This window comes from Ranitomeya variabilis, chromosome 6 (assembly GCF_051348905.1).
Source record: "Ranitomeya variabilis isolate aRanVar5 chromosome 6, aRanVar5.hap1, whole genome shotgun sequence".
NCBI classification, from domain to species: Eukaryota; Metazoa; Chordata; class Amphibia; order Anura; family Dendrobatidae; genus Ranitomeya; species Ranitomeya variabilis.
The window spans coordinates 502,320,744-502,609,101 of NC_135237.1; positions in this window are offsets into that span (position 1 = coordinate 502,320,744).

A 288,358-nucleotide genomic window follows, 5' to 3' on the forward strand; every position below is an offset into this window, starting at 1 on the left:
TTTTTCCAGCAAGATGGTGCACCACCACATTATGGGTGCGAGCATTCCTACATGAACAGTTTCCTGGAAAGTGGATTGGTCATCATGGGCCAGTTGAATGCCCACCAAGGTCTCCCTATCTGACCCCCTTAGACTTTTATATTTGGGGTCATCTGAAAGCAATTGTCTATGCTGTCAAGATACAAGATGTGCAGCACCTGAAACAACGGATATTGGAAGCCTGTGCTAGCATTTCTTCTGCGGTGTTGCTATCAGTGTGTAAAGAGTAGGAGAAGAGGGTTGCATTGACAATCCAAAACAATGGGCAGCACTTTGAACACATTTTATAAGTGGTCATAAACTTGTAAATAACTCATTAAAGAATAAAGCTACGTTAAAACCAAGCACACCATTGTTTTTCTTGTGAAATTCTCAATAAGTTTGATGTGCACATGACCCTCTTCCCACTGGAAAAAATAAAGTGTATCCAAAATGGCCGACTTCAAAATGGCCACCATAGTCACCACCCATCTTGAAAAGTTTTCTCCCTCCCATATACTAATGTGCCACAAACAGGAAGTTTATATCACCAACCATTCCCATTTTATTTAGGTGTATCCGGCTTTTGCCAAAAATGTGCTGTTGCCAAAAGTCAGCAACGATGCCAAATGGGAAGCATAAACAGTGATGAATTAATCGAAACAAACCCGGTTCCTTCTTTGATAGTACCCTAAGGTGATAATCTGAAATCATTACATGGTGGGGACATAAAAGGACTGGCAAACCTGCCTAATTCCAACTCTAAATTTTTTTCCTGAACAATATACTTACATGAAATAGGTACAACCTTTCCCTTTGAATGATAAAGCAACAAAACTGTCCCTAAAACTATAAGTGACTAACACTGCTTTCTCCCCAGTTGGGAACTGGTCTAGCCAAGGTAACATTTTTTGCAGTATCACTGAAGTACAAGCCCTTTATAGTAACATAGTAACCTAGTTAGCAAGGCTGAAAAAAGACATTTGTCTGTCCAGTTCAGCCTATATTCCTTCAGAATAAATTCCCAGCTCTACGTCCTACTAAAGAACCTAATAACTGTAAGATACAATATTGTTACACTCCAGGAAGACATCCAGGCCTCTCTTGAACCCCTCGACTGAGTTCGCCATCACCACCTCTTCAGGTAAGGAATTCCAGATTCTCACTGCCCTAACAGTAAAGAATCCTCTTCTATGTTGGTGGAAAAATCTCTCCTCCATATGCAGAGAATGCCTCCTTGTGACCGGAGAGATATTTGTATTGTCCCCTTATATACTAATACATGGTTATTAGATCGCCCGTCAGTCGTCTTTTTTCTAGACTAAATAATCATAATTTTGATAATCTCTCTGGGTATTATAGTTCCCTCATCTCCTTTATTAATTTTGTTGCCCTCCTTTGTACTCGCTCAAGTTCCATTACATCCTTCCTTAGCACCGGTGCCCAAAACTGCACACTGTACTCCATGTGCTGTCTAACCAGGGATTTGTACAGAGGCAGTATAATGCTCTCATCATGCTCTCATCTCAATCCGACCATGAAATCCAGGCTGATTTTGAGCACTTATGCCTGTACCTACAGTACAGTTCTAGTAAGCTGGAATACTCATTACAGGCAAAATAAACCTTTTTGATATTACTCTGTGATACGCTAGCTTGTTTCAGAGGCATAGATCGTTGACAGCATGACATTCAGCCACAGGCCCACGACTTTTATACCCCACTTAAGTGATGGGTACACAGCCAATTTCATCATAGCTGTACCATGCCATGCCGCCAAAATTGGGATAAGCCTCTAGAACAATATCAACATGTTGGAAAAAGCCACCGTATTGATCTGGGCATTTTTTACCTAAAACAGAAGCATATATACAAAACACTTGAAGCTAGTTGTTAAATGACCTTGGAAAAACACGTTTCCTCTCTTCTGAACCATTCTTTTCATCTCACAATGTGCTCCTTTGCTGAAGGAAGCAGCGACAATAAATCTACATACTCATCCCTCCAAATACGCTCTTTTATACTAGCACTAAGATGAAATACAAAAGTGAACAATTCACAGGGAAGCGCTTTCTTAACACAGGTTTCCACTACACCAGAACCCCTTTTAAACAATAAAGGGTTAACCACTGAACTATTATTAACCCTAACTGCATTAGAGCTAACAGTAACTGTGTAATGTGGCATGGGCAGAATCAATAAGCGAGGTACTTGTCTATTGTGCCCCTGCATGTTAAGGCACTACACCCGTACAGGCCCCATGTAACCGATGACGCTGGTTTTCTAGGACAAGATGTTTTACAGTTCAATGAAGTAGACTACCAATTAAAAATAAACTTTTTACTGAACAGGGACTCGGAGCATTTTCCTAACTGTTTCAATTCCTTTCTCTTTATGCTATTTACTTGTCCTCTGCATTAAGTGTTCCTCGCTACTTCACCACAACCCAGTTCGACATTACATTTCTGTCTAGTAAGAGTCCTCTACTCAACCCTTCTTTCCTTTGGGGAGCTATGGAGCCAGTATGGCCATTACTTCTCTTCTCTAATGCTGACATTCTGGAGCTCCCACCAGGGACATTTTTTATCTTGTGTACTCATTCCTGTCTAGGCCTGTTACCTCTTGGAGCTATAAATTCTGGGCCTTAGGGTACCGTCTCACAGTGGCACTTTGGTCGCTTCGACGGCACGATCCGTGACGCTCCAGCGTCGTAGACGGCGGTCACACTTCGCAATGCATGGCGCTGGAGCGATAATTTCATGACGTATTTGCGATATAGAAGCCGTTGGTTACTGTGCGCACATCGTATACAATATTGTGCACACCTTTGTTACACAATGTGATCATGCCACCACAGCGGGACACTTGACGACGAAAGAAAGTTTCAAACGATCTGCTACGACGTACGATTCTCAGCGGGGTCCCTGATCGCAGTAGCGTGTCAGACACAGCGAGATCGTAAGTATATCTCTGGAACATCACGGATCGTGCCGTCGTAGCGACCAAAGTGCCACTGTGAGACGGTACCCTTACTGCAAGGCATCCTCTCCCAGGTTCCGTCTCTGGTAACTCACTCTGTCTCTCAGTCACTTCTGCTGTGGATCTCGCTATCCCTTTTTCTTCTCGGTCTCCACTCACTTTGGACACCTGATAATACGGCATTGCTCAAATTGGACCTTAGGTCTATGCACTCCAGGCCCTGTCTGACTCACTACCAGGAAACTGTCACTTTCCCTTCAGCGTAGCCCTTCCTACTCTGGACTATATCCAAACATAAACTGTTACTATCCCTACTGTCAAACTACACACATTATCACCATCATAAACACAAGTCACAATTTACATTATTTAAACACAAGTCACAATTTACATTATTTAAACACAAGTCACAATTTACATTATATAATGGCATGTGTAAATGTTTGAGCATCCCTTGTAAAAATTACTGTTATTGTGAACAGTTAAGCAAGTTGAAGATGAAATGATCTTTAAAAGGCCTAAAGTTAAAGATGACAAATTTCCTTTGTATTTTAGGCAAAAAATATATATTTTCATCTTTTACATTTAAAATACTACAAAAAGGAAAATGGTCCGATGCCAAATTTATGGCTTCCTTGGAGATTTGTGTGCTCAGATAACTTTGACCAAGGTTTTAGAACTTAATTAGCCTGTTAAGGTTATGGCTTGTTCACTATCATCGAAATGACAGAAAAAAGACTGGCACATCCAAACTAGTGTGAATAGGTGCATACCAGGAGCAGCTACCTCCATATATAATATACAAAAAAAGGTTGCACTCTATCGTGCCAAAGCATGTCTAATAGGAAATACATGAAATTTGAATAGCAAAATGGCTTTTGAACATTAGAAAAATATTTAAGAGACGCTTTGCACAGAATTTGATTTAATCAAATAGTGTGAGCCATCAACCATCGTCAAGGTGGTCTCATTAAACTGATGGGTACCTGACCTCCCTGTCCAAATGTGAGACCACCTTGACGATGGTTGATGGGCTCACACTGTTTGATTAAATCAAATTCTGTGCAAAGCGTCTCTTAAATATTTTTCTAATGTTCAAAAGCCATTTTGCTATTCAAATTTCATGTATTTCCTATTAGACATGCTTTGGCACGATAGAGTGCAACCTTTTTTTGTATATTATATATGGAGGTAGCTGCTCCTGGTATGCACCTATTCACACTAGTTTGGATGTGCCAGTCTTTTTTCTGTCATTTCTATGTTAGCTTACTGACTGAGCACTCCTCCCCTCACCATCTGGTTTTTAATTACATCTAGTCACACTTGGTTCCGGCCAACCCATATGTAGGCTTTGCTGAGAGAGGTGTCCATATTCACCCAAGCATACAGACATTAGCCTTCGGTAAGTGTTCACATTTGGACAGGGAGGTCAGATACCCATCAGTTTAATGAGACCACCTTGACGATGGTTGATGGGCTCACACTATTTGATTAAATCAAATTCTGTGCAAAGCGTCTCTTAAATATTTTTCTAATGTTCAAAAGCCATTTTGCTATTCAAATTTCATGTATTTCCTATTAGACATGCTTTGGCACGATAGAGTGCAACCTTTTTTGTATATTGTTCACTATCATCGTTAGGAAAAGCCAAGAGATGTAAGTTTCTCAACTTTATTAACCCGTTAATCCCATATGACGTACTATCCCGTCAAGATGACCTGGGACTTAATTCTCAGTGACGGGATAGTACGTCATATGCGATCGGCCGCGCTCACGGGGGGAGCGCGGCCGATCGTGGCCGGGTGTCAGCTGACTATCGCAGCTGACATCCGGCACTATGTGCCAGGAGCGGTAACGGACCGCCCCCGGCACATTAACCCCCGGCACACTGCGATCAAACATGCTCCCTGCGTGCTTCCCTGAGACGATTGGTACAAGGCGATGTACTCACCTTGTACCGAGCGTCTCCTCCCTGCAGTCCCCAGATCCAAAATGGCCGCGGGGCTGCATCCGGGTACTGCAGGGAGTACTTCCGGGTCCACAGCAGGCGCTGGTAAGCCTGCAGCCCTGTCAGTCAGATCGCTGATCTGACAGAGTGCTGTGCAAACTGTCAGATCAGTGATCTGTGATGTCCCCCCCCCCCCCGGGACAAAGTAAAAAAGTAAAAAAAAAAAAATCCACATGTGTAAAAAAAAAAAAATAAAATAATTCCTAAATAAAGAAAAAAAAATATTATTCCCATAAATACATTTCTTTATCTAAATAAAAAAAACAAACAATAAAAGTACACATATTTAGTATCGCCGCGTCCGTAACGACCCAACCTATAAAACTGTGTCACTAGTTAACCCCTTCAGTGAACACCGTAAGAATAAAAAAAAAACGAGCCAAAAAACAATGCTTTATTATCATACCGCTGAACAAAAAGTGGAATAACACGCGATCAAAAAGATGGATATAAATAACCATGGTACCGCTGAAAACGTCATCTTGTCCCGCAAAAAACAAGCTGCCATACAGCAAATAAAAAAAACCAAACCAATAAAAGTACACATATTTAGTATCGCCGTGTCCGTAACGACCCAACCTATAACACTGTCCCACTAGTTAACCTCTTCAGTGAACACCGTAAGAATGAAAAAAAAAAACGAGCCAAAAAACAACGCTTTATTATCATACCGCTGAACAAAAAGTGGAATAACACGTGATCAAAAAGATGGATATAAATTATTATTTATTATTATTATTTATTTATATAGCACCATTGATTCCATGGTGCTGTACATGAGAAGGGGTTACATACAAGTTACAGATATCACTTACAGTAGACAAACTTACAATGACAGACTGATACAGAGGGGAGAGGACCCTGCCCTTGCGGGCTTACATTCTGCAGGATTATGGGGAAGGAGACAGTAGGTTGGGGTTGCAGGAGCTCCGGTGTTGGTGAGGCGGTAGCGCTGAAAACATCATCTTGTCACGCAAAAAACAAGCTGCCATACAGCATCATAAGCAAAAAAATAAAAAAGTTATAGTCCTCAGAATAAAGTGATGCCAAAATAATTATTTTTTCTATAAAATTGCTTTTATCGTATAAAAGCGCCAAAACATAAAAAAATGATATCAATGAGATATCGCTGTAATCGTACTGACCCGAAGAATAAAACTGCTTTATCAATTTTACCAAACGTGGAACGGTATAAATGCCTCCCCCAAAATAATTTCATGAATAGCTGGTTTTTGGTCATTCTGCCTCACAAAAATCGGAATAAAAAGCGATCAAAAAATGTCATGTGCCCGAAAATGTTACAAATAAAAACGTCAACTCATCCCGCAAAAAACAAGACCTCACATGACTCTGTGGACCAAAATATGGAAAAACTATAGGTCTCAAAATGTGGAGACGCAAAAACTTTTTTGCTATAAAAAGCGTCTTTTAGTGTGTGACAGCTGCCAATCATAAAAATCTGATATAAAAAAATGCTATAAAAGTAAATCAACCCCCCCTTCATCACCCCCTTAGTTAGGGAAAAATAATAAAATAAAAAAAATGTATTTATTTCGATTTTCCCATTAGGGTTAGGGCTAGGGTTAGGGTTGGGGCTAGGGTTAGGGTTGGGGGTAGGGTTAGGGCTATGGTTAGGGCTATGGTTAGGGCTAGGGTTAGGGCTAGGGTTAGGGTTAGGGCTAGGGTTGGAGCTAAAGTTAGGGTTAGGGTTGAGGCTAAAGTTAGGGTTAGGGTTGGGGCTAAAGTTAGGGTTAATGTTGGGGCTAAAGTTAGGGTTAGGGTTTGGATTACATTTACGGTTCGGATTAGGGTTAGGGGTGTGTTAGGGTTACCGTTGGGAATAGGGTTAGGGGTGTGTTTGGATTAGGGTTTCAGGTAGAATTGGGGAGTTTCCACTGTTCAGGCACATCAGGGGCTCTCCAAATGCGACATGGCGTCCGATCTCAATTCTAGTCAATTCTGCGTTGAAAAAGTAAAACAGTGCTCCTTCCCTTCCGAGCTCTCCCGTGCACCCAAACAGGGGTTTACCCCAACATATGGGGTATCAGCGTACTCGGGACAAATTGGACAACAACTTTTGTGGTCCAATTTCTCCTGTTACCCTTGGGAAAATACAAAACTGGGGGCCAATAAATAATTTTTGTGGAAAAAAAAAAAATTTTTTATTTTCACGGCTTTGCGTTATAAACTGTAGTGAAACACTTGGGGGTTTAAAGTTCTCACAACACATCTAGATAAGTTCCTTGGGAGGTCTAGTTTCCAATATGGGGTCACTTCTTGGGGGTTTCTACTGTTTGGGTACATCAGGGGCTCTGCAAATGCAACGTGACACCTGCAGACCAATCCATCTAAGTCTGCATTCCAAATGGCGCTCCTTCCCTTCCGAGCTCTGCCATGTGCCCAAACAGTGGTTCCCCCCCACATATGGGGTATCATCGTACTCAGGACAAATTGGACAACAACTTTTGGAGTCCAATTTCTCCTGTTACCCTTGGGAAAATACAAAAATGGGGGCTAATAAATCATTTTTGTGAAAAAAAAAAGAATTTTTATTTTCACGGCTCTGCGTTATAAACTGTAGTGAAACACTTGGGGGTTCAAAGCTCTCAAAACACATCTAGTTAAGTTCCTTAGGGAGTCTACTTTCCAAAATAGTGTCACTTGTGGGGGGTTTTAATGTTTAGGCACATCAGGGGCTCTCCAAACGCGACATGGTGTCCCATCTCAATTTCAGTCAATTTTGCATTGAAAAGTCAAACGGCGCTCCTTCCCTTCCGAGCTCTGCCATGCACACAAACGGTGGTTCCCCCCCACATGTTGGGTATCATCGTACTCAGGACAAATTGGACAACAACATTTGGGGTCCAATTTCTCCTGTTACCCTTGGGAAAATACAAAACTGGGGCTAAGAAATCATTTTTGTAGGGAAAAAAAATATTTTTTATTTTCACGGCTCTGCGTTATAAACTGCAGCGAAACACTTGGGGGTTCAAAGCTCTCACAACACATCTAGATGAGTTCCTAAAGGGGTCTACTTTCCAAAATGGTGTCACTTGTGGGGGGTTTCAATGTTTAGGCACATCAGGGGCTCTCCAAATGCAACATGGCGTCCCATCCCAATTCCAGTCAATTTTGCATTGAAAAGTCAAATTTCGCTCCTTCCCTTCCGAGCTCTGCCATGCGCCCAAACAATGGTTTACACCCAAATATGGGGTATCAGCGCACTCAGGACAAATTGCACAACAACTTTTGTGGTCCAATTTCTTCTCTTACCCTTGGGAAAATAAAAAATTGGGGGCAAAAAATCATTTTTGCAAAAAAATATGATTTTTTATTTTTATGGCTCTGCATTATAAACTTCTGTGAAGCACTTGGTGGGTCAAAGTGCTCACCACACATCTAGATAAGTTCCTTAGGGGGTCTACTTTCCAAAATGGTGTCACTTGTGGGGGGTTTCAATGTTTACGCACATCAGGGGCTCTCCAAACGCAACATGGCGTCCCATCTCAATTCCAGTCAATTTTGCATTGAAAAGAAAAATGGTGCTCCTTTCCTTCCGAGCTCTGCCATGCGCCCAAACAGTAGTTTACCCCCACATATGGGGTATCAGCGTACTCAGGACAAATTGTACAACAACTTTTGGGGTTAATTTTCTCCTGTTATCCTTGGTAAAATAAGACAAATTGGAGCTGAAATAAATTTTGTTTGAAAAAAGTTAAATGTTCATTCTTATTTAAACATTCCAAAAATTCCTGTGAAACACCTGAAGAGTTAATAAACTTCTTGAATGTAGTTTTGAGCACCTTGAGGGGTGCAGTTTTTACAATGGTGTCACACTTGGGTATTTTCTATCATATAGACCCCTCAAAATGACTTCAAATGAGATGTGGTCCCTAAAAAAAATGGTGTTGTAAAAATGAGAAATTTCTGGTCAACTTTTAACCCTTATAACTCCTTAACAAAAAAAAATGTTGGTTCCAAAATTGTGCTGAATTAAAGTAGACATGTGGGAAATGTTACTTATTAAGTATTTTGCGTGACATATCTCTGTGATTTAAGGGCATAAAAATTCAAAGTTGGAAAATTGCGAAATTTTCAAAATTTTTGCCAAATTTCCATTTTTTTCACAAATAAACACAAGTTATATCAAAGAAATTTTACCACTATCATGAAGTACAATATGTCACGAGAAAACCCTGTCAGAATCGCCAAGATCCGCTGAAGCGTTCTAGAGTTATAACCTCATAAAGGGACAGTGGTCAGAATTGTAAAAATTGGCCCGGTCATTAACGTGCAAACCACCCTCGGGGCTTAAGGGGTTAAAACCGAGTGTCCTCTAACCTCGTGCCAAAAAACAGGAGCCATGAGTTTTTGTAAGCAGCTGCCTAGCTGAAAGTGAAAATAGTGTAGACCCACAAAACAGGAGAAAGCTATGAGAAGATAGCAAAGTGTTTTCAAGTTGCCCTTTCCTCAGATCGAAATATAATTAAGAAATGGCAGTTAACAGGAACAGTGGAGGTCAAGCTAAGGTCTGGAAGACCAAGCAAAATTTCTGTGATAGCTGCTCATAGGATTGTTAGAGAGTGCCCAAACTTTTTCATGCCGCTGTACCCAGTTCACGTTACACATTACAACAATTTACATATTCTTCAAGGGGGAATGTGGGCAATATGTCCATCTCTTTACAGCTGGTAACCACACTATTCATTCTCCCATTTGGGGACATCACTTGATGTAAGTAGGTGGCTTTCTATTTTTACACTATCTTTCAAGGTATATCTGTGGATTCATTTGGATCTGTTGCCCATGTGCACCACTTGTATTTCTTGCATAAGTGTAGTTGTGGTCTAATTCTGGAGATTCTCTGTACATATTTGTGATCATTATTATTGTTTTTAGCATTTTTTCAATAAAATTGATATTTTGAGACTTTCTAGCACTATCTATTTAGTTGGTATTGAATAACCTAGCCAAGCCAGTCAATGCATCAGCATTGCTAGAAGGGTTAACACAGGGGGAAGACTGGGGGACATACTGTAGATGTTCTAACTCAGTTCTGGCTTCTGTACAGCTAGACCACGATCCTCCTCTTCAGCTTTACAAGTGTCAGCCAAAGGCGAGCGCCATTGCTGCCTAGCCACACCATGGCTGGCTAGCACCTCCGTGCTTCCTGACCCAACACCATCTGCTGATCAGCGTAGGGTTAATCTTATCTTCAGTGCCACAGTGCAGTGCTTCTGATGCCTCAGGATCCTCTATGAAGATGACTCTTCTGTGAATGGTGAATTCTGTCTTCATCTTCACAGTCCAGCACTCCTGATACTGCCGGGTCATCTGCGAAACGATGCCTCTTCAGCTGCAGGTTACTCTTGTCTTCAGCGCTAGGTTCCAGCACTGCTGCAGCTTCCAGGTCCACTGTGCAGTTATTTCTCCTCAAAGACACGGCCTGCCTACCTCTTGGTCTGTCACGTTTCCGGCTGTGACCTTACAACCCCATCAGCCTTCTTCTTCCTGTACCATTCCTTCTTCTGTAGCTGTGCAGCGGCAGTGAATAAACCTTGCTGCTCCTTCCCTTTCTCTTGGGTGGCTGCTCCTCCTCTTCTCCACCCCTTTAATTGCTGGAACTTTTATCTCAACGTGGCGCCTGTTCCGGCGGTGCTTAAGATGGAATAGCTCTTCCAAGCTGGACTGCACAGAAGAAGGGCCTTATAAACCTTTGATCTTCCCAAACTTTTCCCTGGCAGTTTTTGTTGACCTGTAAATGACCTCAAGTGTAGGGAAGACCCATTCAAATTTCAGCATCAATAAAAAAGGAGAAGAGGCGAAGACCAATAGAGAGGAGAAAATAGGGGGTAGAAAACCCCCACAACAGTCATTAATACTATAATGAATAGGCCTGTTCCCTCATGTGTCCCCTTAACTAAGTGTTTCAAGGGACCTTGAGATTTTTGAGTGCATTTTTTACATGTGTTTTCTCACAATCTTGATGTTGCAATTTGTGTGCATTGTTGGTAGGTTATGCTTTAACCCTTTAATGACCGAGCCAATTTTTACCTTCCTGACCAACCAAAATTGTATAATTCTGACCACTGTCACTTTATGAGGTCATAACTCTGAAACGCTTCAATGGATCCCACTGATCTTGAGATTATTTTTGTGACTTATTATACTTCATGATAGTGGTAAAATTTCTTTGATATGACTTTCATTCCATGAAAAAAATGAAAATTTGGCAACAGTTTTTAAAATTTCACAATTTTCAAATTTTTAATTTTTATACCCTTAAATCAGAGAGATATTTTCACACAAAATAATTAATAAATAACATTTCCCACATGTCTACTTTAAATCAGCACAATTTTTGAAATATAATATTTTTTGTTAGGAAATTATAAGAATTAAAATTTGACAAGTGGTTTCTCATTTTTCCAGCAAAATTTACAAAACCATTTATTTAAGTACCACATCACCTTTAAAGTGACTTTGAGGGGTCTATAGAAAAAACTACTAGAGGTCAGAAAAAAACAGAAGTATTCAGCTCACCTATGAAAGTCCAAAGCTGTGGTTATAGCATCCGAGCAGGGAAAAGACGTCTCCGCTGTGATGTGGATGAAGCACCAAACAAAGCAAGATTTCCAGCTCCAGGATGTAAATATAAAAATATTATATCTTTATTCCATACTGTAAAATAGCAAAGGCTGACAAAAAAACGGAGAAAAGATCACACGGCAGTCATAACTGAACGCGTTTCGAACACTAGGTTCTTAGTCCTCAGTACCTCAGTTTCCATCCAAAACACATAAAAAACTCCATTGTCTACAGCCAAGTCATCAGATACAATCGTATATCTTCCAACCCAATGGACAGGGATGAACACCTTGGTCGCCTCAGAAAGACCTTTTTAAATCAGAGCTACCATCCAAGAACAATTGAAAACCAGATTACAAGAGCCATCAGAATATCAAGGAATCACCTGCTACATTACAAAGCTAAAGAAGAAAATAACCGGGTACCTCAAGTAGTTACCTACAATCCAAATCTTGAGGTGCTAAGTGGAGCTGCACGGAAATTACAACCTTTACTATAAAAAGATGCCCGATTACAATCCATTTTTCCAGACCCCCCACTACTGTGTTTTAGGCAGCCCCCAAATCTAAGAAGCATCATTGTCAAGAGCTCCCTGTCCTCTCCAACAGCTGCAGGTACCTTTCCTTGCAATCAGAAAAAATGTAAAACCTGTCCATTTATAATGACCACGAACAAGATAAAGATCCCCAATTCACATCAGGACTACAAGATACCAGGTACTTTCAGCTGCAACACTTCTAATGTGGTGTACCTAATTATTTGTACTAAATGTCCAACTGGGGGTCTGTATGTGGGGGAGACAGGGCAAAAGTTTAGAACAAGAATGAATTCTCACCGCCACACAATAAGAGAAAAAAGAATGGATCTACCTGTGGCAATACATTTTTGTCTCCCAAATCATAACAGTATAGACATGAAATTACTTGTGTTAAAAGGTAGCTTCAAATCTAAGAGAGACATAAGAGTATGGGAATATAAACTGATGACGACCTTTGACAGTCTCACTGCAGGAATGAATGTGTCGCATGGATTTATGTCTTTTTACATCAACTAAGGAACTTGCCTCTCAGACCATGTGGAGTCATCACAACAGAACGAGACCCCAATCAGAGGACAATAAAACATTCCTTATCTTAAGAACTGGCCCAATATTTATGGACATAACCGCTTATCACTCATGGTAATTCTGCTTCATGTCACCTGTCTTATCCATGGCTTTTTTTTCTGTGCTATGTTGTGCATAAATATGTGATTCTTCAAAATTTCTTTTAGTCTTTGCCTGATGAAGAGACCTGTGTAGTCTCGAAAGCTTGCAATTTGTTACCATCTTTTCAGTTAGCCATTAAAAGGTATCAACCACTGAGGACTCTCAATTCTATATATTTTTCTATCCACTGGCTAACACGGTACCAAGATATATATCTTTCCTGTATGAGAAGAGAGAGAAATCATTGAAACAACATGCTCACTTTTTTTTGTGGCCAGGCACCCCAAAATTCGGCCCTGTTCATGTTCTCTGGGTCTCAGCTACCCCCAGTAGCCGAGACCCAGGAAATGTTCTGACTTTGGGGGGCACTACAGCCTTATTAAAATGACGATAAGGGAATAAGTACTCTTAACAGACGCCGTTTTAAAGTAGGTACACTAATTGCTTTAGTCCTAAGAAATGTATTTAATAATGTATAAAATTTGCATGGTAAAGTTTAGAGACAGATAAGATACACTTTAACCCCTTCCTGACCTTGGACATACTCAGTACATCTTGGTCAGTTGGTGCTTCCCGACTGCACAGTGTGTCCAGGCAATTTTGCTTGTAGAGAGGCTGTGCTTGCGTGATCGCAGCCGAGTGTCATATGATTCTGAAAGCATACATCTGGTACTCAGTGCAGGAGTTTTGCCCGCACTGCTCCCGGCACTTTAACCCAATAAATATTTCAATTGCAGCATTTAGCAGGCATGCAGAGGGAGGGAGCCCCGTCTGCACTTCGATCGGCACCACCAACATCATCGAGAGGGGCCCAATGGTTGCCATGGTGACCCAATATTGTCATGATGACATCCAGGTCAGTAGGCTATGGCAAGCCCCTGAGACCATGCACAGAGCTCGTGCATTGCAATGGAATATAACAATGATCAGGCTGATGAAAGTTCCATAGTGGGACAAAGTAAAAAAGTAAAAAAAAGTAAATGAAAAAATTGACAAAATATTTTAAAAATCAGAAAATAATAATAATAAATAAATGTAAATATAATATTTTACTGATAAATTTCTAGTTTTATGCAAAAAATAAAAAATAAAAATAGCACACATTTGGTATCGCTGCTTTCTGGAATGACCTACCCAATAAAACTGTCCCACTAGTTAACCACTTCAGTGACCAAAAAAACATTATTTTTCATCATATTGCCAAACAAAAGGTGGAATGAACTGCCATCAAAAAGACAATTGTAAATAAAAATGGTATATCTGAAAACAACATCATGTCCTGCAAAAAAACAACACTCCATTCAGCTCCATTAGTAGAAATCTAAAAAAGTTATAGCTTTCCGAATACAGCGATGCAAAAATATTTTTTTCTGTAAAATAGTTTTTATTATATAAAACTGCCAGAAAATAAAGAAAACTATACAAATGTGGTATCCCTATAATTGTACTGACCCGAAGAATAAAGCTGTCTTATCAACTGTACCACACAGAATGGCATAAATCCCTCTAAAAAAAACATTTCCTGAATTGCTAGTTTTTGTTCATTCTGTTTTCCGAAAATCAGAATAGACGGCTTCAAAAAATGTTATGTGACTGAAAATGGTACCAATAGAAACATCAATTTGTCCCGCAAAAAAACAAGACCTCTCATGAGTCTGTTGGCCAAAATATGGAAAAATTATAAATGTCTAATTATGGCGAAGCAAAAACTAGTTATTGCAATAAAAAGCGTCTTTTAGAATGTGACAGCAATCAAACATAAAAAACTATATAAATCAGGCATCACTGTAATCACACCTACCCATGTTAGGGCTAGCGGAACGCACCAAATGAATATATAGATTTTATTATGATAGATGCATTCGCAGCCAGGGGTCCACCGTGCAGGAGAACCTGTTGCTAGCAAATTGCGGAACTAAATGACGGTGTTAGCTAACTCTGTTACTTCACAGAGCAGCCGTGAACTCAAAGCACTGTGCCCTGTTAGACTCCACAGAGGCACAGGCTAACTGCCTAAACAAGAGCAGTCAGTGGTCATGCATGCACACGAAACTCCTCGCCGGAGGTGCCAGCATTCTAAGGGCTTATTTCGGCCAGGTCCCTGAATACCCAAGCATACAAACTCCTCGCCGGAGGTGCCAGCATTCTAGGGGCTTATTTCAGCCGGGTCCCTGAACACACTCATACAAGACCACACCGGCACAAAGTACATAAATAAAGAGCGATACTAGCGCATGGCCGTGCGGCCATGCGAGCCTTAAGTAGTTGCAGCACGTACAGGACCTTCCTGGAAGGACCAATGAGAGGCTGCCACAGAGCGTGAGCACCTACAGGACCTTAGCTGCAGTGTCTGATCATGTGACCCTCGATCTCCACTGAGAGATCTTACTCTGGGCATGCTCAGAACGAGAAAAGCAGGACTTCGTCCCAGAAGCATCTGCTCGCCGCTGCCCACCACTGACTTCAATGGCAGAAGCAGGAAAAGCAGCAGTAACTCTCTGTACAGAGTCAGACTGAGGGAGACGCTGGGATCGACGTCTCCACTGAGCAGACACCACTGCGGCAGGAGAAGAATGGGAGACCGCAGCGGAGATAGCCCCAGATTCCCCCTGTGCAGAGATGGGAACTTGACCCCTAACATTGGCCCCCCTCCTTAGACCTCGCTACGCTCGAAGGCAGCAATGAGCTGCGGAGCTTGAATGTGCTCAGCAGGCTCCCAGGACCTATCCTCAGGACCGTAACCCTTCCAATCCACCAAATAAATTTTTTTGCCACGAACCACCTTGCACCCCAAAATAGCGTTCACCTCTTAATCGTCCGTAGACGAACCCGATGTCCCGGCAGATGACTCGGAAAACCAGGACATGTATACAGGTTTCAAGAGGGACACATGAAAGGTGTCGGTGATACCCAGGCGTCTAAATGATAACCTGTTCGAGGACCTTGAAAAGACCCAAGTAGCGAGGTGCAAACTTAGTGGACTCAACATGCAGCCTGATGTTACGGGCGGAGAGCCACACTAAGTTGCCAGGAGCAAAGGTCGGAGCGGGGCGCCGATGTGCATCGGCGGAGGACCTCATTCTCTCCTTGGAGGCCTGAATGGCATCCTTAGTGCAGTCCCAAATATCCCGTGCTTCCACAGCCCAGTCTGCCACCCTGGAGTCGGCAGAAGACACGGGCATAGGCACAGGTACCCGCGGATGCTGACCATAGTTGAGGAGGAATGGGGTTTGTCCAGTGGAGTCGGCTACCGCATTGTTCAGCGCAAACTCTGCCTACGGTAGCAAGGATGCCCAGTCATCCTGCCTGGCTGAGACAAAATGTCGCAGATATGTGACCAAGGTCTGATTGGCCCTCTTTACCAATCCATTTGTCTCGGGATGATATGCGGAAGAGAGATTTAACTCAATGCTGAGAAGACGACAAAGCTCTCTCCAGAACCGAGACGCAAACTGGGGACCCCGGTCACTGACAATTTTGTCTGGCATACCATGTGCTTTATGAACAACGCTGCCAAGGCCCGTGCCGAAGGTAACCGTGGAAGCGGCACCAAATTCACCATTTTGGAAAAATGATCAGTGATAACTAGTGTTGAGCGATACCTTCCGATATCGGAAAGTATCGGTATCGGAAAGTATCGGCCGATACCGTCAAAGTATCGGATCTAATCCGATACCGATACCCGATCCCAATGCAAGTCAATGGGACGAAAATATCGGAATTAAAATAAACCCTTTCTTTCCTTGTAGGTTCATTCTACATGAAGGAAAACAACTAAGAATAATGTAGGATGTATTGGGGGAGGTGGCGGAGACATTAAAGGCACAGAGGTTTACCCCAAACAAATAGAATAGCAGGTTTTTTTGTTTTTTTTTATGACGGTCGGCGTTAGAAAGATTTTGACTATTTTTTTTTTTTATTTTGTCAGATATTGATGTTTCACTACTTCCACGTCCTTCACCTTCTTTTTTACTTCTCCCACACTTTCTTCTTCATTATCCTCATCATCAGCTTCTTTGACATCAACTATCTTCACCTTATTCATCTTCTTCTACCTCTAATTTTTTTTTTTTTACATTGTTCATATTCTTTTTATTTAACTATTATCTTTTTCATATTCAACTTCTTCATCATATTCTTATTTGTGACAGGCATTCCCGTAGTTGTTATCTATAAAAGTTTGAAGACTACACCTTCCGTTCTGCCTGTCACAAAAGAGGTACATTTGTCCGCGTTCAGTTTGGCCTGCAGCATCAGGCTTTATCCAGGGGCACCACGAGGAGGAACGGACTCACCCCCATACACTGCTTAGTCTTCTTCTGCTTATAATTTAGATAATATCTTTTGCTCTGATATTTAGTCTTATGCTTAATGTTCTTCTGCTCTTTGTTCTGCAGCCTCTTGTTCTTCTGCTTCTCGGTCTCCCATGTCGTCGTCATCTCCAGGGTCGTCATCTCCGGGGTCGTCGTCATCGGGGTCGTCGTCATCGGGGTCGTCTTCAGGGTCATTGTCTCCAGGGTCGTCGTCATCTCGGTGGTTGTCGTCTCTGGTGTCATCATCATCTTAGGGGTGGTCTTCCGGGTCATCGTCTTTAGGGTCTTGAACTTGGAAATGTAGCAGAAGGTACAAGAAGGCTGAGAAAATACCGAGAAACAGCTGATGGAACTGGAACTCGGATGGCTACCCGAAGGTCCAAGAGCCAATGGAACTACCGTGGACCAGCTGACATTACTGGAACCCGGTTACTAAGCAGGAGGTACTCGTGCCTGAAAGCACTACCAAGGACCACCTGACGTTGGTGGAACTCGGATACCCAGAGGGAGGCGCCTAAGCCAAAGGCTCTGCCCGGAACCAGCTGACGGTACTGGAACCAGGATGGGGAGCAGAAGGTACAAGAGCAAAAGACACTGCCGAGAACCAGCTGACGGTACTGGAACCCGGATGGGTAGCCGAAGGTCCAAGAGCCAATGGAACTACCGAGGACCAGCTGACGTTACTGGAACCCGGTTACTAAGCAGGAGGTACCCGTGCCTGAAAGCACTACCAAGGACCACCTGACGTTGGTGGAACTCGGATACCCAGAGGGAGGCACCTAAGCCAAAGGCTCTGCCCGGAACCAGCTGACGGTACTGGAACCAGGATGGGGACCTATTCAAGCTTGTCTTCCTAGAGCCCCAACTGGCGGTGTTAGAGCCCAGGGTCAGCAGAAGGAGGAGCAGGGGGAGCGGAGTGTAGGCCGAAGCCTGCACTGGTGGCAGCTTTGGGTCTGTTGTGCCTGCGTGGCGGTCGCAGGACACGTTGCCGGCTACACAGCAGGGGAACAGCTGGCGGTGCTGAACCCCACTGACACATTGGCGAGGTGTTTGGCTCTGTGCAGCCAGCACTTCCGGACAGCAACTAGCGTTGTTGGAGGCCGGGCTCTGCCGGTGGAGCAGAGTGTAGGCCGAAGCCTAATTGAACCGATTTCAAAGGTAACCTTTAACCCCCCCTCAGGGGTTACAAACTAGAAGAGCCACAGCTTATGCAGCAGTAGTGCTGCACAAGTCAAAGGTTGCTCTTTTCATTTTTCTCCTTGCACACGCTGAATGAAACACGTATAACATTTAGCCCTTTATACAGTCAAACCGTGTTGGAGGCGTGAGTTCCCTTCAAAATGAGATGCAGCACAGCTGACAAAAATGCCACCTTGGTGCTTTGCGCGGCCTCCTGAGCTTCGTTATTTGTTGCACAGGAGTCTGCGCTGTCGTGTTATCCCTTGGCCTTGCGCTGTTAGCGCTGCCCGTTCTCTGACAACATTTGATGTCGGCCGGTGCGGTTCGCGATGACCATGAATCCCAGCCCCGCAGTGTCTTAACATTGTTAAAACACTGCGGGGCTGGGATTCATGGCCTGGCGCAGTACATATGTTCGCCTCTCGCTTGGGTTCTTACACCTGCTTCAGACTATGCGGCGTCAGCTGATCCCTTATCGCATGCCACGGCCATGAAGCCGCACAGTCCGAAGAAGGCGGAAGGAGATGAGGGATAGGCGAAGAAATGCACCGTTCATGCCCGTCAATCACACCCTCGCAGTCCAAATAAATAAGACACCGAGGGGCGTTGTGTGGGGCAAGGCGGCGGCAGAGGCGCAGCCAGCCAAACAATGAGGCCAGAAGACGGGCAGCGCTACCAAGGTGCTTGTTGCGTGTCAATACAAAGGAAAATCACACCTGAGGGACGTTTTAATGGTCTCAGAGGACTCATTTTAGACGTGTTCAGTTACCCATGGGCAAGGAGAATAAGTTTCCGAGCCACCTTGCACACATGCAGCATTACTGCTGTACAAGGTGGCTGTAAAACATAGAAACACCTGGGGGAGGGGGACAGGTTCCCTTCAATTTCAGTTCTTGTGTCTGCGTGGCTGTCGCAGGACACGTTGCCGGCTACACAGCAGGGGAACAGCTGGCGGTGCTGGACCCCACTGACACATTGGCTGGTGTTTTTCTCTGTGCAGCTAGCACATCTGGGCCCCAACTGGCGGTGTTAGAGCCCAGGGTCAGCAGGAGGAGGAGCAGGAGGAGGAGCAGGGGGAGGGGAGTGTAGGCCGAAGCCTGCACTGGCGGCAGCTTTGGGTCTGTTGTGTCTGCGTGGCGGTCGCAGGACACGTTGCCGGCTACACAGCAGGGGAACAACTGGCAGTGCTGAACCCCACTGACACATTGGCGAGGTGTTTGGCTCTGTGCAGCCAGCTCTTCCGGACAGCAACTAGCGGTGTTGGAGCCCGGGCTCTGCAGGTGGAGCAGAGTGTAGGCCGAAGCCTAATTGAACCGATTTTAAAAGTAACCTTTAACCCCCCCTCAGGGGTTACAAACTAGAAGAGCCACAGCTTATGCAGCAGTAGTGCTACACAAGTCAAAGGTTGCTCTTTTCATTTTTCTCCTTGCACACGCTGAAAGGGACACGTATAACATTTAGGCCCTTACACAGTCAAACTGTGTTGGAGGCGAGAGTTCCCTTCGTAATGAGACGCAGCACAGATGTGAAGAATCCCACCTTGGTGCTGGGCGCAGCCTCCTGAGCGTTGTTATTTACTGTACAGGAGTCTGCACTGTCGTGTTATCCCTTGGCCTTGCGCTGTTAGCGCTGCCCATCTTCTGACATCATTTCATGTCGGCTGTTGCGGTTTGCGATGACCATGAATCCGAGCCACGCAGTGTCTTTACATAGTTATTACACTGCGGGGCTGGGACTCATGGCCTGGCGCAGTACATAGGTTCGCCTCTCACACTCGGGTCCTTACACCCGCTTCAGACTGTGCGGCGTCAGCTGATCCCTTATCGCATGCCGCGGCCATGAAGCCGCACAGTCTGAAGAAGGCGGAAGGAGATGAGGGACAGGCGAACATAAGCACTGCTCATGCCCGTCAATCACACCCTCGCAGTCCAAATAAATAAGACACCGAGGGGCGTTGTGTGGGTCAGGGCGGCCGCAGAGGCGCAGGCAGCCATACAATGATGCCAGAAGACGGGCAGCGCTACCAAGGGGGTTGCAGCGTGTCATTACAAAGGAAAGTCACACCACCGGGACGGTTAAATGGTCACACAGAGGACACATTTTAGACGTGTTTTCAGTTCCACATGTGCGAGGAGAATACGTTTATGAGCCACCTTGCACACATGCCTACTGCCAAAGTATGCACACCAATAATACTACATGGGGTTATAAAAATACAAAGCTGATTTTATTGAACAATCCAAAACATCACAAACAATTAAAACATAATTAAAAGATACACACCATCCATAATACACAGAAATAGAGATCAAATACAATATGCAATACAGCCCCCCCACACACAATTAGCCCCAACCCCAGACTAATGGCTCATGGGGAAATAAGGTACATATAGAAACGGGCAACATCTAATGTAATTGGTAAACACACGCCAACAGGCTGTGTAAAGCATGTATGAAACTGTTACCCAAAATACATGTATAAAGTAAGCCAAAAGAGGGGGGAAGGGGAGGGGGAAAAAAGAAGGGGTTAATAATAACCCATGAGTGAAAATGCCAAGCTGGATCTCAAAGCTATATAAGGAGGAAACCCTCCATAAAATACAACCTGGTATAATGGAGCGATGCCCACGCGTATCGCCTGACAAGCAGGCTTCGTCAGGGAAGATGTTCCTTGGACGTCCAAGCAGCTATAAATAACAAGAGCCTAATAGCTCATAGAACACCGGTGTGCGAGAGCCGCCGCACCGGAAATGGGAGGGGGAAGCCTCCTAGTGCTGAACAATGGAACCAGCCTAACGTTCCTAGTGAAACCAGGAACTTAGTAGAGCGCATGCGCAGAGACCGTGCATCCAGAAATAAATCAAACCGCAACAGCGGCTGCGCCAGATGGAGCGCAAGGATGCATGGCGCGCAGGCGCATAGGGCATAAGTAAATGTGTTGAAAGACGAGCAAATTACTAAGAGTGCCTGTATTAAACACATGCGACCGCAACTAAGGTGGAAAGAACCAGTACAACTGGTCGTTCCCATTGACTATTGTATCGGTGCAGACCGCATGTACAGGACCGTGTATCAAAAAAACTGTAGAGCTGCAACAGCGGCTGCGCCAGTACGGCGCATAGATGCCCGGTGCACACAGGCATACAGTAAGGCAGTGTACAAAAATGTAAAGTACAACTGTATTGGCAAATACGGGAGTTTAAGAGCAAACAAAGGGCGCTACCAAAGGTACCTATATGCACCTAATAAGATACGCCCATTACAATCTCTTATATACAAGAGGAAGTAAATATAGAATAGCAAAATATAGAAATGTCGCTCCCAACACACATAACCCAATACAACATCCGCCACATACCCCCGGGGGCACTCGTCCATGCAGTCAACCAACCCATCTAACCATAGAAGTGCACACAGAGTCCACATATTGACAATGAAGAATATGCACGTTTGCACAAACATTTTCAAAATTATTTTATTATCAATGTTAGTATAATTATGATAGCTGTAAAAGTCACACCTAAAATCCGTGAGCAGTCACAATAAATTCTGTGCTAATTTCCCTAAGCAATAAATAGTAGATAACAGTACAAGGGACAGAATGGGCGGTTGGGACCTCAAGGAGTAGAAAAATGGTAGCAAAAGAGGCAAAGAATTATAGAGCCAACAATTAAAACCATGCAGTACTCCCCATGAGCCAAGCATAGATACCCCCAATGAACCAATATACAACATAGCATGACATGTGAAAAAAACCCACCCGGAGGCCATAGAAAAAGAACGGCATGTACAAGGAGCAAGCTTCCAGATATACCATATATCCAATAGTGACAGGACCTACATAAAAAGAGTCCTAGGATGTCCTGTAGAATGCCCATCAGGGTTTACAATAGGGGTACCCATCCCTACAGAGCCAAAATTAGAAGACCATAGATCCATTTTTAATAGATTATTTTCCAAAAGCAAGGGAATATCAGAGAGAGGGAAATTCCGACGGTCCAGAAGATGTTCTTCGTATCAATGGGATCTTCCAACGGTCCAGATGATAATCTTCATATTCATGAGAGAAGTAAGATGATTATCCCAAAAATCCAGTGAATAATAATTCCTCATTAAGACCTATAGGGGAAATTGAGCCAAGATTAAAAATCCATTTCGCTTCCATGCGTAACAGCAGCTGCTTGTATTCCCCTCCCCTATTAGACATCTGAACCCTATCCAGGCCCACAATCCTGGTTCCAGAAGCCCGACCACCATGTTGTGTCAAGAAATGGGAAGCCACTGGGGTAAGTACCCTGCCCTTAAGAACATCAGAGTGCGCGAGATTAATGGTAGAGAGGTGTTTTTGTATTCTACGTCGCAGCTCCTGAGAAGTCTGGCCAACATAAACACGTTGGCAAGGGCAAATAAGGGCATATATGACACAAGCTGTTTTGCAGTTGATATAAGACCGTAATCTGTGTTTACTGCCGTCCCCTGGATTCACAAAAAAATCCCCAATTGGGGACATATACGGGCATATGCTGCAGTTGCCACAGGCAAAGGACCCACGATGTGCAATACCCCGATGTAGTTTAGCAGTTGGACGCTTATAATGGCTCCTGGTTAGAAGATCCCTAAAATTAGGGGCTCTTCTAGCTGTAAGCAATGGCCGATCCCCCACTACTAAGGAAGTACATAGATCAGTGGTTAGGATACCCCAATGCCTACAAAGGATGTCCCTAATTTGTGACCAATTATTATTATAATTGGTAATGAGCCTTGCCTTACCATCCCGTACCTTGTTTTGGGGAAGCAAAAGCGACTCCTGTGTATGTGTCCTAGCCCGTTGGAAAGCTGTGCTTATACTCCTTTGTGGGTAATGTCTCTGTTTAAACCGGTCCGTCAGCTTAAGAGCCTCCTGATGGAAATCCTCGTCCGAGGTGCAGTTCCGTCTTATCCTAAGGAATTGTCCCATAGGTACTCCATTTTTAGTGTGTTGGGGATGGAAACTTCTATAGTCCAAAAGACTATTTGTTGCAGTTGGCTTGCGATATAGACTGGTAGATAACGCACCATCCCCAACCACCACTTGAAGATCCAGGAAGGCGGCTGTAGTAGGAGAAACTACTACTTTTCCCCCTCCCCTTCCCCCCTCTTTTGGCTTACTTTATACATGTATTTTGGGTAACAGTTTCATACATGCTTTACACAGCCTGTTGGCGTGTGTTTACCAATTACATTAGATGTTGCCCGTTTCTATATGTACCTTATTTCCCCATGAGCCATTAGTCTGGGGTTGGGGCTAATTGTGTGTGGGGGGGCTGTATTGCATATTGTATTTGATCTCTATTTCTGTGTATTATGGATGGTGTGTATCTTTTAATTATGTTTTAATTGTTTGTGATGTTTTGGATTGTTCAATAAAATCAGCTTTGTATTTTTATAACCCCATGTAGTATTATTGGTGTGCATACTTTGGCAGTAGGCTTTTTCTTGTTGGTCCTTTGTATATTATTACTACTGACCTTGCACCCATTATTTACCCTATTACAATATGGCGGTGCACCCAATGTTTTGCTTATTCTGATACATGTGCTTGCCTGCCTTATGGTGGGTGTTTCTTTTGGGTAGCACGCATTCTATTTTGAATTTTGGTATATATATGGGCTATACATATTTATTATAATTGTGTGCCCTCTCTATTTTTGCTCTTGTAGATACTGGTGTTGGTTGGCTGAGTTGCCTAGCCATGGACTGGGAGGCTCGGGAAGCCGCTTGGAGGGCTCAATCCAGTAACATCTTTTCAACAGGGGAACAGGCTTCACCAGACTCTGATTTCAACAAGCTCTCTTTAGAGCTATCAGCGGCACACCGAGCAGGCATAAGGCTTTGGTGGAATGTTCGCAGCCTGGAGGAATATATTAAATTAAATATTGCTCCCCGGGGCCTTAGGGTCCCAATCTATCCTGCATGGGAGCCCTCCCTAGAGTTTCGGGCCACATGGGAACAGGGTTTATTAAAATGCTCCAGTATTATTATGAACATGCTTCTGGAGCACGACAGGCAGCTATTGGCTGATATTAAGGTAAAGATCAAGGATTTGGAAATTAAGTTGGTCGGCTTTGATGATGTAAAACAGGTTCAGCCATTCAGAGCCAAGTTAAAGGAGGGTCTGGATAAGTATGACCGTGACATCATGGCAAAAAAGAAAAATAAATTTCTCCGGGACCGTAACGATTTTGATACAAATGGAGCATTCAAATGGAGACACCAGGGAAATGGAAGACGGGGGCTACAAGTTCAGAGAGTGGTGGACACGAAACGTGATACCTCTAGGAGGACTGAGTGTACTTCAGAGAGTGATTTTTTATCATCAGTGGAAAGCGAACCCGACATCGGAACAGAAGGGGGCGGAAGCGCCGCATTTCTACCACCACGGACCACCAGATATGGAGGACACAGACCCCCTGCACAGAAGTCCCACAGGAACAATCGCAAGTAGGGACATCTGGGTCCCCTGGGGTCTCTGCTGCTGTTGGCCAGGTATCTGTTGGGACATTACAGGTTATTAACCTGTCGGATTACACTCTGTCCCCTATTGAACTTTCTGTATTACAACGTGGCCTTACCTTCTCCCCCGTCCACATTTTGGATAAGTTTACCCTGGTAAAAGACTTATACTTATTTTGTCGACGTCTCTTATTGCAGGTGTTGCATAACAGACCCCGGGTGATAGAGGGTGTGGAGCCAACGGACCAACAAGTTTTCCGTGATCTCCTGCAGCTTTTACAGGAAAATAGCCCGGATGATGGTAAGAGTCCCTGTCCGTTCAAAAATAAATCTCGTGTGGCCCCGCCTTTTTCGCTGGTCCCTGCTATTAGGGTGTTCTTCGAACTTACTAAAAGAGACATTATGGCTTTGCGTCCACGTAGCTCTGTCCCTGGTAATCTCAATGGGGAGGAGAGACGTGCCCTCAATGGTCTCAGGGACAATAACGCTTTTTTGATCAAAGAAGCGGATAAGGGTGGCAATGTGGTCTTGTGGCCACATTCACTCTATTTGGAGGAGGCACACCGTCAGCTAGGGAATATCCGGTTTTATAGGAGGCTCCCATCAGATCCTACGGCGGTTTTTGCTATTAAATTCAGACGACTCCTGGAAAGGGCGAGGGACCTGGGCATTATTAGTTCTCAGGAGTTCGACTTCATGTGGGTGGAATCGCCTATTACGGCTACATTCTACATGTTGCCGAAGGTCCACAAGGATTTACAGAGGCCGCCAGGCCGGCCTATTGTAGCCGGCATTGGTAGCCTCTGTGAGAAAGCTTGTATATATGTGGACCACTTCCTCCAGCCCTTGGTCAGAAACCTGCCCTCGTTTGTCCAGGACTCGTCACATTTTATTCGGATCTGCCGGGAGATTTCTTTGCCCCCCGATTCCTTATTGGTGACCTGCGACGTGGAGTCACTTTATTCGAATATCAGCCATGAGGATGGAATTACAGCGATCTTGTATTTCCTTGACCAACTGGGACACTCGGACAGGATGCACGACTCCTTAGTGGTTGACCTTCTGGAGTTTATTATGAAGCACAACTTTTTCCTATTTGACAGGACCTATTATCTCCAGATCTCGGGTGTGGCCATGGGGGCTAGGTGCGCCCCGGCCGTTGCCAACCTCTTTTTGGGTTGGTGGGAGGCTACCATGGTCTACACCCGGGAGGAATTTAAGAGGCATGTACGCCATTGGAGTCGCTACATCGACGATTTGTTCTTTGTGTGGACAGGGGGTAGAGAGGAGTGTCTTAGCTTCATTGATTCCCTGAATGTGAATCGCCATAATATACTGCTTACACACTCTGTTTCTCCTACTACAGCCGCCTTCCTGGATCTTCAAGTGGTGGTTGGGGATGGTGCGTTATCTACCAGTCTATATCGCAAGCCAACTGCAACAAATAGTCTTTTGGACTATAGAAGTTTCCATCCCCAACACACTAAAAATGGAGTACCTATGGGACAATTCCTTAGGATAAGACGGAACTGCACCTCGGACGAGGATTTCCATCAGGAGGCTCTTAAGCTGACAGACCGGTTTAAACAGAGACATTACCCACAAAGGAGTATAAGCACAGCTTTCCAACGGGCTAGGACACATACACAGGAGTCGCTTTTGCTTCCCCAAAACAAGGTACGGGATGGTAAGGCAAGGCTCATTACCAATTATAATAATAATTGGTCACAAATTAGGGACATCCTTTGTAGGCATTGGGGTATCCTAACCACTGATCTATGTACTTCCTTAGTAGTGGGGGATCGGCCATTGCTTACAGCTAGAAGAGCCCCTAATTTTAGGGATCTTCTAACCAGGAGCCATTATAAGCGTCCAACTGCTAAACTACATCGGGGTATTGCACATCGTGGGTCCTTTGCCTGTGGCAACTGCAGCATATGCCCGTATATGTCCCCAATTGGGGATTTTTTTGTGAATCCAGGGGACGGCAGTAAACACAGATTACGGTCTTATATCAACTGCAAAACAGCTTGTGTCATATATGCCCTTATTTGCCCTTGCCAACGTGTTTATGTTGGCCAGACTTCTCAGGAGCTGCGACGTAGAATACAAAAACACCTCTCTACCATTAATCTCGCGCACTCTGATGTTCTTAAGGGCAGGGTACTTACCCCAGTGGCTTCCCATTTCTTGACACAACATGGTGGTCGGGCTTCTGGAACCAGGATTGTGGGCCTGGATAGGGTTCAGATGTCTAATAGGGGAGGGGAATACAAGCAGCTGCTGTTACGCATGGAAGCGAAATGGATTTTTAATCTTGGCTCAATTTCCCCTATAGGTCTTAATGAGGAATTATTATTCACTGGATTTTTGGGATAATCATCTTACTTCTCTCATGAATATGAAGATTATCATCTGGACCGTTGGAAGATCCCATTGATACGAAGAACATCTTCTGGACCGTCGGAATTTCCCTCTCTCTGATATTCCCTTGCTTTTGGAAAATAATCTATTAAAAATGGATCTATGGTCTTCTAATTTTGGCTCTGTAGGGATGGGTACCCCTATTGTAAACCCTGATGGGCATTCTACAGGACATCCTAGGACTCTTTTTATGTAGGTCCTGTCACTATTGGATATATGGTATATCTGGAAGCTTGCTCCTTGTACATGCCGTTCTTTTTCTATGGCCTCCGGGTGGGTTTTTTTCACATGTCATGCTATGTTGTATATTGGTTCATTGGGGGTATCTATGCTTGGCTCATGGGGAGTACTGCATGGTTTTAATTGTTGGCTCTATAATTCTTTGCCTCTTTTGCTACCATTTTTCTACTCCTTGAGGTCCCAACCGCCCATTCTGTCCCTTGTACTGTTATCTACTATTTATTGCTTAGGGAAATTAGCACAGAATTTATTGTGACTGCTCACGGATTTTAGGTGTGACTTTTACAGCTATCATAATTATACTAACATTGATAATAAAATAATTTTGAAAATGTTTGTGCAAACGTGCATATTCTTCATTGTCAATATGTGGACTCTGTGTGCACTTCTATGGTTAGATGGGTTGGTTGACTGCATGGACGAGTGCCCCCGGGGGTATGTGGCGGATGTTGTATTGGGTTATGTGTGTTGGGAGCGACATTTCTATATTTTGCTATTCTATATTTACTTCCTCTTGTATATAAGAGATTGTAATGGGCGTATCTTATTAGGTGCATATAGGTACCTTTGGTAGCGCCCTTTGTTTGCTCTTAAACTCCCGTATTTGCCAATACAGTTGTACTTTACATTTTTGTACACTGCCTTACTGTATGCCTGTGTGCACCGGGCATCTATGCGCCGTACTGGCGCAGCCGCTGTTGCAGCTCTACAGTTTTTTTGATACACGGTCCTGTACATGCGGTCTGCACCGATACAATAGTCAATGGGAACGACCAGTTGTACTGGTTCTTTCCACCTTAGTTGCGGTCGCATGTGTTTAATACAGGCACTCTTAGTAATTTGCTCGTCTTTCAACACATTTACTTATGCCCTATGCGCCTGCGCGCCATGCATCCTTGCGCTCCATCTGGCGCAGCCGCTGTTGCGGTTTGATTTATTTCTGGATGCACGGTCTCTGCGCATGCGCTCTACTAAGTTCCTGGTTTCACTAGGAACGTTAGGCTGGTTCCATTGTTCAGCACTAGGAGGCTTCCCCCTCCCATTTCCGGTGCGGCGGCTCTCGCACACCGGTGTTCTATGAGCTATTAGGCTCTTGTTATTTATAGCTGCTTGGACGTCCAAGGAACATCTTCCCTGACGAAGCCTGCTTGTCAGGCGATACGCGTGGGCATCGCTCCATTATACCAGGTTGTATTTTATGGAGGGTTTCCTCCTTATATAGCTTTGAGATCCAGCTTGGCATTTTCACTCATGGGTTATTATTAACCCCTTCTTTTTTCCCCCTCCCCTTCCCCCCTCTTTTGGCTTACTTTATACATGTATTTTGGGTAACAGTTTCATACATGCTTTACACAGCCTGTTGGCGTGTGTTTACCAATTACATTAGATGTTGCCCGTTTCTATATGTACCTTATTTCCCCATGAGCCATTAGTCTGGGGTTGGGGCTAATTGTGTGTGGGGGGGCTGTATTGCATATTGTATTTGATCTCTATTTCTGTGTATTATGGATGGTGTGTATCTTTTAATTATGTTTTAATTGTTTGTGATGTTTTGGATTGTTCAATAAAATCAGCTTTGTATTTTTATAACCCCATGTAGTATTATTGGTGTGCATACTTTGGCAGTAGGCTTTTTCTTGTTGGTCCTTTGTATATTATTACTACTGACCTTGCACCCATTATTTACCCTATTACAATATGGCGGTGCACCCAATGTTTTGCTTATTCTCTTACCTTGCACACATGCAGCATTACCGCTGTACGAGGTGGCTGTAAAACGTACAAACGCCTGGGGGAGGGGGGACAGGTTCCCTTCAATTTCAGTTCTTGTGTCTGCGTGGCTGTCGCAGGACACGTTGCCGGCTACACAGCAGGGGAACAGCTGGCGGTGCTGGACCCCACTGACACATTGGCTGGTGTTTTTCTCTGTGCAGCTAGCACATCTGGGCCCCAACTGGCGGTGTGAGAGCCCAGGGTCAGCAGGAGGAGGAGCAGGAGGAGGAGCAGGGGGAGGGGAGTGTAGGCCGAAGCCTGCACTGGCGGCAGCTTTGGGTCTGTTGTGCCTGCGTGGCTGTTGCAGGACACGTTGCCGGCTGCACAGCAGGGGAACAGCTGGCGGTGCTGAACCCCACTGACACTTTGGCTGGTGTTTTTCTCTGTGCAGCTAGCAGTACCGGGCACCAACTGGCGGTGTTAGAGCCCAGGCTCTGCGGGGGGAGCAGAGTGTAGGCCGAAGCCTAATTGAACCAATTTCAAAGGTAACCTTAAACCCCCCCTCAGGTGTTCCAAACTAGAAGAGCCACAGCTTATGCAGCAGTAGTGCTGCACAAGTCAAAGGTTGCTCTTTTCATTTTTCTCCTTGCACACGCTGAATGAAACACATATAACATTTAGCCCTTTATACAGTCAAACCGTGTTGGAGGCGTGAGTTCCCTTCAAAATGAGATGCAGCACAGCTGACAAAAATGCCACCTTGGTGCTTTGCGTGGCCTCCTGAGCTTCGTTATTTGTTGCACAGGAGTCTGCGCTGTCGTGTTATCCCTTGGCCTTGCGCTGTTAGCGCTGCCCGTTCTCTGACAACATTTGATGTCGGCCGGTGCGGTTCGCGATGACCATGAATCCCAGCCCCGCAGTGTCTTAACATTGTTAAAACACTGCGGGGCTGGGATTCATGGCCTGGCGCAGTACATATGTTCGCCTCTCGCTTGGGTTCTTACACCTGCTTCAGACTATGCGGCGTCAGCTGATCCCTTATCGCATGCCACGGCCATGAAGCCGCACAGTCTGAAGAAGGCGGAAGGAGATGAGGGACAGGCGAACTGATGCACCGCTCATGCCCATCAGTCACACCCTCGCAGTCCCAATAAATAAGACACCGAGGGGCGTTGTGTGGGGCAAGGCGGCCGCAGAGGCGCAGGCAGCCAAACAATGATGCCAGAAGAGGGGCAGCGCTACCAAGGAGCTTGTTGCATGTCAATACAAAGGAAAATCACACCTGAGGGACGTTTTAATGGTCGCAGAGGACTCATTTTTAGACGTGTTCACTTCAACATGGGCAAGGAGAATAAGTTTCTGAGCCACCTTGCACACATGCAGCATTACTGTCGTACAAGGTGGCTGTAAAACATAGAAACGCCTGGGGGAGGGGGGACAGGTTCCCTTCAATTTCAGTTCTTGTGTCTGTGTGGCTGTCGCAGGACACGTTGCCGGCTACACAGCAGGGGAACAGCTGGCGGTGCTGAACCCCACTGACACATTGGCTGGTGTTTGGCTCTGTGCAGCTAGCACATCTGGGCCCCAACTGGCGGTGTTAGAGCCCAGGGTCAGCAGGAGGAGCAGAGGGAGCAGAGTGTAGGTCGAAGCCTGCACTGGAGCAAGTTGAAAGGGAAACTTTAACCCCCCCCAGGCGTTTGTAGCTGAAAGAGCCATCGTGTACAGCACTAATGCTGGAAAAGGTAAACTTAGCTCTTTTAATTATGGTCCTTGCACATGCTGAACCTAACACTTATAAAAAGTGTCCCCTCCTACCGTGATACCGTCCGGTATGTGGAACTTTCCTTTGTGATGTGACGCAGCACAGCCGTCATTCTTACCCCCTTGGCGCCGTGCGCCGCCTCCTCAGCGTTGTTTGAATCAGTCCCGGAGCCTGCGCTGTTAGGTTAGCCCTTGGCCATGCACACATTTTGCGCTGCCCGTCTTCTGACATCATTTGGTGTCAGGCTGGCTGCGCCTGTGCGGCCGCGCTGGCCGAGATCCCGCCTCGTACTGTCTTCTGATTTAATCCCACTGGGGGCCTGAGATCCGTGGCCATGCGCAGTTGGAGCCCAGGGACAGGTGGAGGAGGAGGAGGTGGAGGAGGTAGGAGGAGGTAGGAGGGATTGCCACACAGACAGCAGGGGAACAGCTGACGTTACTGAACCCCAATAACAGAGGAGGGACTGTTGACTGTGCATACAGCACTACCAGGCAACAACTAGCGGTGTTGGAGCCCAGGGACAGGTGGAGGAGGAGGAGGTGGAGGAGGTAGGAGGAGGTAGGAGGGATTGCCACACACACAGCAGGGGAACAGCTGACGTTACTGAACCCCAATAACAGAGGAGGGACTGTCGGGACTGTGCGTACAGCACTACCGGGCAACAACTAGCGGTGTTGGAGCCCAGGGACAGGAGGGGGTGGTAGGAGGAGGTAGGAGGGATTGCGACACACACAGCAGGGGAACAGCTGACGTTACTGAACCCCAATAACAGAGGAGGGACTGTTGACTGTGCGTACAGCACTACCAGGCAACAACTAGCGGTGTTGGAGCCCAGGGACAGGTGGAGGAGGAGGAGGTGGAGGAGGTAGGAGGGATTGCCACACACACAGCAGGGGAACAGCTGACGTTACTGAACCCCAATAACAGAGGAGGGACTGTTGACTGTGCGTACAGCACTACCAGGCAACAACTAGCGGTGTTGGAGCCCAGGGACAGGTGGAGGAGGAGGAGGTGGAGGAGGTAGGAGGAGGTAGGAGGGATTGCCACACACACAGCAGGGGAACAGCTGACGTTACTGAACCCCAATAACAGAGGAGGGACTGTCGGGACTGTGCGTACAGCACTACCGGGCAACAACTAGCGGTGTTGGAGCCCAGGGACAGGAGGGGGAGGTAGGAGGAGGTAGGAGGGATTGCCACACACACAGCAGGGGAACAGCTGACATTACTGAACCCCAATAACAGAGGAGGGACTGTTGACTATGCGTACAGCACTACCAGGCAACAACTAGCGGTGTTGGAGCCCAGGGACAGGTGGAGGAGGAGGAGGTGGAGGAGGTAGGAGGAGGTAGGAGGGATTGCCACACACACAGCAGGGGAACAGCTGACGTTACTGAACCCCAATAACAGAGGAGGGACTGTCGGGACTGTGTGTACAGCACTACCGGGCAACAACTAGCGGTGTTGGAGCCCAGGGACAGGAGGGGGAGGTAGGAGGAGGTAGGAGGGATTGCCACACACACAGCAGGGGAACAGCTGACGTTACTGAACCCCAATAACAGAGGAGGGACTGTCGGGACTGTGCGTACAGCACTACCGGGCAACAACTAGCAGTGTTGGAGCCCAGGGACAGGAGGGGGAGGTAGGAGGAGGTAGGAGGGATTGCCACACACACAGCAGGGGAACAGCTGACGTTACTGAACCCCACTAACACATTGGCGAGGTGTTTGGCTCTGTGCGGACAGCACTTCTGGATGGCAACTAGCGGTGTTGGAGCCCAGGGACAGGTGGAGGAGGAGGAGGTGGAGGAGGTAGGAGGAGGTAGGAGGGATTGCCACACACACAGCAGGGGAACAGCTGATGTTACTGAACCCCAATAACAGAGGAGGGACTGTTGACTGTGCGTACAGCACTACCAGGCAACAACTAGCGGTGTTGGAGCCCAGGGACAGGTGGAGGAGGAGGAGGCGGAGGAGGTAGGAGGAGGTAGGAGGGATTGCCACACACACAGCAGGGGAACAGCTGACGTTACTGAACCCCAATAACAGAGGAGGGACTGTCGGGACTGTGCGTACAGCACTACCGGGCAACAACTAGCGGTGTTGGAGCCCAAGGAGGAGGTGGAGGAGGTAGGAGGAGGTAGGAGGGATTGCCACACACACAGCAGGGGAACAGCTGACGTTACTGAACCCCAATAACAGAGGAGGGACTGTCGGGACTGTGCGTACAGCACTACCGGGCAACAACTAGCGGTGTTGGAGCCCAGGGACAGGAGGGGGAGGTAGGAGGAGGTAGGAGGGATTGCCACACACACAGCAGGGGAACAGCTGACGTTACTGAACCCCAATAACAGAGGAGGGACTGTCGGGACTGTGCGTACAGCACTACCGGGCAACAACTAGCGGTGTTGGAGCCCAGGGACAGGAGGGGGAGGTAGGAGGAGGTAGGAGGGATTGCCACACACACAGCGGGGGAACAGCTGACGTTACTGAACCCCAATAACAGAGGAGGGACTGTTGACTGTGCGTACAGCACTACCAGGCAACAACTAGCGGTGTTGGAGCCCAGGGACAGGTGGAGGAGGAGGAGGTGGAGGAGGTAGGAGGAGGTAGGAGGGATTGCCACACACACAGCAGGGGAACAGCTGACGTTACTGAACCCCAATAACAGAGGAGGGACTGTCGGGACTGTGTGTACAGCACTACCGGGCAACAACTAGCGGTGTTGGAGCCCAGGGACAGGAGGGGGAGGTAGGAGGAGGTAGGAGGGATTGCCACACACACAGCAGGGGAACAGCTGACGTTACTGAACCCCAATAACAGAGGAGGGACTGTTGACTGTGCGTACAGCACTACCAGGCAACAACTAGCGGTGTTGGAGCCCAGGGACAGGAGGAGAAGCAGAGGAACACAATGTAGGCCGAAGCCTGATTGGAGAAAGTCGAAAGGGAACCTTTAACCCCCCCCCAAGGCGTTTGTAGCTGAAAGAGCCAGCTTGTGCAGCAAAAAAGATGCAAAAGGAAAAGGTGGCTCTTTTCATGATGCTCCTTGCAAACACAGAACTAAACACTTATAAAATGTGTCCCCTGATACCGTGTGACCGTCCCGGAGGTGGGACTTTCCTTCGTAATATGACGCAGCACAGCCGTCATTCCTACCTCCTTGGCGCCGTGCCCCGGCTCCTCAGCGTTGTTTGATTCCGTCCCGGAGCCTGCGCTGTTATGTTATCCCTTGGCCAGGCACACTTAGCGCTGCCCGTCTTCTGACATCATTTGGTGTCAGGCTGGCTGCGCCTGTGCGGCCGCGCTGGCCGAGAGCCCGCCTCGCAGTGTCGTCTAATGTAATCCCACTGCGGGCCTGGGATCCGTGGCCATGCGCAGTGCATATCCTCGCCTCTCACTCCCCTCCCTACGGCTTCTTCAGACTGTGCGGTGTCACGGCCGTGGCATGCTATTAGGGACCAGCTGACACCGCACAGTCTGAAGAAGCCGTAGGGAGATGAGTGAGAGGTGGAGGTTCAGATATGCACTGCGCATGTCCATGGATCTCAGGCCCCCAGTGGGATGAAATCAGAAGACACTGCGAGGCGGGCTCTCGGCCAGCGCGGCCGCACAGGCGCAGCCATCCTGACACCAAATGATGTCAGAAGACGGGCAGCGCTAAGTGTGCCTGGCCAAGGGATAACATAACAGCGCAGGCTCCGGGACGGAATCAAACAACGCTGAGGAGCCGGGGCACGGCGCCAAGGGGGTAGGAATGACGGCTGTGCTGCGTCATATTACGAAGGAAAGTCCCACCTCCGGGACGGTTTTACGGTATCAGTGGACACATTTTATAAGTGTTAAATTCTGCGTGTGCAAGGAGCTAAACAAAAAAAGCTACCTTTTCCTTGTGCAGCATTACTGCTGTACAAGGTGGCTCTTTCAGTAACAAACGCCTTGGGGGGGGGGGACAGGTTCCCTTACATTTCAGTTGTTGTGTCAGCGTGGCGGTCGCAGGACACATTGCCGGCTACACAACTGGGGATCAGCTGACGTTACTGAAACCCAATAACACTGGGTCGTATGTTTTGACTGTGCAGACGGCACTTCTGAGCCTCAACTGGCGGTGTTGGAGCACAGGAATTTAAGTTCAGGTGGTAGAAAGATGAACACAACAGGAGACCTGGATACTGTAGACAGTCACCTAATTATTTAATCAGGAAGAGGAGTGGCAAATTCCTGCGAGATCCAGGCCTTGTTCATTTTCAGGAAAGTAAGCCGGTCAACGTTATCGGAGGATAGTCGCATGCGACGGTCAGTTAGTACACCACCTGCAGCACTAAAGACACGTTCCGATAATACACTGGCCGCAGGGCAAGACAGCACCTCCAATGCATACTGGCTTAGCTCTGGCCATGTATCCAGCTTTGAGACCCAAAACTTGAAAGGGGAAGAGCCGTCTGGGAGTACAGCAAGAGGGCAAGACATGTAGTCTGTCACCATCTGACGGAACCGTTGCCTCCTGCTGACTGGAGCCGTCTGTGATGGTGTAGACTTTTGTGGCGGGCACAGAAAACTGTGCCACAGTTCGGCCATACTGGTCTTGCCTTGGGCAGAGGCACTGCTTCTGCTCCCTCTTTGTGCAGAGCCTCCACCACTGCCTGGACGCACTGAGCTGCTTTGGAATGCACTAGCAGCACTTCTCTCACTTGGAATGGAGAAGATGATGGAATTCACCAGTGTGTCTTGGTACTCCCGCATTTTTCGCTCCCGGTTCAACGGTGTGATGAGGCTTTCTACGTTGTCCCGGTAGTGAGGATCGAGGAGGGTGAACACCCAATAATCAGACATGTTGAGAATGTGGGTGATGCGGCGGTCGTTTCTCAGGCACTGCAGCATGTAATCCACCATGTGCTGCAGACTGCCAACTGCCCAAGAAACGCTGTCCCCTGCTGGAGGCGTGATCTCTGCCCGCTCGTCATCACCCCACCCTCGCTGTACACACTGACTACTGGACAATCGTGTAACTCCCTCCTCTGGACGGATGTCTTCCTCCTCCATTGACTCCTCCTCATCCTCCTCACAAACTGTCCCCTGCCTACGCGTTTGTGAGGAACCACGTGGCGCTGACTGTCCAGAAGATGATGGAAATGCTGAATCCTCATCCTCCACCTCTTCCACAACATCATCCCTTAGCGCTTGCAGTGATTTTTCAAGCAGGCAGATAAGGGGGACAGTCATGCTGACTAGTGCATCATCTGCACTCGCCATCCGCATGGAATAATCGAAGGGACGCAAAACCTGGCAGACGTCATTCATAGTGGCCCACTCTGTGGTTGTGAAGTCTGTACGGCGCTGACTGCGACTTCTTTGCGCCTGAAGCAGCTGGTACTCCATTACAGCTTGCTGCTGCTCACACAACCGCTCCAACATATGTAACGTGGAATTCCACCTGGTAGGTAGGTCACATATGATGCGATGTTCCGGCATGCGGTGTCGGCGCTGCAGAGCCGCAATGCGCGCTTTTGCCGTGCTGGAACGCCGCAAGTGAGCACACTCTAGGCGAACCTTGTGCAGCAGTGCATCAAGATCCGGATAGTCCCTCAGAAAACTCTGCACGACCAAATTGAGCACATGTGCCAGACATGGGATGTGAGTGAGGTTGCCGAGGCCCAGAGCTGCCACCAGATTTCGGCCATTATCACACACTACCATGCCTGGCTGGAGATTCGCTGGCACAAACCACACATCGCTCTCCTGCTTGATGGCATTCCAGAGCTCCTGCGCTGTGTGGCTTCGATTCCCCAAATAAATTAATTTCAAGACGGCCTGTTGACGTTTGGCCACGGCTGTGCTCATGTCGGTCGTAACAGGTACACGTTCATCTCGGGTCCATGTGGAGGTGGACTGTGACGGCTCCTGCAGCGATGATTCTGAGGAACTGGTGTAGGAGGAGGAGTCAATGCGTACAGAATGGATTCCTGCAATCCTTGGAGTGGGCAGGACACGTCCTGCGCCACTCGCACGGTCTGTACCCGGCTCAACGACATTAACCCAATGGACAGTGAGGGAAAGGTATCGCCCCTGTCCATGTTGACTGGTCCACGCATCGGTGGTGAGGTGGACCTTGCTACTGACGGCGTTCAGTAGCGCGTGTTTTATGTGTCCCTCCACATGCTTGTGCAGGGCAGGGATGGCTTGCCTGCTGAAGTAAAAGGGGCTGGGCACATTGTACTGTGGGACTGCCAATGACATCAAGTCACGGAAGCTGTCAGTCTCCACCAGCCTGAATGACAGCATTTCCAGTGACAGAAGTTTGGCAATGCCTGCAGTCAGAGCCAGTGCTCGTGGGTGGTTTGACGAGAAAGGCCGCCTTTTCTCCCATGCCTGTACTACCGATGGCTGTAGACTGGGCTGGGAGTGTGTGGATGACTGGGAAAGTGGTGCTGCGGGTGGAATTACAGCGGGTCTCTGGACAACAGGGCCAGAGGTTCTTCCACGGCGATCCTGGGAGGAAGCCGAACCAGCTGCGTGTGAGCTGGAGGAAGAGGCAACACGAGCTGAAGAGGTGGTAGCTGCCGCTGTTGGTTGGCCTAGCTCTTCAGTGTGTTTTTCTAACTCCGCCGGGTGCCTGGTGCGCACATGTTTCCACATGTTGGAGGTATTGAGGTTGCTGACATTTCGACCTCTTTTGACTTTGTGATGACACACCTTGCATTTGACATAGCAAATGTCAGCTGCAACTGTGTCAAAAAAGGACCAGGCACTGCAAGTCTTGGGAGCGCCCTTTTTGGCTTTTGGAAGAGACATGCTCCTAATGGCTGCCAAAGCGGAGGCTGCAGGATCCGCAGTCTTCCCCCTCCCTCTCCCTCTTTGGGCCGTACGGGCAATCTCTTCCTCAGAGCTGCTCCCACCACTTTCCTGTCCCTCACGCCAAGATGGGTCAAGGACCTCATCATCTACACTACCCTCTGCCCCCAACTGCTTCACCTGGGTAGTCTCAGCAGCAGAGCACGCACCAGTAAGTGGCACCTGAGTGTCATCATCAGCTGATGCGGCCTGCGATGTGGTGACCGGAGCCACTGGCCCACCCGCCTCTTCAGAGGAAGAGAGAAAAAGCTGTTGGGCATCACTGCACCCTGCCTCTTCTTCCATTTCTCCAATGCTGCTTGGCTGGCCCCCTGTTTCCAAGCCAAGAGATTCAGAGAACAGAAGTAGAGACGGCTCCTGTCCTGGGCTCTCTGTCTGCCTGGGCAATTTGGCAGGTGGTGAAGAGACAGATGGCTGCTCTCCAGTGCTCTGTGTCTGAGAGGATGTGGCACTAATTGAAGTTGATGCATTAGCTGCCATCCATCCGACAACGGCTTCAATTTGGTCTTCACGCAGCAGCGGTGTACGGCGCTCTGCGACAAAGCTGCGCATGAATGACTGTTCCCTTGTGAAAGTGGGTGCTGATGAGTCACCGGTGCCCGCAGCGGGCACAGAATCCCCACGTCCCCTCCCTGCTCCGCGCCCACGCCCACGCCCACGTGCCTTACTCACTGCCTTCTTCATCTTGGGTGACTGATAAAGATAAGCAGAAAAGTACTAACGGCTTTGTGTGCTTATTCCTGAACAACTCCTCCTAACAGGTATAAGAAACACTAATTTTCTAAAGTGTGGACTAGACTTTAATATGAGCTAATGTGGCCTACAGAAATGTAAAGTGGTGTCACTGGTGTGTTTGGTGAACTTTATTATTTATTTATTTTTTGGGGGCTGAACTGACAACAGATAGAGCTGCAGTCACACGGAGACCGTGCAGACAGCCGTAAACGGCGCTGCAAGGCCCAAAAACCCTCCTCTACGTTATCCTATGTAGTGTTTTTCCACAAATTAGCTGGAGACGGGTGGAAAGACACTAATAGGAATTTTTTGAAAAAATGTGCAGCAGCCTGCACTACTTAAAACAAAATGAAAATTGATTTGGCGGTATGACGCAGTGAACAACCCTGAGCTGGAGACAACCAGGCTATGGCTGCTCACAGACTACAGGGCGAGCTGCAGTCACACGGAGACCGTGCAGACAGCCGTAAACGGCGCTGCAAGGCCCAAAAACCCTCCTCTACGTTATCCTATGTAGTGTTTTTCCACAAATTAGCTGGAGACGGGTGGAAAGACACTAATAGGAATTTTTTGAAAAAATGTGCAGCAGCCTGCACTACTTAAAACAAAATGAAAATTGATTTGGCGGTATGACGCAGTGAACAACCCTGAGCTGGAGACAACCAGGCTATGGCTGCTCACAGACTACAGGGCGAGCTGCAGTCACACGGAGACCGTGCAGACAGCCGTAAACGGCGCTGCAAGGCCCAAAAACCCTCCTCTACGTTATCCTATGTAGTGTTTTTCCACAAATTAGCTGGAGACGGGTGGAAAGACACTAATAGGATTTTTTGTTAAAAATTAGCAGCAGACTACACTACTTGGAAAAAAAAAAAAAAAGAACAGTATGAGGCAATGAACCACCCTCCCTGAACTGAATACAACCAGCTATGGATGGCCTATGCGGCTGCACTCAGACTAGAGAGTGGGCTGCACTCACACACACACACACACACACAGACCTTGCAGATCGCTGTGAAAACAGCGCTACAAGGCAAAAGCAAGGTGAATAGTAGGTGAACACAGCGGTTGCTAAATTAGCCTTTGGAAAGCACAAAGAAGCAAATCGCTATCTCTAAACTGGCCCTCAGTCAGCAAACAGCGTCCTGTCACTAACTGAATTCACAGCAGAGTGATCGCAAAATGGCGCCAGCGACTTTTAAACTGCATCATGACATCATTTCAGCAGCCAATCACAGCCATGCCAGTAGTTTCATGCCCTCCATGCTGAACAGGATGTGCCCACACTTGAAATCATTCTCATTGGCTGAATTTGTGCATTTTGAATCTGGGAACTTCCGATTCCGGTATCCGATACGCGGCAAGTATCGGAATCCCGGTATCGGAATTCCGATACCGCAAGTATCGGCCGATACCCGATACTTGCGGTATCGGAATGCTCAACACTAGTGATAACCCAAATGATGGTACAGCCCCGAGACTTGGGCAAACCCACCACAAAGTCCATCCCGACCATCTCCCAGGGCCTGTCTGCCACCGGCAATGGATAGAGTAACCCAGCTGGCCGTTGTCGAGGAGACTTATTTTTGGCACAGGAGACAAAAGCCTGACTATAATCCCTGACATCACGGACCATATGTGGCCACCAGTACGTCCTCGCCAACCGCTCAGATGTCCTTTTTGTCCCAAAATGTCCACCCACCCTGGACGAATGAGCCCACGAGAGAACCTCCGGTCGCAAACTAATGGGTACAAAAGTCGTGCCCGGAGGCATAGACTCTAGCGAAACCGGAGCTACAGTTCTCAGACTCTCAGTGGGGACAATAAGCCGAGGCTCCTCTTCCTCCTCCACAGATGACACAATGGAGTGAGAGAGAGCGTCGGCACGAATGTTCCCCTCCCCCGAAAGAAAATGGAGGGTGAAATGGAACCGGGAGAAGAACAAAGACCATCTAGCCTGGCGAGAATTTAACCGCTAGGCTGTCTGCTGGTACACCAAATTTTTATGGTCTGTGAAGACTTGGAACGGAAAACGAGCTCCCTCCAAGAGATGTCTCCACTCCGAGAAAGCCAACTTCATGGCCAGCAACTCCCTGTCCCCGATGGAATAATTCCTCTCTGCTGGTGAGAAGGTCTTAGAAAAGAAGAATCAAGGATGCTTCCGACCTTGAGCATCTTTTCGGAAGAGGACTGCTCCAGCACCAACAGATGAGGCATCCACCTCCATGATAAATGGTTTGTCTACATCGGGGCGATGTAGGATGGGAGCGCTAGCGAAGTGTGATTTTATGGAATTAGAGGCCTTGGAGACCTCCTCAGACCACAATTTGGGATTTGCTCCCTTCTTGGTAAGGGCAACCAAGGGAGCTACCAAAGTTGAGAAGTGTGGAATGAACTGTCGATAGTAGTTAATGAACCCCATAAAGCGCTGCACCGCTTTAAGAGAATGGGGTTCCTGCCAGTCCATCACAGCCTGTAGCTTGGCAGGATCCATAGCCAAACCCTGGGCAGAGATGATATAACCAAGAAATGGCAAGGACTCCTGCTCAAACACACACTTCTCCAACTTGGCGTAGAGGGAGTTTGCCCGTAAGAGGTCAAAGACTTTGCGAACATCTCTCCGATGGGAGTCAATATCTGGAGAGTAGATGAGAATATCATCCAGATAGACTACGACCGAAGTGGTGAGCATATCCTGGAAGATGTCGTTCACAAAGTCGTGGAAAATGGCTGGGGCATTACAGAGCCTGAAGGGCATCACCAGATACTCATAGTGCCCATCCCTGGTGTTAAAAGCCATGTTCCATTCGTCCCCCTCACGGATGCGAATCAGGTTGTAAGCACCCCGCAGATCTAATTTTGTAAATACCCTTGCTCCCCGTAGCCTATCAAAAAGCTCAGATATTAGGAGTAATGGGTATTTGTTATTAACGGTGATGGCATTAAGACCCCTGTAATCAATACATGGACGCAGTTCTCCATTCTTCTTCTGAACAAAGAAGAACCCAGCCCCAGCAGGCGACACTGACTTCCTGATGGACCCTCTTGCCAGATTCTCTTGGATGTACTGAGACATAGCCTCCGTCTCAGGGAGAGATAACGGATAAACTCGACCCCGGGGAGGCTCAGCACCAGGAAAGAGGTCAATAGGACAGTCATAGGGGCGGTGAGCTGGAAGGGTCTCCGCCACCTTTTTGGAGAACACGTCTGCATGAGACCAGTATTGCTTGGGGAGAGAGGATAGATCTGCGGGTATCTCTGTAGTAGCAACCTGAACGCACTCCCTTTGACACCTACCCTCACAAGACTCACCCCATCCCAAAATTTTGCCTGAGGACCACTCGATATGTGGAGAGTGGTACTGTAACCAAGGTATTCCCAACAGGACCTCATCAATTCCCTAAGGAATGACGAGCAGAGATATTGTCTCCTGATGGGATGGCGCCATGGACAGAGTAAAAGGAATGGTCTGGTGAGTTATCTGTGAGGGCAGTGTCGACCCATTCACCACTCGTACTGTAACTGGTTGCGCTAGCATAACCAGGGGTATTGCGTGACGTTGGGCGAAGGCGGAAGACATAAAATTGCCCTCCGCCCCAGAATCCACACAGAGCTCTACTAAGTGGGAAGATGAGCCAATAATAATTGTCCCCTTAAAGGACAATTTTGAGGCAAACGTCACCGTATCTAGTGTACCTCCACTGACTACCACTAGAGGCTGACGTCTCCCCGACCGCTGGGAACATCTGGTGGCAAGATGTCCAGACTGCTGGCAAACATGACAGACCTTGGGTGCCCAAGCGGTCCGGGACTTAGAACCCACTCGAGACACCTCCCTGGACTCATGTGACTCAGGAACCTGGACCGAAGATTCCAAAGGTTTGGCGAAGGTGGGAGCCAGCCGAAACCTCTGCCTACACTGGGCTTGCTCTAACCTCCGCTCATTAAAACGGAGGTCAATACGGGTAGAGACAGTTATTATCTCCTCCAGTGTGGCTGGAACCTCCCTAGTGGCCAGAGCGTCCTTAACGTGATCAGCCAGCCCCCTCCAAAATATGGGGATAAGGGCTTTATCTGACCACTCCAGCTCTGAAGCTAAAGTTCGGAAATGGATGGCAATTTGGCTGACCAAGGACTCACCCTGAATTAATGCCAGCAGTTGGAGAGCCGTATCATGGGTGACTTGAGGTCCTAGGAAGACCTGTTTCAGAGTGCTCAGAAACAACGGAGCACTCTGCACCACACGATCGTCACGCTCCCACAGCGGCATAGCCCATTCCAACGCCCTGTCCGACAAGAGGGACACAATAAATCCCACCTTAGCCCGCTCTGTGGGAAAACGTGCAGCCAGTAGCTCGAGGTGAATAGAGCACTGACTCACGAATCCCCTACAAGATCTGCTTTCTCCAAAAAATTTTTCTGGCAGCGGGAGGTGCGAAAATGTCAGAACAGGGGTGGCAGTGGACAAGGTTGCTGCAGCCACGCTAGCAGCCTGTACAGCAACTGCGGAAATATCCACAGCTGAGGTTGAGCTCTCAAGAGCCGCCAACCTACCCTCCAGCTGCTGGATATACCGCAAAGACTGCTGTATGTCCGCCATTTACTAGCCAGACCCTAGCGCTAGTATAATGTTAGGGCTAGCGGAATGCACCAAATGAATATATAGATTTTATTATGATAGATGCGTTCGCAGCCCGGGGTCCACCGTGCAGGAGAACCTGCTGCTAGCAAATAGCGGAACTAAATGACGGTGTTAGCTAACTCTGTTACTTCACAGAGCAGCCGTGAACTCAAAGCACTGCACCCTGTTAGACTCCACAGAGGCACAGGCTAACTGTCTAAACAAGAGCAGTCAGTGGTCATGCGAGCCTTAAATAGTTGCAGCACGTACAGGACCTTCCTGGAAGGACCAATGAGAGGCTGCCACAGAGCGTGAGCACCTACAGGACCTTAGCTGCAGTGTCTGATCATGTGACCCTCGATCTCCACTGAGAGATCTTACTCTGGGCATGCTCAGAACGAGAAAAGCAGGACTTAGTCCAAGAAGCGTCTGCTCGCCGCTGCCCAGCACTGACTTCAATGGCAGAAGCAGGAAAAGCAGCAGTAACTCTCTGTACAGAGTCAGACTGAGCGAGACGCTGGGACCGACGTCTCCGCTGAGCAGACTCCACTGCGGCAGGAGAAAAATGGGAGACCGCAGTGGAGATGGCCCAAGATTCCCCCTGTGCAGAGACAGGAACTCGACCCCTAACAACCCAGAGAACAAAGTCGCCTCATCACTTATACCACAGGAGGAACGGTGTAAAAAATAAATAAAACCAATTCTTCACCTTCTGTTGATTTGTTCATTCTGCCTCCCAAAGATTGCAGTACGGCTTGGCTCACATTTATCCTGCGGTCTACGTTGAGTCTTACACCGGGGTTTCCATGTAAATCTCTGAAATACATTATTCAGGTGGAACCCCCAGCGGAAGATTCCCTATTCCCTGTGATCCAGTTGTGTCTGTCTGTTTAGACTTGCATAAAAGCACAGTCTGATGCGGTATGCACTTCTGAAAAGAAGGACACAGCTGAACAGAGGCCAGATGGAGTCCAGAGTAACTCTGCTACCTCGTTATAGTACTACCTTCATCTGAATTACGTCATTCAGTTGTTTAGATGGAAACCCCAAAATAAGTGCTTAGCATAGAGTGCTGGATAAATGTTATCCAAAACGTTATGCAAAATGTTCCCAATAAAAGTTTCAACTCAATCCACAAAAAATGCATGACCCCCTTCAGGTCCATCATCTGTCAATGAAAATATAGGGAGCTTCCATGTTACTGGTAGTACAAAGGCTTTGGAAAAGCGCTAGGGCTCCTTGAACCCCAAATGAAATCCAGTGCACCCAACTCCAAATGCCGCCTCTTCTTTCTGAGCCCCAGTGTGCCTAAACCACGTTTATGGCCCACATGTTTGGCAAATGAGGTCATATATAGGGGGTTTCTGCTATACTGGCACCTCAGCGGATGTGACATGGCAACCTTAAAACATTCCAGCAAAATCTGAATTCCAATATGGTCCTTTTTCCCTTCTGACCTTTGCATTGTGCCTTAAAAGTAGTTTTCGAACACATATGGGGTATTGTTGTGTTTAAGAAAAATTGTACAACAAATTTTGGGATCTATTTTCTCCTGTTAGCCTTGGAAAAAAAATGAAAACATTTAGGGCTAAAACAAGAGTTTTGCTGGAAATGTTTTTTTTTTTAATTCATTTCAACCATTTTTCCACCTTGTAAAATTCTGTGAAACACCTGGGGGTTGAAGGTGTTCACCCCATGTTTAGATAAATTAATTGAGGGGACTAGTTTTGAAAATGGAGTGTCACATGTGGGGGTTTTCTACTGTTTAGGTTCATCAGGGGCTCTCCAAACATGAAATGACACCCGCACACAATTCCTTCCTTTCTGCGCCCTGCCATGTGCACAAACAGTAGTTTTCCCCCATATATGGGGGGTGTCACTTGTGGGGAATCTGTATACTCAGGAGAAATTGCACAACGGTTTGTATGGTGAAATTTCTCCTGTTACCCTTGTAAAAATAAAAAGTATTGGTCATAAAATAACTTTTTGTAGGAAAAATGTGCTTTTTTTCTTTTTTTTGTATTTTCACCGCTCAACTTTATACATTTCTGTGAAGCGCCTGGGAGTTAAAGGTGCTCACCACACATCTAGATGCATTCCTTGAGGGGTTTAGTTTCCAAAATGGCATAACTTTGTGGGGGTTTCTACTGTTTAGGAACATCAGGGGTTCTCCAAACTGGACATGACATTCACTAATTATTCCTGCAAATTTTGAATTTAAATGGTGCATTTTCTCTTCTGAACTTTGCCATGCACCCAAACAGTAGCTTTCTCACACTTATGGGATATTGGTGTACTCAGGAGAAATTGCACAACAATTTGCATAGTGCAATTTTTCCTGTTATCCTTGTGAAAATAAAAAAATTGGGGATAAAATAACTTTTAGTAGTAATTTTTTTTGTATTTTCACAGCTCTGTGTTATAAACTTTTGTGAAGCACCTGGGGGTTTAAGGTGTTCATCACACATCTACATAAGTTCCCAAAATGTTGTCATTCGTGGGGGTTTTCACTGTTCACATCAGGTGCTCTCCAAACGCGACATGGCATACGCTAATTATTCCAGCAAATTTTGCTTTCAAAAAGTAAAATAGCACTCCTTCCCCTCCGAGCCATGCCATGCACCAAAACAGTGATTTCCCCCCACATATGGGGTATCAGCATGCTCAGGAGAAATTGCACAACACATCTTTTGGGGTCCATTTTTTCCTGTTACCTCTGTGAAAATAAAAAGAGCTGGGGTATAAAGTAATTTTTTGTGAAAAACAGTAAAATGTTCATTTTTTCCTTCCACATTACAAAAAAATTACAAAATTACACGTTAAAAAAATTCCTATGAAGCACTTGAAGGGTTAATAAACTTCTTAATTATGATTTTGAGCACCTTGATGGGTGCAGTTTTTAGAATGGTGTTACCATTGGGTTTTTTCTGTTTTATACACCCCTCAAAGTCACTTTAAATATAATGTGGTCCCTAAAAAAATGATTTTGTAAATTTTTTATATCGCTGGTTAACTTTTATCCCTGTGTGACATAATTCTCTGATTTAAGGGCATACAAATTTAAAGTTTGAAAAATGCAAAATTGTCCAAATTTTTGTCAAATTTCCATTTTTTTCACAAGTTATATCAAATAAATTTTACCTCTAACATGAAGCACAATATGTCATGAAAAAACAGTCGAGAATCAGTGGAGTCCATTGAAGTGTACCAAAGTTATTATTGCATAAAGTCACACTGGTCAGAATTGTAAAATTTGGCCTGATCATGAAGGTGCAAACAGGTAAAGGGGTTAAGGGAATAATTTTAAGTTCTCTGCATATATTTTAGCACACAGTTGTGCTTTTCTATCCCCAAAAAACGGGAAAGTAGCCAAATATGATTCTCATTCAAAGGAAACATCTCTTCCTGTTGGCCTTTGATCCCTAGCACATGTATTAGTGTGGGCTTCACGCAGACCATTACCATATCATCGGGGATTTCAGCATTCAGTGATATGAAACTTTTTCAGTCCCTGTCAGAAGTCTCCAATTTTTATTTTCTTTCTAACATGCAGTGAGCCAAAGAGACCGGCTAAAATCAACAGTCACTGCATGTCATATTAGAAGTATCAAATTAAGCAGTGCTGAACCCATAACCTCCAGAGTCTATTGGTTCTTTTTCTGCTCTGATTATATTATGTGCTTAGAAAATTGAAATCCTCCAGAATCATGAAGAAGTCAATGTTTAGACAAAGCTACTAAGAGATGGACATTTGACCATTCTTCATCACACTTGAGATATACCTTGTCGTGTCCTGAATATATCTCAGATGCCACATGGAATACAAACGAAGTCATTTGAAAGCAGATCATGTTCTGTCTTAGTTCTTTTAGCCTTCTTCTGGGAATACTTGATAATTAATGAAGGCTTTCACTATCAAATTAATTACATTTTTGTAATGCTACTTGTCTTCATGGCAAACTTGCTTTGAATAATAAGTATAATGATACCTAGTTTATAGCGGTCTTGGAAAGAGATGCTAGTATAGATGCATATAAAAAAGCATACTTAGATGCTGTAGAAACTGAGTTTTTTCTTCTGATTAAAAAGTGTAGATATCATATATGATATATTATGCTATAGGGCCTAGAAGTAGGTCAGATCATACAGTACACTTCTCCACTATGACAGAATGGTTCTGCCACATTTTTCATAGATTGGAAATTATGTCTTTAAATTTTTAAAAATAGCAAGTTATTGCCCATCTGCAATTAAGGGGTAACTTACTGATCGCTAGAAAAAACAACGATCCCAAGAATAGTATTCTTTGGAGCCCAATCTTGAATGGAGTGGAGGTGACAATACTTAGACTTCAATGTGTTCATTATCATTAGGACTGCCGTGAATAACCAAATGCTGTGCTCTGTTTTGTCTGGCCATTTCTTAGAAGTTCGTCTCCGAGAATGTGCCTCTGTACTTCATTCAAGATTTTGGAATTCTGTTCCCAGGATCGCTGGTGGTCCCAGTGGTTGAACTTCATGCCATCAGCAACTTATCTCCTATCCATAGTATAGAAGATAACTGCGGTTCTAAGTTGACCTGTTGAGGAACCCATTTCCATAAATTGGGTTTAAAAGCAAAAATACAGGTGAAATGCTTGGAATTTGGTCCTACATAGTTTTAAACAAGTATTTTGGACTTGTAGGAGGTCATGTTAAATATTTAATATTTTATAATAACAATAATTTACCACTAAGCATTATAGCTACTTGTATTCTTAAAATTTGAGTAATGCCTGTGAATTTTTCTAATTCTCAAGATACACCTGTTTAAAACCAGCCAAGTATTTAAAGCTTTCCTGATTTATCTGTTGTAGTAAATACATTGTAGCCCTGGGGATGATTCTGTTATTCTAATTCTTTCTAGTACTGATCCGTGGTTATTGCTTCTTCATATGTATGAATAAAGTGACAAATGGATGTTACCACTCCACCAGTTATAAGGGTGTGTGTCTGCAGAGTCTGACAGTATCTGCGCTGCTTTACCACACCTTATTGACAAGAGAATGGTAGCACCCATATGTCAATGTATTCATACATTTTCAGAATAACAGTGAAACAATTTTATTATTTACTGTAATAATAATAATAATAATAATAATAATTATTATTATTATTATTTAATGTGCTCACTTCCTTGCAATTCAGCCTCCTCGCAACTTCTCTTCCCTGTATGCTGATTCCCAGATTTCATCATGCATTTTCTTATTATTATTTATTCTAAGAGCACCTTTGATTCCATAGTGATGTACATGAGAAGTGGTTACATACAAGGTACAAATGTAAAATATGGTAAGCAAACTAATAAAGACCGACTGATAGAGAAAGGAGAGGGTTCTGCGCTTGCAGGATTACACTCTGTATTCTACATTTTTGTATACTCTGCTTTAAAACCTGTGATGTATCAGTGCAGCATCACATAGGCAGCTATCGCCAATACTATCTCTGCCTGTTGTTGGGTCCGTGTGATTATACTCCCCTCTATATTCTCTTAAATAAACTAATAGATTAAATGTATACAGTCAGGAGCCTGAAATGTTATCTCTTCCATTATATTGTGTAACAGAAGCTGTGTAATCATTATCAGCAACTCAAACATGAGTTTCTGTTTCTCTTCGGCAAAGATGTATGGTTCAATCTACCCAGTTTCATAATACAAGACGTTATGGTAACCGAGATGGTGACTCTCTTGTAATTCTCTGAAGTTCACTTTCACGCTGTGACAGTCTTAGGTAAGGAAGGGTGGCCTCAAACTATCACTGTCCTGGGGGTACTCTTGAAGGTAGAAAAGCCTGCGTCTCCAACCTTACTATGCTGCTGTTAAATCCTGATCTCTCCCCTCTCCCATCTCATGAGGCATGGGACAGGAATATAAAGTAAATCCAACACAAAGACAACAGTCACCAAAGAAGATAGGTATATAGGGGATAGGAAAGTACCAACAAATGGGAATAGGACAATGAGGAAAGCATACACCCAAAAGCAGCATGCAACAATGATCTCCAATGCAGCACAGTGTCTCCAAGGAGCTAGGAAGCAAAGCTTTCACTAGCAAGGCAGAGAGAGGATCTGGCTAGGTTTATACAGAAAGGTAATGACCAGGTCAGAGACAGCTGAAATGGAGCTGAAAGTTTCTGGCGAGCATAGAAAAGGTCGCTAACATCTTCAACACCGAAGGAAACAAAATCCATCTAATATGGGACACAAACACAGGCTAAATGGAAGTTCTGCCATTCACAATATGTTATGCTCTTCTAACCCTAGATTTCCCAGGAGGACATAACACACTCGTGACAATCACCCTGTAATCACATGACACAGCTTAACAAATTGAATCTGTGAATTTTTAGGTAGAAAGGAATAAAACTAAGGTAATTATTAGTTAACAGTCTATAGGGTTGCTTGTCTTCCTCTTTGTCTTATTTCTATTCCTCTGATCATGATGTCCTTTTCCAGTGATTGTTCTCTTTGTAAGATGTGTCCAAAGTAGGTAAGTTGTAGCTTGGTGATCCTTGCTTCGAGTGACATGTCTGGCTTGATTTGTTCCAAAATTGATTTGTTTCTTCTTCTTGCCATCCACGGTATTTATAACATCCTCCTCCAGCACGACATTTAGAAGGCATCAACTCTTCATCTGTCTTGTTTCTTTATCGTCCAGGTTTCACATTCCTATGTGACCACAGAAAAAAACATACTATGTACAAGCCATATCTTTGTCGCCAGAGAAATGTTCCTCAATTTGGAGACCTTGTCCAGTGACTTCATTGTTGATTTGCTTATAACTATTCTATTGACTTCAGATGTCATCATTGCATCTTGAGTGATCATTTATCTGAGTAGGTTGAAGTCCTGTACAATCTACAGTTCATCCCCATCCATTTCACATGTGTCCCAGTCATACTTGTCAGTAGTCAATATCTTTATCTTCTTAGTCTGTCTTTAATTAAGTCTTTCTTTAGTTTTCTTTGTTTAGCTAAGATAACACTAACTGAAATGTAACTTTTTGAGGCTTAAGGTACCGTCACACTCAGCGACGCTGCGGCGATATAGACAACGAGCCGACCTAAACTAGATCACTGGAGCATCGCTGTTTAGGTCGCTGTAGAGATGTCAAACACAGCAACTCCAGAACGATGCAGGAGCGATCCAGTGACGTAATGGCGACTCACTTCTCGTTCTTGCTGGTTGTTAGCTCCATGTCAAACATTGCTGGCGTCGTTGCTTTTGATGTCAAACATGACGATACACGCCGACCTGGCGACGAAATAAAGTTCTGGACTTCTAGCTCCCACCAGCGATGGCACAGCGGGATCCAGATCGCTGCTGCGTGTCAAACACAACGAGATCGCTATCCAGGACCCTGTAACATCACGGATTGTTGTCGTTCTCGTTGCAAAGTTGCTGAATGTGACGGTACCTTTAGATACAGAATTAATGAAAAGAAAATAACTGGAGTGCTGCTTCAAACCCTTGCCTTTTCTTCTTCGTAGATTTAGACATAATAGTTGATTGGTAAATCATGTTACATCACACTGTACTCTGTTGAATCTGATTCACTGTACACCTCACTATAGGACCTGATAAATCCATGCGTAGCAGGGACAACCCCTTCATTTCATCGGAAAGCATAATGCTTTATTTCACCTGTGGTGGCGCTGTTCTGTACTTGAATCCTGAGGCTCTTAATAGTAGAATAACCAGCTCAGTGTAAGAACAATCTCACAAAAAATTGTTCTTCAAGGCAAACTTCAGGTTTTTATTGTGTTCAGCATTCTCACAGATAGTACGATAGATGCTACATAAAGGAACTTAATTGAGCTATAGAGAACACACAGATCAGAGGAAAGTCTGCCCCTAAATAGATTCACGTTGGATTATTTCCCTACTTTCTCACCTGCTTCCGAAAGACAAGAAACACTGAACTAAGGCTTCACAGCTTATCAAATAAAGGATATTGAACTGCAGAAAACAGATTCATCTTTCTAGGGATCCCCCAAAGGTTATATCATTCGTCACACATGATGAAGTCTACTTCCCATAGAAGGAAAGATTGTGTGATCTATTTAAAAAGCCAAGGTGATTCCTGAAGAAGTGCAGAACCTGGAAAGCTTGGTAGACAAACCAGTTCAAGATCACACAGGTTCATGAAAGCAGCCCTTTTTTCCCAAGTAGCAATAAATGACACTTTCTCATATTTAAAGCTGGAATTATATATTTCAATGAAAGACTTGTTGGGATGAGCTGAATTGCTTCACTTCTGCTTCCTGCAAGTCGCAAAAAGTGTCTATAGATGAACAGAGGTCTGACCCCATGTATTTTGTTCAATGTTTCAAGGTCTAACAACTTGCAAGGTAGGTCAAAATAAACAGTTTGGGCAGTTTTAAATGGTTTGTGCAAGACTTTCCTTATAAGATTCATGGGGTTTGATACCTGTCACCCCCCACTGATTACAGGTTATGCGGCATCTCAAAGTAAATAGTCTATGTAACCCAGACATAAAAGATCCGTACACTGTGTAGGGGCCGTTCTTAGATACTGCAGCTCAGTTCCTATCTCCTTTAATAGAAGTACTTTAATAGCAGTACCTGAGAAAGCCCGATACACAGTGATCTGAGCTGTGATATTCCGCATTTGTACAATGTCTACTTCCAGATGCCATCGGGCATGCAAACAGCTGATCAGTTGTCAGACACATGTTATTTCAATGTCAGACCATTTTACTTGCCATAATCTGGTCACAGCAAAAAGTCATTTCTTGACCCCAAGCTCCCCACTAGCATATGTTTTTCACAAAATTATTATTTCAATGAAAAGGAAAAATTATTTTCTGTAAGAAAACTCTACAAAATAGGATTACATAGGTAGAAATATAATCTTAATAATCTTCTTTATATCTTATCTATATATTATTTATATCTATAGATTTATATCTTTATCTTTATATATCTTCTTTTAGATTCTCCTATGCACCCCGCAAGTAGAAACCAAAAGCTCTCTATGGAGTTTCACCAGTGAAATAAAGTGACACCTGGGCCTCAAGAACAATTGACATACTATACATGAGATTTCAAGTTTCTAACCATGCTGACAAAGATTTACTTGTATGGCCTTAGCCCTGTATAGCAGATCTTACCCCATTCTTGCCACTACATGTGTCTCTGGACATCAGGACTCTACATCACAATAATGAAAAATGTTGAATGACTGCTACTTTACATGGTGCTTCTGTGTCACTGAAAACTCTCAAATTTTCCCTGTAACCTCCTGGGGGTCGCTGGAAAATTGGCAAGTATATAAAAGAGGATGCATGGAGAGTGTTACTGTGGCACCCCAGGAGTTCGGGTTCCACAGTGGTACAGCCTTCCTCTCGGGGAGGGTGATGCCATGCCTGGAAACGAGGAGGATCCCTTTGACAGGTAACCTGTACATGCAACATATTCTGACTCCTGGCCAGAAGGGGGAGCTCTAGACCCGGTTTCAGGGGAGTTTCCCTAGATATATAGATTCTGGCTTGGAGGAGGAGTGAGTTAGTTCAGTTTTGGAGTTTGAGGAAGTGAGGAGCTGGAGGAGAGCTGCGACTGGGCTCCCTCCACCCTGAAGCACAGGAACCAGACACCAGGAGTCAGGTTGTGTGGGACTGTATGCCCCACAGCTGAAACTGGAGGGCAAGAGATTAAAAGTAACGTGCCTACACCTATACCCTGAGGTACAGCAACATACAGAGCCCAGAGTCACTGTGAATAGAGACCCCGATAAAACGGCTCACGTTGCCTACCATGCAGGTATTGTCTCAGGAGAGAGAGTGAGAGAGGACATTGAAAGAAGCCATAGACAGCAAGGGACTATTATAAAGCGCGTAGTGGAAGGCTCCCAATCTGACCTGACAAAGGGAATTCAACTCATTTTCAGGCTGCCTGGACTCCACCCTCACCTGTTGCTGGTACCCTGGACTGTGGCCATAAACCACCAGTAAAACAGGTAAAGAGACTGAAACCTTGTATCCTCTGATAATTTCTGGCACCACACTATCTTTGTCAAATACACCGGGAGCCCCCGGTGACCCAGCTTCACCTGTGGGAAGCCGTACCATCCTTGCTGCAGTGCCATCACTCCCCAGAGGACCCCATCAAGCAGCGTCGGTCACCACAGGTGGGGTCACATACATTCTTATTTCTAATAACCCCTTTAAAGACCTTTCTTATAATTTGGACTCCCAGGGCTAAGGACCGGGTCACTGCCACCGTGACCACCCCTTTAATGATGACCAAACAAAGTACCAAGTAACCCCTAGGCCCTGGTGGGCGCTCCATTACCAGTACTGCAGAAAGTAGCGGCCACCGAGTCTAGGGTTCCAGAATCTGTGGCCTTAGTCAGAACCATTGATGCATCATCCATCACAAGAAGTAAGCTGGGAGTGATCAGTAATAGATCTATTTTACTGACATAAAGCTTTTTGTCCGAAGACAATAGGCTTATTCTGCTAATCTTGGGGTTCTTGTGAAGTGTTACAAATTTAATTGAGAACTATTGACACCTCATTCATTTGAAAGACACTGTATTAGATTGTAGGTCGCCTGGAGGTTTCCTCTGAATCCCCCATAAAACAGGTATTAACAAATCCCCCAATGGAGCCACAGACTGCAATTACACAAATGGAATTCAAATAGACTCCGTTTGAGCCTTTTTATGATCGTGGCCATCTTTTCAGATGGGAACACAAATGTAAAATACTGTGTTTCTGTGCCCATCTAAAAAGATAGACAACAAGGCACAAAAAGATAAAAAGTGTAGATTTGAAATCTGTTTGTGTCATAGCGGCCAATGGCTCCATTGAGTGTTCTGTTTGCCAGTTTGCAAGGGTCTATAAAATGTACCATGGCTAAGTCATGAAAGTGGTCCATTTATGAAGGAAAAGGGATCTGTGATGGTAATTATTTATTAGGGTATTGCTTTCTATAAAATTCTCTAATATGCTTGTTATACTTCAGCTAATCCATACAAAGCATTGAGGTGCAAATGTAAATCAGTGCTTAGCAATGTGACATTTGTTCTGTAAACACCATGGCGACTTTTTTTGCGCTATAAGAACCTGACTCGTATTGTGTTTGTACAATTTTTTTTCCCCCATAGCCTGTTTGTATTTGTATTTAGAATATTATGATAATTAAATTAAATCCCCGACTCAATGAACAAAATCAAATGTCCTTCTCCTAGTTAAAGTCTAATCCTAGTGCAAATGCTGAAGAAAGCTCATGTATATGCAATCAGACACATCAAGGGAACTATCCTGCACATTAATCCCTCCGGCATTAATGAATTTTTCAGAAAATCAAGTTCTGTATGAGTGTATGCAGAATTATTACAATTTTAAAAATAAGGTTAACCTATAAATGTAGATCTCACCAACATTTTTCAGTTTTCTTGTTCGACTGGTGCATATTTTATAGTTTCATAATTTTAATTGTGAAAGTTTACACAAGTCCATTGAAATCAACCTATAACCTAAAATGTAAATCTAGATTGTAAAGGAAGGAAAGAAAATCCATGAGGCAGATGCTAATTGCCCCATATTAGGGGAAAAACTTCTTCGCAACTCCACATATGACATCAGACTAGTTCCCTGGATCACTGTACCATCACAGAATCTAGGACCATAACCTATAATATTATATTTTTCAAAAAAGGAAACTAGGTTCTACTTGTATTTGTTTTAGGAATCAATCATTATTACAAAATCATGTGGCAATGAGTTTCTTAAACTCACTCCTTGTACTGTAAAGAATTGCTATCTATGGTGGTGATTAAACCTTCCTTCTTGTAGATGGAGACAATGCCCCCTTTTCATTGTTGCATGCCTAGGTGTAAATAGATCAACATATATTGTATTTGTACATTGTAATAAGATCGACTCTAAGCATTCATTTTTCCAAATTGAATAACCTCAACTTTGATAACCTGTCTTTGTATTGCAGTTCACCCATTCCCTTAATGACCTTGTTTTTTCTTCTCTACACCCGCTCTAGTTCACTTATGTCCTTCATATACACGAGAGACCAAAATTGCACTAATAGTGTGGCTGTAATAGTGACTTATATAGCGGTAAAACTTTTCTTGTCATGAACATCTATGCCTCTATAACTTTATATCCTCAGTGTTGATTACCTTACATAGTTTAGAATCATCCTTAAATATTGCAATTCTACTTTGTATGCACTCTACAAGGTCAATAATAAATAAGAAGAGGGCCCAATACTGACCCTTGTGGTACCCCACTGTTAATTGTGACTCAGAATGTCCATTAATAACCACCCTCTGTTTCCTATCACTGAACCAGTTGTTGACCCAATTACACATATTTTCCCCTAGTCCCATTGGTTTCATTTTATGTATAACCCTTTTATATGGGACTGAAAAGTTCAGATATATAACATTTACAGCTTTACCGTAGTCCAGTCTGGAACTTACCTCCTCATAGAAGCTGATCAGATTACTTTGACAGGACCGATCCCTCATAAACCCATGTTGACGCTAGGTCATGAGGTAATTTATACTGAGCTATTCCAGGTTAGCATTTCTTAGAGAACCCTCAAAGTTTTTGCCCACAGTTGATTTTAACATTTTTGGCCTATAGTTTTCATTCTCAATTTTTGATCCTTTTTTTGAATTCTGAAGCTGCATTTCCTATGTGCCAGTCCTCTGGAAAAGACCCTGTTTGAATGACTAAATATTAGAAATAATGGTCTGTCTATCATGGTACTTAATTCCTGCAGTACTTGGGGGTGTATGCTATACGGGCCTGGTAATTTCCCTGCTTTAGTGTTTGTATTGGGATGCTGTACTTTCTGCTGGGTTAAGCAGGTGACATTAAATAGAGAATTTATGGTATCCCTGATTATGTCATCTGTCATAGGATTTTCTTGTTTAACCCCTTCATGACCCAGCCTATTTTGGCCTTAATGACCTTGCCGTTTTTTGCAATTCTGACCAGTGTCCCTTTATGAGGTAATAACTCAGGAACGCTTCAACGGATCCTAGCGGTTCTGAGATTGTTTTTTCGTGACATATTGGGCTTCATGTTAGTGGTAAATTTAGGTCGATAATTTTTGCGTTTATTTGTGAAAAAAATGGAAATTTGGCAAAAATTTAGAAAATTTTGCAATTTTCACATTTTGAATTTTTATTCTGTTAAACCAGAGAGTTATGTGACACAAAATAGTTAATAAATAACATTTCCCACATGTCTACTTTACATGAGCACAACTTTGGAAACAAAATTTTTTTTTGCTAAGAAGTTATAAGGGTTAAAATTTGACCAACGATTTCTCATTTTTACAACAAAATTTACAAAACCATTTTTTTTTAGGGACCACCTCACATTTGAAGTCACTTTGAGGGTTCTATATGGCTGAAAATACCCAAAAGTGACACCATTCTAAAAACTGCACCCCTCAAGGTGCTCAAAACCACATTCAAGTAGTTTATTAACCCTTCAGGTGTTTCACAGCAGCAGAAGCAACATGGAAGGAAAAAATGAACATTTGACTTTTTAGTCACAAAAATGATCTTTTAGCAACATTTTTTTTATTTTGCCAAGGGTAAAAGGAGAAACTGGAACCCAAAAGTTGTTGGCCAATTTGTCCTGAGTACGCTGAATCCTCATATGTGGGGGGGAACCACTGTTTGGGGGCACGGCAGGGCTCGGAAGGGAAGGAGCGCCATTTCACTTTTTGAATGAAAAATTAGCTCCAATCTTTAGCGGACACCATGTCGCGTTTGGAGAGCCCCTGTGTGCCTAAACATTGGAGCTCCCCCACATGTGACCCCATTTTGGAAACTAGACCACCCAAGGAACTTATCTAGATGCATATTGAGCACTTTGAACCCCAAGGTGCTTCACAAATTGATCCATAAGAATGAAAAAGTACTTTTTTTTTCACACAAATTTTATTTTAGCCTCAATTTTTTTCATTTTTACATGGGCATCAGGATAAAATGGATGCTAAAATTTGTTGGGCAACTTCTCCTGAGTACACCGATACCTCACATGTGGGGGTAAACCACTGTTTGGGCGCACGGCAAGGCTTGGAAGGGAAGGAGCACCATTTCACTTTTTGAATGGAAAATTAGCTCCAATCTTTAGTGGACACCATGTCGCGTTTGGAGAGCCCCTGTGTGCCTAAACATTGGAGCTCCCCCACATGTGACCCCATTTTGGAAACTAGACCACCCAAGGAACTTATCTAGATGCATATTGAGCACTTTGAACCCCAAGGTGCTTCACAAATTGATCCATAAGTATGAAAAAGTACTTTTTTTTCACACAAATTTTATTTTAGCCTCAATTTTTTTCATTTTTACATGGGCATCAGGATAAAATGGATGCTAAAATTTGTTGGGCAACTTCTCCTGAGTACACCGATACCTCACATGTGGGGGTAAACCACTGTTTGGGCGCACGGCAGGGCTCGGAAGGGAAGGAGCGCCATTTCACTTTTTGAATGAAAAATTAGCTCCAATCTTTAGCGGACACCATGTCGCGTTTGGAGAGCCCCTGTGTGCCTAAACATTGGAGCTCCCCCACATGTGACCCCATTTTGGAAACTAGACCACCCAAGGAACTTATCTAGATGCATATTGAGCACTTTGAACCCCAAGGTGCTTCACAAATTGATCCATAAGAATGAAAAAGTACTTTTTTTTTCACACAAATTTTATTTTAGCCTCAATTTTTTTCATTTTTACATGGGCATCAGGATAAAATGGATGCTAAAATTTGTTGGGCAACTTCTCCTGAGTACACCGATACCTCACATGTGGGGGTAAACCACTGTTTGGGCGCACGGCAAGGCTTGGAAGGGAAGGAGCACCATTTCACTTTTTGAATGGAAAATTAGCTCCAATCTTTAGTGGACACCATGTCGCGTTTGGAGAGCCCCTGTGTGCCTAAACATTGGAGCTCCCCCACATGTGACCCCATTTTGGAAACTAGACCACCCAAGGAACTTATCTAGATGCATATTGAGCACTTTGAACCCCAAGGTGCTTCACAAATTGATCCATAAGTATGAAAAAGTACTTTTTTTTCACACAAATTTTATTTTAGCCTCAATTTTTTTCATTTTTACATGGGCATCAGGATAAAATGGATGCTAAAATTTGTTGGGCAACTTCTCCTGAGTACACCGATACCTCACATGTGGGGGTAAACCACTGTTTGGGCGCACGGCAGGGCTCGGAAGGGAAGGAGCGCCATTTCACTTTTTGAATGAAAAATTAGCTCCAATCTTTAGCGGACACCATGTCGCGTTTGGAGAGCCCCTGTGTGCCTAAACATTGGAGCTCCCCCACATGTGACCCCATTCTGGAAACTAGACCACCCAAGGAACTTATCTAGATGCATATTGAGCACTTTGAACCCCAAAGTGCTTCACAAATTGATCCATAAGTATGAAAAAGTACTTTTTTTTCACATAAATTTTATTTTAGCCTCAATTTTTTTCATTTTTACATGGGCATCAGGATAAAATGGATGCTAAAATTTGTTGGGAAACTTCTCCTGAGTACACCGATACCTCACATGTGGGGGTAAACCACTGTTTGGGCGCACGGCAAGGCTTGGAAGGGAAGGAGCGCCATTTCACTTTTTGAATGGAAAATTAGCTCCAATCTTTAGCGGACACCATGTCGCGTTTGGAGAGCCTCTGTGTGCCTAAACATTGGAGCTCCCCCATATGTGACCCCATTTTGGAAACTAGACCACCCAAGGAACTTATCTAGATGCATATTGAGCACTTTGAACCCCAAGGTGCTTCACAAATTGATCCATAAGTATGAAAAAGTACTTTTTTTTCACACAAATTTTATTTTAGCCTCAATTTTTTTCATTTTTACATGGGCATCAGGATAAAATGGATGCTAAAATTTGTTGGGCAATTTCTCCTGAGTACACCGATACCTTTCATGTGGGGGTAAACCACTGTTTGGGCGCACGGCAAGGCTCGGAAGGGAAGGAGCGCCATTTCACTTTTTGAATGGAAAATTAGCTCCAATCATTAGCGGACACCATGTTGCGTGTGGAAGGTATGTAGTGTATGTGAAGTTGGTGTGTGTGGTGTAGTATTCACCACACACACCAACCTGACATACACTATACCAATCTACACACCAACCTGACGTACACGCCATACACACCCACCTGACACACTTTGTCAGGTTGGTGTGTGGTGTAGTGTACGTCAGGTTGGTGTGTGTGTGGTGTAGTGTACACCATACACACACACACCAACCTGACGTACACTATACCACACCACACACCAACCTGATGTACACTACGCCATACACACCAACCTGACGTACACTACGTCAGGTTGGGGTGTGTGGTGTAGTGTACGTCAGGTTGGTGTGTGGTGTAGTGTACGTCAGGTTGGTGTGTGTGGTGTAGTGTACACCATACACACACACACCAACCTGATGTACACTATACCACACCACACACCAACCTGACGTACACTACGCCATACACACCAACCTGACGTACACTACGTCAGGTTGGGGTGTGTGGTGTAGTGTACGTCAGGTTGGTGTGTGGTGTAGTGTACGTTAGGTTGGTGTGTGTGGTGTAGTGTACACCATACACACACACACCAACCTGATGTACACTATACCACACCACACACCAACCTGACGTACACTACGCCATACACACCAACCTGACGTACACTACATCAGGTTGGGGTGTGTGGTGTAGTGTACGTCAGGTTGGTGTGTGGTGTAGTGTACGTCAGGTTGGTGTGTGTGATGTAGTGTACGTCAGGTTGGTGTGTGGTGTAGTGTACGTCAGGTTGGTGTGTGTGGTGTAGTGTACACCATACACACACACACCAACCTGATGTACACTATACCACACCACACACCAACCTGACGTACACTATGCCATACACACCAACCTGACACACTAAGTCAGGTTGGGATGTGTGGTGTAGTGTACGTCAGGTCGGTGTGTGGTGTAGTGTACGTCAGGTTGGTGTGTGGTGTGGTATAGTGTACGTCAGGTTGGTGTGTGTGTATGGTGTACACTACACCACACACACCAACCTGACGTACACTACACCACACACCAACCTGACGTACACTACACCACACATCCCAACCTGACCTAGTGTGTCAGGTTGGTTTGTATGGCGTAGTGTACGTCAGGTTGGTGTGTGGTGTGGTATAGAGTACATCAGGTTGGTGTGTGGTGTAGTGTACGTCAGGTTGTTGTGTGGTGTAGTGTACGTCATGTGTGGTGTAGTATACACCCCACACACCAACCTCACGTACACGCCACACACACCAACCTCACACGCTACGTCAGGCTGGTGTGTGTGGTGTGGTGTACGTCAGGTTGGTGTCGCATAGTGTACGTCAGGTTGGTGTGTGTGTGGTGTATACTACACCACACACACCAACCTGACGTACACTACACCAAACATCAACCTGACATACACTATACCACACTCACCAACCTGACGTAGTGTGTCAGGTTGGTGTGTGTGGCGTAGTGTACGTCACGTTGGTGTGTGGTGTGGTATAGTGTACGTCAGGTTGGTGTGTGTGGTGTTGTGTATGTCAGCCTGGTGTGGGTGAGTACATGTCAGGATGTGTTTAGTCAATGGACGTGTGATGAATTCTGAAGCATTCATTCAAACACAGTCCAGGTTTGTCAGGACACGTTTCACATTGGAAACGAGTTGTTTTTCTTGTCCCCCTTTTATAGCACACTCGGCACCTTTTTCTTATCCCCTCTCTGGGAAAATGTTGCCCTGGTACAATACAGGAAGCTTGAGTTCCAGAGGTGCTGGGGCCCGCTCCTTCCTCGCTTCGAAACATCAGGGCCTTTATCATCGCCTCCTGGAACTGAAGGAAGGTGTTGTTGGTCTGGCCTGCACATCGTGATAGCACGTATGCGTTATACAGTGCCATTTGTACGATGTGCACAGCCAGTTTTTTATACCACACCTTCGTTTTCCGCATGGCACTATAGGGCTGGAGGACTTGATCAGAAAGATCAACTCCCCCCATGTGTTTGTTGTACCCCAGGGCACAGTCCGGTTTTTGGACCTGTACTGGGGTACCTCGAACGGTGGTGGCCGTGGTGCCGGGACCATGGATTGTGGTCAAGAAAAAGACGTCCCTTTTGTCTTTGAACTTGACCACAAGCATGTTGCCGCTACATTGGGCCCGGCTCTCACCCTTTGGGAGAACCTGCTCAATTAGTGACAAAGGGAGACCCCCCTGGTTTCTCCGCACGGTACCGCAAGCGACGGTAGCTCTGGCAGAGAGGGATTGAAAGAGTGGGATGCTTGTATAAAAGTTATCAACGTACAGATGGTAACCTTTATCAAGCAGTGGGTGGACCAAATCCCACACTATTTTCCCACTCACCCCCAGAGCGGGTGGACATTCTGGGGGCTGGATCCTGCTGTCCTTTCCTTGATAAACTCTAAAGCTGAGAGCGTACCCTGAGGTACTCTCACAGATCTTGTAGAGCTTTATCCCGTACCTTGCCCGTTTGCTGGGCAGGTACTGACGGAACTGAAGCCGCCCTTTGAAGTGGATGAGGGATTCATCCACACAAATTTCCCTTTGGGGAATGTACACTTCAGCAAACTTGTTGCTGAAGTGTTCGATGATAGGCCGAATTTTGAACAGTCTGTCAAAATTCGGGTCATCGCGGGGAAGGATGTCAGTGTTGTCCCTAAAATGGAGAAATTTATGAATTGCCTCAAAACGTTTGCGATTCATAACCATGCCATATATTGGAGTTTGATATAAAATATCAGTACTCCAGTATTGGCGAATTTCTGGTTTCTTCACAATCCCCATGTGAAGGACCAGTCCCCAATATTTCAACATTTCTGCAGAGTCAAGGGGACTCCAAGCAGAAAATGATGAAACCGGGTTTTGGGAAAAAAATTGCATGGCGTACAAATTTGTTTGCTCCACCATGAGACTGACGATTGACTCCGAGAAAAAGACTTTGAAAAAGTCTATTTCCCTGAGGTTGGCAGTCTCAAATTGGATTCCTGATTGGGGAATGAAATCAGGAATCCGTGGAGCAAAATTTTCAGGGACGGGGGTCCAGGTGGGGGCACTAGTGCTAGGTTGGGCGTGACTAGCACTAGGTTGGGGGTTACTTACCCTTGGCTGTGTGTCTTCTCCCCTGGGCTCCGGCTCTCCTCCGCTGGGCTCCGGCTCTCCTCTCCTGGGCTCTGGCTCTTCTCTCCTGGGCTCCGGGCGATTTCTCGTCCTGCGACATCTTGGGGGTGGCGAGTCCGTGTCACTGGAGGAGGAAGAGGGGGAGGAATACAAAAAAGTGGGGTCCTCTCCCTCACTATCAGCTTCGGAGGCAAGAAAGGAATATGCCTCCTCAGCTGAGTACAGCCTTTGTGACTGGGATGACTGGGATGAGCGGGACATTGTGTGTGTGCTGTGTGTAAAAAAAATCTAAACTTTATTATAGTGTTGCGTGTGCGTGTGTATGTGCGAGTGTTTGGTGAAACTCTTCTGCAGGGGGGGCTGTCAGGCGCGGGGGGGGGGCTGTCAGGCGCAGGGGGGGCTGTCAGGCGCGGGGGGGCTGTCAGGCGCGGGGGGGAGGAAGGGGCTGAGGAGATGCAGCGTCAGATGGAGATGGAGCTGGCAGCAGCGATAAAGGGGGGTGATCAGGTGGACAGGGGGGGCAGGGGGTGATCAGGGGGGCAGGGGGTGATCAGCGGGGCAGGGGGTGATTAGAGGTGATCACTGAAGAGGGTGATCACCAGGTGAGGAGGGGCTGACAGGCGCAGGGGGCGGTAGAAGAGAAATTAGCGCGACAGCCGCAGGTGATAAAGGAGTGCAAGGGGTGATCAGTGGGGGGCAGGGGGTGATCAGGGGGGTGGGGGGGCAGGGGGTGATCACTGAAGAGGGTGATCACTAGGGGAAGAGGGGCTGACAGGCGTGGGGGGTAGGAGAGGAGAAAATGGAGCACGCAGCAGCAGGTGACAAAGGGGGACAGGGGGTGATCAGGTGGACAGGGGGGGGCAGGGGGTGATCAGGTGGGGCAGGGGGTGATCAGGGGGGCAGGGGGTGATCGGGGGGGGCAGGGGGTGATTAGCGGTGATCACTGACTAGGGTGATCACCAGGGGAGGAGGGGCTGACAGGTGCAGGGAGCGGTAAAAAGATCAATAAGAACGGCAGCTGGGGGGGGCGATCACCGGAGCAGGGGGTGATCAGGGGGGAAGGGGGGAGGAAGCGGAGGTTCGGGGGAGTGGAGGACAGGAGAGGGGAGGTACCTGTCCTCCGCAGCAGCGGCGGTGACTGCAGTGGCAGTGGGGGAGGCGGTGGCAGCGGCGGCGCTGACACTAAAGAAGTGTGCAGCAGCGGCGGCGGCGATCGCGGCGTCTGAGGGGGCAGGTGACTTGTCAGGCACGTCGCTCCTCAGCTTCCACGGATGGGATGAAGCTGAGGAGCGAGGCAGACATTGTTTTTCTCCGCCCCTCCACATCTAATTGGAGGGCTAGCGTCACATGGACGCTAGCTCCAATCAGATCAGAGGGGGGTGAAAAAAAGGTTGCCAGGAGTGATCGTAGCCCCGGGGGGGCAAAGCCACCCCCCCTGGGGTGAAGTATAGGTCCCCCTGCACCTGCGGGTCGGGTGACCTTTCATTAACCCCGGTCACCCGACCCGCAGGAACGCAATCCTTCTGTGACACAGCATATGCGTCACAGGTCGGATTGGCACCGACTTTCATGACGCATATGCTGTGTCACAGGTCGGGAAGGGGTTAAATACGGTACAGAAGAAGGCATTTAAAAGACTGACTCATTCCCTCATCCTCTTCTATGATTTCTTCAATATTATTTTTGAGGGGGCCAACACTATTAATTTAAGTCCCTTACTGCTTATTAAATACAATATTTTTAGAATATTTTTCCTTTTCTTGGCAATGAGCCTTTGACTCAATCTTTGCTTCCATACTCTGATTCGTACATGATTTAAGTCTAAAGCCTAGTCAGTTCCCGATTGATTTAGTTCTCTGAACACTTTCTTTTTGTTATTTATTGCGCCCCTTACAGCTTTTTGTAGCCATAGTAGTTTTCTCCTATTTATCAATTTCTAACATGATTATTCCCCTCAGGTGTATATTGTGCACAAGGCCTATTCAGTATGCTTATAAAAGTGTCTGATTTGTATAATTTAGTGTTACTTTTGATGACATTTCCCAGTTGTTCTGCAAGATAAAGTACATTTTAATAAATAGATCTTGAAATAAAATAAGCTTCACACTTACATCAGTTAAAAAATGTTCCTGTACTGAAATAATCTTATAAATGTGCCCTTGCTGTGTACTGTGTAATGGCTGTGTCTGACCTTGCAGGAACATAGTCTGATCATACCACAGCTCCTGGGCAGGGGAGGAAGCAAAAGAGAGTATACAGACAGGACAGGATGGGATCAAAGGTGATTCTTTGGGTAGGTTAAACACTAAAACAGTCACAAAAAGCAGCAGCAGTGAGCCCATGCTGTCCTGTCTGTATATTCTTTTGCTTCCTTCCTTGCCCAGGAGATGTGATATGTGCATTTATGATAGTCCAGTCAACTTCTGAGTTGATGTGGATGTGTTGAGTTTCTCATTATTTGTCTTTATTCACTTAAAGGGATTTCTTCCCCAGATTTTCTACTTTATCACCCATAGACTAGCAGAAGGATAAAGCAAAAATCTCAGGTTCTCACCTTTCTCTGCTCCAGATGGCTCTCTGTCCCTGTTTGCAGGCTGCAGAAGTGACATCTACATTGGTGAAACCACTGATTTCAATGATTAACTGCAGTGGTTTCATAGTCTTTAAGGTAGACATAATTCCATTGAGTTTAACATAGCAGAGCATGTTGATCCAGTGAAAGGCAAGAATCCTATGAGGCAGATGCTAATTACTCCATAGAAGGGGAATAATTACTTCCAGACTCCAGTCAACAATCAGTCTATTTGTCTCAATCAATGTCCCATCACATCATCTAGTCTCTGCAGTGCATCATTGCTGAGCTGGCTGACAGTCAGAGTCGGGGCGTGCTTAAAGTAAACATTCACTGTGTATTGAACGGTGACTGAAGCCACACCTCCATGACTGAAAGCCGAAGGCCATTGAGTCAAATCAAGTTTATTTTCTCCTGGTAGCCATACGTTCAGTGGGCACCTTTTGAATGCTATTGGAATGCTATTATCCTGTAGATTAACCCCATATTTACATGTTATAAACATTTTGGGACATGACAGATTCCCTTTAAATTTGGCTACTTTTGTACTCTCAAGATCTGTAGATATGACACCAGGTTGTGCAAAACTTGCAAACTCTCCCACAATGTTCATGAGGCTTCCAGAAAGACAGGAGACCTCCCAGATTCCCTCAAGTGTTGGGAGTCTACCGGGCAAGGTAGAATCCAACTGGAACCATTGGGAATACAATGTGCACCCCATTTATTTAATTGGCTTAGGCATCATTAAGATGTCAGCTTTTCATATAGGTGTTATATCCTAGTCTTTGAAAGATTGAACACTTACCCTTTATAACCTATGCAGCTGTTTACATGTCTAGTTTATTTTTTCTTGACTGATTGTCACTGTTCACGGGTCAAAATTACCAATTCATGTCTTTGGGTCTGTGAAAAATCCCTCACGGCACACATTGCCTTCCGGTTTTTACATTGCAATAAATAGGGGAAGTTATGCAATTTTTCTTTTTATTTTGACATGTGAGAAAATCACTGACAAACTGCGGATGGTAAAACCTGACACATTAACCAAATACTCATGAAAATCTGATCGAATACACTATTGAAAATCACTCAGTATTAGGGTAGAGCGACTTTTGCTTTTTTAGGATCGAGTCGGGTTTCGTGAAACCCGACTTTCTCGAAAGTCGGATCGTGTGAAATCGGCCGATTATTGTGAAAAGTCGGGGGGCCGATCGAAACACGAAACCCAATGCAAGTCAATGGGGAATTTTTTTTTTTGTTTCTCTCGCTCTCTCTCTCTCTCTCTCTCCTCGGACAGAGTGTAAATCAGTACATTCCTCGGACTGTGTAAATCGGTACATCCAAAACGGTAAGATGGCGTTTATACCCCTGTGACGCTGCAGAAAGCAAGACAAGACATTATGTCATCACGCTGCCCACACTCCTTCATTGGCTGAAAAAATGGCGGTTAAAGCGTCACACGAAACGTGACTTTGGCGCGAAGATCGCCGACCGCATGGCCGATCTCACGCTGGGATAGGTTCGGGTTTCACCAAACCCGACTTTGCCGAAAGTCGTCGACTTATGAAATTGACCGATCCGTTTCGCTCAACCCTACTCAGTATCTTTACATATGAGCAAAATCACTGAATGAAGACTTACGCCGACCCCGGTGTGCTGGGTCACATTCAGGCATTGGCAATGCGCTGCAGATGAGGCAATCCCGAGTCTTTCAGTAATGAGTTTGAAAAACTGGTAATTGTAAAACATTTCAGTATATATGCAATAACCTACCAAGCATTAATTCCAGCTGTTGTATTATATAGACATTTATAGCAGAAATTTCCTTGTTTTCAGTCATTGCCTTACTAAATTACAGTATAAAACAAACTTATGGCTGTTATCTGTGAATTCTCTAATGGTACACGTGGGAAGACGTTCTTTATGCCCCTTTAAATATTTATCAACATAAAACTGTAACAAGCTGTTCTAGTGATTATCGCACATAAAAGCACTGATTAGTGTATTTTGTATTTAATAGAGCTACCTCTGGCACCGCACCCTGTGCACTAACCTAATTTGTCCGATTGCCAGCTAGATGGCCCGTTCCAGTAGACTCTCCCTGACGTTCAATTCTCTGCGGGGAGAACCTGACAGGACTCCATACCTCATTTTACGCAGTCCAACAAACATGATTGCAGCGATGATGAGCTTTGGACATTATTATTTACATAGGCTGGACCGCGGAGCCATATATTTTACTCTCTTAATTAGGAATAGTAAAACATTGTAATTTTATACATTAGTGACATGGTGCTCAACCCACTTATGATTAACACCTGCTTGATTTGGCACAGAATGTCCAGCGTTTCCTGAATTCCAGAATGACATTAAGCAATAAAATACAGAAATATGCTGTGCAAACATATGTTTTCTTTCCAGGCCATCTGGTAACCACAGCTGAAATGCAGCCTGGCTACAGATGTGCTAAAGAGTTTGGCTCAAATTCAGATTCATCCTATTCCCTACCCTTTTCTGTAATTGAAGTTTTTCACATTTTGTAAATCGGCGTGTCATTTATGATGTGTCATGTCTGCCAATATCATTAATGTCTGCGATGTAAACACGGTACAAATAAATCAGGCACATTGTGGACAGACATAAATGTAAATTTATACGAGAAAAGACAAAAATGTCTTCACAGACAGAAGTCTCGCAGTTTGCATACTCTGATAGAGATATAAACTTTGCCTGGGACCAAACTGTCCATTTGGCCATTAGTCCAAGGGTCCATGTCCAAAGGTAGCCGATACTCCTGTGGTCAATTAGAGCAGGACCTGCAAAGTGAAAGAAAAGCAAAAAATATCATGGCTATAATGATAATGATCATATGTTACTCCCCCAATATGAAGTACAGCCATAAAGTCATTATATTAAATTACAATGCTTAAAGGGTTTGTCCAGTGAAAACAAGTTACTGGTTGGTTGCTATCCGATCGATGGGACCCGATGAGCAGATCAGATAATTTTTAAGAAGGCAGTGCATTTTTAGCCTCATTACAAAATGGAGGGGTGGATGCTTGACAGACACTCCATTAATTTTCTTCTGGCTGCCAGAAATAACCGAGCACAGTATTCACCTGTACTATAAGACATTACTAGAAAAGTGGTCAGACATTTGCATTGCTCAATTTTATTGGGGACAAAAGAACCCCATTCTGTCAGTCATTACAGGTCTGTTATGGTAGTATAGCAACTCATTCGGGAAAATGCGTAACATGCTAAAAACTGCAATTGACCCTGCCGGTTCCTGTACAGTCTAGAGATCCTAACCCCACAGTCCCTAGTGGTTCCTGCATGAGCTGAGATAGCCCTAACCATAGACTAGACTTATGCTGCCTGAAAGGCCTTTGAGCGCTTCCTAAAGAACCGGAGGGCAGAGCAGAGTGCAAATTAATTACAGAAGGGATAATGTGCTAAAATTGAAAGTGATCCTAGAGTGAGTAAAACAAACTGTGAAATACAAAATAAAGGATTTAGTATGAGCTGTTAGAGAATATGCCTCCTACTTCCTAGAAAAAAACAGAAAATAAATGCAGGGTAAAGAACATAAACTGCAGAGAGATAAACCCTAGCTGGTCTTTCACTGACTGACTTAATCTACAGCTGTATGGCTGGACATTCAAATTAGACTATCACCAGCAGGAAATACCAGCAGGGGGAAAGTATATAAAGCTGCACCCGAAAGGTGATGGGGAAGGCAAATGAGTAAATGAAAACACCTCTTACTCTAAAAAGACTGAATCAAGGAAAGCAGAAACTAAATACCCAGAAAAAAGATGTATCTGCTGTGGCTCAGCAGACAGAGAAGCCGAACAACAAATCTCAGGCTCAAGGGGCTGAACTCAGATGCATGACAAGGCCCAGAGGCCGGATCCCCACCAATTAATAAGTTATGACCTATCCTGTGGATTGGTGATAATGATTTCACCAATTGTTCAGAATAAATGTGTGTACACGAGAATTAATACTATTTCTGGCCATTAAATTACTTCTATCCTTAATTTGTCACTAGTTTTCTCCTCTGAAGGCTTTTTAGCTAATTTTCAGGTTTTGCTGAGCTAGTGGGTGGAGACTAGTTGCTATCCCGTGTCACACACAGTCATGGCCAAAAAGTTTGAGAATGAAACAAATTTTGTTTTCACAACGTTTGCTGCAAAAATGTTTTTAGATTTTTTTGTCAATACATTTCTATGGTTACTGAAGAACAGTCATCAGCATTTCATAAGTTTTTGACAAACACACCAGGTTTATGCAACGACTCCATAGTAATAGTTTTAACCCTTATTTTCCAAGACTTATTCAATTTGACCTACCAGGTTGAATATCAGCTTCTGGGCTGAAACTTGACTTATCACAACCCACTCTTACCTAATCAGTGCTTGGAGTTTATCTCAATTTCTGTGTTTTTATTTGTCCACCTTTTTGAGGATTGATCACAGGATCTCAATAGGATTGAGCTTTGGAGAGTTTGTTGGCCATGGGATCATTTTTTTTTAATCAAGTTACTTAATTATCACTTTTGCCTTGTGACATGGTCTCCATCATGCAGGAAAAAGCATTGTTCATCAGCAAATTGCTCCTGGATCATTTGGAGAAGTTAATCACTCATGGTAGTGCTCACCTTTTCTTCTCTGGACAATCATTCTTTCAAATGTCCTAAACAGTCTGAGTAGGGCTTCATAAAAGAAAATAACTCTATCCTCTGCAGTCTATTCCCTGCACCATTATTTTCTCTGAACAAGTTCCCTTCAGACTGTTTGGAACATCTGGAAGAATGATTTCCAGTTAATTTGGGAAAATATTGACAGTTGAGTAGTGATGAGCGAATATACTTCTTGCTCGGGTTTTCCCGAGCACGCTCGGGTGGTCTCCGAGTATTTGTGACTGCTCGGAGATTTAGTTTTCGTAGCCTCAGCTGCATGATTTACAGCTACGAGCCAGTTTGATTACATGTGGGGATTTCCTAGCAATCAGGCAACCCCCACATGTACTCAGGCTGGCTAATAGCCGTAAATCATGCAGCTGCGTCAACAAAAGCTAAATCTCCGAGCACTAAAAAATACTCGGAGGACACCCGAGAGTGCTTGGGAAAACCCGAGCAATGAGTATATTCGCTCATCACTAGAGCTGAGTATTAGGGCGCAGTCAGACGGTCGTATAAATTGGACCAAGATCACACTGCAATGCTGGGACTGGCTGCGGCTCTCCTGACCCAAGTGTGACAGCTGCATAGAAATATATGAAGCTGTTGAGAACGCACCTGGCTGGTCCAGACATTATTTCCGATCTTGGTCTCATTTATACGGACGCCTGACTGTGCCCTCATCATTTGAAGGTGTAGGACCACCCCTGTGACAAAGGGAAAGCTAAATACAGTTGTCATGTTATTAATACATTTCTATGATGAATAACCTGGGAATAATACAAGGCAGAGTTAGAAGAAGAGATGCTTCAAAATTGTGATATTGCAAGGATTAAAACAGTTAGAAGAGGTGAAAGTTGTTCTTTTCTTTCAAGATCAGAATAATTCTTAAAAAATGGTGACGTGAAATTGATTAAATTACAATGCTTTATAGTGCAGTGACTATTAACCCCTAATGGATATGTAAGTTGGATATATATTGCACCTGTATGAAGCGGGCCTAGGGTACTAACATTTGCCTTGAAGCTAGCTCTGCTTCTGCTTTTTAACCACTTAGAGTTTGACAGCAGCATCTATCAGCTGTATTTACTGTAAGTTGCATGAACCTAGTGGAGTATTAATATGGAAGATCATAGGGTGACGGGGGGTTGCCTTGTCAGCCTCTGTTTCCACCATCTTTGTAATCCTGTGTCTGTGCTTCATCTGAGCTTGTCAATTTCCTTATAAACTGCAGTCGAAGTGTTTCAGAAAATATATGCTTCAGAGATAGCGCAGGGCAGAGACAAGACTACTCTGGCTCCATCCCTGGTTGGCTGTTCCTGTTAGAGATAATTGATAGATCTCGCCCATAGCGAGAGACCGGTCAATCATATGCAGCGGCACTAGGAGAAGCAGGACTAATCTTGTCTCTGTCTATGTTCCCCAGAACATATTTAAGTATATTTTTGTAGAAATACTGAAGTGTTTCAGAGAAGGACATGCCTGGCTGCAATTGTGTAGCTGAGCTCTGATTCATGTTGTCTGTGGTTTGGGCAGTGTGAATCAGGTGACAGGCTCCCTTTAGTATAATTAGTTAAAGTCTTCCGGGCAATTCTGGTCATTTATAGGACTGTTAAAGATCGTTCTGTTTTTTTCTTCAATGAGCAGAATTTCCCTTTGCAACTCTTTATTTATTCCATGCTTAGACTTTGCATCCTTTAAACGGATCCGGACATATGCAATACCCTCTGTTTGCTGCTGGCTGGTCGAGCGAGTTAACAGAAGAGTCACCATTACCTGGAGATGACAGTAAAAGACAGAATCATGAGGTAGAAACAGAAAGACTAGTCAAAGTCAAGAACTAAACATTGCTGTCACTCACCCTGCTTCTATCACTACCCCCTGATGATGTATGTTTTTACAGTAAGAAGTTGCGGCCGGCAGGGAACATAGCAGGGTTCTGGTGTCTCGGTCACTGCTCCCTCAGCTTCTATCGGTGACATGGATTCAGGACATTTTCACAGAGCGGTAATAAAATATACTATGTTAAATGACCACAGTTCCACTCCTTCATGATGTCCTGCTCCAGGTGGGGTGATAGATGCTGAGGGGAAGTGATTGTAGCCTCCATCTCCAAATGATACCTTGCTTGAGGCTCAAACAAAACATTACAGGAAGTGAAATAAAAAACACATTTATGGATTAGCTGTTTAGGGAGAAAAGTAAGGTATTTTAAAATAAAGAAATTACAATAGTGCTTTGGGTGTAAATATAGATCTTTAGAAAGGACATTTAAAATGTGAGAACACCCCTTTAAATAGGGAGTAGTTTACCCACAGCTCACACCACAGAGCTGATTGCAACAGATAATCACCATCCTGCAGAAAAAATACTCATCACAAGTATAAAGCAGACTAATGTAAATTAGGACCATGCCTGCATCCCCAATGCCAGCAAGAACAGAGCCACCTTGTGGCAGAGGTCGTGGCTGGGAGAGTGTCCAGACATACACGAAACTGCAACACAAATGATGCTCTCATAAATCACAAAACCATCAAGCTCTACTGCTATTAATTGTAGGAGACATCTCATCTATTCCTCTTCCTCTTTCTTATACTCCGACTGCTTACCTAGGATACAAAGAATCCCTACAAATTAGGTTATTCTTAGAGCAAGCAAAGAAAAAAATGGGGGCACCACAGTCAATGGGACTCAAACCAAGACCTGAAAAAACGCCAATAATATGTGAAGAGAAACAGATAGGTCTTATAGATGGGAGTCACCACCAATTCTTATACAAAACATAGCTTTATTAAACATGTAAAAAAGAGACAGAACACTTTAAAAGCATTTAAAACCAAAGAGGGATACAAGATACCCCCATAATTGCAGACAAGCCCAGAATGAGGCAAAAAAGCCGCACCTCCCCAATTAGAGTATAATACACATGCCCAAAAATTGTGACTACAATAAAAAATGAATATATGAATGCCCTGAATGCAGCAATAATACACAAGTGGCAATAAATACACACAGTACAAAACCAGTCAAACAGTTGGTGAGGATAATGCACATCCGGCTGATAAGAAAATGCACAATCGGCTGATAAAGAGGTAAGTATACTAACCAATTTTAATATCCACCATGTATACAACCGACCACCTAGACGCATATGAGCCCCAAATGAGGTCTCAAGACTGGCAAATCCTATGGGTGCCACTGTGAGGCAGAATCAGGCAGAATCAGCTAGCATAAATAGGGCATGAGTACCCCAAAGGGAATGGAGGTGCGGACAGCAGGCACCCAGCAGGTATCCCTCTTTGGTTTTAAATGCTTTTAAAGTGTTCTGTCTCTTTTTTCCATGTTTAATAAAGCTATGTTTTGTATCAGAATTGGTGGTGACTCCCATCTATAAGACCTATCTGTTTCTCTTCACATATTATTGAGGTTATTCTTAGAGATGAACAAACCTTTCAAGGTTCAGTTCGGTTCAGATTCAGCGAACTGTTATTTACAGAACAGTTTGCCAAACTTTTCGTCGAACATATCTGAACCCCATTGAATTTAATGAGCACATTACATCTTTCTCAATCCACCATAATGTCCCCGCCTGCACTTCACTCACTGTACACCAGTTTGTCGTGTCCACCCTAGTCCACCCTCTGTCAGCATAGCAGCCAGCCCTCGTTTGCAGTTGTGGTCAAATAAAAGATTGTTTCTTTCTACACATTGCGTAGCTAAGAGCTTGAACTTCACCATCTCAAATCTCCTAAGGCCGGCGTCACACTCAGCGTATGAAAATGCGGTCCGTTTTTTACTGCCGTAATACGCAGTAATTGCCCCAAAACACTGATCCATATGGCTTCCGTATGGTGATTTTTTTGCACAGGCTTGCAAAATGGACATATAATGGATCCATCGGCTCAAATATTCTTAAAAACATATATACAGTCTATATATATATATATATATATATATATATATATATATATATATATGTCAGTGAGACACATATATATATATATATATTTATATTTCATATAGCGCTAGATAGCATAAAAGCCGGTAATTCAATTGCTGGCTTTTGCTATCTCCTTCACAAACCCGACAGGATATGAGACATGGTTTACATACAGTAAACCATGTCATATCCCTTTTTTTATTACATATTCCTCTTTACTAATGTAACAAGTGTCTCTGTGTAAAATTTGGGGTCTCTAGCTATTAAATTAAAGGGTTAAATCCCGGAAAAAATTGGCGTGCGCTCCCGCACAATTTTCTCCACCAGAGTGGGAAAGCCAGTGAGTGAGGGCAGATATTAATAGCCTAGAGAGGGACCATGGTTATTGGCCCCCCCTGGCTAAAAACATCTGCCCCCAGCCACCCCAGAAAAGGCACATCTGGAAGATGCGCCTATTCTGGCACTTAGCCTCTCTCTTCCCACTCCCGAGTAGCCGTGGGATATGGGGTAATGAAGGGTTAATGTCACCTTGCTATCGTAAGATGACATTAAGCCAGGTTAATAATGGAGAGGCGTCAATTATGACACCTATCCATTATTAATCCAATAGAATGAAATGGTTAATAAAACACACACACTTTGTTAAAAAGTATTTTAATGAAATAAAGACACATGGTGTTTTAATATGTTATTATACTCTTAATCCACCTGAAGACCCTTGTCACCTGAAATAAAGTTAAAAAAAAAGAAACAACAATATTCCATACCTTCCGTCGTTCAGTCTTGTCCCATGCTGTAAATCCATCTGAAGGGGTTAAATCACTTTACACCCAGGAGCTCTGCTAATGCAGCTGTGCTCCTGTCTGTAAAATTTTGTGAATGAATGGAGTGCAGGGGAATGTCCTGTAGTTACCTCGAGTCGCGGTGATGCGCCCTCTGCTGGATGAACTCATATGAACTTGAGCCTGGGAACATATTCTGAAAAGTCCCCCAGTGCCAGTTACCCAGTAGCCATTACTTGAAAGAAAGATGTACCTGCGCTACACTAGCATGTCACAGACAACATCACTCATTTCCTGAAAAATCTTTGCCAGGGTGCATTTCACCACTGACACCTGGACCAGCAAACATAGGCAGCAGCATTACATCTCGCTCACTGGGCATTGGGTGACTCTGGTGGCTGTGGGGGCAAGCGGGGATGGTGCTGCTGCACAAGTCTTAGAATTCTCAAGGCTTTCAGGGCGCTTGGGGATGGAGAACTAAACCACTACACACCCTAAGATGGAGAACTAAACTACTGGACAACAGAGGTTGTAGAACTAAACTACTAAACACCGAGGTTTGGATAACTAAACAGCTACACACCTGAAGATGGGGAACTAAATACTAGACAACAGGGCTTGGAGAACTAAACTGCTAAAAATCTACTTTTGGAGACCTAAACCACTGCACACTACGGGATGGGAACGAAATCATTACACACCAGGGGATGGAGAACTAAATCAATAAACACCAGGGGATGGAGAACTAAATCACTACACACCAAGGGATGGTGAAATAAAACACTAGACACCAAGGTGTCACTAAACAGCAAATCTTGGAATCTCCGAGGCTTGCAGGACAAACCTCTGTATCTAACATTTTCTCCACTGCTTCTGCCTCCCCCACCTCCTCTAGGGCATCCACCTGCGCCCTCAACCTCCACGTTAATAAGACACGCTTTCCAATGGATGTGGTGCAAATCACGCTTGTGGACTGGGCACAGATGAAGAACCTCTGCACCCTTCTGCACTGTTTCAAAATGGCTACTAAGATGGTTAGTGCTGACGATGCCATCATCAGCATCACTATTCTGGTTCTACATGCTGGAGCACACTTTCAATAGTCTATGGGAGGAGGTGGTGGTCCCAGAGGAAGAGGAAGCAGAGGAAGGTGCAAAACAAGGGGGCACCATTGGAGGGTGGATTACAGTGACTGAGGAGGGCTCATGGTACCAGACAAGCTGTTAGTGGAGGTGGAAAAGCCGAGGAACAAATGGTGGAGGAAGAGGTGATGGACACGCAACAGTCAAGAGATAAAGAGGATAATGATCCCCTCTCTGTGGTTGGTGGGAGGGAACAGAAGAAGCAACCTTGAGTGTTACCCTGCCACCAGTGCACCATGGACTTGGACCTCAAGGAAGTGCCCGACACATGAGCGCCTTCTTGCTCCACTATCTTCAACATGATGCCTGTATTCTTAGGGTTAGAAATAGTGCCGACTACTGGGTTGCCACTCTGTTAGATCCACTGTACAGGAGTCAATTTTGCCAGATGCTTCACCCTCTGGAAAGGAACATGCGCATGCTGGAGTATCGAAACACGCTTGTAGACAATCTTAAGAGTGGTTTTCCCTAAGACAGCAGTGAAGCACACAGTGTGCATCGGAGTTATAGACTTCCAACCCTGGGAACGTTGAGTTCTCAATGCAAAAACATTAGCAGCAGTGAAAGTGTCAGAGAAAGCACGGTGGCTTAGTGGTTAGCATTGCAGCACTGTGGTCTTGGGTTCATACCCCATTAAGGACAACATCTGCAAGGAGTTTGTATGTTCTCCCCATGTTTATGTGGGGTTCCTCCGGGTTCTTTGGTTCTCTCCCACACTTCAAAGACATACTGATAGCAAATTTAGATTGTGAGCCCTAATGGGGACAGTGCTGAAAATATGTGTGAAGCACTGTGTAATTTATGGGGCTATATAAGTGAGTAAAATAAATAATAATAAACAAAAATTATGTGAGGCATTTCTCACATTTTTTAGACCAGTCTGTGCAACAGCAGAACAGAGTATAAGTCTGAGACCTAGCGAATGACTGTAGAAGATGGTGCAGGAGTATCTCAAACTCAATATCAATTGCCATCAGGGGTCTGGACCCTTTTGCATTTTGGTGTTCAAAAATGGAAGAGTGGCCTGATCTCGCCTGTCACACCTTGGAGATTTTGTCATGCCCGGCAGCCAGCGTTCTCTCAGAACGTGTCTTCAGCGCTGCTGGTGAAGTCCTGATGGCTGTCCCCTACAAGTGTAGACCACCTAAGGCTACTTTCACACTAGCGTCGGTACGGGCGCGTTGCAGTGCGTCGGGCCGACATACCGACGCATGCTGTGAAATAAAAGCATAACGGAGGCAGGGGATGCAGTTTTTCAACGGATCCGCTGCCCCTTTGTAATGTCCAGGGAGGAGGGGGCGGAGTTCCGGCCGCGCATGCACGGTCGGAAATAGCGGACACGACGCACAAAAAAACGTTACATGTAACATTTTTTGTGCCGACGGTCTACCAAAACACGACGTGTGGCCATACGTCGCAATGCGTCGCTAATGTAAGTCTATGGGGAAAAAACGCATCCTGCAGACAACTTTGCAGGATACGTTTTTTCTCCTAAACGCCGCATTGCAACGTATTCCAAACAACGCTAGTGTGAAAGTAGCCTAACTTTCACCAAGATAAACAAGTCATGGATCTCCAATATCTTTTGTACCCAAGTCGCTCCGTCTCCGCAAGATAAATATCCCAGTCTATGAATACGATGCGGTGATTCTGGATGTGTTCAATGAACACATCCGGAATCACCGCACGTACAACAGGGGGCGGCGCTTTGGGCAAAGCGGGTGTTCTGCTGCGTCCAAAGCGTGGAAACATAGCCTTACACTTCTCAGCTGGTATTTTCTTACACTTTTCCTTTGCAGTTTGTTCATTCTCTTGAATATTTGCTGGGTTCTTTTTCCCAATGGCAGATTTAAGCTAAACCTAAAGATTTCCAATGGAATTGAGGTCATTGCTGACCATTTTAAAACAATAATTTTTTTTCTTTTTCAACCATTCCTGTGTACTTTTGAATGTGTGCTTTAGGTCACTGTATTGCTGGAGGACCCATGATCTTCAACTCAAACCAAGTTTTCTTACACTGGGTAGGACATTTCGCTCTAAAAGCTCTTGATAATTCTCTAATTTTATGATTCCTGTGATTCGGTCAAAGCCTCCAGTACCAGACACAGCAAAGCATCCTCAACCATGCTTAAATGTTGGTAGGGTGTTCTTTTCCTTATAAGCTTCATGTAAACAAACTGTTGCTTTGCTTTGCCAAAAGCTCTATTTTTGTTTCATCTGTTCACAGAGCATTTTCCCAGAAGGATTGTGGTTTGTCAAGGTACTCTTTGGCAATGATCAGTTGTTCATTTTTATGTCTTTTCTGCAGCAATGGTTTGCTCCTTGGCCTTCACCCATAAAACCTTGCTTAGTTTTGTGTGTTGCGTATGGTACTTGCTGAAACCGTGATGCCAGATTTTTCCAGGTTGGCCTTCAGATCTTTGGATGTTTGACATGGTGTTTTTTCTACCATTCGCACCAACCTTCAAAGACATCTCTTGTCAATTTTCCTCTTTTGCGCACATCCAGGGAGGTTCTTGATTGTTCCATGCTTGGCAAACTTCTTGATAACATTGTTCCAAGCTTGGCAAACTTCTTAATAACATTGTTCACTGTTGAAACTGGGATACCAAGGTCTTTGGAGATGACATTATACCATTTGCAAGTCTTGTGTTTGGTAATAATAGCAGTTCTGATGTCCTCAGACAGCTCCTTTGTCTTCACCATTGTGACAAAGGAACAGGGCCTACCATGTGGCTATCATTCATTGGATAATTCATGTTACATGGGCACCGACAATAACAGGTGATTATCATTTGTGATTTACCACAGGCAAGTCAAAATGTGTTTCCATACTAATTTACTATAAAGGGTGCCAATACCAGTGTCACAGCAAGCTTTAGATTTTTCTATTTTTCCCTCCCATTGTTTTTTTGTTTTAAATTATTGTTTATCATTTGCGCCTTTGTATTTAAAGGAAATCTGTCACCCCTGGGAAACTTTTCAGCTACAGTAATTACAATGGGTGTATAGGTAATAAAAATATGAATCTAGTCTTATCTGTATGTCTCATAGTTGATGCCTTAATGTGGAGAAATAGACTTGCATTTCATGATGCTAATGATTTTTTCAAGGCTCCAGGGCGTGTGGTGCCAGGAAGAAATCTCTGCCTCCACTCTTCATTATACTATCACCCCCCCATCCCATGCATGTCACACTGACTTGTGACGTGCAGTTGTGGCTCCAGAATCCTCCGCATGTGCCCTGCACTCCCTCAACAATCTGTACCTTTTCCTTCTCTCTGTGGTCAGTGCATTCAGTGTTCATGTGCGCCGGCGCTTGTGCACAAGAACATTGAATACACGGACCATAGAAAGAAGAGGTACAGATTGTTGAGCGAGTGCAAGGCCAATGCGCAGGATTCTGACGTGGGATTCAGGCACCACAACTGCACGCCACAGGTCAGTGTGATGTGCACGGGAAAGGGGGTGATAGTATAATGAAGAGCGGAGGCAGAGATTTCTTCCTGGCACTGCACACCCTGGAGCCTGGAAGAAATCATTAGCATAATGAAATAAAAGTCTATTTCTCCACATCTAGGCAGCAACTATGAGGCATACAGGTAAGACTAGATTAACATTTCTATTACCTGTATGCCCAAAGTAATAGATGAAAAGTGTCCCAGGGGTGACATATTCCCTTTAACACAAGTGCTCTATACAAAAAATCTATTTCACTTGATTCATTTTTTTCAGAAATATTCCACATTATGTACTTAAACTTCATGGGTGCCAATAACGATGAGCAGGACTGTACCACCAAAATATATACTCAGATGCCTTGGACCTCACATATGATGAATTTACAGTGTTGCTGATAGCTTTCTGCAATCCACTGTGATTTATGTTGGACTATTGCGGCATATAAAGATATATATGCATTCTCTGTACTAAAATTTAGTGCTAACTGCCTGTCTATACTGTCACATATTTTGTGTCTTCACCATTCTCCTGATACTGTTTACTGTCTTTTTTAAGTTATCTTTACATGATTATTACCATTTTTAAATATGTTCAATAAAATGTATACTTTTTTATAAGAAGTAATTTTTATACGGTACATAGGCTTCAGTCTGTTCTCTGACAATGTTGACATTGTGTTGGTAGTTTCACCCATGGGCTATGGTCCTTACTCATGGTTCTGGCATGTTTGGTACAAATGTAGACTCCTGCCTAGTTCAAAATATTACCAGCTCAAAATATTTTTCTGCAGAAATGTGGACTTGCTGCAGGACCATTTTATTAGCAAAAAATATTTATATTTTCAAATGTAGACTCCTACCTAGCCCAAAATATTACCATCCCCAAATATTTTTCTGCAGAAATGTGGACTTGTTGTAGGACCACGTTATTAGCACAAAGAATATATATTTTAAAATGTGGACTCCTGCCTACCCCTAAATATTACCAGCACAAAATATTTTTCGGCACCAATGTGACCTTGTTTCAGGACCACGGTATTAGTACAAACAATTTAGATTCTCAAATGTGGACTCATGGATATAGCAAAAACATGAGCACAAAATTATTAAATACTGAAATGTCCCCTGCTTTTTGGAGCACAGTATTAGAACTAACAATTTACATTTTCAAATGTGGACTCATAAACAGGGCAAAAATATGAGCATGACATTTTTAGATACTGAAATGTCCATTGCTTTCTGGAGCACGCTATTAGGACAAACAATTTAGATTCTCACATATGGATTCCTAGCTCAAGAACAATATTAGCAGCACAAAAGCATTATATGCTGAAATGGGCCTTGGTGTCACACACAAAGAGCAAAAACTATTGATCTGCTGGAATGTCAATTTAGCAGCCACACAGGATCCTATGTATCTGAACTAGCTGACTGGCAATCAACTGCCAAAATAACTTTCTGACTACCCAGTAGCAGAATGGTGCAAAATGGCTCTTTATATGGAGAAGGACATGGGACTTCGGCAGCCAATCACACAAGCCCTTGTGTCTGGATGTTGTGGATGGTTCCTGCGCCCTTATTGGCTGCCGGAATCTCCACACACAAAGTTAAGGGGAAAAGAAAAAGAGGCTGCTGCTCCTTTAACCTCTCCATAGCCCCTCCCCTAATCAAACATGCCCCCCCATCCTCTCCACTCATAATACAGCACCACTAACCTAGCAAAAGTCATAATAAAAGCATTATTGGAAATGAGTTGTGACAGAATTTTGCCAACTTTGAGTAAAAATGCTCGTAAAGCATCCAAATGTGCTACGTTTGTGCTGAATTTTAAATTGGCAAATGTTTTCGAACAAGTTCACTCATCTCTAGTTATTATTTGTTCTTTGTCTTCTACATTCTCTTGCAACTGTTCACTCTGTATCTCTCAACCGGTGTGCAACAAACTACATCCATGAGTTATTTTTTTCAAACCCTCTTAACCTGCTAGCTTTCACAAAAGCATGGATTCAACAGTGTAACATTTCTTCTTGTAATTCATCACGCTTTACACCTTTCTTTTACCCCATTCCTACAAACAAGCATGGTGGAAGAGTAGGCAATGAACTTTTCAGGTTACTACCTATTCAGACTCGATAACCAGCCTGCGAGTGTGGGGCTGTAGAGACAGCATTTCTATAGATACATATACCACTGATACATATCAGAGAACTCTATCACAGGGAAACACCCTTTTACTGGACATAAATCACAGGGTACAACTCCACATGAATATAGATCCTACAAAAAACCTGGAGTAAATATACACCCAAAAGCATAATTCACTTAAAACTCAATTTGTATTATAAATATCACATACACAGAAACATTGTACATAGACAAAGTGCTCATAGCATACATGTACAAGGGACCAAGACTACTGCAAGTAACACCATAGGGACACTAACAGGCAAAGCACCGTTCAGTATAAAACTGAATCCGGTTCAGATGACCACATCTGATGGTATGTGTATCTCCCATATATTGGCGCGCATGCGCCAATCATTATGCCGCTTACTGGCTTCAGCTGTTTTTGTCCTTCAAATAATGCCCGGCACACACATCTAACCACGCCCCCCGAGGAAGCCCAACGCGAAACGCGCGTCGGGGCAGCGGGACTGACACTGGCACCAACATAGATGGGTAAGACAAACAGCTTGTATCTGTCCTTTCAATTGGCCTATGTAGGCGTAAAGGGTTATATGGGAGATACACATACCGTCAGATGTGGTCATCTGAACCGGATTCAGTTTTATACTGAACGGTGCTTTGCCTGTTAGTGTCCCTATGGTGTTACTTGCAGTAGTCTTGGTCCCTTGTACGTGTATGCTATGAGCACCTTGTCTATGTACAATGTTTCTGTGTATGTGATATTTATAATAAAAATTGAGTTTTAAGTGAATTATGCTTTTGGGAGCATTTCTATAGATGTCTATATGAAGCAGTACTCACAAAGTGATTTAATCAGATAGCTTCAACTTGACAGCAGAAGCATGTATGAAGATTAGAGAAGAAGATTTACTTTCAATCTGAACTCTTGCAGCTACCGCTGTTATGTATAATGCAACAGCTGCAGTAGCAGCTGGTAAAAAGACAATTCTGAACCAGAGATGTATGGAGATGATCCTCAGACAAATATGGCTGACAACCACTGGCACAGAAGGAAGAAGGGAGGGTTTACTTACATCAGAGCTAGGCAAACAGACAGGGAGAAAGGGCAAACTTCAAAATGACAAACTGATTCCATAATAGTGTACCAGCAACAATAAAATGACTAAAACAGTACAATACTGTATGATTCCCAAGTCATGGGACATTACCACCAGTACCTTCATTTATATTGGTTTATTTTGAGATCCAGGCCCTCAGACCCTTTTGGCCTTTGATCTCTCGCGTGGCATTTGTGCACAGCTTTTATCACTGTCTGTGGAAAAAGAAGATATGTTTTTTAGGCCTAGCATAGAAAAACATGGCTTCTTTTTTCAATAGACAGTACAATGTCTGTCTGCAGGTTGAGTGTGGTTTTGCAGTTCCGCTCTATAAGACTGGACTATAACATCAGACACAACCCAATATATATGAATGGGCTGTTCCTGGTAAAAAGCATACACATATTTTCTAATCCTGTGCAACCTCATTAAACAGTTAGAAATTGAACAGTTTAAGTGAATGTGTCTGAGTCGACCACCAAAACACAACATTCTGACCCTAATGGTCTAACCTAAATGGACATTTGCTGATTTCATTTTTAGCACAGAAAATTAAATTATAGTGCATTACAGCTTTGCAAATTCATATATGTAAAAATGTCAACATATTCCATTAAAACGATTTCTTTAAAGATATTTATCTGTTCAATAATAAACTCGTAACTGTCGAAATCTTCATTCTCACTCAGATGACCCTTAAGAGATACTAAGTGTAGTCTTCAGTCAGTTTTAATAGAAGACTCGAGGAGTACAAATTTTAGCACTGGGCTTAGAAAGGCTTTGTGAATAGTTGATGTAAAAAATAGAATATTTCAGTCTACAATTATTAGACATTTTGCATACTAAGTGCATGGACAGATAAATTGCTAAGGCATTTTGAAGCTTCAGGAAATGTGTGCATCACTATATTAGGACAAGAAGTCATTACTTTTTATTTATATCAAACCCTCCAGTACGATGTGAAGCCCTGCTATTAGCTGTTATTCTCTCATATTATGTGATTCCCTTGGGCTCAAGGGCAATAGTTTTCTAAAGAACAAAATAACATAAAAGGAGTCAAGAAAGGAATAATAGGAGATTTAGGCACTTGTCTGTGTTAAAGAATTTTAGGCGGCCATGCTTAATTTTAGCAGCTGAGCAAGTCGCCATTATTGGCCAGATGAATTAGAGATTGATAACAGAAGACTCAAGACTAAACCAAACTACGTGAGTCAAAACAAAAGAAAGTCAAAACCGCACCCTTTTATATATAGATTGAAGGTCTCAGCGGACACAAGGGCGCACATCCAAAACCAGGGAGCCCATCCCAGACAGTACCAAAACCACAAAAAACAAAAAGACAGCTCCACAATGGATGGTGAAAAAATAGGAGCTTACACTTATTCTGCCTCCTGTAGCGACGTTTCGGTCAACAGACCTTGATAAAGGTCTGTTGACCGAAACGTCGCTACAGGAGGCAGAATAAATGTAAGCTCCTATTTTTTCACCATCCATTGTGGCGCTGTCTGTTTGTTTTTTAAACCAAACTACGTAACTCAGATTAGTGTCATGAAAAGGTTAAATAAGAAGTTATATCGCACTGCATTATAAAGGAGAGGAGTTCTGAATTGTACATGGCCTTTAAACTTTAACTATAAATCCATAGTGGTGGGAACTGGCTTGTTTGACCCTAGATATAGGGATGGAATAAGAAAAAATTGCCTTACAAAAGTTTTCTAATTTGATCTCTGGCACAATATGAGATTAAAAGGGCGGACTCTTTTCAGAAAAGTTTTTCCTTTAAGCTTCGTTAATAGGGAGAAAAATGAAAACAAAATGAGTAGGGTTGAGCGACTTTCATTTTTTAAAGATCGAGTCGGGTTTTGTGAAACCCGACTTTGTCCAGAGTCGAGTCGAGTGCAGTCGGCCGATTATCGCTAAAAGTCGGGGATCGACCGAAACACGAAACCCAATGCAAGTCAATGGGGAAGCATAGTCGGCAGTGAGTGGAGGCCAGGAAAACACCTACAGTGCCCATTTTAATGCCAAAAACATCCATTCTTGTTTCTGAAGCTTGTCAATCTTAATTAACTTTATAATAATAGTTGTTCAATGGAACTTGGGGGTCATTTGGCAAAAGTTGTGGGGGGTAGGGCTGGTTCAAGGTTTTAGTGGGCCCAGGAATCGTGGACTACGTCACGGCGGTGGAGCAGGGAGAGGTAAGTATTTCAACGTTGCAAGTGCTGTGATCCTGAGCAAGCAGGGGGGCACACTTGTTCGCATTGGCACTGGCACAGGGCCCCTCAAAGTACAGCGGTGTGTTTGCACGGCGGGGGCGCCTCCCACCAGCAGCGACACTTTTGCGTACTCTGAGGGGCCCTGTGCCAGTGACGTCGCCAACGAGTATGCCCCCCCCACCTGATGAAGGAACCTGCACTTTCATCTGCACCTTCCTCTTTGTCCCTGTGTAAGGTGGTATAACATGCGGGAAGGGGAACCTTACTTTCAGCAGGGTCAAATTCTGGCTGTGTAGAGTGCAAGGAGAATGTGGTGGTCTAGGTCAATGTACCAGCAGACTCATCTAGCAGTGGCTGGGCAATGGGCAGGATGAGGAGGAAACAGATATAGGGCCAAAGAATAAAGTAGGCTAAATGCAGTTCAAAATTGGTAACAGGACTAAACAGGCGGCATTGCTTTGTTCAGTGGAGTAGCAAACCCAGGAGCAGCAGACACTGTTTTAAGGGCCCAAACACACTGATAGGCCAAATGCAGTTTAATATCTGATACTTTAGGCCAAAAGCCTAAAGACTGAAGCTCAGCTTTATTCAGTTGAGGGCAAACACCAGGGAGGGGCAGACACCGTTAGTAGGCCCTAACCACCAATTTTTTAAAACACAGCACTTAATGAGAGCCAGAAGGTTGAAGCTCAGCTTTATTCAGTTGAGGAAAAACACCAGGCAGGGGCAGACACCGTTAGTAGGCCGTAACCAAAGTTGAAGGCCAAATGCAGTTTAATATCTGATACTATAGGCCGAAAGCCAGAAGGTGGAAGCTCAGCTTTATTCAGTTGAGGGCAAACACCAGGCAGGGGCAGACACCGTTAGTAGGCCGTAACCAAAGTTGAAGGCCAAATGCAGTTTAATTTCTGATACTATAGGCCGAAAGCCAGAAGGTGGAAGCTCCGATTTAGACAGTGGAGGACAATTTGAATTAGGGACTGCAGACAGACTTAGTAGGCTGTCCCCTGTGGACCATGCATCCACCACATTAACCCATTGCGCCGTAATGGACACGTAATCTTCCGTGGCCATGCCTACAGGTCCATGCGTCTGTTGTCAGGTGCACCTTTGTACTCACAGATTGCCAGAGTGCATGGACAATGCGGTCTTTTACATGCTGGTGGAGGGTTGGGATGGCTTTTCTCGCAAAAGAAGTGTCGACTGGTTAGATTGTAGCGTGGTACAGTGTAGTCCATCATGGCCTTATTAATAGTAAATAAAATATATAACTAGGCTCTATGAACTTTTAAATAGGTTCCAGGGGTACATGGGCAGCATTGGTGTGGATACACAGGCAGGCAGCATTGTGGTCAGTGGAGGAGTATTGCAAGTAGGGGCTGCAGACAGGCTATCAAAGGCCTAAAATAACAAACAATAGGCAGGCATGGCATTTTTAAATCGGTTACATGGATACACAGGCAGGCAGCATTGTGGTCAGTGGAGGAGTATTGCAAGTAGGGGCCGCAGACAGGCTATCAAAGGCCTTAAATAACAAACAATAGGCAGGCATGGCAGTTTTAAATCGGTTACATGGATACACAGGCAGGCAGCATTGTGGTCAGTGGAGGAGTATTGCAAGTAGGGGCCGCAGACAGGCTATCAAAGGCCTTAAATAACAAACAATAGGCAGGCATGGCAGTTTTAAATCGGTTACATGGATACACAGGCAGGCACTCCAGGCAGCATTGTGGTCAGTGTAGGAGTATTGCAAGTAGGGGCTGCAGACAGGCTATCAAAGGCCTAAAATAACAAACAATAGGCAGGCATGGCAGTTTTAAATCGGTTACATGGATACACAGGCAGGCAGCATTGTGGTCAGTGGAGGAGTATTGCAAGTAGGGGCCGCAGACAGGCTAACAAAGGCCTAAAATAACAAACAATAGGCAGGCATGGCAGTTTTAAATCGGTTACATGGATACACAGGCAGGCAGCATTGTGGTCAGTGGAGGAGTATTGCAAGTAGGGGCCGCAGACAGGCTATCAAAGGCCTAAAATAACAAACAATAGGCAGGCATGGCAGTTTTAAATCGGTTACATGGATACACAGGCAGGCAGCATTGTGGTCAGTGGAGGAGTATTGCAAGTAGGGGCCGCAGACAGGCTATCAAAGGCCTTAAATAACAAGCAATAGGCAGGCATGGCAGTTTTAAATCGGTTACATGGATACACAGGCAGGCACTCCAGGCAGCATTGTGGTCAGTGGAGGAGTATTGCAAGTAGGGGCCGCAGACAGGCTATCAAAGGCCTAAAATAACAAACAATAGGCAGGCATGGCAGTTTTAAATCGGTTACATGGATACACAGGCAGGCAGCATTGTGGTCAGTGGAGGAGTATTGCAAGTAGGGGCCGCAGACAGGCTATCAAAGGCCTAAAATAACAAACAATAGGCAGGCATGGCAGTTTTAAATCGGTTACATGGATACACAGGCAGGCAGCATTGTGGTCAGTGGAGGAGTATTGCAAGAAGTGTCTGACACAGTTAGTACTCCCAAAAAATAAATAGATGTTAATGTCTCGCAAAACAACTACAAATAAAAAAAAGGGTGGCATGCTTAGGTACAGGGGTGGGCTCATCTGCAGAGTTTATGACAAAGTAATTTGGCAGTAAATTAGTATTTACTCCTGTCAATATAGGACACTGACCCAGACTACTTTAACTAGCATCATAGATGTCAACAAATTGGTATTGTTTGTCAGTGCCAGGCATTGAATGATGTCAGCGCATAGACTAAACATTGGTGGAGCTGTGCGAGATAATTTTGCACGTGGTAGAGCACAGTTTGAGCTGGGGGGGAACTCTCTTGTGGCCGGCGGTACCACCCCAGGGCCCCTCATGTTACAACGGTGTGTCTGACGTTGGGTGCGCACCACCACCGCCAGAGACACTACATTGTACTATGAGGGACCCAGTGGCAGTGCCGTCGACCAAAAACGAGCACACCCACCTCTTCTGACAAACAGCACTGTAACTAACGGGTGCTTGCGCCAAGTGTCGAGAGTGAGACAACGGCCCCGTGGGGGGAGTTTTCCCATTGGGGGATGTGTAAACATGTCGTATGCTGGTCAAACAGCTGCTGCAAATTAAGAGATTTGAACACTCAGTAAGACCAGTCCTCAAGCAAGACCTTTTTATAGGAAAGCTAGGTGTCAGCCGGGAAAGGTGGGGCAAAATAATTTGAAATCCAGGAGTGGTTCATTTTAATGAAGGTGAGATCATCCACATTTTGGGTAGCCAGACGAGTCCTTTTTTCGGTTAATATTGAACCAGCAGCACTGAATACTCTTTCTGATAGCACACTAGTTGCTGGGCAAGCAAGCTCCTGCAACGCATATTCTGCCAATTCAGGCCAGGTGTCTAATTTGGATGCCCAGTAATCAAATGGGAATGACGGTTGAGGGAGAACATCAATAAGGGCTGAAAAATAGTTAGTAACCATACTGGACAAATGTTGTCTCCTGTCACTTTGAATAGATGCTGCAGTACCTGTCCTGTCTGCGGTCATTGCGAAATCACTCCACAACCTGGTCAGAAAACCCCTCTGTCCAACGCCACTTCTGATCTGTGCACCTCTAACACCTCTGCCCTGTAGCACCCTGCAGCTCGTGTGAGAACCATCACCGGCGCTGTGTGCTGGGAATGCCTGAATCAAACGGTCTACAAGAGTAGCTTGTTTGGTTGCTAATATTTGTTCGAGGTTCTCATGTGGCATAATATTTTGCAATTTGCCTTTATAGCGAGGGTCAAGGATGCAGGCCAACCAGTAATCGTCATCACTCATCATTTTAATAATGCGTGGGTCCTTTTTGAGGATACGTAAGGCTTAATCCGCCATGTGGGCCAAATTTCCAGTTGGCAAATCTGCGGTTGTGCTGGTTTGAGGGGCAGTTACAGGCAAATCTACGTCACTTGTCTCCCTTACAAAAACAGAACCCGGCCTTGCAACGCCACTAATTTCTGTTGGCCCAGGAGAAGCTTCCTCATTAAAAAAGTACTCATCCCCATCATCCTCCTCGTCCTCCTCCTCCTCTTCGCCCGCTACCGCGTCCTCTACACGGCCATGACCAGACAATGGCTGACTGTCATCAAGGCTTTCCTCTTCCTCGGCTGCAGACGCCTGCTCCTTTATGTGCGTCAAACTTTACATCAGCAGACGCATTAGGGGGATGCTCATGCTTATTATTGCGTTGTCTGCACTAACCAGCCGTGTGCATTCCTCAAAACACTAAAGGACTTGACACAGGTCTTGTAGCTTCGACCACTGCACACCTGACAACTCCATGTCTGCCATCCAACTGCCTGCCCGTGTATCCTCCGACAAATACATAACAGCACGCCTCTGTTCGCACACTCTCTGAAGCATGTGCAGTGTGGAGTTCCACCTTGTTGCAACGTCGATGATTAGGCGATGCTGAGGAAGGTTCAAAGAACGCTGATAGTTCTGCATACGGCTGGAGTGTACAGGCGAACGGCGGATATGCGAGCAAAGTCTGCGCACTTTGAGGAGCAGGTCGGGTAACCCCGGATAACTTTTCAGGAAGCACTGCACCACCAGGTTTAAGGTGTGAGCCAGGCAAGGAATGTGTTTCAGTTGGGAAAGGGCTATGGCAGCCATGAAATTCCTTCCGTTATCACTCACTACCTTGCCTGCCTCAAGATGTACAGTGCCCAGCCATGACTGAGCTTCTTTCTGCAAGAACTCGGACAGAACTTCCGCGGTGTGTCTGTTGTGACCCAAACACTTCATTGCCAATACAGCCTGCTGACGCTTGCCACTAGCTGTCCCATAATGGCACACCTGGTGTGCAACAGTGGCAGCTGCGGATGGAGTGGATGTGTGACTGCGGTCTGTGGACGAGCTCTCGCTTCTGCAGGAGAAGGAGGAGGAAGAGGAGGAGGGGGGGCAAACGCCTACAGCCAACTCTTTCCTTGACAGTGGGCTAGGCAGAACTGTCCCAATATTGCTGTCCCCTGTGGACCCTGCATCTACCACATTCACCCAGTGTGCCGTGATGGACACGTAACATCCCTGGCCATGCCTACTGGTCCATGCATCTGTTGTCAGGTGCACCTTTGTAGTCACAGACTGCCTGAGTGCATGGACGATGCGGTCTTTAACATGCTGTTGGAGGGCTGGGATGGCTTTTCTAGAAAAGAAGTGCCGACTGGGTAGCTCGTAGCGTGGTACAGCGTAGTCCATCAGCGCTTTGAAAGCTTCGCTTTCAACTAACCGGTAGGGCATCATCTCTAATGAGATTAGTCTAGCAATGTGGGCGTTCAAACCCTGTGTACGCGGATGCGAGGATGAGTACTTCCTTTTCCTAACAAGAGTCTCATGTAGGGTGAGCTGGACTGGAGAGCTGGAACTAGCGGTGGTGCCGGTGGACATGGGTGAGTGAGAGAGGGTTGGAGATGGTATTCTTGCCGGTGCCCTACATGCAGTGTTTCCTACTACTAACCTGGTGATTCCCTGACTGCTTTGGCCTGGCGACGAAAGCTGCACAGATACTGCAGGTGGCGCGGGAAATGGTGGGCTTACAGGGAGGGAAGGGATGTAGCGTTGCTGACTAGCTTCATTGGCCGAGGGTGCTGCAACCTTTAGGGACGTTTGGTAGTTAGTCCAGGCTTGCAAATGCATGGTGGATAAATGTCTATGCATGCAACTTGTATTTAGACTTTTAAGATTCTGACCTCTGCTTAAGGTAGTTGAACATTTTTGACAGATGACTTTGCGCTGATCATTTGGATGTTGTTTAAAAAAATGCCAGATTGCACTCTTTCTACTATCGGATACCTTTTCAGGCATTGCAGACTGAGCTTCTTTAATCGGATGGCCACGCTGTCCTCCAACTGGTTTTGTTTTTGCCACGCGTTTTTGGCCAGATACGGGCCCGGTAGATGGAACCTGTTGTGATGTTGATGCCTGCTGCGGCTCCTCCTCCTCCGCTTCAGAACTACTGCCGCCTGCACCCTGTTCCCCCAATGGCTACCAATCGGGGTCCACAACTGGGTCATCTATGACCTCCTCTTCTATGTCGTGTGCAATTTCATCTGTGTCACCGTGTAAGCCGGTGGTATAGCGTTCGTGACGGGGCACCATAGTCTCCGCTGGGTTTGATTCTGCCTCAGTACACTGCGAGGGCAATGTTCTGGTCTGAGTTAAAGGAACAGCATAGTAATCTGGCTGTGGCTGTGCATCTGTGCACTCCATGTCCAATTCAACTTCTAATGGGCATGGCCTGTTAACTGTTTCACTGTCTAACCCAGGAACGGTATGTGTAAAGAGCTCCATGGAGTAACCTGTTGTGTCGACTGACGCATCCTTAACTGTTGTTTTTAGTGAAGGACACAAGGAAGCGACTTGTTCCTGACCGGGAGCATCCACTGACGATGCACTGCTCTGACATTTGGCACTTTCCGAGGAGGAGGCGAAAGAGTTAGAGGCAGAGTCAGCAATGAAAGCCAATACTTGTTCCTCCTGCTCCGGCTTCAAAAGTGGTTTTCCTACTCCCAGAAAAGAGAGCGTTCGAGGCCTTGTGTAGCCAGACAACGAACCTGGCTCAACAACTCGAGACTTAGGTGCTGTACTGCTTTTACCATGACCACCTGATGCTCCATCACCACTACCATCATTACCAGCTGACAATGACTGCCCACGGCCACGACCTCTTCCACTAGACTTCCTCATTGTTTGCAAAACGTAACCAAAGTAACGCTATTTGTTACTGTAAAACAACTTATCAGGTGAACTCAAACTTCTGTAGGATTTATATATACCTTTATAGGTGCCTGACACTGAAAGGAAAATCAGGCCCAATGTTACACACTAGGTTTTCTGTGCCCCAATAATTTGAGACGGATGGCACACACAGGACCAGCACTCAAGCAGAAATGCCAATCTTAATCTCCCACTATTTTTTTTTTTTTTGCTGGGAGAATTTACCCTAAAAAAAAAAAAAAGGCCCAGTATTACACAGTGGTTTTCGGTGGCACACAATGAGAGACAGATGCCACACACAGCAATGGCACAGAGGCAGACTTGCCAATATTTATCTCCCACTAATTTTTTTTTTTGGAAAAGGGAGAATTTAGCAAAAAAAAAAAATGGCCAAGTATTACACAGTGTTTTCGGTGCCACACAATGAGAGACAGATGCCACACACAGCAATGGCACGGAGGCAGACTTGCCAATATTTATCTCCCACTAATTTTTTTTTTGGAAAAGGGAGAATTTAGCAAAAAAAAAAATGGCCAAGTATTACACAGTGTTTTCGGTGGCACACAATGAGAGACAGATACCACACACAGCAATGGCACGGAGGCAGACTTGCCAATATTTATCTCCCACTAATTTTTTTTTTGGAAAAGGGAGAATGTACCCCCCCCAAAAAAAGGCCAAGTATTACACAGTGTTTTCGGTGGCACACAATGAGAGACAGATACCACACACAGCAATGGCACAGAGGCAGACTCGCCAATATTTATCTCCCACTAATTTTTTTTTTGGAAAAGGGAGAATGTACCCCAAAAAAAATAAAAAATGGCCAAGTATTACACAGTGTTTTTGGTGCCACACAATGAGAGACAGATGCCACACACAGCAATGGCACGGGGGCAGACTTGCCAATATTTATCTCCCACTAAGTTTTTTTTTTGGAAAAGGGAGAATTTAGCAAAAAAAAAAAAAAAATGGCCAAGTATTACACAGTGTTTTCGGTGGCACACAATGAGAGACAGATACCACACACAGCAATGGCACGGAGGCAGACTTGCCAATATTTATCTCCCACTAATTTTTTTTTTGGAAAAGGGAGAATGTACCCCAAAAAAAAAAAATGGCCAAGTATTACACAGTGTTTTCGGTGCCACACAATGAGAGACAGATGCCACACACAGCAATGGCACGGAGGCAGACTTGCCAATATTTATCTCCCACTAATTTTTTTTTTGGAAAAGGGAGAATGTACCCCAAAAAAAAAAAATGGCCAAGTATTACACAGTGTTTTCGGTGCCACACAATGAGAGACAGATGCCACACGCAGCAATGGCACGGAGGCAGACTTGCCAATATTTATCTCCCACTAATTTTTTTTTGGGAAAAGGGAGAATGTACCCCCCCCCCAAAAAAAATGGCCAAGTATTACACAGTGTTTTCGGTGCCACACAATGAGAGACAGATGCCACACACAGCAATGGCACAGAGGCAGACTTGCCAATATTTATCTCCCACTAATTATTTTTTTTGGAAAAGGGAGAATTTAGCAAAAAAAAAAAAAAGGCCAAGTATTACACAGTGTTTTCGGTGGCACACAATGAGAGACAGATACCACACACAGCAATGGCACAGAGGCAGACTCGCCAATATTTATCTCCCACTAATTTTTTTTTTGGAAAAGAAAGAATGTACCCAAAAAAAAAATAAAAAATGGCCAAGTATTACACAGTGTTTTCGGTGCCACACAATGAGAGACAGATGCCACACACAGCAATGGCACGGAGGCAGACTTGCCAATATTTATCTCCCACTAAGTTTTTTTTTTGGAAAAGGGAGAATTTAGCAAAAAAAAATAAAAATGGCCAAGTATTACACATTGTTTTCGGTGGCACACAATGAGAGACAGATACCACACACAGCAATGGCACGGAGGCAGACTTGCCAATATTTATCTCCCACTAATTTTTTTTTTGGAAAAGGGAGAATGTACCCCCCCCAAAAAAAAGGCCAAGTATTACACAGTGTTTTCGGTGGCACACAATGAGAGACAGATACCACACACAGCAATGGCACGGAGGCAGACTTGCCAATATTTATCTCCCACTAATTTTTTTTTTGGAAAAGGAAGAATGTACCCCCCCAAAAAAAAAATGGGCAAGTATTACACAGTGTTTTCGGTGCCACACAATGAGAGACAGATGCCACACACAGCAATGGCACGGAGGCAGACTTGCCAATATTTATCTCCCACTAATTTTTTTTTGGAAAAGGGAGAATGTACCCCCCCCCCCCAAAAAAAAATGGCCAAGTATTACACAGTGTTTTCGGTGCCACACAATGAGAGACAGATGCCACACACAGCAATGGCACGGAGGCAGACTTGCCAATATTTATCTCCCACTAATTTTTTTTTGGAAAAGGGAGAATGTACCCCCCCCCAAAAAAAAATGGCCAAGTATTACACAGTGTTTTTGGTGCCACACAATGAGAGACAGATGCCACACACAGCAATGGCACAGAGGCAGACTTGCCAATATTTATCTCCCACTAATTATTTTTCGGTGGCACACAATGAGAGACAGATACCACACACAGCAATGGCACGGAGGCAGACTTGACAATATTTATCTCCCACTAATTTTTTTTTTGGAAAAGGGAGAATGTACCCCAAAAAAAAAAAATGGCCAAGTATTACACAGTGTTTTCGGTGCCACACAATGAGAGACAGATGCCACACACAGCAATGGCACGGAGGCAGACTTGCCAATATTTATCTCCCACTAAGTTTTTTTTTTGGAAAAGGGAGAATTTAGCAAAAAAAATAAAAATGGCCAAGTATTACACATTGTTTTCGGTGGCACACAATGAGAGACAGATACCACACACAGCAATGGCACGGAGGCAGACTTGCCAATATTTATCTCCCACTAATTTTTTTTTTGGAAAAGGGAGAATGTACCCCCCCCCAAAAAAAGGCCAAGTATTACACAGTGTTTTCGGTGGCACACAATGAGAGACAGATACCACACACAGCAATGGCACGGAGGCAGACTTGCCAATATTTATCTCCCACTAATTTTTTTTTTGGAAAAGGAAGAATGTACCCCCCCCCAAAAAAAATGGGCAAGTATTACACAGTGTTTTCGGTGCCACACAATGAGAGACAGATGCCACACACAGCAATGGCACAGAGGCAGACTTGCCAATATTTATCTCCCACTAATTATTTTTCGGTGGCACACAATTTGAGACAGATACCACACACAGCAATGGCACGGAGGCAGACTTGACAATATTTATCTCCCACTAATTTTTTTTTTGGAAAAGGGAGAATGTACCCCCCCCCCAAAAAAAAAGGCCAAGTATTACACAGTGTTTTCGGTGGCACACAATGAGAGACAGATACCACACACAGCAATGGCACGGAGGCAGACTTGCCAATATTTATCTCCCACTAATTTTTTTTTGGGAAAAGGGAGAATGTACCCCCCCAAAAAAAAATGGCCAAGTATTACACAGTGTTTTCGGTGCCACACAATGAGAGACAGATGCCACACACAGCAATGGCACGGAGGCAGACTTGCCAATATTTATCTCCCACTAATTTTTTTTTGGAAAAGGGAGAATGTACCCCCCCCCCAAAAAAAAAATGGCCAAGTATTACACAGTGTTTTCGGTGCCACACAATGAGAGACAGATGCCACACACAGCAATGGCACAGAGGCAGACTGTTGTGAACTATACCTTTTGGCTCCCTCTTGTGGTCACTAGTGATTTGGCACATGGATTGTCTTTTACCAGGTTGGTACTCACCTGCTTCGTTAGACCATGGGTGTTGCTATTTAAACTTCCTAGAATCTCAGTTCAGTGCCTGGCATCGTTGTTATCAGTTCACTTCTGTTTGCTCCTGTCTTCAGGTCCTGGTTCTTTGCAAGATAAGCTAAGTCCTGCTTTCTTACTTTTGATCATTTGCATTGTTCTTATTTTTTGTCCAGCTTGTACAAAATGTGATTCCTGATATCGCTGGAAGCTCTAGCGGGCTGATATTCTCCCCCCACACCGTCAGTCGGTTTGGGGGTTCTTGGATATTCAGCGTGGATATTTTGCAGGGTTTTTTGCTGACCATATAAGTCTTCTTACTATATTCTGCTATTAGTCAGTGGGCCTCTCTTTGCTAAATCTAGTTCATTCTTACGTTTGTCTTTTCTTCTTACCTCACCGTTATTATTTGTTGGGGGCTTGTATTACTTTGGGGTCTTTTCTCTGGAGGCAAGAGAGGTCTTATTTTCCCTGATAGGGTTAGTTAGTTCTCCGGCTGGCGCGAGACGTCTAGGATCAACGTAGGCACGTTCCCCGGCTGCTGTTAGTGTTTGCGCTAGGATCAGGTATATGGTCAGCCTAGTTACCACTTCCCTAAGAGCGAGTATTTATGTTTTGCAGACTTGCGGTAATCTCTGAGGTCCCCTGCCATTGGGACCATAACAGTATGCCAGGCCTATAAATATTTAATGCATTGCTGAAGTGGGATTAAAAGAAAAGAAGTTCTGAGTTGTTTTTTTTTTAAATTTAGGAATTTTAGGAATAATTGTAAATTGTTTCTATCTTTGAAACCTCATTCGTCTGGAGATTCAGCTCAGCAAGTAAAAATTGTTATCTCCTTCTTGCGTGGCGACCCTCAGGATTGGGCTTTCTCGTTAGCGCCAGGAGATCCGGCATTGGCGGATGTTGATGCGTTTTTTCTGGCACTCGGATTGCTTTATGAGGAGCCTAATCTTGAAATTCAGGCAGAAAAAGCTCTACTGGCCATCTCTCAGGGCCAGGATGAAGCTGAGGTGTACTGCCAAAAGTTTCGGAAGTGGTCCGTGCTTACTCGATGGAATGAATGTGCTCTGGCCGCAAATTTCAGAAATGGCCTTTCTGAAGCCATTAAGAATGTGATGGTGGGTTTTACAATTCCTACAAGTTTGAATGATTCTATGGCGCTGGCTATTCAGATTGATCGGCGTTTGCGGGAGCGCAAATCCGCTAAACCTCTGGCGGTGTTGTCTGAACAGACACCTGTCTCAATGCAATGTGATAGAATCCTGACTAGAACCGAACGACAAAATCATAGACGTCAGAATGGGCTGTGTTTTTACTGTGGTGATTCTACACATGTTATATCAGCATGCTCTAGACGCCTAACCAAGGTTGTCAGTCCTGTCACCATTGGTAATTTGCAGCCTAAATTTATTTTGTCTGTGACTTTAATTTGTTCATTGTCTTCCTACCCTGTTATGGCATTTGTGGATTCAGGTGCTGCCCTGAGTCTTATGGACTTGTCGTTTGCCAAACGCTGCGGTTTTGTCCTGGAGCCTTTAAAAGTTCCGATTCCTCTCAGAGGAATTGATGCTACGCCACTGGCGGAAAATAAACCGCAGTATTGGACACAAGTGACCATGTGCATGACTCCTGAACATCGGGAGGTGATTCGTTTTCTTGTTCTGCATAAAATGAATGATTTGGTCGTTTTAGGTCTGCCATGGTTACAGACCCATAATCCTGTTTTGGATTGGAAGGCTATGTCTGTGTCAAGTTGGGGTTGTCAGGGAATTCATTGCGATTCTCCGCCGGTGTCTATTGCTACTTCTATTCCTTCAGAAGTTCCTGAGTATTTGTGTGACTATCAGGATGTATTCAGTGAGTCCAGGTCCAGTGCTCTTCCTCCTCATAGGGACTGTGACTGCGCTATAGATTTGATTCCTGGCAGTAAATTTCCTAAGGGACGATTATTTAATTTGTCTGTACCCGAGCATGCCGCGATGCGTTCTTATGTCAAGGAATCTTTGGAGAAGGGGCATATTCGTCCATCCTCTTCCCCTCTCGGTGCGGGATTCTTTTTTGTGGCCAAGAAAGACGGGTCTTTGAGACCTTGTATAGACTATCGGCTTCTGAATAAAATCACTGTTAAGTTTCAGCATCCTTTGCCACTATTGTTAGACTTGTTTGCTCGGATTAAGGGTGCCAAGTGGTTCACCAAGATAGATCTTCGTGGGGCGTACAACCTTGTGCGCATTAGGCAGGGAGATGAATGGAAAACTGCATTCAATACGCCCGAGGGTCATTTTGAATACTTGGTGATGCCCTTTGGGCTCTCTAATGCCCCTTCAGTGTTTCAGTCCTTTATGCATGATATCTTCCGGAAGTATCTGGATACATTTTTGATTGTGTATCTGGATGATATTCTAGTTTTCTCGGATGATTGGGATTCTCATGTAAAGCAGGTCAGGATGGTGTTTCAGGTTTTGCGTGATAACGCTTTGTTTGTGAAGGGCTCAAAGTGTCTCTTTGGAGTGCAGAAGGTTTCCTTTTTGGGTTTTATTTTCTCCCCTTCTGCTGTGGAGATGGACCCAGTCAAGGTCCGAGCTATTCATGATTGGACTCAGCCCACTTCTGTTAAGAGTCTTCAGAAGTTCTTGGGGTTTGCTAATTTCTACCGTCAATTTATCGCTAATTTTTCTAGCGTTGTTAAACCTTTGACGGATATGACCAAGAAAGGTTCTGATGTGGCTAATTGGGCTCCTGCAGCCGTGGAGGCCTTCCAGGAGCTGAAGCGCCGGTTTACTTCGGCGCCTGTTTTGTGCCAGCCTGATGTCTCACTTCCCTTTCAGGTTGAAGTGGATGCTTCTGAGATTGGTGCTGGGGCTGTTTTGTCGCAGAGAGGCTCTGGTTGCTCTGTGATGAGACCATGTGCTTTTTTCTCTAGGAAGTTTTCGCCTGCTGAGCGGAACTATGATGTTGGTAATCGGGAGTTGTTGGCCATGAAGTGGGCATTTGAGGAGTGGCGTCATTGGCTCGAGGGTGCTAAGCATCGTGTGGTGGTCTTGACTGATCACAAAAATCTGATGTATCTCGAGTCTGCTAAGCGCCTGAATCCTAGACAGGCTCGTTGGTCATTGTTTTTCTCTCGTTTTGACTTTGTGTGGTTTCGTATCTGCCTGGTTCGAAGAATGTTAAGGCTGATGCTCTTTCTAGGAGCTTTGTGCCTGACTCTCCTGGAGTCTCAGAGCCGGCTGGTATTCTTAAAGAGGGAGTAATCGTGTCGGCCATATCTCCTGATTTGCGACGTGTGTTGCAGAGATTTCAGGCTGGTAGACCTGACTCTTGTCCACCCGACAGACTGTTTGTTCCTGATAAATGGACCAGCAAAGTAATTTCCGAGGTTCATTCCTCGGTGTTGGCAGGGCATCCGGGAATTTTTGGTACCCGAGATTTGGTGGCTAGGTCCTTTTGGTGGCCTTCCTTGTCACGGGATGTGCGGTCATTTGTGCAGTCCTGTGGGACTTGTGCTCGGGCTAAGCCTTGTTGTTCTCGTGCTAGCGGGTTGCTTCTGCCCTTGCCCGTCCCGAAGAGGCCTTGGACACACATTTCCATGGATTTCATTTCTGATCTTCCGGTGTTTCAAGGAATGTCTGTCATTTGGGTGGTGTGTGATCGTTTTTCCAAGATGGTCCATTTAGTACCCTTGCCTAAGTTGCCTTCCTCTTCCGATCTGGTTCCTTTGTTTTTTCAGAATGTGGTTCGGTTACACGGCATTCCGGAGAATATCGTGTCCGACAGAGGATCCCAGTTTGTGTCCAGATTCTGGCGATCTTTTTGTGCTAAAATGGGCATTGATTTGTCGTTTTCATCTGCCTTCCATCCTCAGACTAATGGTCAAACGGAGCAAACTAATCAGACACTGGAGGCTTATTTGAGATGTTTTGTTTCTGTGGACCAGGATGATTGGGTGACCTTCTTGCCATTGGCGGAGTTTGCCCTTAATAATCGGGCTAGTTCCGCTACTTTGGTTTCGCCATTCTTCTGCAACTCTGGTTTTCATCCTCGTTTCTCCTCGGGTCATGTTGAGTCTTCTGACTGTCCTGGGGTGGATTCCGTGGTGGATAGGTTGCAGCGGATTTGGAATCATGTGGTGGACAACTTGAAGTTGTCACAGGAGAAGGCTCAGCGTTTTGCCAAATGCCGCCGCGGTGTGGGCCCCCGACTTCGTGTTGGGGATTTGGTTTGGTTGTCTTCTCGGTATGTCCCTCTGAAGGTTTCCTCTCCTAAGTTTAAGCCTCGCTTTATTGGTCCTTATAAAATTTTGGAAATTCTTAAACCGGTTTCTTTTCGTTTGGATCTTCCGGTGTCGTTTGCCATTCACAACGTGTTCCATAGGTATTTGTTGCGGCGGTACGTTGTGCCTGTGGTTCCTGCTGTTGAGCCTCCTGCTCCGGTGTTGGTTGAGGGCGAGTTGGAGTACGTAGTGGAGAAGATCTTGGATTGTCGTCTCTCTAGACGGAGGCTTCAGTATTTGGTCAAATGGAAGGGCTATGGTCAGGAGGATAATTCCTGGGTTGCCGCCTCTTATGTTCATGCGGCCGATTTGGTTCGTGCCTTCCACGCTGCTCATCCTGGTCGCCCTGGTGGTCTTGGTGAGGGTTCAGTGACCCCTCCTTAAAGGGGGGGTACTGTTGTGAACTATACCTTTTGGCTCCCTCTTGTGGTCACTAGTGATTTGGCACTTGGATTGTCTTTTACCAGGTTGGTACTCACCTGCTTCGTTAGACCATGGGTGTTGCTATTTAAACTTCCTGGAATCTCAGTCCAGTGCCTGGCATCATTGTTATCAGTTCACTTCTGTTTGCTCCTGTCTTCAGGTCCTGGTTCTTTGCAAGATAAGCTAAGTCCTGCTTTCGTACTTTTGATCATTTGCATTGTTCTTATTTTTTGTCCAGCTTGTACAAAATGTGATTCCTGATATCGCTGGAAGCTCTAGGGGGCTGATATTCTCCCCCCACACCGTCAGTCGGTTTGGGGGTTCTTGGATATTCAGCGTGGATATTTTGCAGGGTTTTTTGCTGACCATATAAGTCTTCTTACTATATTCTGCTATTAGTCAGTGGGCCTCTCTTTGCTAAATCTAGTTCATTCTTACGTTTGTCTTTTCTTCTTACCTCACCGTTATTATTTGTTGGGGGCTTGTATTACTTTGGGGTCTTTTCTCTGGAGGCAAGAGAGGTCTTATTTTCCCTGATAGGGTTAGTTAGTTCTCCGGCTGGCGCGAGACATCTAGGATCAACGTAGGCACGTTCCCCGGCTGCTGTTAGTGTTTGCGCTAGGATCAGGTATATGGTCAGCCTAGTTACCACTTCCCTAAGAGCGAGTATTTATGTTTTGCAGACTTGCGGTAATCTCTGAGGTCCCCTGCCATTGGGACCATAACAGCAGACTTGCCAATATTTATCTCCCACTAATTATTTTTTTTGGAAAAGGGAGAATTTAGCAAAAAAAAAAAAAAAAGGCCAAGTATTACACAGTGTTTTCGGTGGCACACAATGAGAGACAGATGCCACACACAGCAATGGCACGGAGGCAGACTTGCCAATATTTATCTCCCACTAATTTTTTTTTTGGAAAAGGGAGAATGTACCCCCCCCCAAAAAAATGGCCAAGTATTACACAGTGTTTTCGGTGCCACACAATGAGAGACAGATGCCACACACAGCAATGGCACGGAGGCAGACTTGCCAATATTTATCTCCCACTAATTTTTTTTTTGGAAAAGGGAGAATGTACCCCCCCCCCAAAAAAGGCCAAGTATTACACAGTGTTTTCGGTGCCACACAATGAGAGACAGATACCACACACAGCAATGGCACGGAGGCAGACTTGCCAATATTTATCTCCCACTAATTTTTTTTTTGGAAAAGGGAGAATGTACCCCAAAAAAAAAAAAATGGCCAAGTATTACAGTGTTTTCGGTGCCACACAATGAGAGACAGATGCCACACACAGCAATGGCACGGAGGCAGACTTGCCAATATTTATCTCCCACTAATTTTTTTTTTGGAAAAGGGAGAATGTACCCCCCCCCAAAAAAGGCCAAGTATTACACAGTGTTTTCGGTGCCACACAATGAGAGACAGATGCCACACACAGCAATGGCACAGAGGCAGACTTGCCAATATTTATCTCCCACTAATTTTTTTTTTGGAAAAGGGAGAATGTACCCCCCCCAAAAAAAAGGCCAAGTATTACACAGTGTTTTCGGTTGCACACAATGAGAGACAGATACCACACACAGCAATGGCACGGAGGCAGACTTGCCAATATTTATCTCCCACTAAGTTTTTTTGGGGAAAAGGGAGAATGTACCCCCCCCAAAAAAAATGGCCAAGTATTACACAGTGTTTTCGGTGCCACACAATGAGAGACAGATGCCACACACAGCAATGGCACGGAGGCAGACTTGCCAATATTTATCTCTCACTAATTTTTTTTTGGAAAAGGGAGAATGTACCCCCCCCAAAAAAAAATGGCCAAGTATTACACAGTGTTTTCGGTGCCACACAATGAGAGACAGATGCCACACACAGCAATGGCACAGAGGCAGACTTGCCAATATTTATCTCCCACTAATTATTTTTTTTGGAAAAGGGAGAATTTAGCAAAAAAAAAAAAAAATAGCCAAGTATTACACAGTGTTTTCGGTGGCACACAATGAGAGACAGATACCACACACAGCAATGGCACGGAGGCAGACTTGCCAATATTTATCTCCCACTAATTTTTTTTTTGGAAAAGGGAGAATGTACCAAAAAAAAAAAAAATGGCCAAGTATTACACAGTGTTTTCGGTGCCACACAATGAGAGACAGATGCCACACACAGCAATGGCACAGAGGCAGACTTGCCAATATTTATCTCCCACTAATTTTTTTTTTGGAAAAGGGAGAATTTAGCAAAAAAAAAAAAATGGCCAAGTATTACACAGTGTTTTCGGTGCCACACAATGAGAGACAGATGCCACACACAGCAATGGCACGGAGGCAGACTTGCCAATATTTATCTCCCTGCAGTTATCTCAGAAAAGTATGGCAGGCAGCTATAAAAAGGACTGCTGCACACAAAAGTGTGGACTAGGGTTGAGCGACCTTTACTTTTATAGGATCGGGTCGGGTTTCACGAAACCCGACTTTTTCAAAAGTCGGGTCGAGTGAAATCGGCCGATCCTATAAAAAAGTCAGGGTCGGGGTCGGCCGAAACTCGAAACCCAATGCAGTGCATTGGGTTTCCAATGGTTCCCAGGGTCTGAAGGAGCGGAAACTCTCCTTCAGGCCCTGGGATCCATATTTAAGTGTAAAATAAAGAATGAAAATAAAAAATATCGCTATACTTACCATCTGACGGGCCCTGGTACTAACCGGGAACCTTCCTTCCTTAGAATCAGCCTTCCAGGACCTCGCGGTGACGTCGCGGTGACGTCGCGGCTTGTGATTGGTCGCGCGGCCGCCCATGTGACCGCTCGCGCGACCAATCACAAGCCGCGCCGTCACCGTGACGTCCTGGAAGGGCTGATTCTTAGGAAGGAAGGCTGCCGGAAAGAAGCAGGGCGTGTCCGAGGGTGAGTATATACCTAATAGGAATATACTCACCCTTGGCTTCGTTCCGGCAGCCTTCCTTCCTAAGAATCAGCCCTTCCAGGACCTTCGGTGACGTCACGGTGACGGCGCGGCTTGTGATTGGTCGCGCGAGCGGTCACATGGGCGGCCGCGCGACCAATCACAAGCCGCGACGTCACCGTGACGTCACCGCGAGGTCCTGGAAGGCTGATTCTAAGGAAGGAAGGTTCCCGGTTAGTACCAGGGCCCGTCAGATGGTAAGTATAGCGATATTTTTTATTTTAATTCTTTATTTTACACTTAAATCTGAATTCCGATACCAATTCCCGATATCTTAAACATATCGGGAATCGGTATCGGAATTCCGATTCCAGATTCAGAAGATCGCCGACTTCATGGCCGACCCCACACAGGGGTCGGGTCGGGTTTCATGAAACCCGACTTTGCCAAAAGTTGGCGACTTCTGAAAATTGCCGACCCGTTTCGCTCAACCCTAGTGTGGACAAACACACAAGATAGCTGTGCAGAAAGGAAGGAAACACAGGATTTGTGCTTTGAAAAAAGCAGTTGGTTTGCACAGCGGCGTACACACAGGCACAGCAACGCAGCTATCAGGGTCAGGGAGCCTTCTAGTGCAGCCCAATGAGCTACAGCGCTGAGGAAAAAAAAATGTAGCTTCCACTGTCCCTGCAATCAAAAGGTGGTGTTGGACAGTGGAAATCGCTACAGCACAAGCGGTTTGTAGCTTTATGTACCCTGCCTATCACTATCCCTGCTTCCGAAGAAGCTGCAGCAACCTCTCCCTACGCTCAGATCAGCAGCAGTAAGATGGCGGTCGGCGGGAACGCCCCTTTATAGCCCCTGTGACGCCGCAGAAAGCAAGCCAATCACTGCAATGCCCTTCTCTAAGATGGTGGGGACTGAGATCTATGTCATCACGCTGCCCACACTCTGTGTCCACCTTCATTGGCTGAGAAATGGCGCTTTTAGCGTCATTGAAACGCGACTTTGGCGCGAAAGTCGCGTACCGCATGGCAGACCCCACACAGGGATCGGCTCGGTTTCATGAGACGCCGACTTTGCCAAAAGTCGGCGACTTATGAAAATGAACGATCCGTTTCGCTCAACCCTAAAAATGAGCCTTTCTTACCCTGCCCTGGTCAAGTGCTGAGTTTGCATCACTGACATCGCATTGGCATTGCTGCAGCCAATTACTGAACTCAGCCTCTCTGCTTACGTAGATGGAACATGCTGCCCAGCTCACTGACTGGCTGCAGCTCTGCCAACATAAGTGACTATGCTGTAGACAAACAAAAGAGCCCAGGGCAATGGCAGAGACACACCACAGGACCCAGGTAGGCTAAGTAAAGCCCTGTTTTTTTATATACAGCTCTGGCAAAAGAGACCACCACATCAAAAAACCCTGTCATGGGCAGCCCCATCTCCAGACCTGACCCCCATTGAAATCCTCTGGAATGTAATCAAGAGGATGAAGGATAGTCACAAGCCATCAAACAAAGAAGAACTGCTTACATTTTTGCGCCAGAAGCAGTGTGAAAGACTGGTGGAAAGCATGCCAAGACGCATGAAAGCTGTGATTAAAAATCATGGTTATTCTGCAAAATATTGATTTCTGAACTCTTCCTGAGTTAAAACCAGGGCCGGACTGGGACTAAAATTCAGCCCTGGCATTTGAAGTTACACAGGCCCACTTGTCACATGGTGACTGTATAATATCTTTGTACACTTGTAGGCAGGGCTGGTTTTAGGCAAAGTGGGGCCCTAGGCAAAGTTTAAAATTGTACCCCAAATGCTAACATATTGCACATCACACAAAAGCATTTCGGTTGCATTTACATGCGCTGAGTTCAGGCCGCTAAATGAGTTTGATCGACAATACTGAAGTTGTTCAACGCTTGTTTCCCGGCCTCTTTCCACCAGCTGAGGAATAATGATGGGACAGAACGATCACTAATAGATCACTAACAGATAACCCATACAGTATCATGTTATCAGTAGCACATCTACAATTTACACCGGCGATGTGCTGCTGAGAACAATGATTTTTATTCCAGCAAAAACAATCTGAATATGCAGCATTTTACTTGTTTAGTAAAATACACCCCATAGTCCTCCGTATATTATAATGTGAACCACAGTCCTCCATATAGTATAATACACTCCCTATAGTCCTCCATATATTAAAATACACTGCTTAGTCCTCCATATAGCATAATACACTACTCATAGTTTTCCATATAGTATAATGCACCGCCATAGTCACCCATGTAGTACAATTCACTTCCCATAGTATAATGCACCCCATAGTTCTTAATATAGTATAACGTATTCCCCATAGTCCTCAATACAGTATAATGCAGCCCACATATAGTATAATGCAGCCACCACCCTACAGAATATTATGCAGCCACCCCAGAGTATAATGCAGCCAACCCAGAGTATAATGCAGCCACCCCATAGAATATAATGCAGCCCCACTCATAGTTTAATGCAGCACCCTCATAGAGTATTATACAATCACCCCTCAAAGAATATAAATATAATACAGCCCCCCATAGAATTTAATGTAGCCCTGAATAGAATATAATACAGCCCACCTCCCCACAGAATATAATGCAGCCCCATCAAAGATTATGATGCAATCATCCCTCATAAACTCTAATACAGCTCCCCATAGAATATAATACAGCCCACCTCTCCATAATATATAATGCAGCCCCCATAGAATATAATGCAGCCCCTCATAGTATATAACACAGCCTCCCCCATAGAATATAATATACCCCCCATAGTATATAACACAGGCTCCCCCAAAGAATATATTATACCCCCACAATAGTATATAACACAGCCACATAGTATATAAAATGGCCTCCCCCATAGAATATAATATACCCCATAGTATATAAGAAAATAAACCAAAAACAGGCAGAGATGCTTACCTGTCTAAATGGGCCTCAATACAATTGCACTGACAGGGTGCAGCGGACCCAAGTAAAATGGCAACTGCACAGGTACAATACCAAATGAAACAGCCAGCCTTCAATCAGGTATTGGCCGTGTGGTACACCAATGCAAAAAAATATACTCTGTATGTGGCGTGTTCACACAAGGAATGCAGAGCATCTGGTTCTCAGCCTATTAATGATGCCCTATGGCGGGCTGCCCAGTGCTAACTATAATGCATCCTGTGTGAATAGAGGCCACAGTGTACAGAACCATTTGAGCCCAACTGCACCCTGAAAAAAATACAACGTGCAAAAAAAAAAAATCAATATATGTAAGGTATTGGTTGATATTCTGGCCATAATATGTAAGCTGGCAACCCGCGTCAAGGGTGCTTACGTTTGCCAGTCCTACTCTAACATGAAAGCCACAAAAAGAGGAAAAATCCTCCAATATTCAAGAAAACAAACCAAAAACAGGCAGAGATGCTTACCTGTCTAAATGGGCCTCAATACAAATGCACTGACAGGGTGCAGTGGACCCAAGTAAAATGGCAACTGCACAGGTACAATACCAAATAAAACAGCCAGCCTTCAATCAGGGATTAGCCGTGTGGTACACCAATGCAAAAAAATATACTCTGTATGTGGCGTGTTCACACAAGGAATTCAGAGCATCTGGTTCTCAGCCTATTAATGATGCCCTATGGCGGGCTGCCCAGTGCTAACTATAATGCATCCTGTGTGAATAGAGGCCACAGTGTACAGAACCATTTGAGCCCAACTGCACCCTGAAAAAAATACAACGTGCAAAAAAAAATATCAATATATGTAAGGTATTGGTTGATATTCTGGCCATAATATGTAAGCTGGCAACCCGCGTCAAGGGTGCTTATGTTTGCCAGTCCTACTCTAACATGAAAACCACAAAAAGAGGAAAAATCCTCCAATATTCAAGAAAGCAAACCAAAAACAGGCAGAGATGCTTACCTGTCTAACTAGGCCTCAATACAAATGCACTGACAGGGTGCAGGTGACCGAAGTAAAATGGCAACTGCACAGGTGCAATACCAAATGAGACAGCCAGCCTTCAATCAGGGATTGGCCATGTGGTACACCAATGCAAAAAAATATACTCTGTATTTTGCGCGTTCACACAAGGAATATAGCAAAGCCTGCATAGTAAATAGCACAACCCACATAGTATAAAGCAAAGCCCGCATAGTATATAGCAAAGCCCGCATAGTATATAGCACAACCCACATAGTATATAGCACCACCCGCATAGCATATAGCACAACCCACATAGCAGATAACACAGCCCACGTAGTAGTATACAGCACAGCCCACATAGTAGTATATAGCACAGCCCACAAAGCAGTATGCAGCACAGCCCACAGAGTAGAATACAGCACAGCCCACACAGTAGTATATAGCACAACAGCCCACACAGTAGTATACAGCACAGCCCACACAGTAGTATATAGCACAGACCACATAGTAGGATTCAGCACAGTCCACATAGTAGTATATTGCACAGCCCACATAGTAGTATATAGCAGAGCCCACACAGTAGTATTCAGCACAACCTACACAGTAGTATATAGCACAGACCACATAGTAGTATACAGCACAGCCCACATAGTAGTATATAGCACAGCCCACATAGTAGTATATAGCACAGCCCACACAGTAGTGTACAGCACAGCCCACACAGTAGTATATAGCACAGCCCACACAGTAGTATACAGCACAGCCCACACAGTAATATACAGCACAGCCCACATAGTAGTATATAGCACAGACCACATAGTAGTATACAGCACAGCCCACATAGTAGTATATAGCACAGCCCACAGTAGTATATAGCACAGACCACATAGTACTATACAGCACAGCCCAAATAGTAGTATATCGCACAGCCCACATGGTAGTATATAGCACAGCCCACACAGTAGTATATAGCACAGCCCACATAGTAGTATATAGCACAGCCCACACAGTAGTATATGGCACAGCCCACACAGTAGTATACAGCACAGCCCACATAGTAGTATATAGCACAGACCACATAGTAGTATACAGCACAGCCCACATAGTAGTATACAGCACAGCCCGCATCTCTCCTCTCCCCAAGAATGGCCCCACAGTCCAGTAAAAAAAACAGACTCCTCGCCTCTCCTCATGCCCGCGTTGCTCCCTGCTCCTGTCTCAGCGACTGGCTGGGTCACAGTGAGTGCGCGCACCCGCAGTGTCAGAGGCAGAGCAGGGAATGATGGGAGAGGGAGCGTCAGCAGATGCTCTCTCCTCCATCATTGCATTCAACTGTACCAGCATCATAGACATGCTGGTGGGGGGGTGAGTCGGCGTGCAGCGGCCCACTACTGTCACCGGCCCTTCTGGCATTTGCCAGAACTGCACGATGGCCAGTCTGGCCTTGGTTAAAACGTTAGTATTGTTGTTTCTAAATGATTATGAACTTGTTTTCTTTGCATTATTTGAATATAAAGAGAAAAATCAGACAAACTGAACATTTTGCAGTGGTCTCTTAATTTTTGCCAGAGCTGTACAAGGTTACCATTGATGGGTCTGGCTGTACCCTGTTAAAAATGTGTAAAAAAATATAATAATATAAGAGGTATTGGTTAATATTTTGGCCAAAATACGCAAGCTCGCAACCCATGTCAAGGGTCCTCACTGTCTTGCGAATCCTTACACTACAGTAAAATTAAAAGCAAAACCAAAGACGTAAAAGAAACGTAAAAAATTCCCACAATTATTTAGTTAAAAACATAGCAAGAAGCAATGGTTCCTTTTTATTTCTTTGGCTGTGCTTTTTATTTTACACTTACGCTGGGTCCATTTTCTAATGGCGAACCCTCGTAAACCTCATTGAGTTTAGAAGCAAAGTGTATTACCCCCCAAAAATTATAATTATGTAGCATTTGTTTCTTACAACCTTGTGTTATGTAATATTTCCTACTGAAATGTATGAATAAATTGACAAAGGGGTATTATCAATTCCTTTATCAAAAGGGTGTGCTACAAAGAAACCCCATAGAAAATACATTAAAATAATCCCAGGAGTTTTTTCTCTAGACAACTGGCTGCAGCCTCCCCGCCGCAAGAAGAGGCAAATAAATCCTGCAACTCAGTTATTTGCAACATGAAAATGGAAGAGATTAGCATGAAATAACAACTGTCTTCTCTACTTTTCGACTACACTGCTTATTTCAGCAACTTGCAGAAAATCCCGCTGATTGACAAAGAGTATTGAAAGGTGCTCCTCTTGTTTACCTATATGATATATTTTTATTTTTTGCTGTGATCTTTTAAGGATATTTTTAATGTTTTATGCCTCAAAAAGTCAAGAAAAGTTCCTGTACCTTTCACCCAGGGAGAGAAGCTGACAGCAGGATTTTCTACCCCAATCTAATGTCATATAAGCAAAAATCGCTGAAATGAAGAGTAAATCTGATTCCTGACCTTTCCTGTTTATTAGAAATCCCTTGCTTAATGTTTATGCTAATGATTGGGATTGGCACTGCATTTACTGCTCTCCTGCCTCACTCCCTTTTTCCTGCCTGCTGGCGGGCTCTGGTCATTGACTGACAGGTCACTCCTTTCTGAATAACCTGTCCGAGATCTCATACATGTCCCATCACTCCATGTGATGGTGCAAGTGTAGTAAGGTCCTGGTGACGTTGCAAAAGTTGAAGTATCAATCTGGGCATGTGATTGATGGTGCATTTTCAAGATCTCAGGCAAGGAAAGCAGGTTACACAGACAAGAGTGACCTGCCAGTCAGTAGTGCCCTGAAGCCAGCGGCGGGCGGGGAAAAAGAGATAAAGGCGGAGAGCTGTAAATGCAGTGCCAGTCATGCTGTACTTTGGCCTCATTTGCAGAAAAACACAGCAAAGGATTTCTAAAAAAAAAAAAAAGAAAAGGTAAATCACTCTTATATAGCAAAGGTAAAGATTTACTCTACATCACAGTGACATTAGTTAAGGAAAAAAAAAACTGTCGACAGGTTCCCTTTAAGTGGACAGTCCAAGCGAGCTGCTCCTCAGTAGTCGCTGTATACATGCATTTTGTAGCTCACATCTGTGTTTTATTAAGGATTGTATAGCATTTCTAGCATAATAATTTCATTACATCCAGAGGTGTCTGTATTAAACTGGTCAAGAGACTAATTTTCATATCAGTATTATAGTTACGTAGTTACTCCCACCCGAATAATTTTCTTCCTCCTCTTCTGTGCCAATTCTTTGAAGTAAATCTCATCTGCTTATCATCTCATGACTGCAATGAGCATTGTCCTTGAAATCTGTTGCAGTTACACCTGCATCCGTCATACTTTCCTCATTTTTTAATCACTGTACATTTGCATCAGAGTGACTGAAGACTTTTCTTTTAAGATGTTCCCACCACCTTTAGCCTGGCTCTCATTTCTCATTGGTACTGGGAGAAATGGATCAATCTTAAAGCTGACCTTCCTCGTGCACCCTGTTCCATGTAAGGGTCATATGTTCTAGAGGAAGGGGCTGTCAACCATATGAAAAAGGACGACTGTATAATTAAGACTGTAAATATTTCTATTTACTACCTATTCACGCCGGCACATGGCTACGGCTGTGAATACACTGGACACTGGATACACAAACAGGGAGTGAGTATACAGTCATGAGGAAAACTAAGTATAATCTCTCTGGATTCTATGGGGTTAACTATCAGGACATAGTATAAAGATATCTGGTAGTTAGAAGTTCTTAAAATTAGGTGAATACAACCTCGGATGAACAAAACATGGCAAATTACTGCATGTCAGCAGCTGTCGGCTGTACACTATAGCTGAGAACTTGCTGCATCAGCCACGATCAGTGTTGGCACCGTCCAAATCTGTTTAACCCCTTAGATGCTGCTGTCAATAGTGACTACATCATATAAATGGTTAGCAGAGTGTGGGGGCTTTCTCTTTATCCCAATTGGTGCCCTCAGATCATGATTGTGTGGTCCTGATGTTTGCCATGGCAATTCACGGCCAAATAGTGGCCTTAGATTCTGACGGCTGTTGTAACTTGTTCAGAAGTAAGCGGCATTTAGGTGGTAAAAATGCACATTTTCATTTCTGTCATGCCACTTTGCATTAATTCCTGAAAATCACCTGAAGGGTTAATAAATTACCTGCCTGCAGTTTTCAATATGTCAGGGGGTGCTGTTTTTAAAATGGTATAACTTTTGGGGATTTCCTAATATATGGGACGCCTAAAGGCACTTCAAACATGGATAGGTCCCTAAAAAAATAAATTTTGTAAATTTCCTTGAAAAAATGAAAAATTACTGCTACATTTTTAAACCTCCTAAAATGCTAACAAAATAAAAGAACATTTAACAAATGGTGCTGATGTAAAGCCGACATGTGGGAAATGTTATTTATTAATTGTTTGCTGTGGTATGACTATCTGGATTAAAGGGATAATCATTCAAAGTTTATAAATTGTTAATTTTTTTACATTTTTCTCAAATTTCTGATATTTTTTATAAATAAACACAAAACATATTGACCTAAATTTACCATTATCATAAAGTATAATGTGTCACAAAAAAACAGTCTCAAAATCACTGGGATTTGTTAAAGCAATCAAGAGTTATTACCACATAAAGTGACACTGGTCAGATTTCCAAAATTTGGCTCCGACACTAAGGGATTAGTTAACAAAAACTGTATCAAAATGCAGAAGCAGTGTGCAAATAAATTAAGTACATGGCTACTGGTTCCATAGGAATTAAGAGGATAAGTAGTAGCCGGGTGCCATTGCTTGGAACAGCAACGATCAAAGCTAGCCTCGATCACTGCTATTTAATTACTGATGGCGGCATTTAAATAGCGGCATCACCAGAGCACACACACTCACTGGCTCCCATTAGTCTCTCACAATCATGGAGTTTTGATGGACTATCATTGTAGCCTGTTGAAGACTCCTGTCGCTGCCTTCTTGATGCTCTGTGGAGCTCAGCCAGAGATCACAATTTTCACTATATTCTGCAATACTGTGTTATAGATTTGGATTGGCCGAAGTGACGCAGCAGCAGCTGCGGACCTGACTCCCATGTGCCCAATTGATTGCGACGTTGACTCGGTACACCTGGGGAGGTAACATATATTCATATATTATACCAACATACTGAGTAGCCCACACAGCCCCCCGAGGAAACCCACCACGCGAAACGCATGTCGGGGCTACGGCAAGCACACTCATCATCTCACATGGGTAAGCACCCTAGGATAGCACCTCTGATGGCACTTTATTCACATCACTATTTTTTGGTTTAATACTGCATGTTAAGTTGTGCGGGAGGATTTTGGTCGGATGGACCTCTCCCCTATAAAGCTATAGTGGGATATCACATTTAGTGTTACATAGCAAAGATCCCCTCACAACCTCTGTTACATTAATATTCAGCCTGCATCATATGACCTTGAACCTGTCAGGTTGAATTGTAATCCCATATTCTTTTTGTTACATCCCCTGGGAATATGTGTAATATTTTCTGTATCCAGAGAATTTTCCTTTTTTCTTTCACCATTTGAACCCATCTTTATTATGTCTGCATTTGTTATCTTTTATATGAGTGAGATCCTAATAAACTTTCTCTATGGATATGAATACATGGTGTTTCTCATCTCAATAGATATTTTGGGGGGCAATTCTCTGTAGGATTCTAATACTGCATTATGCAGTATAAGTGATCAACTGAACGATCAAGTCTTCTAGGGGATCTAAAATCTAAAGTAAAAAAAAAAAATCAAATATAAAAGTTTAAATGACCCCTTTTCCCAGTTAAAATAATAAAGCAATAATAATAATTAGCATATTTGTCTTTTGTCTCAATGTATCAAATTATTTAAAACAATCGCTGAACACAGAAAAGATAGAACAATCAATATGCCAATTTTGTGTTTATTTCAGTCATCAGAATTCACAAAAAAATGCAATAAAAAGTGATTAATACATCATACTGTATACTCCCCAAAATGACATTCATAAAAATGTCAGGTCAGCCGGCCAAAAAAATAAGCCCTCGCATAGTTCCATCAATGGTAAAAGTTAGGGATGTCAGAAAATGGTGATACTAATCATGCTCCCAAGTAATATTTACTGCACAATAAACCACACTTGGAATTTTTTTCTCCCATTTTATTTACTTTTTGTAATTTATGGTTTTATGTTCCACCATAAAAGTGCTGGATCCATCACATGATAGTCACCAATGACTAAAAGAGAAAACTGGCATCTCCGGTAAAAGCATCTTTGTATTTATTCAAGTTCCATTAAAACATCGTCATAGCAGGACGATCTTCTTAACATTGTCCCGCTCTGAAAACTGTTTTAATGGAACTTGAATGAAGACAAAGATACTTTTACCGGAGATTCCAGTTTTCTCTTTTTTGATATTGGACTTAATTGTCTGCCCTAACCGATGGGCTTGTTGGATCTCCAGATCTGTGTGCGGTGGTGGAAACATTGTGGCTGAGATACTAAAAAACTCCTTAGCACCTTTGCATTCACCAACAATACCCAATAGCATCAACACATAATTGGGTCTGCTGGCTCCTTTCATGATGTCCTCCATGGAACAAACGTAATACATTGTATAGTGCTTATTACAGAACCTCAGGGGATGTGCCAAGACACAGGACCAGCATTCGCTCTTCTCTCTCCTTGTCCATGTTCCACCCCATCAGACCTCCCATTAGGGATAACAACGTCAATAACTCTATAATACTAAATGACTTCCTGGCTATTTAATTTTATTTATGTCACATGCAATTATTTAGTCTGTTAAGAATTATTAACCTGTATTTTAATGTAAAACCATAGAATTAGCTTTTTATACTTGACACTAAAGGGTTACATTTGTATAACAAATGTCAGGCTAAGGCATATTTTCTGTGACTGGTATTTCTTTCCATTTTTAGTTTGTGGGACATATGGAAGTCACCTATATTGCCTGCAGCAGAGACACAGGGACAAGCTACAATGGCAAATAGCCAAGGCTCATTCTGCCACATGGAACTTTGTTTCTACGAGCTGGTGGTAAACCTTCCCCCAACCTCCCTCCCGTCTGCCCCAGGCTGAAAAGCAGCATACGGCTTAGAGGAAATTTCTCTACAGCTCATCTGAGAGAAAAAAACAGAGTCACACAGCGGATGAAACATTATATTATTTATTTCTACTTATTTTCTTTCATTTAAAACATGAAAGTCAAACAAGGGTTATAGTCAGGGATTATAAAAATACAGAAATATGTTACAAACTCCTTTATTGCTGGTAGTGGGTTCTCATAAAACAGCAGGTTTACATATTTTGCATTGCATAGTTGGATTCTTTTAACCATTTTGCAGCCTGACTCTTTTTTTTACAGTTCAAAGACGATTCCCTTAATTACTCCTAAATATTTGTATGCACCTGGCCATCTGTGTGGGAATAAGATCAAGCTCTTCACAGTACAATACTGCGTAAGGAGCCTAATCCTTTTGGATCATAAACTGTAGAAAACAGGACCACCCCATGTCTCTCTGTTTGCCATTTAACCCTCTATGGCGGCATACCAACTCGAACTAAGACCCAAGGCCATTCTGTATACTGCCATCTGGTGCATCTATGCATTATTTTTAGGGGAGAATACCTCATTAGTACTTAACACCATCACTACAGAATGTTCTGGAGACATATCAGTAATCTTATGAGCTAAGTCTTGGTGCGGCATTTATTTACTCTGTTGAGTGCTGGTACTGTATATGCAGGGCTTAGTTATGGTATTGTTTTATATATTGTGATTAGTTCTAGTACTGAAGTTCTTTAATGTGCTTAGGCCTGGCACTGTATGTATAAATTCTACTTACTTTTGTTACTGTCTTTACTATATTTATATTCTTCGATTATTTCTGGTACTCTATAATGCTTAGTTCTGGTACTATACTTGTATATTGTCCTTAGTAAAACCAGAAAATCACATTGTATGATTTTTAAATGATTAAATAGCATTTTATTGCATGAAATAAGTATTTGATCACCTACCAAACAGCAAGAGTTAAGGCTCTCACAAACCTGTTAGTTTTTCTTTAAGAAGCCTCCTACTCTGCACTCATTATCTGTATAATTGCACCTGTTTGAACTCATTAACTGTATAAAATACACCTGTCCACACACTCAGTCATACTTCAATCTCTCCACCATGGCCAAGACCAAAGAACTCTCTAAGGACATCAAGGATAAAATTGTAGACATGCACAAGACTGGGATGGGCTACAGGACAATAGGCAAGCAGCTTGGTGAGAAGGCAAAAACTGTTGGCACAATTATTAGAAAAAGGAACAAACACAAGATGACTGTCAATCTTCCTCGGTCTGGGGCTCCATTCAAGATCTCACGTTGTGGGGTAAGGTGGATTCTTAGAAAGGTCAGGAATCAACCCAGAACTCCAAGGGAGGACCTGGTCAATGACATGAAGAGAGCTGGGACCACAGTCTCAAACATTACTGCTAGTAACACACTATGCCGTCATAGAATAAAATCCCGCAGGGCGTGCAAGGTCCCCCTGCTCATGTCAACACATGTCCAGGCCTGTTTGAAGTTTGCCAATGACCATCTGGATGATCCAAAGGTAGCATGGGAGAAGGTCATGTGGTCAGATGAGTCCAAAACAGAACTTTTTGGTATTAACTCCGTGTTTGGAGGAAGAAGAAGGATAAGTACATCCCCAAGAACACCGTTGTCCCAACCATGAAGCATGGTGTGGGAAACATCATACTTTGGGGGTACTTTTCTGCAAAGGGGATAGGACAATGGCACCGTATTGAAGGGAGGATGGATGGGGTCATGTATTCTGAGATTTTGGGAAAGAACTGCCTTCCCACAGTAAGAGCATTGAAGATGCGTCATGGCTGGGTCTTCCAGCATGATAATGACCAAAAACACACTGCCAAGGCAACTAAGGAGTAGCTCTGTAAAAAGCATTTCAAGATCCTGAAGTGGCCTAGCCAGTCTCCAGACCTGAAAGCAATAGAAAATCTTTGGAGGAAGATGAAACTCAATGTTGCTCAGTGACAACCCTGAAACCTGAAAGATCTGGAGAAGATCTGCAGAAGATCTGTATGGAGGAGTGGGCCGAAATTAATGACCTCTCCATTCTTTGTAGGTGGGAAATCTTGCAAAATCAGCAGTGTATAAAATACTTCTTTTCACCACTGTATACATTGTGCTTAGTTCTAGTACTGAATTGCTCCAATGTGCTTAGTTCTGGTTCTGTATTTACATACATTGCTTATTTACAAGGTAGGATTTTTAGTGAGCTTAATTCTGGTGCTGTATTCACTGTGCTTAGTTCTAGTGCTGAATTTCTTTACTGTGCCTAGTTCTGGCACTGTGTTTAGTACTTGTGTTTAGCTCTCATACTGTGTTTGATTATTGTGCTTGGCTCTGGTACTATAATTATGAACTGAACTTGATTCTTGTGGAGAAAAATGTAGAAATGTTTTCCAAACTTCACTCCCTTCTTCCAGTCTACACAAATTTATGAAGCTGAATGGGCTTATGTAAGTCTATAATTAATTATTTTGATATAGTGAGTCTGAATAGGAACTGTAGGTAATTTATATGAAGGTAAGTAAAATATTTCACATTTTATGACGTGTATAACTTATCTATGTTCTCTACTCTCAACCTATTGGGGGAGACAGCAATTCAGTGTTCACTCACATCAGAAAAGTGTACACTGGGAACAGAATACAACTACGCATTGTATATTCTTATACACTGCTCAAAAAAATAAAGGGAACAGTAAAATACCACATCCTAGATATCTCTGTGTGAAATATTACAGTTGCAAATTTTTATTCATTGCATAGTGGAATGTGCTCAGAACAATAAAACATAACAATTATCAATGTAAATCATGTAAATCAAAATGAATATCCCATGGAGGTCTGAATTTGGAATGATACTCAAAATCAAAGTCAAAATCAAATAACAGGCTGATCCAACTTCAGTGGAAATGCCTCATGACAAGGAAATGATGCTCAGCATTGTGTGTGGCCTCCACGTGCCTGTATGACCTCCCTACTCTACAATGCCTGGGCATGCTCCTGATGAGGCGGTGGATGGTCTCCTGAAGGATCTCCTCCCAGACCTGGACTAAAGCATCTGCCAACTCCTGGACAGTCTGTGGTGCAATGTGACGTTGGTGGATGGAGCGAGACATGATGTCCCAGATGTGCTCAATCTGATTCAGGTCTGGGGAACAGGCGGGCCAGTCCATAGCTTCAATGCCTTCATCTTGCAGGAACTGATGACACACTCCAGCCACATGAGGTCTGGCATTGTCCTGCATTAGGAGGAACCCAGGGCCAATCGCACCAGCATATGGTCTCACAAGGGGTCTCAGGATCTCATCTCGGTACCTAATGGCAGTCAGGCTACCTCTGGCGAGCACATGGAGGGCTGTGCGGCCCTAAAAGGAAATGCCACCCCACACCATTACTGACCCACTGCCAAACCAGTCATGTTGAAGGATGTTGCAGGCAGCAGATCGCTCTCCACGGCATCTCCAGACTCTGACAAGTCTGTCACATGTGCTCAATGCTTTCAACTGTGAAGAGCACAGGGTGCCAGTGGCAAATTTGCCAATCCTGGTGCTCTGTGGCAAATGCCAAGCATCCTGCACTGTGTTGGGCTATGAGCACAACCCCCATCTGTGGATGTCGGGCACTCAGACCATCCTCATGGAGCCGGTTTCTAACCGTTTGTGCAGACACATGCACATTTGTGGCCTGCTGGAGGTCATTTTGCAGGGCTCTGGCAGTGCTCCTACTGTTCTTCCTTGCACAAAGGCGGAGGTAGCGGTCCTGCTGCTGGGTTGCTGCCCTCCTACAGCCCTCTTAATGTCTCCTGGTGTACTGGCCTGTCTCCTGGTAGCGCCTCCAGCCTCTGGACACTACGCTGACAAACACAGCAAACCTTCTTGCCACAGCTCGCATTGATGTGCCATCTTGGATGAGCTGCACTACCTGAGCCACTTGTGGGGGTTGTAGAGTCCGTCTCGTGCTACTACAAGTGTAAAAGCACAACCAACATTCAAAAGTGACCAAAACATCAGTCAGAAAGCACTGGTACTGAGATGTGGTCTGTGGTCCCCACCTGCAGAACCACTCCTTTATTGCGTGTGTCTTGACAATTGCCAATAATTTCCATCTGTTGTCTATTCCATTTGTACAACAGCATGTGAAATTGATTGTCAATCAGTGTTGCTTCCTAAGTGGACAGTTTGATTTCACAGAAGTTTGATTTACTTGGAGTTATATTCTGTTGTTTAACGTTCCCTTTATTTTTTTTGAGCAGTGTGTATTATATTTGGCTCATGGCCCTTATTTATGAGATATTGGTAAATAAATTTGAATATAATATCATAATCACATTGCATGGCATACAACAATACATTTATGACATTTGAACGGATGAAGACAGCTTAGATTACCAGATGGTATTATCACCTGCTGCAGGGTCAATGGGTACCCAGAGCAACAAGCAAATGATATGTCAGTTTTTGGACATTACAATTGGACTTAGATAAATCCTTCATTTTTGTAAAAGGTGGCAGATGCCAGACTAATTTTCAGTCCTTTTCCAAGTGTCTATCTTGTCCATGGGTTATATGGGTGGTATTGCTGCATTTAAGAGAATGCGTTAAGCTTCAATACAAGACAAGTTTGGTACTGTTTTGGGGAAATACAGATTCTTTATATTTTGTTACTGTAGCTGTACATGAATGCATTTGAGGAGAAATGATTATTTTCTTGAGGAAGTTTTATTGCTGTAGATAACTAATAAAAACCATGCTTTTTGTCTGGATGAGACGTGCCAAGATTCCTGCAGTGCAGAACAAGCTCACCATAACATACCTAAAGAATTACCATCATCTGAAAATAAATAAATCATTTTCCTGTAAAAAGAAGAATTAGATAAGATGATATAATCCAAAAATCATTTAACCACATTTGTGTTTGGATGTCCCACTGAGAAAATCAAGGAGGATCGTACATTCAAGATGGAGATAAAGCAAGTACTGAATACTGATCATGTTAGCCCACCACTTGTGCAGTATTTAGTAGTAAAAACTAGTGATGAGCTAACGCTAAAATGCTCCGGTACTCGTTAGTCGAGTTGATCAAATCGTAATACTTGGGTGCTCGAAACGAGTAGCGAGTATATTGGGAGTCAATGGGAAACTCGAGCATTATCCGGTGGCCCCCCTGGAGGTCTGTAGGAGGTCTAAAAATTGCTGAAAATGATGCAAACAGCACTGAAATGGCATGGGAACAGCATGGGAAAGACCCCTGGAAGCATCTCTGAATCCCAGGTCAGTGCTAAAAACAATGTTGTCAGAGTATTAGGCCACTTTTACAGAGGAACATTAAAACATACGATACGATACACTATTGATTCCGGGGGAAATTACGGTATAACATGTAAAGCGCCATGGAATAAATGGCGCTATAACAATAAATAATAATAATAATAATAATATTACAGCAGCAATATAAACAGCAGTACATAAAATATTAGGACACAAATCTTGCACAAGTATACCAACATTACGTAACAAATAGATGTGGGTAGTTCAGGTATATAAGTCACTATTAATTGACATTGGTACACCTGCAATCAGTCATTGTTGTCTACCACCCTTAGGAAATTATTATACATCCTTATAGCAGCGGGTACAAACGATTTCCTGAATTTCTCCTTCTTACACCTTAGTAGGATTAGACAGCTGCTGAATGTGCTCTTCTGCTTCAAGAACAGCATAGTATAGTGGGTTTGTATTATTGATCATTATTGCCCTACACTTCTTCTGAATCCTATCCTCCAATACCTCCTCAAAAGAGTCCAGATGGAGGCCAACAACCGCGCTTGCCTTCTTGATAAGTTTGTTGAGCTTATTAGCGTCAGATACTCGCACACTACTGCCCCAGCATATAATATAAAAAAATGACGCTTGCCACAACGGACTGGTAGAACATTTCTAGCATTTTACTGCACACATTGAACGACCTGAGCTTCCGAAGAAAGTTGAAAACCACACTTAAAATGGATTTGACTGGAAAAAATGTTAAGAAACATTCTTTCCAGGATAATGACTTGTGTATAAAGCAAAATAAATAAGAGGAAAAGAAATGCTCCTCCACACCTTAGGCTATATTCACAAGCAGTGTTTTTACTGCATTTATGAACGTTTGCATTACTTTCAATGGTGAAAAAAACATTCCACCGGAAATGTAATTTTATTATTTTAATACCTTATCTCGCCATGTGGTGTGTGAGATATGATCAGACACATTGAAGGTCATTTTTTTTGCATCACCACCAGCCGGCATCACTTTTTGTAGAGGACCATCAGGAAAACCTTTCTATTGTTAGAGGGCCAGCAGGTTTCATGTGGACAGATAAGAGTAAGATAGAGCTTTTTGGTAAAGCACATGATTCTGTGAATGGACACATTAAATCATTTAATTTTGCCTGTGTTGATGAATTTCTGAGTAAAGAAAATTGTAAAAACATGAATTGGTCTAAGAGTGCATGGAAAAAAGCAGCAGCAGGGCTTACAATTTATAAGGCAATAATCACTGAGCAGATGCTTGTCATATGCCATTCCTACTGCCACACCTCACCATTGACGAACTGCAGATAAATGTGGTACTATCATAGAAAATAGAAGAGATTTGAATTTGCCCAGAGTTATTTATTCTTGTATGCGGCAGCAAGAAACTGTGGAGTAACACAAGTAACACTGTCAGCTTTGATGAATTTCTGACTCAGTACAGGTGACCGTAAAAACATGAATTGGTCAATAAGTGCATGGAAAAAAACAGCAGCAAGGCTTTCAATTTCTAAGGTAATAAATAATCCTTGACTAGATGCCTTTTATATTCTATATGAACTGCCACACCTCATCCTGCATGAATTGCAGATAAGAGCGGTATTATTATGACAGAAAAGAATCAATTTGAATTAGCCCTGAAATAAGAGATTTGTTTAATGTAGCAGTATTAAGGACTGTTTCATCAACTTGCTGGGGAATATAGTGGAGCATTTTGCACCTGCTCAGCCTGATATGGAAAAGAACAGGATCTTCTATACTTACTGTGCAAACTCTCCTGTCCCGGCTGTGAAATCCTGTATGCAGTGTGAGAACTCCCTATGTGACAAACACCAGCCCACAACAAGGCACTGGATCATATATTAATATAACCTACCAGCTCTTTTGGTTTCCAAAATTGTTCCCTCAACTAGAATGGGGAGCCTCAGAAAAGCATTTTTTCCAGTTACTAAGGAGTGACTCTCCTATACTGGTAAAGCATATGCACTAAGTGCAAGGGATGCCACAAATTAGAAGAAGGTACTCCAATACATCTTTGAAGAGATGTAGTGTAGGGCCTCAGGAAACATTTTTTCCCCATTATTAATCAGTGTCCTAGACTGGTCATGCCCATGCACCAAGTGCATGAGCTGAAAAACATTTGGGGGGTATACATATATGTAAAAGAATGTTTGAGGTAGGCCTCTAAAAATTGTTAATGCAGACATAATAAACACCGTTAAAAAATTTATAGCGAGGATAGCGTGATCACCCTGTTGATATGGTGGAGGAGAAGGCGGAGGACGAGACAAAAAAGACAAAATCCTGAAGCAAATACCCATGTTTGGGTGGAAAGGGGTGCATGTGAATAGACCAGAAAAAAACACTGGATTTGAGTTTATGTTCCGCTGCTGTCATCTGATGATGTACAAAGGTCTGGCCCAATCCAGCCCTTATTCTTTTTGATAAGAGTCAGCCTGTCAGCATTTTCAGTTGACAGGCGATGCGCCTATCAGTCATAATATTCCTGGCAGCACTAAAAACCTGCTCTGACAAAACGTTGGAGGCAGGGCAGTCCAGGACATCCAAGGCATAGAGAGACAGTTCATGTCACGTGTCTAGCTTGCATACTCAACAGGCACAGAGGAATCACAGAGGAGGCTGGTATGGTCCTCAAGGTACTCCTTCAGCAACTTCCAAAACTTTTTCCTCTTTGTCAGAGTACCCCATGCATCAGGACCTGGGCGATGTGAGGGTCTGAGAAAACTGTCCTAGACAATTGAGAGTTTTTCCCCTGCTTCTGGTTCATATGGTGTGTATTTCCCTAGTCTCCACTCCTTGGTTGTCCAAGGAACTGTGACCTCTGCCTCCAGCATTGTCAGTTGGGTATTTTTTTAAATAATTTTTCAACTAGGGCCTTCTGGTACTGCAACATTTTATTAGACCTTGTCGCCACAAGAAGGAGAGATGTAAAGTTCTCCATGTAGAGTGAGTCTAGAAGGGTGACCAACCAGTAATTAGTGTTGGTCAAAATGTGTATAACGCCGGGGTCACGGAAAAGGCAGCGGAACATAAACTCAGCCATGTGTGCCAGGCTGACAACAGCAAGATGGTGACTGTCCATGTTGTCATCCTCGTCCTCCTCCTACTTCCTCATCCTCCCTCTCCTCCTCATCTTCAGGCCATCCACGCTGAACTGACAGGATGGATGAAGGTGTTGTGGTTACTACAGTCTGTAGTGCCGGCAATAAGCTCCTGTTTCTCCTCCTGCTCCTCCTCATTATCACCCAATCCAATATATCCAATATGTCATGTTGAGTTCTAGTCGGTGACATCGTTCACCAGTCAGTGAGCTGGAAGTTGCAAACACTGCTGCAGCACCGCTAGGGCAGCGGCAGCTATAGCCGAATTGCGGAAATGGGCACATATGCGATGTACTTTCACAAGTAGCTCAGGCATATCAGGGTAGGTTTTGAGAATCGTTGAACCACTAGGTTGAGCATGTGGGTCAGGCATGGTATGTGTGCGAGGTTACCAAGCTTCAGAGCTGCTACCAGGTTACAGCCATTGTCACACTCGACCGTGCCTGGTTGTAGGTTGAGGGGTGATAGCTGCAGATCAATCTGGTCTGTTAGACCTTTCAACAACTCTGCGGCAGAATGCGGTTTGTCACCTAAGCAGATTAGCTTCAGCACATCTTATTACCACTTGGATGAGGAACTGCTTCAGTGCTTCCATAGTTAAGTGGACCTTCACAGTCACAGTTTTGCTTGCGTAAGGTGGGGATGGCACACCAAGAGAAATAGGACCAAGTACCGAGGGATGTCCACAACCATGAGGTTGCAGAAAGTTTCTGTCTTCACAAGCCTAAACGTCAACATTTCCAGGCAAGCAGTCTGGAAATGTGGCCGTTGAGTATTGTAGCCTGTAGGTGGGTGGCTGCGTATTTACACTTGCGTTCCAAGGACTGGGGCAGGGACAATTGAACGCTGCACTGGAATAAGGACGTGGACGTGGTTGCTGATGGTGGATGCATGTGTGCAACAACAGCTACAGGGTAGGAGGCATCATCGTCATGGACAGAAGATTGGCATTCCCATAGAACAGGGGATGAGGAAGTGGTGTCACTCACAGACACTGTTTCTGGACTCTGGCGTTTGACACAAGTAATCAGGTGCTTTGCTTGCATGTGCCTGAACATGCTGGTGGTAGTCAGTCTAGTATTTTTGCTGCCTTTGCTGAGGCTGGGATGGCAGATGTTGCAAATGGACTTTTTTTGGGTTAACTGGACTGTCTTTAAAAAGGCGTCAGACTCGTGAACACCTAAACCTTGGCTTGGCAACTTCACCTGTGTTGGTACTCTGGGGATCAGTTGCCCCTCTGGTGTCTCTGGCTACCCCACTGCCTCTTCCTGCCTGCTGTGGTGCTGTTGATCTCTCCCCCTATGTGCTCCTGTCCTCGCCCTGCATGTCACCTTTACAGGTTGGGTCAGTGATTTCATCCACCACCTCGTCTTCCACTTCTGCACCGTGTTCCTCCACCTGACTTGCTGACGTATTAACACCACTTGCTTGTGTCTCATTATCATCCAGTTCTTGTGACATTGCATTTACCAACGTCGCCTCATCATGGCTCCTCAAATATTTGTGCATCGCTACATTTAATCTCCTCATATCCTGGTTGGATATCCTCTGCAACAATAGGTGTGGCCCCAGCAGTTCCAGACCTGAAGCCTTGTCAGCACCCACAGCCCGGTCTTCTTCTCTACACCCCCTCTCTCCTTTAACTTGCCATTCCACGGGCGAGAGCTCTTTGTGTCCCTAAATGTTCTTCATAGGTGGGCTGGATGCCCACAGTTTTCGCACCCATTTCTGTCTTTTTTGCACTACGTTTTGCCAAAGAAAATCATTCTGCGCATATGACATAGGTGGGACACCAGTGTGGACACATTTTGAGGCACCTCTTGTATTTTCTTGTCAGGAGCACTCAGAATTTCAGGTACCTCATGCAGAATTTCGACATCTGGCTCTCCTCCATGACATTCCTCCACTAAGTCATCTGACTGTGCACTAGATCTGAGCCCTACCTACACTTCTTCACTGGGGCTGCTGTCATCTTCAACTTCCCTGGCGCACACTGACATCTAGCTGCAGGCAAATGACACCTTCTCCCTCACTTCTCAATGTCCAGCGCTATGGTTCCGCCCTGCTCGGTGGGAGCCTCCCCTCTGCTCACCATTCCATTTCTTCCAGGTCTCCGTCCGTCCTCCATGGTCACTCTGCAATGGGTGGACCTTCTCTCTCCACTCTGTTCATCGGGGCAGGCTTTCCTGTCCAAAGTCTATCTCCTCCATGTGCAGCATTTTCTCCAGTGGGCAGGACCATTGGAGGAGTTTGTAAATCTTTGTTGTTGGCTGCCTCGTGTAGGGCAATTCCTTGACATGTGTCCCATTTTTCCACAAGTCCAACACTCACTTCTGAGCTTGTCTGGTGGGTGCTTCTGTCTGACTCACTGTCCTCCGGCAGAGGCATACCCCCTCTGTAATAGTTCTTCATCCCAGGATATAGGATTAGATTCTGGGGTTGCTGCTTGAGATTTTCTTACGCTCCGTATTTCTCCTCTAATCTCTCTTATCTCTTGCCGTAAGTTACTCTGGAGTACGGGATTTGATTCCAAGGTAGCAGAAAGGGCTTCTCTTATGCTCCGTATTTCTGCCCTAATTGCTCACATTTCCTGTCGTAATTCGCGGGCCCACTCTAGCTCGGTTGTGGGTGGAGTGGGTACTCCATTGCTCAGGACAATCCCCATTAAAACTGCTACCTCCTGCTCCTGTTCTTGCACTCACGCCTCTGCCCCCACTTCTAAGAAGGTCATACGTGGGCTAGTGCTCAAGCATTCTCGCACAAAGCCTGCTTAAGTGTCGCTTAGATAAGACCCAACATGAACTGATCTCTCAAGATCCTATTAGGGTGTCCCACTCCCATGGTCCCCACATCTTCCCTCTTAGCAATGTGTGCATGCACCTCCTGTAAAGCATTGATATACTGCATCACCGTTTCCCCTTCTCGCTGAACGCAGCCAAACAAGCGCATCTGCAGATCTCCAACATCAGTGGGGTCCCCATGCATCTCTTCCAGGATCTGCACCACCTTAGCCAGCATATCCCACTCATGGGGAGGGCAGAACAGAACAGAATACCGGGCCTCACCATCTAGGGTCATTAAAGCTATCTCCGCCTGCAGCGCAGGGGCATGGGGTGCATCCATAACATACTCATATCCCTCTCAGTCCAGCCCCACAACATGATGTTACTCCCCGTAAACTTTGGGAGATTGCTAAGCATCGCCCCCAATGGCAAGATGTGCCTGGGGGTACTCATAATGGACTGGTCTGCAGCATCTGTGTCCAAGGACCCGATCCTGCCATCTATGCCAAATGTAACACAGGAACTCAGATGCCGTGGCACAGAAGTGCAGAGCTGGGGTTAACTATTATTAATTTTATCAAACACAGTGATAAACTCCTCGCAGGGAGATAATGGGGAAATTCAGATAAAGGGATGCAGGTTAAGCAAGATAGTGGTTATTTTAACTCAACATTCTTTTTATCGGTTTCACTTATCGCGGCTCCACTGTCCGTTACTCTCTTGGAGTCCAATAGGTGATGAGATACTGGCGGAGGTCGGTGTTGCATCTTCAGGCTTCCCCGCCCAACATACAGTCTCACTTCTGGTGGCAGCGGGCGGTCCCCGGTTTTGCCCGCTGAGCCCCCAGTCTATCACACTGCTCTGCAGCTGGGAGCCTTTAACATCAAACTCCCGCTTGGCATGCTCTGCAGTCAGGAGTCTCGTACAACAATCTCCTGCTTGGCGTGCTCTGCAGTCAGGAGTCTCACACAACAATCTCCCGCTCAGTGTGTTCTGCCCTTCACGCCCAGCGACGCTCCCAGAGTCCTTACTGCACCTGACCCTTATCAATGCTGCATGGCTTATCGCTACTCACGGTGCAGTGCATGTCCTCACTCAGCCCTCCGGCGGGAAGCCCCTCTCTTTTCCCGCGCAAACCTCCTTATACTCTCTTGACTCACCACACCCCCTCTCTGCAGGTCATGGGTCCTCTCCATCCTCAATTTCCTTCCTCCCTGCAACAATAGTCGCGGCCCCATGTAATGTGAATATAAAAATGGCTATTTTGAGTCCATATTGAAATATACTGAATGCATACAGACCATTACAGAGCAGCATTTCTTGTCATACATTTACAGACAGACAATGCTCATTGTGACACAATCTTGAGAGCTGTTTATTTATTGTCTGAAGACCTTTGAGTTTACAAACAGTTTTAAGTTTGTTTGTTATTGTAAAACATTAAGGTTTATTTAACCTCTGTCTATGGTAGTTTTATCTAACTCTTGTGGGCTTTTATGTATCTATGGGTTTATGGCCCATTGTCTGATGATTCCATGGTAGCTCAGTCTCATCCCACCTTGAAAGCTGGCCACTTGAAGGGCGGGATGAAACCAGAGTTACACATAGTGTAAATCACTATATAAGACCAGAAAAACATGACTAAGACAGAAGCATAAACTGGTGTACCTGTACTTACATGTGTACAGTGTTGTGATACCTGCATAAGTGGGGACGCCCATGTAGTGTTGTGAATTTTCCAGGGGTTCTCTGTCTTGATGTTGCTTCTCTGATTTTTCAGACGGATGATGTTTAAAAGCCCCTTGGTGATGGATGATGTGAGTATATGTACTTAATCATTATATGAATTTAATCCTTATATGTACTTTGTATCTTAAAATATACAAATGTGTATGCAATCATACTATCCAATCATATTATTCCTTTAATTTTGTATTTTGAAATAAAATTGTGTTATATCGCAAGTAGTAGCCTTCTTTAAAGCCGTATCCGAACCTTAGTGTTAAAAACTTGGCAATACACCCCAGCAGTTCTGGACTTGGAGCCTGTCAGCACCCACAGCCTGATCTCCTTCTCTACACCACCATTACGGATGAAACAAGGAGTATCCAGGAATAAATCAGAAAAATGGCATCAAAAGGTGAGATGCTGAGAGAAAGCCTAAGGCAGCACCAACAACAGATATGGAAGGAAGAACAAGAACATGAAGCGCCATGGCAAGACAAGCGCTGCATGGGATATACCATTGGCAGATAATGGAGGTGGCTGATACGGAGAAATCCTACCAATGGCTGGAGAAAGCTGGACTCCAAGACAGGACAGAGACACTAATCATAGTGGCACAAGAGCAAGCACTAAGCACCAGATCCATAGAAGCAGGAATCTACCACACAACACAAGACCCAAGGTGCAGACTATGCAAAAAAACCTCAGAAACCGTCCAACACATAGTGGCAGGATGCAAAATGCAAGCAGGAACATTGTATACTGAACGCCACAACCAAGTAGCAGGAATTGTATACAGGTACATCTGCACAGCACATGGGCTGTCCCCCTAAGTCCAGGTGGGAGACCCCAGAAAAAGTGGTGGAGAATGAAAGGGCTAAAATCCTGTGGGACTTCAAGATCCAGACAGATATGCAGGTGTTTTCTAACCAACCAGACATTGTGATAGCAGACAAAAATCAAAAGACCGCAATGATAACAGATGTGATAACAACTTATAAGGCGTATCTGCATATTGTAAACAGTCATAATGTCAAAAACAGATACCCATACATGCAGAGGACAATGTGACCTATCATCACTGTCATTTACAACACCACCATATAGAAAAAGATGATACTCTAGTCCAAATTACTCAAAAAATACAAGATTTTATTATTAAAATTACAGACATGGGTGAGAGGGAATGAAACACATAACCATGACCCTTGACTCTCCCTGGGCATCTACTGCTAGGCATATAATACTGGTGACTGGCCTCTCTCAATAACAATATACATCTACCAACATATATAGCAAGCCAGTCCTCTGTAGATCACCCACTATCCACCATTATCACACCTCAGAATAGCTGAACTTAATTTATCATTGATATTACCTTAGAGTCAATGTGGTCAGGATGTCCAGGGAGCGTGCGCCCACCCCAACGCGCGTTTCGGTGAAGCACCTTCGTCAGGGGGCATAACAGATGTGGCAGTGCCAAGTAACAGCAACATCAGAAAGAAGAAATATTAGAAGCTGGAGAAATACCAGAGCCTCAAAGGAGAACTGGAGAATATGTGGAAGGTGAAGGCAACAGTGATCCCAGTGGTGATAGGAGCACTCGGAGCAGTGACCCCTAAGTTGGGAAAATGGCTACAACAGATCCCAGGAGCAACATCTGAACTCTGTCCAGAAAAACGCAGTGCTGGGAACAACTAAGATCCGGCGCAGAACCCTCAAACTCCCAGGCATCTGATAGAGGACCCAAGAATGAGAAAGGATAAAAAAAGACCACCCCCATTGGGGAGTGAGAAGCAAGTTTTTAAACACTAATCTACGAATGTCAATTAACAGATGTAGAGGAGAATATATATATATATATATATATATATATATATATATATATATATATATATATATATATATATATTATACACATTTTTTCCTCTACCATTGTTAATTGTATAATTGTAACATTGAAATATTGTAGAACACATTTCATGTAATTTGTTAAATATTTTAATAAAGTCTATTATAAGGCAGCTTAACATAAAAGCACTTGTCTGGAGGATATACTGAAATTTTTTCAAATGCCTATACAGAAGGATTATTAAAAAGCTTTCTGCGTAGCCTGAAAAATCATTGCCATTGCACTGTATCTCACTTTGGTCTTTGCTAAATGCTCCAAGCATCGAGTGTTGATGTCAATGTATTAATAAAGAAATACTGTAAAGTTAATGGAAAATTACATAATGCACCAACAGTGTGACAAGTGTGAAATGGTAGATATGATTCAGTTTTATTTCCTCCACGGGTGGGGGAAGTGAAATGTACTTTTCTGTTTTAACCATCCTGCAAACTTCACAATAGAGCAAAGCCAAGAATCAGTGAAATATATATACAAGGGCAATAAGTTACAAATTGCTCAGCTCCATCAATAAGTCTCTGTGAGTGTTTTTATTTATTACAAGCTGTAAGGCGTTTATTGTCCATTTTACAATGCTAAATGCTCAGAGCACAATTTCATCAGGAATCCTGCCAGACTCTTACTACTTCCACAATGTTCTACAATGTACATTACAGCTTTTGAAGTTAAGAATGAAATATGCCACAGTAAAAACAATGCCAGCTTGGAAATAGCAGCGAACTACCGTAACCTATTTATTCATTATTTACTGGTTTTTATTCTTTTTTTTTTACTTAAATACAATTAATAACATTAAATTGATCAAGTATATTATTTTAGTTAGCATCTGACAGTTCATTACACTTGGCTCTTCTACTCTTGTTCCTGTAAATTCAATTGTTAGTCTGCATAAGGATAACACCCTTTGGAAAGAGGAATAGTAACTGTAACATCCCTGCCAGCATCACTGCATGGTTTCCCATCTCCCATCTTACTCACCACTCCGGGCCATGCTGTGAGTTCTGTCCTCTGCCAGCTCCTTGCTCTGGGCCTCATGTCCTTTCTTGCTGCATACTTCCTAGCTGTATGCTTAGGGCGGCGGCCCCGGCACTTCCTGATTCTTATAGAGACAATGTGTACCTTCCTAAGGTGTCCCCAGCCATTTGCCAAGAGGCATCAGATACTTAAGGCATCTCCACCCATAGGGAGAGGCCTGAGCAACAATTTCTCTCAGTCTGTATGCTGCTACTGAGTTGCCAGGTCCTGTCCTGTTTTCCACCTCCCCGGGGCTGCATACCCACGCTTGTGTCTGTGCTCTTTGTGTCCTGTTTTCCACCTCCCTGAGGGCTGCATACCCAGGCCCATTTCTGTGCTCTTTGTGTCTAGTTTCTGCTACCCTGGGGGCTGTATACCCAGGCCTGAATCCTTGGTCCTGAACTTGTTCCTGTGTCTGTCCTTGTCTGAACTTCGTCCTATACCTGTACTTGTTTGTATCCTTGTCTGTAGCCTTTCTTACCCTGCTTTGTCTATTCTTGTGTCTGATCCTGTCCCACACTCAGCGGCTCTGCTCCTGTTCTGCACCCTGCGGCTCTGCTCTGCTCCTGTTCCACACCCTGTGGCTCTGCTCCTGTTCTGCACCCTGTGGCTCTGCTCTGCTCACCGCATTCTGCGGCACTGCTCTGCTTGCCGCATCTTGCCGCTTTGCTTTGCTCCCATCCTGCCTCCTGTGGCTTTGCTCTGCTCTCTGCATCCTGGGGCTTTTCTCTGCTCCCGCTCTGCACCCTGTGTGTCTTTGTCCCTCCAGTCTGAACTGGTTCCTACCTGCTCCCTTATCCTACTCGCACCTGCCTGTGTTCCTGCCCTACACATTACTATCCCGATTCCTCCAGTGCCAGCCGTGCCCGTCTGCCAGCTGTGCCAGCCGTGCCCATCTTCCATACATGCCAGCCATGCCCGCCCGACAGCCGTGCCCACTGTGCCTGCCTGTCAGATGTACCAGCCATGCCTGATGTGTCAGCCATGCCCAACGTGCCAACCATGCCCGCCTGCCAGCCATGTCAGCCGTGCCCACCTGGCAGCCGTGTCAGCTGTGCCAGCCATGCCAGTCGTGCCCACCTGGCAGTCATGTCCGCCTGCCAGCGCGCCTGCATGCCAGTCATGCCCGTGTGCCAGCCATGCCCATTTGCCAGCCGTGCCCGCCTGCCAGACATGTCAGCCGTGCCCACCTGCCACACTTGCCAGCTGTGCTCACCTGCCAGGTGTGCTCGCCTGTCAGACATGCCAGATGTGCCTGCCTGCACTTGCTCACACCTGTCACTGGTGTTTCGTCCCTCAGTGGGATCAACTGCTACAGCCAGACATCGCTCTTGAGTGGTACCTGGCAGCTACCTGCCACACAAGCCTGACCTCACCACTAGAGGCTCCAGTGAACACCAAGGTAGCAGCTTAGTCATGCCCCTTCCAGGGTAGTCTGGTTTGTGGCACAGTGGGGCCACAATCCTTGCTCGCGCCACCCAGTCAGGGCACGAGCATTACAGTAACGCTGCTAGATGGCAATTTATCCATACATTTTTATTATTGGCAGAATGCAGAGTTAGCGAAACAAAATGTCCTGCCATTGTTATTTTATGGGGAAGCATTTACGGGGTTCTGTTTTAACAAAATATGTATATTTCAAGGGCTCACCCCATGTCTGACATTTATGGCATGCCAAGAAATATTTTTGAGATGGAGGCAAATCTCAGTGGTGGGAATTGCATCTATCAGACATTTATGGGATATCCTATAGATGAGAATACCCTTCTAATCTTCAGAAGTGACAGGCATTTCCTTTAGATTTATTATAGTACCGTATTTTCTGGCATATAAGATGACTTTTTAACCCTTGCAAATCTTCTCAAAAGTCGGGGGGTCATCTTATACGCCGGGTACGGCGTGTCCAGGGAGCGGTCCTGGATGGTTCCCAGGGTCTGGAGGAGAGGAAACTCTCCTTCAGGCCCAGGGATCTATATTCATGTAAAAAAATAATAAAAATAAAAAATATTGATATACTTACCTTCTGACGGCCCCCGGCTCTCAGCGGTGCACATGACGGCTTCCATTCCCAAGGATGCATTGCGCAAAGGACCGGAGATGACTTCGCACTCACGCAACTGCGACATCATCTCCGGTCCTTCGCACAATGCATCCTTGGGAACGGAAGCCGCTGCATGCACCGCTGAGAGCCGGGAGAACTTCTGGGGCCGTCGGAAGGTAAGTATATCCCTATTTTTTATTTTTATTCTTTTTATTTTACATGAATATGGATCCCAGGGCCTGAAGGAGAGTCTCCTCTCCTCCAGAACCTGGGAACCATCCGGACCGCACACGCTGTATAAGACGACATCCGGTGTATAAGATGACCCTCGTCTTATACTGCGAGTATATCCCAAACTCTATATTTTATATGGAAAAGTTGGGGGTCGTCTTAGACGCCCAATCATCTTATACGCCAGAAAATAAGGTAATTTGTGAATTTCCGAATGTCAGGAAAAATCTGCAAAAAATGAATTCTCATCAATAAACAAAGTTGGGTTATTTTGAAAATCATTGGTTTTGCTCATTTTTCTATTGTCCAATGAAGAAAATTTTTTTTTTTTAAATGCTCAGACTGGTATATAAAATAAAAAAAATGAGTACTCACCACACCGATTTCCTGCCTATTCAGATATCGACTAGGAAAAGAAAAATAGGGAAACACATACAGGGCCAGAGCTATCATCACTAAATTAGATTTAATATTTTTTTTCATTTATATACCATAAACTGTGTGCAGGATTATTAGGCAAGTGAGTATTTAACCATTTCAACATTTTCATGTGGATTTTTCAACTCTGAGCTGCATAACCTTGAATACTTATTGGGTGAAGCAGATCAGATGATGTGTATTTGTGTAATGAGAGAGAGTGTGAACTTATGGTATCAGCACTCTTCATCAGTGTTCAGAATTTTTGGCAAATTTTTTTCCTCAGGAAAAATGATCCAAAAAGAGATTTAACTAATTCTGAAAGGTCAAAAATTGTTTTAAATCTTACAGAGGTATGCATCACTCTTGAAACTGCAAAGATATTGGAGCGTAATCACAGAACCATCCAAAAATTTGTTGCAAATAATCAAGGGTTGAAAAAAAGACACTCATTAACTTCCCACGATTTGAGGGGAAGCGACCAGGAATTCATTATCCTCAAGTGCTGTCATATTCTAGAACTACAAACTTGAGCGCCCGGAAGTGCAAGGTGTTCAGTGCTCAGAGACATGGCCACGGTAAGAAAAGCTAAAAACCCTACCGCCACTGAATAAGACATGACTCATCTTCCCTCACTTACTACCACGACCCTGAAAATAACAAGGTCACATATACTTTGTATATACATTTGCCTCCTAAACAAAAATCCTCCACACTGTGTCCCTGATTATAAATACGGACCACACCATTAATACATAAGTAGCCATACAGTAGCTACTTATCTGTAGATTTTGTGTTCAATAAATATAAAAGAATTAGCCACTGTGACTCTCCCTCAAATTAATTACCAGTCTCTGTCTTGTGTTCTCTCTCTTCACCCAATTTATTACAAATCTCTTTCCTGCTCTGTCACCCTCAATTCATAAGACACTGTACTTTGTCATCTTTCCTACCCCAATATATTTTGAGACCCTATTAGTGTTGAGCATTCCGATACAGCAAATATCGGGTATCAGCCGATATTCGTTGTATCGGATTTCCGATACTGAGTTCTGATACTTTTAAGATATCGGATACCGGAATCGGAAGTTCCTATAGTGCAATGATGCACTATAATGGCGTGTGGGCGTTTCGAGGCCGGAGACTGCATGTCTGTGTGTGTGCGGGCCATGGAGGGTCTGTGCGGGCCTGCCGGGAGTCTGTACAGGCCTGCCGGGGGTCTGTACGGCCTGCCGGGGGGTCTGTACAGGCCTGCTGGGGGTCTGTGCGGCCTGCTGTGGGTCTGTGCGGCCTGCCAGGGGTCTGTACGGGCCTCTCGGGGGTCTATGCAGCCTGCCAGGGGTCTGTGCGGCCTGCCGGGGGTCTGTACAGGCCTCTCAGGGGTCTGAGCGGCCTGCCAGGGGTCTTTGTGTTTGTGTGCAGGCATCATCTGATGTGACTACAAGTCCCATCGGGCTATGCCTGCTACAATGGCAGTGATTAACACATTAGCCAATGATGTAACACTAGTAGTCCCATCATCCGGCTAATGTGTTGAATGTAAAAAAAATAAAAATAAATACTACATACAACATACATACAACATACTACATACATACAACATATATACAACATACATACTACATACATACAACATACATGCATACAACATACATACTACATACTACATGAATACAACATATATACTACATGCATACAGCATACATACAACATACATACTACATGCATACAACATACATACATACAACATACATACTATATGCATACAACATACATACTACATGCATACAACATACATACAACATACATACATACAACATACTACATACTGTTGTGAATTTGGTTTCTGGGCTCCCCCGGTGGTTTCTGGTGGTACTGCACTTGTGTGCTTCATCTCCTCTGTTCACCTGTTTCCATCAGGATGTGGGAGTTTTCTATTTAACCTGGCTCCTCAGTCATTTCTATGCCGGCCAACAATGTTACCAGAAGCCTTTCTGTTGCATGTTCCTGCTCCTAGACTACTATCAGCTAAGTTGGACTTGTAGTCCTAAGTTTGTTTTGCATTTTTGTTCCAGTTCTCTGTGATTGATTATTTCTGAGGCTGGAAGCTCAGTGTCATGAGTTGATATTAGAGTCTTAAAGTAATTTCAGGATGGTGTTTTGAAAGGGTTTTCAGCTGACTGTGAAGTTCCCTTTTCTGTCTTCCTACTATCTAGTAAGCGGACCTCAATTTGCTAAACCTATCTTCATACTTCGTATGTCAATTTCCTCTGAAATCACCGACAATATATGTGGGGGCTACTGTCTGCCTTTTGGGGAAAATTTCTCTAGAGGTAAGCCAGGTCTGTATTTTCCTCTGCTAGGGTCAGTCAGTTCTCCGGCTGGCGCTGGGCGTCTAGGGATAAAACGTAGGCACGCTACCCGGCCACTGTTAGTTGTGCGGTAGGTTTAGCTCACAGTCAGCTCGAGTTCCCATCTTCCAAGAGCTAGTCCTTTTTGTATGCTTTACTATGTTCTCTTGCCATTGAGAACCATGATAGTTTGGCCGGCCAAGGGTTTAAATAATTGGCAGAAGAAAGGAGAGAAAAGAACCCTGCAGAGAATTTTTTTTTTTTTTTTTTCCTGAGTTTGCTCATTAGTTGATTCACTTGCATCTCTGCTTACTGCAGCCTTCGTCTCTCTCTCCTTATAATCCTTGAATGGTTCTGATTTCACCTGATTAATATGGATCCTCAGAGTTTAGCTACAGGTTTGGATAATCTCGCTGTGAAGGTTCAAAGTTTACAGGATTTTGTTATTCATGCTCCTATATCTGAACCTAGAATTCCTTTACCTGAATTTTTCTCCGGGGATAGATCTCGCTTCCAGAATTTCAAACATAATTGTAAATTATTTTTGTCTCTGAGATCTCGCTCCGCTGGAGATCCTGCACAGCAGGTCAGGATTGTAATTTCCTTGCTCCGGGGCGACCCTCAGGACTGGGCATTTGCTTTGGCACCAGGGGATCCTGCGTTGCTCAATGTGGATGCGTTTTTCCTGTCTCAAGGGCAGGATGAGGCTGAAATATACTGCCAAAAATTTCGTAAGTGGTCTGTGCTTACTCAGTGGAATGAGTGCGCCCTGGCGGCGAATTTCAGAGAGGGTCTCTCTGATGCCATTAAGGATGTTATGGTGGGGTTCCCTGTGCCTACAGGTCTGAATGAGTCCATGACAATGGCTATTCAGATTGATCGGCGTTTGCGGGAGCGCAAACCTGTGCACCATTTGGCAGTGTCTACTGAGAAGGCGCCAGAGATTATGCAATGTGATAGAATTCTGTCCAGAAGCGAACGACAGAATTTTAGGCGAACAAATGGGTTATGCTTCTATTGTGGTGATTCAACTCATGTTATATCAGCATGCTCTAAACGTACTAAGAAGGTTGATAAGTCTGTTTCAATTGGCACTTTACAGTCTAAGTTTATTCTATCTGTGACCCTGATTTGCTCTTTATCGTCTATTACCGCGGACGCCTATGTCGACTCTGGCACCGCTTTGAGTCTTATGGATTGGTCCTTTGCCAAACGCTGTGGGTTTGATTTAGAGCCTCTGGAAGTTCCTATACCTCTGAAGGGTATTGACTCCACGCCATTGGCTAGTAATAAACCACAATACTGGACACAAGTAAATATGCGTATTAATCCGGATCACCAGGAGATTATTCGCTTCCTTGTGTTGTATAATCTACATGATGTGTTGGTGCTTGGATTGCCATGGCTGCAATCTCATAACCCAGTCCTCGACTGGAAAGCAATGTCTGTGTTAAGCTGGGGATGTCAGGGGACTCATGGGGACGTACCTTTGGTTTCCATTTCGTCATCTATTCCCTCTGAGATTCCGGAATTTTTATCTGATTATCGTGACGTTTTTGAGGAGCCTAAAATTGGTTCACTACCTCCGCACAGAGAGTGCGATTGTACTATAGATCTGATTCCGGGCAGTAAGTTTCCAAAGGGTCGTTTATTTAATCTATCTGTGCCTGAACATGCTGCTATGCGGGAATATATTAAGGAGTCCTTGGAAAAGGGACATATTCGTCCTTCGTCATCTCCCTTAGGAGCCGGTTTTTTCTTTGTATCTAAAAAAGATGGCTCTTTGAGGCCGTGTATTGATTATCGGCTTTTGAATAAAATCACGGTTAAATATCAGTATCCTTTGCCACTGCTTACTGATTTGTTTGCTCGAATAAAGGGGGCCAAGTGGTTCTCTAAGATTGATCTTCGTGGGGCGTATAATTTAGTGCGAATTAAGCAGGGGGATAAGTGGAAAACCGCATTTAATACGCCTGAGGGCCATTTTGAGTATTTAGTAATGCCTTTTGGTCTTTCAAATGCCCCTTCAGTCTTTCAGTCCTTTATGCATGACATTTTCCGTGAATATTTGGATAAATTTTTGATTGTGTATCTGGATGATATTTTGATTTTTTCGGATGACTGGGACTCTCATGTCCAACAGGTCAGGAGGGTTTTTCAGGTTTTGCGCTCTAATTCCTTGTGTGTAAAGGGTTCTAAGTGCGTTTTTGGGGTTCAAAAGATTTCGTTTTTGGGGTACATTTTTCCCCCTCTTCCATTGAGATGGACCCTGTCAAGGTTCAGGCTATTTGTGATTGGACGCAACCCTCTTCTCTTAAGAGCCTTCAGAAGTTTTTGGGCTTTGCTAATTTTTATCGTCGATTTATAACTGGTTTTTCTGATGTCGCTAAACCGTTGACTGATTTGACTAAGAAGGGTGCTGATGTTGCTGAGTGGTCCCCTGCTGCTGTGGAGGCCTTTCGGGAGCTTAAGCGCCGCTTTTCTTCCGCCCCTGTATTGCGTCAGCCTGATGTTACTCTTCCTTTTCAGGTTGAGGTCGACGCTTCAGAAATCGGAGCTGGGGCGGTTTTGTCGCAGAAAAGTTCCGACTGCTCCGTGATGAGACCTTGTGCGTTCTTTTCTCGTAAGTTTTCGCCCGCTGAGCGAAATTATGATATTGGTAATCGGGAGCTCTTGGCTATGAAGTGGGCTTTTGAGGAGTGGCGTCATTGGCTTGAGGGGGCTAGACATCAGGTGGTGGTATTGACCGAACACAAGAATTTGATTTATCTTGAGTCCGCCAGGCGCCTGAATCCTAGACAGGCGCGCTGGTCGTTATTTTTCTCTCGGTTTAATTTTGTGGTTTCTTACCTACCGGGTTCTAAAAATGTGAAGGCGGATTCCCTTTCTAGGAGTTTTGAGCCTGATTCCCCTGGTAATTCTGAACCTACAGGTATCCTTAAGGATGGAGTGATATTATCTGCTGTTTCCCCAGATTTGCGACGGGTCTTGCAGGAGTTTCAGGCGGATAGACCTGATCGTTGCCCGCCTGGTAGATTGTTTGTTCCAGATGATTGGACCAGTAGAGTCATCTCGGAGGTCCATTCTTCTGCATTGGCAGGTCATCCTGGAATCTTTGGTACCAGGGATTTGGTGGCCAGGTCCTTCTGGTGGCCTTCCCTGTCGCGAGATGTGCGAGGTTTTGTGCAGTCTTGTGATGTTTGTGCTCGGGCCAAGCCTTGTTGTTCTCGGGCTAGTGGATTGTTGTTATCCTTGCCTATTCCGAAGAGGCCTTGGACTCACATCTCCATGGATTTTATTTCTGATCTCCCTGTTTCTCAGAAGATGTCTGTCATCTGGGTGGTGTGTGACCGTTTCTCTAAGATGGTCCATTTGGTTCCCTTGCCTAAATTGCCTTCTTCATCCGAGCTGATTCCTCTGTTTTTTCAAAATGTGGTGCGCTTGCATGGTATTCCGGAGAATATCGTTTCTGACAGGGGAACCCAATTCGTGTCTAGATTTTGGCGAGCGTTCTGTGCTAGGATGGGCATTGATTTGTCTTTTTCGTCTGCTTTCCACCCTCAGACTAATGGCCAGACCGAGCAAACTAATCAGACCTTGGAGACTTATTTGAGGTGTTTTGTGTCTGCGGATCAGGATGATTGGGTTGTCTTTTTGCCCTTGGCGGAGTTTGCCCTCAATAATCGGGCTAGTTCTGCCACCTTGGTTTCTCCTTTCTTCTGTAATTCGGGGTTTCATCCTCGTTTCTCTTCCGGTCAGGTGGAGTCTTCGGATTGTCCTGGAGTGGATGCTGTGGTGGAGAGGTTGCATCAGATTTGGGGGCATGTGGTGGACAATTTGAAGTTGTCCCAGGAGAAGACTCAGCATTTTGCCAACCGCCGTCGTCGGGTTGGTCCTCGTCTTTGTGTTGGGGACTTAGTGTGGTTATCTTCTCGTTTTGTCCCTATGAAGGTTTCTTCTCCTAAGTTTAAGCCTCGGTTCATCGGCCCGTACAAGATATTGGAGATTCTTAACCCTGTGTCCTTTCGTTTGGACCTCCCTGCATCTTTTTCTATTCATAATGTCTTCCATCGGTCATTGTTGCGCAGGTATGAGGTACCGGTTGTGCCTTCCGTTGAGCCTCCTGCTCCGGTGTTGGTTGAGGGTGAGTTGGAGTACGTTGTCGAGAAGATCTTGGACTCCCGTGTTTCCAGACGGAGACTTCAGTATCTGGTCAAGTGGAAGAGCTACGGTCAGGAGGATAACTCTTGGGTGACAGCCTCTGATGTTCATGCCTCCGATTTGGTCCGTGCCTTTCATAGGGCTCATCCTGATCGCCCTGGTGGTTCTGGTGAGGGTTCGGTGCCCCCTCCTGTTGTGAATTTGGTTTCTGGGCTCCCCCGGTGGTTTCTGGTGGTACTGCACTTGTGTGCTTCATCTCCTCTGTTCACCTGTTTCCATCAGGATGTGGGAGTTTTCTATTTAACCTGGCTCCTCAGTCATTTCTATGCCGGCCAACAATGTTACCAGAAGCCTTTCTGTTGCATGTTCCTGCTCCTAGACTACTATCAGCTAAGTTGGACTTGTAGTCCTAAGTTTGTTTTGCATTTTTGTTCCAGTTCTCTGTGATTGATTATTTCTGAGGCTGGAAGCTCTTGTGAGCTGAAATTGCCACTCTGGTGTCATGAGTTGATATTAGAGTCCTAAAGTAATTTCAGGATGGTGTTTTGAAAGGGTTTTCAGCTGACTGTGAAGTTCCCTTTTCTGTCTTCCTACTATCTAGTAAGCGGACCTCAATTTGCTAAACCTATCTTCATACTTCGTATGTCAATTTCCTCTGAAATCACCGACAATATATGTGGGGGCTACTGTCTGCCTTTTGGGGAAAATTTCTCTAGAGGTAAGCCAGGTCTGTATTTTCCTCTGCTAGGGTCAGTCAGTTCTCCGGCTGGCGCTGGGCGTCTAGGGATAAAACGTAGGCACGCTACCCGGCCACTGTTAGTTATGCGGTAGGTTCAGCTCACAGTCAGCTCGAGTTCCCATCTTCCAAGAGCTAGTCCTTTTTGTATGCTTTACTATGTTCTCTTGCCATTGAGAACCATGACAACATACATACTACATACATACAACATATTACATACATACAACATACTGCATATATACTACATACATACATACAACAAACATACAACATACTACATACATACATCATACATACTACATACATACAGCATACATACAACATACTACATACATACAACATACATACATACTACATACATACTACATACATACATACTACATACAACATACATACTACATATATACTACATGCATACAACATACTACATACATACAACATACATACATGCTACATACATACTACATACATACTACATATTGCATACATACTACATGCATACATACTACATACATACTACATACATACAACATACATACATACATACTACATACATACTACATACATACATACTACATACATACTACATACATTCATACTACATACATACTACATACATACATACATACTACATACATACTACATACAATACATTCATACATTACATACAATACATACATACAGACATACAGTACATATAACATAGATTACATACTCACCATCACTTGTCATTTTTATCCCCGAAGCAAATGTGATCTGTAAAAAAGGTTAAAATAACAAACAACCAATATACTCCCTGATCTGCAGAAATCCAAGAGTGTCCCACGGCGATCTCCCGTGGAGAATGGCAGCATCAGCTGATGCAACCGCTCTCTAGGGGCTCCAGGAACACAATGACGGGAGGAAGATATCCTTCCGCATTGTACTCCTCCGCCGCTGTAAAAAAATAGTCCCTAGTCTCCCTTTTGGCATTGCTGTGTGAGAAATGTTCCCATGCAGCAATTGCCATAAAGTGAGACTTTGAACTCTAGAAACCTCTCAGAGATGCACTGCAGGAGCCATTGTCTCCTGTCAGTGTGACACTGAATGTCCTATAGAGCAGTGACATCACCCGATGTCACTGTTCTATAGGGGAGATCGTTGTGGGACACTCGTTATTAATTGGACTACGGCGGACAGGTAGTATACGGTTTATTATTTTACGTTTTGCAGGCGCTGAAGTATGGTAAGTATGGTTAAATGAAGAATATTAAAATACTTTTTTCCTAATGTGTGTGTGTTTTATTAACCCTTTACTAGTATTGGATTAATAATGGATAGGCGTCTTATTGATGCCTCTCCATTATTAACCCGGCTTAATGTCACCTTACAATAGCAAGGTGACATTAACCCCTTATTACCCCATATCCCACCGCTACACGGGAGTGGGAAGAGAGGGGCCAAGTGCCGGAATTGGCGCATCTGTAAGATGCGCCAGTTTTGGGGCGGCTGTGGACTGGTATTTGTAGCCGGGGGGTCAATATCCATGGCCCCTCTCTAGGCTATGAATATCAGCCCGCAGCTGTCTGCATAGCCTTTCTGGCTATAAAATATAGGGGGACCCCACGTCATTTATTTTTGGGGTCCCCCTATTTTAATAGCCAGTAAAGGCTACACAGACAGCTGCGGGCTGATATTCATAGCAGGTTACAAATATTGGGCGAGCACATTTGCAGGATCCTTTTTTTCACCGGATCCGTTTTTTTCTCATAGAGTTGTATTAGCACCAGATTGCGCCTGATGGCCACACGTTTCATCCGTTTTTTACCGGATCCGTCAAAAAAGCTGTTTCTTCCGGACGGAAAACACATACAGAGGAACGGTTTTTCTGTCCGGCGAAAAAATGCACAGCGACGGATCCGGCAAAAAACGGATGAAACCTGTGGATATCAGGCGCAATCCGGCCCCCCCGGCTACAAATACCAGCCTGCAGCCACCCCAGAAATGGCGCATCTGTAAGATGCGCCAATTCCGGCACTTAGCCCCTCTCTTCCCACTCCCGTGTAGCGGTGGGATATGGGGTAATAAGGGGTTAATGTCACCTTGCTATTGTAAGGTGACATTAAGCCGGGTTAATAATGGAGAGGCGTCAATAAGATGCCTATCCATTATTAATCCAATATTAGTAAAGGATTAATAAAACACACACACATTAGGAAAAAAGTATTTTAATATTCTTCATTTAACCATACTTACCATACTTCAGTGCCTACAAAAACGTAAAATAATAAACCGCATACTACCTGTCTGCCGTAGTCCAGTTAATAACGAGTGACCCACGACGATCTCCCCTATAGAACAGTGACATCGGGTGATGTCACTGTTCTATAGGACCTTCAGTGACACATTGACAGGAGACAATGGCTCCTGCAGTGCATCACTGACAGGTTACTAGAGTTCAAAGTCTCACTTTATGGCAATTGTTGCGTGGGAAACTTTCTCACACGGCAATGCCAAAAGTGAGAATAGGGACTTTTTTTTACAGTGGAGGAGGAATACAATGCGGAAGGATACCTTCCTCCTGTCATTGTGTTTCTGAGGCCCCTAGAGAGCCATCACATCGGCTGATGCTGCCGTTCTCCACGGGAGATCGTCGTGGGACACTCGTGGATTTCTGCGGATCAGGGAGTATATTGGTTGTTTGTTATTTTCATATTTTTTACAGATGACACTGGCTTCGGGGATCAAAATGACAAGTGATGGTGAGTATCTAATCTATGTTATATGTACTGTATGTCTGCATGTATGTATTGTATGTACTGTATGAATGTATTGTATGTAGTATGTATGCAGTTTGGATGTAGTATGTATGTTGTATGTATGTAGTATTTATGTAGTATGTATGTTGTATGTATGTTGTATGTATGTAGTATGTATGTAGTATGTGTGCAGTATATAGTATGTATGTAGTATGTATGCATGTATGTATGTAGTATGTATGTAGTATGTTGTATGTAGTATGTATGTAGTATGTATGTTTTATGCGTGTATGTAGTATGCATGTAGTATGTTGTATGCATGTACTGTATGTTGTATGCATGGTATGTTGTATGTATGTAGTATGTATGTAGTGTGTTGTATGTATGTACAGTATGTTGCATGTATGTAGTATGTTGTATGTATGTAGTATGTATGTAGTATGTTGTATGTATGTATGTAGTATGTTGTATTTATGTTGTATGTATGTTGTATGTAGTATGTAGTAGTATGTATGTATGTAGTATGTATGTTGTATGTATGTATGTTGTATGTATGTAGTATGGTTTTTTACATTCAACACATTAGCCGGATGATGGGACTACTACTGTCCCATCATTGGCTAATGTGTCAATCACTGCCATTGTAGCAAGCATAGCCCGATGAAACTTGTAGTCCCATTGGATGATGCCTGCACACAAACACAAAGACCCCCGGCAGGCCTCACAGACCCCCGAGAGGCCCGTACAGAACCCCGGCAGGCCGCACAGACCCCCGGCAGGCCGCACAGACCCCTGAGAGGCTCATACAGACCCCCGGCAAGACGCACAGACCCCCCGCAGGCCACACAGACCCTGAGAGGCCCGTACAGACCCCCAGCATGCTGCACAGACCCCCGGCAGGCCGCACAGACCCCCGAGAGGCCCGTACAGACCCCCAGCAGGCCCGCACAGACCCCCCACGGTCCCACACAGACATGCATTCTCTGCCCACGCACTGCCCACACTCTTCCCCCCTCCGGAACAGGATGTACAAGGAAAGAAAGGGCTTATTTTCATTCCGATATTTGTGTCCCATTGACTTGCATTGGTATCGGTATATCCGATATTTTTTGGATATCGGCCGATACAATCCAATTCCGATATTTCCGAATATCGGAAGGTATCGCTCAACACTAGTCCCTATATTATGTTCAGCTTCCCTTCCTCCCCAATTCTTGAGTCCTTGTATTGTGTCCTCTTTACCCCCAATTCATTATAAGTCCTTCTCCTGTGTTCTCTCTCCCATTTTCAACTCATTATAAGTCCCTGTATTGTGCCCCCTCTCCCTCGTTCTTCCCAATCCATTATGAGTCCCTGTATTGTGTCCTCTCTGCCATCCACCTCATTGTACTCTCCCCCGCTGAGGTAAAAAGAATAATAAATCAGTTATCTCTCCAGATGATCCCCGATGGCGCCACTTTTCTCCTCTTTTGGCCTGGTACATCCTAGTCTTAATGATGGAAGCGGCACAATGATGCCATGTCTCCACCTGACTATAGTAGGCCAGATTGACCTGATTATAATAAACCACTGCAGTCCCGGCAAGGGCTCCCCTCTACCTCTGGGCTCCTGTGCAGCTGAAATGTTTGCATCAGTAGTATATCCACCCCTGACGTATGTATTTGAGAAAGGTTTTTCATTTTGTCCTCTTTTTACTTTACCAGTTTATCTAGGAGATGGGTCCTCTTTAACTATCAGTGATCCATACCATAGGCTATGTTATAGTTACTCTGTTTCCAAGGCATCTGTATTCAGTATGGAATCTCTGTAGATCAGATAGTGAATAAACAGAAAAGTGCCCACACTAATCTTTTTGTTGTCCATATTGAAAAATGAAACAACTTTGTTAGTACTGTCTGAATTCACGTTTTTACATAAATGTGAAAAAACAATCGAAGTCAAAAACTTAATGAAATTTTGCCTATAATAACAGTTATGTGTTAGAACAATTAATATGATTCTCTTGCGATGATGAAATGTGACTTGAGTGTCCTTGATGCATTATGGCAATATGCAAACTGAATTCCAGGGCTACTACTGACTTGTTTTTAATCTATATCTGTAATTTGGCATGCATTGAATGAAGACATAGTTCATTTAGTCATGTATTCTTATAGAATCTATAAGAAAAAAATCCAGTGTTTCTCCATGCAAAATTGTAGGTGCACAAAAGTATGGAATGGGACATGTAGAGGACCATTGGGTTTTATGGGTACTATATTTGACATTTATCATACAGGGATCCTAAATAATTCTGTTTATATATGATTTTCCGTACTTAACTGTCTTAAAGAGAAGCTGTTATTGGAAAAACAAGTTGTCGGGGACTATAAGGAAAGATCTGTTTAGTCTGCCGTGGTCCCTGGCTGACTGCTCCCCACCCTCTTTCCAGTTGATTGATAGGTCTCTCCTGTCTCTCCCTCATTATGATCTTCCTGTGAATGCCGGCCCGTGGCCGGCATTCATATGAGATCATGATTTCTGCTATACACAGCAGTACTGAAGCACTGCTATGTATAGCACAAGCGATCAGATGATCACAGCTACAAATCCTCTAAGGGACTATTAAATACAGTGAAAAAAAAAAGTTTTAAAAAATATGAAAAATACACATATTTGGTATTGTTGAATTCAGAAATGTCCAATCTATCAAAATACAAAATAAATTAATCTGATAGGTAAATGGCATGGCATTGTATATAACCCAAAATGGTATAACTAAAAAGATCAGATCAGTTTGCAAAAATAAGCCCTAACCCAACCTCAGATCCCTAAAAATAAAAACGTTATGAGGCTTGGAAAAGCAAAAACAAATTCTTAAAAATTTTAGATTTTTTTTCACCACATAAAATGTAAAAAGCTTTTCATGCTTGGTATCTGTGCTGGTACCTACTTAGCGCATCATATTGTCAGGCCAGTTTTACCATATAGTGAACATGGTAAATAATAATAAATTAAAAAAGCAATAGTGGAAATGCACTTTTTTCGCAATTTTACCGCAGTTCAATTTTTTTTCCCAGATTTCGGTATCCTATGTGGTAAACTAAATGTGTCATTCAAAAATATAACTTGTCCCACAAAAAATTAGCCCTCTTACGGCCATATTGACTGAAAAATAAAAAAAGGTATTGCTCTTGTAAGAAAGGGGGAAAGAAGAAAATGTAAAAACTTTAAAATGGTCCAGGGTTGAAAAGGTTAAAGGGAACCTGTATAAAGATCCAGCCAGAAGAGACAAGATGAGTCCAGTGCAGCTCCACCCTGTCCCATTCTAGGCGATTGATAAATTATTCCCATATGTATACATAGACAGACACTTGTCAATCACATGGAATGGGGCAGTGAGAGGCGTCTCAGTTTTTCTCTTCCGGCCAGATCTGCTGCAGCGTTTTGGAGAAAAATACTTGGCTGAAATCGTGAAATCGCTGCGCTCTGGTTCATGCTGCCCACAGATTGGGTAGCATGAAACAAGTGGCATATCTTTTCCTTCCCTTCTTCCATGAACAATAACATTTTTTTTTTCTGCCTTTATAGCCATAGAAGAGCTTGCTTTTCACAAGACAAATTGTATTTTGGAATAATAGCATTCCAAGTGGGGTGAAATAATTAAGAAAAAACACATTTTGGGGTTTTTACCTTTTCAATATCCATTGTATGGTAAAAAAAAGTCCTGGCACCATTATTCTTCAGGTCAGTATTATTATGAGGACTATACTAAACCTATATAGTTTTTTGTATTTGGCAAAAAAATGTTTCCACTGAATCATCTTGTTACACGTTTTGATAGCTTTTTGTAGAGTTTTTTAGGGAGAGGTGGGGTCTGGGTGTCCAAAAAATGGCAAATCTGGCATTTTGATTTTTTTTTATCTTTATGGAGTTTACCATGAGTGTTAATTAACCCCTTAAGCCCCGAGGGTGGTTTGCACGTTAATGACCGGGCCAATTTTTACAATTCTGACCACTGTCCCTTTATGAGGCTATAACTCTGGAACGCTTTGATGGATCTTGGCGATTCTGACATTGTTTTCTCGTGACATATTGTACTTCATGGTAGTGGTAAAATTTATTCGATATAACTTGCATTTATTTGTGAAAAAAATGGAAATTTGGCGAAAATTTTGAAAATTTCGCAATTTTCCAACTTTGAATTTTTATGCCCTTAAATCACAGACATATGTCACACAAAATACTTAATAAGTAACATTTCCCACACGTCTACTTTACATCAATACAATTTTGGAACCAAAATTTTTTTTTGTGACGGAGTTATAAGGGTTAAAAGTTGACCAGCAATTTCTCATTTTTACAACACCATTTTTTTTTAGGGACCACATCTCATTTGAAGTCATTTTGAGGGGTCTATATGATAGAAAATACCCAAGTGTGACACCATTCTAAAAACTGCACCCCTCAAGGTGCTCAAAACCACATTCAAGAAGTTTATTAACCCTTCAGGTGTTTCACAGGAATTTTTGGAATGTTTAAATAAAAATGAACATTTAACTTTTTTTCACACAAAATTTATTTCAGCTCCAATTTGTTTTATTTTACCAAGGGTAACAGGAGAACATGGACCCCCAAAGTTGTTGTACAATTTGTCCTGAGTACGCTGATACCCCATATGTGGGGGTAAACCACTGTTTGGGCGCATGGCAGAGCTCGGAAGGAAAGGAGCGCCACTTGACTTTTCAATGCAAAATTGACTGGAATTGAGATGGGACGCCATGTTGCGTTTGGAGAGCCCCTGATGTGCCTAAACATTGAAACCCCCTACAAGTGACACCATTTTGGAAAGTAGACCCCCTAAGGAACTTATCTAGATGTGTGGTGAGCACTTTGACCCACCAAGTGCTTCACAGAAGTTTATAATGCAGAGCCGTAAAAATAAAAAATCATATTTTTTCACAAAAATGATTTTTTCGCCCCCAATTTTTTATTTTCCCAAGGGTAAGAGAAGAAATTGGACCCCAAAAAATGTTGTGCAATTTGTCCTGAGTATGCTGATACCCAATATGTGGGTGTAAACCATTGTTTGGGCGCATGGCAGAGCTTGGAAGGGAAGGAGCGCCATTTGACTTTTCAATGCAAAATTGACTGGAATTGAGATGGGACGCCATGTTGTGTTTGGAGAGCCCCTGATGTGCCTAAACATTGAAACTCCCTACAAGTGACACCATTTTGGAAAGTAGACCCCCTAAGGAACTTATCTAGATGTGTGGTGAGCACTTTGACCCACCAAGTGCTTCACAGAAGTTTATAATGCAGAGCCGTAAAAATAAAAAATCATATTTTTTCACAAAAATGATCTTTTCGCCCCCAATTTTTTATTTTCCCAAGGGTAAGAGAAGAAATTGGACCCCAAAAACTGTTGTGCAATTTGTCCTGCGTACGCTGATACCCCATATGTGGGTGTAAACCATTGTTTGGGCGCATGGCAGAGCTCGGAAGGGAAGGAGCGCCATTTGACTTTTCAATGCAAAATTGACTGGAATTGAGATGGGACGCCATGTTGCGTTTGGAGAGCCCCTGATGTGCCTAAACATTGAAACTCCCTACAAGTGACACCATTTTGGAAAGTAGACCCCCTAAGGAACTTATCTAGATGTGTGGTGAGCACTTTGACCCACCAAGTGCTTCACAGAAGTTTATAATGCAGAGCCGTAAAAATAAAAAATCATATTTTTTCACAAAAATGATCTTTTCGCCCCCAATTTTTTATTTTCCCAAGGGTAAGAGAAGAAATTGGACCCCAAAAAATGTTGTGCAATTTGTCCTGAGTACGCTGATACCCCATATGTGGGTGTAAACCATTGTTTGGGCGCATGGCAGAGCTTGGAACGGAAGGAGCACCATTTGACTTTTCAATGCAAAATTGACTGGAATTGAGATGGGACGCCATGTTGCGTTTGGAGAGCCCCTGATGTGCCTAAACATTGAAACCCCCCACAAGTGACACCATTTTGGAAAGTAGACCCCCTAAGGAACTTATCTAGATGTGTTTTGAGAGCTTTGATCCCCCAAGTGTTTCAGTACAGATTATAACGCAGAGCCGTGAAAATAATTTTATTTTTTTTTCTCAAAAATGATTTTTTAGCCCCCAGCTTTGTATTTTTACAAGGGTAACAGAATAAATTGGACCCCAAAATTTGTTTTCCAATTTGTCCTGAGTACGCTGATACCCCATATGTGGGGGGGAACCACTGTTTGGGCGCATGACAGAGCTCGAAAGGGAAGGAGCGCCATTTGGAATGCAGACTTAAATGGATTGGTCAGCAGCCGTCACGTTGCATTTGCAGAGCCCCTGATGTACCCAAACAGTACAAACCCCCCACAAGTGACCCCATATTGGAAACTAGACTTCCCAAGGAACTTATCTAGATGTGTTTTGAGAACTTTGAACCCCTAAGTGTTTCACTAAAGTGTATAGCGCAAAGCCGTGAAAATAAAAATTCTCTTTTTTTTTTTCACAAAAATGATTTTTTAGCCCCCAGTTTTGTATTTTCACAAGGGTATCAGGATAAATTAGACCCCAAAAGTTGTTGTCCAATTTGTCCTGAGTACGCTGATACCCCATATGTGGGGGGGAACCACTGTTTGGGCGCATGACAGAGCTCGGAAGGGAAGGAGCGCCATTTGGAATGCAGCCTTAAATGGATTGGTCTGCAGGCGTCACGTTGCATTTGCAGAGCCCCTGATGTACCCAAACAGTACAAACCCCCCACAAGTGACCCCATATTGGAAACTAGACCTCCCAAGGAACTTATATAGATGTGTTGTGAGAACTTTGAACCCCCAAGTGTTTCACTATAGTTTATAACGCAGAGCCGTGAAAATAAAACATCTTTTTTTTCCCACAAAAATGATTTTTAGCCCCCCAAATTATTATTTTCCCAAGGATAACAAGAGAACTTGGACCCCAGAAGTTGTTGTTCAATTTGTCCCGAGTACGCTGATAACCCATATGTTTGGGTAAACCCCTTTTTGGGCGCACGGGAGAGCTCGGAAGGGAAGGAGCACTGTTTTACTTTTTCAACGCAGAATTGGCTGGAATTGAGATTGGACGCCATGTCCCGTTTGGAGAGCCCCTGATGTGCCTGGACAGTGGAAACTTCCCAATTCTACCTGAAACCCTAACCCAAACACACCCCTAACCCTAATCCCAACGGTAACCCTAACCACACCCCTAGCCCTGACACACCCATAATTCTAATCCCAACCCTAATCCAAACCGTAAATGTAATCCTAACCCTAACTTTAGGCCCAACCCTAACTTTAGCCCCAACCCTAACCCTAACTACCTCCAACCCTAGCCCTAACCCTAACCCTACCCCTAACCCTAAACGTGACTGAAATACGTGGCACTGAAATACGTGGCACTGAAATACGTGGCACTGAAATACGTGATACGTTGCACTGAAATACGTGGCACTGAAATACGTGGCACTGAAATACGTGATACGTGGCACTGAAATACGTGGCACTGAAATACGTGGCACTGAAATACGTGGCACTGAAATACATGATACGTGGCACTGAAATACGTGGCACTGAAATACGTGGCACTGAAATACATGATACGTGGCACTGAAATACGTGGCACTGAAATACGTGGCACTGAAACACGTGGCACTGAAACACGTGGCACTGAAACACGTGGCACTGAAATACATGGCACTGAAATACGTGGCACTGAAACACGTGGCACTGAAATACGTGATACGTGGCACTGAAATACGTGGCACTGAAATACGTGGCACTGAAATACGTGGCACTGAAATACGTGGTACTTAAATACGTGGCACTAAAATATGTGGCACTGAAATATGTGATACGTGGCACTGAAATACGTGACACTTAAATACGTGGCACTGAAACACGTGGCACTGAAATACGTGATACGTGGCACTGAAATACGTGGCACTGAAATACGTGGCACTGAAATACGTGGCACTGAAATACGTGGCACTATGACTGTCAGAAAATGTTCATTAAACGGTTAGGGGTGAGGTTAGGGGTAGAGTTAGGGTTAGGGTTTGGATCCCTTTATCACCTTGATGGTGGTGGGTGGCTTTTCAGTGTGTTTTCTGGTTTTTTTTTGATAAAAACGCATGCGTTTTTAACGCAAACGCATGTGCTTAAAAACGCAAGAAAATACTGCAGGCTGTATTTCTGAAAATGAACACATGCAGAAAAAAAACGCATGCGTTTGAAAACGCGACCAAACGCGTACAAAAAAACGCATGCGTTTTCAATGTTAAATATAGGGAAAAACGCATGTGTTTTTTTGTGCAAAAAACGCTGCAGACAAAAACTCAAGTGTGAAACCAGCGACGCTTTTTATAGCAAAAAGTTTTTGCGTCTCCACATTTTGAGACCTATAATTTTTCCACATTTTGCTCCACAGAGTCATGTGAGGTCTTGTTTTTTGCGGGACGAGTTGACGTTTTTATTGGTAACATTTTCGGACACGTGACCATTTTTGATCACTTTTTATTCCGATTTTTGTGAGGCAGAATGACCAAAAACCTGCTATTCATGAATTTCTTTTGGGAGAGGCGTTTATACCGTTCCGCGTTTGGTAAAATTGATAAAGCAGTTTTATTCTTCAGGTCAGTACGATTACAGAGATACCTCATTTATATCATTTTTTTATGTTTTGGCGCTTTTATACGATAAAAACTATTTTATAGAAAAAATAATTATTTTGGTATCGCTTTATTCTCAGGACTATAACTTTTTTATTTTTTTGCTGATGATGCTATATGGTGGCTCGTTTTTTGCGGGACAAGATGATGTTTTCAACGGTACCATGATTATTTATATCAGTCTTTTTGATCGCGTGTTATTCCTCTTTTTGTTCGGCGGTATGGTAATAAAGCGTTGTTTTTTGCCTCGTTTTTTTTTTTTTCTCTTACGGTGTTTACTGAAGGGGTTAACTAGTGGGGCAGTTTTATAAGTTGGGTCGTTACGGACGCGGCAATACTAAATATGTGTACTTTTATTGTTTTGTTTTTTTTATTTAGATAAAGAAATGTATTTATGGGAATAATATATATATTTTTTATTATTATTTATTTAGGATTTTGGGTTTTTTTTACACATGTGTAAAATTTTTTTTTTTACTTTTTTACTTTGTCCCAGGGGGGGACATCACAGATCGATGATCTGACAGTGTGCACAGCACTCTGTCAGATCGGCGATCTGCTGTGCAGGGCTGCAGGCTTACCAAGCGTCTGCTCTGAGCAGGCACTCGGTAAGCCACCTTTCTCCCTGCAGGACCCGGATGCCGCGGCCATCTTGGATCCGGGACCTGCAGGGAGGAAGAAGGTAGGAGACCCTCGGAGCAACGCGATCACATCGCGTTGCTCCGGGGGTCTCAGGGAAGCCCGCAGGGAGCCCCCTCCCTGCGCGATGCTTCCCTATACCGCCGGTACACTGCGATCATGTTTGATCGCGGTGTGCCGGGGGTTAATGTGCCGGGGGCGGTCCGTGACCGCTCCTGGCACATAGTGCCGGATGTCAGCTGCGATAGGCAGCTGACACCCGGCCGCGATCGGCCGCGCTCCCCCCGGGAGCGCGGCCGATCGCTATGACGTACTATCCCGTCGGTGGGAATTAAGGCCCACCCCACCTCGACGGGATAGTACGTCAGATGGGATTAAGGGGTTAATGTAATATTTTCAAAGATTGGAGATTTATGGATACAGTAAGACCAACCATGATTATTTCATTTCTGTATGTTCCGACATGGAAAAGGGGATGATTTAAATTTCACAGATTGACCATACAATTTAAGTGGCTAAACAGCAGTGATTGGAGTATCCACCCTGTCTGTAACGGGCCCAGCTCCTGAGCATGCTCCAGCGAGTGACGTACATGTAAGGGGTTACTGAATAATATGGATCCCTTTTGTCCATTAGGCTTTATGAAAGAAACTAATTGCTAACCATATCTCACAATTTCCAGTGGCTAGGTAATAGCAGATGTCAAACTGTATTTAATCTTCATATTAGACTGGGTTCACATTAGCATTTATGTGAGCAGCGTATCATCTGCATGCGCAAACGCATGCCAAAATGCATGCAAACGCATGTTTATGCAGCATTTTTTTTCCGCATGATCTTAGGCATGACGGCAAAAAAAGCTGCGTGTGCATGCGTTTGTATGAGTTTTTGCATGCGTTTGCAATGTTTATGCGTATGAGTACGGTATTTCCCAATGAGTGTGGCTTATGTGATTTCTATATATAGACCCTGCACAGATGAAATTCTCTTCTTTTGATGCTATATCCTGGTGCAAGATGGATCTTAGTGTGAAGAGCTTCAATCTGAATCTGGATTTGTCATTGGATTTGTCATTGAAATTGGCTTTTGCTGTGGCTTGTGAGGCAGAAAGGAGAAGAGGAAGACGGAGAAGACGTCGTCGTCGCTATTGGCAACACCCCATTGTTGAAGTCCGAGAGAGCTGTGGAGCCAACCACTCATTGTACACCGAGCTTCGGGAAAACCCGCAAAAGTTTTTTGAATACATGAGGATGTCTGAACACAGCTTTGATGAATTGCTGCATCTTGTGCGAGGATCCATCACCAGACAGGACAAGCAACTACATAGAGCAATTCCTGCTGAGGAACGTCTGTTGGTATGTAATTTTTAAAAAGAAACATCTGTAATTAATATTCTTGTTATAAAAGCCATGAACTGATTTTTTTTCCCATTTTCTTTTCCAGATTCCTGGCTACCGGAGAGACCTTAAAATCTTTACATTTTCAATTTTGGATTGGACTGTTCACCCTTTCAGGGATTGTTGGAGACACCTGCCATGCATTGTGTGACGTTCTGTGTGCAGAATTCCTCCCCCAACCCACAACTGAACTCTGGCTGAAAAATGAAGAAAAATTCAAGGAAATTTGTAATTTTCACAACTGTGTGGGGGCTGTGGATGGCAAACACATTCAGATTCTTAAACCTGCTGGAAGTGGATCCGAGTACTTCAAATATAAGGCCGGCGTCACACTGGCGAGTTTTACGGACGTATGAGCGCAGAAAATACACCCGTAAAATACGCATAACACACGGCCCAATGATTCCCTATGTCCCAGCTCCTATCAGCCGTATTTTGCTGATCCGTATTATACGGTCTTGTACGGCCGTACAAAATCGCAGCATGCTGCGTTTGTCACCGTATTGCGCAAAAAAAATCGCCAATGAAAGTCTATGGGGGCGAGAAAAATACGGATTACAAACGGACCAGCAGTGTGACTTGCGAGAAATACGCAGCAGTGTTCTATAAAAAAGCCGGCAATTCAATTGCCGGCTTTTCATTTCTCCTTCCCAAACCCGACATGATATGAGACATGGTTTACATACAGCAAACCATCTCATATCCCTTTTTTTTTGCATATTCCACACTACTAATGTTAGTAGTGTGTATGTGCAAAATTTGGGCACTGTAGCTTGTAAAATAAAGGGTTAAATGGCGGAAAAAATTGGCGTGGGCTCCCGCGCAATTTTCTCCGCCAGAGTGGTAAAGCCAGTGACTGAGGGCAGATATTGATAGCCTAGAGAGGGTCCATGGTTATTGGCCCCCCCTGGCTACAAACATTTGCCCCCAGCCACCCCAGAAAAGGCACATCTGGAAGATGCGCCTATTCTGTCACTTGGCCTCTCTCTTCCCACTCCCGTGTAGTGGTGGGATATGGGGTAATGAAGCGTTAATGTCACCTTGCTATTGTAAGGTGACATTAAGCCAGATTAATAATGGAGAGGCGTCAATTATGACACCTCTCCATTATTAATCCAATAGTACTAAATGGTTAATACTGAATGGAAAGCAGGGTGACCTGTAGTTACCTTGAGTCGTGGTGATGCGCCCCCTGCTGGATGTCCTCATATGAACTCGAGCGTGGGAACTTTTCCAAGGCTCCAGTTCATGAGGACATCCAGCAGAGGGCGCATCACCGCAACTCAAGGTAACTACAGGTCACCCTGCTTTCCATTCAGTACCCGGGGTTTTACAGGCAGGAGCGAGTGCTTTAGCACAGCTCCTGGCTGTAAAATGATTTAACCCCTTCAGATGGATTTACATCGTGGGACATAACGACGGAAGGTATGGAATATTGTTGTTTGTTTTTTTAACTTTGTTTCAGGACGATGGTCTTCAGGTGGATTAAGAGTCTAATAAAATATTACAACAACATGTGTCTTTATTTCATTAAAATACTTTGTAATAATGTGTGTGTGTTTTATTAACCATTTAGTACTATTGGATTAATAATGGATAGGTGACATAATTGACGCCTCTCCATTATTAATCTGGCTTAATGTCACCTTACAATAGCAAGGTGACATTAACCCTTCATTACCCCATATCCCACCGCTACACGGGAGTGGGAAGAGAGTGGCCAAGTGCCAGAATAGGCGCATCCCTCCAGATGTGCCTTTTCTGGGGTGGCTGGGGGCAGATGTTTGTAGCCAGGGGGGCCAATAACCATGGACCCTCTCTAGGCTATTAATATCTGCCCTCAGTCACTGGCATTACCACTCTGGTGGAGAAAATTGCGCGGGAGCCCACGCCAATTTTTTCTGCCATTTAACCCTTTATTTTAGCAGCTACAGAGGCCAAATTTTGCACATACACACTACTAAGATTAGTAGTGTGGAATATGCAAAAAAAAGGGATATGAGATGGTTTACTGTATGTAAACCATGTCTCATATCATGTCGGGTTTGTGAAGGAGAAATGAAAAGCCGGCAATCGAATTACTGGCTTTTTATATCGCGCTGAAGTAAATCTAAATATGTATATATATATATATATATATATATATATATATATATATATACCGTATTTTCCGGCATATAAGACGACTGGGCGTATAAGACGACCCCCCAACTTTACCAGTTAAAATATAAAATCTTCTTAAAAGTCGGGGGTCTTCTTATACACCCTATGTCGTCTTATAGGGCCGGTGAATATGTGCCTTTTGGGGGGGGGGGGGAGTGATCCTGATGACGACGAGGGGGCGTCTCACAGGAAAGTGAGTATCCCCCATTACCTTATCGTAGCGCTGCAGCGTGGGGGTCTCTGTGCTGGGAGCGGCGGCTGCTGTGCTGTGGTGCGGCGGCTCCTCTTCTGCAGTGTGGGGCCTCTGTGCTGTGGGGTGGCGGCGGCGGCGTATCTTTATGCAGTCGGGGCTCCTCCGGCATCTCCTTAAAGCCTGGAGGCCCCGCCGGCAACTCCATCGGTGCAATGCAGCGGCCATTTTCCCGGAGGCAGCTCAATAGGTGCGATGCGGTGGCCTCCGGGAAAATGGCCGCTGTGGGCTGCGCATGCTCAGATTCAGATCTCGTCCCGAAATCTCGGGACACGAGATCTGAATCTGAGCAGCGGCCATTTTCCCGAAGGCCAGTCACCGCATTGTACCGATGGAGTTGCCGGCGGGGCCTCCAGGCTTTAAGGAGATGCCGGAGGAGCCCCGACTGCATGAAGATACGCCGCCGCCGCCGCCCCACAGCACCAGAGGCCCCACACTGCAGAAGAGGAGCCGCCGCCGCCGCCCCACAGCACAGCCGCCGCCGCTCCCAGCACAGAGACCCCACGCTGCAGCGCTACGATCAGGTAATGGGGGATAGTCCACGCACTTTCCTGTGAGACGCCCCCTCGTCCTCATCAGGACCACTCCCCCCCCCACCCACCATATACACCGGCGTACAAGGCGATACCCGGCATATAAGACGACCCCCGACTTTAAAGAAGATTTTCAGGGGTTAAAAAGTCGTCTTATACGCCGGAAAATACGGTATATATATGTCTCAATGACATATATATATATATATATATATATATATATATATATACTGTATATATGTTTTAATGAACATTTGAGGCCAAAAAGCCAATAGATGTCGGTTTTGCAAGCCTGCAAGAAAATCTCGCGGTACGGATGCCATACGGATTACATACGGAGGATGACATGCGTAAAATACGCTGCCACACTCTGCCTACGGATGACATACGGATCACTATTTTGGGAACATTTCTGCGTATTACGGCCGTAAAAAACGGACCGTATTTACATAAGCTGAGTGTGACGCCGGCCTAAAAAATACTTTTCCATTGTTCTCATGACGATTGCGGATGCTTTATGTCGATTTGTCGCCATTGAAGTTGGCTCATTTGGAAGAGGAAATGACTCACAGACTTTCAAAAACTCTGACATGGGACAACGTTTGTGTGCTAATAATTAAAATTTTCCACTGCCACAACCTCTTCCAAACACTGAAGGGCCGCCAATGCCATTTGTTGTTGTTGGGGATGAGGCGTTTCAAATGTGTGCCAACCTCATAAAACCATACTCAAGTCGGGACTTGAATCACACCAAAAGGATTTTCAACTACAGACTGACAAAGGCACGAAGAACTGTGGAGTGTGCCTTTGGTTTGCTGGCAGCTAAATGGTGCATTTTGGGAACAGCAATGAATCTTAAAATAGAGACAATTGATGAGATTGTGAAAGCGTGTGTTGTTCTGCATAATTACATCCTGGCAAAAGAGCAACCCCACTTTGAACTGGAGGAACCATGTTTAAATAAAGAGCTAAAGAAAACACAGTGAGATCATTTTGCGAATCAAAAGAATTTTTATTAACAAAAATAAAAACTATTTTACATTTTTTTTAAAATGAAAGTGTGATTACTTTCGGTTCTGTGGGAGGGAGTGACATGGTGTACCGGGGGGTGTCGGGCTGTGATGGTAGGCTTGGAGTGGTTGGGGAAGAAGGGTAAGTGGAAGTGGCAGACAGTTGGAAGATTTGGTTAGAAACATTGGCAGAGGACACATTGGGGGAAGAGGACACATTAGGAGTGGAAAACAAGTTGGAAGGGATTGCCACATTAGATGGGAAAGAACCAAGGGAAGGTGGGGACAGACTTGAGAACAAAGACACATTCGGAGTTGAGGGTGGAGGAGGTGGTTAATGTTTTTTGACATTTTTACGTTTCCTGGATTTGGTTTTGTTGCTTCCTCTGCCTTTTCCTTCCAGTTTATGTGTGGTGGGAGTGGAAGTCTGGGCAGCTGCACTTGGCTGCATGGTTGAAGGGGAAGGCTGGGCTGCTGCACTCGGCTGCATGGTGTAGCTGGGTAGTGTTGCAACAGTCCTAATGTCCAGCGGTGGTTGTGGTGGTGGTGGATAGTGCCGCTGATGCTGTCCTGGAGCTTGTTGCCCTGTAGGGAAGTACAGTCATATGAAAAAGTTTGGGCACCCCTATTAATCTTAAGCTTAATGTTTTATAAAAATTGTTTTTTTTTGCAACAGCTATTTCAGTTTCATATATCTAATAACTGTTGGACACAGTAATGTTTCTGCCTTGAAATGAGGTTTACTGTACTAACAGAAAATGTGCAATCTGCATTCAAACAAAATTTGACAGGTGCATAAGTATGGGCACCCTTATCATTTTCTTGTTTTGAATACTCCTACCTACTTTTTACTGACTTACTAAAGCACTTTTTTTGGTTTTGTAACCTCATTGAGCTTTGAACTTCATAGCTAGGTGTATGCAATCATGAGAAAAGCTACTTAAAGTGGCCACTTGGAAGTTGTTCTCCTGTTTGAATCTCCTCTGCAGAGTGTCATCATGGGCTCCTCAAAACAACTGTCAAATGATCTGAAAACAAAGATTATTCAACATAGTTGTTCAGAGGAAGGATACAAAAAGCTGTCTCAGAGATTTAACCTGTCAATTTCCACTGTGAGGAACATAGTAAGGAAGTGGAAGAACACAGGTACAGTTCTTGTTAAGGTCAGAAGTGGCAGGCCAAGAAAAACATCAGAAAGGCAGAGAAGAAGAATGGTGAGATCAGTCAAGGACAATCCTCAGGCCACCTCCAGAGATCTGCAGCATCAACTTGCTGCAGATGGTGTCACTGTGCATCAGTCAACTATACAATGCACTTTGCACAAGGAGAAGCTGTATGGGAGAGTGATGCGAAAGAAGCCGTTTCTGCAAGTACGCCACAAACAGTCGGCTGAGGTATGCAAAAGCACATTTGGAGAAGCCAATTTCTTTTTGGAAGAAGGTCCTGTGGACTCATGAAACCAAGATTGAGTTGTTTGGTAATACAAAAAGGCGTTATGCATGGCGGCAAAAAAACAGTGCGTTGTATAGTTGACCGTTACACAGTGACACCATCTGCAGCAAGTTGATGCTGCAGCTCTCTGGAGATGGTCTGAGGATTGTCCTTGACTGATCTCACCATTCTTCTTCTCTGCCTTTCTGATGTTTTTCTTGGCCTGCCACTTCTGGCCTTAACAAGAACTGTACCTGTGTTCTTCCACTTCCTTACTATGTTCCTCACAGTGGAAATTGACAGGTTAAATCTCTGAGACAGCTTTTTGTATCCTTCCCCTGAACAACTATGTTGAATAATCTTTGTTTTCAGATCATTTGACAGTTGTTTTAAGGAGCCCATGATGCCACTCTTCAGAGGAGATTCAAACAGGAGAACAACTTGCAAGTGGCCACTTTAAGTAGCTTTTCTCATGATTGCATACACCTAGCTATGAAGATCAAAGCTCAATGAGGTTACAAAGCCAAAAAAAGTGCTTTAGTAAGTCAGTAAAAAGTAGGTAGGAGTATTTAAAACAAGAACAAGATAAGGGTGCCCATACTTACCGTATTTTTTGGCATATAAGACGCACTTTTCCCCCCCCAAAAAAAGGGGGGAAAATGGGGGGTGCGTCTTATATTCGCAATGCAGGCTTACCGTGGACCGTGGCGGCAGAGGTGCGGCGGCAGAGGTGCGGCGGCAGAGGTGTGGTGGCAGAGGTGTGGAGATGAGGAGGCGCAGTGAGCGGGGTCCCTTTCCCCGGTGAGGTGATGCAGCAGCCCCGGTAATGCAGCAGGGCCGGGTGAATCCTGCTGTTATCGGTGCGCGCGGCCATCTTTCTGAGGCCGCGCGTTCGCAGATGGAGCTCTGCTGCCCGGGGCTTCAGGAAAATGGCCGCGGGATGCCACGCATGCGCAGATGGGGATCGCGGCGGCCATTTTCCTGAAGCCCCAGGCAGCAGAGCTCCATCTGCGAACGCGCGGCCTCAGAAAGATGGCCGCGCGCACCGATAACAACAGGATTCACCCGGCCCTGCTGCATTACCGGGGCTGCTGCATCACCTCACCGGGGAAAGGGACCCCGCTCACTGCGCCTCCTCATCTCCACACCTCTGCCACCACGGTAACAACAGGATTCACCCGGCTCTGCTGCATTACCGGGCTGCTGCATCACCTCACCGGGGAAAGGGACCCCTCTAACGCCATACCTCTCACTGTGCCTCCTCATCCCAACACCTCTGCCGGTAACCACTGCTGCCACCCTCCCATGGACACCAGGCCGTGGCGTCGCCCACCTAAGCAGGAAGGGACCCTGCTCAGGTGCACGCCGTACCGCCTCACCCCACCTCTGCCGACACCATGCCTCCTGTGACCCTGCTCTGCCACCACCAGCCCACAGGTAAGATACTGTAAATTCGGACAATAAGACGGACCCCCATCTTATAAAAAAATCTTTTTTTCTGCAATTTTCACCCCAAATTTGGGGTGCGTCTTATGGTCCGGTGCGTCTTATAGTCCGCGAAATACGGTATACACCTGTCATATTTTGTTTGAATGCAGATTGCACATTTTCTGTTAGTACAATAAACCTCATTTCAAGGCAGAAACATTACTGTGTCCAACAGTTATTAGATATATGAAACTGAAATAGCTGTTGCAAAAAAAAAAAACAATTTTTATAAAACATTAAGCTTAAGATTAATAGGGGTGCCCAAACTATTTCATATGACTGTAGCTTGGTTCAGGACCGCTGCATGGCCTCGGTTTAAGCGTCCTGACAGGCCTTCATCACATGGAGATCAGGACTAAGGTTTTCCGTCACGCCCCGTTCTATAGAGGAAAAATAATTTTGCGCCGGTCTACTAAGGTTGGCTTCCAGGTGGTCAAGGCATCTGTGGATGTCGTGGAAAAGTGTGTTCACGTGAGTGAACCTACTATCCAGTCTTTCTACAACTGCCTTCATCCCAGCCTGGAAGACCGAGCTTAAGTGAGTAAACTCAGGCATGACTGACCTCTCCCAGGCCCTCTGCCGCTGGCGACCAGACCCAAGTAAAGTAGTGGCAGAGGGTTGGGAGAGGGGAAAACCTGATGGACTGGCTTCCTGTTCCCCAGCCTGTGAAGCCTGCCTGGTTTTGCCATCACTGGTGGGTGATTGGGCATGTTCGGTGGCTGGTGGATGAGGGTCCGCTCCAACAGAGGATGATCCATATTCTGTGATGCTGCACCAGGTTCTGTGTGGAAAATAAATGAAAAACATTAGTAAGAAAATTAAAAGTTTAAATAATAGTAAGACAACACAAAAGATACTCACTTTTGTTGAGCAAGTGCAGGCCTCAGAAAAAAAGCCGCTGATGGTACTTATATTTTTGGACTTTTTGAGCATCACCACTTCAAACCCAAATCTCCTCTCTCATGTCCTTATTGAATCGAGTGCCAATTAACTTTTAGTCCCTTCACTGTGAAGTGGGAAGAAAAAAAAATTATTGTAAAAAGACACCAACATTTACAGCAAAACCAACGTGTAAAAGACCACATTGCAATACTTAAGAGAATCCTTTCTGCCTTGTGACCTTGTATGGTCCCAATCATCCAACAGCAATCTGTCCACTTCTTCCCAGAGTCGACGGATCAAGGCTGAGTCGGAATGATTCCGATCACAGCTTGAATAAGGATTTCGTTATGGATATCCGGTTGTCCTTCCTCACGTTGTGGAACCTATAGATGAAATAAATAAAAAAAATTGTAAGTAACACTGAAAACAAATTCAATTACAACTCTGATAAAGGCTACTTACACCCCATCTTTCCTCCTCAACAACTTGAGGCCGACGACCCTGGGAAGAATCATTTCCACTAGACTGCTCCTGCTCTTCTGCACTCTCAGGTACTAGTGATGAGCGAGTATACTTGTTGCTCGGGCTTTCCCGAGCACGCTCGGGTGGTCTCCGAGTATTTATTACTGCTCGGAGATTTAGCTTTCATCGCTGCAGCGGAATGATTTACAGCTATTAGCCAGCTTGGATACATGTGGGGATTCCCTAGCAACCAGGCAACCCCCACATGTATTCAGCCTGGCTAGCAGCTGTAAATCATTCAGCTGAGGTGATGAAAACGAAATCTCCGAACACGAACAAATACTCAGAGACCACCCAAGCAACGAGTACACTTGCTCATCACTATCAGGTTCCAGTAAAGAAAATACACATGTCTAGTATTGAAAGTTAATACATACCAATCATTAAATCAAATGCGATTACATAATCTGTGTCATGTCCACTTTCAGAAGCTTCAGTGGAGGACATGTTGGAAGACCAGGCAGCAGTCAAGTGAAACACTAGAGAAAAAAATAAAAAAGAAAAATTTAACTTGGTAAAAGCCAAACACAATGTAGCACAAAAAAAAGGACACCAATACTTACATTACAGGCAGTAGTCCAACAACACAGCAGTCAGGCAGCACCGGGACAGCAGCACCAGGACGGCAGCAGCACCAGGATGGCAGCAACAGGACCAGAGCAGCAAACAGTCTACAAGGAACAGAAAAACATTAGTACAGAATACATACTGCAAGGACAAAACAGACATTTTCAAAGCTTCTATACTTACATCCAGAGTCTTGTCCTGAGTCTTGAGCTTCCATCCAGAGTCTTGAGAGTAATGGACTACCTGTCTCCAGACCCCCTTTTATACATCAGTGATTTTGCAGGTGGTGACATAGTTTCCTTGCCATGCTTAGTGTGAACTATGCATGCGTATCGAAAGCATGTGTACGCATGTACTTGCGCACCAATGCGTTCTCATTGACAGCAATGCGTTCTTTTAAAGTAATGATCCGCAATCGTCCACATGCGGACAATTGTTCAAGTGAATGCATGCAACACATGTCCCAGCATTCACCATGTTAAAGGTATGTACGTATGACGCATGCGGATGTATGCGGATCATACGCTGCGCACAGAAACGCTAATGTGAACCTGGCCTTAGAGAAGCCAGTCCATACATTTAAAAGGGTTTATTTGTGCATCACGTACATGGATGCTAAAAATTCTATTCATATGTATGTGGCGAACACAGAATATCTGCCATAAGAAATTACTACATGACTATTAGCCATCTATCATCAAATTAGCAGGGCCCATACGTTGATGTGCACAGGGGCCCCAGGTTGTCTGTGTCCACCCCTCCTATAGCCAGAAATCTCCTCATAACTGTAATTACTGTGGATGTTACCTTCTGAACATCTGTGCCTACTGTACATACGTCTTACAAGAATATCTTTCCTGTCTGCCTCTTGTTACTTGCACAATTCGTTATGACACAATTAAATTCCATCATCTGTTTATTTTCTTCAAACTACCGACGCCCCCCAACTTTTCCAGTTAAATATAAAATCTTCTCAAAAGTCGGGGGTTGTCTTATATGCAGAGTGTCGTCTTATAGGGTGGGTGCGGAGCAATCTGCGGTCGACGTATATGGTGGGGGGGGAGTGGTCCCGATGACGAGGTGAGGGAGCGCCTCACCAGGAAGGTGTAAGTGAAGCAAACTGTCAGCGTCTGGGATGCCAGGGGTATGCAAAAAAGAGAGAGAGCAGTGCTGTGCCCAGAAAAACACTCCTCTTTCACTCATCTGGCTCGCCCTTGTATCCTATTATCTTCTTCTCTGCCTCTGCTTCACTTACACCTTCCCGGTGAGGCGCCCACTCACGTCGTCATTGGGACTGCTCCCCCCACAATATGCGGCGACCACAGATTATTCCGCACCTGCCCTATAAGATGACACCTGGTGTATAAGACGACACCCGACTTTTGAGAAGATTTTCAGGGGTTAAAAAGTAGCCTTATACGCCAGAAAATACAGTATTTCACTATTTCTACATAACAAGGAAAAGTAAGATGTAGCAATCAATGTACCCCAAAGAAACCACCACAAGAAAACAAGCAATGTAACCACAGGAAATAAAGCATTCCAAACCTGCGTCGTCATATTAATAGAACATCATACCATACATTAAAGAAATTGTATTTATTCTTCTGTTTCCAGCCATTTTTTGCTGTCGATTTCCCATATTAATTTTTAGAATTCCAAAGAAAATAAAAGGATGAAAACTCAAATGATAAAGCAATTTTGTGGTCATGTGAGCAAAACACTAATGTTGTGATGGTCACAGGAAAACTGACATTCCCATGCTAAATTAGAGCAGCATGTATGGGGAGAGACTTCTTAAATAAAGAGTTTGGCCGCTACTTATTTATTGATGACCTATCTTTTTGATAGGCAAACAATATCTGATCAGTAGGAGTGCAACACCAGACAAAACCCATCAATCAGTTGTTACAAGCACCGGCGATGTCTAGAAGTTCTTGGATGCTGTAGGAACACAACTCCATAACAACTACAGTCAATTGAATAGGGGGTGGATATGCAGACTCTGGCCACGGTCACTACTGAAATAGTGGAGCTACTGTTTTCCGAGCTGGTAACAGCTGATCTGCAGGGGTGCGCCTATTCAATTTAATAGGAGGTGGATATTCAGAACCTGGCCGCGTCCATTACTGAAATGGTGGAACTACTGTGTTCCGAGTCGGTAACAGCTGATTTGCAGGGATTCTCCTATTCGAGAATAATGGAGCTACTGTGTTCCGAGTTAGTTCCAGTGGTTGGTGGGGTGCCGGGTGTCACACTCCCACCAATTAGATATTGATGGCCTATCCTAGGGATAGCACATCAATAAAAAGTGGTGTCCAACTCATTTAAGAGAATAAAAGAAATCCTAAAACCTTCTTCAGTTCAGGAGCAGAAATTTAGTAGACTGAGGGAAGAGCAATTTATAATAATTTTCAACTATTTTAACAGAGGAGAAACACATCAGATGAAATGTCAAAGGATTAAATACACTTACTGTTCAAGGAATTATTCCATCAAAACATTTATCACATATCTGTATATGATTGGTATAGTGCGCCCTTCACACGTCCATTTTTTATGTCCATATGTGGTTTGTTTTTTAAGGACTGCAAATATGAACACACGCACACCCATTGTATTCAATATGAAAAACCTACAAACATGTCCTATTTTTTCATGCACCACAGAAAAAATACATGCTGCACACATGCACGCAGATGACACACAGATAACATTCATTTGTCATCGATGTGACACGTATCGGCACCTGGGAAATGCAGTACAATTAACGCTGTTCCCAGGTGTTGGGAGCTTAATGCAGCTCTCATCATTGATAAAGTAATAAATAAGTAAAAAACAGCATGGGGTTCCCCTTCATTTTCCTAACCAGCTGAGGGAAAGCCAACAGCTGGAGGATGATATTAATATTCTGGGAAGGGGCCAATAGTCATAAAGGTTCCTAGGCTATTAATATCAACTCACAGCTGTTTCCTTAAACTTTACTGGTTAATATAGGAAGGATCCCCCAAAAAATGATGTGGGGTCCCCCCTATATTTACTAACCAGCAAAGACAGTGTGCAAGTAGTGAACCATTCAGGAGCTTGGGAAAGCTGAACATGCATGTGTACCAGCGTGTTGCCCAGTGACTGCATCTCGCTTGCTCGGTAAAATGCAGAGTGGTGGCAGCATAAAGGGTGGCGTGCATCTGGGGACCATCTGTGGGGTGCGCTTAGCTCAATGTTGGTCTATTGTGGTAGGTGAGAGGATGAATGAGTTGGAAGTTGAGTCCCCTTTATAGTTGCATCTGAGGCATGTTTGTTGTGAACGACACATACAATATGTAAAAACTGGTTATGTGAATTTTAAATTGTGTCTGCACAAGGCGGATCAGCTCACACAATTTGATCAAAATATACACTAAGAGTATAGTTTATATGGCAGTGAGTCATTTAAATGTAATTCATACTGTATATTAAATGCTAATGCCTAAGCACTTGTAATGGGCTTTTGTATCTTTATTTTTTTATGTAAGTAGCCATTGAGTTATTTGTATATGGACACCATTAATTCTTTAAATACCTGTACACGTCACTGAACAAAAATGTTTTTTAACCTCTTTCCCACCTTAAATGTATCCATACATCCCTATAACCTGGGACTTATTAGCCTGTGCCGTATGGATATGTGTCGGTGTCAGATGCTGTGTGTGTGCGTGATCACCGCTGGGTGTCAGCTGATTCTGACAGCCGGCGCTCAGTGCCAGGAGCAGTCCCGCACCGCTTCTGGCACTTTAACCCCTAAATGCTGCGATCGAACTTGATCACAGCATTTTGGGAGCAGGCAAAGGGAAGACAGCCCCTCTGACGTTGGATCGGAGACCACTCGACGTCATCACGGGGTCTCGATCATTGCCATGGTGACCCGATGTCATCATGGTGACATCTGGGCCACCAGAGCTAGCAAAATTGCTAGATAATGCTCAGGGCATGATGAAGAAACTTTGTCTGCCCAATGGCCAGTCCGGCCTTACACTGGTCTAATGTGTATGGGAGCTCTGGACAATTTATTGCACTGGGACAAATGGGCTTCCCAATTCTCCCTCAAAATTTGATGTTGGGGGAGATATTGAGTGGGCAGTTGAAATGTAAAAGTTTGATCCTTTTGTTTTCAACAGAGATAAGTTGGTGCCAAACTTGTCTGGCAGTGGCTTATTCCCTCTCCCACGTGAAATCACAAGAGCGCTTAGGTGATCTGAGCGTTCATATGTTTGGGGGACTCGAGAGGGAGATGGCTGCTGGCTGCACAAGTGTTGTGTATGGCCAACTGGAGAATGGCGTGCATGTATTTTACCTAATGTCTTCCTGGTCAAATCTCTTACCTGGAAGAGACTGCGGCATCTGTATATCACCATTCAGAGGGCGCCGTGCCCACGTATTACTTAGAATCTGACTCTGAAATCTTATTTCTTGTTTTGTAAATATATGAAAATAAAAAAATAGATGCTGTCAGTGTCCATATGCTTTTGTTTAATCGCGCGGCTTAGGGTACTCATCAGCAGTTTATTTTGGTCTATCACTTTCTTGGCATCAAGCTGCTTTATATAAGAATTAAAAGTGATCCTTTAATACACAAATTAAATTATAGCTGCAGCAACAACAGGTCTCCATTGAAACAGAATGGCTTAAAATAATCCACTGAGTATAGAAGCTGTATTGCTGGAATAAATGTGGGAACTAGGTAGACCGGCACTGACACAAGGCTGAACGATTAGTTATCAGCTCTCAGTAACATATCTGACTCAGTAGGTTCATGTAAGACTCTGTTCACACCATTTTCAGGGTTTACAATTAACCGAACTGAGGGAAATGTATTAAGCCAAGAAATAAATTCTTTGCATCAAATTTGTTATGTATTTTAGACATTTTCTGTGACTTATCCAATGTCTTTGCTTGGTTGAAAAGGTGATGTAATTTGGCTGAAAAGGGTCAAAGATTATACATTTCTACCATAAATTTACCCATCTAACCAGTGGTGTAAACTTACACAACACAGTCAAAAGGCGCAGTCGGGTGGCCATAAAAATTGGAGCGAGATCGGAATGTAGTGCACGGACTGTCCAGCAGCTCTCTGCAGCTGTCACACTCAGGTCGGGAAAGTCTGCCGGACAGTCCTTTCACTGGGAACCAATATTGCTCCAATTTTTACAGCCGTCTGACAGTACCCTAAAGATACACCAAATTAATCAAACACTGATTGCTCTTGATGCTCTGGTGTTCTTACCTGAATTCTTTTAGCATTTTTACGACACTCCTGGCCAGCTCTGCCTTAGAGCGGCGGGCCGAGCTGGGATGTGACGGAGCATGAACAAGTGCGCCAGACTAGTTAATGATAATTCTACACCATAACCTGGAGTAAAATATACCAGAAATGTACCAGTGCCTGACTTCAGTATCATCTCTTGGGGAAGGGCCGGACTGGCCATCTGGCAATTCTTCCAAATTCCAGAAGGACCTGTCTGGTCATGGGCCGCCTTGTCTGCTACATTGTTAACAGAATCGGTGTTCTCAAGACACCCATACTGTTAAGAGTTGTGACGGAGCACAACGTCGCTTACCCCAGCAGGCCACGGGTGTCATTGAAAATATTGGTCTTGTAGTAAATCTTGCTTTCCTCCATCCAGGGTAATATATCCCATCTGGTGCTTGAGGACGGAGACACCATGGGCCTGTGTGATTTCAAATGCCAGGGGTGAATTTCAGCCCGAGTCCGTACCTGTCTTGGGGGCAGGTACAGCAGTTGAAGAATGCGCCAAAATCATTAAGAGGAGCATTTTACTGCAGTGTACAGGTCATCGAGATTCATGAATCAGGCCCTTATGTCACACTGTCTCTAACAGCAGCATGGAACATGGGAACATGGTCTTAGTATTTTTTACGATCTAATCATGCATGTAAATCTGCGTGTGTTCAGTGAATGGCTATGGGTGAGACTAGCGTCTCCACTGCAGATAATTGACCTGCTGCGGCTCGTAATCCCGCACAGCGGGTGAGTTTCTGCAGCATTAAATAGAAGCACAGTGGCCATGAGATTACTATAAATCCCATCCACTGCGCTTCTGATGTAGAACGCAGCACTTTGGATTCAGCGCAGTTGAGCTACGTCCAAAACACTTCTTTTCCTGATCATGGACACTAACCTTACTCTTCTAGAGGAGTTCCGGATTTCCTGCTCATTATTCACAGGATCGCTACAATTTCTCACAATTCCGGTGAATTCACCCTCGGGAATGGCTTTCTCTACAGCTTTGGGATGACTACTGGCCTCATGCATGGTGGTATTGCCAGCCAGAGGTTTGCAATGCATGGAAGTGGATACTATTTCTCCCCGAATACCCGACAGTTGTAAATTTAGGAATGAATGACTGAAGGATGAAGGTTCCGGCCATGCTGGATTACTACATAGTTACATAGTGGTGAGCTGACAATCTTCCTTTCTTTGCATAGATTAATTTAAAGGGTGCTTGTAAACCAACTCTGTAGAAAAGCATGGTCCTGCTGACCACTTCTCTTTCAACAAGTTAAAACTGCTTTTTGTGCACATGCCAGTCTAATATGTACTGGAACTGTCACAATTCTCAAGCTTTGTAACTGGACATCCACGGTATTTTTGAATGAAAAGTTTCTATGTTCAACATTCTGGCAGCACTATAAGTGCTGTAACTTATGTTCCCTCTCTTCTAAGTAGTCCACATCTTTTTTTCCTATAGTTCTGTGGTAAATCATATAAATTGGGTCCTTAAACGTCCATACGCCATCTTAGAAAGCCTAGCAATTGCATCCCACATGCATTAGCAGCACAGCAGTTGTGTGTAAGCTCCAAGTGTGAGTACCCCAGTAAGAAAAACAGCATTTATTATTATTATTATTATTTCTTTATATGGCACCATTAATTCCATGGTGCTGTACACGAGAAGGGGTTACATCAAAATACAAATATCACTTACAATAAACAAAACTAACAAACAACCGATAAATATTTAGATCAATTGACAATGGTTTAGATGATATATTCCAATCTCACCACTAAACAACTGCTACAGTAAAATCCGCAAAAATATCTAAAGAGTTCTTACCTTTTCGCTCGCATTTGACAACTTTTATTATTAGTTATTTTCGTTGCAGCTCCTGTCAAATCTCTGATACGACTGTCTTGCTGTTTTGATTTCCTAACATTAGAAAATAAAGGAAAATGCAGCACAAAGTGGATATTGAGCTGTCATGTGTCAAACTTTCTTCCGGAAACTGCATTTATGAACTACTGCCATCCTATTTATATTTCTAAGGAATCTAGGCTTTCACATCACATCAAGGATTTATGACCGGACAATGGGTTTGTTTTTGTACAGTCATAATATGGTGCCTACTATGGGTCTATACTGCACTACTTTATCCCCTGATGTTGGCTCTCGCCAAAACGCGCGTCGGGGCTGACACCATCCCAGCAAAGGGGGACCTTTATGGGTAAATCTCAATCTTTGTTATCTTTGAACTTTAGCTCATTCGGAGCCTGATTATTATGATCCTTAACTGGACATGTCCACTATACATATATACTATAAAGCTGATGGTGGCTCCTCTCTATGCGCCTATTATCCTGCTTCATTGTTACCTTTTAATTGATGTTGGATGCTGTCGTTATTTGTTAGGTTAGGGTTACACCACCATATGTTCTCTCATCTGAAAGAACCGAGTGAATTATACCAATCACATTCTGATCAGAGTTTAATCAGAGTTTGATGAAAATGTGATCCGATTTTCTCAGATGAGGAGAAAATAAAAAAAATGTCTCCATCTCCTCCATTTTGTCAGTTTGTGAAAATCAGACTGCACTCAGATGTTATCTGAGTGCAGTCTAATTTTTTTCCAAGGACTCATTTACTTGCATGGCCAAGTGCGATCCAATTATTCCATGCAAATTCAGGCATGCAGCATTTTTTTGCTTGGACAGACTGTATCAGAGGAAAAAAATCAGGTACGTGCACAGCCTAATAGAATGACATAGGTCTTTGTGCGATCCGATGTGTTCTTGGTTCGCATTTTAATACAGTCACCTGCACCTGCCCTTATTGCGATAGATTTATGTTTATATACTGTAACTATTGATATTGCCCTTAGCACACATTTTTTATCTAATTCTCATGTTTAGTTGTTTTTGTCTCACCAGCCGCCAACTCCTGTGTGTCATTTTTTTTTTTTAACATTTTGTACATTGACTATCAATAAAGATATCTATGCATTACCATTGCGGCTGCATACCATTTTCTTGTAGGCTTTCATTTTGTAGTTCAGGCATTTATAGTCAATTAAAGGGAATATGTCAGCAGGTTTTTGCTATGGAATCTGAGAGCAGCAAGATATAGGTGCAGAGACCCTTATTTCAGTGATGTATCACTTACTAAGCTGTGTTTTAACTAAAGTCAATGTTTTGTCAGCAGTACATGACTATATGTCTCATGCCTCATAGTCAATATGCTTTGTGTAACCTGATTAACATCTTTCTTTCAATGCACAATATACACCGAAAGCTGCCAATCAGTGGTGTGGGCGGGGTGATACAGGGCTCAGCATTCAGAGTACTACTAGATAAGCAGCAGAGAAAACAGTGATTACATAAAAATGACACAAAGCAGGTCAACAAATGACACATCGCTGGAATCAGGATCTCAGCCCCTATATCATGCTGCTCTCGGATTACATATAAAAAACCTGCTGGCAAACTTCCTTTACCTATGCATGCATTACTTTGGTGCAATAAGATATTTTTGCCATGACTGTTTCTGAATACCTCTCCTTTGGCTGCAATTTTGTATGTTCACATTATTCCTAGTAAGGACACATGAACGCACAATGGATTTGTTTTGATACAGTCTTAATATGTCTCCTAGCCTTTATGGGCCCACTCCATACTGTACTTCTGACTGCTTTAGATTTAATACAATATCTAAAGGAAAGCTTGTACCACTGCATTGTATATGGCAGAGAGCATTGCTTCTAGGTAAGAAGGCACTGATGCAGCGAGACGCCATACAGTGGCATATCCATGGCCTGCAGTTCCGTAATACAGCACCTTAGCCTCATGGGACCTTTCACCATGCGCACAAGGTGTGTGTTATACCATAGAAATATGATTTAAGTCATATTTTACTAAGGTATAGATATGTTTGGAAATAAGGCATTGCTAATTTTAGAGACAAGCAAATCATTTTGACAAACCATTAGGCCACCACTGAAATGAAATTTGTTGTCCAGGTCACTCATTGTGACTGCAGACTTGTGTCCTCACATTGTGTGCACTGCGCACTGTTAGGATTCTCTGGTGATGGTGGCGAGACCGTGTGGTCATGCGGCCTCACTCAATGCAAGTATATTACGTGAGTCCTTACATGTCTAGTCGGATTGTTGCTTGTATTATACATATTGCATACTTGCGGGCACATAACCACTTGGTCTCGCTGCTGGCACCAGAGAATCCTCACAGCACGTTGTGCGCGCGATGTGAGGATTCACAAGTCTTTAGTCACACGGAGTGACCTAAAAAAGTATACCTGTCAACAGGTTTTTTCCACATGAGGTAAGGGTGTACATTACACCCTCATATACAGCAGAGCAGTCTAATATGCTGACTATCTGCCCCCAATCCGGCCTTCAAAACCAGAAAAAGAGCTTTTATTATACTCACCTATGGGCCGCCCGGTCTAATGTGGGTCACTGGTCTTGGTCCAGTACCCTCCTTCTTGCTTTGTCACGTCCTATGTCATCCACACAATGTCTAGCATCATGCTCCTGTGCAGGTGAACTTCTCATTCCCCTGTCGAGGGTAGTCAAAGTACTGCAGTGCACATGTGCAGGAAAAAAGGCCAAATAGCGCCGGCGCATGCGCACTGCAGTACTTTACTGTGCCCTCAGGGCAAAGAAGTCTGCCTGCGCAGGAGCGCAATACAAGACACTGTGTGGATGATGCAGGACATGTCATCCACACAACGCAAGAAGGAGGACGGCAATTGTAGGAAGAGAGCGAGCACGGGACAAAGACAACACGCATCGGACCGAACCGCCCCGTATGTGAGTATAATCAAAGCTCCTTTTCTTGTTTTGCAGGCCAGATTGCGGGCAGATATACAGTACACCATATTAGAATGCTGTATATGAGGGTGTACAGGTTTTGGCATTACCTCATATTTCCATTAAGTATAATATTTACCTGTTATCTCATTGAAGGGTATAAGACATTGAGTGTTACAGTGGTGCAATATACCATGTGTACGGCGTGAATGTAGATGGATAGGAGTAAACATTGAAGAGGCTGGATCTCTCCAACGAGCATTGTGGTCTCTTCAGCTGGATGATGATGGTGCTGAAAGTCGTACATCCACCAATGTGATATTGATGCGCTATCCTATCAACAGACCTCAGTATTGTGATGCCCAAAATAACATTTAGTCACAGAGGTCTGACATGAAACTTCTAGGCTCCAATGTCAATCTGAATTGAATCCGTCTCATCCCAAGTAACAATTCTTATGTGGCAAAGGGGTCTTTGGGCTTCCTGATGCATCACGTCCTGGACGCCGATGCTACCGGTGGTCCCCTGATAAGTACATCTCTGTTGGTAAGTAGCAGTTTATTGCGGTAATTGATTAAGTACTTTTCATTGGTTAACTATTCCCAAAATGTTAATATTAATTACCCATACATTTTCTTGCTATGACATTAAAGAATAAGTGTGGAATGGTAAAAAGTTTAGTGCTTGGTAGAGCATATTGTTTTTTTAGCTACTAGTGTAAATTGGCAAAACTAGCTTCTTCAATAAGATATAACTGTTATTGTCAAGAAATGTGCAAAGTTCTCAGCCGTGATTGACAACTTGCCGTAATCGTTTCATCATTTTCTGACAATTGTCTGCTATTTATGTCCATGCATTAAACAACGCTTCTGCATTTTACCCTCCAGCTCACAGATTAAACATCATTCTGAAGAGAGTTAAATTATACAAGTGGAGATAATGCAAGACATATTTTGAAAGTCTGCAATTTATGAATTAGTTTTCCATTATTGAGCGATTGTACATGTGCCACTATACTTTAAAAACACCTCTATTATCATTGCAATGCAGGATAATGACAACGGCATTGGATGATTCTTGTGAAGGATTTCAATCACCCTATACTACATGGCAACAGAGAAGAACACCATTGATTAATGATCAATATGAGTAAACCATTTACCATATCCAATATTCAGATACCACAAGAGAATGATGGCCATGTTACGGATATACAGGTTTAGTCAATCTTGGAAAATAATCTCATTGTCACTCACCTGTCCTGGCGGTAGTGTTCTCTTGCGAGTCAGGTTGCAATGGTAATCCAGCAGGCACTTCTGTGTTCTTGCTTCCAGGTTATGCCACTTCCTGGGTATTCAGATAGTTAGTGCGCTACCCACTATCTAGCACTGTCATACCTAGCTATTCATCTCTACACACCCAGCTTTGCTATGTTACTGGGCTCTGCTACAGTGCTACAGTGTGTCATCTCACTAAATCATCTATTTTACATGATATACCCTGACAAACTCATATCTTTTAGGCTGCATATACGCTCTGCTGTTCATCATCTATCAGTCATATGATTTACTCACCTCTGCTACATTGCTGGGCTCTGCTACACTGCTACAGTGTATAACCTCATCAACTCAGATCTACAGTAGGTACAAGAAACTGTGATTATTTGATATAATAATAATTATATATATATATATATATATATATATACATATATATATATATATATATATATATATATATATATATATATATACTCAAACGTTTACATACCCTGGCAGAATTTTTGCTTTCTTGGCCTTTTTTCAGAGAATATGAATGATAACACCAAAACATTTTCTCCACTCATGGATAGTGATTGGTTGAAGCCATTTATTGTCAAACTACTGTGTTTTCTCTTTTTAAATCATAATGACAACCCAAAACATCCAAATGTCCCAGATCAAAAGTTCACATACTCTGGTGATTTTGGCCTGATAACATGCCCAGAAGTTGGCACCTATGGTTTTGAATGGCTACTAAAGGTAACATCCTCACCTGTGACCTATTTTCTTGTTATCAGTGTGTGTGCATAAAAGCTGAGTGAGTTTCTGGGATCCAGACAGACTCTTGCATCCTTTATGCAGTCACTGACATTTCTGGATTGTGAATCATGGGGAAAGCAAAAGAATTGTCAACGGATCTACAGGAAAAGGTAGTTGAACTGTATAAAACAGGAAAGTGATACACAAAGATATCCAAGGAATTGATAATGCCAGTCAGCAGCGTTCAAACTGTGATTTACAAATGGAAAATCAGGGGCTCTGTAAAAACAAATCCATGGTTAAGTAGACCAACAGAAGTGTCATCCACAACTGCCAGGAAAATTGTTCAGGATGCAAAGAAAAACCCACAAATAACATCAGCTGAAATACTGGACTCTCTGAAAACTAGCAGTGTGGCTGTTTCAAGATGCACAACAAGGAGGCACTTGAAGAAAAATGGGCTGCATGGTCGAGTCGCCAGAAGAAAGCCATTACTGCGCAAATGCCACAAAGTATCTCACCTACAATACGCAAAACAGAACAGAGACAAGCATCAAAACTTCTGGAACAAGGTAATTTGGAGCGATGAGACCAAAATTGACCTTTTTGGACACAATCCAGCACGTGATCAGCAAATGCTGGAGGCAAATTTGCAATCATCAGCCTGGAAGCTGCGCATGGGACGTACTTGGACGGTCCAACATGACAATGATCCAAAACACAAGGCGAAGTCGACATGTCATTGGCTACAGCAGAACAAAGTGAAGGTTCTGGAGTGGCCATCTCAGTCTCCTGAGCTCAATATCATTGAGCCACTCTGGGGAGATCTCAAGCGCACAGTTCATGCCACACAGCCCAGGAATTTACAGGAACTGGAGGCTTTTTGCCAAGAAGAGTGGGCAGCTTTACCATCTTATAAAATAAAGAACCTCATCCACAACTACCACAAAAGACTTCAAGGTGTCATTGATGTTAGAGGGGGTAACACAGAGTATTAAGAAATGGGGTATGTGAACTTTTGACCATGGTTATTTGGATGTTTTGGCTTGTCATTATTAGGGTTGAGTGACTTTTATTTTTATAGGATCGGGTCGGGTTTCACGAAACCCGACTTTCTCAAAAGTTGGGTCGAGTGAAATTGGCCAATCCTATAAAAAAGTCGGGGTCGGGGTCAGCCAAAACACGAAACCCAATGCAGTGCAATGGGATACTATGGTTCCCAGGGTCTGAAGGAGAGGAAACTCTCCTTCAGGCCCTGGGATCCATATTAATGTGTAAAATAAAGAATTAAAATAAAAAATATTGATATACTCACCTCTCCGACGCAGCCTGGACCTTACCGCTGGTAACCGGTAGCCTTCTTTGCTTAAAATGAGCGTGTTCAGGGCCTTCCATGATGTCACGGCTTCTGATTGGTCGCGGCTGCCCATGTGACCGCCACGCGACCAATCACAAGCCGTGACGTAATTCTCAGGTCCTAAATTCCTAATTCTAGGAATTTAGGACCTGAGAATTACGTCACGGCTTGTGATTGGTCGCGTGGCGGTCAAATGGGCGGCCGCGACCAATCACAAGCCATGACGTCATCTAAGGCCCTGAACGCGCTCATTCTTAGGAAGGAAGGCTGCCGGAAAGAAGCCGAGGGTGAGTATATTCCTATTAGGTATATACTCACCCTCGGACACGCCCTGCTCCTTTCCGGCAGCCTTCCTTCTTAAGAATGAGCGCGTTCAGGGCCTTCGATGACGTCACGGCTTGTGATTGGTCGTGGCCGCCACCTGAGAATTACGTCACGGCTTGTGATTGGTCGCGTGGTGGTCACATGGGCGGCCGCGACCAATCATAAGCCATGACGTCATGGAAGGCCCTGAACGCGCTCATTTTAAGCAAAGAAGGCTGCCGGTTACCAGCGGCGATATCCAGGGGCCTCCGGAGAGGTGAGTATATCAATATTTTTTATTTTAATTCTTTATTTAACACTTAAATGTGGATTCCGATACCGATTTCCGATATCGCAAACATATCGGAACTCGGTATCGGAATTCCGATACCAGATTCAGAAGATCGCCGACCTCATGGCCGACCCCACACAGGGGTCGGGTCGGGTTTCATGAAACCCGACTTTGCCAAAAGTCGGCGACTTCTGAAAATGGCCGACCCGTTTCGCTCAACCCTAGTCATTATGATTTAAAAAGAGAAAACAGTAGTTTGACAATAAATGGCTTCATCCAACCAATAACTATGAGTGGAGAAAAGGTTTTGGTGCTATCATTCACATTCTTTGAAAAAAGGCCAAGAAAGCAAAAATTCTGCTCGGGTATGTAAACTTTTGAGCACAACTGTGTGTATATATATATTATATATAATTATTTGATATAATACTATACATATACAGTGGCATGTAAAAGTCTGAGCACCCCTGGTAAAAAATCACTGTTATTGTGAACAGTTAAGCAAGTTAAAGATGAAATGATCTCTAAAAGGTCTAAAATTAAAGATGACACATTTTCTTTGCATGTTATACATATATTTATATATGTAGACATTTTTTACTTTTTAAAAATTACAAAAAAGGAAAATGGGTTGATGCAAAAGTTTGGGCACCTTTGGAGATTTGTGTGCTCAGATAACTTTGACCAAGGTTTCAGACTTGTTAAGGTTATGGCTTGTTCACTATTATCGTTAGGAAAGGCCAGGTGATGCAAATTTCCCAGCTTTATAAAAACCTAGTCTCCTGTAGCCTTGTCCCTAAATAATAGCAGCCATGGGTTCTTGTAAGCAGCTATATAGCACTCTGAAAATGAAAATGGTGGAGGCCCACAAAGCAGGGGAAGGCTACAAGAAGATGGCAAAGCGTTTTCAAGTTGCCATTTCCTCTGTTCAAAATGTAATTAAGAACTTATAGTTAACATGATCAGTGGAGGTCAAGATAAGGTCTGGAAGACCAAGAAAAATTTCAGTGAGAGCTGCTTGTAGGATTGCTAGAGAAACAAATCAGAACCCCCACTTGACTGCAAAAGACCTTCAGAAACATTTAGCAGTCTCTGGAGTTGTGGTACATTGTTGTACTGTTCAGAGACACCTACACAAATATGGCCTTCATGGAACAGTCATCAGAAGAAATCTTCTCCTGCCTGCTCACCATAAAAGTCAGCTTCAGAAGTGTGCAAAAGAACATCTAAACAAACCTGATGCATTATGGAAACAAGTTGTCACAAAATGACTGTCCAAGCGTGACACGACCCAACGGGTGGTCGGTCACAAAACAACTGAACTCACAAGGGAACACCGGGGACACAATAGCAACGGTGTGCCCTGCGATAGGGGATGGGGAAATGGACACCTCCAGCACTCTCCTAAGGATGTGTCCTAATCTTCCTGACATCCCTATACAGGTTCTTTCAACCTGTCGCCGAGCTGGATACCTTAGACCTCACTCGCCCTGCACCTATCCCTGGGTAGGGAATTGGCAAACAAGGTATCAGCAAAAAACACTTAGCTTTCTTTTGCTGCAATGCACCTCACAGCAGAGTAAGGCACCAGGATTAAGTATTCAGCTGAAGAACAACCGCACTCAGCAAACTCCTTCTCCAGCTAGATTGATAACCAGAAGGACCTGTATAACCAACAGCCAGCTGATACATCAGGTGACCTTATGAAGGATGGTGGGAGTGGTCACCACTAGGGTTGAGCGAAACGGATCGTTCATTTTCATAAGTCGCCGACTTTTGGCAAAGTCGGCGTCTCATGAAACTGACCCGATCCCTGTGTGGGGTCTGCCATGCGGTACGCGACTTTCGCGCCAAAGTCGCGTTTCAATGACGCTAAAAGCGTCATTTCTCAGCCAATGAAGGTGGACGCAGAGTGTGGGCAGCGTGATGACATAGATCTCAGTCCCCACCATCTTAGAGAAGGGCATTGCAGTGATTGGCTTGCTTTCTGCCACGTCACAGGGGCTATAAAGGGGCGTTCCCGCCGACCGCCATCTTACTGCTGCTGATCTGAGCGTAGGGAGAGTTTGCTGCCGCTTCGTCAGAAGCAGGGATAGTGATAGGCAGGGTACATAAAGCCACAAACCCTTTTGTTTGCAGGGACAGTGGAAGCTACATTTTGTTTTCCTCAGCGCTGTAGCTCATTGGGCTGCCCTAGAAGGCTCCCTGATAGCTGCGTTGCTTTGTGTGTACGCCGCTGTGCAAACCAACTGCTTTTTTCAAAGCACAAATCCTGTTGTTCCTTCCTTTCTGCACAGCTATCTTGTGTGTTTGTCCCCACTTTTGTGTGCAGCAGTCCTTTTTATAGCTGCCTGCCATACTTTCCTGAGATTACTGCAGGGAGATAAAGATTGGCAAGTCTGCCTCTGTGCCAGTCCTGTGTGTGGCATCTGTCTCTCATTGTGTGCCACCGAAAACCACTGTGTAATACTTGGCCATTTATTTTTTTGGGTAAATTCTCCCTGTAAAAAAAAAAATAATTAGTGGGAGATAAAGATTGGCAAGTCTGCCTCTGTGCCAGTCCTGTGTGTGGCATCTGTCTCTCATTGTGTGCCACCGAAAACCACTGTGTAATACTGGGCCATTTTTTTGGGGGGGGTAAATTCTCCCTGTAAAAAAAAAAATTATTAGTGGGAGATAAAGGTTGGCAAGTCTGCCTCTGTGCCATTGCTGTGTGTGGCATCTGTCTCTCATTGTGTGCCACCGAAAACCACTGTGTAATACTGGGCCATTTTTTTGGGGGGGTAAATTCTCCCTGTAAAAAAAAAAATATTAGTGGGAGATAAAGGTTGGCAAGTCTGCCTCTGTGCCATTGCTGTGTGTGGCATCTGTCTCTCATTGTGTGCCACCGAAAACCACTGTGTAATACTGGGCCATTTTTTTGGGGGGGTAAATTCTCCCTGTAAAAAAAAAAATATTAGTGGGAGATAAAGGTTGGCAAGTCTGCCTCTGTGTCATTGCTGTGTGTGGAATCTGTCTCTCATTGTGTGCCACCGAAATCCACTGTGTAATACTGGGCCATTTTTTTGGGGGGTAAATTCTCCCTGTAAAAAAAAAATTATTAGTGGGAGATAAAGATTGGCAAGTCTGCCTCTGTGCCAGTCCTGTGTGTGGCATCTGTCTCTCATTGTGTGCCACCGAAAACCACTGTGTAATACTGGGCCATTTTTTTGGGGGGGTAAATTCTCCCTGTAAAAAAATGAAAATTAGTGGGAGATAAAGGTTGGCAAGTCTGCCTCTGTGCCATTGCTGTGTGTGGCATCTGTCTCTCATTGTGTGCCACCGAAAACCACTGTGTAATACTGGGCCATTTTTTTGGGGGGGGTAAATTCTCCCTGTAAAAAAAAAATATTAGTGGGAGATAAAGGTTGGCAAGTCTGCCTCTGTGCCAGTCCTGTGTGTGGCATCTGTCTCTCATTGTTTGCCACCTAAAACCACTGTGTAATACTTGGCCATTTATTTTTTTGGGGTAAATTCTCCCTGTAAAAAAAAAAAAAAATAGTGGGAGATAAAGGTTGGCAAGTCTGCCTCTGTGCCATTGCTGTGTGTGGCATCTGTCTCTCATTGTGTGCCACCGAAAACCACTGTGTAATACTGGGCCATTTTTTTGGGGGGGTAAATTCTCCCTGTAAAAAAAAAATTATTAGTGGGAGATAAAGATTGGCAAGTCTGCCTCTGTGCCAGTCCTGTGTGTGGCATCTGTCTCTCATTGTGTGCCACCGAAAACCACTGTGTAATACTGGGCCATTTTTTTGGGGGGGTAAACTCTCCCTGTAAAAAAAAAATATTAGTGGGAGATAAAGGTTGGCAAGTCTGCCTCTGTGCCATTGCTGTGTGTGGCATCTGTCTCTCATTGTGTGCCACCGAAAACCACTGTGTAATACTTGGCCATTTATTTTTGGGGGGTAAATTCTCCCTGTAAAAAAAAAAAAATAGTGGGAGATAAAGGTTGGCAAGTCTGCCTCTGTGCCATTGCTGTGTGTGGCATCTGTCTCTCATTGTGTGCCACCGAAAACCACTGTGTAATACTGGGCGCCATTTATTTTTTTGGGTAAATTCTCCCTGTAAAAAAAAAAAAATTAGTGGGAGATAAAGATTGGCAAGTCTGCCTCTGTGCCAGTCCTGTGTGTGGCATCTGTCTCTCATTGTGTGCCACCAAAAACCACTGTGTAATACTGGGCCTTTTTTTTTTTTTTCTAAATTCTCCCTTTAAAAAAAAAAAAAATTAGTGTGAGATAAAGATTGGCAAATCTGCCTCTGTGCCAGTCCTGTGTGTGGCATCTATCTCTCATTGTGTGCCACCGAAAACCTAGTGTGTAATATTGTTTTGTTTTGTTTTTTTAAATTCTCCCATAAAAAAAAAAATAGTGGGAGATTAAGATTGGCATTTCTGCTTGAGTGCTGGTCCTGTGTGTGCCATCTGTCTCAAATTATTGGGGCACAGAAAACCTAGTGTGTAACATTGGGCCTGATTTTCCTTTCAGTGTCAGGCACCTATAAAGGTATATATAAATCCAACAGAAGTTTGAGTTCACCTTATAAGTTGTTTCACAGTAACAAATACCGTTACTTTGGTTATGTTTTGCAAACAATGAGGAAGTCTAGTGGAAGAGGTCGTGGCCGTGGGCGGTCATTGTCAGCTGGTAATGATGGTAGTGGTGGTGGAGCATCAGGTGGTCGTGGTAAAAGCAGTACAGCACCTAAGTCTCGAGTTGTTGAGCCAGGTTCGTTGTCTGGCTACACAAGGCCTCGAACGCTCTCTTTTCTGGGAGTAGGAAAACCACTTTTGAAGCTGGAGCAGGAGGAACAAGTATTGGCTTTCATTGCTGACTCTGCCTCTAGCTCTTTCGCCTCCTCCTCGGAAAGTGCCAAATGTCAGAGCAGTGCATCGTCAGTGGATGCTCCCTGACAGGAACAAGTCGCTTCCTTGTGTCCTTCACCCAGAACAACAGTGAAGGATGCGTCAGTCGACAGAACAGGTTACTCCATGGAGCTCTTTATACATACCGTTCCTGGGTTAGACAGTGAAACAGTTAACAGGCCATGCCCATTCGAAGTTGAATCGGACATGGAGTGCACAGATGCACAGCCACAGCCAGATTACTATGCTGTTCCTTTGACTCAGACCAGAACATTGCCCTCGCAGTGTACTGAGGCAGAATCAAACCCAGCGGAGACTATGGTGCCCCGTCACGAACGCAATACCACCGGCTTACACGGTGACACAGACGAAGTTGCACACGACATAGAAGAGGAGGTCATAGATGACCCAGTTGTTGACCCCGATTGGCAGCCATTGGGGGAACAGGGTGCAGGCGGCAGTAGTTCTGAAGCGGAGGAGGAGGAGCCGCAGCAGGCATCAACATCACAACAGGTTCCATCGGCCGGGCCCGTATCTGGCCAAAAACGCGTGGCAAAACCAAAACCAGTTGGAGGACAGCGTGGCCATCCGGTTAAAGAAGCTCAGTCTGCAATGCCTGAAAAGGTATCCAATAGTAGAAAGAGTGCAGTCTGGCATTTTTTTAAACAACATCCAAATGATCAGCGCAAAGTCATCTGTCAAAAATGTTCAACTACCTTAAGCAGAGGTCAGAATCTTAAAAGTCTAAATACAAGTTGCATGCATAGACACTTATCCACCATGCATTTGCAAGCCTGGACTAACTACCAAACGTCCCTAAAGGTTGCAGCACCCTCGGCCAATGAAGCTAGTCAGCAACGCTACATCCCTTCCCTCACTGTAAACCCACCATTTCCCGCACCACCTGCAGTATCAGTGCAGCTTTCGTCGCCAGGCCAAAGCAGTCAGGGAATCACCAGGTTCGTAGTAGGAAACACTGCATGTAGGGCACCAGCAAGAATACCATCTCCAACCCTCTCTCAGTCACCCATGTACACCGGCACCACCGCTAGTTCCACGATCTCCAGCTCTCCAGTCCAGCTCACCCTACATGAGACTCTTGTTAGGAAAAGGAAGTACTCATCCTCGCATCCGCGTACACAGGGTTTGAACACCCACATTGCTAGACTAATCTCATTAGAGATGATGCCCTACCGGTTAGTTGAAAGCGAAGCTTTTAAAGCGCTGATGGACTACGCTGTACCACGCTACGAGCTACCCAGTCGACACTTCTTTTCTAGAAAAGCCATCCCAGCCCTCCAACAGCATGTTAAAGACCGCATCGTCCATGCACTCAGGCAGTCTGTGACTACAAAGGTGCACCTGACAACAGATGCATGGACCAGTAGGCATGGCCAGGGACGTTACGTGTCCATCACGGCACACTGGGTGAATGTGGTGGATGCAGGGTCCACAGGGGACAGCAATATTGGGACAGTTCTGCCTAGCCCACGGTCAAGGAAAGAGTTGGCTGTAGGCGTTCGCCCCCCCTCGTCCTCTTCCTCCTCCTCCTGCAGAAGCGAGAGCTCGTCCACAGACCGCAGTCGCACATCCACTGCATCCGCAGCTGCCACTGTTGCACACCAGGTGTGCCATTATGGGACAGCTAGTGGCAAGCGTCAGCAGGCTGTATTGGCAATGAAGTGTTTGGGCGACAACAGACACACCACGGAAGTTCTGTCCGAGTTCTTGCAGAAAGAAACTCAGTCATGGCTGGGCACTGTACATCTTGAGGCAGGCAAGGTAGTGAGTGATAACAGAAGGAATTTCATGGCTGCCATAGCCCTTTCCCAACTGAAACACATTCCTTGCCTGGCTCACACCTTAAACCTGGTGGTGCAGTGCTTCCTTAAAAGTTATCCGACCTGCTCCTCAAAGTGCGCAGACTTTGCTCGCATATCCGCCGTTTGCCCATACACTCCAGCCGTATGCAGAACTATCAGCGGTCTTTGAACCTTCCCCAGCATCGCCTAATCATCGACGTTGCAACAAGGTGGAACTCCACACTGCACATGCTTCAGAGAGTGTGCGAACAGAGGCGTGCTGTTATGTATTTGTGGGAGGATACACGGGCAGGCAGTTGGATGGCAGACATGGAGTTGTCAGGTGTGCAGTGGTTGAAGCTACAAGACCTGTGTCAAGTCCTTCAGTGTTTTGAGGAATGCACATGGCTGGTTAGTGCAGACAACGCCATAATAAGCATGAGCATCCCCCTAATGCGTCTGCTGATGCAAAGTTTGACGCACATAAAGGAGCAGGCGTCTGCAGCCGAGGAACAGGAAAGCCTTGATGACAGTCAGCCATTGTCTGGTCAGGGCCGTGTAGAGGATGCGGTAGCGGGCGAAGAGGAGGAGGAGGACGAGGAGGATGATGGGGATGAGTACTTTTTTAATGAGGAAGCTTCTCCTGGGCCAACAGAAATTAGTGGCGTTGCAAGGCCGGGTTCTGTTTTTTTAAGGGAGACAAGTGACGTAGATTTGCCTGTAACTGCCCCTCAAACCAGCACAACCGCAGATTTGACAACTGGAACTTTGGCCCACATGGCGGATTATGCCTTACGTATCCTCAAAAGGGACCCACGCATTATTAAAATGATGAGCGATGACGATTACTGGTTGGCCTGCATCCTTGACCCTCGCTATAAAGGCAAATTGCAAAATATAATGCCACATGAGAACCTAGAACAAATATTAGCAACCAAACAAGCCACTCTTGTAGACCGTTTGATTCAGGCATTCCCAGCACACAGCGCTGATGATGGTTCTCACACGAGCTGCAGGGGGCTACAGGGCAGAGGTGTTAGTGGTGCACAAATCAGAAGTGGCGTTGGACAGAGGGGTTTTCTGACCAGGTTGTGGAGTGATTTCGCAATGACCGCAGACAGGACAGGTACTGCAGCATCTATTCAAAGTGACAGGAGACAACATTTGTCCAGTATGGTTACTAACTATTTTTCATCCCTTATCGATGTTCTCCCTCAACCGTCATTCCCATTTGATTACTGGGCATCCAAATTAGACACCTGGCCTGAATTGGCAGAATATGCATTGCAGGAGCTTGCTTGCCCAGCAGCTAGTGTGCTATCAGAAAGAGTATTCAGTGCTGCTGGTTCAATATTAACCGAAAAAAGGACTCGTCTGGCTACCCAAAATGTGGATGATCTCACCTTCATTAAAATGAACCACTCCTGGATTTCAAATTATTTTGCCCCACCTTTCCCGGCTGACACCTAGCTTTCCTATAAAAAGGTCTTGCTTGTGGACTGGTCTTACTGAGTGTTCCAATCTCTTAATTTGCAGCAGCTGTTTGTCCAGCATACGACATGTTTACACATCCCCCAATGGGAAAACTCCCCCCACGGGGCCGTGGTCTCGCCACTTGGCGCAAGCACCCATTACAGTGCTGTTTGTCTGAAGAGGTGGGTGTGCCCGCTTTTGGTCGACGGCACTGCCACTGGGTCCCTCATAGTACAATGAAGTGTCTCTGGTGGTGCGCACCCAACGTCAGACACACCGTTGTAACATGAGGGGCCCTGGGACTGTACCGCTGGCCACAAGAGAGTTCCCCCCCCAGCTCAAACTGTGCTCTACCACGTGCAAAATTATCTCGCACAGCTCCACCAATGTTTAGTCTATGCGCTGACATCATTCAATGCCTGGCACTGACAATACCAATTTGTTGACATCTATGATGCTAGTTAAAGTAGTCTGGGTCAGTGTCCTATATTGACACCAGTAAATACTTACAGCCAAATTACTTTGTCAGAAACTCAGCAGATGAGCCCACCCCTGTACCTAAGTATGCCACACTTTTTTTTTTGTTGTTTTGCGAGACATTAACATCTATTTATTTTTTGTGAGTACTAACTGTGTCAGACACTCCTTGCAATCCTCCTCCACTGACCACAATGCTGCCTGTGTATCCATGTAACCGATTTAAAACTGCCATGAGCCAATCTGTTGTTATTTTAGGCCTTCGTTAGCCTGTCTGCGGTCCCTCCTTGCAATACTTCTCCACTGACCACAATGCTGCCTGTGTAACCATGTATCCGATTTAAAACTTCCATGAGCCAATCTGTTGTTATTTTAGGCCTTCGTTAGCCTGTCTGCGGGCCTTCATTAGCCTGTCTGCGGTCCCTCCGTGCAATACTTCTCCACTGACCACAATGCTGCCTGTGTATCCATGTAACCGATTTAAAACTGCCATGAGCCAATCTGTTGTTATTTTAGGCCTTCGTTAGCCTGTCTGCGGTCCCTCCTTGCAATCGTCCTCCGCTGACCACACCAATGCTGCCCGTGTACCCCTGGAACTTATTTAAAAGTTCATAGAGCCTATTTATATAATTTATTTAATATTAATAAAGCCATGATGGACTACGCTGTACCACGCTACAAGCTAACCAGTCGACACTTCTTTTGCGAGAAAAGCCATCCCAAACCCTCCACCAGCATGTAAAAGACCGCATTGTCCATGCACTCTGGCAATCTGTGAGTACAAAGGTGCACCTGACAACAGACGCATAGACCTGTAGGCATGGCCATGGAAGGTTACGTGTCCATTATGGCGCAATGGGTTAATGTGGTGGATGCATGGTCCACAGGGGACAGCCTACTAAGTCTGTCTGCAGTCCTAATTCAAATTGTCCTCCACTGTCTAAATCTGAGCTTCAACCTTCTGGCTCTCCTTAAGTGCTTTTTTAAAAAAAATTGGTGGTTGGGGCCTAATAACTCTGTCTGCCGCTCCCTGGTGTTCTCCTCAACTGAATAAATCTGAGCTTCAACCTTCTGGCTCTCATTAAGTGCTGTTTTTTAAAAAATTGGTGGTTAGGGCCTACTAACGGTGTCTGCCCCTCCCTGGTGTTTGTCCTCAACTGTATAAAGCTGAGCTTCAACCTTCTGGCTTTCGGCCTATAGTATCAGATATTAAACTGCATTTGGCCTTCAACTTTGGTTACGGCCTACTAACGGTGTCTGCCGCTCCCAGGTGTTTGTCCTCAACTGTATAAAGCTGAGCTTCAACCTTCTGGCTTTCGGCCTATAGTATCAGATATTAAACTGCATTTGCCCTTCAACTTTGGTTATGGCCTACTAACGGTGTCTGCCGCTCCTAGGTGTTTGTCCTCAACTGTATAAAGCTGAGCTTCAACCTTCTGGCTTTCGGCCTATAGTATCAGATATTAAACTGCATTTGCCCTTCAACTTTGGTTACGGCCTACTAACGGTGTCTGCCGCTCCCAGATGTTTGTCCTCAACTGTATAAAGCTGAGCTTCAACCTTCTGGCTCTCATTAAGTGCTGTTTTTTAAAAAATTGGTGGTCAGGGCCTACTAACGGTGTCTGCCGCTCCCAGGTGTTTGTCCTCAACTGTATAAAGCTGAGCTTCAACTTTCTGGCTCTCCTTAAGTGCTTTTTTAAAAAAAATTGGTGGTTGGGGCCTAATAACTCTGTCTGCCGCTCCTGGTGTTCTCCTCAACTGTATAAAGCTGAGCTTCAGTCTTTAGGCTTTTGGCCTATAGTAGCAGATATTAAACTGCATTTGGCCTACTAGTGTGGTTGGGCCCTTAAAACAGTGTCTGCTGCTCCTGGGTTTGCTACTCCACTGAACAAAGCAATGCCGCCTGTTTAGTCCTGTTACCAATTTTGAACTGCATTTAGCCTACTTTATTCTTTGGCCCTATATCTGTGTTTCCTCCTCATCCTGCCCATTGCCCAGCCACTGCTAGATGAGTCTGCTGGTACATTGACCTAGACCACTACATTCCCCTTGCACTCTACACAGCCAGAATCTGACCCTGCTGAAAGTAAGGTTCCCCTTCCCGCATGTTATACCACCTTACACAGGGACAAAGAGGAAGGTGCAGATGAAAGTGCAGGTTCATTCATCAGGTGGGGGGGCATACTCGTTGGCGACGTCACTGGCACAGGGCCCCTCAGAGTACGCAAAAGTGTCGCTGCTGGTGGGAGGCGCCCCCGCCGTGCAAACACACCGCTGTACTTTGAGGGGCCCTGTGCCAGTGCCAATGCCAACGAGTGGGCCCCCCCTGCTTGCTTAGGATCACAGCACTTGCAAACTTGACATACTTACCTCTCACTGCTCCACCGCCGTGACGTAGTCCACGTTTCCTGGGCCCACTAAAACCTTGAACCAGCCCTACCCCCCACAACTTTTGCCAAATGACCCCCAATTTCCAATGCCCAACTATTATTATAAAGTTAAAGGGCACCTGTCACCCCGTTTTTTCGGTATGAGATAAAAATACTGTTAAATAGGGCCTGAGCTGTGCATTGCAATAGTGTAGTTTGTGGACCCCGATTCCCCACCTATGCTGCCGAAATACGTTACCAAAGTAGTCGTTTTCGCCTGTCAATCAGGCTGGTCTGGTCAAAAGGGCGTGGTGTCTTCCCCCAGATTTTGCTTAGTTTTCCGTTGGTGGCGTAGTGGTGTGCGCATGCCCAAGGTCCCAAATCCTCTGCCAGGGGTTTGAAAAGAGCGCGATGTTCGTTATTTCATTGGTGATCGGTGGGCGCGGCCATCTTCCTTTGGCCGCGCGTGCGCAGAAGCAGAGTTCGCATCTCGGCTTCAGGAAAATGGCCGCCGCGATATCCATCTGCGCACGCGCGGCATCCCGCGGCCATTTTCCTGAAGCCGCGGCCAGCAGAGCGCCGCTTCTGCGCACGCGTGGCCAAAGGAAGATGGCCGCGCCCACCGATCACCAATGAAATAACGAACATCGCGCTCTTTTCAATCCCCTGGCAGAGGATTCGGGACCTTGGGCATGCGCACACCACTACGCCACCAACGGAAAACTAAGTAAAATCTGGGGTAGACACCACGCCCTTTTGACCAGACCAGCCTGATTGACAGGCGAAAACGACTACTTTTGTAACGTATTTCGGCAGCATAGGTGGGGAATCGGGGTCCACAAACTACACTATTGTAATGCGCAGCTCATGCCCTATTTAACAGTATTTTTATCTCATACGGAAAAAACGGGGTGACAGGTTCCCTTTAATTAAGATTGACAAGCTTCAGAAACAAGAATGGATGTTTTTGGCATTAAAATGGACACTGTAGGTGTTTTCCTGGCCTCCACTCACTGCCGACTATGCTTCCCCATTGACTTGCATTGGGTTTCGTGTTTCGGTCGACCCCCGACTTTTAGCGATAATCGGCCGACTGCACTCGACTCGACTCTGGACAAAGTCGGGTTTCGCAAAACCCGACTCGATCTTAAAAAAATGAAAGTTGCTCAACCCTAGTCACCACCAACATCAGTAGCAATGCAATGCAATAACACCAGCGGCCACTGGGGGGGATATCTGCTATAAACCCTGATGATCAGAAAGTAAAAAAGGTTTTAATCAAGGGAAAACCAGATCTGCCACAGATCCAAGCATGGATCGTGACACAAGTCCTGTGGACCGATGAGGTTAAAATAGAACTCTTAAGCCACAATGATCAAAGGTAAGTGTAAAGAAAAAAGGGCACAGAATTTCAGGAAAAGAACATCTCGCCAACCATTAAGCATGATGGTGGATCAATCATGCTTTGGATTTATGTTGCAGCCACTGGCACTGGAAACATTTCACGTGTAGTGGGAATAATTGATTCAATTACATTTCAACAAATTCTTGATGCAAATGTAACAGCATCTGTAAAAAAGCTGAAGTTGAAAATAGGATGGCTTCTACAAATGGATAATGATCCTAAACACACGTCAAAATCCACAATAGTCTATCTCAAAAGACGCAAAGTGAAGGTTTGACAATGGACCTCACAGTCCCCTGATCTGAACATCATTGAAAATCTGTGGCTAGACCTCAGAATAGCAGTACATGCAAGATGATCCAGGAATCTCACAGAACTTGATTAATTTTCCAAGGAGGAATGGATGAAAATCTCTCAAACGAATTGAAAGACTCTTGCCTGGCTACAAAAAGCATTTACAAGCTGTGATACTTGTAAAAGGGGTGCTACTAGATACTAACCATGCAAGGTGCCCAAACTTTTGCACATGCCAATTTTTCTTCATGTAATTTTTCAAATGTAAAAAATTACATTTATTTGTTTTGCCTAAAATACAAAGGAAATGTGTCAACTTTAACTTCAGGCCTTTTAGGGATGAGCCTACAGCAGTAGCAGACCATAGGTCTGACCGAGAACAGAACCGCGTGTAGTGAGTGTCCTGGGGAAAGAGAGATGACTGAGCGGAAAGTAATATCCTACAGAGAAGCAAGTCACAGTCCGGGGTTGTTCAGAGTGAAAGAGAGGAAAGAAAGAAGTATCAAGGCCTGTTTTAATAAAACCTCATTGCAAAAAATGCTTTACAGATGAAAATGCATAAATTGAAGTAAAAACGCCATCCTAAGGTGTCTGTCATTTATAGCCTGAAACTTTACTTATGCTAAGAATTGCCTTTTAGTTGGACATTTTTTCAGCTCAGATGCACTTGGTTCTGAATCAGGAAAACTTAGCAATTTGATAGTAAAAATAAAGTAATTAAAAAGATCACATGGAGATGTGAAGAGAAAGCTTACAGTATTTAAAGCCATGAAGGAAGATTGTAGGCATGAGCTCAATTTGATATGTTTCCCTTCTAACCAAATAGAGATCCACTTGAGATGTATTATTGACCTGAGGCTTTACTAAAGTAAGAGTGAGGTTTATGTCATGATACTGCTACAGCTTTACAATACTCAATATAACATGTTCATAAGCTGATATCAAAAATACCGACCAACTCTCCTGAGTTATATACCCCAGAACAGCTGAGAGCTAACTTTACGATATCAGCTGTTACCAGCCTTGGCTGTTAAACTGAAGACTGAAAGAAAAGAAGTAGATAGGAGGCCAAGCATGGATCCTCCATACATACTATTGTGCAGATCCCAACATTATCAAAGCTAAAGAAGGATAATTATTTAACTCAGATACTAAAATTTCTGAAAAATGTATTAATACAATGTTGTTGCTCATCTAAACTAAAAAGACATATTGAAAAGGTCAAGGGGATGAAAAGGTCAAGGGGATAGGTGGATTTGGGAAATGCAATGAAGAAATCCATGTCACCAAATTACTAACGTTAAAGGCTTTGTTTACACTGGCTTCATGGGTTTTGATTTTTAATGAGCCATAACAGATATAACTGTTCTGTTATGATTAGAGATTGTAAATTAGAAATTAGACATTTGTACTCCCCAGAATACAGATTTGTTTTTTAATTCCACATCACTCTTGTTCTCTTCCCCATCCTCTTCATTCAAGCCCATGTTTTCCGATTTGACTATGCTATGGATCGAGTTCAAGTAAAATTTCCTGAATTTCATGGTTTCATGTGCATTCAAACATTCTGAGATTATATTGGCCATTGGCAAGAAAAAAGAACTTGCCTGGCACAATTTCCCACACTGTTCCTCATAATACCTGTGAGGCAGTGATGGGTATTATATGCGAGGGACACTATGTATCCCCCAGGCTTCGCAAAGAAGCATATTGAGGCCGCTGGAGTGCATTGCAGTCACAGGAATAGCTGTGATTGCAATGCAGAATAAAAGTAAGTTTGGTCTTGGATAAGCTATTTGCCCAAGGCAGGTTTAAGAAAACCCGGTAAGGGCTTTTATTTTTGGAGTGAACTACAGGATGGTAGTGTAGCGGTTCGCTCCCTCCAGGCCGGGTCTTACAAGTGGCCCATGGCTACAGATTCCATTTAAAAATCCTGCAGTAAAGGGTTTGGGCATGTCAGTGTTTGTTTTGTAAGTGGCAGAGCAGGTGGCTCTGCAACAGCCAGCTTGTGTGAGGTAACACAGAGCCAAGAGAAGAGAACACCTGGCACCCCTCAGCGTGATATGGTGGTGCAGTCACCCAAGGCAACTGGTCTAGGATACGGACTGTTTTGATGCCCTGGCTGCGATCCGGAGGATACCGTGTGCTTTTCATTTTGTGTGAGTTTTTGGACATTAAAATTTCCTGGGTCACTGCCTAATTACTGCACGGTGTGGAAACCGCTGCACTACATACCCTAACTTCATGATGTCTTATGGGTTACCTTACCTTGTACAGTGTTGCTCAGTACCTGGGCCATCATAGATCAGCGGTTTCCAGAGGAGCACAGTTTGTACAATAGAGTTGTTTTCCATCTCTAGAGTCATTAGATAAGTCTCTTTCTTCTGAAGAGTGCAAGCTCTTACGGTCAGCGGGATCCTGTCTCTTTCTTTTTAGTATAAGCTATTATGGTCATCAAGGTTCTCTCTCTCTCTCCACTCCCCCACATGCATTTTAGAAGTAATTACAAGTATTCCAGTATTAATATCCACACATTTTTTCCTCCTCTTATACATTTTTTGGCGAAAATGTGTTGAAGTCAGAGAATTTGAATTTCAAAAGATTCGCTCATTTCCAGTTGGAACAATAAAGCCATCCAAATTAGATCTTCTGCCCTTATTCATTCTCCTTGTATCCTTTTTAGGAGTAAAAGATTGAGTTTTAGATTTTTTTTGAAGCACATACATTTTGGCTTTTGCAACATTTTTATGCTATTTTTGTCAGCCCTCATAATAATTTTTAGCGTTTGCTCGACAGTTGTGAGCTTTGTTTTTATTACCAAAGAAGTTTTCAGATTACCGTACTCATCATTAAAGATTTTTCAAAGTGTTGCAAACTTTTTGTGCAATCTGTCTAACCTTAAAGCTTGATTAGAGGATGGTTCAACATTTTACTCTAAAGAATGTAAAAGAACAACAAAAAAGCATCTTTTAATTTGCGGCAAATTCGTCAAACACTGTGCACCATTTTGATCAATGTTAAAACAAAGTCCACCAGCAGAAAAACAGAAACACAAGACAGAAAAATGAGTTAAAGAGGTTTTCCGATCCAACATTATAAGTCTGCAGTCACTCTGTGTGACTGCAGACTTATGAATCACCCCACTGTGCGCTGCGGGGATCCATAGTTTCTGAGCAGGGACCAGAGGGTATGTACGTGTTATACTGCCGGCCAGCACCCAACTAGTGGGTGCGGCGTTGGTCCATACACTGGACAGCCAACACCGGACAGCCAACACCACTGGACAGCTGCTTTTCTAGACGAGGCGAGGCCTCGCTCAATACTACAAGTTTGTGGACTGTGTCGTGTGTATGATGTGTTTCGTGCTGCAATATTATGCGTCATAGGATTTGGAAAGTACAAGAGGTGCACGGGATAATGGCTGCAGAAGAGATGTCCAGTTAGCAAGGGCAGCACAAATTAAATTACTCAAGCACATAGATCAAAAACGAAATCTTGGTTCACAGTTTATGCAACCTAGTATTAAATAACTAAAATATTTTTTTCTTAATGCTGCAAGGCAGTAAGAAAGCTTGGTATGTGTCTGAGATACTAGGAAGAAACCTCACTTTCTTTCCACCGATATATTTCTACTAGAGCTGACCCTTACAAAATGTTAATCCATGAGACACAGATTGATGCTCATGAAGCGAGTACTCTCTTAACAGTTGGTTTTAAATCCAATCAATCATCTCTTCAACACATCTTGGTATGCATTCCAGTTACAGCTTCTGATGTTCATTAGCAATTAATCATCACAGCATGCATCGTTAGGATGCACAAGGTAGTATTATATTCAAATTAACATGTAAAATATCGCTCCAATGAAAGGGAGTCTATCATTTACATGTCATGAAAGTAAAATAAAATTGAAAAGTGAAATAAAGTCAACTAAGTAAATGAGTAGATTTATATATTTTCTTCCCAGTGTAATATTACCTGTTATGGCTAATGTTTTAGGTTTGTGTTTTTGGAGTGTGTTGAGTTTGATCTTATATGCAAATTGCCTCTTCTGAGAAAAAGAGGACTTAACTCTATAGCGCCACCTGTTGGAAGTAGCGATCCTACAAGTCACAATCAACCCTTTAACGAGTCGTGCAATATGACTTAGGATAAAAGCCAAATCAGTATCTCAATTCGCAGACACGGTGTTTCGGGCTGTTGGCCCTCGTCAGTGCGAAGCATGAGAACTGATTTGGCTAGGTGAGAGGCTCTGGAGTGGGGTCTAAGGGGTAACGTTTCTCCTTATGGAGAGTGACATACCATCTCTGGCTTGGGATTTATGAAGGAAACAAATGCTGAAACAAGATTCTCTTGCCCATAACATCATGAAACCAATGTTACTGCCATTGTGAAAGCTGCTCATATACAGCAAATGTCATACGTGCCAACTCTTCCAGAATATATAGGAGGCTCCCAGAAAGAAGGGAGAACTGATGGACTTTGGGAAGAGCTGAAAACTCTTCAGGATATTTCAGAAGCCTTCTCAAAATCAGAACTTTCAAGAAGGTTTCTTGTATGTATGTGATGTTGGTATTCTCCGTCATTAAAAGTAGCCCTAGTATCCAGTGCACTTTAAAAAAAAAATACAGCTCTATGGAAAACAGATTTCTTCCTAGTCAGGCATCATCAAAAGTTCGCAAGTATGGCAAGGGCAAAGGTGAAAATAGGTCCACCTTGCATTTTGGATAAATATGCCATAATGTTTCACCTTGGCATATGGTGGGCTTATGGAAAACAAATAGATATTAAAAGGATATGTTCCAAAATGCACTCACTATCTAAATTTAGAATGACTTAGCAAAATTAGTGTAGTATTTCTTTTGGTAAAATAATTGGACAGAAGTCTGGGACTATCCAATCTGAGATAAAGAATAAAGAAAGTTCATTAATTTAATTGGCTAATTTGTATGCTATAGGTGGGAAAAGGTATACTAAAAGGTTAAGGAAATTGCAACCTGACAGCAATATTAAGCAAAATGGTACTTCCAGGAAAAATATAATGCTCTGCTTGTCTTACAGAGCATGTTCCAGTTTTTAGAAGATGACAATTATGGGATGATGTCACCATTTTACCACATTTTTACCCCAGAAATAAACAATTCCTATTTTTATACATCTGTGTACAGTCCCTGAAGCCCAAAAATTAAAGAGCGTAACTCCTTCCCCTATACTCTGGAACTCTCTAACCCAACACATCAGGCTCTCACCTACCATGGAAACCTTCAAAAGGAACATGAAGACCCACCTCTTCCAGCAAGCCTACAACCTTCGCTATCCTCTGTCTGCTGAACCACTGCATGACCAACTCTACCCTCTCCTAGTGTATCCTCACCCATCCCCTGTAGACTGTGAGCCCTCACGGGCAGGGTCCTCTCTCCTCCTGTACTTGTGTGTGCCTTGTTTTACTTATGCTTATTGTGCTTGTCTATATCTGCCCCTTTCACATGTAAAGCGCCATGGAATAAATGGCACTATAAAAATGTATAATAATAATGATAATTGTCTAAAAAGCTACACATGAACATTCAGTTGCCAAATCAGCAACTGTAAATATCATGTGGCTGACTACAAAACTGCCATACTGGCTGATGAATCCTCTCATTAGTACTCTCTCATTAGCCTATGCCTGTGACCAGAGGTTACCTTTTTACCGCTGGTCACAGCTGCTGGCTGGAAACCGCAGCTTTATGACCAGCGGTAATGATCTTGCCACTGAACAGAGCCTGTGTTTGCCACGCTGTCATGCAGTTAACAGCTTGGCAAGCAATGGATGTTTGGGCACCCCAATCAAATGAATGGGGTCTGGGTATCGTTCTGGTACCAGAGCCAAACTCTTTTAGATGTTTGTCCGAACCCGCTAGACTCGAACGTCCATGGGTTCACCCATCACTACTTAGTAGGAAGGTGGTGTAGCAGAGTGTGACTGACAAACTTGTTCTGATTTTGCCACAAAATAAAATTCACAATTAAGTTATTTGTCGCAAATTGAATGTTCCTTATTATTCTCTGGGTCAGGAAACTAAATGTAAGATTTTAAAAAAAAGTAACAATACTCCCATCTCACTTACCCAACCTGCTGCTTGCTGCCCTAGGAAACTGTATTTCATCATGTATATTTTTTAGTGTAGCTGTTTGAAAATGGATCACACATAGATGTCACATGGACATTAACAAAAGGACACATTGATGTCACAAAAATAAAAACTGGTGTAAATTAGAAAAAAATTGAGTTTTCTGCATAAAACTCAGACGATTTGTCATATGCTTGTCTGCAGCCGCCTTTAATTGCATACTACTAAATTGCATACTGCTAAACCTTCTTCAGTGCTACAGTTGTAGAACATGCATTGCCTATATTATTTATGAAATGTTTTAGGCTTTTCTCTTTCTATCTCTACTGCTGAATTGTGAGATTTGACTTCCTCTCACTATCCTGAATCATTCTAAAATGGCCGCTGTATTCCCTTCTTCAGCTTTTATGGTGGCTTAATTAGGCTGCACTTTACCATGTGATTAAATATTTTTACAGTATAATGGGGAGACCTAAGCAGCCGTGCCTGAGGGCGTGTGAACTATCTCTGGTTGATGCAAACTTTTGCAATCTGTAAAATGGCTGCAGACATGTTTTTGGATTATTTTTAATTCAGAAATGTAATATGAATTTGATTCACATTAAATCGATAGGCTAATCTGTAATACTGAGCGCACATTTACTAATTTATGATTTGTTTATACATTATGACCCAGGACAACGCACGCTGTCAGTGTATCTATCAGCATGGAATACCAGTTGGATTACCTATTCTGGATTTTTATTTTGTTTACATGACAAAACCTCACTTGTTGGCACATTCTTCACGCAAATCAAGTTTTACCACCAAAATGTAAGACTTCAAATATTTACTACTCTTTCTATATTTATAAGGAACAGATTTCCTTCACAGCATGGAAGCAACATAGGTCAAAATCAAGCTGAGCCGTCTTTTTATAGATTTCGATAAGAGCACAGGTGCTTCAATTAGCAAGCTGTCTGTCAAGTGACAGTGGGGAGTTCCCAGTGTCCTTCTGTCCAACAATTTTTGTAGACCATCCCCACTAGAAGCTAATGTTAGCAATGCAGGGCCATGTTTATTCAGTGCTCGGTGGTCTCCTCGGGGCTCTCTCATCTAAACACATATGAGTCATACAATTATACAAAGACATTTTGATACAGGAAAGAAATATATCTTGGTACTATATACCCATGGTAATTCTGCTTCATGTCACCTAGCTTATCCATGGTTTTTTTTCCCCTCCTTTTTTTTTTTTTTTTTCTCTATACTATGTTGTGCATAAATATGTGATTCTTCAGAATTTGTTTTAGTCTTTGCCTGATGAAGAGACGTATGTAGTCTCGAAAGCTTGCAATTTGTTACCATCTTTTCAGTTAGCCATTAAAAGGTATCAACCACTGAGGACTCTCAATTCTAAACATTTTACAAAGACATTTAACATTCATGTGTACTCTAACATGACAACTTGGGCTGAGAGACATAAATATGGCTATTTTGCCCTATGTCTAATACCTTTTCAACCTCTTCTGTTGTTAAATTAGGATACTGGTTGGTTCCTACATTACCTCTTTTTTTTTCAAATATCAAAGTGTGAAGTCACTGAAATATGCGAATGACCACAGAAACATGCCTTAAAAAGCTATATCCAAATCTGCACTTTTATTGCTCACATGCTTCCTTAATGTAAAATTTAGCGATTTTCTAATCTAAAAATGCCCTACCATTTTGCTACTGTAGAGTGTATGTCCTTACTAGTTGGTCTGCTAAACCTGCCTCTGACTCTGATGTCTCTCTGCTTTCCCATACTTAGTCTTGAAGATTACACCAAGAAGCAGGAGAGGGCTGTACAGAGAATGCCAGAAAGGAGAGAGGGGGGAAAGCATTTTGTGGTCATGGAAGGCAGCTTACTCAGGCTGTAGAAAGGAAGGAAAGCACCCAATACTTTATAAGGTGTAGAAGTGGAAATCATTCCAAGACTAAATCTGTGCTTGAACATGAGAGCTATTTAATGTAGCAGAATCCTGGATATATAGACTTCACATTCAGCATATATTATTCAGAAGCACACATTTGCAATTAAGAGCAGGTTTGCAAACATTGAGTCCAAAAATAAATGAAGGAATAAAGATTTCAGACTGAAACTTGGTGCAACTATTTTAACTAAAAGTTACAACTGGCTCAGTGGCTAGCACTGCAGCCTTGGAGTCCTGGGTTCAAATCCCACCAAGGACAACATCTCCAAGGAGTTTGTATGTTCTCCCCGTGTTTGCGTGGGTTTCCTCCGGTTTCCTCCCACATTCCAAAGACATACTGATAGGGAATTTAGATTGTGAGCCCCATTGGGGACAGCGATGATAATGTGTGCAAACTGTAAAGCACTGCGGAATATGTTAGCGCTAGTGTTGAGCATTCCGATACCGCAAGTATCGGGTATCGGCCGATACTTGCGGGTATCGGAATTTCGATACCGAGATCCGATACTTTTGTGGTATCGGGTATCGGTATCGAAACAACATTAATGTGTAAAATAAAGAATTAAAATAAAAAATATTGCTATACTCACCTCTCCGACGCAGCCTGGACCTCACCGAGGGAACCGGCAGCGTTCTTTGCTTAAAATGCGCGCGTTTACTTCCTTCCATGACGTCACGGCTTGTGATTGGTCGCGTGCCGCCCATGTGGCCGCGACGCGACCAATCACAGCAAGCCGTGACGTAATTTTCAGGTCCTCAATGCCTAATTCTAGGCATTCAGGATTTTAAAATTACGTTCCGGCTTGTGATTGGTCTCGTCGCGGTCACATGGGCGACGTGACCAATCACAAGCCGTGACGTCACGGGAGGCAGGAAACGCGCGCATTTTAAAATTACGTCACGGCTTGTGATTGGTTGCGTGCCGCCCATGTGACCACGACGCGACCAATCACAGCAAGCCGTGACGTAATTTTCAGGTCCTGAATGCAGAATTAGGCATTCAGGACCTGAAATTACGTCACAGCTTGCTGTGATTGGTCGTGTCGCGGTCACATGGGCGGCACGCAACCAATCACAAGCCGTGACGTAATTTTAAAATGCGCGCGTTTCCTGCCTCCCGTGACGTCACGGCTTGTGATTGGTCGCGTCGCCCATGTGACCGCGACGCGACCAATCACAAGCCGGAATGTAATTTTAAAATCCTGAATGCCTAGAATTAGGCATTGAGGACCTGAAAATTACGTCACGGCTTGCTGTGATTGGTCGCGTCGCGGCCACATGGGCAGCACGCGACCAATCACAAGCCGTGACGTCACGGAAGGAAGTAAACGCGCGCATTTTAAGCAAAGAACGCTGCCGGTTCCCTCGGTGAGGTCCAGGCTGCGTCGGAGAGGTGAGTATAGCAATATTTTTTATTTTAATTCTTTATTTTACACATTAATATGGATTCCAGGGCCTGAAGGAGAGTTTCCTCTCCTTCAGACCCTGGGAACCATCAGGGATACCGTCCGATACTTGAGTCCCATTGACTTGTATTGGTATCGGGTATCGGTATCGGATTAGATCCGATACTTTGCTGGTATCGGCCGATACTTTCCGATACCGATACTTTCAAGTATCGGACGGTATCGCTCAACACTAGTTAGCGCTATTTAAAAAGATTATTATTATTTATTTATATATGCAAAAATAATTTATATTAATCTACAGCATGCTTGATCCTCCATTGACATCATAGGTTGGAGGACTGTCGAAAGGTTTTATATACAGTAGATGGTCTGCTGGTGCAGCCAACTTACTGATTAATCTTATGGTAATTATTCACCTTCAGGAACAGTCAATTTGTAATTCTTAGTTGAAACAATAACCATCTACTTTACATTTTAAAGCTTATTTAAAATATTTTCTATAGCTATGGCTTATAATGAGTTAATGACAAAAATGTAAATGCTGAACAAAATTTGAAATAAACATTTTTTTCAATACAATGGGGAGCTGGTTGAATTTCAAAACCAGCTGTTAGAGCAGTCAACCATAAATCACTTCACTGCAACACAGTTACAACATCTGATAGAAAATGATCGAGCTATTATGCTATTGTGGAAGAAAGATAAAATCAGAATAAGCTCCATCGTTGATCAAATAAATATAGAAACTAAAAGAGACAAAACCCTTGTACTTACAGGAATCGCTACCTATTTCATTTACTGTATCAAATACAAGCAATAATATTGAAACCACTTATTTAAATGGATTATCTGAGATATCAGGGTCCTTTTGGCTATGAGGCTGAGAACTTACCACCTGTTAAGTTGCTAACTACCTGCCTGTTCTGCCCTGCAACAATCTTCTCTGAGTGGTCATGGACCTCTCCTGCTGGTGGCAACATCACATTGACAGAGCAGCTTCTTTTCTTTCATTCTGTCAGTGGAACATGACTGCCGATGTCATACTGATTGACCATTGACTCCCCGCTGCCTAACTGCAGAGAGCCAGCTGTCAAACAGCATGATGCCAACAGTGACGCTCCGTTGACAGAGCAGACTGGAAGTGAAGGAGAGGCTCTGTTGAAGTGAGGTCAAATAATGCCGGAAAATTGCCATCTGAATGCATTGTCGCAGGACAGAACAGGTACGTAGTCTGCCTTAACCCCTTTACCCCCAAGGGTGGTTTGCACGTTAATGACCAGGCCAATTTTTACAATACTGACCCTGACCACTGTCCCTTAATGAGGTTATAACTCTGGAATGCTTCAACGGATCCTGGTGATTCTGACATTGTTTTCTCGTGAAATATTGTACTTCATGATAGTAGTAAAATTTCTTTGATATTATCTGCGTTTATTTGTGAAAAAAATGGAAATTTGGCGAAAATTTTGAAAATTTCGCAATTTTCCAAATTTGAATTTTTATGCCCTTAAATAACAGAGATATATCACGCAAAATACTTAATAAGTAACATTTCCCACATGTCTACTTTACATCAGCACAATTTTGGAACCAACATTTTTTTTTGTTAGGGAGTTATAAGGGTTAAAAGTTGACCAGAAATCTCTCACTTTTACAACACCATTTTTTTTTAGGGACCACATCTCATTTGAAGTCATTTTGAGGGGTCTAGATGATAGAAAATAACCAAGTGTGACTAAAAACTGCACCCCTCAAGGTGCTCAAAACCACATTTAAGAAGTTTATTAACCCTTCAGGTGTTTCACAGGAATTTTTAGAATGTTTAAATAAAAATGAACATTTAACTTTTTTCCACACAAAATTCATTTCAGCTCCAATTTGTTTTATTTTACCAAGAGTAACAAGAGAAAATGGACCCCAAAAGTTGTTGTACAATTTATCCTGAGTACGCTGATACCCCATATGTGGGGGTAAACCACTGTTTGGGCACATGGCAGAGCTCGGAAGGAAAGGAGCGCCATTTTACTTTTCAATGCAAAATTGACTGGAATTGACATGGGACGCCATATTGCGTTTGGAGAGCCCCTGATATGCCTAAACATTGAAACCCCCCACAAGTGACACCATTTTGGAAAGTAGACCCCCTAAGGAACTTATCTAGATGTGTGGTGAGCACTTTGACCCACCAAGTGCTTCACAGAAGTATATAATGCAGAGCCGTAAAAATAAAAAATCATATTTTTTCACAAAAATGATCTTTTCGCCCCCAATTTTTTATTTTCCCAAGGGTAAGAGAAGAAATTAGACCCCAAAAGTTGTTGTCCAATTTGTCCTGAGTACTCTGTTACCCCGTATGTAGGGGGGAACGACTGTTTGGGCGCATGGCAGAGCTCGGAAGGGAAGGAGCGCCATTTGGAATGCAGACTTAGATGGATTGGTCTGCAGGCGTCACATTGCATTTGCAGAGCCCCTGATGTACCCAAACAGTAGAAACCCCCCACAAGTGACCCCATATTGGAAACTAGACCTCCAAAGGAACTTATCTAGATGTGTTGTGAGAACTTTGAAACCCCAAGTGTTTCACTACAGTTTATAACGCAGAGCCGTGAAAATAAAAATTCTTTTTTTTTCACAAAAATGATTTTTTAGCCCCCAGTTTTGTATTTTCCCAAGGGTAACAGGAGAAATTGGACCCCAAAAGTTGTTGCCCAATTTGTCCTGAGTACGCTGTTACCCCGTATGTGGGGGGAACCACTTTTTGGGCGCATGGCAGAGCTCGGAAGGGAAAGAGCGCCATTTGGAATGCAGACTTAGATGGATTGGTCTGCAGGCGTCACGTTGCTTTGCAGAGCCCCTGATGTACCCAAACAGTAGAAACCCCCACAAGTGACCCCATATTGGAAACTAGACCTCCCAAGGAACTTATCTAGATGTGTTGTGAGAACTTTGAACCCCCAAGTGTTTCACTACAGTTTACAACGCAGAGCCGTGAAAATGAAAAATCTTTTTTTTCCCACAAAAATGATATTTAGCCCCCCAAATTTTTATTTTCCCAAGGATAACAAGAGAACTTGGACCCCAAAAGTTGTTGTCCAATTTGTCCCGAGTACGCTGATACCCCATATGTTGGGGTAAACCCCTGTTTGGGCGCACGGGAGAGCTCGGAAGGGAAGGAGCACTGTTTTACTTTTTCAACGCAGAATTGGCTGGAATTGAGATCGGACGCCATGTCGCGTTTGGAGAGCCCCTGATGTGCCTGAACAGTGGAAACTCCACAATTCTACCTGAAACCCTAATCCAAACACACCCCTAACTCTAATCCCAACGGTAACCCTAACCACAGCCCTAACCCTGACACACCCCTAACTCTAATCCTAACCCTAATCCCAACCGTAAATGTAATCCAAACCCTAACCCTAACTTTAGCCCCAACCCTAACCCTAACTTTAGCCCCAACCCTAACCCTAACTTTAGCCCCAACCCTAACCCTAACTTTAGTTCCAACCCTAGCCCCAACCCTAACCCTAGCCCTAACCCTAGCCCTAACCCTAACCCTAACTCTAGCCCTAACCCTAAACCTAACCCTAACCCTAGCCCTAACCCTAACCCTAGCCCTAGCCCTAACCCTAACCCTAGCCCTAACCCTAATGGGAAAATGGAAATAAATACATTTTTTTAATTTTATTATTTTTCCCTAACTAAGGGGGTGATGAAGGGTGGTTTGATTTACTTTTATAGGGTTTTTTATAGCGGATTTTTATGATTGGCAGCTGTGACACACTAAAAGACGATTTTTATAGCAAAAAAGTTTTTGGTTCTCCACATTTTGAGGCCTATAATTTTTTCATATTTTGATCCACAGAGTCATGTGAGGTCTTGTTTTTTGCGGGACGAGTTGACGTTTTTATTGGTAACATTTTCAGACACCTGACAGTTTTTGATCGCTTTTTATTCCGATTTTTGTGAGGCAGAATGACCAAAAACCACCTATTTATTAATTTCTTTTGGGGGAGGCGTTTATACCGTTCCACGTTTGGTAAAATTGATAAAGCAGTTTTATTCTTCGGGTCAGTACAATTACAGCGATGTCTCATTTGTTTTTTTTTTATGTTTTGGCGCTTTTATACGATAAAACCTATTTTATAGAAAAAATAATTATTTTGGCATCGCTTTATTCTGAGGACTATAACTTTTTTATTTTTTTGCTTATGATGCTGTGTTGTGGCTCGTTTTTTGCGGGACAAGATGCCGTTTTCACTGGTGCCATGGTTATTTATATCCATCTTTTTGATCGCGTGTTATTCCACTTTTTGTTCGGCGGTATGATAATAAAGCGTTGTTTTTTGCGTCGGTTTTTTTTCCTTACGGTGTTCAATGAAGGGGTTAACTTGTCGGACAGTTTTATAGGTTACTATAGGCGATACTAAATATGTGTAGTTTTATTGTTTTTTTACTATTATTTAGATAAAGAAATGTATTCATGGGAATAATATATATATTTTTTTTTTTTCTTTATTTAGGAATTATTATTATTTATTTTTTTTACACATGTGGATTTTTTTTTTACTTTTTTACTTTGTCCCGGGGGGGACATCACAGATTGCTGATCTGACAGTTTGCACAGCACTCTGTCAGATCAGCGATCTGACTTACAGCGCTGCAGGCTTACCAGCGCCTTCTCTGGACCCGGAAGTAGTCCCTACTGGACACGGAAGCAGCCCCGCGGCCATCTTGGATCCGGGCCTGCTGCATGGATAGGAGGTAAGAGAAGCTCGGAGCAATGCGATCACATCGCGTTGCTCCGGGGGTCTCAGGGAAGCCGCAGGGAGCCCCCTCCCTGCACGATGCTTCCCTATACCGCCGGAACACTGCGATCATGTTTGATCGCAGTGTGCCAGGGGTTAATGTGCCGGGGGCGGTCCGTGACCGCTCCTGGCACATAGTGCCGGATGTCAGCTGCGATAGTCAGTGATCGGCCGCGCTCCCACCGTGAGCGTGGCCGATCGAGCTGGACGTACTATCCCGGTGGTCATACGGGCCCATCCCACCTCAACGGGATAGTACGTCCGATGTCAGAAAGGTGTTAAAGAGTTTGTCCACTACTTTAACATTGAAGACCTATCGTAATAGCAAGTAACCTATTTTATTTAATGGGTGCATTAATGGTACAGAAAATCTGCTACATCAAAAACTCACCAAAAGCTCATCATGGGAACATGGCATGAAACAATATCTTGAGAATACCGGGGGACACAGCGTTGGGAAGAAAGGAGCTGCAAGTGCCAGACATTGAAAAGAAGATGTCCATAATGTTAACAGCCCTACATGCACTTCGCCCAATATCATCTTTTAGCAGACATGACATAAATAAGTTAATGACCCCCCACAAGACATGTCGCCATAGAAACAGTCACTGCAGTAAGCCAGTCGTTACAGATGGCTTGTTTCCATGGCCACAGATTTTAATAAAAAAATTAAAATCCCTTCTTATCCAATTTTGGGTATAGTTTTAACATGTAGAACGTCCTCCACTTTGTGGTATTATGTGACCCAACTAATAATTATAATCACAATTTAATATCATCTTTATGGTACTGGAGGCTACGTTAGAAGTGAACTTGGCGCACAATACAAATCTACGTAAGAGCAGTTTGCACCTGCAGTAAAGTGATGCAGTTAAACAATTATCATCAGTCACATGCTGCAAACTGCATATACAAATATAATTAGTCAAATGTTTTGCTCATCATTAGCCTCCTCTCCTGAGATTTCCATCACATGCATCATTTCTGTAGACACAGCACGTCGACTCTTTAAAAAAAGCCACTGTCTGAACAGCATGCTGATATATTCAGCTCCTAGCACAATCCTAAATCTGCCCACATATACACTGCTCAAAAAAATAAAGGGAACACTAGAATACCACATCCTAGATATTTCAGAATTAAATATTCCAGTTGTAATTTTTTATTCATTGCGTAGTGGAATGTGTTTAGAACAATAAAACATAACAATTATCAATGTAAATCAAAATAAATATCCCATAGAGGTCTGGATTTGGAATGATACTCAAAATCAAAATGGAAAATCAAATTACAAGCTGATCCAACTTCAGTGGAAATGCCTCATGACAAGAAAAAGATGCTCAGTATTGTGTGTGGCCTCCACGTGCCTGTATGACCACCCTACTGTACAATGCCTGGGCATGCTACTGATGATGCGGCGGATGGTCTCCTGAGGAATCTCCTCCCAGACCTGGACTAAAGCATCAGCCAACTCCTGGACAGTCTGTGGTGCAACGTGACGTTGGTGAATGGAGTGAGACATGATGTCCCAGATGTGTTCAATTGGATTCAGGTCTGGGGAATGGGCGGACTGTTATGGACTGGTAATTTAGGAGCGACATGCGACTAGCTCTGAGCAGGTGGTAACTATACAGACCGCAGTTCCTGATCTTAACACAACACTAGAAGTAGCCGTGGGATGTTCCTGTCACTCCCTGGACACCTCATCACAGCCGGAGAACTAGCTACCCCTAAAGGTAGAAATAGGAAAGCTATCTTGCCTCAGAGAAAATACCCAAAGGATAGGACAGCCCCCCACAAATAATGACTGTGAAAGGAGAAGGAAATGACATACGTAGTATGAAACAAGATTTAGCAAAGGAGGCCACTTCTAGCTAGATAGATAGTACAGGAAAGAACACTGTGCGGTCAGTAATAAAAACTAGAAAAAGTCCACTGCAGAGATATGCAAAAATCTCCACACCTGACTAAAGGTGTGGAGGGCAAAATCTGCAGCCCAGAGCTTCCAGCTTAGCTGAATAGATCCATACTGATAAGCTGGACAAATGAGCAAAACATAGAATGTGCTGAACAATAAAGTCCACAACAAGTGGACTGCAAAAGGACAAGCAAGGACTTATATTTGCTGAACTGGACAGAGTGTCAGGGAAATCCAAAAGAGCAGAGACTCCAAGCAGGAACAATTGACAACTGGCATTGATTGAGGGATAAGGCCAGACTAAAAAGCCGAGCCAGAAAGACGATCAGTGGAAGCAGCTGCTGATGCTAAATCCAAGAAGCAGCTATACCACTCAAAACCACAGGAGGGAGCCCAAGAGCAGAATTCACAAAAGTGCTACTTACAACCACCGGAGGGAGCCCAAGAGCGGAATTCACAACAGTACCCCCCCCTTGAGGAGGGGTCACCGAACCCTCACCAGAGCCCCCAGGCCGATCAGGACGAGCCAAGTGAAAAGCACGAACCAAATCAGCAGCATGGACATCGGAGGCAACCACCCAAGAATTATCCTCCTGGCCATAACCCTTCCACTTGACAAGATACTGAAGCCTCCGCCTCGAAAAATGAGAATCCAAAATTTTCTCAACCACATATTCCAACTCCCCCTCAACCAACACCGGGGCAGGAGGATCAACAGAGGGAACAACGGGTACCACATATCTCCGCAACAAAGATCTATGGAAAACATTGTGGATGGCAAAAGAGGCTGGAAGGGCCAAACGAAAAGACACTGGATTGATAATCTTAGAAATCTTATAAGGACCAATAAACCAAGGCTTCAACTTAAGGGAAGAAACCTTCATAGGAACATGACGAGAAGATAACCAGACTAAATCCCCCACACGAAGCTGAGGACCAACACACCGACGGCGGTTAGCAAAACGCTGAGCCTTTTCCTGAGACAACGTCAAATTGTCTACCACATGAGTCCAAATCTGCTGTAACCTGTCCATCACAGAATCTACACCAGGACAATCAGAAGGCTCAACCTGCCCTGAAGAAAAACGAGGATGGAAACCAAAATTACAAAAAAAAGGCGAAACCAAAGTAGCCGAACTGGCCCGATTATTAAGGGCAAACTTGGCCAACGGCAAGAAAGCCACCCAATCATCCTGATCAGCAGACACAAAGCATCTCAAATAGGTTTCCAAGGTTTGATTAGTTCGCTCAGTTTGGCCATTTGTCTGAGGATGGAACGCTGAAGATAAAGACAAATTAATGCCCATCCTAGCACAAAAGGCCTGCCAAAACCTGGAAACAAACTGGGAACCTCTGTCAGACACAGTATTTTCCGGAATGCCATGCAAACGAACCACATGCTGAAAAAACAATGGAACCAAATCAGAAGAGGAAGGCAATTTAGGCAAAGGTACCAAATGGACCATTTTAGAGAACCGGTCACAAACCACTCAGATAACAGACATCTTCTGGGACACAGGAAGATCCGAAATAAAATCCATGGAAATATGCGTCCAGGGCCTCTCAGGGACAGGCAAAGGCAAAAGCAACCCACTAGCGCGGGAACAGCAAGGCTTAGCCCGGGCACAAGTACCACAGGACTGCACAAAAGAACGCACATCCCGCGACAAGGAAGGCCACCAAAAGGACCTAGCCACCAAATCTCTGGTACCAAAAATCCCAGGATGACCGGCCAACACCGAACAATGGACCTCAGAAATTACCTTACTTGTCCATCTATCAGGAACAAACAGCTTCCCCACAGGACAGCGGTCAGGTTTATCAGCCTGAAATTCCTGAAGCACCCGCCGTAAATCAGGGGAGATGGCAGAAAGAATCACCCCTTCCCTAAGAATGCCAACCGGCTCAAGAACTCCAGGAGAATCAGGCAAAAAACTCCTAGAGAGGGCATCCTCTTTAAAATTCTTAGATCCTGGAAGATATGAAACCACAAAATCGAAACGGGAGAAAAACAGGGACCATCGAGCCTGTCTAGGGTTCAGCCGCTTAGCCGACTCGAGGTAAATCAAATTCTTATGATCGGTCAAGACCACAACGCGGTGCTTGGCTCCCTCAAGCCAATGTCGCCACTCCTCAAATGCCCACTTCATAGCCAACAACTCCCGATTGCCGACATCATAATTGCGTTCCGCAGGTGAAAACTTTCGGGAAAAGAAGGCACATGGTTTCATCAAGGAACCATCAGAATTCCTCTGTGACAAAACGGCCCCTGCCCCAATCTCAGAAGCGTCAACCTCAACCTGAAAAGGAAGAGACACATCCGGCTGACGCAAGACAGGGGCAGAAGTAAATCGGCGCTTAAGCTCCTGAAAGGCCTCAACAGCCTCAGAGGACCAATTTGTCACATCAGCGCCTTTCTTCGTCAAATCGGTCAGGGGATTAACCACACTAGAGAAGTTGGCAATGAAACGGCGATAAAAATTAGCAAAGCCCAAAAATTTCTGAAGGCTCTTCAGAGATGTGGGTTGAATCCAGTCATGAATGGCTTGGACCTTAACAGGATCCATTTCTATAGACGAAGGAGAAAAAATAAACCCCAAAAAAGAGACCTTCTGAACTCCAAATAGGCACTTAGACCCCTTCATAAATAGAGCATTATCACGAAGGATCTGGAATACCATCCTGACCTGCTTCACATGAGACTCCCAATCATTGGAAAAAAATCAAAATATCATCCAAATACACAATCAAGAATTTATCAAGATAATTGCGGAAAATGTCATGCATGAAGGACTGAAATACAGAAGGAGCATTAGAAAGCCCGAAAGGCATCACCAGGTTTTCAAAATGGCCTTCGGGCGTATTAAATGCAGTTTTCCATTCGTCACCCTGTTTAATACGAACAAGATTATATGCCCCTCGAAGGTCAATCTTGGTAAACCAACTAGCCCCCTTAATCCGAGCAAACAAATCAGAGAGCAAAGGTAAAGGGTATTGGAATTTGACCGTGATCTTATTAAGGAGGCGATAATCAATACAGGGTCTCAAGGAGCCATCCTTCTTGGCAACAAAAAAGAATCCCGCTCCCAATGGTGATGAAGACGGCTGAATATGCCCCTTCTCCAAGGACTCCTTAACATAGCTCCACATAGCGGTATGTTCTGGCACAGACAGGTTGAAAAGTCGGCCCTTAGGGAACTTAGAGCCTGGAATCAAGTCAATAGCACAATCACAGTCCCTATGTGGAAGAAGAGAACTGGACTTGGGCTCATCGAATACATCCTGGAAATCTGAGAAAAATTCAGGAACATCAGAAGAGGGGGAAGAGGAAATTGACATTAAAGGAACGTCACTATGTACCCCTTGACAACCCCAACTAGTCACAGACATCGATTTCCAATCCAACAATGGATTGTGTACTTGTAACCATGGAAAACCCAGTACAACAACATCATGTAAATTATGCAACACCAGAAAACGACAATCTTCCTGATGTGCTGGAGCCATGCACATAGTCAGCTGAGTCCAATACTGAGGTTTATTCTTGGCCAACGGTGTAGCATCAATACCCCTCAATGGAATAGGGCTCTGCAAAGGCTGCAAAGAAAAACCACAGCGCCTGGCGAATTCTAAGTCCATTAAGTTCAGGGCAGCGCCTGAATCCACAAATGCCATGACAGAGAAAGATGACAATGAGCAAATCAGGGTCACAGACAGGAGAAACTTAGGCTGTACAGTACTAATGGTAACAGACCTAGTGACCCTCTTAATACGCTTAGGGCAATCAGAGATAGTATGAGCTGAATCACCACAGTAAAACACAGCCCATTCTGATGTCTGTATCCCCTCTGTTCCGCTCTAGTCAGAATCCTATCACATTGCATAGGCTCAGGACTCTGTTCAGAGGATGCTGCCATATGGTGCACCACTTTGCGCTCGCGCAGGCGCCGATCAATTTGAATAGCTAGAGACATAGATTCGCTCAGACCAACAGGCGTGGGGAACCCCACCATAACATCTTTAAGTGCTTCAGAAAGACCCTTTCTGAAAATTGCTGCCAGAGCGTCCTCATTCCATTTAGTGAGCACAGACCATTTTCTAAATTTCTGGCAGTATAATTCTGCCGCTTCCTGACCCTGGCACAGGGCCAACAAGTTTTTTTCCGCATGATCCATAGAGTTAGGTTCGTCATACAATAATCCGAGCGATTGAAAAAATGCATCTACATTAAGCAATGCCAGATCCCCTGACTCAAGGGAGAATGCCCAGTCCTGAGGGTCACCACGCAGCAGAGAAATAAATATTTTAACTTGCTGAGTGGGGTCACCAGAGGAACAGGGTTTCAGAGCAAAAAACAATTTGCAGTTATTTTTAAAGTTCAAAAACTTAGATCTATCCCCGTAAAACAATTCTGGAATAGGAATTCTAGGCTCTAAGGCTGGAGTCTGAACAACATAATCTTGGATGCTCTGAACTCTTGCAGCAAGCTGATCCACACGAGAAAACAAACCCTGAACATCCATGTCCGCGCCCAAATCCACCCAGAGATTAAGAGGAAGGAAAAAGACAAAACAGACTAAAGAAAAAAAAATTGCTCAGAACTCTTTTTCTTTTCCTTCTTTTGAGATGCATTCAACTCATTTGTGGCCAGTTGTACTGTTATGGACTGGTAATTTAGGAGCGACATGCGACTAGCTCTGAGCAGGTGGTAACTATACAGACCGCAGTTCCTGATCTTAACACAACACTAGAAGTAGCCGTGGGATGTTCCTGTCACTCCCTGGACACCTCATCACAGCCGGAGAACTAGCTACCCCTAAAGGTAGAAATAGGAAAGCTATCTTGCCTCAGAGAAAATCCCCAAAGGATAGGACAGCCCGCCACAAATAATGACTGTGAGAGGAGAAGGAAATGACATACGTAGTATGAAACAAGATTTAGCAAAGGAGGCCACTTCTAGCTAGATAGATAGTACAGGAAAGAACACTGTGCGGTCAGTAATAAAAACTAGAAAAAGTCCACCGCAGAGATATGCAAAAATCTCCACACCTGACTAAAGGTGTGGAGGGCAAAATCTGCAGCCCAGAGCTTCCAGCTTAGCTGAATAGATCCATACTGATAAGCTGGACAAATGAGCAAACATAGAATGTGCTGAACAATAAAGTCCACAACAAGTGGACTGCAAAAGGACAAGCAAGGACTTATCTTTGCTGAACTGGACAGAGTGTCAGGGAAATCCAAAAGAGCAGAGACTCCAAGCAGGAACAATTGACAACTGGCATTGATTGAGGGATAAGGCCAGACTAAAAAGCCGAGCCAGAAAGACGATCAGTGGAAGCAGCTGCTGATGCTAAATCCAAGAAGCAGCTATACCACTCAAAACCACAGGAGGGAGCCCAAGAGCAGAATTCACAAAAGTGCTACTTACAACCACCGGAGGGAGCCCAAGAGCGGAATTCACAACAGCGAACCAGTACATAGCTTCAATGCTTTCATCTTGCAGGAACTGCTGACACACTCCAGCCATATGAGGTCTGGCATTCGGCATTGTCCTGCATTAGGAATAACCCATGGCCAACCACACCAGTTTTTGGTCTCACAAGGGGTCTGAGGATCTCATCTCGGTACCTAATGGCAGTCAGGCAAGCTCTGGCAAGCACATGGAGGGCTGTGCGGCCCTCCAAAGAAATTCCACCCCACACCATTACTGACCCACTGCCAAACCGGTCATGCTGAAGGATGTTGCAGGCAGCAGATATCTCTCCACGGCATCTCCAGACTCTGTCACATGTGCTCATTGCAAACCTGCTTTCATCTGAGAAGAGCACAGGGCGCCACTGGTGATTTTGCTGGTGTTCTGTGGCAAATGCCAAGCGTCCTGCACAGTGTTGGCCTGTGAGCATAACCCCCATCTCTGGACATCAGGCACTCAGACCATCCTCATGGAGTCGGTTTCTAATCGTTTGTGCAGACACATGCACATTTTTGGCCTGCTGGAGGTCATTTTGCAGGGCTCTGGCTGTGCTCCTTCTGTTCCTCCTTGCACAAAGGTGGAAGTAGCGGTCCTGCTGCTGGGTTGTTGCCCTCCTACAGACCCCTCCATGTCTCCTGGTGTACTGGCCTGTCTCCTGGTAGCGCCTCCAGCCTCTGGACACTATGCTGGCAGATACTGCAAACCTTCTTGCTACAGCTCGCATTGATGTGCCATCCTGGATGAGCTGCACTACCTGAGCCACTTGTGTGGGTTGTGGAGTCCGTCTCATGCTACCACAAGTGTGAAAGCACAACCAACATTCAAAAGTGACCAAAACATCAGCCAGAAAGCATTGGTACTGAGTTGTGGACTGTGGTCCCCACCTGCAGAATCACTCCTTTATTGAGGGTGTCTTGATAATTGCCAATTATTTCCATCTGTTGTCTATTCCATTTGCACAACAGCATGTGAAATTGATTGTCAATCAGTGTTGCTTCCTAAGTGGACAGTTTGATTTCACAGAAGTTTGATTTACTTGGAGTTAAATTCTGTTGTTTAAGTGTTCCCTTTATTTTTTTAGCAGTGTAAATTAGGAAAGAAAAGGCAGTCACAGTAAAATAAATATTACAAGTAGTATATGAGTGTAGAGGGGTTTCCAGGAGAGATGACAAATGTATGATCAGTGGCGAATCTCATTGATCACGAGAACAGATCCCGACAGGGGTGGAATTAAAATTCTTAACAGGTTCTCTGTTTGCTTGTGGAAAGATCTCTTTTAGAGACAACACCCCTGTGTACAGACCACACCTCTTTGTACAGACGACACCCATTTATAAGTTCCTTTCTCTACCATAAAATTAATGTAACAGTTGCCAAAATTAAAGGCCCATTTTCCATTCAGGAAATGTAGTAGGTTATGTCTCCAGCTCTATGTAACTCCACCAGTGTTGGACTGGGGAGCCATGAGCCCACCAGCAACATCAACTCAAGGACCCCACTTTCCAGCTACATGTAAATATGACTTTATCCTCATTCACAAAATTGTATAGCAATAAATTGGATAGATTGTTAAATTAATAATCTACTACCTTTGTCTGTACATAGCGAATCAAGTATACTGCTCACATAAGAGGGTGGTGGCCCACCTTTACACAGAGGCCCACCAAAGGATTCTGCTGTTGGCCAGTCCAAGTCTGAACACTACAGATAACATACTGAAAATTCTAAGTACAGATAATAATGCAGATGTTTCCTCCAGTCCAATGTAACACCACAGATAGTGAACAGTTATAACTAGGGTTGAGCGACCTTTACTTTTATAGGATCGGGTCGGGTTTCACGAAACCCGACTTTTTCAAAAGTCGGGTTGAGTGAAATCGGCCGATCCTATAAAAAAGTCGGGGTCGGGGTCGGCCGAAACTCGAAACCCAATGCAGTGCATTGGGTTTCCAATGGTTCCCAGGGTCTGAAGGAGCGGAAACCCTCCTTCAGGCCCTGGGATCCATATTTAAGTGTAAAATAAAGAATTAAAATAAAAAATATCGCTATACTTACCCTCTGACGGGCCCTGGTACTAACCGGGAACCTTCCTTCCTTAGAATCAGCCTTCCAGGACCTTGCGGTGACGTCGCGGTGACGTCGCGGCTTGTGATTGGTCGCGCGGCCGCCCATGTGACCGCTCGCGCGACCAATCACAAGCCGCGACGTCACCGAAGGTCCTGGAAGGGCTGATTCTTAGGAAGGAAGGCTGCCCGAAAGAAACAGGGCGTGTCCGAGGGTGAGTATATACCTAATAGGAATATACTCACCCTCGGCTTCGTTCCGGCAGCCTTCCTTCCTAAGAATCAGCCCTTCCAGGACCTTCGGTGACGTCACGGTGACGTCGCGGCTTGTGATTGGTCGCGCGAGCGGTCACATGGGCGGCCGCGCGACCAATCACAAGCCGCGACGTCACCGCAAGGTCCTGGAAGGCTGATTCTAAGGAAGGAAGGTTCCCGGTTAGTACCAGGGCCCGTCAGAGGGTAAGTATAGCGATATTTTTTATTTTAATTCTTTATTTTACACTTAAATCTGAATTCCAATACCAATTCCCGATATCTTAAACATATCGGGAATCGGTATCGGAATTCCGATTCCAGATTCAGAAGATTGCCGACTTCATGGCCGACCCCACACAGGGGTCGGGTCGGGTTTCATGAAACCCGACTTTGCCAAAAGTCGGCGACTTCTGAAAATTGCCGACCCGTTTCGCTCAACCCTAGTTATAACTCTCTGACTACGTATTATGGTGTAAATGTCACCTGCAGCCCTACGTAACGCTTCAGATAGCAAATGGATAATGCTCTGAATACTCATCTGAGTCCAAGAAGGAGAAGGTATTGTGTGAAGCAGGGAGTTTGTCCCGGGAGATGGGCCTGGGAGACGCTCTGTAAATTGGTCTCCCATGCCATCTCTAAAAGGGGGATATAATCATAAAATCTACAAAGCCATCTCTTGAGGGCAGACATGCCACTCTCATATTTGAATAGATTAATTATAACTGGGGAAGACAAAAAAAGCTGGCTCTTCGATAACTAGAGAACTAGGTTCTACTGCCGCAAACTGGTAATTACAGCAGGATATCTGCAGGGAATCAGACACAAAATCTGGCATCCGTATATTCAAGAGGCAAAAAAGTGACAAATTTCACACCTTCAGAGGTAAAGGCTTCTTCTGTTCAAAGCAACATTGGACAATTACGGTCAAACACCCTGTTTCTGGTGTTCAGTTATGAATAGTGTTGATCGATACCATCCGATACTTGAAAGTATCGGTATCGGAAAGTATCGGCCGATACCGGCAAAGTATCGGATCCAATCCGATACCGATACCCGATACCAATACAAGTCAATGGGACTCAAGTATCGGACGGTATCCCTGATGGTTCCCAGGGTCTGAAGGAGAGGAAACTCTCCTTCAGGCCCTGGGATCCATATTAATGTGTAAAAGAAAGAATTAAAATAAAAAATATTGCTATACTCACCTCACCGAGGGAACCGGCAGCGTTCTTTGCTTAAAATTCGCGCGTTTACTTCCTTACGTGAAGTCCCGGCTTGTGATTGGTCGCGTGCCGCCCATGTGGCCGCGACGCGACCAATCACAGCAAGCCGTGACGTAATTTCAGGTCCTTCAGGATTTTAAAATTACGTTCTGGCTTGTGATTGGTCGCGTCGCGGTCACATGGGCGACGCGACCAATCACAAGCCGTGACGTCACGGGAGGCTGGACACGCGCGCATTTTAAAATGCGCGCGTGTCCAGCCTCCCATGACGTCACGGCTTGTGATTGGTCGCGTCGCCCATGTGACCGCGACGCGACCAATCACAAGCCAGAACGTAATTTTAAAATCCTGAAGGACCTGAAATTACGTCACGGCTTGCTGTGATTGGTCGCGTCGCAGCCACATGGGCGGCACGCGACCAATCACAAGCCGTGACGTAATTTTAAAAATGCGCGCGTTTCCTGCCTCCTGTGACGTCACGGCTTGTGATTGGTCGCGTCGCCCATGTGACCGCGACGCGACCAATCACAAAGCCGGAACGTAATTTTAAAATACTGAATGCCTAGAAGGACCTGAAAATTACGTCACGGCTTGCTGTGATTGGTCGCGTCGCAGCCACATGGGCGGCACGCGACCAATCACAAGCCGTGACGTCACGGAAGGAAGGAAACACGCGCATTTTAAGCAAAGAACGCTGCCGGTTCCCTCGGTGAGGTCCAGGCTGCGTCGGAGAGGTGAGTATAGCAATATTTTTTATTTTAATTCTTTCTTTTACACATTAATGTTGTTTCGATACCGATACCCGATACTACAAAAGTATCGGATCTCGGTATCGGAATTCCGATACAGCAAATATCGGCTGATACCCGATACTTGCGGTATCGGAATGCTCAACACTAGTTATGAATATTAGTTTTTTGCTGGAGGCGTAGATTCGACAGTCATTGGAGATATGTTTTCGGCATCAGGATGAAGTAGCAAATGTAATGCATTTACTTACATCACTGGGCAGTTGCCGCATCAGCCCCAAATTAATATCGGACAGATGGATAACAATACATTTAGCCAAAGCTAAAATCATGAAAGGAAATATGGCATTCATTTTTTCCTGAATGGGACCTCCAGGGGTTAAGAGATACTGAAAGTTGGGGATCCCATCATTTTCGAAAGACCTAGCCACATCCCATAACCAGAACCAATATGCACTCACCAAGGGGAGGTGTGTGGGTGTAACTGTTAGCCAATAAAATTCGAGTTTGAGTTTTTGTAATTGTCCGTGCAGGGAGATACATTTCTGCACTGTTTCCAAAAATGAAAAGCTCCCCTTCATAAGAGTCAAAGCCATTCCTGCGACATCAGGTTTAGTACTTTTTTTTTGTTATCCTTTTTATTCCATGTAATTGTATATAAGGTATCGTCTTGTTCCCATTTTGTAAGATCTTTTCTAGATTTTTTTTATAAACACTGCCTACTTTTCGGCTTAAGTATGTAAAATTGAATATAAAAATATATTCCGTGCTTTGGAATCGGATGTGTCTAAAACTATACGATCACTGTGAGTTCCTCAATAACCGGCATAGTAGCAAAAGCAGCTACGGTCTCGCCCATCAATCGTCAGACATTTGTGGAATTGTCCTGACGATTGAAGGCAGTGAAGTTCTGGTTCGTGACTATCTGGAAACAACTGAGGGATATCTTCGGGATTCCTTTGCTGCTATCCTTGATGCTTTTCATAATGGGACACTGCAATTTTGCCAGGACTGCTTTGGGTCAGAGGGAGAGTATGGGATTTCTTAGAGATCCTCCATGAAACAAAGCCCTATTATGAAGGAAAGCAGTGCTGTTAGAGCAAAGAGAGAAACGTGAAGGCTTCTTTCATCGGGACTTATTGTCTTATTACATCTTCCAAGATGGAAATTCAAACTCATCATTCATGAATTGACGCGCATATTCTTCCGAGCTCGAAGACAAATAGCAGCCTTTATTTTTTATTTACCCAGGCAACATATGGATAGATTATGTGGGTAAAGGGTGGACTCCAAGGACTGCCACATAAATGGCATTTCCCAGAAGTTATTGCTGCTGTACAGGAAATGCTTAATTGCACATTGCCAACGCTTAGCGGAGTTTACATCTCTTTAACCCTTACATTGTAACAGAAAAAAGAAGATTGAAAATAGCTCCAAAGCTAAAAATATTGTGCGAAAAATTGTACAACTTCATAAAATGATTGATAAAAAAAAATCCTAAAAAATGATGGCATAAATCAATTACTTAGAATAAAAAGAAACACAGTAAGTGTTGTCTTCCTGCACATCTCCAGAGCCGTCATTGCCAGTTGTTATTTTTCATACTGTACCACCTGTCAGTGTCAGAACACAGTGGTACTTGCCATGCCACTCGGCATTTAATAACAACACTGAGCTACCTACCACCTGTCACCAATATATGGCAGCATCCTGTCGATGTTGTGAGCCTTCATGCACTTACTTTATTAAAAACAAATAATGAACAGACCGGGATGCGCTGTGTATACAAATAGACCTCTTTTTATGCTATCTGCAACCTGTTGTGCTGCTGAATAGTATTCTACAAGCGCAAAAAAAATCCACACTACTATTATATTAATATTTAATAGAGGTTATTAGTCTACCCATAGAAGGAAAGATTAATAAGAGTCTTTAAAAGTCTTTAAAAAATGTAGGAAATAAGATATCTGGTATTTTCTGGAAATATTATAACATTGCTATCTTTCTTAATCTGATATAAAGTCATAGGAAGGTAATTTATCATAAGGAGATTTTTGTCAGCCTTGCTGGAATTGGTATTTCTGTTATTTGTTCCAAATTTATCAAAATGTAGCACTATGTTTAATAATTTTGGCACATCTATAAAAGAAGCACTTCTATCAAAGCTTTTATCCTCTTAATATATTGTAGTCATCATATTATACAGCACTGTGTACTTGCAATTGCTCATTTTCCCCTTCTACCAGTTAATTCTTCTCTTTTCCATTAGGTCTATGACATCACGTGATTAAAAACTGACTAGCTGATTCCTTCTAAGCTCTAAGTAGAAACAGAAAATCTTGTTTACCTGCATAAGTCATCGTTAGAACTACAATTCTACATCATTGCAAAGGGCAAATGGGAGAAGCAGAGAAACTGGGTCAGGAGGTGAAGAGGGAGCTGACTCATGCAGGGAACAGAGACTTACTGTTTCTACATAGAGCAGAGAAAAGAGAAGAATTAACTGGGTAGAAAGGCAAAATGAGCAATTGTAAGTACACAGTGATGTATATTATGATGACTGCAATATATTAAGTGGATACAAACTTCAATGGGAGGAGTGCTTCTTTAAATGAAACACCCGTGTCTTAACTGTTTCTACAATTTTTACTTCAACCTAATACTGGAGTGAGAATAACAATTTTTTGAAAAGTTGTAATTCATCATACCTGGCTTAAATGTATTTGATATATATATATTTTAAAACAAAATGTATTTATACCATCAATATTAAAAACTTAAATCCTCATCTAATTGGGTTAATTGTGATTACAGCCTCAAGGCCCCTATTCATTATTTATAAAAAAAGAAAAGGAGAAAATGAGTGGGAAAATACCCAATATTATTATTATTTCTTTATTGTTTAAGAAAGGTGGCTAGGCAGGGTCCCTGACCCCAAGGACCTAAAACGTGGAAAAACATCTGAGGAATCTACTAGATACCTTAGAGCCACGTATGGGACCCATCTAAAAACCTAAGGTAATATTTTTATTTTTGCACATACAGGGCTCTAAGGTATCTAGTAGACGCCTCAAATTTCATTTTAAAATACAGTGGGGCAAAAAAGTATTTAGTCAGTCAGCAATAGTGCAAGTTCCACCACTTAAAAAGATGAGAGGCGTCTGTAATTTACATCATAGGTAGACCTCAACTATGGGAGACAAACTGAGAAAAAAAAATCCAGAAAATCACATTGTCTGTTTTTTTTATCATTTTATTTGCATATTATGGTGGAAAATAAGTATTTGGTCAGAAACAAACAATCAAGATTTCTGGCTCTCACAGACCTGTAACTTCTTCTTTAAGAGGCTCCTCTTTCCTCCACTCATTACCTGTAGTAATGGCACCTGTTTAAACTTGTTATCAGTATAAAAAGACACCTGTGCACACCCTCAAACAGTCTGACTCCAAACTCCACTATGGTGAAGACCAAAGAGCTGTCAAAGACACCAGAAACAAAATTGTAGCCCTGCACCAGGCTGGGAAGACTGAATCTGCAATAGCCAACCAGCTTGGAGTGAAGAAATCAACAGTGGGAGCAATAATTAGAAAATGGAAGACATTCAAGACCACTGATAATCTCCCTCGATCTGGGGCTCTATGCAAAATCCCACCCCGTGGGGTCAGAATGATCACAAGAACGGTGAGCAAAAATCCCAGAACCACGCGGGGGGACCTAGTGAATGAACTGCAGAGAGCTGGGACCAATGTAACAAGGCCTACCATAAGTAACACACTACGCCACCATGGACTCAGATCCTGCAGTGCCAGACGTGTCCCACTGCTTAAGCCAGTACATGTCCGGGCCCGTTTGAAGTTTGCTAGAGAGCATTTGGATGATCCAGAGGAGTTTTGGGAGAATGTCCTATGGTCTGATGAAACCAAACTGGAACTGTTTGGTAGAAACACAACTTGTCGTGTTTGGAGGAAAAAGAATACTGAGTTGCATCCATCAAACACCATACCTACTGTAAAGCATGGTGGTGGAAACATCATGCTTTGGGGCTGTTTCTCTGCATAGGGGCCAGGACGACTGATCCGGGTACATGAAAGAATGAATGGGGCCATGTATCGTGAGATTTTGAGTGCAAACCTCCTTCCATCAGCAAGGGCATTGAAGATGAAACGTGGCTGGGTCCTTCAACATGACAATGATCCAAAGCACACCGCCAGGGCAATGAAGGAGTGGCTTCGTAAGAAGCATTTCAAGGTCCTGGAGTGGCCTAGCCAGTCTCCAGATCTCAACCCTATAGAAAACCTTTGGAGGGAGTTGAAAGTCCGTGTTGCCAAGCAAAAAGCCAAAAACATCACTGCTCTAGAGGAGATCTGCATGGAGGAATGGGCCAACATACCAACAACAGTGTGTGGCAACCTTGTGAAGACTTACAGAAAACGTTTGACCTCTGTCATTGCCAACAAAGGATATATTACAAAGTATTGAGATGAAATTTTGTTTCTGACCAAATACTTATTTTCCACCATAATATGCAAATAAAATGATAAAAAAACAGACAATGTGATTTTCTGGATTTTTTTTTCTCAGTTTGTCTCCCATAGTTGAGGTCTACCTATGATGTAAATTACAGACGCCTCTCATCTTTTTAAGTGGTGGAACTTGCACTATTGCTGACTGACTAAATACTTTTTTGCCCCACTGTATATATCTTTTCTCCTTTTATTCTCCCCTTATTGTGGGGATCTGTTGTTTTAAACTAAAAACAGTGTACTCAATTTTATGTATTTTGTATTATTAGTATTCATCATTCATTTATTTGTTTAAACATCTAAGCACTTTATCAACCACTCACAGTATCCAATCAGCGGGCGCATTTGAAGTATGCTTTTTTAGAATTAATAAACACAATACACTGCTCCGTACAGACGATTGAATACCTTGCGTCCATATACATGGCTGTACAATAATTGTGCATTCATATGTTTATCATATCATTCTATGACCAGGCAGCAAATAAATCTGTGAATGTTTATATATACATACATGCAGGATGGATAAGTTTGAGTGTGGATGCACGGGTGCACAAGCACTTGGTGGGCAATCTTGGGATAAAATGAAGGGCGGTGTACATGCCCACTTAGAGTATATATGGAAGGCATGTCCTGGTGAGTGGTAACCCTGATGAAGAAGAGCGAGGCTTTTTGAAACGCGTTGGTTAGCTCCCCCTTCCTTTTTTGAGTGCCACAGCGCTCCTTCCCTAGCGTGACGTCACAGGTAGGCGGAGCATATCGGCCATCTTTTTTGTCTCGAGTGGTATCCAGGGACGCCACCGGCCGGGGCATCCCTGGCTCTATGCTGCACTCCACCGCCCGGGACACGCAGTGCCGCAGCCCATGGCATCTGCACCAAGCAAGCGAGCCTTCTGCATCTGGCACCCGTACAGTTACATCGCATGCTGCAGCACTCGTGTTAACAGGTAAGCCAGCAGCTGCACACACTTGTCTTTTTCTCTGGGGCCAGTGTGAGGTACAACCACAACAGCATTATGTTCTTCAAGGTGTCACTGACATACCCCCGGAGGGTTACTTGTTCCATCAGGTAATACCACGCCAGCGAAGCTACTGGGTATTCATATAACCAGGTGTATGTAGCCAATATTGGACCATCTGATTGGATTGATTTCTTTAGTATATGGGTTTTTGATTTTCTGTATTGTCCTCCTATACCAATCCTCAAGCGCTGCATCGTTTTAGTATTAATTATTTTAATTAATTATTATATTTTATTATATTTTTCTGTATTAGACGGATTTTGGCACCAGCTCTGTCTTGATCCCAGCAGCTGAGGATTGATTCCTTTAGGGTTGAGCGCCAGTGTGACTCTTTAACAAAATGACAATAGTCTGCTCTCTGATGTGTCAGCAGTATGGGAAATTCCGCCTAATGTTGGTGTTCGTGTGCAACTCAATTTCAGGAAATTCAACTCGAACTCGATCCACTACGGATTACAGATTGACCCGCTCATGTAATCTTGTCTTGTCTTTTTTTGTTTTTTAATGTGTGTTAGGTCTGCAGACAGCTTCATAACACCGCCCCAAAATGACAACTTGGAATTGACATTTAGAGACAGAAAAAATTGATATTTTTTTTAATGTGTATGAGCTATGCACACTGTTGAATTTCACTGCCACAAAATAACAAGGTGAGTTATGGCATTGTGAGTAGTGTTGAGCATTCCGATACCGCAAGTATCGGGTATCGGCCGATACTTGTGGTATCGGAATTCCGATACCGAGTTCCGATACTTTTGTGGTATCAGGAATCGGTATCGGATCCATATTAATGTGTAAAATAAAGAATTAAAATAAAAAATATTGATATACTCACCTCTCCGGAGGCCCCCTCAATATTTTTTATTTTAATTCTTTATTTTACACATTAATATGGATCCCAGGGCCTGAAGGAGAGTTTCCTCTCCTTCAGACCCTGGGAACCATCAGGATACCTTCCGATACTTGGTGTCCCATTGACTTGTATTGGTATCGGGTATCGGTATCGGCGATATCCGATACTTTTCGGGTATCGGCCGATACTATCTGATACCGATACTTTCAAGTATCGGACGATATCGCTCAACACTAATTGTGAGTCACGCTAGCAACTGCCCCCCAAAAATATTTCTTCATGTACATCAGCTCAAATCACAGAACAATGTCACCACAGCATTAAGTGACAAGGTAGGATACAGCAGGCTGTTTCACATTTAGCTAGTGAAAAAATATTATTTTTTTAGAATGCTATACTCATGAACGGAGCACAATAGAAGCAGTGCACAACACACTTGTACGAGATGTGCCCTGCTCGCTTTGTCGGTGTACCTCAGTAATGGCCAAAAAAAAATACTGGAAGGTAAATTTAACAGCCACACTGGACACCAGCTAGCTACACTATCTGACTGATATACAACCGCCTAGCTAACTAGCTAAAATATTGTTGATATCAGTGCCAGCATCAGGAGCAGCCTCTCTGCGCTGTTACAATGGCGCTAAACAAGATGTCCGCTCTTTATATGGGGAGGGACTTGTGATTTCAGCGGCCAATGACAATTGTGGATGTTTTCTGCACCCTGATTGGCTAGCCACAATGTGCACACATAAAGTTAGGAAAAAAAATTACAAGAACTCTGAGCTCTGCAAACCTCCTCCCCTCATCAAACTTGTGCCAAACGCTCATGATGCACCACCATTATCGATGCTAAAGTGCTGAAAATAATTTTGTGGCAACGCAAATATTTTCCCGTACTTTTTACCAAATGTTACTGATTTTTTCCGTGGCTCTTTGACCTTTTCAGGCACCTGTGCACTGCAGTACTTTGCTCTGCCCTCATAGGGCAGAGAAGTACGCCTGCGCAGGAGCGCGATGCCAGGGAGCCTGTGTGGATGATGCAGGGTTGCGTCATCCACAAGAAGCAAGCAGGAGGGCGGCAATCATAAGAAGATGAGAGGCGCTGGACCAAGACCAGCAACACCCATCAGACTAAAGTGCCCCCAAGTGTTGGGTTGGCGGCTTATATGCAGAATTATAGAACGCTGTGTATAAGCTCTGACAGGTGATGGCCAGATCTTATATCATCCAAAACTGCTGACAGGTTCACTTTAAAGGAATCAGCCACAGTATGGATCTCTTTGGAAATGTCATGTTCGTGTAAGTACACGTCACAATGAGGCCCTTTGATCCATGTGGCTCGAGGACCTCATTATCCCCCTCATCATCTTCCACCCAGTTCTGATCCTGCCCTCCACGACTGTCGGCACACAGAGTCTCTTCCATTTTTGGGTCAGGGCCAGGTGGATGGGCTACGGAACCCCAGCCATCTGACTCATCAAACAGCAGAAGAGACTGCTGCATGACTTGGGGCTCAGACTGCTTGGGTGATTTGCAATGGTGGAAGAAAATGTGAAGGAACTGGAGGTGCTAGGCACTCTCAGCCATCCAATCTAACAGGGCCTCCACATGTTCTGGCATCACCATTCATTCTGCATTACAGGTGCGTACTAAGTAACACCGAATGACCTTTGCACTCGAGAAAGGTGTTGCAGTTGGACACATAACAGACTCTGATCGACTATGTCCTCTCCCTGCAGCAGCTACACCATCACCACCAGCAGCACCATGACCACATCCATTTCCCTTATTTTCTGCTCTCCTCATGTTTTTCCCCCTTAAAAAATACCTTGTAGGCAAGAGGCTGGAATAGGGCACTGTACTCAAGGGTATTATACCACAGATCAACAGGCTTTTTTGGCACAGAGTACAAGTTTTTTTTTCAAAGAGTCCAAGCTTTTTATGCAACAGAGCATGAATAGGATTTTGTTCATCAGAGTACAAGGTTTATATGGCATAGAGCAATAGGATTTTTCTTGCCACAGAGAACAAGGTTATTATTTTTATGCAACAGAACAGTAGGATTTTTTGACTCAGAGTACAAAGTTTATATGGCACGGAGCAATAGGATTTTTTGCCACGTAGCAACAGGCTTTTATGGTACAGAGCAATAGGCTGTTAGGGCAGTCTAGACAACACTGACATCGCACTTAGGAACAGGCTGTTAGGGCAGTCTACACAATGCTGTTATGGTGTAGAGGGGTGCTGTTATGGACTGTAAGGAACATGCTGCCACTTTAAGAGGCAGCACCCCCTTGTCTGGTGTGATGGAATGCTCTGCTCCCCCCTGTAATAGACTGTGTGAATGAACTGGACTGTGCTGAGGGGAGGGGTGGAGCCTGAACAGTGTGTAGCTGAAGATGCTGCAGAGAGAACTTTGTGCTTATAGCTGCAAAAGAGGACCTACAGCCTGGGATGGAGTGGACAGACTCTTTGTGCATAGCAAGGGTGGCTGTCCTGTGCTAGTTTGAGAAGCCACGAAGATACAGAGAAAGTGATTTACAGTTTCCAGGAGCACCTCCCAGATCCAGAAGCAAGGAGAAGACCATGTTTTATGGAGCTGGCAGAGAGCTGTGCGCACCACCGTACTGGACTGTTGGAGGCCCCCTGGGACTGGATCCGAGTCCCCAACATCACCGTGAATTTGTTCCTGTTTTGTGCACGTCAGGGCCTAGTGTAGGCTTCAACAGACAGAACACGGCAGCCGTGTGGCCTGCTTAGTAAAGACTAGGGAGGCTATATGTAGAGTAGCATCATTCTTTGATTATTGTTTGCATTTGCTTGTGTGACCTATATTGATTCTGTAATAGTTGGAGCACCATGCTATTTGACGGACAAGCTAAAGAATACAACTCTTGTAAATTATCTTTTGCCATTGCATACCACTGTTTGCACTCTCCTCATCCACTTCATTCCTTGCCTTCCAATAAATTTACCCTTTGTTGTTTGCACCTCATCTTGTGTACGGTAGTCTCCCTGCACCTTGGTGGTTCCCTGGCTATCGCTTCAATGGCACACAGGAACAGGCTTTTTGGGCACAGAGAACAAGGCTTATATGGCACAGAACACGAGGCTGATATGGCACAGAGAACCACACTGACAGTGCACGAGGAACAGAATGGTGGCGCAACCCATGACCTGGCCTAAATAAAGGCAGGGTCACATAGTGTGCCAGCCAATTACAGCCATGCCAGTATTTGGCATGGCTGTAATGACTTCGGATTTGCACACAGCCTACAAGCTTGTTGATTGCCTGTGTAGCAGCCTTTCAATAAGCTTTATTCGGCTGGCGAACCCAAACATTATGATGGACTTCCAAGAAAAACTTTAGAGTTCGGGTTCGGTCATCACTATTTATTTTTTTAAATTTTATCAATTTTATATATCCTTTTTATTTCTTCAGTGTTTTGTTTCCTTTTATCAATTTTGACACAGAATCCCTCTATGACAATAGCTCTGAGCTCAAGTTCAAGTGTGAGGGAAGAATAGTCTGTAGACAGAACAATAAATGATAAGTGAGGTCTATTGCTTTGCTAATTGCATGTAAAAATGTGTACTTGTACTAGTAATATCTACAGTAAAAGAATGTTGATGTGCCTTTCAAATACATTAGTATTTATTGTTTAGGACGTAATTATAACTCACCTTGTCTTAAGTATATTCACATTATAAAAGCCACTTCATTTTATAGAGGAGAGTGAGAAAGACCAAATGAAGGGATGGGGAAGTGTGAAAAAGTATTGCCGGGAGGTGCTAAGAGGGTCAGGTGGCAAGCTGGAAACAGAGAAAGGGTTTCAGAGGTACAAATACCAATTAGTGTATTTAACAATATATATCCAGTGGTCCTGAGGAAAATTAGTGATAATTTAGTCAGCTGGAAGATAATTAGAACAGCAGTGATATAATATTAAGCATGGGGGCAGAGAAAGTGGGTCTAATTACAACAGCAGTGATATTTTATAAGAAACAAGGGCAAAAAAATGGGAGTATTAATTAAAAAAACTGTTAAAATGAAAATAACCAAAAACTAATAAATAGAAATAAAAAAACAAAATGAAAATATGTTCAATGTTGCATTAAAATGGCAGCATAAACAACATAAAAACAAAAAAGACACTTAATAAACATTACTCAAAGTATCATGGAGGCCGTTACGAAATCCTATTTAAAATTCCGTTCTTGCTGTGTATCATTTCCTACTTTATGATGTGATTTTTTCACAGTTTATAATTAAAGGTCAAGTACTATTTCACATTAATGGTTTTGTTTCACTTGGGATGCTGCCAAACACTTCACTTTTCTTTCATACTAATCCAATTCTCACAGCTCTATTTTCTCTGGAAAAGTTTCGAGCTCATTTGTTTGGTGTTTTCATCTTTACCTGCTCTTGCATTTTTCAATTATTATTTCTTTTTATTTGTTCATGAAATTACTTGGTGATTATTGAGGCATTTTTATCAGGCTTGTTTGAATTCAACAGTCTCGGCATCTAGAAAAATCTATGTTTGCATGTTCAGCAATGTACTGACCAGCAGGGATATTGCTAGAGACTTAAAAGATCAGGGGCACATGCACCATTGGTATATCTCCCCATGTGCCCACTGACCACTTAATCAAATATATTCCTCCACATTGAAATTGTAAAATCTCGTAGAATTATAGAGATCACAGGATGTAGAGACATATTATTGATATATGCAACTGATGAAAGAATGGAAACAAAATTTTCAACACATCTCAATTTATTCATTATTGAGTATGAGCGTCAAGCAATGAAATTCCTGTACTTCCACATCTTGGCTACTATCAGTGAGATTAATAATGGTTGTCTGAAGAATGGTCTGCCATGCTGAATGCACGTAAGCAAATTTTCCAGATCCACTGCTGGCAGTTCCCTGTGCAATTGCCAACCGATCATGTCCAAGAGGTGCTCCATGGAAGACAAGTCTACAGACACAACAGGTCATGATAGCAGGTTTAGGCTTCGCAGGCTGCTCACAGAAGCAACTTGGGTCTTGGAGTTGTATTGAAAAACGGCCGTGGCGACGCTTTAAAGAAATGACCATAACACTGGTTCCACATCGAGCTGCTACTGTGCCTGGAATGAGAATTGGAGGAGTCCAGCTACTGTACATTATGCCACCCCACACCGAGTCATGGGAGTCTTATGTGTGCTGACGATCAGCCGAATTCAACTCTTGGCAATCTCCCATGGTCCTATTAAGAATGAATGGAATGGATATGTACATGATCGATCTACTTTATTTAGCTGTGGTTCTTCTAATTCCCACTTTTTGGGATCAGTGGGGGCCCCAGCAGTTGTAACCCCACTCGACAATTGGGAAGTTATCCCCTATTCATCAAAGAGTCAATGTAGTTACAATTGTATTTTTTAGGTGCTTTGGTATATCATTAAACACTCTGCTGGACATTAGTTTGCTCGCTAATAGTGTTGAGCTATACCTTCCGATATCGGAAAGTATCGGTATCGGAAAGTATCGGCCGATACCGTCAAAATATCGGATCCAATCCGATACCGATACCCGATCCCAATGCAAGTCAATGGGACGAAAATATCGGAATTAAAATAAACCCTTTATAAACTTGTAGGTTCATTCTACATGAAGGAAAACAACTAAGAATAATGTAGGATGTATTGGGGGACGTGGCGGAGATATTAAAGGCACAGAGGTTTAGCCCAATGTAATAGAATAGCAGGATTTTTTTTTTTTTATGACGTTCGGCGTTAGAAAGAATTTGACTATGTTAATTTTTTTTTTTTTATGTCAGATATTGATGTTTCACTACTTCCACGCCCTTCACCTTCTTTTTTACTTCTCCCACGCTTTCTTCTTCATTATCCTCATCATCAGCTTCTTTGACATCAACTTCTTCACCTTATTCATCTTCTTCTTCATCTTCTACCTATTATTTTTTGGGTTACATTCTTCATATTCTTTTTATTTTACTATTATCTTCATCATATTCTACTTCTTCATCATATTCTTATTTGTGACAGGCATTCCCGTAGTTGTTATCTATAAAAGTTTGAAGATTACACCTTCCGTTCTGCCTGTCACAAAACAGTTACATTTGTCCGCGTTCAGTTTGGCCTGCAGCATCAGGCTTTATCCAGGGGCACCACGAGGAGGAACGGACTCACCCCCATACACTGCTTAGTCTTCTTCTGCTTATAATTTAGATAATATTTTTTGCTCTGATATTTTGTGTTATGCTTAATGTTCTTCTGCTATTTGTTCTGCAGCCTCTTGTTCTTCTGCTTCTCGGTCTTCCAGGTCGTCGTCGTCTCCAGGGTCGTCATCTCCGGGGTCGTCGTCTCCGGGGTCGTCGTCATCGGGGTGGTCTTCAGGGTCGTCGTCTCCGGGGTCGTCGTCATCGGGGTGGTCTTCAGGGTCATCGTCTCCAGGGTCGTCGTCATCACGGTGGTTGTCGTCTCTGGTGTCATTGTCATCTTAGGGGTGGTCTTCCGGGTCATCGTGTTTAGTCTCTTGAACTTGGAAATGTAGCAGAAGGTACAAGAAGGCTGAGAAAATGCCGAGAACCAGCTGATGGAACTGGACCTCGGATGGCTACCCGAAGGTCCAAGAGCCAATGGAACTACCGAGGACCAGCTGACGTTACTGGAACCCGGTTACTAAGCAGGAGGTACCCGTGCCTGAAAGCACTACCAAGGACAACCTGACGTTGGTGGAACTCGGATACCCAGAGGGAGGCACCTAAGCCAAAGGCTCTGCCCGGAACCAGCTGACGGTACTGGAACCAGGATGGGGAGCAGAAGGTACAAGAGCAAAAGACACTGCCGAGAACCAGCTGACGGTGCTGGAACCCGGATGGGTAGCCGAAGGTCCAAGAGCCAATGGAACTACCGAGGACCAGCTGACGTTACTGGAACCCGGTTACTAAGCAGGAGGTACCCATGCCTGAAAGCACTACCAAGGACCACCTGACGTTGGTGGAACTCGGATACCCAGAGGGAGGCACCTAAGCCAAAGGCTCTGCCCGGAACCAGCTGACGGTACTGGAACCAGGATGGGGAGCAGAAGGTACAAGAGCAAGTGTCTGCGTGGCTTTTGCAGGACACGATGCCGGCTGCACAGCAGGGGAACAGCTGGCGGTGCTGAACCCCACTGACACATTGGCTGGTGTTTTTCTCTGTGCAGCTAGCAGTACCGGGTCCCAACTGGCGGTGTTAGAGCCCGGGGTCAGCAGGAGGAGGAGATGGAGCAGAGTGTAGGCCGAAGCCTGCACTGGCGGCAGCTTTTGGGTCTGTTGTGCCTGCGTGGCAGTTGCAGGACACGTTGCCGGCTGCACAGCAGGGGAACAGCTGGCGGTGCTGAACCCCACTGACACATTGGCGAGGTGTTTTTCTCTGTGCAGCTAGCAGTACCGGGCCCCAACTGGCGGTGTTGGAGCCCGGGCTCTGCAGGGGGAGCAGAGTGTAGGCCGAAGCCTAATTGAACCAATTTCAAAGGTAACCTTTAACCCCCCCTCAGGGGTTACAAAGTAGAAGAGCCACAGCTTATGCAGCAGTAGTGCTGCACAAGTCAAAGGTTGCTCTTTTAATTTCGCTCCTTGCACACGCCGAATGAAACACGTCTAACATTTAGCCCTTTATACAGTCAAACTGTGTTGGAGGCGCGAGTTCCCTTTGTAATGAGACGCAGCACAGATGTCAAGAATCCCACCTTGGTGCTGGGTGCAGCCTCCTGAGCGTTGTTATTTGCTGTACAGGAGTCTGCGCTGTCGTGTTGTCCCCTGGCCTAGCGCTGTTAGCGCTGCCCATCTTCTGACATCATTTAATGTCGGCCGGTGCGGTTCGCGATGACCATGAATCCCAGCCCCGCAGTGTCTTAACATTGTTAAAACACTGCGGGGCTGGGATTCAGGGCCTGGCGCAGCACATATGTTCGCCTCTCACACTCGGGTCCTTACACCCGCTTCAGACTGTGCGGCGTCATCTGATCCCTTATCGCATGCCACGGCCATGAAGCCGCACAGTCCGAAGAAGGCGGAAGGAGAGGAGGGACAGGCGAACTGATGCACTGATCATGCCCATCAATCACACCCTCGCAGTCCCAATAAATAAGACACCGAGGGGCGTTGTGTGGGTCAGGGCGGCCGCAGAGGCGCAGCCAGCCAAACAATGATGCCAGAAGACGGGCAGCGCTACCAAGGGGGTTGCAGCGTGTCATTACAAAGGAAAGTCACACCACCGGGACGGTTAAATGGTCACACAGAGGACACATTTCAGACGTGTTTTCAGTTCCACATGTGCGAGGAGAATACGTTTATGAGCCACCTTGCACACATGCAGCATTACTGCTGTACAAGGTGGCTGGATAACGTAAAAACGCCTGGGGGAGGGGGGACAGGTTCCCTTCAATTTCAGTTCTGGTGTCTGCGTGGCTTTTGCAGGACACGATGCCGGCTGCACAGCAGGGGAACAGCTGGCGGTGCTGAACCCCACTGACACATTGGCTGGTGTTTTTCTCTGTGCAGCTAGCAGTACTGGGCCCCAACTGGCGGTGTTAGAGCCCGGGGTCAGCAGGAGGAGGAGATGGAGCAGAGTGTAGGCCGAAGCCTGCACTGGCGGCAGCTTTTGGGTCTGTTGTGCCTGCGTGGCAGTTGCAGGACACGTTGCCGGCTGCACAGCAGGGGAACAGCTGGCGGTGCTGAACCCCACTGACACATTGGCGAGGTGTTTTTCTCTGTGCAGCTAGCAGTACCGGGCCCCAACTGGCGGTGTTGGAGCCCGGGCTCTGCAGGGGGAGCAGAGTGTAGGCCGAAGCCTAATTGAACCAATTTCAAAGGTAACCTTTAACCCCCCCTCAGGGGTTACAAAGTAGAAGAGCCACAGCTTATGCAGCAGTAGTGCTGCACAAGTCAAAGGTTGCTCTTTTAATTTCGCTCCTTGCACACGCCGAATGAAACACGTCTAACATTTAGCCCTTTATACAGTCAAACTGTGTTGGAGGCGCGAGTTCCCTTTGTAATGAGACGCAGCACAGATGTCAAGAATCCCACCTTGGTGCTGGGTGCAGCCTCCTGAGCGTTGTTATTTGCTGTACAGGAGTCTGCGCTGTCGTGTTGTCCCCTGGCCTAGCGCTGTTAGCGCTGCCCATCTTCTGACATCATTTAATGTCGGCCGGTGCGGTTCGCGATGACCATGAATCCCAGCCCCGCAGTGTCTTAACATTGTTAAAACACTGCGGGGCTGGGATTCAGGGCCTGGCGCAGCACATATGTTCGCCTCTCACACTCGGGTCCTTACACCCGCTTCAGACTGTGCGGCGTCATCTGATCCCTTATCGCATGCCACGGCCATGAAGCCGCACAGTCCGAAGAAGGCGGAAGGAGAGGAGGGACAGGCGAACTGATGCACTGATCATGCCCATGAATCACACCCTCGCAGTCCCAATAAATAAGACACCGAGGGGCGTTGTGTGGGTCAGGGCGGCCGCAGAGGCGCAGCCAGCCAAACAATGATGCCAGAAGACGGGCAGCGCTACCAAGGGGGTTGCAGCGTGTCATTACAAAGGAAAGTCACACCACCGGGACGGTTAAATGGTCACACAGAGGACACATTTCAGACGTGTTTTCAGTTCCACATGTGCGAGGAGAATACGTTTATGAGCCACCTTGCACACATGCAGCATTACCGCTGTACAAGGTGGCTGGATAACGTAAAAACGCCTGGGGGAGGGGGGACAGGTTCCCTTCAATTTCAGTTCTGGTGTCTGCGTGGCTTTTGCAGGACACGATGCCGGCTGCACAGCAGGGGAACAGCTGGCGGTGCTGAACCCCACTGACACATTGGCTGGTGTTTTTCTCTGTGCAGCTAGCAGTACCGGGCCCCAACTGGCGGTGTTAGAGCCCGGGGTCAGCAGGAGGAGGAGATGGAGCAGAGTGTAGGCCGAAGCCTGCACTGGCGGCAGCTTTTGGGTCTGTTGTGCCTGCGTGGCAGTTGCAGGACACGTTGCCGGCTGCACAGCAGGGGAACAGCTGGCGGTGCTGAACCCCACTGACACATTGGCGAGGTGTTTTTCTCTGTGCAGCTAGCAGTACCGGGCCCCAACTGGCGGTGTTGGAGCCCGGGCTCTGCAGGGGGAGCAGAGTGTAGGCCGAAGCCTAATTGAACCAATTTCAAAGGTAACCTTTAACCCCCCCTCAGGGGTTACAAAGTAGAAGAGCCACAGCTTATGCAGCAGTAGTGCTGCACAAGTCAAAGGTTGCTCTTTTAATTTTGCTCCTTGCACACGCCGAATGAAACACGTCTAACATTTAGCCCTTTATACAGTCAAACTGTGTTGGAGGCGCGAGTTCCTTTTGTAATGAGACGCAGCACAGATGTCAAGAATCCCACCTTGGTGCTGGGTGCAGCCTCCTGAGCGTTGTTATTTGCTGTACAGGAGTCTGCGCTGTCGTGTTGTCCCCTGGCCTAGCGCTGTTAGCGCTGCCCATCTTCTGACATCATTTAATGTCGGCCGGTGCGGTTCGCGATGACCATGAATCCCAGCCCCGCAGTGTCTTAACATTGTTAAAACACTGCGGGGCTGGGATTCAGGGCCTGGCGCAGCACATATGTTCGCCTCTCACACTCGGGTCCTTACACCCGCTTCAGACTGTGCGGCGTCATCTGATCCCTTATCGCATGCCACGGCCATGAAGCCGCACAGTCCGAAGAAGGCGGAAGGAGAGGAGGGACAGGCGAACTGATGCACTGATCATGCCCATCAATCACACCCTCGCAGTCCCAATAAATAAGACACCGAGGGGCGTTGTGTGGGTCAGGGCGGCCGCAGAGGCGCAGCCAGCCAAACAATGATGCCAGAAGACGGGCAGCGCTACCAAGGGGGTTGCAGCGTGTCATTACAAAGGAAAGTCACACCACCGGGACGGTTAAATGGTCACACAGAGGACACATTTCAGACGTGTTTTCAGTTCCACATGTGCGAGGAGAATACGTTTATGAGCCACCTTGCACACATGCAGCATTACCGCTGTACAAGGTGGCTGGATAACGTAAAAACGCCTGGGGGAGGGGGGACAGGTTCCCTTCAATTTCAGTTCTGGTGTCTGCGTGGCTTTTGCAGGACACGATGCCGGCTGCACAGCAGGGGAACAGCTGGCGGTGCTGAACCCCACTGACACATTGGCTGGTGTTTTTCTCTGTGCAGCTAGCAGTACCGGGCCCCAACTGGCGGTGTTAGAGCCCGGGGTCAGCAGGAGGAGGAGATGGAGCAGAGTGTAGGCCGAAGCCTGCACTGGCGGCAGCTTTTGGGTCTGTTGTGCCTGCGTGGCAGTTGCAGGACACGTTGCCGGCTGCACAGCAGGGGAACAGCTGGCGGTGCTGAACCCCACTGACACATTGGCGAGGTGTTTTTCTCTGTGCAGCTAGCACATCTGGGCCCCAACTGGCGGTGTTAGAGCCCAGGGTCAGCAGGAGGAGCAGGGGGAGCGGAGTGTAGGCCGAAGCCTGCACTGGAGCAAGTTGAAAGGAAACCTTTAACCCCCCCCCCCAGGCGTTTGTAGCTGGAAGAGCCATCGTGTACAGCACTAATGCTGGAAAAGGTAAACTTAGCTCTTTTAATTATGGTCCTTGCAGATGCTGAACCTAACACTTATGAAATGTGTCCCCTCACAGCGTTCAACCGTCCGGTAGGTGGAACTTTCCTTTGTCATGTGACGCAGCACAGCCGTCATTTTTACCCCCTTGGCGCCGTGCGCCGCCTCCTCAGCGTTGTTTGAATCTGTCCCGGAGCCTGCGCTGTTAGGTTACCCCTTGGCCATGCACACATTTCGCGCTGCCTGTCTTCTGACATCATTTGCTGTCAGGCTGGCTGCGCCTGTGTGTGTGCGCTGTCCGAGATTCAGCCTCGCGGTGTCGTGTAATGTAATCCCACCGCGGGCCTGGGATCCGTGGCCATGCGCAGTGCATATCCTCACCTCTCACTCCCCTCCCTACGGCTTCTTCAGACTGTGCGGTGTCACGGCCGTGGCATGCTATTAGGGATCAGCTGACACCGAACAGTCTGAAGAAGCCGTAGGGAGGGGAGTGAGAGGCGAGGATATGCACTGCGCATGGCCACGGATCCCAGGCCCGCGGTGGGATTACATTACACGACACCGCGAGGCTGAATCTCGGACAGCGCACACACACAGGCGCAGCCAGCCTGACAGCAAATGATGTCAGAAGACAGGCAGCGCGAAATGTGTGCATGGCCAAGGGGTAACCTAACAGCGCAGGCTCCGGGACAGATTCAAACAACGCTGAGGAGGCGGCGCACGGCGCCAAGGGGGTAAAAATGACGGCTGTGCTGCGTCACATGACAAAGGAAAGTTCCACCTACCGGACGGTTGAACGCTGTGAGGGGACACATTTCATAAGTGTTAGGTTCTGCATCTGCAAGGAGCACCACGAAAAGAGGCAGTTTTTCCCTTTGCATCATTACTGCTGCACAAGGTGGCTCCTTCAGTAACAAACGCCTGGGGGGGGGGGACAGGTTCCCTTAAATTTAACTTGTTGTGCCTGCGTGGCGGTCGCAGTACACGTTGCCGTATACACAGCAGGGGAACAGCTGGCGGTTCTGAACCCCACTAACACATTGGCGAGGTGTTTGGCTCTGTGCGTACAGCACTTCTGGACGGCAACTGGCGGTGTTGGAGCCCAGGGACAGGTGGAGGAGGAGGAGGTTGGAGGAGGTAGGAGGGATTGCCACACACACAGCAGGGGAACAGCTGACGTTACTGAACCCCAATAACAGAGGAGGGACTGTTGACTGTGCGTACAGCACTTCTGGACGGCAACTGGCGGTGTTGGAGCCCAGGGACAGGTGGAGGAGGAGGAGGAGGTTGGAGGAGGTAGGAGGGATTGCCACACACACAGCAGGGGAACAGCTGACGTTACTGAACCCCAATAACAGAGGAGCGACTGTTGACTGTGCGTACAGCACTTCTGGACGGCAACTGGCGGTGTTGGAGCCCAGGGACAGGTGGTGGAGGAGGAGGTTGGAGGAGGTAGGAGGGATTGCCACACACACAGCAGGGGAACAGCTGACGTTACTGAACCCCAATAACAGAGGAGGGACTGTTGACTGTGCGTACAGCACTTCTGGACGGCAACTGGCGGTGTTGGAGCCCAGGGACAGGTGGAGGTTGGAGGAGGTAGGAGGGATTGCCACACACACAGCAGGGGAACAGCTGACGTTACTGAACCCCAATAACAGAGGAGCGACTGTTGACTGTGCGTACAGCACTTCTGGACGGCAACTGGCGGTGTTGGAGCCCAGGGACAGGTGGAGGAGGAGGAGGAGGTTGGAGGAGGTAGGAGGGATTGCCACACACACAGCAGGGGAACAGCTGACGTTACTGAACCCCAATAACAGAGGAGGGACTGTTGACTGTGCGTACAGCACTTCTGGACGGCAACTGGCGGTGTTGGAGCCCAGGGACAGGTGGAGGAGGAGGAGGTTGGAGGAGGTAGGAGGGATTGCCACACACACAGCAGGGGAACAGCTGACGTTACTGAACCCCAATAACAGAGGAGGGACTGTTGACTGTGCGTACAGCACTTCTGGACGGCAACTGGCGGTGTTGGAGCCCAGGGACAGGTGGAGGAGGAGGAGGTTGGAGGAGGTAGGAGGGATTGCCACACACACAGCAGGGGAACAGCTGACGTTACTGAACCCCAATAACAGAGGAGCGACTGTTGACTGTGCGTACAGCACTTCTGGACGGCAACTGGCGGTGTTGGAGCCCAGGGACAGGTGGAGGACGAGGAGGAGGTTGGAGGAGGTAGGAGGGATTGCCACACACACAGCAGGGGAACAGCTGACGTTACTGAACCCCAATAACAGAGGAGGGACTGTTGACTGTGCGTACAGCACTTCTGGACGGCAACTGGCGGTGTTGGAGCCCAGGGACAGGTGGAGGAGGAGGAGGTTGGAGGAGGTAGGAGGGATTGCCACACACACAGCAGGGGAACAGCTGACGTTACTGAACCCCAATAACAGAGGAGGGACTGTTGACTGTGCGTACAGCACTTCTGGACGGCAACTGGCGGTGTTGGAGCCCAGGGACAGGTGGAGGAGGAGGAGGTTGGAGGAGGTAGGAGGGATTGCCACACACACAGCAGGGGAACAGCTGACGTTACTGAACCCCAATAACAGAGGAGCGACTGTTGACTGTGCGTACAGCACTTCTGGACGGCAACTGGCGGTGTTGGAGCCCAGGGACAGGTGGAGGAGGAGGAGGAGGTTGGAGGAGGTAGGAGGGATTGCCACACACACAGCAGGGGAACAGCTGACGTTACTGAACCCCAATAACAGAGGAGCGACTGTTGACTGTGCGTACAGCACTTCTGGACGGCAACTGGCGGTGTTGGAGCCCAGGGACAGGTGGAGGAGGAGGAGGAGGTTGGAGGAGGTAGGAGGGATTGCCACACACACAGCAGGGGAACAGCTGACGTTACTGAACCCCAATAACAGAGGAGCGACTGTTGACTGTGCGTACAGCACTTCTGGACGGCAACTGGCGGTGTTGGAGCCCAGGGACAGGTGGAGGAGGAGGAGGTTGGAGGAGGTAGGAGGGATTGCCACACACACAGCAGGGGAACAGCTGACGTTACTGAACCCCAATAACAGAGGAGCGACTGTTGACTGTGCGTACAGCACTTCTGGACGGCAACTGGCGGTGTTGGAGCCCAGGGACAGGTGGAGGAGGAGGAGGTTGGAGGAGGTAGGAGGGATTGCCACACACACAGCAGGGGAACAGCTGACGTTACTGAACCCCAATAACAGAGGAGGGACTGTTGACTGTGCGTACAGCACTTCTGGACGGCAACTGGCGGTGTTGGAGCCCAGGGGCAGGTGGAAAAGCAGAGGAACACAATGTAGGCCGAAGCCTGAGAAAGTCGAAAGGGAACCTTTAACCCCCCCCCAAGGCGTTTGTAGCTGAAAGAGCCAGCTTGTGCAGCACAAAAGATGCAAAAGGAAAAGGTGGCTCTTTTCATCATGCTCCTTGCAAACACAGAACTAAACACTTATAAAATGTGTCCCCTGAAGCCGTGAAACCGTCCCGGAGGTGGGACTTTCCTTCGTAATATGACGCAGCACAGCCGTCATTCCTACCCCCCCGCCGCCGTGCCCCGGCTCCTCAGCGTTGTTTGATTCCGTCCCGGAGCCTGCGCTGTTATGTTATCCCGTGGACAGGCACACTTAGCGCTGCCCGTCTTCTGACATCATTTGGTGTCAGGCTGGCTGCGCCTGTGCGTCCGCGCTGGCCGAGAGCCCGCCTCGCAGTGTCTTCTGATTTAATCCCACTGGGGGCCTGGGATCCATGGACATGCGCAGTGCATATCTGAACCTCTCACTCCCCTCCCTATGGCTTCTTAAGACTGTGCGGTGTCACGGCCGTGGCATGCTATTAGGGACCAGCTGACACCGAACAGTCTGAAGAAGCCATAGGGAGATGAGTGAGAGGTGGAGGTTCAGATATGCACTGCGCATGTCCATGGATCCCAGGCCCCCAGTGGGATTAAATCAGAAGACACTGCGAGGCGGGCTCTCGGCCAGCGCGGCCGCACAGGCGCAGCCAGCCTGACACCAAATGATGCCAGAAGACGGGCAGCGCTAAGTGTGCCTGGCCACGGGATAACATAACAGCGCAGGCTCCGGGACGGAATCAAACAACGCTGATGAGCCGGGGCGCGGCGCCGGGGGGGTAGGAATGACGGCTGTGCTGCGTCATATTACGAAGGAAAGTCCCACCTCCGGGACGGTTTTACGGTATCAGTGGACATATTTTATAAGTGTTAAGTTTTGCGTGTGCAAGGAGCAAAACCAAAATAGCTACCTTTTTCCTTGTGCAGCATTACTGCTGTACAAGGTGGCTCTTTCAGTAACAAACGCCTTGGGGGGGGGGGGACAGATTCCCTTACATTTCAGTTGTTGTGTCAGCGTGGCGGTCGCATGACACATTGCCAGCTACACAGCTGGGGATCAGCTGACGTTACTGAAACCCAATAACACTGGGTCGTATGTTTTGACTGTGCAGACGGCACTTCTGAGCCTCAACTGGCGGTGTTGGAGCCCAGGAATTTAAGTTCAGGTGGTAGAAAGATGAACACAACAGGAGACCTGGATAACGTATACAGTGACCTAATTAGTTAATCAGGAGGAGGAGTGGCAAATTCATGCGAGATCCAGGCCTTGTTCATTTTCAGGAAAGTAAGCCGGTCAACGTTATCGGAGGATAGTCGCATGCGACGGTCAGTTAGTACACCACCTGCAGCACTAAAGACACGTTCCGATAATACACTGGCCGCAGGGCAAGACAGCACCTCCAATGCATACTGGCTTAGCTCTGGCCATGTATCCAGCTTTGAGACCCAAAACTTGAAAGGGGAAGAGCCGTCTGGGAGTACAGCAAGAGGGCAAGACATGTAGTCTGTCACCATCTGACGGAACCGTTGCCTCCTGCTGACTGGAGCCGTCTGTGATGGTGTAGACTTTTGTGGCGGGCACAGAAAACTGTGCCACAGTTCGGCCATACTGGTCTTGCCTTGGGCAGAGGCACTGCTTCTGCTCCCTCTTTGTGCAGAGCCTCCACCACTGCCTGGACGCACTGAGCTGCTTTGGAATGCACTAGCAGCACTTCTCTCAGTTGGAATGGAGAAGATGATGGAATTGACCAGTGTGTCTTGGTACTCCCGCATTTTTCACTCCCGGTTCAACGGTGTGATGAGGCTTTCTACGTTGTCCCGGTAGCGAGGATCGAGGAGGGTGAACACCCAATAATCAGACATGTTGAGAATGTGGGCGATGCGGCGGTCGTTTCTCAGGCACTGCAGCATGTAATCCACCATGTGCTGCAGACTGCCAACTGCCCAAGAAACGCTGTCCCCTGCTGGAGGCGTGATCTCTGCCCGCTCGTCATCACCCCACCCTCGCTGTACACACTGAGTACTGGACAATTGTGTAACTCCCTCCTCTGGACGGATGTCTTCCTCCTCCATTGACTCCTCCTCATCCTCCTCACAAACTGTCCCCTGCCTACGCGTTTGTGAGGAACCACGTGGCGCTGACTGTCCAGAAGATGATGGAAATGGTGAATCCTCATCCTCCACCTCTTCCACAACATCATCCCTTAGCGCTTGCAGTGATTTTTCAAGCAGGCAGATAAGGGGGACAGTCATGCTGACTAGTGCATCATCTGCACTCGCCATCCACGTGGAATAATCAAAGGGACGCAAAACCTGGCAGACGTCATTCATAGTGGCCCACTCTGTGGTTGTGAAGTCTGTACGGCGCTGACTGCGACTTTTTTGCGCCTGAAGCAGCTGGTACTCCATTACAGCTTGCTGCTGCTCACACAACTGCTCCAACATATGTAACGTGGAATTCCACCTGGTAGGTAGGTCACATATGATGCGATGTTCCGGCAGGCGGTGTCGGCGCTGCAGAGCCGCAATGCGCGCTTTTGCCGTGCTGGAACGCCGCAAGTGAGCACACTCTAGGCGGACCTTGTGCAGCAGTGCATCAAGATCCGGATAGTCCCTCAAAAAGCTCTGCACGACCAAATTGAGCACATGTGCCAGACATGGGATGTGAGTGAGGTTGCCGAGGCCCAGAGCTGCCACCAGATTTCGGCCATTATCACACACTACCATGCCTGGCTGGAGATTCGCTGGCACAAACCACACATCGCTCTCCTGCTTGATGGCATTCCAGAGCTCCTGCGCTGTGTGGCTACGATTCCCCAAAAAAATTAATTTCAACACGGCCTGTTGACGTTTGGCCACGGCTGTGCTCATGTCGGTCGTAACAGGTACACGTTCATCACGGGTCCATGTGGAGGTGGACTGTGACGGCTCCTGCAGCGATGATTCTGAGGAACTGGTGTAAGAGGAGGAGTCAATGCGTACAGAATGGATTCCTGCAATCCTTGGAGTGGGCAGGACACGTCCTGCGCCACTCGCACGGTCTGTACCTGGCTCAACAACATTAACCCAATGGGCAGTGAGGGAAAGGTATCTGTTATGGTTCTCAATGGCAAGAGAACATAGCCCAGCAAACATAAGAACTAGCTCTTGGAAGGATGGAAACTAAACTGACCATGAACTAAACCTGCCGCACAACTAACAGTAGCCGGGTAGCGTAGCCTGCGTTTTATCCCTAGACGCCCAGCGCCGGCCGGAGGACTAACTAATCCTGGCAGAGGAAAATATAGTCCTGGCTCACCTCTAGAGAAATTTCCCGAAAGGCAGACAGAGGCCCCCACAAATATTGGCGGTGATTTTAGATGAAATGACAAACGTAGTATGAAAATAGGTTTAGCAAAATTGAGGTCCGCTTACTAGATAGCAGGAAGACAGAAAGGGCACTTTCATGGTCAGCTGAAAACCCTATCAAAACACCATCCTGAAATTACTTTAAGACTCTAGTATTAACTCATAACATCAGAGTGGCAATTTCAGATCACAAGAGCTTTCCAGACACAGAAACGAAACTACAGCTGTGAACTGGAACAAAATGCAAAAACAAACAAGGACTAAAGTCCAACTTAGCTGGGAGTTGTCTAGCAGCAGGAACATGCACAGAAAGGCTTCTGATTACAATGTTGACCGGCATGGAAGTGACAGAGGAGCAAGGCTAAATAGCGACTCCCACATCCTGATGGAAACAGGTGAACAGAGAGGATGATGCACACCAGTTCAATTCCACCAGTGGCCACCGGGGGAGCCCAAAATCCAATTTCACAACAGTACCCCCCCTCAAGGAGGGGGCACCGAACCCTCACCAGAACCACCAGGGCGATCAGGATGAGCCCTATGAAAGGCACGGACCAAATCGGAGGCATGAACATCAGAGGCAGTCACCCAAGAATTATCCTCCTGACCGTATCCCTTCCATTTGACCAGATACTGGAGTTTCCGTCTGGAAACACGGGAGTCCAAGATTTTTTCCACAACGTACTCCAACTCGCCCTCAACCAACACCGGAGCAGGAGGCTCAACGGAAGGCACAACCGGTACCTCATACCTGCGCAATAATGACCGATGAAAAACATTATGAATAGAAAAAGATGCAGGGAGGTCCAAACGGAAGGACACAGGGCCAAGAATCTCCAATATCTTGTACGGGCCGATGAACCGAGGCTTAAACTTGGGAGAAGAAACCCTCATAGGGACAAAACGAGAAGACAACCACACCAAGTCCCCAACACAAAGCCGAGGACCAACCCGACGCCGGCGGTTGGCAAAAAGCTGAGTCTTCTCCTGTCCTGGGACAACTTCAAATTGTCCACTACCTGCCCCCAAATCTGATGCAACCTCTCCACCACAGCATCCACTCCAGGACAATCCGAAGATTCCACCTGACCAGAAGAAAATCGAGGATGAAACCCCGAATTACAGAAAAAGGGAGACACCAAGGTGGCAGAGCTGGCCCGATTATTGAGGGCAAACTCCGCTAAAGGCAAAAAAGCAACCCAATCATCCTGATCTGCAGACACAAAACACCTCAAATATGTCTCCAAGGTCTGATTCGTCCGCTCGGTCTGGCCATTAGTCTGAGGATGGAAAGCAGACGAGAAAGACAAATCTATGCCCATCCTAGCACAGAATGCTCGCCAAAATCTAGACACGAATTGGGTACCTCTGTCAGAAACGATATTCTCCGGAATACCATGCAAACGGACCACATTTTGAAAAAACAGAGGAACCAACTCAGAAGAAGAAGGCAACTTAGGCAGGGGAACCAAATGGACCATCTTAGAGAAACGATCACACACCACCCAGATGACAGACATCTTCTGAGAAACAGGAAGATCCGAAATAAAATCCATCGAGATGTGCGTCCAGGGCCTCTTCGGGATAGGCAAGGGCAACAACAATCCACTAGCCCGAGAACAACAAGGCTTGGCCCGAGCACAAACGTCACAAGACTGCACGAAGCCTCGCACATCTCGAGACAGGGAAGGCCACCAGAAGGACCTTGCCACCAAATCCCTGGTACCAAAGATTCCAGGATGACCTGCCAACGCAGAAGAATGAACCTCAGAAATGACTTTACTGGTCCAATCATCAGGAACAAACAGTCTACCAGGTGGGCAACGATCAGGTCTATCCGCCTGAAACTCCTGCAAGGCCCGCCGCAAGTCTGGAGAAACGGCAGACAATATCACTCCATCCTTAAGGATACCTGTAGGTTCAGAATTACCAGGGGAGTCAGGCTCAAAACTCCTAGAAAGGGCATCCGCCTTAACATTCTTAGAACCCGGCAGGTAGGACACCACAAAATTAAACCGAGAGAAAAACAACGACCAGCGCGCCTGTCTAGGATTCAGGCGTCTGGCGGACTCAAGATAAATTAGATTTTTGTGGTCAGTCAATACCACCACCTGATGTCTAGCCCCCTCAAGCCAATGACGCCACTCCTCAAAAGCCCACTTCATGGCCAAAAGCTCCCGATTCCCAACATCATAATTCCGCTCGGCGGGCGAAAATTTACGCGAGAAAAAAGCACAAGGTCTCATCACGGAGCAATCGGAACTTCTCTGCGACAAAACCGCCCCAGCTCCGATTTCAGAAGCGTCGACCTCAACCTGAAAAGGAAGAGCAACATCAGGCTGACGCAACACAGGGGCGGAAGAAAAGCGGCGCTTAAGCTCCCGAAAGGCCTCCACAGCAGCAGGGGACCAATCAGCAACATCAGCACCCTTCTTAGTCAAATCAGTCAATGGTTTAACAACATCAGAAAAACCAGCAATAAATCGACGATAAAAGTTAGCAAAGCCCAAAAATTTCTGAAGACTCTTAAGAGAAGAGGGTTGCGTCCAATCACAAATAGCCTGAACCTTGACAGGATCCATCTCGATGGAAGAGGGGGAAAAAATATATCCCAAAAAGGAAATCTTTTGAACCCCAAAAACGCACTTAGAACCCTTCACACACAAGGAATTAGACCGCAAAACCTGAAAAACCCTCCTGACCTGCTGGACATGAGAGTCCCAGTCATCCGAAAAAATCAAAATATCATCCAGATACACAATCATAAATTTATCCAAATAATCACGGAAAATGTCATGCATAAAGGACTGAAAGACTGAAGGGGCATTTGAAAGACCAAAAGGCATCACCAAATACTCAAAGTGGCCCTCGGGCGTATTAAATGCGGTTTTCCACTCATCCCCCTGCTTAATTCGCACCAAATTATACGCCCCACGGAGATCTATCTTAGAGAACCACTTGGCCCCCTTTATGCGAGCAAACAAATCAGTCAGCAGTGGCAACGGATATTGATATTTAACCGTGATTTTATTCAAAAGCCGATAATCAATGCACGGCCTCAAAGAGCCATCTTTCTTAGCCACAAAGAAAAAACCGGCTCCTAAGGGAGATGACGAAGGACGAATATGTCCCTTTTCCAAGGACTCCTTTATATATTCTCGCATAGCAGCATGTTCAGGCACAGACAGATTAAATAAACGACCCTTAGGGTATTTACTACCCGGAATCAAATCTATGGCACAATCGCACTCCCGGTGCGGAGGTAATGAACCAAGCTTAGGTTCTTCAAAAACGTCACGATATTCAGTCAAGAATTCAGGAATCTCAGAGGGAATAGATGATGAAATGGAAACCACAGGTACGTCCCCATGCGTCCCCTTACATCCCCAGCTTAACACAGACATAGCTTTCCAGTCAAGGACTGGGTTATGAGATTGCAGCCATGGCAATCCAAGCACCAACACATCATGTAGGTTATACAGCACAAGAAAGCGAATAATCTCCTGGTGATCCGGATTAATCCGCATAGTTACTTGTGTCCAGTATTGTGGTTTATTGCTAGCCAATGGGGTGGAGTCAATCCCCTTCAGGGGTATAGGAGTTTCAAGAGGCTCCAAATCATACCCACAGCGTTTGGCAAAGGACCAATCCATAAGACTCAAAGCGGCGCCAGAGTCGACATAGGCATCCGCGGTAATAGATGATAAAGAACAAATCAGGGTCACAGATAGAATAAACTTAGACTGTAAAGTGCCAATTGAAACAGACTTATCAAGCTTCTTAGTACGCTTAGAGCATGCTGATATAACATGAGTTGAATCACCGCAATAGAAGCACAACCCATTTTTTCGTCTAAAATTCTGCCGTTCACTTCTGGACAGAATTCTATCACATTGCATATTCTCTGGCGTCTTCTCAGTAGACACCGCCAAATGGTGCACAGGTTTGCGCTCCCGCAGACGCCTATCGATCTGGATAGCCATTGTCATGGACTCATTCAGACCCGCAGGCACAGGGAACCCCACCATAACATCCTTAATGGCATCAGAGAGACCCTCTCTGAAATTCGCCGCCAGGGCGCACTCATTCCACTGAGTAAGCACAGCCCATTTACGGAATTTCTGGCAGTATATTTCAGCTTCGTCTTGCCCCTGAGATAGGGACATCAAGGCCTTTTCCGCCTGAAGTTCTAACTGAGGTTCCTCATAAAGCAACCCCAAGGCCAGAAAAAACGCATCCACATTGAGCAACGCAGGATCCCCTGGAGCCAATGCAAAAGCCCAATCCTGAGGGTCGCCCCGGAGCAAGGAAATCACAATCCTGACCTGCTGAGCAGGATCTCCAGCAGAGCGAGATTTCAGGGACAAAAACAACTTGCAATTATTTTTGAAATTTTGAAAGCAAGATCTATTCCCCGAGAAAAATTCAGGCAAAGGAATTCTAGGTTCAGATATAGGAACATGAACAACAAAATCTTGTAAATTTTGAACTTTCGTGGTGAGATTATTCAAACCTGCAGCTAAACTCTGAATATCCATTTTAAACAGGTGAACACAGAGCCATTCCAGGATTAGAAGGAGAGAGAGAGAGAGAAAGGCTGCAATATAGGCAGACTTGCAAGAGATTCAATTACAAGCACACTCAGAACTGAAGGAAAAAAAAAAAAAAAAAAATCTTCAGCAGACTTCTCCTTTCTCTCCTTTCTCTGTCAATTAATTTAACCCTTTGGGGCCGGTCAAACTGTTATGGTTCTCAATGGCAAGAGAACATAGCCCAGCAAACATAAGAACTAGCTCTTGGAAGGATGGAAACTAAACTGACCATGAACTAAACCTGCCGCACAACTAACAGTAGCCGGGTAGCGTAGCCTGCGTTTTATCCCTAGACGCCCAGCGCCGGCCGGAGGACTAACTAATCCTGGCAGAGGAAAATATAGTCCTGGCTCACCTCTAGAGAAATTTCCCGAAAGGCAGACAGAGGCCCCCACAAATATTGGCGGTGATTTTAGATGAAATGACAAACGTAGTATGAAAATAGGTTTAGCAAAATTGAGGTCCGCTTACTAGATAGCAGGAAGACAGAAAGGGCACTTTCATGGTCAGCTGAAAACCCTATCAAAACACCATCCTGAAATTACTTTAAGACTCTAGTATTAACTCATAACATCAGAGTGGCAATTTCAGATCACAAGAGCTTTCCAGACACAGAAACGAAACTACAGCTGTGAACTGGAACAAAATGCAAAAACAAACAAGGACTAAAGTCCAACTTAGCTGGGAGTTGTCTAGCAGCAGGAACATGCACAGAAAGGCTTCTGATTACAATGTTGACCGGCATGGAAGTGACAGAGGAGCAAGGCTAAATAGCGACTCCCACATCCTGATGGAAACAGGTGAACAGAGAGGATGATGCACACCAGTTCAATTCCACCAGTGGCCACCGGGGGAGCCCAAAATCCAATTTCACAACAGGTATCGCCCCTGTCCATGTTGACTGGTCCACGCATCGGTGGTGAGGTGGACCTTGCTACTGACGGCGTTCAGTAGCGCGTGTTTTATGTGTCCCTCCACATGCTTGTGCAGGGCAGGGACGGCTTGCCTGCTGAAGTAAAAGCGGCTGGGCACATTGTACTGTGGGACTGCCAATGACATCAAGTCACGGAAGCTGTCAGTCTCCACCAGCCTGAATGACAGCATTTCCAGTGACAGAAGTTTGGCAATGCCTGCAGTCAGAGCCTGTGCTCGTGGGTGGTTTGACGAGAAAGGCCGCCTTTTCTCCCATGCCTGTACTACCGATGGCTGTAGACTGGGCTGGGAGTGTGTGGATGACTGGGAAAGTGGCGCTGCGGGTGGAATTACAGCGGGTCTCTGGACAACAGGGCCAGAGGTTCTTCCACGGCGATCCTGGGAGGAAGCCGAACCAGCTGCGTGTGAGCTAGAGGAAGAGGCAACACGAGCTGAAGAGGTGGTAGCTGCCGCTGTTGGTTGGCCTACCTCTTCAGTGTGTTTTTCTAACTCCACCGGGTGCCTGTTGCGCACATGTTTCCACATGTTGGAGGTATTGAGGTTGCTGACATTTTTCCCTCTTTTGACTTTTTGATGACACACGTTGCATCTGACATAGCAAATGTCATCTGCAACTGTGTCAAAAAAGGACCAGGCACTGCAAGTCTTGGGAGCGCCCTTTTTGGCTTTTGGAAGAGACATGCTCCTAAAGGGTGCCAAAGCGGAGGCTGCAGGATCCGCAGTCTTCCCCCTCCCTCTCCCTCTTTGGGCCGTACGGGGAATCTCTTCCTCAGAGCTGCTCCCACCACCTTCCTGTCCCTCACGCCAAGATGGGTCGAGGACCTCATCATCTACACTACCCTCTGCCCCCAACTGCTCCTCCTGGGTAGTCTCAGCAGCAGAGCACGCACCAGTAAGTGGCACCTGAGTGTCATCATCAGCTGATGCGGCCTGCGATGTGGTGACCGGAGCCACTGGCCCACCCGCCTCTTCAGAGGAAGACAGAAAAAGCTGTTGGGCATCACTGCACCCTGCCTCTTCTTCCATTTCTCCAATGCTGCTTGGCTGGCCCCCTGTTTCCAAGCCAAGAGATTCAGAGAACAGAAGTAGAGACGGCTCCTGTCCTGGGCTCTCTGTCTGCCTGGGCAATTTGGCAGGTGGTGAAGAGACAGATGGCTGCTCTCCAGTGCTCTGTGTCTGAGAGGATGTGGCACTAATGGAAGTTGATGCATTAGCTGCCATCCATCCGACAACAGCTTTAATTTGTTCTTCACGCAGCAGCGGTGTACGGCGCTCTGACACAAAGCTACGCATGAATGACTGTTGCCTGGTGAAAGTGGGTGCTGATGAGTCACCGGTGCCCGCAGCAGGCACAGAATCCCCACTTCCCCTCCCTGCTCCGCGACGGCTCCCACGCCCACGTGCCTTACTCACTGCCTTCTTCATCTTGGTTGACTGATAAAGATAAGCAGAAAAGTAAGAACGGCTTTGTGTGCTTATTCCTGAACAACTCCTCCTAACAGGTATAAGAAACACTAATTTTCTAAAGTGTGGACTAGACTTTAATATGAGCTAATGTGGCCTACACAAATGTAAAGTGGTGTAACTGGTGTGTTTGGTGAACTTTATTATTTATTTATTTTTTGGGGGCTGAACTGACAACAGATAGAGCTGCAGTCACACGGAGACCGTGCAGACAGACGTAAACGGCGCTACAAGGCCCAAAAACCCTCCTCTACGTTATCCTATGTAGTGTTTTTCCACAAATTAGCTGGAGACGGGTGGAAAGACACTAATAGGATTTTTTTGAAGAAATTAGCAGCAGACTACACTACTTGAAAAAAAATGAAAATTGATTTGGCGGTATGACGCAGTGAACAACCCTGAGCTGGAGACAACCAGGCTACGGCTGCTCACAGACTACAGGGCGAGCTGCAGTAACACGGAGACCGTGCAGACAGCCGTAAACGGCACTGCAAGGCCAAAAAACCCTCCTCTACGTTATCCTATGTAGTGTTTTTCCACAAATTAGCTGGAGACGGGTGGAAAGACACTAATAGGATTTTTTTGAAGAAATTAGCAGCAGACTACACTACTTGAAAAAAAATGAAAATTGATTTGGCGGTATGACACAGTGAACAACCCTGAGCTGGAGACAACCAGGCTATAGCTGCTCACAGACTACAGGGCGAGCTGCAGTCACACGGAGACCGTGCAGACAGCCGTAAACGGCGCTGCAAGGCCCAAAAACCCTCCTCTACTTTATCCTATGTAGTGTTTTTCCACAAATTAGCTGGAGACGGGTGGAAAGACACTAATAGGATTTTTTTGAAGAAATTAGCAGCAGACTACACTACTTGAAAAAAAATGAAAATTGATTTGGCGGTATGACGCAGTGAACAACCCTGAGCTGGAGACAACCAGGCTACGGCTGCTCACAGACTACAGGGCGAGCTGCAGTCACACGGAGACCGTGCAGACAGCCGTAAACGGCGCTACAAGGCCAAAAAACCCTCCTCTACGTTATCCTATGTAGTGTTTTTCCACAAATTAGCTGGAGACGGGTGGAAAGACACTAATAGGATTTTTTTGAAGAAATTAGCAGCAGACTACACTACTTGAAAAAAAATGAAAATTGATTTGGCGGTATGACGCAGTGAACAACCCTGAGCTGGAGACAACCAGGCTACGGCTGCTCACAGACTACAGGGCGAGCTGCAGTCACACGGAGACCGTGCAGACAGCCGTAAACGGCGCTGCAAGGCCCAAAAACCCTCCTCTACTTTATCCTATGTAGTGTTTTTCCACAAATTAGCTGGAGACGGGTGGAAAGACACTAATAGGATTTTTTTGAATAAATTAGCAGCAGACACTACTTGAAAAAAAAAAAAAAAAAAAAAAAGAACAGTATGAGGCAATGAACCACCCTCCCTGAACTGAATACAACCAGCTATGGATGGCCTATGTGGCTGCACTCAGACTAGAGAGTGGGCTGCACTCACACACACACACACACAGACCTTGCAGATCGCTGTGAAAACAGCGCTACAAGGCAAAAGCAAGGTGAATAGTAGGTGAACACAGCGGTTGCTAAATTAGCCTTTGGAAAGCACAAAGAAGCAAATCGCTATCTCTAAACTGTCCCTCAGTCAGCAAACAGCGTCCTGTCACTAACTGAATTCACAGCAGAGTGATCGCAAAATGGCGCCAGCGACTTTTAAACTGCATCATGACATCATTTCAGCAGCCAATCACAGCCTTGCCAGTACTTTCATGCCCTCCATGCTAAACAGGATGTGCCCACACTTGGAATCATTCTCATTGGCTGAATTTCTGAATTTTGAATCTTGGAACTTCCGATTCCGGTATCCGATACGCGGCAAGTATCGGAATCCCGGTATCGGAATTCCGATACCGCAAGTATCGGCCGATACCCGATACTTGCGGTATCGGAATGCTCAACACTACTCGCTAAATATGCTGTGATTCAACATATTAGGATTTGCTGTTGAGTGTTCACCTATTCATGAATCATTGAGGATTGGATCATAGTTCCTGATTTGGTGATTTAGTGGCATACTGATATCTAAAAACTGGTGAACATCTCATAAGAACCCTGATTCATTGGTCCTAATGTCATAGTCAAGAAGTAGAAAATACATAAATGCTTTTAATTAGAGATGAGAGAATTCATTCAAGGCAAATAGAATTCACTTTCAATTGGACAAAATAATTTGTGATCACTGGAACGTGATTTCTTTTGCTATCCGATTCACTCAAATCAAGCAAAATAACAGGGATTCTTTTTTAAGTGCCAAGATGGGGTTACAATTAGTGTTGAGCGATACCGTCCGATACTTGAAAGTATCGGTATCAGAAAGTATCGGCCGATACCGGCAAAGTATCGGATCTAATCCGATACCGATACCCGATACCAATACAAGTCAATGGGACTCAAGTATCGGACGGTATCCCTGATGGTTCCCAGGGTCTGAAGGAGAGGAAACTCTCCTTCAGGCCCTGGGATCCATATCAATGTGTAAAAGAAAGAATTAAAATAAAAAATAGGGATATACTCACCCTCCAACGCAGCCTGGACTTTACCGCCGTAACCGGGAGCCGTTGTACCTAAGAATGCGCGCTTGAAGGGCCTTAGATGAGGTCACTGCGCTCTGATTGGTCCGTAGCGGTCGCGTAACCGCTACGCGACCAATCACAAAGCAGTGACGTCACCTAAGGTCTTTCAAGCGCTTGAAATACCTTAGAAGACGTCCGCAGCTTCTGATTGGTCGCGTAGCGGTCGCGTGACCGCTACGCGACCAATCACAATGCAGTGACGTCTTCTAAGGTATTTCAAGCGCTTGAAAGACCTTAGGTGACGTCACTGCTTTGTGATTGGTCGCGTAGCGGTCACGCGACCGCTACGGACCAATCAGAGCGCAGTGACCTCATCTAAGGCCCTGCAAGCGCGCATTCTTAGGTACAACGGCTCCCGGTTACGGCGGTAAAGTCCAGGAGCCGCCGGAGAGGTGAGTATATCCCTATTTTTTATTTTAATTCTTTATTTTACACATTGATATTAATCCCGATACCGATTCCCGATACCACAAAAGTATCGGATCTCGGTATCGGAATTCCGATACCCGCAAGTATCGGCTGATACCCGATACTTGCGGTATCGGAATGCTCAACACTAGTTACAATATATATAAAAAGGACATTATAGTTAGCCCCTAACCTGTCTTAGCACTGCAGCTCCTTGCCCAGTCCTCTGCTGACTTGCTTCCACCTTCCAACTTCTGTCCTCTTTCGTCTTCACTCTTTGACACCTCCAGCCTCAAGTAATGCCAGTGAACCTCAACTGATATAGTGAGAGCCGGTGAAGAAGACTGAAGACGAAAGAGTAAACTAGAGCCCCTAGGTAACAAGTGAGCCAGCAGAGTACTGGATGATGAGACGTATCAGGACAGGTGAGGGACGAACTGGGTATAATATTTTATATTTTTTAACCTATCCATTTAATATGCTCTGTGGTGTGGATAGACCTCAGAGCATAATAAATGGGTTTTACTGGAAATTCAATTTGCATGAAATAAATTTGACCCAAATCGAGTTTCCTGGCCAAATTTACGTGAATCTGGTTGGTCAAATTTCAGCAGATTCCCTCATGCAATTTGTGCTACATTTATGACTAATAACATCCTGTCAGGGCATAAGAGACACGGTATTTAAAGAGTAATCGTCATGTTAATTTTTATTCCACAAATCAATAGTACAGTAGAAATAAGAAACATTTTACTATATTCTATATGTGTCATAAAAATCTGCTTCTTTCTCCTCCTAGACTGATCATTAATCTCAAAATTATTAGTTTCTGGGCAAAATCTGTATTCAGTGAATACAGATTTGTAAATTACTGAGATAGAATCTTAGTAGTAACAACTGTCAAATTCTATATAGTGGTGAAGGGGGAGGTGAAGGAAGACGCTAAAGAGCTCTTCCCTCCTTGTCCCCCTTCCATCTATATAGAACCTTACCAGCAGTAACTTCCATCTCCTATCTAAGAATCTATCTTCACTGAGTACAGATTTTACCCAGGTATTGAGAATTTTGAGAATGGAATGATCAGTCCTGATGGAAGAAGAAGCAGATTTCTCTGATAAGATATATTACTGTATAAAGTTTCTTACTTTCATGGGTACCGTTGATTTATGAGATACAATTAAAACAATTAAAATTACGGTTCCACTTTATGCAGTGTTTCAAACCTTTCATTATATTGCCATTTATTGTATAATAATGGTGTCTTCTTAGCTAGAGAGTAGTGATGAGCGAGTGGACTTGTTGCTCGGGTTTTCCCGAGCATGCTTGGGTGGTCTCTGAGTATTTGTTAGTGTTCGGAGATTTAGTTTTCATCACCTCAGCTGAATGATTTACAGCTACTAGCCAGCCTGAGTACATGTGGGGATTGCCTGGTTACTAGGGAATCCTCACATGTCATCAAACTGTCTAACAGTCACAAATCATCCAGCTGCTGCGAGGAAAACTAAATCTCCGAGCAGTCATAAATACTCGGAGACCACCCGAGCAACAAGTACACTAGCTCATCACTACTAGAGAGTAGAGTTGAGCGACTTTCATTTTTTTAAGATCGAGTCGGGTTTTGTGAAACCCGATTTTGACCAGAGTCGAGTCGAGTGCAGTCGGCCGATTATCGCTAAAAGTCGGGGATCGACCGAAACACGAAACCCAATGCAAGTCAATGGGGAAGCATAGTCGGCAGTGAGTGGAGGCCAGGAAAACACCTACAGTGCCCATTTTAATGCCAAAAACATCCATTCTTGTTTCTGAAGCTTGTCAATCTTAATTAACTTTATAATAATAGTTGGGCATAGGGAATTGGGGGTCATTTGGCAAAAGTTGTGGGGGGAGTAGGGCCGGCTCAAGTTTTTCGTGGGCCCAGGAAATGCGGACTACGTCACGGCGGTGTTGCAGGGAAAGGTAAGTATTTCAACGTTGCAAGTGCTGTGATCCTGAGCAAGCAGGGGGGCCCACTCGTTCGCATTGGCACTGGCACAGGGCCCCTCAAAGTACAGCGATGTGTGTTTGCATGGCGGGGGCGCCTCCCACCAGCAGCGACACTTTTGCGTACTCTGAGGGGCCCTGTGCCAGTGACGTCGCCAACGAGTATGCCCCCCCACCTGATGAAGGAACCTGCACTTTCATCTGCACCTTCCTCTCTGTCCCTGTGTAAGGTGGTATAACATGCGGGAAGGGGAACCTTACTTTCAGCAGGGTCAGATTCTGGCTGTGTAGAGTATAAGGGGAATGTAGTGGTCTAGGTCAATGTACCAGCAGACTCATCTAGCAGTGGCTGGGCAATGGGCAGGATGAGGAGGAAACAGATATAGGGCCAAAGAATAAAGTAGGCTAAATGCAGTTCAAAATTGGTAACAGGACTAAACAGGCGGCATTGCTTTGTTCAGTGGAGTAGCAAACCCAAGAGCAGCAGACACTGTTTCAAGGGCATAACCACACTAGTAGGCCAAATGCAGTTTAATATCTGATAGTATAGGGCGAAAGCCAGAATGTGGAAGCTCAGCTTTGTTCAGTTGAGGACAACACCAGGCAGGGGCAGACAGACACCTTTAGTAGGCCGGAACAGCCAATTGCATTTTTAAAAAAGGTAATTTGGAACTGAAGGTTGAAGCTCAGCTTTATTCAGTTGAGGACAACACCAGGCAGGGGCAGACATTCACCTTTAGTAGGCCGGAACAGCCAATTGCATTTTTAAAAATGGTAATTTGGAACAGAAGGTTGAAGCTCAGCTTTATTCTGTTGAGGACAACACCAGGCAGGGGCAGACAGACACCTTTAGTAGGCCGGAACAGCCAATGGCATTTTTAAAAATGGTAATTTGGAACTGAAGGTTGAAGCTCAGCTTTATTCAGTTGAGGACAACACCAGGCAGGGGCAGACAGACACCTTTAGTAGGCCGGAACAGCCAATGGCATTTTTAAAAATGGTAATTTGGAACTGAAGGTTGAAGCTCAGCTTTATTCAGTTGAGGACAACACCAGGCAGGGGCAGACAGACACCTTTAGTAGGCCGGAACAGCCAATTGCATTTTTAAAATTGGTAATTTGGAACAGAAGGTTGAAGCTCAGCTTTATTCAGTTGAGGACAACACCAGGCAGGGGCAGACAGACACCTTTAGTAGGCCGGAACAGCCAATGGCATTTTTAAAAATGGTAATTTGGAACAGAAGGTTGAAGCTCAGCTTTATTCAGTTGAGGACAACACCAGGCAGGGGCAGACATTCACCTTTAGTAGGCTGGAACAGCCAATTGCATTTTTAAAAATGGTAATTTGGAACTGAAGGTTGAAGCTCAGCTTTATTCAGTTGAGGACAACACCAGGCAGGGGCAGACATTCACCTTTAGTAGGCCGGAACAGCCAATTGCATTTTTAAAAATGGTAATTTGGAACAGAAGGTTGAAGCTCAGCTTTATTCAGTTGAGGACAACACCAGGCAGGGGCAGACAGACACCTTTAGTAGGCCGGAACAGCCAATGGCATTTTTAAAAATGGTAATTTGGAACTGAAGGTTGAAGCTCAGCTTTATTCAGTTGAGGACAACACCAGGCAGGGGCAGACAGACACCTTTAGTAGGCCGGAACAGCCAATGGCATTTTTAAAAATGGTAATTTGGAACTGAAGGTTGAAGCTCAGCTTTATTCAGTTGAGGACAACACCAGGCAGGGGCAGACAGACACCTTTAGTAGGCCGGAACAGCCAATTTTTTAAAAAAACAGCAGTTAGTAAGAGGCAGAAGGTAGAAGCTCAGCTTTATTCAGTTGAGGACAACACCAGGCAGGGGCAGACAGACACGTTTAGTAGGCCGGAACAGCCAATTGCATTTTTAAAAATGGTAATTTGGAACAGAAGGTTGAAGCTCAGCTTTATTCAGTTGAGGACAACACCAGGCAGGGGCAGACAGACACCTTTAGTAGGCCGGAACAGCCAATTGCATTTTTAAAAATGGTAATTTGGAACAGAAGGTTGAAGCTCAGCTTTATTCAGTTGAGGACAACACCAGGCAGGGGCAGACAGACACCTTTAGTAGGCCGGAACAGCCAATGGCATTTTTAAAAATGGTAATTTGGAACTGAAGGTTGAAGCTCAGCTTTATTCAGTTGAGGACAACACCAGGCAGGGGCAGACAGACACCTTTAGTAGGCCGGAACAGCCAATTTTTTAAAAAAACAGCAGTTAGTAAGAGGCAGAAGGTAGAAGCTCAGCTTTATTCAGTTGAGGACAACACCAGGCAGGGGCAGACAGACACCTTTAGTAGGCCGGAACAGCCAATTGCATTTTTAAAAATGGTAATTTGGAACAGAAGGTTGAAGCTCAGCTTTATTCAGTTGAGGACAACACCAGGCAGGGGCAGACATTCACCTTTAGTAGGCCGGAACAGCCAATTGCATTTTTAAAAATGGTAATTTGGAACTGAAGGTTGAAGCTCAGCTTTATTCAGTTGAGGACAACACCAGGCAGGGGCAGACATTCACCTTTAGTAGGCCGGAACAGCCAATTGCATTTTTAAAAATGGTAATTTGGAACTGAAGGTTGAAGCTCAGCTTTATTCAGTTGAGGACAACACCAGGCAGGGGCAGACAGACACCTTTAGTAGGCCGGAACAGCCAATTGCTTTTTTAAAAATGGTAATTTGGAACTGAAGGTTGAAGCTCAGCTTTATTCAGTTGCAGCTTCTTGGCAATAATATAAAGAAGACGAGACAGGACAACACTCGTTGGATGCCATATCTGTGTTTTCACTGGAAAAAAAACTGTCAGTTAACTACTTGTAGGAGAAAGTTTTTGTAGCTGGAGGCCACTTTTTGTATTGTACCAGTTTTCTGTTGTATGTTTGGAACTGAAGGTTGAAGCTCAGCTTTATTCAGTTGAGGACAACACCAGGCAGGGGCAGACACCTTTAGAAGGACGGAACAGCCAATTTTTTTAAAAACAGCAGTTAATCAGAGCCAGAAGGTAGAAGCTCAGCTTTATTCAGTTGAGGACAACTTGAATTAGGGACTGCAGACAGACTTTGCAGGCTGTCCCCTGTGTGGACCATGCATCCAATACATTAACCCATTTAGCCACAAAGGACACGTAACCTTCCGTGGCCAGGCCTACAGGTCCATGTGTCTGTTGTCAGGTATACTGTTGTGAATTTGCTTTTTGCTCCCTCTAGTGGTTACTAGTTTTTTGACTCTGGTTTTTCTGTCATTCCTTTTATCCGCACCTGGGTCGTTAGTTAGGGGTGTTGCTATATAAGCTCCCTGGACCTTCAGTTCAATGCCTGGCAACATAGTTATCAGAGCTAGTCTGCTGTGCTCTTGTCTACTGATCCTGGTTCCAGTTATATCAGCTAAGTCTGCCTTTTGCTTTTTGCTATTTGTTTTGGTTTTGTATTTTTGTCCAGCTTGTTCCAAAACTATATCCTGACCTTTGCTGGAAGCTCTAGGGGGGCTGGTGTTCTCCCCCCGGACCGTTAGACGGTTCGGGGGTTCTTGAATTTCCAGTGTGGATTTTGATAGGGTTTTTGTTGACCATATAAGTTACCTTTCTTTATTCTGCTATCAGTAAGCGGGCCTCTCTGTGCTAAACCTGGTTCATTTCTGTGTTTGTCATTTCCTCTTACCTCACCGTCATTATTTGTGGGGGGCTTCTATCCAGCTTTGGGGTCCCCTTCTCTGGAGGCAAGAAAGGTCTTTGTTTTCCTCTACTAGGGGTAGCTAGATTCTCCGGCTGGCGCGTGTCATCTAGAATCAACGTAGGAATGATCCCCGGCTACTTCTAGTGTTGGCGTTAGGAGTAGATATATGGTCAACCCAGTTACCACTGCCCTATGAGCTGGATTTTTGTATTCTGCAGACTTCCACGTTCCTCTGAGACCCTCGCCATTGGGGTCATAACAGTTTGCCAGGCCAGTATTAAATGTTTAATGCATTGCAGAAGAGGGATTATAAGAAAGAAGATTCTGAGTTTTTTTTTTTTCTTCTTCCCCTTTACCTCAGAGTGGCTATGCTTGCTGCAGACATGAATGTCCAGACCTTGATTACAAGTGTGGACCAGCTGGCTACTCGTGTGCAGGGCATACAAGACTATGTTATCAGAAATCCTAGGTCAGAACCTAAAATACCGATTCCTGAACTGTTTTCCGGAGACAGGTTTAAGTTTAGGAATTTCGTGAATAATTGTAAATTGTTTTTGTCCCTGAGACCCTGTTCATCTGGAGATTCTGCTCAGCAAGTAAAAATTGTTATTTCGTTCTTACGGGGCGACCCTCAGGATTGGGCTTTTTCGCTGGCGCCAGGAGATCCGGCATTGGCTGATCTTGATGCGTTTTTTCTGGCGCTCGGTTTACTTTATGAGGAACCCAATCTTGAGATTCAGGCAGAAAAGGCCTTGCTGGCTATGTCTCAGGGGCAGGACGAGGCTGAAGTGTATTGCCAAAAATTTCGGAAATGGTCCGTGCTGACACATTGGAACGAGTGTGCACTGGCCGCTAATTTTAGAAATGGCCTTTCTGAAGCCATTAAGAATGTTATGGTGGGTTTTCCCCTTCCCACAGGTCTGAATGATACTATGGCACTGGCTATTCAAATTGACCGGCGGTTGCGGGAGCGCAAAACCGCAAATCCAGCTTTGGGGTAGACACCTAATTCGGTGCAATGTGATAGAAAAACCGCAAATTCCCTCATGGTGTTGTCTGAACAGACACCTGATTTAATGCAATGTGATAGAATCCTGACTAGAAATGAGCGGAAAATTCATAGACGCCGGAATGGCTTGTGCTACTACTGTGGTGATTCTACACATGTTATCTCAGCATGCTCTAAACGTATAGCTAAGGTTGTTAGTCCTGTCACCGTTGGTAATTTGCAACCTAAATTTATTCTGTCTGTAACTTTGATTTGCTCACTGTCATCTTATCCTGTCATGGCGTTTGTAGATTCAGGTGCTGCCCTGAGTCTCATGGATCTCTCATTTGCTAAGCGCTGTGGTTTTACTCTTGAACCATTAGAAAATCCTATTCCTCTTAGGGGTATTGATGCTACACCATTGGCTGCAAATAAACCGCAGTATTGGACACAGGTTACCATGTGCATGACTCCTGAACACCGCGAGGTGATACGTTTCCTGGTTTTACATAAAATGCATGATTTGGTTGTTTTAGGGCTGCCATGGTTACAGACCCATAATCCAGTCCTGGACTGGAAGGCTATGTCAGTCTCAAGTTGGGGCTGTCGTGGTATTCATGGGGATTCCCTGCCTGTGTCTATTGCTTCTTCTACGCCTTCGGAAGTTCCGGAGTATTTGTCTGATTATCAGGACGTCTTCAGTGAGTCTGAGTCCAGTGCACTGCCTCCTCATAGGGACTGTGACTGTGCTATAGATTTGATCCCAGGCAGTAAATTTCCTAAGGGAAGACTGTTTATTCTGTCGGTACCTGAACATACCGCTATGCGTTCATATATCAAGGAGTCTCTGGAGAAAGGACATATTCGTCCGTCTTCTTCCCCTCTTGGTGCGGGATTCTTTTTTGTGGCAAAAAAGGACGGATCTTTGAGACCTTGTATTGATTATCGGCTTTTAAATAAGATCACTGTCAAATTTCAGTATCCTTTACCGCTGTTGTCTGACTTGTTTGCCCGGATTAAGGGTGCCAAGTGGTTCACCAAGATAGACCTTCGTGGTGCGTACAACCTTGTGCGCATTAAGCAAGGTGATGAATGGAAAACCGCATTCAATACGCCCGAAGGTCATTTTGAGTACTTGGTGATGCCTTTTGGTCTCTCCAATGCGCCTTCAGTTTTTCAGTCCTTTATGCATGACATTTTCCGGAAGTATCTGGATAAATTTTTGATTGTTTATCTGGATGATATTTTGGTTTTTTCTGATAATTGGGATTCGCATGTGGAGCAGGTCAGGTTGGTCTTTAAAATTTTGCGTGAAAATTCTTTGTTTGTCAAGGGCTCAAAGTGTCTCTTTGGTGTACAGAAGGTTCCCTTTTTGGGGTTCATTTTTTCCCCTTCTGCTGTGGAGATGGACCCAGTCAAGGTCCGAGCTATTCTTGATTGGACTCAGCCCTCGTCAGTTAAGAGTCTTCAGAAGTTCTTGGGCTTCGCTAACTTCTACCGTCGTTTTATCGCTAATTTTTCTAGCATTGTGAAACCTTTGACGGATATGACCAAGAAGGGCTCCGATGTAGCTAACTGGGCTCCTGCTGCCGTGGAGGCTTTCCAGGAGTTGAAACGCCGGTTTACTTCGGCGCCTGTTTTGTGCCAGCCTGACGTCTCACTTCCCTTTCAGGTTGAGGTGGATGCTTCGGAGATTGGGGCAGGGGCCGTTTTGTCGCAGAGAGGCCCTGGTTGCTCTGTTATGAAACCTTGTGCCTTTTTCTCTAGGAAGTTTTCGCCTGCCGAGCGAAATTATGATGTGGGCAATCGGGAGTTGTTGGCCATGAAATGGGCATTTGAGGAGTGGCGTCATTGGCTCGAGGGTGCTAAGCATCGTGTGGTGGTCTTGACTGATCACAAAAATCTGATGTATCTCGAGTCTGCTAAACGCCTTAATCCGAGACAGGCCCGCTGGTCATTGTTTTTCTCCCGCTTTGATTTTGTTGTCTCGTATTTACCTGGTTCAAAGAATGTAAAGGCCGATGCTCTTTCTAGGAGCTTTGTGCCTGATGCTCCTGGAGTCGCTGATCCTGTTGGTATTCTTAAAGATGGAGTTATCTTGTCAGCTATTTCTCCGGATCTGCGACGTGTGTTGCAGAGATTTCAGGCTGATCAGTCTTGTCCACCTGACAGACTGTTTGTCCCGGATAAGTGGACCAGCAGAGTCATTTCCGAGGTTCATTCCTCGGTGTTGGCAGGTCACCCGGGAATTTTTGGCACCAGAGATCTGGTGGCCAGGTCCTTTTGGTGGCCTTCCTTGTCAAGGGATGTGCGGTCATTTGTGCAGTCCTGTGGGACTTGTGCTCGAGCTAAGCCTTGCTGTTCTCGTGCCAGCGGTTTGCTCTTGCCCTTGCCTGTCCCGAAGAGACCTTGGACACATATCTCCATGGATTTCATTTCTGATCTTCCGCTATCTCAGGGCATGTCCGTTATCTGGGTGATATGTGATCGCTTCTCCAAGATGGTCCATTTGGTTCCTTTGCCTAAGCTGCCTTCCTCTTCCGATCTGGTTCCTGTGTTTTTCCAGAACGTGGTTCGTTTGCACGGCATCCCTGAGAATATTGTGTCTGACAGAGGATCCCAGTTCGTTTCCAGGTTCTGGCGATCCTTTTGTAGTAGGATGGGCATTGATTTGTCGTTTTCGTCTGCTTTCCATCCTCAGACTAATGGACAGACGGAGCGAACCAATCAGACTTTGGAGGCTTATTTGAGGTGTTTTGTCTCTGCTGATCAGGACGATTGGGTGACATTCTTGCCGTTGGCTGAGTTTGCCCTTAATAATCGGGCTAGTTCCGCCACCTTGGTTTCACCTTTTTTCTGCAACTCTGGTTTCCATCCTCGCTTTTCTTCGGGTCATGTGGAGCCTTCTGACTGTCCTGGGGTGGATTCTGTGGTGGATAGGTTGCAGCAGATCTGGAATCATGTGGTGGACAACTTGAAGTTGTCACAGGAGAAGGCTCAGCGCTTTGCCAACCGCCGCCGCGGTGTGGGTCCCCGACTACGCGTTGGGGATTTGGTATGGCTTTCTTCCCGCTTTGTTCCTATGAAGGTCTCCTCTCCCAAATTTAAACCTCGTTTTATTGGGCCTTACAAGATATTGGAAATCCTTAATCCTGTATCTTTTCGTCTGGATCTTCCTGTGTCGTTTGCTATTCACAATGTATTTCATAGGTCCTTGTTGCGGCGGTACATTGTGCCTGTAGTTCCTTCTGCTGAGCCTCCTGCTCCGGTGTTGGTTGAGGGCGAGTTGGAGTACGTGGTGGAGAAGATCTTGGATTCTCGCCTCTCCAGGCGGAGGCTTCAGTACCTGGTCAAGTGGAAGGGCTATGGTCAGGAAGATAATTCCTGGGTGGTCGCCTCTGATGTTCATGCGGCCAATTTAGTTCGTGCCTTTCATGCCGCTCATCCTGATCGCCCTGGTGGTCGTGGTGAGGGTTCGGTGACCCCTCACTAAGGGGGGGGTACTGTTGTGAATTTGCTTTTTGCTCCCTCTAGTGGTTACTAGTTTTTTGACTCTGGTTTTTCTGTCATTCCTTTTATCCGCACCTGGGTCGTTAGTTAGGGGTGTTGCTATATAAGCTCCCTGGACCTTCAGTTCAATGCCTGGCAACGTAGTTATCAGAGCTAGTCTGCTGTGCTCTTGTCTACTGATCCTGGTTCCAGTTATATCAGCTAAGTCTGCCTTTTGCTTTTTGCTATTTGTTTTGGTTTTGTATTTTTGTCCAGCTTGTTCCAAAACTATATCCTGACCTTTGCTGGAAGCTCTAGGGGGGCTGGTGTTCTCCCCCCGGACCGTTAGACGGTTCGGGGGTTCTTGAATTTCCAGTGTGGATTTTGATAGGGTTTTTGTTGACCATATAAGTTACCTTTCTTTATTCTGCTATCAGTAAGCGGGCCTCTCTGTGCTAAACCTGGTTCATTTCTGTGTTTGTCATTTCCTCTTACCTCACCGTCATTATTTGTGCAGGGCTTCTATCCAGCTTTGGGGTCCCCTTCTCTGGAGGCAAGAAAGGTCTTTGTTTTCCTCTACTAGGGGTACCTAGATTCTCCGGCTGGCGCGTGTCATCTAGAATCAACGTAGGAATGATCCCCGGCTACTTCTAGTGTTGGCGTTAGGAGTAGATATATGGTCAACCCAGTTACCACTGCCCTATGAGCTGGATTTTTGTATTCTGCAGACTTCCACGTTCCTCTGAGACCCTCGCCATTGGGGTCATAACAGTATACCTTTGGACTGACAAATTGACAGAATGCAAGGACAATGCGGTCTTTAACATGCAGGTGGAGGGGTGGGATGGCTTTTCTCGCAAAAGAATTGTCAACTGGGTAGCTCATAGCGTGGTATATCGTAGTTCATCCTGGCTTTATTAATATTAAATTAAATAAAAAAATAGGCTCTAGGCACTTTATTATTGGTTCCAGGGGTACACGGGCAGCAGTGGTCAGGTGAGTGGAGGCCTAGTGGAAGGAGGGACCTTAGACAGGCTTCGAAGGCCTAACATAATAAAATGGGCTGGCGGTAGGCACTTTATTATTGGTTCCAGGGGTACACGGGCAGCAATGGTCTGGTCAGTGGAGGCCTAGTGGAAGGAGGGACCGCAGACAGGCTTCAAAGGCCTAACATAATAAAATGGGCTGGCTGTAGGCACTTTATTATTGGTTCCAGGGGTACACGGGCAGCAGTGGTCTGGTCAGTGGAGGCCTAGTGGAAGGAGGGACCTTAGACAGGCTTCAAAGGCCTAACATAATAAAATGGGCTGGCTGTAGGCACTTTATTATTGGTTCCAGGGGTACACGGACAGCAGTGGTCAGGTGAGTGGAGGCCTAGTGGAAGGAGAGACCTTAGACAGGCTTCGAAGGCCTAACATAATAAAATGGGCTGGCTGTAGGCACTTTAAAATTGGTTCCAGGGGTACACGGGCAGCAGTGGTCTGGTCAGTGGAGGCCTAGTGGAAGGAGGGACCTTAGACAGGCTTCGAAGGCCTAACACAATAAAATGGGCTGGCTGTAGGCACTTTATTATTGGTTCCAGGGGTACACGGGCAGCAGTGGTCAGGTGAGTGGAGGCCTAGTGGAAGGAGGGACCTTAGACAGGCTTCGAAGGCCTAACATAAAAAAATGAGCTGGCTGTAGGCACTTTATAATTGGTTCCAGGGGTACATGGGCAGCAGTGGTCTGGTCAGTGGAGGCCTAGTGGAAGGAGGGACCGCAGACAGGCTTCGAAGGCCTAAAATAACAAACAATAGGCTCATGGCAGTTTTACAGCGGTTACATGGATACACGGGCAGGCAGCTTGGTGGTCAGTGGAGGAGTATTTAAAGTAGGGACCGCAGACAGGCTATCAAAGGCCTAAAATAACAAACAATAGGCTCATGGCAGTTTTACAGCGGTTACATGGATACACGGGCAGGCAGCTTGGTGGTCAGTGGAGGAGTATTTAAAGTAGGGACCGCAGACAGGCTATCAAAGGCCTAAAATAACAAACAATAGGCTCATGGCAGCTTTACAGCGGTTACATGGATACACAGGCAGCTTGGTGGTGAGTGGAGGAGTATTTAAAGTAGGGACCGCAGACAGGCTATCAAAGGCCTAAAATAACAAACAATAGGCTTATGGCAGTTTTACAGCGGTTACATGGATACACGGGCAGGCAGCTGGTGATGAGTGGAGGAGTATTTAAAGTAGGGACCGCAGACAGGCTATCAAAGGCCTAAAATAACAAACAATAGGCTTATGGCAGTTTTACAGCGGTTACATGGATACACGGGCAGGCAGCTGGTGATGAGTGGAGGAGTATTTAAAGTAGGGACCGCAGACAGGCTATCAAAGGCCTAAAATAACAAACAATAGGCTTATGGCAGTTTTACAGCGGTTACATGGATACACGGGCAGGCAGCTGGTGATGAGTGGAGGAGTATTTAAAGTAGGGACCGCAGACAGGCTATCAAAGGCCTAAAATAACAAACAATAGGCTCATGGCAGCTTTACAGCGGTTACATGGATACACAGGCAGCTTGGTGGTGAGTGGAGGAGTAGTGCAAGGAGTGTCTGTCCCAGTACTCCCAAAATATAAATAGATGTTAATGTCTCGCAAAACAACCAAAACAAAAAAAAAGGTGGCATACTTAGGTACAGGGGTGGGCTCATCTACTGAGTTTCTGACATAGTAATTTGGCAGTAACTATTTAATGGTGCCAATATAGGACACAGACACAGACTACTTTAAGTTGCATCATAGATGTCTACAAATTTGTATTGTCAGTGCCAGACATTGAATGATGTCAGCGAATAGACTAAAGATTGGTGGAGCTGTGCGACATAATTTTGCACGTGGTAGAGCACATTTTGAGCTGGGGTAGGGGGGAACTCTCTTGAGGCCGGCGGGACCGCCCCAGGGCCCCTCATGTTACAACGGTGTGTCTGACGTTGGGTGCGCACCGCCACCGCCAGAGACACTACATTGTACTATGAGGGACCCAGTAGCAATGCCGTCAACCAAAAGCGAGCACACCCACCTCTTCAGACAAACAGCAGTCTCACGGGTGCTTGCGCCAAGTCGCGATACCACGGCCCCGTGTGGGGAGTTTTGCCATTTAGGGAGGTGTAAACATGTCGTATGCTGTACAATCAGCTGCAGCAAATTAGACATTAGAAAAGTAATTCACAGGCAAGAGCTTTTCATAGGAAAGCTAGGCAAAAGATTTCGAAATCCAGTTGTGGTTCATTTTAATGAATGTTAGATCGTCAACATTTTGGGTAGCCAGACGAGTCCTTTTTTCGGTTAATATTGAACCTGCAGCACTGAATACTCTTTCTGATAGGACACTTGCTGCCGGGCAAGCAAGCTCCTGCAATGCATATTCTGCCAATTCTGGCCAGGTGTCTAATTTGGAGGCCCAGTAATCAAATGGGAATGACGGTTGAGGGAGAACATCGATAAGGGATGAAAAATAGTTAGTAACCATACTGGACAAATGTTGTCTCCTGTCACTTTCAATTGATGCAGCAGTACCTGTCCTGTCTGCGGTCATAGCAAAATCACTCCACAACCTGGTCAGAAAACCCCTCTGTCCAACGCCACTTCTGATGTGTGCACCCCTAACACTCCTAGTCTGCTGCCCCCTGGAGCTCGTGTGAGAACGATCACGTGCGCTGTGTGCTGGGAATGCCTGAAGCAAACGGTCAACAAGAGTTGATTGTTTGGTTGCTAATATTAGTTCCAAGTTCTCATGTGGCATAATATTTTGCAATTTGCCTTTATAGCGTGGATCAAGGAGGCAGGCCAACCAGTAATCGTCATCGTTCATCATTTTCGTAATGCGTGTGTCCCTTTTTAGGATACGTAAGGCATAATCCGCCATGTGGGCCAAAGTTCCAGTTGTCAAATCTCCGGTTGTGATTGGTTGAGGGGCAGTTGCAGGCAAATCTACGTCACTTGTGTCCCTCAAAAAACCAGAACCCGGCCGTGACACGCAACCAATTTCCTGTGCCCCCGGGAAAGGTTCGGCATTAAAAATATACTCATCCCCATCATCCTCCTCGTCCTCCACCTCCTCTTCGCCCGCTACCTCGTCCTGTACACTGCCCTGACCAGACAATGGCTGACTGTCATCAAGGCTTTCCTCTTCCTCTGGTGCAGACGCCTGCTCCTTTATGTGCGTCAAACTTTGCATCAGCAGACGCATTAGGGGGATGCTCATGCTTATTACGGCATTGTCTGCACTAACCAGCCGTGTGCATTCCTCAAAACACTGAAGGACTTGACACATGTCTTGTATCTTAGACCACTGCACACCTGACAACTCCATGTCTGCCATCCTACTGCCTGCCCGTGTATCCTCCCACAAATAAATAACAGCACGCCTCTGTTCGCACAGTCTCTGAAGCATGTGCAGTGTTGAGTTCCACCTTGTTGCAACGTCTATGATTAGGCGATGCTGGGGAAGGTTCAAAGACCGCTGATAGGTCTGCATACGGCTGGCGTGTACAGGCGAACGTCGGATATGTGAGCAAAGTGCACGCACTTTGAGGAGCAGGTCGGAGAACCCAGGATAAGTTTTCAATAAGCACTGCACCACCAGGTTTAAGGTGTGAGCCAGGCAAGGAATGTGTTTCAGTTGGGAAAGGGAGATGGCAGCCATGAAATTCCTTCCGTTATCACTCACTACCTTGCCTGCCTCAAGATCTACTGTGCCCAGCCACGACTGCGTTTCTTGTTGCAAGAACTCGGATAGAACTTCCGCGGTGTGTCTGTTGTCGCCCAAACACTTCATAGCCAATACAGCCTGCTGACGCTTGGCAGTAGCTGGCCCATAATGGGACAACTGGTGTGCAACAGTGTCATCTGCCGATGGAGTGGTTGGCAGACTGCGTTCTGTGGAAGAGCTGTAGCTTCTGCAGGAGGACGAGGAGGAGGAGGAGGGGGTGCGAACGCCTACAGCCAACTGTTTCCTAGACCGTGGGCTAGGCACAACTGTCCCTAAATTGATGTCGCCTGTGGACCCTGCATCCACCACATTCACCCAGTGTGCCGTGATGGACACATAACGTCCCTGGCCATGCCTACTGGTCCATGCATCTGTAGTCAGGTGCACCTTTGTACTCACAGATTGCCTGAGTGCATGGACGATGCGCTGTTTAACATGCTGGTGCAGGGCTGGGATGGCTTTTCTGGAAAAAAAGTGTTGACTGGGTAGCTCGTATCGTGGTTCAGCATACTCCATCAGGGCTTTGAAAGCTTCGCTTTCAACTAACCGGTAGGGCATCATCTCTAACGAGATTAGTCTAGCTATGTGGGCGTTAAAACCCTGTGTACGCGGATGCGAGGATAAGTACTTCCTTTTTCTAACCAGAGTCTCATGTAGGGTGAGCTGGACTGGAGAGCTGGAGATCGTGGAACTTTCGGGTGTGCCGGTGTACATGGCAGACTGAGAGACGGTTGGAGACGGTATTGTTTCCGCCGGTGCCCTAGATGCAATATTTCCTCCTACAAAACTGGTGGTTCCCTGACCCTGACTGCTTTTGGCTGGCAAAGAAACCTGCACAGATACTGCCGGTGGTGCGGAAAATGGTGGCCTTACAGTGACGGAAGGGATGTTGCGTTGCTGACTAGCTTCATTGGCCGAGGGTGCTACAACCTTAAGGGACGTTTGGTAGTTAGTCCAGGCTTGAAAATGCATGGTGGTTAAGTGTCTATGCATGCAACTAGTATTTAGACTTTTCAGATTCTGACCTCTGCTTAAGCTAGTTGAACATTTTTGACAGATGACTTTGCGCTGATCAGTTGGATGTTGTTTAAAAAAATGCCAGACTGCACTCTTCCTAGACTCGGATCCCTTTTCAGGGATTGCAGACTGAGCTTTAACCAGATGGCCACGCTGTCCTCCAACAGGTTTTGGCTTTGACACGCATTTTGGGCCAGATACGGGCCCGGCAGATGGAACCTGTTGCGATGTTGATGCCTGCTGCGGCCCCTCCTCCACCTCCGCTTCTGAACTACTGCCGCCTGCACCCTGTTCCCCCAATGGCTGCCAATCGGGGTCAATAACTGGGTCATCTATTACCTCCTCTTCGAGCTCGTGTGCAACTTCGTCTGTGTCACTGTGTCGGTCGGTGGTATAGCGTTCGTGGCGGGGCAACATAGTCTCATCAGGGTCTGATTGTGGATCTGTACCCTGAGAGGGCAATGTGGTGGTCTGAGTCAAAGGAGCAGCATAGTACTCTGGCTGTGGCTGTGCATCAGTGCACTCCATGTCAGAATATACTTGTAATGGGCATGGCCTGTTAAATGTTTCACTTTCTAAGCCAGGGACGGTATGTGTAAAGAGCTCCATGGAGTGACCCGTTGTGTCGCCTGCTGCATCCTTCTCTCTTGTTGTAGTTTTTGCTGAGGAGGACAAGGAAGCGACTTGTCCCTGACCGTGAACATCCACAAGCGACGCGCTGCTTTTACATTTACCAGTTTCGGAAGAGGAGGCAAAAGAGCTAGAGGCTGAGTCTGCAATGTAAGCCAAAACTTGCTGTTGCTGCTCCGCCTTTAAAAGCGGTTTTCCTACTCCCAGAAAAGAGAGCGTTCGAGGCCTTGTGTAGCCTGACGACGAAACTGGCTCCACAGCTCCAGACTTAGGTGGAATATTTTTATCCCCACGACCACCTGATGCTCCACTACCACTACCATCATTACCAGCTGACAATGAACGCCCACGACGACCTCTTGCACCAGACTTCCTCATTGTTTTAAAATCTTAACCAAAGTAACTTTATTTGTTGCTGTCAAACAACTTACACGGTGAGCTATAACTTCAGTATGATTTCAATATCCCTTAACAGGTTGGTGAGACCACAAGGAAAATCAGGCACACTGTTACACACTCTGTTTTCTGTGGCACAAAATCACAGAGATGACACACACGCAGGACTGTCACTCAAGCACTAATGTCAATATTAATCTCCCACCTAATTTATTTTTTATTTTTTTTCAGGGAGACTTTAGAAACCAAATAATATTAAAAAAAACAAAAAAATAAATAGCCTTTCTATGGCCCACTGAATGAGAGAGAGAGGTGGCACACCCAGGAGTCAAGACTGGCACACAAGCTGAAAGGGCAATATTACTCTCCCACTGTTTTTTTATGTATTTTTTGTTTTTTAAGGGAGACTTTAGAAACCCAATAATATTTAAAAAAATAAATAAATAGGCTTTCTATGGCCCACTGAATGAGAGAGGTGGCACACCCAGGAGTCAAGACTGGCACACAAGCTGAAAGGGCAATATTACTCTCCCACTGTTTTTTTAAGTTTTTTTTTTTTTATTTTCAGGGAGACTTTAGAAACCAAATAATATTAAAAAAACCAAAAAAATAAATAGGCTTTCTATGGCCCACTGAATGAGAGAGAGGTGGCACACCCAGGAGTCAAGACTGGCACACAAGCTGAAAGGGCAATATTACTCTCCCACTGTTTTTTTTTTTTTTTTTTTTCAGGGAGACTTTAGAAACCAAATAATAAGAAAAAAAATAAATAAATAAATAGGCTTTCTATAGCCCACTGAATGAGAGATAGCACACACAGCAGTGGCACACAAGCCCTGACTGAGGCCAATATTTTTCTCCCACTGATTGATGTAGTGTTTTTGTGTTGAGGTAGATTTTAGAACACAAATCAAGGAAAAAAAAAAAATGCTTTCTATGGCCCACTGAATGAGAGAGGTGGCACACCCAGGAGTCAAGACTGGCACACAAGCTGAAAGGGCAATATTACTCTCCCACTGTTTTTTTATGTATTTTTTGTTTTTTAAGGGAGACTTTAGAAACCCAATAATATTTAAAAAAATAAATAAATAGGCTTTCTATGGCCCACTGAATGAGAGAGGTGGCACACCCAGGAGTCAAGACTGGCACACAAGCTGAAAGGGCAATATTACTCTCCCACTGTTTTTTTATGTATTTTTTGTTTTTTAAGGGAGACTTTAGAAACCCAATAATATTTAAAAAAAAAAATAAATAGGCTTTCTATGGCCCACTGAATGAGAGAGAGGTGGCACACCCAGGAGTCAAGACTGGCACACAAGCTGAAAGGGCAATATTACTCTCCCACTGTTTTTTTAAGTTTTTTTTTTTTTATTTTCAGGGAGACTTTAGAAACCAAATAATATTAAAAAAACCAAAAAAATAAATAGGCTTTCTATGGCCCACTGAATGAGAGAGAGGTGGCACACCCAGGAGTCAAGACTGGCACACAAGCTGAAAGGGCAATATTACTCTCCCACTGTTTTTTTTTTTTTTTTTTTTCAGGGAGACTTTAGAAACCAAATAATAAGAAAAAAAATAAATAAATAAATAGGCTTTCTATAGCCCACTGAATGAGAGATAGCACACACAGCAGTGGCACACAAGCCCTGACTGAGGCCAATATTTTTCTCCCACTGATTGATGTAGTGTTTTTGTGTTGAGGTAGATTTTAGAACACAAATCAAGGAAAAAAAAAAAATGCTTTCTATGGCCCACTGAATGAGAGAGGTGGCACACCCAGGAGTCAAGACTGGCACACAAGCTGAAAGGGCAATATTACTCTCCCACTGTTTTTTTATGTATTTTTTGTTTTTTAAGGGAGACTTTAGAAACCCAATAATATTTTAAAAAAAAAATAAATAGGCTTTCTATGGCCCACTGAATGAGAGAGGTGGCACACCCAGGAGTCAAGACTGGCACACAAGCTGAAAGGGCAATATTACTCTCCCACTGTTTTTTAAAGTTTTTTTTTTTTTATTTTCAGGGAGACTTTAGAAACCAAATAATATTAAAAAAACCAAAAAAATAAATAGGCTTTCTATGGCCCACTGAATGAGAGAGAGGTGGCACACCCAGGAGTCAAGACTGGCACACAAGCTGAAAGGGCAATATTGCTCTCCCACTGTTTTTTTTTTTTTTTTTTTTTTCAGGGAGACTTTAGAAACCAAATAATAAGAAAAAAAATAAATAAATAAATAGGCTTTCTATAGCCCACTGAATGAGAGATAGCACACACAGCAGTGGCACACAAGCCCTGACTGAGGCCAATATTTTTCTACCACTGATTGATGTAGTGTTTTTGTGTTGAGGTAGATTTTAGAACACAAATCAAGGAAAAAAAAAAAATGCTTTCTATGGCCCACTGAATGAGAGATAGCACACACAGCAGTGGCACACAAGCCCTGACTGAGGCCAATATTTTTCTACCACTGATTGATGTAGTGTTTTTGTGTTGAGGTAGAATTTAGAACACAAATCACGGAAAAAATAAATAGGCTTTCTATGGCCCACTCAGTGAGAGATGGCACACACAGGGATGGCACTGTAGCAGAAATGCCAATCTTAATCTCCCACAAAAAAAAACAAAAAAAAAAAAAACAGGGACTGTCCTACAATTACTATCTCCCTGCAGTAATCTAAGCCAGGTATGGCAGGCAGCAATAGGAGTGGACTGATGCACAAATTAAATAAAAAGTGTGGACAAACAAAAAAGATAGCTGTGCAGAAAGGAACAAGAGGATATGTGCTTTGAAAAAAGCAGTTGGTTTCCACAGTGGCGTACACACAGCAATACAGCTATCACGGAGCCTTCTAGGGCAGCCCAATGAGCTACAGCGCTGAGGAAAAAAAAATAAAAAATAGCTTCCACTGTTCCTGCACACCGAAGGTGGTGTTGGACAGTGGAAATCGCTACAGCACAAGCGGTTTGGTGGTTAGTGGACCCTGCCTAACGCTATCCCTGCTTCTGACGAAGCGGCAGCAACCTCTCCCTAAGCTCAGATCAGCAGCAGTAAGATGGCGGTCGGCGGGAACGCCCCTTTATAGCCCCTGTGACGCCGCAGACAGCAAGCCAATCACTGCAATGCCCTTCTCTAAGATGGTGGGGACCAGGATCTATGTCATCACGCTGCCCACACTCTGCGTTCACCTTCATTGGCTGAGAAATGGCGCTTTTCGCGTCATTGAAACGCGACTTTGGCGCGAAAGTCGCGTACCGCATGGCCGAAAAGCACAGGGGTCGGATCATGTTTCATGAGACGCCGACTTAGCCAAAAGTCGGCGACTTTTGAAAATGATCGACCCGTTTCGCTCAACCCTACTAGAGAGGCCTTTGTGTCCCCTCGGGCATCCGGACCCAGCTGCAACTTCTACCTCTACATGCTCCATTGTTACATATACATGGTGGCAAACAGGATCTTAAAGGGAACCTGTCACCCCCAAAATTGAAGATGAGCTAAGCCCACCGCCGGTCCCGCTGCAGTGGGTGTCGCAGTCCGGTCCGGGGCCTCCCATCTTCTTACGATGACGTCCTCTTCTTGTCTTCACGCTGCAGCTCTGGCACAGGCGTACTTTGTCTGCCCTGTTGAGGGCAGAGCAAAGTACTGCAGTCTCTGACCTTTCCCGGTGCCTGATGGGAAGGCTCCGGACCGGACTGTGACTCCCATCAGACCGGACCGCTGCGGGACCGCCCCTGATGCTGGTGGGCTTAGCTCATCTTTGATTTTGGGGGTAACAGGTTCCCTTTAAATACTAAAGATTTTGACATTAATATGGCTGGTAAAATCTTATTTATGAAACATTAACATATATTTTGCAATAAAATATATTTCGCAGTAATATTTGTTTTTGCAATAAGATATGTTTTGGATACATTTTCCCTTTTCTTGCTTCCAGACGGGTAGGAAATGTTCTCTTAATATGAGCCGTCTAACAGTTGTTTAATCCTAATGGAAATGTGCAGTTATTTAGTGAATTAATTCTCGTTAATGCCATTTGAGTCAGATACATGTACATTCTGTTTGTCATAGTAATACATAAAGCAAAAAAAAAAAACGAACAAAAAAAATCCTCATCACAAACAAATCCCCCAGTGCTGTGTCACCATATGTTTGGCTCCCTAATGCCTGGATTGTAGTTTTATGAAAACTTCTGCACTGCATCCGTTTTTAGCAGCATAGATAATTTATTGCATCCATAATGATAGAATGCCAGCCATATACATCACACCACTTGCAGACCTGCACGGGCTTGGCTTCTTAATGGTGTCATTTTGGCTGAATGCTATTAACAGATTACCCCAGCCTGGGGCAATGAAGCATGTGCAGCAGGAAGATAACCTTGTGTTCATAATTTAATATTAACTATTTTTTTCCATAGTTCCCTCTTTCCAGTACATTAACAACAAGCCAATATGGCCTTATTCCCTACGGTCAATTTATCCTCTGGCAATGGGGGGGGGGAGAGAAAAAAAAATGGATTACAAGATAGCAAGTTCCCGAAGACTTTACAAGTCGCTCAAATCCTGATCTGAAGAAACGAAAAATAAACAGGTTCCGATTCAATCGCGTCTAATTCCTCCAAATTTAGCTCCTCTGCCACTTCAAAGGCTTCCCCTATTAGCGCCATGGCTGCTAAATGTAACAGTCATTTTTTTTTTACCACTACTGATACGTAAAGCTTGCAGTTGCGCTTAACATGCACGGAGATCAAAAACTTTTTTTTTTTTTTTTTACATATTTTGTGACACAATTTGATATAACAGAGTAAGCCTTTTAAGGGAAAGCCTTTATGGAATTTTTATCCTACTCCATTCCCGCAAGCTAAATTTCTATCCTGCATTAGCTATCATATCACCAGAGTATTAGCGCGCGCCGCTCGCCAGCGGTTCAGGGCTGTGTAAAGGCCCTCTATCACTCTCCAGCACTCACATACAGAAGCATTATAGAAACCACCGGAGACTAGATGGAGGTGGACATGACTTGGGGATGGGTGGACCGAGAACTCCTGCAGCTTTTGTTTGTATTGCGGTGTAGATTTTAAACAAGAGTGTTGTTGCTTTAAGAGGAAGTTTAGATGTTTGTGCCTGGTGTATTACTGTGAGGAGGGTGGGGCTTATATAGGGGAGGCAACTCTGGCTCTCCCTCTCTCTCTCACAGGATGGACAGGAGGAAACATTAAGGAAACATGTCTGCAGTTTCAGGGAGTATAATACTGGGGTTATCACCTCACATTATAGCTGATAGGAGTACATTCACCTCACACATCATGTATTAGTGTAGTGTCTGCTCCTACATCATATATGGGATCAATTTTACCTCAGAAATTAATGTAGCCGCCATGTTCCCTCATGTGTACCTCCCTGCAGACATGGCTGATATACTACTCCACATTCATCATGTATTAGTGTAGTCTCAGCTCTTACATCTTATTTGGGAGCAATATTACCTCAGAGATTCATGTAGCTGCCATGTTCCTTCATGGGTCTGTTACAAGCTGCCTCACACACTGCGGAGACAGCTCCTGTGTGACCTCCTTACAGACATGGCTGCTGTATCACATTTCTGCTTATACAGAGTCTTCATGAGTTTGGGGTATCTGTGTGATGGGTCAGAGGATTGACACATACAGTGTCTGCTATTGCTAGCGCGGAACTGGGCAGTTACAGGGAGCAGTAATGGGATGGTGTATATATATACCGTATATATATGAGGGTAAGAGGCTGCACTTCATGTCCGTGCATTGCATGCTGCTGTGTTCTGATTCCCCCCTTCCCATTTATGGAGTCTGGTGACCTGTATGTAACCTCATCTCTGTACAATACAGTCTGATGATGCTGGGTGTACAGATCCAGTGTGACAGGTTACTCTCACTATATATATGTGATATAAGAGTAAAGGCTCCATCTCTGTGCAGCATGCTTATCATGTATACAGACTTTGAGTGCATGTTAGATCCTGGGTCTCCAGGTTACTTTCCTTGCTGCACATATGATTTGTGCATGACTTCCAAATCCGTGCTTTATTTCTGGAGATATGGCAGCCTTTAGTCCTATTATGTTGCATGCTGTCCTGCCTGATATATCCACCCCCCTTTTTCTATATATCTAAGATGGTGGATAGCACAAGCTTGAGTGCATTACCTGGAGCCTTACTATATATATATTATCAGGTGTCAATAAATATTCAGGGAGTAATTCAGCACATGGCGTGGTGGTGAGTGGGGCACTAATAATGCAGCATATGGCAGGCAGTGAGTGGACATAGCTCAGCACATGGCGGAGGCAGTGAGTGGGCACTAATAGCTCAGCACATGGCGGGGGCAGTGAGTGGGCACTAATAACTCAGCACATGGCGGGCAGTGAGTGGGCACTCCTAGTGTGATGCTGCACCTTGCTCTGGAGAACACATCATGGGCCCAGTTTTCAGCCCTGTCTATTGTATGTAGGTGGTGTGACTGACTGGGGACACAGACCTTGCAGTTTTCTGCACGTACACTTATGGCTGCATGCAGCTTATACTAGACCTACATATTATATTTTCTTACGATATATGTGCAGCTGGTGGTTAGAGAGCCTGTCTGTAACTGCTGTAGAGGAGCAGGCGGCTTCTTTATTGTTACAGCATATAACACAGCATTGCCCATCATCGAATTTATCTGACCTTATGATGGGACATTTTCCAGTATCAACCTGTAATATACCTTGGTTGTAAACTTACATGGTGTTTTCATCTTCACTTCTCCCACATCTTGTGCAGTTGGGGGGGGGGGTCCTTGAAGTTGGTTATAAATTGGTCTGGGGGATCCATTGGGATATGGATTCCTCTTTTTGGAATTTAATTTGGTTCTTGATCTGGTGAATGGTGGAGGGGATTTTCAGCAAGGGTTTGTTGAATCCTCAGGAAGTTCAAGTGAACATTGGAACCCTGTGGTTGTGGTGCTCCCGAGCTGGTGGGGTAACGGCTGGGAGTAATTGGTACATTTTATGTTCACTTTTTGTTTGGTAATCACCAGATCTTATGAGCTTCAAGGACTCCTCCCAGCATGTTAATGTTCTTTATGCTTTGATGTTTTATTGTATGCTGTTTTAATTATATTGTCCCCTTCATATATTTGCAGGAATGGTGTATACCCACCGAGTGCTTAATTTTATATTACCTAAGATGGTGGATAGCACAGACTGAGTGGATTACCTGGAGCCGGGCAGTTGGGGGGGTCCTTGAAGTTGGTTGCAAATTGGTCTGGGGGATCCATTGGGATATGGATTCTTCCGTTTGGTATTAAATATGGTTCTGGATCTGGTGAAATGTGGAGGGGAGTTTCGGCAAGGGTTTGTCGGATCCTCAGGAAGTGCAAGTGAACATTGGAACCCTGTGGTTATGGTGCTCCCGAGCTGGTGGGGTAACGGCTGGGAGTAATTGTTGGTACATTTTATGTTCACTTTATGTTTGGTAATCGCCAGATCTTATGAGCTTCAAGGACTCCTCCCAGCGAGCTAAGGTTATTTATGCTTTGTTGGGTTATTGTATGTTTGTTTTAATAAAGGTATTAAAAAAAAAAAAAAGCACTTATTTGTTTCTTTTTTAGTGGGTCCTTGAAGCTAATTATGATTTGGTCAGTAGGGGTAACCATCTCAGGTATGGACCCTCTGTTTAGGGAGGTATTCATCATAGTATGACCCTTTGTGTGGAGGAGAAAACATCTCGGGTATGACCCCTGGATGGAGGGGTGTACATCATAGTATGACCCCCTGGTATGGAGGGGTAGCCATCTTTGGTATGGCCCCCTGGTGTGGAGGAGTGACCATCACAGTATGGCCCCCTGGTCTCCAGAAGCATTTATATCCTACAAGACCCAGTTAGGGTAAAGTCCCTGTGGACATGGCAATCATATTCTACATGCCTACAAATTAAATTGGGTCCTATGAGCTAGGAACAATAGGTTAAAAAAAAAAAAAAAAAAAAAAGCATGCATTTCAATACAATCGTTAGCTTCAAGGACGCTCTCTTTTTTCATGTGACTTGAGAATGCTGAGGCACAGATTTTGACTGTTTATATTGACTAACTCTTGTTTCTTTCAAGGTTGTCCTCTGGACAATGCAGTAATCTGGGGAATTAAACTGAAGAGTAATGTACCTAATATGGGTGCCCTGGAGTCAGTGGGAGTGACTAAGGGAAAAGTAATAAAGTGCATCTCGATGCCCTTGAGCCAGTGGGAGCGGCTAAGGGTGAAGAAATCAAGCGCATTAACACGAAGGGCGATGTGCCTATTCCCAATGCCTTTGTCCCAGTTGGAGAGGGTTAATGGTATTTGTTATCAAATGCCTGTAAAGCAATTAACAATGGCGTGGCAAGGTTATTAATAATGCCTTTGTAGAATTTTCTGCTATAGGCTTATTTCATTTACTATGTCCGAATATTACAGAAATTGTTCAAATTATTTAATGATCGGTTATAATGTTGATATTATATTGTGTATGGCTTTTAATTTCTCCTTGTTTATAATATCTTTCTCTTTATATACACTCATCACTTTTTGGGTAGTAATAGTAAGTGGGTTTAAGAATTGGTTACTACACAGCCCAGCAACTGTATGTAATGGTGGTTTCTAGAACTAAAATCTGTGAATTAGTGAGTTATTAGAGCTGGCTACAATACATGCGGTATAATAGTTTTTGAGGCATGACAGATGTCATTATACAGGTAGTCAGACTGTGGCTACCCCCTTTATTATGGTTTAGTTTCTGCATCACCCATTATAGGATCCACATTGCAGCATGTTTAGCGGCTGTTATTTTGCTGTAGTTACCGTATTATTGATCATAATTTGGTAGTGTTGCATTGTTAAAATTAATCTGTAGTCCTGGAATTTTGTTACTTATATGCACAGTCTTTCCATAGCATGCAGAACGCGTTGATGACTTTATTAGGCATGGGTGATGGGGGTCGAGTCCATTCAAGGTGTCAAATGGCCTCGCTGGTGGCGGTTTAGGAGTCAGGTGGAAGTTGCAGACAAGTTAAGGTGGACTCATTTTAACTAATAGAGGATGTAAAACCTCATGGTGGTGAGCAGGCTCGGCTTTGGTGGCCAGCCTCAAGGACGTTGTAATGGTAACATCAATCAGGGGCGGGCACAGTGGTTAAGCACAGGAGTGAGGATAATAGGGTCATTGGTGCCCTGAAAGTTTACTGGCTCTGCTTGAATGGCAAGCCAGTGCGTGCCGCCCCTTTATGGCTGTCTGTCCTGGTGCTGTATGTCAGACAGATGGGGATATCGCAGTACTTGTGAATCCCAATGTACTAGCACTCCACCTGACTCCTACTGTGATTATTTAATCCTGTGATTTGAATAAAAGCTGTGGCCATTTTGACAACCAAAATAATGTGTTTGTGTATTTATTTTAGTACCTAGGTTTACAGTAGTTATGGTGGTTTTAAGAAGGAGTGGGGTCCATCCCATATCCCAAAGTCAAGAAACCACCGGAGACTAGATGGAGGTGGACATGACTTGGGGATGGGTGGACCGAGAACTCCTGCAGCTTTTGTTTGTATTGCGGTGTAGATTTTAAACAAGAGTGTTGTTGCTTTAAGAGGAAGTTTAGATGTTTGTGCCTGGTGTATTACTGTGAGGAGGGTGGGGCTTATATAGGGGAGGCAACTCTGGCTCTCCCTCTCTCTCTCACAGGATGGACAGGAGGAAACATTACCCGCCCTCCCGCCCTGTTTATAATCTTTAAACTTTTTAATTATTGCTTGTATAATGATAAATTTTTAATTGTATTTTTGAATTTGTCATTGTATATCTTGTACCATGTTCAATTGTATATTGGCTATAAAGAGTTATTATTTGTGGTAACCTTCTAAGCCCAAGGGAAGGGCAATCCTTCAGCCATGGTTCCCTGGAGGTTTCCTCCACAGGGGGTTTTTCCTCTCCTGAGCGCTGTAGGATGACTCTTTGTGAGTCCGGGGGTTTGCCAAGTTTAGTCCCATTAATGCTTTTGCAGGGACTTCTAGTTTTTAAGTTTACAAAAATGATTTAATTATTTATGAAAAAAAAAAAAAAAGGTGTCAAATGAGACTTGGAATATTTAACCCGTCACGGCTTTGTGGTTTAGGAGTCAGGTGGAAGTTGCAGACAAGTTAAGGTGGACTCATTTTAACTAATAGAGGATGTAAAACCTCATGGTGGTGAGCAGGCTCGGCTTTGGTGGCCAGCCTCAAGGACGTTGTAATGGTAACATCAATCAGGGGCGGGCACAGTGGTTAAGCACAGGAGTGAGGATAATAGGGTCATTGGTGCCCTGAAAGTTTACTGGCTCTGCTTGAATGGCAAGCCAGTGCGTGCCGCCCCTTTATGGCTGTCTGTCCTGGTGCTGTATGTCAGACAGATGGGGATATCGCAGTACTTGTGAATCCCAATGTACTAGCACTCCACCTGACTCCTACTGTGATTATTTAATCCTGTGATTTGAATAAAAGCTGTGGCCATTTTGACAACCAAAATAATGTGTTTGTGTATTTATTTTAGTACCTAGGTTTACAGTAGTTATGGTGGTTTTAAGAAGGAGTGGGGTCCATCCCATATCCCAAAGTCAGGTTTTATCTCATCTTTTGCAGCAAGTACATGGCCCAATTCATTCCTCCAGGCTACTTTACTAATAACCTATTCCTTATCAGGCCCTCTCCACCTCAGCCTGTGATCAAAGACCCAATTAATGGAATGGAGAAAGGTGAAGCATTGAAATAATGGAGACAGCTGTTTTTCTCTGTTAGAGAAAATCTATTTGTATTGTTATCTTGACTCCGAGTTCTGCAGCTCGACTTTAATTCACTCTCCCTCTATTCCTGCAGCTGATAACAAAAAGTCACAATGAACTCCGCACAGAAAGGCTGAAATATCGCTCTGTTTCAACTCTTCCTGCGTCTTATCAATTCGAAGGTGGAAATATGGCGAGATAAATATTTAACAAAGGACCTATCAACCAAAGAAAGGTTCTTTTTTAAGGCGGCAGCGTCTCCTTTTGGCGGCTCTGCCATTTGAATTCTGATGCATCCTTTGCGTTGCACATTTACAGCCTGCATCAGCCACAATCAATAGTATTTACAAGGCTCCGCCAATTGAAACATAAATTAAAGATGCAGGACAGTAAGAGACGGTTGCCGCATAATAGGGGAAGCGTATCGGTGAACTGCAGGGATCTAGAATTCTGCTAAAATTAAATTTGGTGCTGAGAAATAGGAGGAAATACTTTAACTCCTGAGATTTCCCATCTGCTTCATGTATAGAGGCATTATAATGATTCCATGCGGTTACTTTATTATTTATTGACGATGAAATGGCGCCAACATATTTCACAGCATTGTATGTAGATTAGAGGAAATTAATTAAACTACACAGGGAATTTATTATTAGCTCTGTGCCTGTTTTTTGACGCATTTTGTTTAATTTTCAGTTTTCGGTTACATTTATTCAAGGTGACGCATTTTGACCCAAGTCCCACATTTTTTTTTTTAACTCCTCATATGGTTCATGCACAGGTTCAATTTTTTCAGGTGCGAGAAAAATGAACCACTTGTTTTGATCAAACTCTGATAAGCGTTGTCCGAGTGTCATCCGTTTTTCTCGTTTGTGGAAAAATAAGAAAAAAGTTCCCCCACCTTCTCAGTTCTTCGTTCACGTTCACACGTTCAGTATTTGGTCATTATCTTACACCACTTTTTTAAAGGGAACCTGTCACCCTATTTTTTCAATATGAGCTAAAAATAGCATTCAATAGGGCCTGAGCTCTGCATTACAATAGTGCCTTTAGTATCCCCTGATTCCCCACCTTTGCTGCCAAAATACCTTTGTAATCTCACCGTTTTCGGCTGTCAATCACCCCGGTCCGGTCCGATGGGCGTTGCCAAATCGCTGTCTCTCCCCCGCTCCTCGGCATGTCAGACGTAACTCGATCTGTGAATAGCACAGATCGCGCTCATTTTTTGCGGTTGCGCAGTGCATTAGGCTCTAGCGCATGCGCAGTATGTATTGCCCAACTGTTGGTAAAGTATACAATACATCATTGCGCATGCGCGGGTTTTCACTGTAACCTCTGTGCCCCGGAAGTCTGGATATGCAAATTGTGTTGTCCCAGATGCCGGTAAACTTTTCTGGGGCACACAGGTTACAGTGAAAACCTGCGCATGCGCAATGATGTGCTGTATGCTATGCCCACAGTTGGGCAAAGCATAATGCACAGGCGCGAGATGACACTTTAATGCGCGGGGGCTAAATACAACGCCGGGAGGAAGTTTCTTAGTGAAAAGCCGGAGGTGGGGAAAATCGGAGATTAGCCCACGTCCATCGGACCGGACCGGGATGATTGACAGCCAAAAAGGTATTTTGGCACCAAAGGTGGGGAATCAGGGGATAATAAAGGTGCTATTGTAAAGCACAGCTCAGGCCCTATTGAACGCTATTTTTATCTCATATTGAAAAAACGGGGTGACAGGTTCCCTTTAAGTGGTGATTGATATGTTTCTATTATCTTTCTCCTCTGACTGTTCTACTCCTGATTTAAATAACTGATCAAATACTGAACATGTGAACGCAGCCTGATAATGAAAATTGGACCGCACTCAGATGTCATCCAAGTGCGTTCTGAATTTTTTTCACAAATCCATTGACTTGCATTGCCGATTTTGATCCTACCCACAGATTAAAATAAGACACGTCTCTGCAAAAAATCATGGGCATATGAATGGCCTCCTAGACAATCATAGAGACATTTGTTATCGGTGAAAAACACAGATTGAACTCGAACAAGTAAAATCGGATGTCTGAATGAACTCTAACAGATGGGTCCCTGCATTTTCCCTGTAATAGTCATATTTATCGACTATTTTAAAGATGTTGCTTGAAAAGTCCCATATCTGCTTCAGTAAGGACGGGTGAGAGGGTGGTATAAAGAGTGGAGTCACATTTTTAGACATAGGTGTAATTTTTTAAGATGCTCCAAAATTATCAACAAATATTTAACAAACTTTATTCAAAGAAAAATGGCGCAAATGACTTCAATATGGCCACAATAGAACCTGGCTGAATAGATTTCCTTCATGGTAAAATCCCCTTCTGTCAGGATTTAGTGTCAATATGCGTCAAAATTGTGTCAGGTGTATATCAATGTATTGCACAATGTATGATAAATTGTGATTTATGACTTCTGTCTGAAGCTATTTTTTTATGCTACCACTTTACTGGTGTTATGACTGCCAAAGTCTATGCCTGATGAAGAGACCTGTGTAGTCTCGAAAGCTTGCAATTTGTTACCATCTTTTCAGTTAGCCATTAAAAGGTATCAACTAGGGTTGAGCGAAACGGGTCGATCATTTTCAAAAGTCGCCGACTTTTGGCTAAGTCGGCGTCTCATGAAACCCGATCTGACCCCTGTGCTTGTCGGCCATGCGGTACGCGACTTTCGCGCCAAAGTCGCGTTTCAATGACGCGAAAAGCGCCATTTCTCAGCCAATGAAGGTGAACGCAGAGTGTGGGCAGCGTGATGACATAGATCCTGGTCCCCACCATCTTAGAGAAGGGCATTGCAGTGATTGGCTTGCTGTCTGCGGCGTCACAGGGGCTATAAAGGGGCGTTCCCGCCGACCGCCATCTTACTGCTGCTGATCTGAGCTTAGGGACAGGTTGCTGCCGCTTCGTCAGAAGCAGGGATAGCGTTAGGCAGGGTCCACTAACCACCAAACCGCTTGTGCTGTAGCGATTTCCACTGTCCAACACCACCTTCGGTGTGCAGGAACAGTGGAAGCTATTTTTTTTTTTTTTCCTCAGCGCTGTAGCTCATTGGGCTGCCCTAGAAGGCTCCGTGATAGCTGTATTGCTGTGTGTACGCCACTGTGGAAACCAACTGCTTTTTTCAAAGCACATATCCTCTTGTTCCTTTCTGCACAGCTATCTTTTTTGTTTGTCCACACTTTTTATTTAATTTGTGCATCAGTCCACTCCTATTGCTGCCTGCCATACCTGGCTTACATTACTGCAGGGAGATAGTAATTGTAGGACAGTCCCTGTTTTTTTTTTTTTTTTTTTTTTTTGTGGGAGATTAAGATTGGCATTTCTGCTACAGTGCCATCCCTGTGTGTGCCATCTCTCACTGAGTGGGCCATAGAAAGCCTATTTATTTTTTCCGTGATTTGTGTTCTAAATTCTACCTCAACACAAAAACACTACATCAATCAGTGGGAGAAAAATATTGGCCTCAGTCAGGGCTTGTGTGCCACTGCTGTGTGTGCTATCTCTCATTCAGTGGGCTATAGAAAGCCTATTTATTTATTTATTTTTTTTCTTATTATTTGGTTTCTAAAGTCTCCCTGAAAAAAAAATAAATAAATAAAAAAACAGTGGGAGAGTAATATTGCCCTTTCAGCTTGTGTGCCAGTCTTGACTCCTGGGTGTGCCACCTCTCTCTCTCATTCAGTGGGCCATAGAAAGGCTATTTATTTTTTTGGTTTTTTTAATATTATTTGGTTTCTAAAGTCTCCCTTAAAAAACAAAAAATACATAAAAAAACAGTGGGAGAGTAATATTGCCCTTTCAGCTTGTGTGCCAGTCTTGACTCCTGGGTGTGCCACCTCTCTCTCTCATTCAGTGGGCCATAGAAAGGCTATTTATTTTTTTGTTTTTTTTAATATTATTTGGTTTCTAAAGTCTCCCTTAAAAAACAAAAAATACATAAAAAAACAGTGGGAGAGTAATATTGCCCTTTCAGCTTGTGTGCCAGTCTTGACTCCTGGGTGTGCCACCTCTCTCTCTCATTCAGTGGGCCATAGAAAGGCTATTTATTTTTTTGGTTTTTTTAATATTATTTGGTTTCTAAAGTCTCCCTGAAAAAAAAAAAAAACATAAAAAAACAGTGGGAGAGTAATATTGCCCTTTCAGCTTGTGTGCCAGTCTTGACTCCTGGGTGTGCCACCTCTCTCCCTCTCATTCAGTGGGCCATAGAAAGCCTATTTATTTATTTTTTTAAATATTATTGGGTTTCTAAAGTCTCCCTTAAAAAACAAAAAATACATAAAAAAAACAGTGGGAGAGTAATATTGCCCTTTCAGCTTGTGTGCCAGTCTTGACTCCTGGGTGTGCCACCTCTCTCTCATTCAGTGGGCCATAGAAAGCATTTATTTTTTTTTTCCTTGATTTGTGTTCTAAAATCTACCTCAACGCAAAAACACTACATCAATCAGTGGGAGAAAAATATTGGCCTCAGTCAGGGCTTGTGTGCCACTGCTGTGTGTGCTATCTCTCATTCAGTGGGCTATAGAAAGCCTATTTATTTATTTATTTTTTTTCTTATTATTTGGTTTCTAAAGTCTCCCTGAAAAAAAAAAAAACCTAAAAAAACAGTGGGAGAGTAATATTGCCCTTTCAGCTTGTGTGCCAGTCTTGACTCCTGGGTGTGCCACCTCTCTCTCTCATTCAGTGGGCCATAGAAAGGCTATTTATTTTTTTGGTTTTTTTAATATTATTTGGTTTCTAAAGTCTCCCTGAAAATAAAAAAAAGAAAACTTAAAAAAACAGTGGGAGAGTAATATTGCCCTTTCAGCTTGTGCGCCAGTCTTGACTCCTGGGTGTGCCACCTCTCTCTCTCTAATTGTGGGCCATAGAAAGCCTTTTTTTTTTTGTTTTTTTTTAATATTATTTGGTTTCTAAAGTCTCCCTTAAAAAACAAAAAATACATAAAAAAACAGTGGGAGAGTAATATTGCCCTTTCAGCTTGTGTGCCAGTCTTGACTCCTGGGTGTGCCACCTCTCTCTCTCATTCAGTGGGCCATAGAAAGGCTATTTATTTTTTTGGTTTTTTTAATATTATTTGGTTTCTAAAGTCTCCCTGAAAAAAAAAAAAAACATAAAAAAACAGTGGGAGAGTAATATTGCCCTTTCAGCTTGTGTGCCAGTCTTGACTCCTGGGTGTGCCACCTCTCTCTCATTCAGTGGGCCATAGAAAGGCTATTTATTTTTTTGGTTTTTTTAATATTATTTGGTTTCTAAAGTCTCCCTGAAAATAAAAGAAAAAAAACTTAAAAAAACAGTGGGAGAGTAATATTGCCCTTTCAGCTTGTGCGCCAGTCTTGACTCCTGGGTGTGCCACCTCTCTCTCTCTAATTGTGGGCCATAGAAAGCCTTTTTTTTTTGTTTTTTTTTTAATATTATTTGGTTTCTAAAGTCTCCCTGAGAAAAAAAAATAAATAAATTAGGTGGGAGATTAATATTGACATTAGTGCTTGAGTGACAGTCCTGCGTGTGTGTCATCTCTGTGATTTTGTGCCACAGAAAACAGAGTGTGTAACATTGTGCCTGATTTTCCTTGTGGTCTCACCAACCTGTTAAGGGATATTGAAATCATACTGAAGTTATAGCTCACCGTGTAAGTTGTTTGACAGCAACAAATAAAGTTACTTTGGTTAAGATTTTAAAACAATGAGGAAGTCTGGTGCAAGAGGTCGTCGTGGGCGTTCATTGTCAGCTGGTAATGATGGTAGTGGTAGTGGAGCATCAGGTGGTCGTGGGGATAAAAATATTCCACCTAAGTCTGGAGCTGTGGAGCCAGTTTCGTCGTCAGGCTACACAAGGCCTCGAACGCTCTCTTTTCTGGGAGTAGGAAAACCGCTTTTAAAGGCGGAGCAGCAACAGCAAGTTTTGGCTTACATTGCAGACTCAGCCTCTAGCTCTTTTGCCTCCTCTTCCGAAACTGGTAAATGTAAAAGCAGCGCGTCGCTTGTGGATGTTCACGGTCAGGGACAAGTCGCTTCCTTGTCCTCCTCAGCAAAAACTACAACAAGAGAGAAGGATGCAGCAGGCGACACAACGGGTCACTCCATGGAGCTCTTTACACATACCGTCCCTGGCTTAGAAAGTGAAACATTTAACAGGCCATGCCCATTACAAGTATATTCTGACATGGAGTGCACTGATGCACAGCCACAGCCAGAGTACTATGCTGCTCCTTTGACTCAGACCACCACATTGCCCTCTCAGGGTACAGATCCACAATCAGACCCTGATGAGACTATGTTGTCCCGCCACGAACGCTATACCACCGACCGACACAGTGACACAGACGAAGTTGCACACGAGCTCGAAGAGGAGGTAATAGATGACCCAGTTATTGACCCCGATTGGCAGCCATTGGGGGAACAGGGTGCAGGCGGCAGTAGTTCAGAAGCGGAGGTGGAGGAGGGGCCGCAGCAGGCATCAACATCGCAACAGGTTCCATCTGCCGGGCCCGTATCTGGCCCAAAACGCGTGTCAAAGCCAAAACCTGTTGGAGGACAGCGTGGCCATCCGGTTAAAGCTCAGTCTGCAATCCCTGAAAAGGGATCCGAGTCTAGGAAGAGTGCAGTCTGGCATTTTTTTAAACAACATCCAACTGATCAGTGCAAAGTCATCTGTCAAAAATGTTCAACTAGCTTAAGCAGAGGTCAGAATCTGAAAAGTCTAAATACTAGTTGCATGCATAGACACTTAACCACCATGCATTTTCAAGCCTGGACTAACTACCAAACGTCCCTTAAGGTTGTAGCACCCTCGGCCAATGAAGCTAGTCAGCAACGCAACATCCCTTCCGTCACTGTAAGGCCACCATTTTCCGCACCACCGGCAGTATCTGTGCAGGTTTCTTTGCCAGCCAAAAGCAGTCAGGGTCAGGGAACCACCAGTTTTGTAGGAGGAAATATTGCATCTAGGGCACCGGCGGAAACAATACCGTCTCCAACCGTCTCTCAGTCTGCCATGTACACCGGCACACCCGAAAGTTCCACGATCTCCAGCTCTCCAGTCCAGCTCACCCTACATGACACTCTGGTTAGAAAAAGGAAGTACTTATCCTCGCATCCGCGTACACAGGGTTTTAACGCCCACATAGCTAGACTAATCTCGTTAGAGATGATGCCCTACCGGTTAGTTGAAAGCGAAGCTTTCAAAGCCCTGATGGAGTACGCTGAACCACGATACGAGCTACCCAGTCGACACTTTTTTTCCAGAAAAGCCATCCCAGCCCTGCACCAGCATGTTAAACAGCGCATCGTCCATGCACTCAGGCAATCTGTGAGTACAAAGGTGCACCTGACTACAGATGCATGGACCAGTAGGCATGGCCAGGGACGTTATGTGTCCATCACGGCACACTGGGTGAATGTGGTGGATGCAGGGTCCACAGGCGACATCAATTTAGGGACAGTTGTGCCTAGCCCACGGTCTAGGAAACAGTTGGCTGTAGGCGTTCGCACCCCCTCCTCCTCCTCCTCCTCGTCCTCCTGCAGAAGCTACAGCTCTTCCACAGAACGCAGTCTGCCAACCACTCCATCGGCAGATGACACTGTTGCACACCAGTTGTCCCATTATGGGCCAGCTACTGCCAAGCGTCAGCAGGCTGTATTGGCTATGAAGTGTTTGGGCGACAACAGACACACCGCGGAAGTTCTGTCCGAGTTCTTGCAACAAGAAACGCAGTCGTGGCTGGGCACAGTAGATCTTGAGGCAGGCAAGGTAGTGAGTGATAACGGAAGGAATTTCATGGCTGCCATCTCCCTTTCCCAACTGAAACACATTCCTTGCCTGGCTCACACCTTAAACCTGGTGGTGCAGTGCTTATTGAAAACTTATCCTGGGTTCTCCGACCTGCTCCTCAAAGTGCGTGCACTTTGCTCACATATCCGACGTTCGCCTGTACACGCCAGCCGTATGCAGACCTATCAGCGGTCTTTGAACCTTCCCCAGCATCGCCTAATCATAGACGTTGCAACAAGGTGGAACTCAACACTGCACATGCTTCAGAGACTGTGCGAACAGAGGCGTGCTGTTATTTATTTGTGGGAGGATACACGGGCAGGCAGTAGGATGGCAGACATGGAGTTGTCAGGTGTGCAGTGGTCTAAGATACAAGACATGTGTCAAGTCCTTCAGTGTTTTGAGGAATGCACACGGCTGGTTAGTGCAGACAACGCCGTAATAAGCATGAGCATCCCCCTAATGCGTCTGCTGATGCAAAGTTTGACGCACATAAAGGAGCAGGCGTCTGCACCAGAGGAAGAGGAAAGCCTTGATGACAGTCAGCCATTGTCTGGTCAGGGCAGTGTACAGGACGAGGTAGCGGGCGAAGAGGAGGTGGAGGACGAGGAGGATGATGGGGATGAGTATATTTTTAATGCCGAACCTTTCCCGGGGGCACAGGAAATTGGTTGCGTGTCACGGCCGGGTTCTGGTTTTTTGAGGGACACAAGTGACGTAGATTTGCCTGCAACTGCCCCTCAACCAATCACAACCGGAGATTTGACAACTGGAACTTTGGCCCACATGGCGGATTATGCCTTACGTATCCTAAAAAGGGACACACGCATTACGAAAATGATGAACGATGACGATTACTGGTTGGCCTGCCTCCTTGATCCACGCTATAAAGGCAAATTGCTAAATATTATGCCACATGAGAACTTGGAACTAATATTAGCAACCAAACAATCAACTCTTGTTGACCGTTTGCTTCAGGCATTCCCAGCACACAGCGCACGTGATCGTTCTCACACGAGCTCCAGGGGGCAGCAGACTAGGAGTGTTAGGGGTGCACACATCAGAAGTGGCGTTGGACAGAGGGGTTTTCTGACCAGGTTGTGGAGTGATTTTGCTATGACCGCAGACAGGACAGGTACTGCTGCATCAATTGAAAGTGACAGGAGACAACATTTGTCCAGTATGGTTACTATTTTTCATCCCTTATCGATGTTCTCCCTCAACCGTCATTCCCATTTGATTACTGGGCCTCCAAATTAGACACCTGGCCAGAATTGGCAGAATATGCATTGCAGGAGCTTGCTTGCCCGGCAGCAAGTGTCCTATCAGAAAGAGTATTCAGTGCTGCAGGTTCAATATTAACCGAAAAAAGGACTCGTCTGGCTACCCAAAATGTTGACGATCTAACATTCATTAAAATGAACCACAACTGGATTTCGAAATCTTTTGCCCCACCTTGCCCGGCCGACACCTAGCTTTCCTATGAAAAGCTCTTGCCTGTGAATTACTTTTCTAATGTCTAATTTGCTGCAGCTGATTGTACAGCATACGACATGTTTACACCTCCCTAAATGGCAAAACTCCCCACAAGGGGCCGTGGTATCGCGACTTGGCGCAAGCACCCGTGAGACTGCTGTTTGTCTGAAGAGGTGGGTGTGCTCGCTTTTGGTTGACGGCATTGCTACTGGGTCCCTCATAGTACAATGTAGTGTCTCTGGCGGTGGTGGTGTGCACCCAACGTCAGACACACCGTTGTAACATGAGGGGCCCTGGGGCGGTCCCGCCGGCCTCAAGAGAGTTCCCCCCTACCCCAGCTCAAAATGTGCTCTACCACGTGCAAAATTATGTCGCACAGCTCCACCAATCTTTAGTCTATTCGCTGACATCATTCAATGTCTGGCACTGACAATACAAATTTGTAGACATCTATGATGCAACTTAAAGTAGTCTGTGTCTGTGTCCTATATTGGCACCATTAAATAGTTACTGCCAAATTACTATGTCAGAAACTCAGTAGATGAGCCCACCCCTGTACCTAAGTATGCCACCTTTTTTTTTGTTTTGGTTGTTTTGCGAGACATTAACATCTATTTATATTTTGGGAGTACTGGGACAGACACTCCTTGCACTACTCCTCCACTCACCACCAAGCTGCCTGTGTATCCATGTAACCGCTGTAAAGCTGCCATGAGCCTATTGTTTGTTATTTTAGGCCTTTGATAGCCTGTCTGCGGTCCCTACTTTAAATACTCCTCCACTCATCACCAGCTGCCTGCCCGTGTATCCATGTAACCGCTGTAAAACTGCCATGAGCCTATTGTTTGTTATTTTAGGCCTTTGATAGCCTGTCTGCGGTCCCTACTTTAAATACTCCTCCACTCATCACCAGCTGCCTGCCCGTGTATCCATGTAACCGCTGTGAAACTGCCATGAGCCTATTGTTTGTTATTTTAGGCCTTTGATAGCCTGTCTGCGGTCCCTACTTTAAATACTCCTCCACTCATCACCAGCTGCCTGCCCGTGTATCCATGTAACCGCTGTAAAACTGCCATGAGCCTATTGTTTGTTATTTTAGGCCTTTGATAGCCTGTCTGCGGTCCCTACTTTAAATACTCCTCCACTCATCACCAGCTGCCTGCCCGTGTATCCATGTAACCGCTGTAAAACTGCCATGAGCCTATTGTTTGTTATTTTAGGCCTTTGATAGCCTGTCTGCGGTCCCTACTTTAAATACTCCTCCACTCACCACCAAGCTGCCTGCCCGTGTATCCATGTAACCGCTGTAAAACTGCCATGAGCCTATTGTTTGTTATTTTAGGCCTTTGATAGCCTGTCTGCGGTCCCTACTTTAAATACTCCTCCACTCACCACCAAGCTGCCTGCCCGTGTATCCATGTAACCGCTGTAAAACTGCCATGAGCCTATTGTTTGTTATTTTAGGCCTTCGAAGCCTGTCTGCGGTCCCTCCTTCCACTAGGCCTCCACTGACCAGACCACTGCTGCCCGTGTACCCCTGGAACCAATTTTAAAGTGCCTACAGCCAGCCCATTTTATTGTGTTAGGCCTTCGAAGCCTGTCTGCGGTCCCTCCTTCCAATAGGCCTACACTGACAAAGGTACACCTGACAACAGACACATGGACCTGTAGGCATGGCCACGGAAAGTTACGTGTCCTTTGTGGCTCAATGGGTTAATGTATTGGATGCATGGTCCACACAGGGGACAGCCTGCTAAGTCTGTATGCAGTCCCTAATTCAAGTTGTCCTCAACTGAATAAAGCTGAGCTTCAACCTTCTGGCTCTCATTAAGTGTTTTTTAAAAAACAAAATGGTGGTTAGGGCCTACTAACGGCTTCTGCCCCTCCCTGGTGTTGCCCTCAACTGAATAAAGCTGAGCTTCTACCTTCCGGCTCTGATTAACTGCTGTTTTTAAACACATTGCTGGTTCCGGCCTACTAACGGTGTCTGCCCCTCC